The sequence below is a fragment of the Mesoplodon mirus genome, assembly GCF_964341445.2.
Source record: "Mesoplodon mirus genome assembly, chromosome: 2".
NCBI classification, from domain to species: domain Eukaryota; kingdom Metazoa; phylum Chordata; class Mammalia; order Artiodactyla; family Ziphiidae; genus Mesoplodon; species Mesoplodon mirus.
In genome coordinates this window covers 116579011-116815212 of record NC_138977.1, presented here as the reverse complement: position 1 = coordinate 116815212, position 236202 = coordinate 116579011, and the positions used below count along the sequence as shown (strand labels likewise).

General features: G+C 39.8%; 1 protein-coding gene across 6 annotated transcripts; it reads right to left on the bottom strand.

Annotated features, from left to right (window-relative positions):
* Positions 1-11840: 11840 nt before the first annotated feature.
* On the bottom strand, positions 11841-209561 carry LYST (lysosomal trafficking regulator). 6 transcript variants are annotated; one of them, XM_082640698.1, is made up of 54 exons: positions 209226-209561; positions 167894-167983; positions 163627-163825; positions 152527-152617; positions 148734-150813; positions 146323-147346; positions 144400-144561; positions 142756-142912; positions 141663-141889; positions 141091-141157; positions 137210-137319; positions 134885-135317; positions 134086-134230; positions 132911-133084; positions 128979-129139; positions 127934-128124; positions 124811-125056; positions 121141-121314; positions 119686-119839; positions 115096-115229; positions 109403-109601; positions 106990-107121; positions 103909-104533; positions 102795-102972; positions 100850-101019; positions 99350-99580; positions 97544-97710; positions 96535-96687; positions 91226-91387; positions 90369-90560; positions 88499-88677; positions 86112-86318; positions 79233-79409; positions 78363-78439; positions 78039-78227; positions 75808-75953; positions 75621-75720; positions 74620-74681; positions 72592-72647; positions 70388-70540; positions 65826-66070; positions 61071-61137; positions 59561-59717; positions 47229-47369; positions 44366-44583; positions 36846-37076; positions 34872-35061; positions 31376-31512; positions 27543-27641; positions 20982-21121; positions 20385-20482; positions 15299-15455; positions 14816-14887; positions 11841-13873 (listed from the first exon to the last, which is right to left on the bottom strand). In XM_082640698.1, the coding sequence occupies exons 3-54, from the start codon at positions 163816-163818 to the stop codon at positions 13735-13737; spliced, it is 11568 nt and encodes a 3855-aa protein (XP_082496824.1). In that variant the 5' UTR covers positions 163819-163825; positions 167894-167983; positions 209226-209561; the 3' UTR covers positions 11841-13734. The 6 variants fall into 6 exon arrangements, with proteins under 6 accessions (XP_082496824.1, XP_082496822.1, XP_082496825.1 ...); XM_082640696.1 differs by lacking the exon at positions 209226-209561 and adding an exon at positions 192803-192886; XM_082640699.1 differs by lacking the exon at positions 209226-209561 and adding an exon at positions 192803-192886 and having other exon boundaries at positions 75621-75717.
* Between the last annotated feature and the right edge of the window lie 26641 nt (positions 209562-236202).

Sequence of the window (236202 nt, the reverse complement as noted above, 5' to 3'; positions counted from 1 at the left end):
CCATTTAAATTTATTATCAATATTGGCTATATTCCCTGTGCTGTACAATATATCCTTGTAGTTGATTTATTCTGTAAGTAGTAGTTTGTATCTCTTAATCCCATACCCTTATCTTGCCCCTCTCCCATTTTCTCTCCCCACTGGTAACCACTAGTTTGTTCTCTATATCTGTGAGTCTGTTTGCTTTGTTATATTCATTAACTTGTTTCATTTTTTAGATTCCACATATGTGTTAACATATAGTATTCATTTTTCTCTATCTGATTTATTTCACTAAATACCCTCCAGGTCTATACATGTTGTTACAAATGGCAAAATGTTATACTTTTTATGGTTGAGTAGTATTCCATTGTGTATATATACCACATCCTCTTTATCCATTTATCTGTTGATTGACACTTAGGTTGCTTCCATATCTTGGCTATTGTAAACAATGCTGCTGTGAACACTGGGGTGCTTGTATCTTTTCAAATTAGTGTTTTTGTTTTCTTCAGATATATGCCCAGGAGTGGGATTGCTGGATCATATGGTAGTTCTATTTTTATTTTTTTGAGGAGCCTCCATTCTGTTCTCCATAGTAGCTGCACCAATTTACATTCCCACCAATGGTGTAGGAGGGTTCCCTTTTCTCTTCACCCTCTCCAGCATTTGTTATTTGTAGACTTTTTGATGATGACCATTCTGACCGGTGTGAGATGATACCTCATTGTGGTTTTGATTTTCAGTCCTCTAATAATTAGCAGTGTTGAGCATCTTTTCATGTGCTTGTTGGCCATCTGTATGTCTTCTTTAGAGAAATGTCTATTTAGTTATTCTGCCCATTTTTTGACGGGGTTGTTTGTTGTCAATTGTATCCCAATAAAACTGGAAAAAAATAAAAATAAATCACATAAAATCTAAATTCTTAAAATTTCAGATATTGTGTGCTTATCTCTAGAAGTTGCATTTTGTTTTTCGAATCTTCTGTTTTTTCTCATTGGATTTGTTTTTCTTTAAATCCTTGAGCATATTGAGCATATTTATAATAGCTATTTTATTATGCTTCTCTGTGAATTCCATTCTTTCTTTTCTTGGTCTCTTTCTTTGAGATAAGTTTTCTACTGTTTTGGGCCACATTTTCTTATTTCTTCCTATATCTAGTAATTTTTAAATTAGATGCTAGACATTGTAAATATATGTTGTTGTGTGCCTAGATTTTGTTGACTTAAAGAGTAGGGACTTTGTCCTGGCAGGCAGTTAAGTTCCTTATGGATCAGTTTGATCATTTGGATACTTATTTTAAAGGACTTTAGCCTTTATTCTAGGACTAGTTTAGCCTTCCTACTATGGTATGACTCTTCTGAGGTCTCAACTGGGTGCCTGTATGTTCAATGAACTCTTCCTCTCTGATTGGTTGGAACTCAAATGTATCCCAACCCCCCCGGGAGCTCTGGGAATTGTTCAGCTTACAGCTCCTTGGACATTCTTTCCTCAGACCTAGGGCATTTTATCTTCTGTACAAATGACAGCATTCAGCCAGAGCCTCCAGGGCCTCCACAACCAGGAACCTAGTTCTCTTTGTCTGGGCAGCAACCTTCTGATGGAACTCTGTGCCACAAATTCCAGTTTCTCAGCCTCCCCAAACTCTAATCTCTGATCCTCATCTCAAGATGTATTCTTGTGTATTCTTCTTAGAATCCCCTTTTGCACCTTGGTTTGTAAGTGCCCCCAGGCAGAAAGCTGAGGCAATGACAGGATTCACTTAGGTTGCAGCCTCTTTCTCAGGGATTGCGGACCTGTGCTGCCTGTTTTTCACTGTTTGAAAATCCTTGTTTCACATAGTATCTCCAGTTGGCAATTGTTTATCATGGAAGGGTGAGTCTGATCCCAGTTTCCCCAGAGTGGATAGGAGCAGGAGTTCTTGGCCCATCTTTCTGGTTTTATTTTCCCTCATCCCCTCACTTTTACCTTCTGTCCCTGACACACTGACTGCTTCTACTTCCTGCTTTCTTACACCCTTGAGTCTCGGCAACACTGGTTTCCTTCTACCCTGGCCCAAATCTAGTAAATTTCTGTTTTCTTCAAGATTCGGCTAAGTCAATAATATCTTTGGGAAACCTGACCTGTTTGCTTCCCCACTTTCCATTTTAGTCGGTCTGATCTATAAAACCTCTATTATAAAATGTACTAAATCGTATCAAAATAAAAAAAACCATACCTCTTTCCACTATACTATGAGTTCTTTAAGAGCCCATCTTATAAATATTTGTGTCTGGTATGTTGCAGAGGCTTAAGAAATGTTAAATGGGACCCCATGTTTAATGGGACATCAAGAAAAAACATGTGCTTATTAATCTGCTTAATTTTAAATATTTTTAAGGATTTGGCAAAGGCGGTTTGGTGTATGACTGGCCCCTCTTAGGAGGAAAATTACAAAAAGCCTTGCCGTTTGAACATTTTTCCTGGATAAAATGTTTTCAAGGATCAGTGATAGAGTGATAAATAAAGACTGCAAAATATTGTCTGATATGGAGTGATCTGTTGTACAAAGAAGACACAAGGATTACCAGATTGAAAGAGACTGATTGCTTCTGGCACAATTCATCTCTGAGTGATAACCAATTTTTTTGGTCTTAAACAGGGGTCTAAATGAGCCTTTTTTGGTGCATCTGTAAGGAGCTATTGTGATCCCTGAATGGACACGTGTACACAACTCTGTCATTCTTATCCTATTTTTATATTTGTGTAATAATTATCCTGAGATAAACATGGATCTACTGAAACAGAGGACAAGAATGAGGGTAAGAGACTCTTTGGGGCAAGTCAAATAAGTTCACTGCAAGGTAGGGAGTTTCTTAGCAAAGAAGAAACTTAGGAAAGTGTGTAAGTGAAGATAACCCAAATGTGGGCTTCAGGTTCTGTAAAAAGACATTATCCAAAGATAAGGAAAGGTAACCTAGGATTTAGTTGTTTCTTTTGAATTAGAACGTTTTCTTAAAAACAAGCAAAGAAACAAACAAATGAGACATACTGTATCTGTCCACCCACCCATCCACTTACCCATTCACCCACCACACCATTCCTCCATCCCTCCATCCATCCTTCTTTCCCAGTATATACCTAACCTACCCTATTCTAATGATGCTGTAAATTGCTCAAAACATTAAAAAATTCCTCTTTCAGAATTACCTGCAGAATCACACACTTTTTTTTATACCTTGTAATTGTACTTTGTTTTTGACTAAAACAGTTATCAAATATTTTATTTATCAGATTCAGTTCAGAATGACTTTTGGATGTTTTCAAAACTCATATATGTTCATAAGAGAAAGATTTCTCAACACTGAATATATTCAAAACAATCAATTGTAATAACTGAAAGATTTAAAATTCAGGAAAATGCAGTAGGAAAGAGACCACCAGTCTAACATAAAGCAGTGGGGAAGAGGATGGCTCACTAACTGAGCACTGGTATAAAGCACATGTATCTAACGCAGCTGAACTGAAGTTGCAATGATGCAAATGATGCCTGTACTGAGGACCAAAGAACGATGCTTGTGTATAAAGATGCACAGGCTAGAAAGGTGTGGAAGACACCTGTTCTTTCAGTCTCAACTACAGGCTGAGAGGCATCAGACCTCACAACTGTGTTCTCCAGACCACCATCAAATATAAAGCAGATGTGTAATTCTTATCTAACTAGGAGTACACAAGTTGATTTTACTTAGTTGTAATAAAACTGTATGTACAATATTACCTGTAGAAAGCACATAATGAAATTAGCTAAGTAACCATTTGTGTTTAGGTCATATCAACAAGTATGAAAATTACAGTTTAGTTTTTTCCTAAAATCTCAGAAAAGATGGTCTTTTATCTTAATGCTTGAAACAGAATTCTAATGATTTTTAAGGCTCTTTTAATAAATTAAGATCTGAGAATGAACGAATGACTTATTGTGATCAGGCTTCAGAAAATTTGGTAAGACCAGTTTAATTTACTTTGGAAATCAGCCAAACTTTGCCACAAAACACGCTCTTCTAAACTCATCTCTCATTGACTTTGGTCATGAGAGAAAAAAGCTCAGCACTTGAGCAAGAATACTGCAGCCCAGACTCAAATGATATTCTAGTCACTTTGGCCTCAAAGGACACATTGTATTATTTAGTTTCTCTCAAATAGCTGAGTTGCAACCCAGCATCCCCAAAGTGGCAGGATGTATTTTTCTGTTCAGCTCATATAACACAATAAAATTAGTAGTACCTCCTTCCCAACTCAGTGTACAGTCAAGTGTGTATATTTTGTATTGACAAATGTAGCTGCTTTTTATTTTTATTTTTTTGCAGCTGCTTTTTAAATCGTGGAGTTTAAAATTGGACATAACCTGGGGGGAAAAGCTGATAAATACCGTGTGTGTTGCTACTTTTTGTGTGATACTCCAAAATACCAGTTTGTGCTGAACCTAAAACCTCTTTTGTTTCCCTTTGACCTCAATCTGGAATTGTTATTTCAAATGGCAATTCTTTGTTTTGTTTTATCCCCCATCTTCCCTCCCCATCCCAACTGCTCCTGCAAGGTTTTTTGTTTTTTTTTTCCTCGGTACGCGGGCCTCTCACTGTGGTGGCCTCTCCCGTTGCGGAGCACAGGCTCCGGATGTGCAGGCTCAGCGGCCATGGCTCAGGGGGCCCAGCCGCTCTGCGGCATGTGGGATCTTCTCAGACTGGGACACGAACCCGTGTCCCCTGCATTGGCAGGCGAACTCTCAACCACTGCACCACCAGGGAAGCCTGCTCCTGCAAGGTTTTAAGCCTGTTAACATTTTGAAATGCTTTGGCTTCATAGTATATAGAGTGTTACCCTGAGGAATATATTGAAAAATAACAGAGCTGACCAAGGATTGGACAGGTTGGAAATAAATGGGGATATTTTGCCCCCAATTTGGGACAAACTGGAAATAGTTGAAGGATAATCAGCAAAGTAAGGGTAACATGGATAATTCAAAACCTCCAGTAGTTTCAATCTCCAAATGTTAAGCTATTGAATTTCTTTCCTCCCTACTGACTTTTCTAAATATTGCCTTGTAACCCTTCCTTAACTTTTGGCAATTTTATTATAATGTATCTTGGTGTGGGTTCCTTTGGGTTCATTTTATTTGGAACTCTCTGGGCCTTCTGGATCTGGACTTCTGTTTTCTTCCCCAGGTCACAGAAGTTTTCAGCCATTATTTCTCCAAATAAGTCTTTTACCCACCGGTGTCTCTCTTCTCCTTCTGGGATCCCTATGATGTAAATATTGGTCTGCTTAATGCTTTCCCACAAGTCCCTTGAGCTCTCTTTACTCTTTTTCATTCTTTTTTTTCTTTTAGCGGCTCTGATTAGATGAGTTCCACTGCCCTTCCTGTCTTTGATTCACTGATCCTTTCTTGTACTTCATCTAGTCTGTTGTTGAACCCCTTTATTATAGTTTTCAGTTCAGTTATTATATTCTTCAGCTCTGTGATTACTGTTTTGTACTTTCTGATATTTTCTTTCTCTTTTTTTGTTGAAATTCTCACTTGTTCAAGCGTTGCTCGTGTCAACAACAACAAAAAATCAATAGTCAATCTCAGAAAAAAACGGAAAATTTTTTGCAAGCCAAACTGCAGATCGTAATCTGGGAGACAGTCTCTCAGAGAGCTCTGAGAACTGTTCCAAAGTGGTGGAGGGTCGGGGAGCTTCAGTACATATGTGATTTTGGTGAAGGGTGCATGAAACCAAGCACACGCCTCAGTAGAAGCTTGCTGCTAGCCATGAGGAACAGACATCTTAGTTAATGGTTTTAGTACTTTTCTAAGTACGGAAAGATACAAGAATCCAGGTTCATACAAAATTTCTCCCGAAAATATCTATCATAGGGCCAGTTCTGTCAGTTTTCCCAGAGCACAGAGTGCCTCATCCTGATCTTCACCCTGAACTCCTTTCAAGGTGTATTGTAGGTCAATGACTGCAGTGGCTAATGGCTTGATTCTCGTAGAAATTGATGGTAAGCAATATTCTTTATTTTACAGTCCCTTCCCTTTTTTTTTTTTGAGGTACGCAGGCCTCTCACTGTTGTGGCCTCTCCCGTTGTGGAGCACAGGCTCCGGACGCGCAGGCTCAGCGGCCATGGCTCACAGGCCCAGCCGCTCCGGGGCACGAACCCGTGTCCCCTGCATCGGCAGGCGGACTCCCAACCACTGCGCCACCAGGGAAGCCCGTCCCTTCCCTTTTGGTCTTAATTTTGGCCAAGGTTTGGGAGGCATTTCATGACCAGTGTGTTCCACGGTGCTTGGGATGCTCATTCCCAGGTCAGGCAAGGATTTTGTTGATAGGCCACTTCCTGTGCTATTACTGGACTAGGCTCTGTTAACAGTAGCCAGAAGCCTCTGGACCAGCTGTCTCACTATTCTGTTATGGGCCAGGAAATCATTCCCTCTTGTTGCTTCTTCCCATACCTAGAGTACACTGTTACAATCAGTGCTCTTATAGAAGTATACATCTGGTCAATTGTTGCAAGTTGCTTAATCATCATTAACTTTATCTGAGGCTCAGTCACACATTTGGTAATGCAAGAAACAATAAGCGTGTAAACTAGGCAGAACACAAGTAATATAGCTAGTGACATTAATGAGATCATAAGTAAATAATTAAGCTAAGAACTTCCATTAGGTGCAGCCCAGTATCTCTCCACAATCATCTGACCAGTCTGTCTGCACCAATCACTATCTTTAAGGGAAATGATAAATTATACATAAAGTTCACCAAAGATGTCTGCACGTAAAAGGTGAGTGGTGGGTCACTGTGACCGCTTACAGGATTGAGAAACGAACGTTATCTTCTAAGGAGTTACGTGGCTGGTGCCAGAAGGAGGTCATGGGGGAGGCCTGGGTAACACATAATGCAGATGCACAATGCACTCTGGGGGTGGGGGGCGGGGAGGAAGCCCAAACGGGCAGAGAAATCGTTTTATGTTTAAATTTTTCTTGTCTTGCCTTAAAATGTGAATTTTTATTTCATCAGCGCATTGTTCTCCTGCCCTTGGTGTCTTTATGGCTATTTTCAGGTGAGACACTTACCTCTGTTTCATCAAGGTATTTTGCTGAGGTTTTATCTTGTTCTTTTGTTTGGAGCGTCTTCCTGTTTCTTCATTTTCCTGGACTCCCTGTGCTGGTTTCTGTGCATCAGATAAAACAGCCACTTCTCCCAGTCCTGAAGGAGCAGATGTGTAGGAGATAAACCTTGTCCAACCCTGCCCTAGCTCCTGGTGTTGTTTGCATGCCTGTGTGCAAAACCAGTTTTATCTTGTCAAATGAGGCTCGTCGGGGGAATTTTCAGGGCAAGATTTCCTTTTGTCTTCCTTTCCTGACACCCCTTTGATGTCCTGGAGAGGGAGCCCCTTCAGGTTGTCCGCACTGAGAATGTGGCTCTGGTATCTACCAAAAACTCACTTGGCTCTCCCCTGACTTCTAGGGTAACTGGGGCTTCTTGGGGGAGATGGGGGGTGGCATTTTGAGGGGCCAGTTGGGGAGCCCCCAGGCTGCTTCTTCAGTTAGCAGGAGCTGAAAGGAAGGGGGTTTAGCTCAGGCCTTCCCCCTCTGTGGTTGGTCGGGGCCTTCCCACTTTCTTGCAGTAAGTGCACTGACTAGGTCCCAGCTTTGCTGGTGGCCTGTGCGTCCCAAGTCCCATGTTGGGGGCAGGGGCGCTCACCTGTGGAGTCTTCTTATTCTCTCCTCCCGGGTACCTGGGGGTGGTCTGCAGCGCTACTGCAAGCAAGGTGCCTTGTTTCTTCATCTTCTTTTTCTTCTTCTGCCACATCTTAGTTACTGAAAACCAGCTGGTAGGTGGGGGTGATAGGTCCCTACAGCAGTCTTTTAAAGTTTGCAGTGAGTATTTGGAGCACTAGGGGCAAAGGAAAATCTAAGGGGTCTTCAGGGGATCCTTTCAAAACAGGGAGCGAGGTCTTCCCCCCCGAGTTAAATTGCTGAGCAGCCTTAAGTCTGCATTTCTTCTGCAGCCTCTGCTCTGGTAAAGGGCCAGAAAGCACTGTACATAGGGAGTCTTACCTCATTTCTCTTTTCTCACGGAGTAAGTCCAGTTGGAGCATGGTGCTAGGATTTAATGAGCCATTCTCTGGCCATTTTCCCTGGTCACCTACTTGTTATTGCGGCCAGACGGTATTACAAAAGAAAATAAGTGGATATTTTTGTCATTTGCAGTAGAGCCATAGAGTTCCTGATGACTCAGAATGCACCCTAATGGGCTGTCCGAGGGGACTGATGTCTGGTTGCCCACATCCTTGGATCTCGGTTGAGAATTTGCCTTCACCTACCAAGAGGTCTATAATAAATGTTGGTGGAGACACAGATTCGGCTGTTCTCAGCCCACTGAAAATTTCCTTCTCTAGAGAGTTGGTAAATAAGTTCTTCCAAATGATAATTTAAAAGTGCACACTCAGGTTGTTCAGGTACACCAAACTGATGCCCCTCTACAAATAATTTAGGTTACCAGGACCCTCTAACAAAAGTCATAACCAGGGCCCCTTTGGGTTGTCAAAGCCAGGACCCCCTAATGAGGGTCAAAACCAGGAAGAGGGACACAGATTATTTCACTGATGCCTTTAGTGACCAGGGTCCCGATCAGTCTCCAGGACTCAGGCAGACAGGGGTGAAGTTATTATTTCCCATTTTGTTGAAAGTGCAAGTACTGATACACAGAAATACAAACAACAACCAGAGTCTCACAGACAAAAGATCAGACTACGGAATTGTAGCCTAACAATTCCACCCCCCCTCCCAGATGCAGACCTCAAGACCAGATCGGCCCCGCTCCCAAAAGAGAACAGCCCAGATTGGCTCATTTCTCGAAAGGGCATAAGCCTAGATGAAGGAGGGTTATTTCCAGCCTGCACGAGCCAGAGTGACTTACCCCCAAATGAAACAGAAGGCTGATGGTAGGTCAAAATGCATCTGGCTCAGAGTTCCCTGGAGCAGAATGAGCCCCAGTAGCTCCTGGGGACCCAGGGAAGGGGCTGCCCCCAGTCAAGGTCGACCTGCCACGGGCACAGGCTCCTGGCTGGCTTGTCAGAAATTGCTGCTAAACTCAAGGTCGTGTGCCCTGCGCACAAGGAGACCAAACCGAAATGTCAGAGTTTCGAGCAGAGAAAGGTTTATTGCAGGGCCAAGCAAAGAGAAGGGGAACTTGTGCTCAGAAGACCCAAACTCCCCGATGGCTTTCAAGCCAGGGTTTTTAAAGACAGTGTTAGGGGAGAGGGCCATAGGCCGTGTGAGCAGCTCGTGGACCTTCTTTGGATTGGCTGGTGGTGAAGTAATAGGGTGATGTTTCCGGAATCTCAACCTTCCGGTTCCAACTAGTCTGGAGTCTACGGGTTGGGGGCCGTAGTTTCTGTAGAACAGCTCAAAGGTCTGCATCAAATTGTTGTGCATTTCCCTTCAGAAGGAACTAGGCTTCCTGCGAGTCTATTGCTCTGAGCAGTAACTGCTTGAGTTTGCTCTTTGGAAGTCAGCGAAGGCCTAGGAGACTAAAGGCTCTTTTCTGAAGGCTGATTGGAAGCTGGACCCTCAGGCAGTAGCTTTTAAAGTACACAAATAGACCTCTCTTTAGGGAAGACCGGAGGATGGGCGTTTCTGTCTGCTCCCTCTGCACTGAGCCCTGGGGTGTTAAGTTGTTTCCTTGCTACCATCCCATTGAACCCGTGAACACAAGCCCTGCTGGCCACCAGAGCCAGGCTTTCAAGGGATATGGCCTCTGGGTGGCAATGCTAGAGATGCCACAGGCTTCTTTCTTGGAGACACTGGAGACCTGGCGGGGCAGAGGGAGAGCACGAATGTGACACCCACTGGCTCCCATCTCTGGAGAGGGCTGCCGTTGGCCCCAGGATGTGTGTTTAATTAGCAGCACCCCGGCACCCCCCCCCCACTGCAGCTATCAAGATAAGCTCACAGCCTCTTTCATGGAAAGACCGGGGAGTTTGCTGCCTCTGGGCTCTGGCCTGGGTGGTAGCTGGTTAAGAACTGTTTTCCCCTTGTTACAGTTCTGTGGGACGCGGGAATGTAAGTCTGGTTGGCCACCAGAGCCAGGTGGTCAGGGGGCACCCCCCGGCAGGCAGCGCCAAATCCGGAGCCCCAGACATGCACACTCCCCCTTCTGGGAGATCCTCGCAACCCCAGGAAAGGAGAGGGTGCACACAAAGATGGTGCCTGCTGCCTTGGCTGTCCTTGGGGTGTATTTCAGTGGCCTCCAGAAATGTGTTAAATGCCTGCCCCTCAGGCTGAAGCTTTCAAGACAGGCAACAGGCCTCTTACACTGAAAGACTGGGCACAGTTCAGTCCCGGCCTCGGTGCTGGGCCCTGGGGTGTTAGCCTGGTGAGTCCTGGAGAGCCCTTGAAGGTCTGCTCTTCAGATGCTATAGCCTCATGGGTCTCAGGGACGCAGCCGCACTGGCTTTCCAAGCTAGATGGTTTTGGGGGGTTCATCTCTCAGGTGTAGGTCTTAAAAGTTGGGGTGCCCGATGTGGAGGTCAAAGCGTCACTCCTCAGGGAGAAGCTGGAAGCCGTCAGCCCCCCAGCCCACCCCTGACTGTGGGTTGCTGTGCCAGGAGTGGGGTTTAAGGTGAGAGCACCTCTCGGCCTCTCCTACCCGTTTTGATGCGGGTTTTGTTCATCAGATTCTAAGAGTCGCTTTGCTAGTTCTTGGATTTCTTTCAGAGGAAATTGTTCTGTGTGTAGCTGTAGATTCAGGGTGTCCGCAGGATGCGGGTGAGCTCAGGGTCCTCCTGTGTCACCATCTTGAACCGGAACCCCTTGTAGCTCTTCCGTCTTTGATTCAAAACATTAACAGGTCATCCAAAATAGTGAGAAGCAGATCACCAGGAATGAGCTCTGAAGGGCTGGAAAGAATTCCCCACTCCTCCCCTCCCCTCCCCCATCACCTAGCACTGGGCTTGCACGTAATTGGCAATCAGTGAACGTTGCTGAAAGGAAGAGTCAAGCTGAGATGTGCAGGTAAAGTGGGGACATTCAGGTTGGCAGGCTTACACTGATAGATGCTGCTCCTGAGTTCTTCTGGGAACAGACACCTAGAAGCAGATGTGCCCTCGTCTTGAGAATCCTTCAAACACTGCAGATGCAAAGCAGAAAAAAAGAGTAATTCTGAGTTCCTGGAGTGCTGGTGGTTGAATTCACCCACCTTTTGCAAGGCCCACCAGAGGAGCTGAGGTGTTTCCCTCACTGAGCCTCTGTTCACTGACGCTCCTGCCTCAGGTCTTTGCATGTGTACTGCCTGGAATACATGTGCTCCCATCTGCACCTGTCAAATTTCTCTTCATCCATTAGACAGCGGCAACAATTTGACTTTCCTGGATCCTCTTGATTTAGACTGAATTCTTTAGTTGTATTCTCTCAGAGGACCCTCCACTCTTCCTTCACAGCACTTACCACGTTTTGTAACTACGCACGCTGTGTTACGGACAGCATGTTGCCCTGGCAGTGCAGGGAACAAACTGGACCTCAGTGCTTAGTGTGGTACTTAGTACAAGTAGGGGCTCAGTGCAGGATCTGCTGTTGGGGGTGGGGAGGGGGCAGGGACATAGTCTTTTCTTTTTAAAAATGAGTGGTTTGACCTTAGGACTTCTGTCTAAACTCCATTTAAAGGCAGTAAAGATTGAAATATACAAGTTCTCACAAAGACCACAATTAAGAAATGAAAGTTATCCTTTTCTAGTGACATAAATTTATAGGGGAGCTAAAGAGAGAAACTATATGGGTTACCAAAAACAGCCACCAATTTGAGATCTGGTCATAATATTTAAACTGCAATGAGAATAGGTCCTCAAGTCTATTTTTATGAAATTTATCCCCACTGTGAAGTGGCAGTGTGTACAAAGGTAACAGAGCTTGTGATAGTTTACAGAAATATTTGCTACAACATGCATATTATGAAGTGCTTCAAACATATACATATTAAGTTTCATGCTGAATAAATAATCCCCCCAATTTCATTTTTATTTTTACATAAAAATATAATATTGCACTCTTAACAAGACCAGTCATTTTGCATATTTTCTCTTTAGATAAATGATGAAATTCGGCCTTAAAAAAAAAAAAAAGACTGAGTAGCAACCTTATTCTAATAAGGGACTAATGTAAAGTTCTCAGTAGAAAAATGAAAGTTAGACAATAGCTGCGATTTTTTTTTTTTAAACAAAGCAAATCACTTCAACGTGAATAGGAATAGTCTCATCTCTGCACCTATTTGGACCTCAGAATTAATAGGTGGTCTGTGCAAACCATGATCTCAGTGCAGCCATGAAGTGCTCTTACCTATGTATGCAACTGAAGGTTACAAGCATACGTAGCCACTTGCTTCCTCTTGTATTTATCTTGACAGCAGAGACTTTGCAATTGTATTTTATACAGTTTTTAAGCAGAATGTTTTAGAAAGTCTAGAAGTTACAAAAGTAGTTCTGTAAACACCATATGAATTAAATTTCCATAACAAACACGCAAGTAGTTCTTAGGCAGGAATACATCTTTTTATCTCATGGTAACATTACTGAGCTTATTTTACAGTGTTTTCAAAGCCAATAAAGCAGCACCCCAAGTAAAAATAGAGCCATAATATCATGACAGACTATTCCAGGATTTTTAGGAACTCTGTCTTTATCATGTGTAAGTTTGCTGTGGAGTACACAGATTTTTCTGTTGTTCCTAGAATTCTCAAGTGGTATAGGTTAGTAGAAACAGTGGAAACTGCTTCCTAAAAGAATTATTCTGCCTCCTGTTTAAAACGAAGTAAGCTGTGTCCTTTGGGGAAGAAAACTCCTCCTGCATATTAGATTAAACGCCTTAACTGGACTGCATTATTAATATCTGTGCAAACTTTTTCTGAAATGGAGGCTTTCTATTGCAAATTGTTAAGTATTCAATGCTCTGTAAATGGCAGATATTAAAAGAATTATTATTGTGTTTAAATCTTAGTGACTCAACTAAGGATATTCCATATCTAGTGTTATGGATTTTAAGTAGGATTTTTATGAAGAAACAGAATGTGTCTGAAAATCAAAGATACTTGTGTTGTTGTTTGTGACTGTCAAAAAATTCTGGTTCTACTTTGAGCTAAGAAGGCAACAGGCAAAAACTGCCTAGCACTGAGATTCACATATGCAGATAGTCCAAAAAATCTTTGGTGCAGAAGCACCTACTGAATTACATACTTCTCAAAGAAAGCAATGATCAAGTCCTGAATTCTTTATCCTTATCTTTCCTTTTTTGGGGGGAGTGGGGTGGGTGTGTTATCTTGGCAGAAAACTTTTAAAATATAATCTTTAGAACATTTTATACAAACAGCTAACCAATTTAAATTCTACTGGCTTTTTTGGAATAATAGAAAATAGAAAGTAATAGAAAACAGAAATAGATGCTCATCTTTTCTTCATAATCCTCTATGGAAAAAAACCTTTAAGAATATGATTTTAATTTACTGTGCCAGACTTAAACCTTGTTGGTTAGTGCATACTGACATACCCTCCAGGTTATCACTAAACAAAACTTTCCTCTCAGGACCTTGTGAGGCTGCAGAATTTTGTGCAGATGAACAGACTTTATCATTACTTGGATGGTTTGTTTGGTCATCCAGTTCTTCGGGTTTGACCTCCTGTAACTGGCGAGGTCAGCAAATCTAGCTTGGAGTTGAAGTGCCTTGCAGAATGCGAGGTTCTCCTCACTCATCCCGCCGCATAGCTGCTGAGGAAGGAATAGAACATTGGCTGTTTCAGGCGCTGCTGGTCCTTCCGACACCAGGCGATCACGGTCCCATCACTGTTGGCTGTGTACAAATGGTGGCCATCGCAGGAAAATGTAAGGCTGTGGAAAAAAAATCCCATTTGTATATTGTGTCTCTGAAAAGTGTATCAGCATATTGGTGATCACATGAAAATCAGTGTAAGGGGGTTAAGATATCTTTACTGGAGCACAGAGACAAACAAAATGACGGCCTACAACGCATTGGTATTGACTGTAATTCTAATATAGTTTACTTGCTCTGCTGGCATGTTTGTGAAGCTCCTTCTAACCAAGTGATACAGACTAAAACCAGGACCAAAAGGATCGGTACGTTCTGTTCCTTCTTTGCATATTTTCTTTTCCCTTCTTGTTTAGCCTGATTACTTAAACTACAAATACTTGGGTATAGGAAACTTCGAAAAATACAGCAGTACTACACTTTCTCTCTATAGAAGTGAATGGTGATTATTTTATGGAGGTATTTTATTTCCCTGAAAGGGGAAAGGGTAAAAAAATGTAACATTAATACATAATTAATTTAGGTTCATTAAACTTTACATTTAGTGGATTAAAAATAAGTTTATATTAATAAAGTAGAATTTGAATCACTTCCTTCCAATTGAGTTTTTAAAGTCAAATTTGTTAACAGAGCAAAGGGTAACTGGTTGTTTAGCAGTCCTGTCAAGCACACTCCTGTAGCCATCAATCACCATTATGGGATTTTCCATAAGGAAAGGGAAAAAAATCCATTACTTCTGCAGTTCAAGAGGCCTTCCCTGGCGCGAGCCCAGCATGCCTGCCTGTGGGACTGTGAGCTCCTGTCCCAGATTTTGAACTCCAAGAAGACAAGCATTTTGCCTCCTCTTGCCACCGGGCCCCGGACATCCTGGGCTTCGATAAATGGCTGGCTGTTTATAATGACTTTCATTACGCACTTCTTTACCTCTGTGTGCTTTACTGTCTCTCCAACAAAACAGTCACAGAGTATGTTATGAAGAAAAGAAGAGGTGAGGGAGGTTTTACCTTACAATAGGCTTATTTGATTTAGGAAATGTAATTTCCCGCACAGGCTTTAGGTCCCAAGTACTCCATAACCTAGAGGAAGAAAAAAGTCATCATCTAATTATGCAAACTAAAGTTTGCTTCCCTAAAAATGGAACCTATGTGTTTACTTGTTAAAAATCATCTGGAAGGAAACACAATAAATGATTAACAGTAGTTACTTCTGGGCAGTTTGCCCAGGTGGGTGGGGAGAAAGGAAACCTAACTGTATATTTTCAGATTGTTACTCTTTCATAGTTGACAAACAATATAAAATTTCAAAAATGTATTAAAGCTATCTTTACTATTTATAAATAAAACAAAGAACTGAAGAACCGATATCCGAAGGTGATTTTAAATCTCTAAATATTAAATATTATTATGTTTAGATAGTAAAAACCAATTTTTGAAACTGCTGTGCCCTTATAAACAAAAGTACACAAAGAAATAAAAAACTCCTCTTACCTTACAATTCCATTTTCTAATCCCCCAGCAATCACGTTGATAGATATTCCCTCAGGTTGGTTAGAGAAAGCCACGGAACAAATGATCTCTCTGCAGTGGACATGTCCAACGAGGTCCCCGTTCACTGTCCAGAGTCTGAGGTCACTGCCCCCGCCAGCTAAAATGCCACAGTCACCCGCAGGTCACCAGGCTGTGGGTGTCACAGAGCCCCCTACACTGGGCCCAAGAGGGGCATCCCTGAGGGCCTAGCTTGTTTGTTTTAGTGATGAAGTTTATAGGCAACTCACAACTGAAGACTGTATAAATGGAACTACTGCATTGTAAGTCACACAGAGTTGGCATATTTATCTAGAGATGATGACCAGTGAAAAAAAAGAAAATAAAAAATTAAGCTACAAGGTAGAGCAACAATGTAAATTAACCATGAATCTTTCTGTAGTCATGATATTTCAGCATACAAACTGCCAAATCTGAATTCGAAAGTACCTAGAAAGCTAAACAATCTCCAAAAAGAGAAGAAAATATTCTGTGAAACTATCTACAAGAAGTGACTTTCAGGACTTCTGAAGAAAAGAAGAATTACAGTAAAAGCTGAGTTAAAAACTAATTCTTTAAAAAGAAAAAGAAAGCTAATTCTTCAGAATGTCTAAGCTTGACTCTTACAAATCAATGTCTTATTAAACAAATTTTTTTTCCTTTCAAAGACCATGAGTAACCAAACTTTTTGTAGTTTTCCAGGGGGTGGAGGAGGCACTAATTGCTTTAATATCTTCTATAAACTCGGGATGTGGCTTAGGGCCTCATGGTGATGTGTCCAGCCTTCTCTGGAGAAATATTCTCATACTGATAAGACAGAGGTTAAGAGGCATGATAAAGTTTGGACGACATAGTGTGTTACTACACTTAATTTTATCTCTCCATTAGAACTAACAGAAAAGCAGAGAATGTGTTTCTCTCTTTATTAAGGAAATGAAAAGATTTTATAGCAAAGAAATAAATATTGGAAATACTTCTTTACCTAAAGGTATGTGAAAGACCTTCAAATGTCACCAACCAAAATGCCTAGTGTGTTGCAGTATCATTCACAATAGCCAAAAGGTAGGAACAACCTAAATGTTTATCAAGAGGTGAATGGATAAACAAAAATGTGGTATATCTATACGATGGAATATTGTCTAGCTACAAAAAGGAATGAAGTTCTGATACAGACACCAACATGGATAAACCTTGAAAGTGGTACGCTAAGTGAAATAACCCAGACACAAAAGGACAAATACTGTATGATTCCACTTATATAAAATATCTAGAATAGGCAAATTCACAGAGAGAGAAAGTCGAATAGAGGTTACCAGGATCTGTTGGGGAGGGAGAAGTGTGGGAGTTATGGTTACAGAGTTTCTGTTCAGGTGATGAAAAAGTGTTTAAAGTGGACAGTGGTGATGGCTGCACAACACTGGGAACGTAATAATGCCACTGAATTGTATTCTTTAAAATGGTTTAAATGGCAGCTTTTATGTTAAACATATTTTACCACACACATATACACACACACATACACACACAAAGATTAAAAAATGCCCAGTGGTCTACTTCCCATTGTAGAATATCGATTAGGAGAGATTATCCAAATAAAGCATCAAGATATAGGAGACTCTGGGGCTTCCCTGGTGGCTCAGCGGTTAAGAATCTGCCTGCCAATGCAGGGGACACGGGTTCGATCCCTGGTCCAGGGAGATCCCACATGCCACCGAGCAGCTAAGCCTGTGCGCCACAACTACTGAGCCTGCGCTCTAGAGCACGCGAGCCACAACTACTGATCCCGCGTGCCACAACTACTGAAGTCCACGCACCTAGAGCCCGTGTGCTGTGACAAGAAGCCACCGTAATGAGAAGCCCGCGCGCCGCAATGAAGAGTAGCCCCTGCTCGCTGCAAGTAGAGAAAGCCCGCGTGCAGCAACAAAGATCCAATGAGCCAAAAATAAATAAATTTAAAAAAGAAAAGATACAGGAGACTCAATATGCTAAAGAAATACAATTGTAGCTGATAAACTCATCTTTTACGTAAGTAGAGATTTCACTCTTTCTTTTGAATTTAATATCTAATAAAGATTTTTAAAAATATATAAAGTAACCGGATGTGTACTAGTAAGGTCAGAAGGCTTACTGAAGTCACTGGATACATATCCATAAAAGATATTGACGTAGGGGTTGGTAATTGTAAGACACAGCTACTGCATGGCTTAGTTCTTCAAAATAAAACATCTAAATGTGGTCCTCAACTCTGAAGTATGGTATGGAACTTAACAGGCAAAGAATTACCCTAGCAGATTGCCCAGAAACTTGGTCTACCACAAAACCAAGTAACCACTCATCTGCCTAAGATTATAAACATATATTAAAAAAAATCGAGGCCCTTACCCAATACCGGATTGCTTTCATGTATAATTTAACATATCAACTAAAAGTCAGAAAGTTGGGCATTCCTGAAAAAATCTTTACTCTTCCTATACATCTTCATCAAAATTAAAAGAAATTGGAGAACTACCCCCTACTCTGAACCTTAGAATATTATATTAACTTCAGAGTACCACTGGCAACACAGGAAAAGGCTATGTACCCTAGTTGAAATGCATATATTTTGATATAGTGGCAGAATGATTTTAAAACGTACAGAAACCATCTACTATAATATTTACATAGCTTAATAAATTTTACATCTTATCACTATAACAACCACATCCCATAATAAGCCCTGGGAAATTAGGATCAGGAGGAATGAGTTTGCCAGTGTATCGTCAGCCCCAATACAGAAATTTTTGAGATTATATATGTATATACATACACATACATATACACATTATATATTATATATACATATACATACACATGCATATATATTTATTTCTCTTAAATTTTGAATTTAAAGTTACTTGGATGGTTCTCACTAAAGTGTCAAGACTTTTGGTAGGCTAAATCTGATAACTTTCTTCCCTTCCTGGACTGTAAGAATAGGAGAATGAAATATAGTCTGGATCACTTAACATAAATTTGTCCTCTCTTTTAAAAAATCATTATTTTTATTATGCTGTCTATATACCACTTGCTCTTTATGAGTCCTCTTCTATATGCATTGAGAGGCCTCAAACAAGTTCAGAAGGCCTTTTTGTTCAAAGTGGAAAGAAAGTTCTAGCCATTACTCTATCATACTGTGCACACTAGCTAGGGGCACCTGAACACCCTACTAGTGAGCTGGTAATTGTAAGCAAAAGTAATTTGGTTCCTTGTTCCCATGTGACTAGCTAATATAATATCACAGATATAATAAATCACTACTGGCAGCAGGAAAGTAATTAACTTTACAAAATTCGGTTCCCTCGGGATCAGTCCTAACTTCCAAATGTTGCCAAAAGAAGAAAGTAGAGAACTCTATATAAATCATCATTATATGATTCCCCCAAATTCCCTCTTGATGTGACATACTAAAAGCCACTAATGTACAAATCAAGGAGGAACAATTAGCAAAGTCATCAATCATCTGCCCACACTTATATTACCAAAGTCAACTGCTTAAGATCTTTCCCCTTAGTTATGCTGATTAGGAAATAAAAATGTTTTCATGACATTATTTTATGACTAGGGGTGAAGACTGGCAAATACTTCACACTGAAATCTTGAAGCATGACTGAAGATGTTACTTTTCTTGAATACAAGCATGAATGAGTGTTTTGTAAAAACAAGAGTTTTACTGTGTACAAAAATAAATATTCGGACTTTGTCCCAGGTCCCTGGCATAGGGCTTACAGCACCTCCCACTTCCAGGGAAGGGAGAGGGGCGGGAGGTTGAGCTCAGTTCTTAGTGGCCAATGATAGAATCTACTGCCTACAGAATGGAACCTTAGAAAAACTCCTAAACAACAGGGGGAGGAGAGTTTCCAAGCTGATGGGCACACTGACATGCCAGGAGGGTGGTGCAGTCTGACTCCACAGGGACAGACCCTGTGACCTCACCCTACCTACCTTTTCTTCTGGCTGTTCACTTCTATCCTTTGTAATGAACCACAGTAGTAAGTACAGTGTTTTACTGAGTTCTGTGAGTCATTTGAGAGAATTATCAAACCTGGTGGGGGGTCTTGGGACTCCCAAATTTGCTAACTTCAACTAGTTAGTGTCAGAATTGAATTGCAGTGTTGGACACTCAGTTGTTGTCATAGAATTGGAGAATTGTTTAGTGTCTGGAAAGACCACACATTTGGTGTCAGGAAAAAACAAACAATACGAAAAATGCAAGCAAAGGATAAAAGACCACCCACTGTAGATGTGTCGAAGATATCTGTACTGAGTGGACAAAAAGAAACAGTTTTTCAAAGGATCCTTTCAATTAATGGAAATGCAAACAGAAAATGTATGAGCTTTTCAACAGTTCTTTCCCTCTGGATGCATCAAGTTTTTTAATATGTATACATGAAAAAACAAAAACTAAAAGCCAGACCTTTGATTAGGAGACATATCTTTGTCATGTAAATTTTGGGCAAATTATACTTCCATTATTATTTTATACTACTCTCTCACAGGAACTACAAGACACATGCAGGAAGTTGATCATCTGCTGATGCTTTTCATTTAGTCAGGAGGGAGGTAGCAAAGTCAGTAGTTAAAAAGCAGAAGCAAAAAAGGATGGAAAAATAAAACCAAAGAAAATTCAGATAATTATGTAACAGTAATTTGCTTAACTTACATGTGCTCAAATGCAGTCTTACATATATCAGAAAAAAGTTAAATTATGACAATACTAATTTTTGCATAAGTAGATGCCTAAATTGATGAACTCAATCTTCAACCTTACTGGTTTTTTTTTTTGGCCTCGCTGTGTGGCATGCTGGATGTTAGTTCCCTGCCTAGGGATCAAGCCCATGACCCCGGCATTGGGAGTGTGGAGTCTTAACACACATACACGCTATCACCTAAGTACACAGATCTGGCAGGGACCTGAGAGATGTGATGCAACAGTTTAACCTATGATGTAACCAGCTGGCTGAATGCACTGTGAGTGCAACCACCCTGTGCTCTGGTTTTGGGGCCAGCTCACCTGAGTCACACACGGTGGCAATGTCGCCTGTAGTCTCACTGGCAGAGACGGCTGTGACAGGGCTTTTGTGTCCCGCCAGACTTTGTACGTAGCACAACCTGAAAGACCAAAGATATGAATTTGCATGGGATTGTTACATATAATTATATTCTCTTATTTGTAGAATTCTTTTCCTCGGTGTATATGTATCTACTATTTATAAGGCATTCCTGACTATATTACTAACTGATTTTTTTTGGGTTTTTTTTGCAGTATGCGGGCCTCTCACTGTTGTGGCCTCTCCCGTTGCGGAGCACAGGCTCCGGACGCGCAGGCTCAGCAGCCATGGCTCACAGGCCCAGCTGCTCCGCGGCATGTGGGATCTTCCCGGACCGGGGCATTAACCCGTGTCCCCTGCATCGGCAGGCAGACTCTCAACCACTGCGCCACCAGGGAAGCCCCTAACTGATTTTTTAATTCAGTAAGATTACAAAGGTAAAGTCCGTATTTCATGCTTAAAGCTATTATGATATAAAGATATTATTTTAGTGCATCTATTTCTCACAGTAAGAACTAAAACATTAAAAATAGCTATTTTAGAGTTGGAGATTTCTGTACCTGTTTAAATCCCATATGATGCAGGTTCCATCTCTGCTCACACTTATCATTATACTGTATGGTTTGCAGACAAATAAGCTGGTTATCTCTTCTGTGTGCCCATAGAGATGTATCTGAGACTCCATTTCTATCTCTGAAGGCTAAAATTAAAAAAATAAGTAAAGTATAAGACAAAAACCATGACGAAAGGTATCCTAGTGTCGTATCTCAAAAATAAAAACCCAAGTGATTCAAATATTCTTCTCAAACATCTCATTTTTCAATCTAGTTCAACTTTTTCTAAAGAGTAAAACTAATTAAACATTAAAAAATTTTTAATTGACCATAATTTCATCAACAAATAAGCTTTTCATTTTTGTCTATTCTTTTCCAGTCTTTAGCCAATTACATATGTATTTTATAGCTGTGATTATTGCCATACAAATAATTCCCTATTTTGTATTTTATACATTCTCCCATAAGTATTTTCCATTTTTGACAGTGTCTTCAAAATGATTTTTTTTTTTTTGCGTTACGCGGGCCTCTCACTGTTGTGGCCTCTCCCGTTGTGGAGCACAGGCTCCGGATGCGCAGGCTCAGCGGCCATGGCTCACGGGCCAAGCCGCTCCGCAGCACGTGGGATCTTCCCGGACTGGGGCACGAACCCGTGTCCCCTGCATCGGCAGGCAGACTCTCAACCACTGCGCCACCAGGGAAGCCCCAAAATGATTTTTAAGTGTTATAATATTCTATACAGTTAGTATACCATAATTTACTTGAGCATCCCTTTTTAAAATAATTAATTAATTAATTAATTAATTTATTTATTTATGGCTGTGTTGGGTCTTTGTTGCCTCACGCAGGCTTTCTCTAGTTGCGGCGGGCGGGGGCTACTCTTCCTTGCGGTGTGCAGGCTTCTCATCGCGGTGGCTTCTCTTGTTGCAGAGCACGGGCTCTAGGCGCACGGGCTCCAGTAGTTGTGGCACACGGGCTCAGCAGTTGTGGCTCGTGGGCTATAGAGCACAGCCTCAGTAGTTGTGGCACACGGGCTTAGTTGCTCCGTGGCATGTGGGATCCTCCCGCACCAGGGCTCGAACCCGTGTCCCCTTCCTTGGCAGGCAGATTCTTAACTATTGCACCACTTGGGAAGCCCCTTGAGCATCCTTTACGATAGACATTTAAAATTGTTTCAAATTTTTTCAAACTTATAGATGTCATAATTAAATCCTTCATGTATATAAGTTTTGTTCCTCCTCTAAATCATTTCTTTAGAATTTCCAGGATCCTACTAGTGGATCAGTGAATATTAATAAGTTTACAGTTCTTGAGTGTACTTTTCAAAGGCTTGGTACCAATTCATGATGCCACCAATGGCGATGTATTACTCATCAATAGTTGTGGACTGATTTTCTAAATCAAACGTTGAAAACTGATGCTCCAAGTTCCAAATGGCTCACAGATGCCAGATGTCCACACAGGGTCTAAACTTTGTTTTCATTAGGGTAGCAGTTTATTGTCATAAAGTATTTCAATACAAAGAATATAGAAAAGTAGAAAGAAAGTATAATAAAAAACTGTATACTAACTACTCAGTTAAACTAATCCTAATGTTGTATAAGATCAGCTTATTTTTTAAATAAAGAAAACATTAAACATTACATAGTCTGTGTACTGTTTTACATCCTATTTCCTCTCTCTTGTCAGAAGTTACTATTATCCTGAATTTTGTATTTGTTTCCCATGTATGTAGAGTTTATGTTCTACTATATGTTACTATAACAATTGTATTGTTTTTCATGTTGCTAAACTTTATATATATGGTATTAATTATTCTTTAGGTATCTGCTGCATCTTGCCTTTTTGATCACCACTGCTTTTGAAACATATCTGTGTTGAGTTATTAGCTGCAGCTCATCTATTTTAAGTGCTTTATTTTTCACATAAAAATACCTATTTTATTTTTAAAGACTCAAATGACCAGGTGATACCAGGCTTACAGTTCCCCTTGGAAATACTGGCTTGAGCTGTGTGGCAGTGGCTTCTATTTAGCTAGGGCATGTGGCCTTCAACTGCACACAACCACAGCAACCAGATGGATCTGAACAAGGGCACGAGTCCTGGTTCTGGGCCCCTTCTGGTTCTCCTCCTTGACCTCCCCCGCAGGGCCAGGGGTCTGCAGGGCCACAGGGGTGTGCCAGCGCCCTTGCAGACCGTTCTTCAGGGTCCCTGGGACCAAAGAATTCCTTGCCCCCAAAGGCCTGAGCTCCTTCCTTCTCTGCTTGAACTCTGCAGCATTTCAGTTTGTGACTCAATTCCCATTCTAAATCTTTGAAAATTTCCCGAGTTTTAAACGGCAATCAAGGTTGCTTTAACTTGAATTTCTCTAATTGTAACTAAGTTTAACTTTTTCACATATTCATTTTCTTATCTGTAAATTTGTGTGCTTGGTTTTGTGTATTTGTTACTACATTAAAAAGATTATTTGTAGGAATTCCTCTATTTGTGGAATAGAATGCAAGTACCTTCCTTGTTTCTTCTGCTGGATGACCTGGATCCCCATGTCAGGCTAGGGGCGCCTTACCCAAAGTCAAGTCTTGAGGATCCTGGACAACCCAGGGAATTCCAATCCAGGCTGTAATTCCAGGCAAGAGTTGGTCCTATCTGACTCATCCTTACTCTTAGGGACCAGCCTTTTGGACAAGGGCCTCCTTGGGAGTCCCCAGCTTGCTCTGTCCCTTGTTGTTGTTTTCTATTCCTCTCACAAGAGGCTGTCCAAGGACAGTGTCAATATTCTAGGATTGACAAATGCCCTCAGGGCTAAAGCTCCCTCCTTATTAAAAAAAAAAAAAAAAAAATATATATATATATGTGTGTGTGTGTGTGTGTGTGTGTGTGTTTACTTCATGATCATGAATAATATTTATGGGGTAAACACAAGATAGGTACCCTACATAGTGGTTATTGAAATTTTATAGATTTTTCACTTTAAAATGATTGCAAGAGTTAGTGTTACTAGATGATTCCCTGATGGGTCAGAAAATAATTTCCATGGGTAGAATAGGAATCTTGTGCTGGCCTACTTCTTCATAAAATGTTCTTGAATGGTGTAATACTACCTTGATACACTGCATATATATTCTCCTACCACCATCAATTTAGAGAACAGAAATACAGGTGTTCACTTATATGAAGATGATGCGGCCACACTATTTAATTAGTGAAAAAATGACTCACGACCAACTATTTTAAAATCAATTATCATTTTTAGAAGACATTCTTCTCTAATACTGTATATAAATGGCTTATAGATAACAATTCCCTATAACCAAGCAATGTATTCGTCATTACACATGTAGAATGCATTTTAGCAGACTATCTTGGGATAGTCAACAGAAACTCACAATGCTCAAAGTTATATATGCTTCACTAGCTCAGGAAAGTATTTCATAAGATTCCCTTGAAAATATTTTCAGACAACAATTATTTTGGTCATATCCTACATGGTGCTTGGGAGGTGGTCTTTCGTATGTGTCAAGGCCAACACAAACGAGAGCATAGATACTTTTAGAACCATGGCATTCAGTGGGTTGGGAGAACAGAAGTTAGTAAACATGAGGTGTTTCCTGCCAACCTCACAGGCATAGGGTCACATCTGCAGCTTTGGGGACCCCAAAATGATGAGATGGTCCCCAGTAAAAAGCAACAACAACATCTACAAAAACCCAAGTAAGGGCTTCCCTGGTGGCGCGGTGGTTGAGAGTCCGCCTGCCGATGCAGGGGACACGGGTTCGTGCCCCGGTCCGGGAAGATCCCACGTGCCGCGGAGCAGCTGGGCCCGTGAGCCATGGCCGCTGAGCCTGCGCGTCCAGAGCCTGTGCTCCGCAACAGGAGAGGCCACAACAGTGAGAGGCCCGCGTATCACAAAAATAAAAAAAAACAAAAACCCAAGTAACCTTCTCTCAGATCAAACAATGATAAAACCACACAGCTAAGATACAATTTTGGACATGGTTTAAATAGTAACTGTTAATCTCATGACTTGATTACCTAATACTATTAATACTTAGGAGAAAAAGAAAACCCTTACAAATAAATTGAAAAAATCCACTTTCAGGCAAATACAGAACTGAGGAAAGGTAAGCAACCTAAGACGTCACAATAACTTCAAACTAAAAGCAGCATGTGTGGGCCTCCCTGGTGGCGCAGTGGTTGAGAGTCCGCCTGCCGATGCCGGGGACACGGGTTCGTGCCCCGGTCTGGGAGGATCCCACGTGCCGCAGAGCGTCTGGGCCCGTGAGCCATGGCCGCTGAGCTTGCGCGTCCGGAGCTTGTGCTCCGCAACGGGAGAGGCCACGACAGTGAGAGGCCCGCGTACCGCAAAAAAATAAATAAATAAAAAATAAAAGAAGCATGTGTCTTGCTGTATTCAAATGATAATAGCTACATCTTTGATCTATTTCAAAGCTATGTTGTGCAAAATTACTCCTATACCGAGTACAGCTTAATCTTTTTTTTTTAACCAGTACTGTATACTGTGCTAGCGTACAATTAAAATTTTAAATTATAGGAAGAATGGAAGTAAGGAAAACTAAGAGCAAGGCTGTTCATAGTGTCGGGGAAAGCAAGAGGAAATAAAAAACAAAAGATGAAGCTAGTTTTTAAATAGGTGTCTATGATGGTGCAAATGATCTGAGTGTACAAGCAGACAACTGCTCTAGCAGCAGAGATTAGCATATATTTGTAGAAAAAAGGAAACAGGGTGAGCTCAGAAGGTGAAAGGCAATGGCAGTGGTAAATATTAGGGACATTATAAAATTAACATCTGCTTTAGGCCTTGGGGAGTAAAAAGGAGAAAACAGAAGACAATCCAAAAGTGAAGGTGCCTCTCTGCTCAGACCCCCTAGCATTCTTCTTAATGTGGCCTGTGTATAAGACACTCTACTGCTCCTGCCCTGAATTTGGCACTCCTCCCAGCATGTTATACTCTAAACTACACATAAAAGTATCTGCCATCCCCCAAACTACCATGCCTTTGTTTCCATGTGTTGGTTTACTTTGCTACAATACTCTTTCCTCTTTTTTCCACTTAGTAAAATGGTCCTTGAAGATGTAGCTCGTGTGTAACTTTTCAGGCTCCCTGACATCTGGCTGGTCCCACTTCTGGCTCTTCTAAGCTGTGTGTGAATCTTTCTTAGAGCACAACCTCACTGTCCTGCAATAACCTGTACATGCCGACCTCCTGACACGGAGCCCTCACCACGACCAGCCTGTATCACTACAGCGCCTCTGAACTGGTACCCTCCCCTCCAGCCCCACATCCCTTTTAAGCGATTCTCCTTGTAGGCGCTACAGTGATGGCCTTAAAATGCTGACTGGATCATATCACTCCTGCTTCAAACATTTTAATGACTCCTTAGACTAAGAGACAGAAACAATATTATGATCACATTTATACCCCAAGGATCGTGGCAAAGAACCTTAACAAGGGCTTAAAAGGGAATAAACTTGGACAGAAAAGTAAGGAACTGAGCATCACCCTATGCTAGAAATACAGGTTTCACCCAGTAAAACATGTTTTATAAAATAATGCAGAAAATTGTAATTTAAAAAAAGCACAGAGCACATTTCAGACTAGAATGATAATCACTGAGTTATCACCCTAAACTTGCCACTAATCCTCAACAGCACCACAGACAGCTGATTCAAGAAAGGAATGACAGACCTACAGTGGAAATGCCTCTTAGGAATTGGTCCTTTATTTTTATTATTTTTTTTGACAAGATGTAATGCTTTAATATGGCAAGGTAAAAAATATTTTTAATTTAACATTTTGAACCTGAATTTTGTCTCTAATAGAAACATAGTGCTGAAACACTTTGGAGGTTCACAGTTTAAAAAAAAAATTCAATATGGAATTCTAGTCCCAGGCATAATTTAGTAAGGAATTGGTCCTTTAATTAACTACTAAAATACTGTAGGTTTAATCTCTTAATAAAGTAAGTACTGTTACTGCAAAAAAAAAAAGGAATGACAGTAGATTAAAAGAAGTATTACATAATGTCTTCTTCACTAGAGTGTTTTAATAATTTAACTCTCAAATCCAAAGGATTCAGTGAATGAAAAAATTTCTTCCAGTAAGTGGTAGAAATCAAGACTGGCTACTTGGATTTTTCTGTCATTTAATTCACCCAGAGAGCATAGGAATGTTGAACATTAGGAGTTCTGTACTTCCAACTTTTATAGAATATTGTGGTATACTTGTAAGCACTCGGGTTGATACGGAGAATGAAAGCAAGCAAGCATCAAAATGCCATGAAAAAGCCTAAACTCAAAACAGGTCATAACTCAAAATACTGTCTGTCTCTGACCTTTACAGTTATCTTCAAAATTTTTGTGATCTTAATAAACCTAAAATTAAAGAGTTAGACATGTGACCTTTTACATTTTAAGAGCTTATGTGAAGAGATTAAAGTACAAAAGATTAATGTACAAAAAATTTAATCTTATACCAAATTTATACTTCATAAAGGGTTTCTTCCTCTCACTGACATGAAAATCTCACAAAATGCGCCCAAGACCTACCGTGCCACTCATGAATCTGTTTGTGTAGGCTGTGATGACACCACATTTACTCCCAGTAAACAGTTGGCAACTGTCCGGTACCCAAGCACAACTAGTCACCTAGAGAAAGGACAAATCAAAGATTATCATGTTTAAAAAGCATGAGAAATGCTTCTACTTTTCTGACAATTATTTTAAAAATATATGATCACAAAATTTAAGGTAAACATTTTACTTGAAATTATTAGAATGGTGTAAGATATAATAATATTCTGTAACTTTATGCTATCTAAAAGCTGTTTCCAAATTAAAATGTATTACAATGCATTGTCTATGATTTTACATTTTTCTGTACACACACACACACACACACACAAATACACACAGGGCCATTTGTTCCTCAGAAATTTAAACAAAATGATCCAGGATTGACTAGATCCAAGGTTGAGAGGGTGTGTGTTTGTGTGTGTGTGATTTTTACTTTTATTTATTTTTTCTTTTTCTGTCTTTGGTAGGGAAACAGAGAATATATATAAATAGAGGTATTGCTTCTAACAGTTCTAAAGATTTCTAGACAGGAGAAGAAAGAAAGATAAACGTGGAGAAAAAAATCTGGGATTATTCCTTGGGGATTATAAACCCTTGAGTCCCAACCATGGCGACACTATTCAAGGTCGGCTCACCTCTTTGCTCGGCCTGACAGTCTTCCTCTGGCACTAGCTGACCCCCAGCACCACACCCCCAGCAGCGGTCCCCAGCCGCTCTGCCCCCTCTCCAGTCCCACCTCTCCCGGTCGGTCGGCTGGTCAGCAATACCCACACACTTCACTTCACTTCACTAAGAAGACGGCGATCATCAGCCACAGACCTCATCCCTTTCCCTCCTTTGGGCCTCAAAATGTCTCAGCGTCACCTCCTGATTTAGAGAAGCCCCTCTGTTTTTAAGGCCAGCCCCACCCCACCCCAGTGTTTCTCAAACAACTGTCAGAATTTCAAACTGTCATTTGCTGGCTTCTTCCCCTGGCCCTGCAAACGTGTTCAAGTGTCTGCTACCTTGAAAAATGACTTGCTTTGAGCCCGACTCTTCTTAACTCTCAATATATCTTCAGAGTCCATTGGATCTAATTTTATTTTTTGAGTTTCTTTCTTGAATAGTTCTATTTGTAAAGATTGATATTTCATAATTCTTATTCTTCCTTAGAGGTCTTCCAAAGAGCAAAAAGAAAATGTACCTATTTCTTATATGAGGAATAAAACTCATTCTGTTTTGCAATTACCATATGGGTCGACTGAACTCTTTTATAAACCTAAGTTACATTTCTAGGATTTCAATAATCTAATTTTTTTCCTCTATTTTGAAACACTCTGCTATTTCATCATCCTAGGAATTATTTCATCTCTACTCTTCAATTATTCCCAACTATGTAAAACAAAACAAACAAAATAAGAAAATGGGAGAATGATGGATCTCCTGGAAGGATAATGTAAAATGTGAAATATATTGTCACCTTAAAAAAAAAAAATATTTATTTATTTATTTATTCATTTATTTATTTTTGGCTGCGTTGGGTCTTTGTTGCTGCACACGGACTTTCTCTAGCTGTGGCGAGCGGGGGCTAGTCTTCGTTACGGTGTGCGGGCTTCTCATTGCGGTGGCTTCTCTTGTTGCAGAGCACAGGCTCTAGGTGCATGGGCTTCAGTAGTTGTGGCATGTGGGCTCAGTAGTTGTGGCTCATGGGCTCTAGAGCACAGGCTCAGTAGTTGTGGCGCACGGGCTTAGTTGCTCCACAGCATGTAGGATCTTCCCGGACCAGGGCTTGAACCCGTGTCCCCTGCATTGGCAGGTGGATTCTTAACCACTGCCCCACCAGGGAAGTCCCTAAATTGTCATCTTTTGGTTTTCTTATTGCATTGTCAAAAGAATGTTGTCATCTTTTGAGAAAGTATAAAAGAATACCAAAGACACCATTTCTATAGTCTACTTTCAGCTGTCATTGAACATAGTTGGAAATTGAGAATTTTTCATTTTCCAGCAATAATAGAAAAGAGAAGAAAATTGACAGGAACATGTTTCACAATTGTGAGATCAATCAGAAGATAAAGGCTAAGAGACAGCAGAACTCTAATCTGTAACGATGATGATGAAATTGATTAGATAAGTGAAATCTCAGAGTGTGAGTCTTCATATGATAATACCCTGGACAAATTTTCTCAAACTAAACAACCAATGAGTGAACAACATATTTCTAAGAACAAAATGAAACATGGTATTCTTATCTAGTTAGTTAGGCACTTGACCGGAAGTACTTTATCACACCGTGTTTGCTAGAAATCTGGATCATCCCGTTTTGCTAAAAGGACTTAATGAGAGTATTTTTTCATCTTTAATGATGTTTCTGTGCCCAACTGTACATGATAGAAATAATTTTTCAGTGCTTAAATTCTTATTAAAATTTATAATAAGGTTGTTTTTCACTGTCCTTTATTCTTACTTTTGTTAGTGTACTGGTAAGCCAGATGGCAAAAGGCAGTGACCTTTTTTTCCAGGCATATTGAAGGTTAAGCAAGCAAGCCATTGCTCTCCTTTCTTTCACTGCCAAAAATTCCCCAAAAGTAGCTTACTCCATCTTTAAAGTGCTCAGGGAATGGTGACGAATGTTAGGACTATATGAATAGGCACCAGGTGCTATGTAGGTTACGAAGTCAGAAAACAGTAAAAGAACTTCCTATGGAAAGACAGTCAAAGAAAGAAGGTTTAACATACAATTTAGTACCAGAAAAAGTTATGGCAGTACTGTGTCTGTGTGTGTGTGTGTGTGTGTGCGTGTGTGTACATGGTGTTTTATAGTTTACAAAGCACTTTCAGAAACATTGGAGACATTTTTACAACAGCTTTATGAGAGAGTGGTGGGAGTATGACTAGCCCAGTTTTAGAGAAGAGGAAAGAAACTCAAGTTGGGTAAGGTTAAATTACTTGCCAAAGGCTACATAGTAAATAACAGAGCTGGACACTAACACAGATCACAGAGCTACAGTTAGCCCCAAGGCTCTTCCTACCATGCTGTGATGCCTAAATACCCAGTTCATTTAGAAAAAGCCAGGTATAGAACATGGCACTCTGGTTATTGAAAATGACATAGTAAAGGGACTTCCCTGGTGGCGCCGTGATTAAGAATCTGCCTGCCAACGCAGGGGACACAGGTTTGAGCCCTGGTCCAGGAAGATCCCACATGCTGCAGAGCAGCTAAGCCCGTGCGTCACAACCACTGAGGCTGTGCTCTAGAGCCCGTGAGCCGAACTATTGAGCCCATGTGCTACAACTACTGAAACCCGCGTGCCTAGAGCCCGTGCTCTGCAACAAGAAGCCACTGTGATGAGAAGCCCGCACACCACAACAAAGAGTAGTCCCCGCTCGCTGCAACTAGAGAAAGCCCGCACACAGCAATGAAGACCCAACACAGCTGTGGAGAGAGAAAGAGAGAGAAAAAGAAAGAGGAAGGAAGGAAGGAAGAAAGGAAAGAAAGAGAAAGAAAGAAAGACAGAAAGAAAGAAAGAAAAAAAATGACACAGTAACAAAAGGTAAGTGGACACTGAGAAGAAAGCAATGCTGATTTTGTTCCAATACTGAGCCATGAGCTGATGCTGTCTCAATAAGAGACTGGGCAGAGGACAAACTCTGGGGACACAGACAGGGGCAGTTAGGGAGTCTGTCAGCACTGTAAACAAGGCATACATCCAGCATCACCAGCTCCTGGACTGACTGCAGGATATTAGAGACTAGCTGCCATCAGTCTGACTCCTTTTTAAAGCATTATATTTAATTATTATTATAAAGTACTTCATAAAAACGTTTACCTGATACTGCTGTGAACTTTGTATAAAGTTTATTGGAGGCTCACTTTGTTTACTCTTCAACCTTAAAATGTTATCAGCATATCCCCAGCTCAGGATGGCGGACCACTGAATGTCAGTACTGTTCATGCTTCTCACACCTCAAGAAGGAGAAATAAAAGCATCAGTTGCCACTGCTCAGTTATTATTGGACAGCCGGCCACAATGGCAGGTTAAAGGCTCAAGGTTCACACAGCAGAACACGGTCATTCCAGTGCAAAATCATCTTTATATCCATAAGATGGACCGAATTGCGTTAGTTTTATTCCTTTAAGGCTAATGGGATTCTAAGGGTGGAACTGTATTCTTTTTCACCTGTGGTGTTTTGGTTGGGATTTATATGACTTAGTACTAAAATTTCTGTTAAGAAATTTTTATAAAAGACAATGATAATCAAGCTTCCTCTATTCATGTTCTGTGACACCTTACTTTTAACAATAAATATGAACTAGAAAATGTTTTAAAAAATGTAGATACCCTGTTGAAAAATCAATAAGGACAACTATTACTACCAGAAAGGGACCATTGCTAGAGCAGAAGCAATCCTGAGAAGGGATAATTTAATCCTTTCAACTGCAAGGACTGCACGGGAGACCTTCGTTTAACAAGGTTCTTTTCTTTTCTCACTGGACCCGTAACACAGTATTATGTCCTTTTGGGATAAAGATCTGGGCCTCCTGACATCAGTGTTTCTCATGATCTATGCCTTGTTGGCACATTGACTAGGGCAAATGCAGCATAAATGCTGTAGCTGGTGCTGCCCTGGAAACTTAGAAGCTTTGAGTTCCTTAAGGAGAGAGAATGTGAGTACCTAGCATAATACCCAGCATATAAAGCAATAAAACAAATAAATATTTGTTGAATGAATCAACAGCGCCCTGAAAATGTAGTTCACAGATTTCTCTTTGTTTTGTTGAGTATAATCCCAAATGTGACATCACTTTTGCAATAAAGAAACTGGGATATCCTTGTTAAATATAAACTCCTCTCTACATAAGCTGCTATGGAAAGGAACCACACTTCATGAGCCTCGGGACCTTGCAAATTCCACCATAAAGTCTGGCATGTAGTAGGAACTCAGTAACTGTTCCTAGTTTCTCATTCCAGCAACACAAGAGGCACCATATTTTTTTAAAAAGAAAAATAAACTTCTGCTTTATCTATTTGAACAGTGGATCTTAAACAGGAGTTTGCAAGAAAATGGCTTTTGTAGCATGCACAGGCTTAGACTCAAGCCCCAGAGATTCTGAAGCAGTATGTCTCCAATGGGACCCAACCAAGTATCAATATATTTTGAAAAAAAGTACCTCAGGCAATTTTGAGGCATTGTCAGTTCTCAAGTAGTTGGCCTATACTGGGCTAAAGATCATGAAAACCATGGCAGTTTAGTTGCTGTATTGTATTATGCGTATATAACTAAGCAAAATGACACAGTTATTTGATATAGCAGTGCTTAACACACATGACCTTCCATCTGCCAGGTGCACTCCCAGTCAGTCAAGGCCTCTCTGAAATGGCCCCGTGGATGGTTCCGCGCTGGGTACAGCAGTGAACACACACAGCCCCTGGCCCCAGGGTGCTAACTGTCTGATGGGCATTTATTTATTAAGCACTTAGAATGAGTCCTGCGCTGTGTTAGTCATTCCTTATATTATTTCATTTAATCTTTACAGTGAATTACCCTGTGAGATAAGTCCTTTCATTACTCCCATTTTACAGATTAAAAGCCAGGATTCCAAAAGGGTAAGTCATTTTCTCAAGATCACACAGGTATTAGGCAGCAGAACTGGGACGCAAATGCAGGCACTGTGCCGCCGAGGCCATGGCTGTAACTTGTACGATACCACTTCCCTGGACACACCTAGATTCTGATAAAACCCAAATACGTTCTGTGAGGAAATAAAGTGTAATGTGAATGAACACAGCTATTAAGGGCCACTAAGGGCTTGTGACTGAAGTGGCACAAGTAAGGCAGGTTAGCAATTATACTGGACATATTTAAGTCCCATCATTAGCATGATAATACCAGCCCTTTCTCTCTGCTCTAAAGAGATTAACTTCAATCCACCCTAATTAATTTTTTTTTGTTTTTTTTTTGCTTTTGTGGTATGCGGGCCTCTCACTGCTGTGGCCTCTCCCGTTGCGGAGCACAGGCTCCGGACGCACAGGCTCAGCGGCCATGGCTCACGGGCTCAGCCGCTCCGCGGCATGTGGGATCTTCCCGGACCGGGGCACGAACCCGTGTCCCCTGCATCGGCAGGCGGACTCTCAACCACTGTGCCACCAGGGAAGCCCCACCCTAATTAATTTTTTAAAGATAAATTATTCCACATTTTGGTACTTTAAGTATTATTAGTAGTAAATTACTCGTGACATACCTCATAGCTAATTGCAACATACTAGTGAGAATAAAGTACTGATATTCCAGCGATGATCAGACAGGTTTTACCTTCTCCTCCTAGCTCACTAAACTTAGATAAAATGGTGCACAGCCTCCTTTATTACTGACAACTATAAAGGCAATCAATTATTCATTTCATGACAGAATGAAGAGTGAGTCTAAAAGAACTGTGGCCCAGCCAGCACACTGAATTCCTTTAGATGGCCGATGTTTGGCATGGGTCCTGGCATCCCTGCACTGTGGTGCTCCATGGGGTGGGAGGCCATGTGGACCGAGGAGCACAGTGCACAGAACGCAAGGTTAAACACTAACAGCGCGGAACGCTAAGACGTGTCTGGTCCACACACGGGCTTCCGGGCAAATCTGCACACACCTGATACAAACAGATGGGATGGGTGCCCGCAGTCATTCATTTTAGTGTTTAAAGCCCATGCCGAAGATGTAGGAAGAGTTCTTTGGCATTAAGTAAAACAGTTAATTTGGGAGGACGGAGGGATTACTTGAGCGGAAAATGTCACTAGTTTTCCACGGTGTAGGTGACATTTAGATATATGAAGAGGGCCTCTACAGACAGCACTTTTCCATGTGTTGCTTTCAGTGAGTCAGTGCACAGAGAGGTGAGAAAAACATTGCTTTCCAGACATACATATTTTTAAAACTTATTTTCAAGGCTATCACGACTTCCTCGTTTTGTTTTAATCTCATGACTGTCTCTTCTGAGGTACTAGATTTGCTGGTCAAATAAGTCCGTCTATTCTGGAATTCAAGAGTCTCAAAGTGTACATTTATATAAAACTGTTAGTTTTCATCTTGTGAGACATTTATTCTTGTCTCCTTCAACACCTCCTCTCATTTCAAATGACATTGCATTTAGTTCCCATTTTTTTCATGTGCTATGTTTTAATTCCTACATTGCATTAAATGAACACAAATTTGAGTTTAGTTTTTCACCAAGGACTCAGAAAACTTAGAAATAAAACAAAATAGCAGCACAGATGAGGGGAAACATTCAAATCTCATGAAAGATATACCTAGGATGATTTTCATGTTTGATTTTACCTTGTTCTTTGCTGTACGTCATCAGAAGACAGAAATTTCGGGACAAACCGCAGATTGCTCTAGTGGGCAGAGCCTGGAGAGAACCGAATCTTTCTCCGTGGGGCTGGCTGAAGCAGACCACAGGTACCGGGGCACTTGGGGAACCGACATACTCCCCCCATTTCAAGCCTTTTATCCATGACAAAGGACTCTACAACCGAGGAAAGTAAAAAGTACAATTTTTAAAAAGGTAGTAAATATAGAATCACTTCTAATTTAAACTCCAAACAGAGTAAGAGAAAGCAGCCTGATTATAAGCCCTTTGTGGGCAAGAATTATTTTATAATTTTTTACTTCCCCCGTGCTTAGCATATGGAAATATGTGTTCCTGGTTGCTAGACACAGCGATGAACAAGACAGATGGAGTCCCAGTGCCCGTGGAGCTGTCTGACAGCCGGGAAGCAGGGCAGACAACAGCTAAACAAATACGTACACAAGATGTCAGCTGGTGCAAGTGCTATGAAGAAAGTCAAAGACGGGGAAGAGGACCGAGGGTGACAGAGCTGCCCATTTAGATGCGGGGGTCGGGTAAGACTGTCTGCGGAGATAATGTCTGAGCAGACACCTGAGTGAAATGAGAGAGCAAACTGGGGTTCTATCTGGGGACAGGGCACGCCAGGCAGAGGGAACAGCCGATGCGAAGGTCCTGGGGTGGGAAGGAGGCAGGTCGGTACACGTTCCCGCTGCAAACAGACATACTGCTCAGGTCCTTCATACTCACCAACTTCAATGAGTTAATGAGCAATAAGTATAGTGGCAAATTAAATGGCATTTGTTACTTTTCAGGGACGTACTGTTATTTTGACATGTTAAAATAATAGATTCTAGTTAAAAATAATGACCCTGGTAATGACAATGACTAAAATGATTTGTAAGGCTTCGAAAGCATATGAGTTTCGTTAACAAGTGAACACAAAACAAAAAATACAGCTTTCAACTATGAAACACAACACTGGTGGTCTGGGTTCAGCAAAACAACATTGTCTCCCATGTTGATGTTTCAAAATTTCAATTTCAGTTTCACTAGTTGTGTAAGTTTTGTTTGTATTTAACATGCAAATTTGATATATATGAGCTATGAGCATAAAGAACTTACATTTAGTGTTCTGTGTTCTACATTTAGTGTATTTAAGAAGCATTATTATAAGAAACGACGAACAAAGCAAGGTCTGTAAAAACCATGTTCTCTTAGAGTGGCTCCCAGACGACTGCAGTGCGACACCCGTGCTTTACTTTATCTCCAAGTCCTTCACAACCTCCTTCCCTTGCCTTTTCATTTTCTGCGATTTCCTTCTGCAAATCTTTGTAACACTTTACAATTCACAATCTCCCATCTTTGCTGCTTTTATAATGAAAAATTTAGTTGAGGATTAGAATCCATTTTACTCTTAAGGCTTGCTTGCTTTATTTTTCTATTTCAGAGTAAAAATTATACCTACTTCCCATTTTAAGAGGCAATACTTCTTATCATTACAGCCTGGAGGGGCCAAAAAAACACGTACGATTTCCCCCTTAATTGTAAACCCAAACATTTACACTTCTGGTCAGCACCTCTGGTGGAAGATGATGACCAGGACCACGCTAGGCATGTCTGCACTGGCACAGCCACGCTCAGACTCTTCTCAAGTCCTGGGTGGTTCCTTTCCTCTCATTTGCAATGCCTGTTATGTCACTGCCTGGTGAGGCTCTCCCCAGTAATGACCCTCAGGGAGGTTACAATCCGACCTGAGCTCCCAAAGTACTCTCTTCATAGCTCTAACGCAGCATTTCCTACACACAGAACGTAATGCAGGCATCCGTGTTCACTGGCTGGCACTCACCTTCAGGCTGGGACCATGCTACTTATTTCCCTGCCCCTAGAGCCTGGGAGGGGACCTGACGGCTCAGGAGTTGAGCCAGTTTTTGCTGAATTCTATTGAAATCCAAATGACATACCGGATAGGGAATTTCCTTGACCTGTTCTCTGGTTTCCCTGAAAGCAAACTGCACTAACAACCCCACGGCAGCAGGAAGCTCCCCTTCGATGTTGAGCTTGGAGCCAGGTCTGCTCGCATGGGCCGACTGGAACAGCTGACGAGGGGTCTGGCCGTAGGTTTTTATCATGGTTTCCAGTGCTCGTCTCTGAACTGGATCTTCAACTGCAGAGACATCCATTCCAAAATATGTCTGAAGAATAAAAGAAAACGAGAGGTATGTAAAAAGCAAGACTTGGCGATAACACTAAAGGGGAAAACAACAACTTGTTTTATTCTCTAGGCAATGGTTTACTCTTCTGTTTCAAATGAAAAGGATTTTAAAATGTTTTTGAACAGGTTAACAATCATTGATAATCTCAATGAGATCAGAATAGGAATGATCAATGCTTCTGAATGGATGAATGAAAATAATGTACCTTGGTTGGTGCTAATTAGGTATGTTTATAAAATTAATTTTTAATTTAAGAGAATATCATATAAGACTTCATTTATCTGCACAGCAAAGGAATCCATCAACAAAATGAAAAGACAACCTACTGAATGAGAGAAATTGCTTGCAAATCATATATCTGATAAAGGGTTAGTATCCAAAATCTATAAAGAACTTACACAACTCAGTAGCAAACAAACCCATCTAATTAAAAAGGGGCTGCACTGTTGGTGGGAATGTAAATTGATATAGCCACTATGGAGAACAGTATGCAGCCTCCTTAAAAACTAAAATAGAACTACCATACGACCCAGCAACCCCACTACTGGGCATATACCCTGAGAAAACCATAATTCAAAAAGAGTCATGTACCAAAATGTTCATTGCAGCACTATTTACAATAGCCAGGACATGGAAGCAACCTAAGTGTCCATCGACAGACGAATGGATAAAGAAGATGTGGCACATATATACAATAGAATATTACTCAGCCATAAAAAGAAATGAAATTGAGTTATTTGTAGTAAGCTGGATGGACCTACAGACTGTCATACAGAGTGAAGGAAGTCAGAAAGAGAACAAGTACCGTATGCTAACACATACATATGGAATCTAAAAAAAAAAGGTTCTGAAGCACCTAGGGGCAGGACAGGAATAAAGACGCAGATGTAGAGAATGGACTTGAGGACACGGGGAAGGGGAAGGGTAAGCTGGGACGAAGTGAGAGAGTGGCATGGACATATATACACTACTAAATGTAAAATAGATAGCTAGTGGGAAGCAGCCGCATATCACAGGGAGATCAGCTTGGTGCTTTGTGACCACCTAGAGGGGTGGGATAGGGAGGGTGGGAGGGAGATGCAAGAGGGAGGGGATATGGGGATATATGTATACGTATAGCTGATTCACTGTGTTATACAGCAGCAACTAACACAACAATGTTAAGCAATTATACTCCAATAAAAATGTTAAAAAAATAATGGGAAAAATTAAGGAACTTTTCTGCAAAGGAATATTATAAATAAATAAATAAAGGAATAAATTAAAAAGAAAATGGCGGGGGGGGGCAGAGGACCTGAATAGACATTCTTCCAAAAAAGACATACAGATGGCCAACAGGTATATGAAAAGATGCTCAGCATCACTAATCATCAGGAAAAGGCAAATAAAACCACAATAAGATATCATCTTACACCTGTGAGAATGGCTAGTATCAAAAGGACAAGAGATAACAACCGTTGGCGAGGATGTAGAGAAAAGGAAGCCCCTCTGCACTGTTGGTGGGGATGTAAATTGGTGCAGCCACTGTGGAGAACAGTATGCAGGTGTCTCAGAAAACTAAAAATAGAGCTACCATATGATGCAGCATTTCCACTTCTGCGTATTTTGAAAACACTAATTTGAAAAGATACACGCATCCCTATGTTCATTACAGCCTTATTTATAATAGCCAGGACATGGAAGCACCCTAAGCATGCACCAATGGAATGGATGGAGAGGATGTGGTGAATACATGCAATGTAATTATTACTCTGCCATAAGAAAGAATGAAATCTTGTCACAACACGGGTGGACCTTGAAGGTATGATGCTAAGTGAAACAAGTCAGAGAGAGACAAATACCATACAAATAAGTATGATCTCATTTATATGTGGAATCTAAACAAACAAAAGACCAAGCTCATAAGATTGGTGGTTGCCAAAGGTGGGGTGTGGGCAAACGGGTGAAGGGAGCCAAAGGTACAAACTTCCAGTTATAAAGCAAATAAGTCCTGGGATGTAACGTACAGCATGGTGACTGCAGTTAATAACATTGTACTGCAGATCTGAAAGTTCCTAAGAAAATAAATCTTAAAAGTCTTCATCCCAAGAAAAAAAATTTTTGTAACTACGTATGGGGTGGATGTTAACTAGACTTACTGCGGTGATCATTTTGCAAATGACTGAAATCAGTATGCTGTATACTGGAAACTAATATAATGTATGTCAATTATACTTCAAATTAAAAAAAAAAGAGGGCCTCCCTGGTGGCGCAGTGGTTGAGAGTCCGCCTGCCGATGCAGGGGATGCGGGTTCGTGCCCCGGTCTGGGAGGATCCCATGTGCCGCGGAGCGGCTGGGCCCGTGAGCCGTGGCCGCTGGGCCTGCGCGTGCATACCGCAAAAAAAAAAAAAAAAAGAAAAAAAAAAAAAAAGAAAAACTAAATGAGGTTTTTCCTTGGTCTTGTCTTTCAGTGAGAGTTGATGAAAAATAATCAGGTTTTTCAATTCAGTTGACCCAAAATAGCTTCTGCAAGCAGGTTAGTAGGTGGTTCTATTTTTTCTGTGGCTGCCTGTCAGATATTGGTCAGAAAACTAGAGTCAGGTAATTGGTTAAAATCATTTCAAGTGGTCAACAAAATCAAAAGAGACAAGAGAATGCAGCTATATGGCAACACGAAGACTGAAGAAAACTAGGGGAACCTGCCCCACCTCAATTCCTAAAAATGAGAACTAGAAGTTCAAAACCATCTGTGTCTGCCTGAAATTACATGATATCCAAATGCCCTTTTGTTCTTTGATGGGAATATGCTCAAAGAAAGAGTGTGATTCCTCTCAGGACACAATGGCTGGTGTCACAGGATGACTTTGTGTCACTACCCCATCTTGAAGATGTCTAAGAATATCAACTATTGAGATGTATTTTCTTACATACAGAGACATTAGTAAGGAACCTAGATTTTTGTAGGTCTATATCTCTCCTCCTGTCTGGGCTGAAGAATCAGGATTCTAAACACCAGCATCACTGAAACCCAAGCAAAGTCTTTGTGATGTCCACCCTGTAAACTCAAGAGCAACTCATCCATGCTTTATTTATCCTTGGATTACTTGAATTCTGATTCCCTCTGTGTTTGCTTTGCAGGTTTCCACATATATTCCTGAACCTGACTAGAACTTGGCAGTGAGAAGGCTGGAATGTGATGTATATCCTTCCAGCCTCCCTCAGCCAACCAGGCAAAGCTGTCAATGGAGGAAGCGGGACAGCTTCACCTCCCCGGCAAGGGGCAGAAGACTGGATGAGAAACAAAGTCAAGGTATTCCATCTTCGACCAAAACACTGCAGAGAGGTTGGCACACAATGTTCCATGCGACTGGTGTCCTCCATGCTGTCACCTTTCTTAGGACATGAAGCTAGAGAGAAAGGGGGTTAGGGCAATAATCAGTCTAGAAAATGAGTAAAAATTCAGGATCTGTCACTGTCCTTTTCTTTCCCACCTAGTGTTCATACATATATATATATATATATATATATATATATATATATATATATATATATAAAGACTTCATGTGTAATACTAAATTATTGAAAACGTCATTTGTCCAAAGTGATATATAGGAAAAGGTATATAAAAATGAAATTGCAGGGCTTCCCTGGTGGCGCAGTGGTTGAGAGTCTGCCTGCCGATGCAGGGGACACGGGTTCGTGCCCTGGTCCGGGAAGATCCCACATGCCGCGGAGCGGCTGGGCCCGTGAGCCATGGCCGCTGAGCCTGCGTGTCCAGAGCCTGTGATCCGCAACGGGAGAGGCCACAACAGTGAGAGGCCCGCGTATCGAAAAAAAAAAAATGAAATTGCGATAGAATGTTAGTAGGTAGCTTAAGAGACTATTTATTTAGGTTCTAATGAAAACTCTAAGTGGATCTGAAAGAGCAGCAGTGAAAATTTCAAGCTTTTTAACGTGAAGGGTGTTGTTACACTTTTCTTCTTAGTGTTAGAGTCAGATGGAGGGTGATGTGCACTTACTTTATTATTTTTAAAGCTAGCAGTCAGTAGCTGGGTATAGATCTGTTGTGCTTGTGCATCTTGCTTGTGTAATTTAGCTTTTAGCATTGAATCAGTCAGCAAATTTCATTTTTATATCTGCATAGAACATCTCTATAAATACCAAAAAAAAGTTTCAAAGGTTCTTCAGAAGTTAATCTTCAACATCCACTCCCCTCGCCACCACCCTAGCACGACCACAAGGGCTCAAATACCTGTTATAAACGCTTATCTAAGCAGGCTCATTCCTAATGGTTGCTTGATTTAATATACTCGAAAATTCAAATGCAGAATGGAATAATCCGATACCCAGGACTCTTAAAATTTACTTTAAATTAGTACCTTTACATTCTGTGGTATCAGTTTCTAGTGAACCCCAAACATCGGTGAATGACGAATTAAGATCAAAAGGCATTTTTACATTCCTTTTAAAATATTTTTTCTATTTTTTTAAATTAATGAATGAATTTATTTTTGGCTGCGTTGGGTCTTCGTTGCTGTGTGCGGGTTTTCTCTAGTTGTGGCAAGCGGGGGCTACTCTTTGTTGCGGTGCGCGGGCTTCTCATTGCGGTGGCTTCTCTTGTTGCGGAGCATGGGCTCTAGATGCATGGGCTTCAGTAGTTGCGGCATGCGGGCTCAGTAGTTGTGGCTTGCGGGCTCAGTAGTTTTGGTACATGGGCTTAGCTGCTCCACTGCATGTGGGATCTTCCCAGACCAGGGCTCGAACCCGTGTCCCCTACCATGGCAGGCAGATTCTTAACCACTGCGCCACCAGGGAAGCCCCTACATTCCTTTTTACAAAGTTAACATTTATTTGCACTTAACTGGATGGCAGACATTACCCTGTATGCATTTTCTTATTTATGAGGCTGGTATTACTGTTCACATTTTACAAATTTGTACATTAAGGTACAGAGAAGTTAAGGTCACACTGCAGGTCACACAGTAAGTGGCAGAGTCACAGAGTGAGGATTTGAACTCAATTGTGGATTTAGAGACTATGTGCTTAATTGCTACACTTGGCTTTGTCCCATGAATTGAGTTTTATTAAATTTCTAGAACAGGACTTCCTTGGTGGTCCAGTAGTTAAGAATCCGCACTTCTACTGCAGGGCGCACGGGTTAGATCCCTGGTCAGGGAACTAAGATCCCACATGCCACGTGGCGCAGCAAAATAAATAAATAAGTTGTATTTAAAATTTCTAGAACAATGGTATAAACTCTATCCTTTTTAAAGCTCTAAAGTCTCAAAGAATTAATGAAAAAAATCTAGTAAGATGAGAATTAAATGGTATTATTTCAGCATGCAGATACTTTTAATGTGAATTTCATATGAGAACAATTGAAAATTTGTGCCAGTATTATAGGCACAGAGTATACTGAGGTTAATGTCCAAATTCTTAATTGCTTTTAAAGTTACATTTTGCATCAAATATGAACAAAGTTCAAAAATTACACCTCAGTCTTTAAAACTTATAAAAATTTTATATACATTTTTATAGAGGTATATTTTACATACAATAAAACAATAAAGATTTTTATAGTACCATCCCATGCAACCATCACACAAATCAAGGTATAGAGCATTTCCATCACCCCAGAAAGCTCCCTGGTGCACCTGTGGCAGTCACTACTCTACTCCCCAGGGGCAACTAGGTTGGAAATTATCTTAAAGAAATAAAGAACCATCTTTAAAATAAATTCCCCATGATTTCTACCACTAAGAGATTAATGTTCCTTGTTCTTGAATTTCATGTAAACGAAGTGGATTCATACAGAGTGTACTCTTATGTAAGGCTTCTTTCATTCAGTGTAAAATGTTTTGGAGTTTCGTCCATGCTGTCACAGACATCTGAAATCCATTCCTCTTCACTGTAGAGTAGTATTCCACCTACTCAATATCTGGAATTGTTAGTCTTTTTACTTTCAGTCATTCTCAAGGATATAAAGTGGTAACTCATCATGGCTTTAATTTGCATTTCCCTGATGACTAAAGATGCCAGCACCTTTATCAGTTGCTTACTGGCCATTCATATATGTTCCCTCCCTACATGAATCTTATTCACCTTCGTATCCCTAGAGCCTAGCAAAATAAATGTTTACTGAATAGATAGATTTTTTTTTAAAAGGTAGACTATCTAACAACATTAAAAAACATATGTTGAGATATAACAATTCTGCTTCTAGGAATTTATCTTGAAGAAGTAAAGAGGTACATAAAGAAATAATCTGAGGAATATTAATTTTAATAGTAAATGCATACTAACTAAATATCCAACAATAGGGGACTGGTTAAATAAATTATTGGATAGCCATACTTTGGAATAATAAATAGTATTAATATTATATAAATGGAGTGATACATATGTATAGGTAAAAGTCTAGAAGGTGGTTTGATATTTATCTTTGGATGATGATATCAAAGTTGATTTTTAAATTTCTTCCTTTTACAGTCTGTATCTTATACATTTTTCTAATGAGGCACAAGTATTGCTCGTGCAATAAGGAAAAATGAGGCCATTTAAAAATAGAACATGTACTGATATACAGGACAGTATGCAGAAAAGAGTTACACGGCAGGCCTGAACTGCTCTCCTTGGGATGGCATGACTGCAAATGTGGTCCTTGGCTGGTGTCTGGGAACATGGATTTCAAGAGAGTTCCCACCTTCTCTACCTGATAAGAGTGGCTCACTGCACCCAAACTATACAAACACTGTGGTGTATACTGAATAACTGTTTCCTTCTGGACGCCTGGAATTTCAGGACTTGTAAGAGAGAGGGTGCCTACATGACCAGTCCTCAATAAAAACGCTGGCACTGCATCCCTCATGAGCTTCCCTGGTAGACAACATCACACGTGTTGTCACAATTTGTTTCTGGAGGAAGTGAGTGAGTTCCTTGTGATTCACTGGGAGAAGTCTCTTGGAACCTTGTGCCTGGTTTCCTCCAGCTTTGCCCAGTGCATCTTTTCCTTTTGCTGATTTTGCTTTGTACCCTTCACTGTAATAAACCTTAGCTGTAATTACAACTATATGCTGAGTTGTTAAGTCCTCATCCAACCTGGGGATGGTCTTGGGGAACCCCTGACAGATAGTATCTTAGTTATTCTTAAAGAGGTGAAATATAAAACCTGAAAAATCTTGGGCAAGTTTAGTGTCTTTGTCAATTCTCTTTGGTAACTTGGGTATTGTAAAGAAACAGTCTAACCTTCTACCTTACATAAATGCAGAGTTTTAAAAGAGTCACTTACAGCAGGATGAAAAACATTGATGGCTTGGACAGAGGCCTTCCCTTTTTGCTTATACCCGAATACCAAGTCGATCCACTGACAGATGTTCTGGGACACGTAGTCAGACTCTAGAGCCTGTCTATGGATGAGGATAAAAAGACGAGGATCGTTACGTGCCCAAGGCGGGAGGTTGACGTGATTAACCCGTTCACCGTTCTGGCGTACACCAAAATCGAAACCTAAAAGAGAAGAGTAATATCAATGTTTATCTCCCCCAGAGCATGCTTCCTTTGGCCCACTGAGCAGACTTTAAGAGTTCACAGAAACAGCTATTGTGTGCTATAACCTGGAGAAGGAGCAGCGAGAGGATAGTAACACCGCTGCTCACCTGCTGACTTACCCCTCACAGAGCTACATGGATTAACACTATCTATCCTAACTGAATCTGAGATCTTTCAACTTTACCCTTCCATCACCACCACTTTATATCATATTGAAAAACAAGCAGAAAATCATCGTCCACTAATTCCAATATTCCAGTTATCAAATCTTCAAATGCATCAAGTGAGAAAATATCTCAATTGTAAACCTGATTAAAATAAAGTGAAGGCTTTTGTATAAGCATTTCAGAATGATTGGTGTTAACATATAATAAATTCAAGACTACTTATATGTAGTAAGTATTAGCATTCTGTAGTTTAAAAACTCAACGAATACAAAGTATACACATTCCTAGAATGAACTGTCTTAGTCTATTAATTTTATGGTAAATCTATAGGTCTGTTCTGATTTCATTTCCACTAAGCATTCCTGTGGACAACAAAATTATACTAACACAGTGAGTAAGAGGGTTCTTCCGCGATGAAAATAAGGTATTATCTAATTGCCTCATTAGTCTGCTAGTGTAAACAAAAATCTCAGAAGTGTTTCTTTAAAAAATTGTCCTAAAGGAAATGTTACCTTTGAACAGAAATTTTTTTGTGCTACTTTTTTTTTAATGGACAGAAAATCTGAACACCATAGCAGAATCCAAATTTAAAAAGACCTCTTAAAAGCTAATCATGCTCCATGTAAAATTAAGTTGCTGTCTGCCTACTTCTTGATCTTGTGAAAACAGTTAGAAGGATCTTCACTAATTCTGGAAGTACTCTGAAATGATATGATATAAAATATAAACTAAGGGCTTATATAAAATTAATACAGGGTGGGGGTGAGGGTCACCTCAAAAATCCCAGCAGTCATCCGACAGACAGCTGCAGGGTGACAGCATTAGGATGTACTGGCTGAGCACCTCCATACTCTATGTGGCGGCTTCATGGGAAGCAGCAGAGACTTACTGATTGATCAATGGTGATGAGGCATCTAAGAGCTGAGCTAGGAGGGGTTGAGCCACAGGTAGTCTCTACCTATAGGAATGCTTATAGGAAACAGCAGGATGTATGCTATAGCAAGTTACCGTTTCCAAAAATGGCTATAACAACACTTGCTGTTGTGCATGCTTTTCTAGAATCTTGCTGCTCCCCTATCAAATGGCAAAGTCTATGCTCCTTCCTTTTGAATGTGGGCAGGCACTTGTGACTCCCTCACAAACAGAATGCAGTGTAAGTGCCACCGTGTGACTTCCAAGAGTAGGCTGGAAAAGGCCATGCAGCTTCTGCTCACCTCTCTAGGGACACTTGCCTTTGGAACCCTGAGTTGCCAAGTAGAGTGTCCGAGGCCGCCATGCTGTGAGGAAGTCCACACTAGTCCACGTGGAGAAACCACATGGAAAACCATGGACACTACCTGAAGAGAGAGGTGCCCACCAGCCCCGTGCTGCTCTGTTCCCCTGGATGTTCCAGCTCCAGCCAACCTGAACGCACAAGAGACCCTGAGCCCAAACCACAAAAACCACTTGGCTGAGCTGTTCCTGAATTTCTGACTTGCAGAAACTGTGATGGATAATACATTTAATGTTGTTTTGAGTCACTAAGTATTGGGGTTATTTGTTATGCAGCCATAGGTAACAGGAACATACATATAAGAAACCACAGAGGAATGTGGTTTTTTGGACAGAGAAATGAGTCCCTGATTGAAAGCCACAAGGCAGGTACCCCCAACTGCAGGTGCTGATATTTCACTGAGGCGTTTCTCACTTGGGCAACACTATGAAGCCTGCTCCAGGTAATCAGCAGCACGGATTTATTAATGATTCTCGAAATAACTCCAGAGAGGCCAGTTAATATAGGAAAAAATTCTGAAGTAATTTGTCCAACATTACCCTCTCTGAAGATATAATTCTCAATTTCATGTATTTCCTAAAGGTCACATAAAAATATGAAATTAAGTAATGTAGGAAAATGACCCAAAGATACCCTGTAAAGGATTAACTGATCTTACATTAAAGAACAGGTAAGATTAACAAGATTGTCAGTCACTGGCATCACAGAAAATCTGATTTTATCTTCTAGTATTCCTTTTCATTATTAGATAACTCTAGTTATACTGTTTTATTTCTAACTTGGTCATTCCTCATAAAATCATTGAGATTTTGGTTAATTTACATTGTTCTTTATAAATTCATAACTTTTTTTATAATCAGCATATTATAACTTTTGTAATCAGAGAAAATAATAAAGCAAGTTCTGTAACAGAATTAAAATACATGTTTACAAATACTTTTAACAGTTAAAAGTTACAGTTTTCCAGATATACCTAGTCCTATAAAATATTTAACATCCTCAAGCTCACTTGGAAATAACATTATATACTTAATAAGTAAAGGTATTTCTCTTATTTGGGGACTCAAATTTTAGGACTTACAAAAGGTATTTTTATTTTTGGAAAATTATAAAGTAAGTACAAACACTCAGAAACTTAAATTAGAAACGATTTACTGTTATACCTTCACGGTTAACTAAGAATTCTGGAAGATAGAAAAACTCTGGGATAAGTTCTTTCACGTCAGTCATGGACTCAAAAGAGGAGAGACGCCAGGTTGTGTTTGTAGAATGAAAAGTTCTGTCTGGGATGTCAAAACTCTGATCTGAAAAAATACAAATAACACACTTAAGACACAAAGACTTGATTCCATTTGAAACTTGTTACAATTAATTCACTTTTACTACTTCAAAAAGATTAAAATGATGTTCACTTTGTCCATAGTTTAAAAGAGATTATTCGTGTTCTTGAAAATAAATATTTCTCTACATAATTTGCAACTGCATTGTTATTTTTAATCAGTATTATGCTTTCATAGTACATATAACTAGATAAATATATATCACTTATTTGTTTAATTGATTACTGTCTGCCCAAGTAGAATGAAAGTTCCATAAAAGCAGAGACCTGGGATATCAACCATACCGAGCACATTCTAGGAATTGGATAATCATTTATTTACTGAATGAAAGAATAAGGAAGGAAAATTAAAGTTCAAATAGGTAAAATAAGTTTTTTCCCCCATCAAGAAGATTATTTCTTTACCTCTTTTCTTCTCTCTTTTCTTTTTTTTTGGGGGGGGGCATTGTTTTTTAGATGTTCTAACTCTAACCTAAAAAATTAAGTAAAATTTCCTATGAATGAAAACAAAACTAAGAATACTTACTCCTTTGTTAAGTTTTTCTGGTGAACACTATTAATAATCAAGAACTGAGTTTTGACCCTGTCTTTTCTGTCAACAGCTATCAGACTCTCTATCCTACAGTATGAAATGATATCTAAAGACCAGCCCTTGAAAACAGCAGCAGCGTGGATGCTTCTTCAGAACCATGCTGTACCATCCAAAACTCCTCTCAACTTGCTGAAATTTGAAACATCTTTTTATCTGGAGAATGTAAGAGACTAATTTCAGCATCAAGCAAGGCACAATTTTTTTTTTTTTTTTGCGGTACACGGGCCTCTCACGGTCGCGGCCTCTCCCGTTGCGGAGCACAGGCTCCGGACGCGCGGGCCCAGCAGCCATGGGTCACAGGCCGAGCCGCTCCGCGGCATGTGGGATCCTCCCGGACCGGGGCACGAACCCGTATCCCCTGCATCGGCAGGCGGACTCCCAACCACTGCGCCACCAGGGAAGCCCCAGCAAGACACAATTTTAAAAAAATATGCTAAATCTTCCACAAGCCTGACCTGCTTTGCCGAGCAACATTTTCTATTACCACTTTCTCATCTATTCTGTTGAGTCAGCATTGGCTGGGCACTAAATAAAATCTGGGGAGAAATTAGGTTTATAAATATTTCTTTTTTTTCTCAGAAAGTAGGTTGGGCCACTTAAAGAAATATTTACTAACTCACTCAGGAGAAAAAGTTATTAATCTAAATGGAATCCAGAAAAATTAAAGGCAGTTCTGTGAGGCTATGATGGAATCACAATATCTAGAGTAGAGACTACAGAACTGTGGAACAGGAGAAGCACACTGAGGTTTCTGTTTGGATTTTTAAATTCTCTGCAACTTCTTAATAAAAAAAAAGTAATACTACATTTCCTATCATTTAGAACATGTATGAACTCAACTGGTAGTTGTTAACCTAGCACTTTTGTCCCCCGGGGGACACTTGGCAATGCCTAGAGACATTTTTGGTTCTCACGGCTGGGTGGGAGGGGATGCCACTAGCATCTAGTAGGTAGGGGCCAGGGATACTGCTAAATGTCCTACAATGCACAGGACAGTCGCCATAACAAAGTATTATGTAGCTCAAAATGACTACAGTGCCAAGGTGAGAAACCCTGGACTAAATGAGAAGTCTAGAAATAAATTTAAAAGCCATCACATATCATTTTAAATTAACCAGAAGAAACTGAATGGGGACTTAGGTTGTCCCTGTTTTCTTTTTTTTTTTTAATCATTCTTAAATACACAATGAGGAAAACCTAGCATAATAGTTGATGGGGAGTTTTATATTACTATATCCTTGGGCTACATGAAAAGAAACGGAGGGCAGTAACAGTTCTGTTATACACTGCAGTCATCCCAAACCACATCTGAAACATTCGTTTTTATTCTGCCACTTGTTGTTGTTGTTGTTGTTTTGCGGTCCGCGGGCCTCTCACTGCTGTGGCCTCTCCCGTTGCGGAGCACAGGTTCCGGACGCGCAGGCTCAGCGGCCATGGCTCACGGGCCCAGCCGCTCCGCGGCATGTGGGATCTTCCCGGACCGGGGCACGAACCCGTGTCCCCTGCATCGGCAGGCGGACTCCCAACCACTGCGCCACCAGGGAAGCCCCAGCAAGACACAATTTTAAAAAAATATGCTAAATCTTCCACAAGCCTGACCTGCTTTGCCGAGCAACATTTTCTATTACCACTTTCTCATCTATTCTGTTGAGTCAGCATTGGCTGGGCACTAAATAAAATCTGGGGAGAAATTAGGTTTATAAATATTTCTTTTTTTTCTCAGAAAGTAGGTTGGGCCACTTAAAGAAATATTTACTAACTCACTCAGGAGAAAAAGTTATTAATCTAAATGGAATCCAGAAAAATTAAAGGCAGTTCTGTGAGGCTATGATGGAATCACAATATCTAGAGTAGAGACTACAGAACTGTGGAACAGGAGAAGCACACTGAGGTTTCTGTTTGGATTTTTAAATTCTCTGCAACTTCTTAATAAAAAAAAAGTAATACTACATTTCCTATCATTTAGAACATGTATGAACTCAACTGGTAGTTGTTAACCTAGCACTTTTGTCCCCCGGGGGACACTTGGCAATGCCTAGAGACATTTTTGGTTCTCACGGCTGGGTGGGAGGGGATGCCACTAGCATCTAGTACGTAGGGGCCAGGGATACTGCTAAATGTCCTACAATGCACAGGACAGTCGCCATAACAAAGTATTATGTAGCTCAAAATGACTACAGTGCCAAGGTGAGAAACCCTGGACTAAATGAGAAGTCTAGAAATAAATTTAAAAGCCATCACATATCATTTTAAATTAACCAGAAGAAACTGAATGGGGACTTAGGTTGTCCCTGTTTTCTTTTTTTTTTTTAATCATTCTTAAATACACAATGAGGAAAACCTAGCATAATAGTTGATGGGGAGTTTTATATTACTATATCCTTGGGCTACATGAAAAGAAACGGAGGGCAGTAACAGTTCTGTTATACACTGCAGTCATCCCAAACCACATCTGAAACATTCGTTTTTATTCTGCCACTTGTTGTTGTTGTTGTTGTTTTGCGGTCCGCGGGCCTCTCACTGCTGTGGCCTCTCCCGTTGCGGAGCACAGGTTCCGGACGCGCAGGCTCAGCGGCCATGGCTCACGGGCCCAGCCGCTCCGCGGCATGTGGGATCTTCCCGGACCGGGGCACGAACCCGTGTCCCCTGCATCGGCAGGCGGACTCCCAACCACTGCGCCACCAGGAAAGCCCTCTGACTGCCACTTTTTTTTTTTTTTTTTTTTTTTTTTGCGGTACGCGGGCCTCTCACTGTTGTGGCCTCTCTCGCTGCGGAGCACAGGCTCCGGACGCGCAGGCTCAGCGGCCATGGCTCACGGGCCCAGCCGCTCTGCAGCATGTGGGATTTTCCCAGACCGGGGCACGAACCCGTGTCCCCTGCATTAGCAGGCGGACTCTCAACCACTGCGCCACCAGGGAAGCCCTGACTGCCACTTTTTAATCAGAGCATTCACAAATCAGAACATGTCCAGAAAGATGAGCAGAGCAGTGACAGGTTTGGAAACCAGAGCAAACACGGCTTAAATATGAGTTTTTAAACGCTTTACTAAGCGTTTAAAATGCTTTACTAAGTACAGAACTGTCTTATTTATTTTTGCAGCAGCTGGGAAGGCCTTGCATATAGGGGGCTCTCAACTGGATATCAAATTAACTAAGGGTAATTAGCCTGGGAATAAACAAGAGTGAGAGGAGAAGGGGGACAGGGCAGTAATGTTCAAATATTTGAACAGCTGTCATACAGAACATTTGTTTTGTGTACAGACAGAGGGACAAATATAAGAAAGTCCCTTTTATAGACCAAGTAGTCTACAGTCTATAAAATTCATTCCTCCAAGAGGCTGCATATGAGTATAAATATATACAGAAGTTCAAGAAGGGTTGAATAAATGAACGGATAATGACTCCATAAAGGACTCTGGGCGCCAGGAGGCACCACTACAGGACAAGAACCACGGTTCTCGCTGGAAACTGACAGTTGGGTGTGTCCCTGTTTGCACACAATGCAGTAACTTCATCTCTATCTCAGTCATCTTGAGGCCTGAGGGCTGCCACTGAAAATGCCCAGGTAGAAGATTAACTAGACAGTTACTATAGTGAAGGTGGCAGTGTGGCTCTCCTATAACCACTTACAACTCACTCAGTTGTCAGAACAACTGACAATAACATATTCCCCTTTAGGGGTCAAAGATAACTTAGGTGATCTCAAATAATTATTAAGTTGAACATTATAAAAAAGTGAATTGCATACACTTTAAAAGGGTAAAAAGGGTAAAATTTATGCTATGTGAATGACATTAATTTTTTTTTTTGCGGTACGCGGGTCTCTCACTGTTGTGGCCTCTCTCGTTGCGGAGCACAGGCTCCGGACACGCAGGCTCAGTGGCCATGGCTCACGGGCCTAGCCGCTCTGCAGCATGTGGGATCTTCCCAGACTGGGGCACGAACCTGTGTCCCCTGCATCGGCAGGCAGACTCTCAACCACTGCGCCACCAGGGAAGCCCGACATTAATTTTTAAATAGTGAATTGCACTTTTATAAACTTAGACATGTTCAATTTGAAGCTAAAATGTAAGACATTAACAAGATCATGTGGCTTACTGCTGTTTTTTTTAACCATCTTTATTGGAGTATAATTGCTTAACAATATTGTGTTAGTTGCTGCTGTATAACAAAATGAAGCTATATATATATATACATATATCCCCATATCCCCTCCCTCTTGCGTCTCCCTCCCACCCTCCCTATCCCACTCCTCTAGGTGGTCACAAAGCACCGAGCTGATCTCCCTGTGCTATGCAGCTGCTTCCCACTAGCTATCTATTTTACGTTTGGTAGTGTATATATGTCCATGCCACTCTCTCACTTCGTCCCAGCTTACCCTTCCCCAACCCCATGTCCTCAAGTCCATTCTCTACGTCTGTGTCTTTATTCCTGTCCTGCCCCTAGGTGCTTCAGAACCTTGGTTTTTTTTTTCAGATTCCATATATATGTGTTAGCATATGGTATTTGTTTTTCTTTTTCTCACTTACTTCACTCTGTATGACAGACTCTAGGTCCATCCACCTCACTACAAATAACTCTATTTCGTTTCTTTTTATGGCTGAGTAATATTCCATTGTATATATGTACCACATCTTCTTTATCCATTCACCTGTCAATGGACACTTAGGTTGCTTCCATGTCCTGGCTATTGTAAATAGTGCTGCAATGAACATGGTGGTACATGACTCTTTCTGAATTATGGTTTTCTCAGGGTATATGCCCAGTAGTGGGATTGCTGGGTCATATGGTAGCTCTATTTTTAGTTTTTTAAGGAACCTCCATACTGTTCTCCAGGGTGGCTGTATCAATTTACATTCCCACCAACAGAGCAAGAGGGTTCCCTTTTCTCCATACCCTCTCCAGCATTTACTGCTTGCAGATTTTTTGATGATGGCCATTCTGACTGGTGTGAGGTGACACCTCATTGTAATTTTGATTTGCATTTCTCTAATGATTAGTGATGTTGAGCATTCTTTCATGTGTTTGTTGGCAATCTGTATATCTTCTTTGGAGAAATGTCTATTTAGGTCTTCTGCCCATTTTTGGATTGGGTTGTTTTTTTTGATATTGAGCTGCATGAGCTGCTTGTAAATTTTGGAGATTAATCCTTTGTCAGTTGCTACATTTGAAAATATTATCTCCCATTCTGAGGGTTGTCTTTGCTTCTTGTTTATGGTTTCTTTGCTGTGCAAAAGCTTTTAACTTTCATTAGGTCCCATTTGTTTATTTTTGTTTTTTTTTCCATTTCTCTAGGAGGTGGGTCAAAAAGGATCTTGCTGTGATTTATGTCATAGAATGTTCTGCCTATGTTTTCCTCTAAGAGTTTTATAGTGCCTGGCCTTACATTTAGGTCTTTAATCCATTTTGAGTTTATTTTTGTGTACGGTGTTAGGAAGTGTTCTAATTTCATTCTTTTACATGTAGCTGTCCAGTTTTCCCAGCACCACTTACTGAAGAGGCTGTCTTTTCTCCATTGTATACTCTTGCCTCCTTTATCAAAGAAAAGGTGACCATATCTGTGTGGGTTTATCTCTGGGCTTTCTATCCTGTTCCATTGATCTGTATTTCTGTTTTTGTGCCAGTACCATACTGTCTTGATGACTGTAGCTTTGTAGTATAGTCCAAAGTCTGGGAGACTGATTCCTCCAGCTCTGTTTTTCTTTCTCAAGATTGCTTTGGCTATTCGGGGTCTTTTGTGTCTCCTTACAAATTGTGCAATTTTTTTGTTCTAGTTCTGTGAAAAATGCCATTGGTAGTTTGATAGGGATTGCACTGAATCTGTAGATTGCTTTGGGTAGTAGAGTCATTTTCACAATGTTGATTATTCCAATCCAAGAACATGGAATTTCTCTGCATCTGTTTGTATCATCTTTAATTTCTTTCATCAGTGTCTTATAGTTTTCTGCATACAGGTCTATTGTCTTCTTAGGTAGGTTTCTTCCTAGGTATTTTATTCTTTTTGTTGCAATGGTAAATGGGAGTGTTTCCTTAATTTCTCTTTCAAATTTTTCATCATTAATGTATAGGAATGCAAGACATTTCTGTGCATTAATTTTGTATCCTGCTACTTTACTAAATTCATTGATTAGCTCTAGTAGTTTTCTGGTAGCATCTTTAGGATTCTCTATGTATAGTATCATGTCATCTGCAAACAGTGACAGTTTGACCTCTTCTTTTCCGATTTGGATTCCTTTTATTTCTTTTTTTCTCTGATTGATGTGGCTAAAACTTCCAAAACTATGTTGAATAACAGTGGTGAGAGTGGGCAACCTTTTCTTGTTCCTGATTTTAGAGGAAATTATTTCAGTCTTTCACCATTGAGAATGATGTTGGCTGTGGGTTTGTCATATATGGCCTTTACTATATTGAGGTAGGTTCCCTCTATGCCTACTTTCTGGAGAGTTTTTATCATAAATGGGTGTTGAATTTTGTCAAAAGCTTTTTCTGCATCTATTGAGATGATGATACGGTTTTTATCCTTCAGTTTGTTAATATGGTGTATCACATTGATTTGCATATACTGAAGAATCCTTGCATTCCTGGGATAAACCCCACTTGATCATGGTGTATGATCCTTTTAATGCGCTGTTTGCTAGTATTTTGTTGAGGATTTTTGCATCTATGTTCATCAGTGATATTGGCCTGTAGTTTTCTTGCTTTGTGACATCTTTGGTTTTGTTATCAGGGTGATGGTGGCCTCGCAGAATGAGTTTGGGAGTGTTCCTCCCTCTGCTATATTTTGGAAGAGTTTGAGAAGGATAGGTGTTAGCTTTTCTCTAAATGTTTGATAGAATTCGCCTGTGAAGCCATCTGGTCCTAGGCTTTTGTTTGTTGGAAGATTTTTTTTTTTTTTTTTTTTTGCTGTACGCGGGCCTCTCACTGCCGTGGCCTCTCCCGTTGCGGAGCACAGGCTCCGGACACACAGGCTCCGCGGCCATGGCTCGCGGGCCCAGCCGCTCCGCGGCATGTGGGATCCTCCGGGATCGGGGCACGAACCCGTGTCCCCTGCATCGGCAGGCGGACTCCCAACCACTGCGCCACCAGGGAAGCCCTGTTGGAAGATTTTTAATCACAGTTTCAATTTTAGTGCTTGTGATTGTTTTTTTTTATACTTTCTATTTCTTCCTGGTTCAGTCTCGGAAGGTTGTACTTTTCTAAGAATTTGTCCATTTCTTCCAGGTTGTCCATTTTATTGTCATAGAGTTGCTTGTAGTAATCTCTCATGATCCTTTGTACTTCTGCAGTGTCAGTTGTTACTTCTCCTTTTTCATTTCTAATTTGGTTGAGTCTTCCTTTTTTTCTTGATGAGTCTGGCTAATGGTTATCAATTTTGTTTATCTTCTCAAAGAACAAGCTTTTAGTTTTATTGAACTTTGCTATTGTTTCCTTCAGTTCTTTTTCATGTATTTCTGATCTGATCTTTGATTTCTTTCCTTCTGCTAACTTCAGGTGTTTTTTTTTGTTGTTGTTATTCTTTCTCTAATTGCTTTAGATGTAAGGTTAGGTTGTGTATTTGAGATTTTTCTTGTTTCTTGCAGTAGTATTGTATTACTATAACCTTCCCTCTTAGAACTACTTTTACTGAATCCCAGAGGTGTTGGGTCGTCGTGTTTTCATTGTCATTTGCTTCTAGGTATTTTTTGATTTCTTCAGCGATCTCTTGGTTATTTAGTAGCGTATTGTTTAGTTTCCATGTGTTTGTATTTTTTACAGTTTTTTTCCTGTAATTGATATCTAGTCTCATAGCGTTGTGGTAGGGAGATACTTGATATGATTTCAATATTCTGAAATTTACCAAGACTTGATTTGTGATCCAAGATATGGTCTATCCTGGAGGATGTTCCATGAGCACTTGAGAAGAAAGTGTATTCTGTTGTTTTTGGATGGAATGTCCTATAAATATCAATTAAGTCATTCTTGTTTTTTTTTTTTCAGTATGCAGGCCTCTCACTGTTGTGGCCTCTCCCGTTGCGGAGCACAGGCTCCGGACGCGCAGGCTCAGTGGCCATGGCTCACGGGCCTAGCCGCTCCGCGGCGTGTGGGATCTTCCCGGACCAGGGCACGAACCCGTGTCCCCTGCATCGGCAGGCGGACTCTCAACCACTGCACCACCAGGGAAGCCCAAGTCATTCTTGTTTAATATGTCATTTAAAGCTTGTGTTTCCTTATTTTCATTTTGGATGATCTGTCCACTGGTGAAAGTGGGGTGTTAAAGTCCCCTACTATGATTGTGTTACTGTCGATTTCCCCTTTTATGGCTGTTAGCATTTGCCTTATGTATTGACATGCTCCTATGTTGGGTGCATACATATTTACAATTGTTATATCTTCTTCCTGGATTGTTCCCTTGATCATTATGTAGTGTCCTTCTTTGTCTCTTATAATAGTCTTTATTTTAAAGTCTATTTTGTCTGATGTGAGACTTGCTCCTCCAGGTTTCTTTTGATTTCCATTTGCATGGAATATCTTTTTCCATCCCCTCACTTTCAGTCTATATGTGTCCCTAGGTCTGAAGTGCGTCTCTTGTAGACAGCATATATACAGGCCTTGTTTTTGTATCCATTCAGCCAGTCTATGTCTTTAGGTTGGAGCTTTAATCCATTTACATTTAAGGTAGTTATCGATACGTATGCTCCATTTTCTTAATTGTCTTGGGTTTGTTTTTGTAGGTCTTTTCCTTCTCTTGTGTTTCCTGCCTAGATAAGTCCCTTTAGCATTTGTTGTAAAGCTGGTTTGGTGGTGCTGAATTCTCTTAACTTTTGTTGTCTGTAAAGGTTTTAATTTCTCCATCAACTCTGAATGAGATCCCTGCTGGGTAGAGTAATCTTGGTTGTAGGTTTTTTCCCTTTCATAACTTTAAATATGTCCTGCCACTTCCCTTCTGGCTTGCAGTTTCTGCTGAAAGATCAGCCGTTAACCTTATGGGGATTCCCTTGTTTGTATGTTATTTGTTGCTTTTCCCTTGCTCCTCCTAATATTTTTTCTTTGTATTTAATATTTGATAGTTTGATTAATACGTGTCTCGGTGTGTTTCTCCTTGGGTTCATCCTGTATGGTACACTCTGTGCTTCCTGGACTTGACTATTTCCTTTCCCACGTCAGGGAAGTTTTTGACTATAATCTCTTCAAATATTTTCTCAGACCCTTTCTTTTTCTCTTCTTCTTCTGGGACCCCTATAGCTCAAATGTTGGTGCGTTGAATGTTGTCCCAGAGGTCTCTGAGACTGTCCTCAATTCTTTTCATTCTTTTTTCTTTATTCTGCTCCCTGGCAGTTATTTCCACCATTTTATCTTCCAGCTCACTTATCCGTTCTTCTGCCTCAGTTATTCTGCTATTGATTCCTTGTAGAGTTATTTTTAATTTTAGTAATTGTGTTGTTCATCACTGTTTGTTTGCCCTTTAGTTCTTCTAGATCCTTGTTAAATGTTTCTTGTATTTTCTCTATTCTGTTTCTGAGATTTTGGATCATCTTTACTATCATTACTCTGAATTCTTTTTCAGGTAGGTTGCCTATTTTGTCTTCATTTATTTGGTCTTGTAGGTTTTTACCTTGCTCCTTTGTCTGTAACATATTTTTTTGCATTTCTTTTTCTTTTTCTTTTTTTTGATGGATGGTGCTGTATTCCTGTCTTACTGGTTGTTTGGCCTGAGATGTCCGGCACTGCAGTTTGCAGGCCGTTGGATAGAGCTGGGTATTGGTGATGAGATGAGGATCTCTGGGAGGCCTCACTGTGATTAATATTCCCTGGGGTCTGAGATTCTCTGTTAGTCCAGCGGTTTGGACTCGGAGCTCCCACCACAGGAGCTTGGGCCTAACCTCTGGCCTGGGAACCAAGATCCCGCAAGCTTTGTGGCGAGGTAAAAAAAAAAAAAGAAAGAAAGAAAGAAAAAAAGGAGCAGTACAATATTAAAGAATAAAAAACAAAATAAAATTAGAAAGATAAAAATATATTAGGAAAAATAAAACTATAATTAAAACAACTGCAACAAGGCAAAATAAAACCACAACAGAAAAAAGAAAAAAAAAGGGGGGGGAGGGGTAAGTTAAAAGGAGAGAACGATAACAAAGTATAAAGAACAAAATTAGAAAACTAAAAGATTTATTAGGAAAAATAAAAATATAAAAGAATCAAGCAGCCACATAGCAGAGGGAGATCAGCTCAGTGCTTTGTGACCACCTAGAGGGGTGGGATAGGGAGGGTGGAAGGGAGGGAGATGCAAGAGGGAAGAGATATGGGAACATATGTATATGTATAACTGATTCACTTTATAAAGCAGAAACTAACACACCATTTTAAAGCAATTATACTCCAATAAAGATGTAAAAAAAAAAAGAATCAACAACAATGAATCAAAAAAACAGAACTCCAATCTAAAAGAGGAAAAAAGAAAAAAAAAAGCCTTGGCTATAGGGGTGGGGTTTAGGCGGGGGATGGAACTTAGGCAGGGGCGGGGTTTAGGGTGGAGCAGGACCTAGGCGGGTGGGGGGGGTGATGTTTCAGCGTGGGGCGGGGCCTCTGCTTAGGACCTGCATGGAAGGGGAGAGGCAGCACCTCAAAAGGAGGGTCTCTGGAGTGTACAGTTCCCGAGTTTGGAGGCAGGGCCCTGCCTTAGGGTGTGTTTGTGGGGTTTAGGCCCAGCCCATTGGAGGGGGTTTCAGAGGGGGTCTCTGAGTGTAGAGGTGGGGCCTCGGGTGGGGGGATAAGGGTGGGGCTTGGGCTCTGTGCCGCAGGAGGGAGGCTCCAAGGGCAGAGGATTAGGACCAGGAGCCCAACACGTTCCCTGGTGCCTAAGTGGACAGGGAAAGTGCTGGCCCCGTTCCCCTCCGTTCCTTTGTGCCCCTCCCCTCCTTTGTGCCCCTCCCCCACTGTCTCCCCCATCGCCACTGGACCCCTAAGCGTGGGTGGGTCCTGCTGGGTGTAGGAACTCCTTCCCTCCCCCAGCCACCCTTCAGGGGTGCTGGCCCCGGAGGTCTGGTCTTTACTTTTCCTCCCCCTTCCCCACCTCCCACTCCCTCAGGACCCGCGTGCCTGCAGGGGGCCTCGGTGGGCAGAGGATCAGGCCCAGGGATCTCAGCAGGTTCCTGGGGGCCCAAGTGGGCAGGGGAAACCTGGCCACACTCCCTTTTGATCCTCTGCCCTCCCAGTGGTTCCCCAACTTCCCCCTTCGGGCCTGGAATCCCTCCCCCTCAGGGGCGCCAGTCCCATCCCACCTCCACTTCTCCTCCCCCTTCACTCCCCCCATGCCCCGCGTCCTACCCAGTCACTGGGGGGTCCTCCCATCCCCTCAGGTGTCCGCGGTCCCCCACTGGGGCCTCGTAGGTGCCCTGGTTGTGTGGAGACATGAATTCCGCGTCCTCCTAGTACCACTGCTGGTTTCTTGAAGAGAATTTTGTTGCGGGAATATATAGAATTCTTTTTCCTATGATTTGATTAGTTTCAGTACATTCTCAGGACGTCAGTCAAGTGTTTTATCCCTGATGACCAATCTGACCTTTGAGGTAGTTATGAAACAACCCTTACCTTGATAGGCTAAAAACATCTTTGTGAAAGGAGGCATCCTGACCAGGAAGTGAAGCACGGTGCCGCTGTTGGAGTAGTGGGAACCGTAGTGGTAGGGCTGCACCGGGGGCATCGGGTCGTCTTCCCGGGCTCCTTTGCGGTACTCCTCCTCCAGGTACTGAAGGACACAGGGACCAGAACTCGTGACAGTGAGCTCCAGGCAGAGCTGGAGCTGCCTCACTTGTCTTCTTTCCCATCCTTCTCTGCTGCCCATTAGACGCCATTCTCCATGGCTTGCCCTCGGCCCTCCTGAGTGTCCGGGGGTCTGGTGCCCCACTAAGGCCTGACCATGCACGTTTACCCGCTCATTTGCTCATAGAGAACCCACCTGTTCTGTACCCCACCTCCCAGCCCTCTGACTCCCAACTAATACATAAATCTAAACTGATAATAATATCAGTTTAGATAATATATATCTAATATATCTCAACTGGTCAAGGGCTCAATAAATAAGAGCTGCCACTCTCACTAGAGATGTCTGCGTCTTAAGAGGGTTTCAAGCTGTAATGCTACATTCTTTAGAGAAATGCTTCTCTAGCAGAGGAACTGCAATAGAAATGTAAAACCTGTATCATATTATTGGAATTCTTTAATATAACATTTTATAGCTGTTTTGCAGTGGAGTTACACAGAAATAACGAAGACGGTGGTGACTTTTCAACTATGCCTGTCTTCCCATCATAAAGCAAGAAGCTCAACCAAATCTGTCACTATTCTCATCTCCTGTAGCTTCTGTCTCTAATAACAAAGTCAGGGGACAGTGAATTTTCTGGAGTCACTTCTCTTTGATTCCCATAACACTGCTGCATTTTTAGCTGCAGAAGAATCAAGCAGTAACAGTTGTAAGATGCTTGGATGGACCTTTCTGGAACTTTGACATAAGATAACGTGGTGAATATGAGAAAACTACTTAAGCTGCTCCTATCTTGATACTGTTGTGAAGAATGTAACATATGACTAATGGGTTTTTAAAAATCTCCAGCAGGATTCCATTAATATTAATTTCACAGAAATGGGTAATTAATTTCTATTTTTAAACTTTACAATCCAGTATTTTTTGTTAATAAACCTATGAACAATTTGCTGAGATGAATAATAAGGGATTATGGTACATTATAAATATATTGATATTATTATATATAACACTAGGGGATACAAATAGCAGGTCCCTGGAAATCTTTGTGATTTTTATAAGGAATATAATTATTTATATATTTGAACATTACAACGGATTATGAGCTTCCAATTTATGTAACAGTAAGTGCATTTCTTTTTCTGGGCAAAATGTTTTCAGAGAATTAAGACAGAAAATAATATTTAAAATCACATAATGATTTCCAGTTGACTGTTAATCAAAGCACAAGGAAGTGGGAAACAGAAAAATCAATACATTTAAAATTAAGTAAAACAGTCTGTAAAACAAAAATCCAGTTTTTACTTATCAAAATACATGAGGAAATACTAAACCTACCTTGTATGTGTCCACGTAACGATCTTCTTTTTCTTTGTACTGCACAGCTATGGGCTTGGAGAGATTTCTACAGAGGAAGAGATGATGGAAAACATCGAAGTATGCTGATACTGTCAGGATTAAGCTGCCTTAGATGTTTACAAGTAAATAAGTGGTCAACAGAATACTCAGCCCTTGGTTTAGTGCTTACACATGTTGCTTTGCAATTAAGTCACAATTATGATTTCATAACCTATGAAGATAGAATTTTTCTAAACAGATGCATACCATTATTAGGAATTCCTGACTTAACGAGTAACCTACACAAGAAGAGCTGTTCTCCCTCCCTTTTCTGGTTCCTCTACTTCCTCCAAATCATAACTGATGCTGCCCATGGCAGCTGATTCCTACCGAGCCCTGGAAGTTCCCGCCCCCATTTCCAGATTCTACACCCAGCTCGGCAAGGAAGAGTGAAGGGCACTTTGGATAGCAGATATGATCATGAGATGTTATGTAATTACTAGGTTAGTGAAAACTGAAGAAACAACACATGCTTAAAATGACCACCCTGAAATCTGGAGTGTGAGTACTGATGTAAACATTTTGTTATCTAATTTGTGGATAGTGACTGACCCATGTGCACAGTGTAGACAACGTATGCATGCGTATGCATGTCTGCGCTGGTGTTCACACTGTATCAGGGAGGGAAGAGAACTCAAGGATCAATTTCCACTTTCACAAGCTACAGAGTCAAGTAGCATCTGTGTGAGGCCCATAAAAGAGCAAGAGAACAAGATCCAATGAGGAAGGGCAGGCTTCTCTGGCTGAGGTGCCATCTGGTCTGGCACCGGGATGGGACCACCTGGAGTTTCAACATCTGGCACCACAACTAGATCAACATCAAGATTTGCTCAAGTTTCAGTTAAGTCAAACCAGGTCTGCTTAGCCAGAGGTTGATATATCTATTTTGGGGGAAAATTATTTCCTAGGGATATTAAACTTAGTGATAGCAAACACATTAGTTTCATTTTTGAGGCTTTGATAATCCTAAAAACTTTGTTAAAAAGTAAAGACGGTTTTATAGCATAGATACAAATTCACCTCAATATAGGAGAAATCGTGTTCAAGATCCTGCCATGCAATTTTTTTCTAAACAGTGTAAGTAGTTTTTTTGAACACAGGTAATACTGTTGTGGTTGGAAAATCAGAAGTTACTGATGAGTGAATAGAATAAACCAAAAATCAACCACAATACTATCACTCACAATATATCTGGAAGGGTACATACCTTTCCAGATGCTCTCTCCTTATTTGTGTATGTATAATTACTTTTTAAATAAAAATCTCCCCTCCCCCATAATATACATTTCTACAATATCATTCTTTTTTTAAATATAAATTTATTTATTTATTTATTTTTGGCTGTGCTGGGTCTTTGTTGCTGTGTGCGCATGGGCTTTCTCTAGTTGCGTTGAGCTGGGGCTACTCTTCGCTGTGGTGTGCTGGCTTCTCATTATGGTGGCTTCTCTTGTTGCGGAGCATGGGCTCCAGGCGTGTGGGCTTCAGTAGTTGTGGTGCACGAGCTTAGCTGCTCCACAGCATGTGGGATCTTCCTGGACCAGGGCTCAAACCCATGTCCTCTGCATTGGCAGGTGGATTCTTAACCACTGTGCTACCGGGGAAGTCCTCAGTAGTGTAAAAATTTAAGTACATTAGCAGTGTATAAAAATGTCTAAATGATAAATAATGTGCCATTTGCTCTTTTTTAAATTAACAAATACATTAAATTGAATCTGATTTCTTGAAAGCTGTCTGAACTAGGCCTACTATTTAGCAGTTATAATTAAAATATTCTAATACACTAAGTAGTATATTGGCAGTCAATTTTTCTTTAAACTACATAGATAATTTTTTAACTGAAGTGTAATGGATATATAACACTATATTAGTTTCAGGTGTCCAACATAATGATTTGATATTTGTATATTCGATATTACAAAATGATCACCACAGTAAGTCTAGGTAGCAGCCATCACCACATGTAGTTACAGGATTTTTTTTTGTTGTGCTGAGAACTTTTAAGATTTACTCTCTCAGCAACTTTCAAACATGTAATGCAGTGTTATTAGCTAAGGTCATCGTGCTGTGCGTTGCATCCCAGGGCTCATTTCATAACTGGCAGTCTGTACCTTTTGACTCCCTTCACCCATTTTGCCACAATCCCACCCTCCCAATGCTTCTGGCAACCACCAATCTGTTCTCTGTATTAATGAGTTTTTCTGTTTGTTCGTTTTTTTTGTTTTTATTTTTAGATTCCACATACAAGTAAGATCATACTTATTTGTATGGTATTTGTCTTTGACTGACTTGTTTCACTTAGCATAATGCCCGCAAGGTCTATCCATGCCGTCACAAGATTTCATTCTCCTTTATGGATAAATAGTATTCCATTGTGTGTGTGTGACATTTTATTTATCCATTCATCCACAGATGGACACTTAGGTTGTTTCTGTATCTTGGCTACTATAAATAATGCTGCAGTGAACATGGGGGTGCAGATATCTTTTCAAGTTAGTGCTTTCATTTCCTCTGGATAAATACCCAGAAGTAGAATGGCTGGATCATATGACAGATCTATTTTTAGTTTTTTAAGGAGCTTCCATATTGTTCTCCACAGTGGCTGCACCAATTTACATTCCCACCAACAGTGCACAGGGTCTCTTTTCTCTATATCCTCGCCAACAGTTGTTATTTCTTGACTTTTTGATCCTAGCCAGAGAATGTTATTTAAAACTAAAGAAACAGAATATTCCCTCATCAACTAGGGCTATTTGGTTACTCTAAAAGGCAACTCATTCAGGAAAGGCAGGATAAAAGCTTAATTCTTTTCCTTATTTGTCAAATTTCAAAAACAAGGAATTGGTGCCCTACCCAAACAGTGACCAGTGAGTTTAGTTTTGCTTTGTTTTGGGGGCCTTTAAAAAGTGTCATTGTTAACTTAAGTATTTTTTTTTTTTTTGCGTTACGCGGGCCTCTCACTGTTGTGGCCTCTCCCGTTGCGGAGCACAGGCTCTGGATGCACAGGCTCAGTGGCCATGGCTCACGGGCCCAGCCGCTCTGCGGCATGTGGGATCTTCCCGGACCAGGGCACGGACCCGTGTCCCCTGCATCGGCAGGCAGACTCTCAACCACTGCGCCACCAGGGAAGACCAACTTAAGTATTTTTTAAATTCAAATGTGTTCAAGCAACTGTAGTCATTATTCTTTCTGATGCCCAGATTGTCCTGTCTTTGGCAGTGAGAGCCACTTCCAGTTGGCTCCTAAGTCTTTTATTTTTTGTAACTGTGGTAAAAAAAACGCACATCACAAAACGTACCATCCTAACCATCCTCAAGTACCTAGTTCAGTGGTGTTAACAATGTCCACATTGTTGTGCAATAGGTCTCTAAACCTTTTCCATTTTGTAAAAAGCTGAAACTCTGCACCTGCTGAGCAACAACCCCCTATATCCACCCCCCTCTTCTCCTGTCCCCCACATCCATCATTACACTCTCTGTCTCTCTGAGTTGACTGCCCTAGACAGCTCATGAAGAGGAATCACACAGTGTTTGTCTTCTGCGGCTGGCTCATTCCATTTAGCACAACGTCCCCAGGGCTCATCCATGTGACAGGACTTCCCTCCTTCTTAAAGTTGAGTAATATTCCTCTGTATGTATGCACCTCATTTTCCCCATCCATTGATCCAGAGACAGACACCTGAGCTGCCTCCACCTCCTGGCCACTGCGAATAAAGCTGCAAAGAACATAGGTGTGCAAATATGGCTCCCGAGTCCTTCTGACAAGGCTATAGTCATTTCCTTGCTCTCTGACACAACAAAATATCCTGGGCTCATCTTGTATGTTTTCTTCTAATAAATGCAGAAGAAATGAGAGAATAGGAAATCACCATTCTGTAACCCCTAGTGAAATAATAGACTTGAACAATAATCATCAACGAAAGAAACAAGTTCAACGGGAGGCTGAACCCACGGACCAGCCTGAGCATCTTTAGAGTGGGATATCACAGGCCTCCTGATATGGGGCAATAGAAAGTCCACACCACCTCCTCTAGAGGATTCTTGCCAAAAAATGTTGAATCTGAATCTAAGCAAGCCTTTAGAAGTAATTTGAAGTCTCTAGGAAGTACAGAGGCTAGAGGAAAAACCTAAATGCTAATGTGGAATGGGGGACATCCTATAAGACAAATGACTTATTTTTGTTTTAAAAACAAGTCAATGTTAGGAAGAAAGAAAGAGAAAAATACATACACAAAAATAGGGCTGTTCTAGATGTTATGTCTTTAGAAACAAAGCAACCAAAGGTGACAGTGGGCCTGACTCAAACAAATCAACTATAGAAAGACACCTCTGATATAATCAGGGGACATTTGAAAATGGACTGGATATTAGATGATACCACGAAATTACTGTTGATTTTCTTAGATATGATAATGGCACTGAGGTTATGAAAGAAAATGTTCCACTTTTTTCTTAAGAGATGTGTACTAAAGATCATACAAATGACAAAAGATTTGTGTGGTTCATCTTAAGAAGAAAAAAAAGATGACATAAGTTTGGCAAAAATCTTGATAATTGTTGAGCTGGGGTCATGGTCATATGGGGCTCATTATACATTCATTCTATTTTTGTGCATGTTTGAAAATTCTTACAATAAGAACTTCAGTAAAATAAATACATCATATTGACAAAGCCAAAAGGTGATGATGTCTTTAGTTACCTGTACACTGATGGATCGCTGAGGTCAAGGGTCTCACTAACGTAGTCAGCTAGGATAAACGGGAACACTGGATACTGCATGAGATCATTAAAGGATCGGCCGGCATGTTTGTTTAAGTGAGTCAAATATTCAAAATTAGTAATTTGTCCAGTATACCATAAATTTGTCAGAGCAGTGATATTGCCATATTCCAGAAGATTAGGGAGGTTATTTGTTAGTATACTGTGGTACACATCATCACGAACCTAAAAAGGAAGGAGAAAAAAAAAACCCAGATTTTATTTTTAGGCTTGACATTTTCCTCCAAAGAATCCATGATATTATAGGCATGTTACTAATCTCAAGTCCTCCAAGAAAATACTTTTTGCCCAATAACACTGACTGGTGGGGAACTGAGATTCAAATCCACGTCTTCCTCCAAAGGTTGGGCTATTTATTTATTTATTGAAGTGTAGTTGATTAACAATATTATATTAGTTTTAGGTGTACAACATAGTGATTCAATTTTTTTATAAATTATACTCCATTTAAAGTTGTTATAAAATGTTGGCTTAATTCCTTGTGCTGTACCATATACCCTTGTAACTTATTTATTTTGTATATAATAGTTTGTACCTCTTAATCCTCTCCCCTTATCTTGCCCCTCCCCCTTCTCTCTCCCGACTGGTACCACTAGTTTGTTCTCCATATCTATGAGTCTATTTCTTTTTTTTTTTAATATTCATTCACTTGTGGCTCTTAACCACTATGTTTTGCAGCTGGAGAAATCAGTAAGAAACTAAGAAGTCTGTATAGAAAAGTCACTTATATACAGACCCTAAGAAAAAAAATCAATAAAGGAAAATGAAGAGTCTTCATCTAAATAAATGCAACATGATGTAGTAGAAAGAGCATAGTTTTCTGACAGAACTGGTCTTTTTTCTTGCTTAAACTCTTTGTGTTACAGTTATCATACCTGTAATATGAGGGTAATAATATTTATTTCCTGAGAATGAAATAAACTATCCTATGTAAAACAGAATACTTGATTTTCACTACTGATTGAAAACTAGTATGTAAACTCTTTTTTCAGAGAGGCACAAAAGTTCTGTCACAGAAAAAAGGTATTCTGATTTCTTCTAAAGCAATTAAATGATAACTGATAATAAATGGAAAAAAAAACAGATGAGCCAGGACTTTGCTAAAAACAAATTTGAATTGCCCCTCTTAAATGTGTATATGCTTTAGGCATTGGAAGGTGAGCCATGGATGTGGATAATCAAAGATGAGACTAAAAGTGAATGAGAAGAATGATCTTGGTTATGGAATAGGCAAGATTACAAGGTGTTTAAGAACCTGAACCTTAAGGTCTGTTTCACAACAATGTGAATATACTTAACACAACTGAACTGTACGCTTGAAAATGGTTAAGATGGCAACTTTTATGTTATGTATTTTTTATGATAATTAAAAAAAAAGAATCAGTTCAAGGCAAAAACAAAAACTAAACTTATATTCTAAATCTGAAGGTTACAATATGGAGGTTCCTTAAAAAACTAAAAATAGAACTACCATGTGACCCAGCAATCCCACTACTGGACATATACCCAGAGAAAACCATAATTCAAAAAGACACATGCACCCCAATGTTCACTGCAGCACTATTTACAATAGCCAGGACATGAAAGCAACCTACATGTCTATCAGGAGAAGAATGGATAAAGAAGACGCGGTACATATATACAATGGAATATTACTCAGCCATAAAAAGGAACAAAATTGGGTCATTTGTAGAGACGTGGATGGACCTAGAGACTGTCATACAGAGTGAAGTAAGTCAGAAAGAGAAAAACAAATATCATATATATATATATATATTTTTTGTTGTTGTTGTTGTTGTTGTTACGCAGGCCTCTAACTGTTGTGGCCTCTCCCGTTACGGAGCACAGGCTCCAGACGCGCAGGCTCAGCGGCCATGGCTCACGGGCCCAGCCGCTCCGTGGCATGTGGGATCTTCCCAGACCAGGGCACGAACCCACGTCCCCTGCATCGGTAGGTGGACTCTCAACCACTGCGCCACCAGTGAAGCCCCAAATATCATATATTAATGCATATATGTGGAATCTGAACAAACTGGTATAGACGATCTTATTTACAAAGCAGAAATAGAGACAGAGACGTAGAGAAAAAACGTACGGATACCAAGGGGGAAGGGCCGGGGTGGGATGAATTGGGAGATTGGGATTGACATCTAAACACAATTGATACTATGTATAAAATAGATAACTAGGGCTTCCCTGGTCCAGAGCCTGTGCTCTGCAATGGGAGAGGCCACGACAGTGAGAGGCCCGCGTACCGCAAAAAAAAAAAAAAGATAACTAATGAGAACCTACAGTATAGCACAGGGAACTCTACTCAGTGCTCTGTGGTGACCTAAATGGAAGGAAATCCAAAAAAGAGGGGATATAGGTATACATATAGCTGTTTCACTTTGCTGTACAGCAGAAACTTACACAACATTGTAAAGCAACTATACTCCAATAAAAATTTAAAAAAAATAAATCTGAAGGTTGCCTGCTGCTGAAGCTAAGGTTGGTGGAAAAGAATTTATGACAGTTTGCATACTAACCTCTGCAAGAAAAAGGAAACATTTATTCATTCAACAAATATTTATTGAGCACCTATATACTAGGTGCTAAAGCTGAAGCGCTTAACAAAACAAAGTCCTTACAGTCTATTGGGGAGACACTGTTGGATGCTTTTAAGTGCTGTGAGAAAAATAGAGCAAAGCAAAGGAGATAAGGGATGCTTGGGGGTAGCAGTGAGGCAGGGGTTGCTGTTTTATTTAGAGTAATCAAGGAAGTCTCTCTGATAAGAAGACATTTGACCAGGGAACCTGAAAAAAGTAAGGGAGTCAGTAATGTAGTCCTAAGAGGAAAAGCATTCCAGGCAGCATTCTAGGGAGCAGTAAGTGCCAAGGCCCTGAGGCATCAGTGTGCCTGCTATAGTCAAGGTAAACAAGGTCTCCACAGATAGATCAGAGAGAGTGAAGGATAGACTGGTAGAAGATAAGGTCAGAGAGATAAGGAAGTGCCAGATTATTCAACATTGTAAGGTCTTTGCCTTTAATGGAGTGACACAGAAAGTGGTCGGAGGGTTTTGAGCAGAGGAATGGCACGATCTGACACACTTTAGCTGCTGTGTTGAGAACAGTCTGAAAGAAGAGGGAGTATGGAAGCAGGGAGGCCAGTTAGGAGGCTAGTATAATGATTTATGCAAGAGATGACAGTGGCTTGGACCAGGATGGTAGCAGTGGAAGCAGTCAGATTCTGGATGTATTCTGAGGGGTGAGCCAACAGAACTTACTGATAGAGTAGATGTAGTAGATGAAAGAATAAGAGGAGTCGAGGATAATCCCTAGGTTTTTGACCTGGCCAATCAGAAACACTGGAGTCGCCATTTACTGAGATGGGGAAAACTGCAAAGAGATTTTGCGGGGGAGATTAGAAGTTCAGTTTTGCCGTGTAAAATTTGAGATGCCAATTAGACTTCCAAGTGGAGATGCCAAGTAGAAACTTAAATATTTGAGTGGGCATCCAGGGAAGAGGTTTGGGTGGTGATATAAATCTGTAAGTTGTTATAACACAGATAGTATTTAAAGTCACAAGATGGCATGAGAAGAGAAGAGGTCTGGAGGGTGAGCCCTGGGAATTCCCTAGCGTTCCACTGGTTAGGACTCGGCGCTTTCACTGCCATGGCCTGGGTTCAATTCCTGGATGTTCAATCCCTGTTCCGGGAACTAAGATCCTGAGAACCGTGCACTGCGGCCAAAAAATTTAAAAAATAAAAAATAAAATGAAGAGTGAGCGCCGAGATGCCCAGAGGAAGCATCTGCAAACAAGACTGATGAGGAATGGCTGGTGAGCTAAAAGGAGAACTAAGAAAGTGATAACTCAGAAGCCCAGTGAGGAAGGTTTTTTTTTTCCCTTTCTTTAAAGAAAGAGAGAATAATCAGCTGTGTCAAATGCTGCTGAGGAGTCAAGTAAGATGAAGACTAAGAAATATGACCATAGGGTTTAGCAACACGGAGGTCACTGGTGATGCCAACCAAAGAAGTTACAGGAGGAGTGGTGAGAAGAAGATCTGACTGGAGCATTTCCAAGGAGAACCGGAGGAGAGGAATTGGAAGCAGCAAGCATTCACAGTTTCTTCCAAGAGGTTTTCTATAAAGGCTAGCAGACACATAGTAGCTGAAAGGATGTGGCAGTCAAAAAAGGGTTTGTCAAAAATGGAATCTACTATCAAGGTTAAACTACTTTCAGGTTGGTTATACATTCGTTCATTTGCTTTTTACAGATACTGTCACTCTGGGGAATGAGAATTTAATACAGTTTTGGAGGACAAAAATAATCCTAATATAACTAAGTATTTACTTTAATCAGTACTAAGAAATAAGGCAATTTTTATTTGATTTCAGAAACAAAGTTTAAATAAGTTAAAACTTCATTTAATCAGTATGAGTGTAGTTACACTGATCCCTGATCGCTTTGAAAAAGTATATGTATTAATAAAGGCAAATTTACCTTGGTGTTATCAAATGCCAACAGGAGTGTTCTGCCATTTGTTAAAAAGATTTCTACTGCATTATCTCTCAATTGCCACCAACGCTTGTGAACTTCTTTAATTTCTTCATATGTCCAGGAAAACGATGCTGGTTCCAATTCTCCCTGAAGGCTCTAAAGACAAAGGAAATAACATGAAAGTATTTGTTCTACATGAAATAGAAATAATTGTTTTAATTTTAGATTGTTAAAAACTATCAAAATGCAATAGAAAGTCTTTCTTTTGTGGCAAAATGGCAGATAAGATTCTCTGAAAATCCTCCCACTACTAAACCCTTCAAAATGCTGGATTAAAAAATCTAAGAAAAACAATTTAAATAGACTTCGTTTAAACTTTTTTAGGAGGCTGTATCTTTTAGAGCAGTTTTAGGTTTACAGAACTGAGCAGATAACACGGCGTTCCAATGCATGGCTTCCCCGCACTCAGTTTCCCTACTGTGAACACCTTGTTCTCACGTGGTGCATGTGCTACAACTGGTGAGCCACTATTGAATAGGTTATTCTTAACTAAAGTCCATAGTTTAATCTTGGTGTTGTATAGTTCAATGGGTTTTGACAAATGTTTAATGACATGTATCCACCATTACACTATCACACAGACTAGTGTCACTGCCCTAAAATTCCCTTCTGTTCCATCTGGCAGCCACTGATCTTTTTATTGTCTCCACTGTGTTCCTTTTTCCAGAATGTCATATGGTTGGAATCATACAGTATGTAGACTTTTCAGACCGATTTCTTTTACTAAGCAAATATTCTTTTAAATGTATAGTTGAGCTTGCAAGAAAGTAAGGGAAATGAAATCTCCAGGAGTCAAAAACAAAGAGAAATTTGAAAAACAGCTGTAACGAGGAAGTGACACTTTGGCCTGCTCTATGTGTGCTTTACTATTGTACTGGGTCCCAACTCATTTCTAGAAGTAGAGACAGGAAATATATTACAAAGAAAATAAAATATTTTAATGAAAACGTAATATTCTCATTCTTAAAACCAAAATCCTCCCTGTTTAGCTTCAACATTCAACATGAATTCAAGTTAATAAACATTAATTAAGCATCTACAGGCAAGGTGCTCTGCTAAGTGCCCTGCATAAATCTATGTATGATAAAAAGGGGGAACGAGATATTTGCACCCACTTTTAAAAGGCAAGATAGCAAATGTCATACAGGAAGTAAGAAAAAATGCTACAAAAGGACAGAGAAAAGAAGAAGCCTTCAATCTATTAAAAAGCAAGGGTCTTTTTAGAGTTTTAAAGGTGAATATGTAACCTTTTGGCTCCAGAAAAAAAGCTGTTTCATGTAGCAACTATTAAATTCTTTGGTTGCTGAAAAGATACATCTTGAAAAATAACATAACTATATTTTTACTAGCTGGGATAAATACTGTAGTAATTGTTATATGAATCATGAAATAATGCCTACTCAATTTTCGGGGGCTATATTAAATTAATTATTTTTTAACATGATTTGCTTTACAAGCAAATTTTGTGTTCTCACTCATTAATTTCTTTGAATCAAATATGTATTCACCATTAAACCATACATAATCTTATTTACTTACATCTTTAGCAGTTTGTAGCTTTAGAAGTCCTGAAACAAAGAGCCTTACTTCTCCTGTTACAGGGCTCTCAAAACAATATTTTAATGGCATGTAAATGAATTCAAGTGGATAAAATGCTTTTCTGTACAAAAATGTGAATTGAGTCTTTTTTGTTATTTTCTGATTGATATCGGTATTTCCAGAAGAATAAAAATCATGACTACTAAGCTATGTGAATATCAGGATTACTTAAGTTATTCAATTAGACAAAATTTTTCTTTCTTTTTGAAGGCAAATGTACATGATAGTAAACGGGGAGTGGCAGGGAGTTTGTTGCTACTGAGGACAGTAGTGAAAAATCGAGTGGACATACACAGAAATAACAGGAGCACTTTAGAATATGACTCATAATACTCACGGCTCTGCGAATCAGACCATAAGCCAGAGGGGATGGCATGGTCTTCTTTTTAAAATTATCTTTAAAAAAAAATTGGAATTCAGACAAATTTACACAGAGTGCAACAATTAATGAACTCTAACAGTTCTACAAGCTCTCTGGTTGTATTAAATTTACACATTTTGGGAATTTGTCTAGATTCATACAAATGCAAACTTAAGCTTCTACTCACGGAACTTTCAACTGTGTCAGAAGCGTTATCTTCCACAAAATACATTCCACATTTACCTGCAGAAAATAATTGGTATGAGTTTAAAAATGTTTATGCACTATTACCTTATATGGTTAAAGGCATGCCTCTGGAGTCAGTTGGACTGAATTTGAATCCCAGAACCCAGAACGAGCTAATACTCACTCTCTCTCTCTCTCTCTCTCTCTCTCTCTCTCTCTCTCTATATATATATATATATATATATACATATATATATATATATATATATATATTTTTTTTTTTTTTGCGGTACGCAGGCCTCTCACTGTTGTGGCCTCTCCCGTTGTGGAGCACAGGCTCCGGACGCACAGGCTCAGCAGCCATGGCTCACGGGCCCAGCCGCTCCGCGGCATGTGGAATCTTCCCGGACCAGGGCACAAACCCGTGTCCCCTGCATCGGCAGGCAGACTCTAAACCACTGTGCCACCAGGGAAGCCCTCAATAAATAGTTTTGAAGAGCATCCATGAGATCTTAGGCAAGTTGCTTAACCTCTTTGTACTTTAGCCTCATTATAAAAAGAAGAGGGAAGACTCTATTTCACAGGGTTACTGTGAGAATTAAATTAGAATATATGTAAAATGTTTATTAACGGTATCTGCCACTTCATGCTAAAAGGTTTAGGCTATTAATTATTACCAGTATTCTTCTTAGGTTACTAGCATATTACTTTGCTTTATTTTGTCATACATTAACTGAAGTCAAGTTATCAACTAAATTTTCTAGCCAAAGAGGAACGCTTAATTATTTTGCTGACTTAAACACTCAGTAGGGCAGAAAGGCCTTACACGATACTTCCCCAATTTTCCCTGCTTGATAGGCTGTTTTTAATGCATGCCCCTACGTCATGTATCCAAACAGTAGAAACTTCCCTGGGGCTCTGCAGTGGGTGCTGGTCACCTTGAGCACTGGCACGGCTGGCTCAGAGAAAGGCACCATCTCCATCCTTGTGACCATGGGGCTCAGCCCTGGCAAGCTCGAAACTCTGCCTGTCAGGGCTTCGGGGCTATAGCTTTAGCCAACTGCAGTGACTCTCAAATTTGAGGGTGCATCAGAATCTCTGCAGGGTTCATAAAAATGCAGATCGCTGGGCCCCACCCACAGAGTTTCAGATTCAGCAGGTCTGGGCTGGGGCCTGAGAATGCGTATTTCTTAGAAGTTCCTATGTGATGCTGATGCTCCTGATTTGGGGACCGCGCTTTGAGAGCAACTGGCCCACAGCGTAGAAATTGGTCCTTTAAGGGAATAGAGACTAGAGTGATAAAACCTTATTCCTTCATGTCTTGAGGAAAAAATCTCTCACCAAATGTAACTATCCATGGATCGACAGTCTTGGCCTTTCTCTCAGAAGTACAATAGAGAATATAAATTATAAACAATCTCAAGGTGGATATATTTCATACGCATAGGGGTATCTGTGAAAACAGTAGGCTTATAAGTATACCAATAATTCTTTACTTTAAAAATAAAAATTGATATATAATAAAAGGAATGATTAAATATAAAAATGTATACTCATGAAGAAAGTCAATTTTATAAAAATTAAAATGCTGTTCAGGGCTTCCCTGGTGGCGCAGTGGTTGAGAGTCCACCTGCCAATGCAGGGGATACAGGTTCGTGCCCCGGTCCGGGAAGATCCCAGGTGCCGTGGAGTGGCTGGGCCTGTGAGCCATGGCCGCTGAGCCTGCGCGTCCGGAGCCTGTGCTCCGCAACGGGAGAGGCCGCAACAGTGAGAGGCCCGCGTATAGCAAAAAAAAAAAAAAAAAAATACTGTTCATGTGCTTTTCAGAGAATAAGATTGTCATTTTTCACATTCATGAGTCATATACATTATATACAAATGTTAAGGCAAAATAACCTATAAGAAAGAGGTTATTTGTTATAGAAAGTTCATCTCATTTAATGGTAGTGTGTCAAAACAATGCTTCAAATTATCTAAGAATAAAATAGGCAGGGTGAATATGTGTAAAAATCTGCAAAGTGTGACTTACCTAACAACAATTCACCAGCTGTCTCTCTAGATGGTGCGACGCTGATACATCTTCGATTCACTCTGTCAAAACATATTTAAAATTACTATGATTAAATGTTTTGACCGATTTCAGAGAGTAAAAGCTTTATTTTATCATAGAAGATTTCAGCAAAGCAGACTAGAGTTTCAAAAGCATAAAACATCTTGTTAAAATCCACATGAAAATAACTCATTTATTGACATTATAATAGAGGAGAAAATAGCGGAAACTTTTAGAAAAGGTGAATAATTCCAACACTCTTATGCAGAATACAGGGATTCCATTATTTAAAAGAGACTTCAATATTTTATATTTTCCAGTAAATAAGCAAACATTGGTTCATGGCTCTGATACTTCAAACACAGAAAAGAAGCTTAGCATTCTAGGAAAAAGGGGGGATTCAGAGTCAGAAAAGTTCCTCTATTCTTTAGTCAAGTCACTTATCTTTTTTGAGTCTCGCAGTTTTTTACCTATACAATGGGCATCATAACAACCTCGACTACACCAATAATGAAAATACTATTAATAGCTACCATACTGACCCACTGAATAGTGCTATGACTTATCTTCCTCATGTAACAGATGAGGAAACTGAGACAGAGAGAGGCTAAGATCAGATGGCTGGTAGGAAGAGGAACTAGGATTTGAACGTTTAATCAATACACTAGATTGCCTCTTGAGATGCCACCAGCAGCGCTATCTATTTCACAGAGCTGTTGGAAAAATCAACTACAAAAATATAGGTATGCAACCAAGGGCCAGAGCATGATGACTGAAGTCCAATGAATCCTCCCTAACAAAAATGTCTGTTCTTTTTGGATTCTGGCCATTCAGATTTGTCTTCTCTTTGAGCCATGTTTGGGATCTTTCCCAAAACCATGGCATTATCTAAAATAAATATTACATAAGCGCAACAATAGACTATTAAAGTCTTTAACACCTTCAACAAAAGAGAAAATGTCTTATGGATTCAAATTTACCTTATAGACTCACTTGCAGCTTTGTCCTTCACAGTAGAAGAGAAAGAAGAATGAGTTTTGTCTTCAAATAGGTAAGAGAGTGGTGGTTTGACCACATCTGCTGAGGAAAAAAGGACATTATTATCTTTGTGTAATGCCCATAGTTAATCTGCTATATTTACATGTTGAGTCAAGAAGCCACTATCACCTTCTGATTTTTGTCTATCCCTAAGGAGATACTTATTTGGAATAGTTAAGTAACATCTCTGTAAGCGCCTTCTCTCTCGATTTGGCCCTTCTGTTGGATCCAACTGCCATGAAGTTGGATAGTAGATGGGGTCATACCAGACTGCTCTGCAAGTGAAAAGAAAAGATTTTAAGTGGTAACCTGAAGTATTTGTAGTTTAAAAAAAATCATTATAGAAATTGAATAAATAAATCAAAATTTATCTATTCAATTGAAAAATCCCAACCAGTTATATAATTAGACTAGGATATGCATACACATTCTACAAAAGAATAACATTAAAAAAAAAAAGTATCCTCTGCTCTGGAGTCCCAGTGACCCTGCCTCGAGGCAAGCTCTGCTACCAATTTCTTGTATCTATTAATTTTTTTTTTTTTTTTTTTTTGCAGTACGCGGGCCTCTCACTGTTGTGGCCTCTCCCGTTGCGGAGCACAGGCTCCGGACGCACAGGCTTAGCGGCCATGGCTCACGGGCCCAGCCGCTCCGCGGCATATGGGATCCTCCCAGACCGGGGCACGAACCCGTATCCCCTGCATCGGCAGGCGGACTCTCAACCACTGCGCCACCAGGGAGGCCCTCTATTAAATTTTAAAAAGGATATAGCATGACTACTATGTATGCTTTAGCAATATATTAGACTTAGTATGGTTAACTAAAGAAAAAAATCAATTTTCCAAATTAATTTTCTTCAGTTCCCATTTTGCCTATTATCTAATAAAACAAATAAAATGAGTTCACTTTTGTAGTAATCACATTTCTTAAAATGTTTTAAAGTAAATTAATATTTTAAATGAAAGGAAATAGTAGAACCATATTAAATACATTTTTAGAAATAGGTAAGAGAAAAAAAAAATTACCCTTAATCCCATTACCCCAAACATACCAAAATACTGGTAGTGATTACTTTCTTTCAGTTTTTAAAATTGCAGTTAAAATTATTATGTATACACATTTCTATATCCTGCCTTCTTTCACTGAACACAGTATAGTCTTTATTATTACCATTTTAAATGGCTAACGTTATATTGAGTGGATGCATAATAATGTATTTAACTCTATTACTATTATTATATATTTAAGTTGTTTCCAATTCATTCACTAACATAAATAATGCAGAGATGAAAACCTTTATGCTTATTGCTTTTCCATATTTTGAATATTTTCCTTAGGACAGAATCACTAAAACAGGATAACTGGAACTAGAAATAAAATGTTTGTAGGGTTCCTGACACGTGTCAAAGTGTACAATGCCACCAAACCTCTGACAAAGGGCTAAGATACATTTCTTCCTGCTGTGGAGATTAGCACCTAAAAAAAATTTTTTTTGTAACATAAAAGGTAAAATACGGTTTCTAAAGGTTTTAAATCAGCTTCTAGCAATAGTCAATATTTTCCCATCTGTTTATTAATTCTATTTGTCTTATGTGAAGAGTATATTCATGTCTTTTGCTATTCAAACTTTTGGAATCTTGATAATTTTCAAATCTTTATGCATTTTTAAAACCATAAAAATATTAACTGTGAAATACTTGCTGAAAATAAACTTTGATGTTTTGTTGTGGTTATGCTTGTTAAATACATTGGAAAATATGAAAGGTCAAAGCCATTAATTTCTTCTTTGTAGTTTCTTCAATTGTGTTTGATCTTAAGAAAGTTATCTGTCCATCACCATTGATAAATATCCTATTTTCTTCTACTTTGTAAACTTTTTGAGTTTAGTTCATTCCTTCACCTGGAATTTGCTTTAGTGTATAATGATTAGTGTATAATGCTTAGTGCCTCGAAGTCATAATACTAATCAGTTATCTTAATCAAATTCAGAGAATAATACTTTAATTTCCCTCTTTTCCTTATTTGTGATGCATCTGTTTAACTGTGTTATTAAAATCTTAACTAGAAAAAGGTCTATTTCCCAACTATCCTGTTTCAGTGATTTCTCTATTCTTTTGCAAAGATCATATTTTAAAATGAAAGCCAATATATAGATTTTTCTCTCTGGAAGAGCTAATGCCTCTGCCTCTCATTATTTTTTCTCTCCCTAAAAATTAAAAAATAATATTCTCATAGGATTATTCTTCAAGATGAAATAAATCACAAATGAGTAAACAAAAAATATTTAAACTAATGTGATAATGTTATGAATCTTTACTGTGGAGTAAAAATAACATCAATATATAAAAATTCATGCTTACCTATCATGCGTCAGTTGTTGAATAAGCTCCTGCCAGTGTCTGCTGGCACTCAGATCCACTTTATACATTCCTCTGATGTGCTGGATCACCTTTTTTCTCTCAATTCCTTGGGAAAGAGACACTGCCTGGGTGATATCCGCAGCTATTTTAGATATATCCTTTGATTTTGAATCAAGACGCTGAAAGAGACTAAACAAACAAGATGCCCATAAGTTAAGCATATGTGGAACATTAAATGTATATCAAAACATGATACTTTAAAAGTATATGTGAAATCTAATGGGTTCCTAAAAGACATAGCTTTTAGAACACATAAAATCCTACCTTTGCTGATTATTATTAACTGTTTTCTGCCAGTTGGCTTTATTCACATGTTCTTCAGTTTCATATTTCTTTTGTTCCTAAAAGATTTGGATAATAATATATTATATAAAACTTATTATTTACCATTTAACACTGGCACAGAGCTCAACAAACTAAATTTAAAACAAAGTTAACAAAGGAAAAAAATATTGTCCCCACGAGACCAAAATATTAAAATACATTAACCACTTAAATAATGCTATAACTCCCCTTTGTTTCCACACAATTTGGGTCACAGAAATCAGGGTGGAATAGTTAATTAGGGTTGCCAAACCCGATGGGTGTGCATAGTTGCTTGCTTCCTTATTTTGCCTTTTCATTAAAGAACCCAGAACTTAAGGTTGATGATTCAACTTGCTTGTCACTATTAAAATCTTTCCTTCCCTGAAAGCTAGTGATAATGGATAAACAAGACCACAGAGAATAAAATGCTCCTTAAAACAGGCCTATTTGTTCTCTCATAGTAAAAAAGCAATATAGGGGCTTCCCTGGTGGCGCAGTGGTTGAGAGTCCGCTTGCCGATGCAGGGGACACGGGTTCGTGCCCCGGTCCGGGAAGATCCCACATGCCGTGGAGCGGCTGGGCCTGTGAGCCATGGCCGCTAAGCCTGTGCGTCTGGAGCCTGTGCTCCGCAATAGGAGAGGCCACAACAGTGAGAGGCCCGCGTACCGCAAAAAAAAAAAAAAAAAAAAAAAAGCAATATAAGGTTAAAAAAAAAAAATCAAATTCATTATCAATGGTACTCTATAACACACAAAAAAACTTTCATTCTTTAGTTATATTCAGTGGGATATCCTAAGAAAATTGTTTCTTTTGCTTTCACTGACTCACCTCTTTAATCACTTTAATAAGGTCTGATTTTGTCGATGCACTGGGGGGGATGCACTTATGACCACATAACTTTAAAGCATTCATAAGCAGCTCTGCTGTGTCTAGTTCTTCTTCAGTCAATTCATCTTCGTGATTATGTATCAACTCTGACAAATACAAAACTAACTTGGCTCCATGCTTTAAAAAAAAAGTAACAATTTTTTTAATTAAAAAAATTTTTTAAGTCATAAAGAATTTTTATTTCTTACATTTAAATTATTTAACAGTAAATTAAATTACATTTCTAGATTTATTTGGTTGGATCTGGTTTAAATAAATCAGCTAAAAAAGACATTTTGGAAACAACTGAAGAAATTGTCAAACGATTATGTGTTGGGTATATGATGACATTAGGGTACATGCTAATTTTGTTAGGTATAATAATGTTGTTATGGTTACATAAAAAATGTCTTCTGAAAAATGTCATGATTACTATAATTTACTTTAAAATACTTCAGAAAAAAGAAATGATGTTAATATGATAAAAATTAACAATTGTTAGATTTATGTGATGGTCATATGGTATTCATACAGTATTCACTAGTCTCCATTTTTCTTAGTATGTTTGAAAATTTTCATTGTAAAAGGTAAAAAAGAAAGAGAGGAAAAGAAAGGAAGAAAAGAAGGAAAGAAGGAAGGAAGGAGAGGGAGGGAGGGAGGAAGGAGGAAGGAAAGCAAAGAAGGAAGGAAAAGAAGGAAAGAAGGAAAAAAGCAAGCACACAACCTTTTGGGGAAAGAATTTTGGAGAGGATTTGCTAAAGGAATACAGGAAATAAGCCTGGGATAAAGAAAAATAATTCTTAGTTCTTCTCATAGAACTGAACTGGAAGGAAAACTTTCCTTTAAGCCTTAAGGTAAGAGGATTATGCATGATTATTCTTTCTCCTTTAATTTCTGCCTGGGAGAATAAACATTGGAGAAAATTCCAGAACAAAAATGTATCTTTGGATCTGTTTGTAAGCATTCACTATTCCCTAGGGAGAACAAAAGGTGAAAAACTCTAAACCAATAAGATGTCATCACTCAGTTCTGTGCATGTCCACAGAAGGGTTGGTTTAGGCCTATCTTCTATGAACAGACCCTATAAAGAAAATTAGAGTGTTACTTGAGGTAATGACGATGGTCCTTCCAAGTGTAAACCTAAACCAAACTTTGATTCATGATTTTTTAAGTGGCCCTTCCATGCCATAGATATTACACCTGATGGTTATGTGTACACTATGTGTATTTAGACATTAATTTTGCCAACAAGTGAAACATGCATAATTTTACTTTTTAAAAAATTTACATTGATACAAATATCACTGCATTTGGCTTTATGATATTTTAAACTGTGAATAGTCAACAAATGGATTTGGAAACTATTACATTTTGGGTGATATTTAAATTAACACACTGAATCACATCATGTCATTTTGCAAAAGCATAAGATGAACATATGCAATGATGAAAATAGCAAAGCTCATTTTAATGCAACATTTTAAATTAGTCAGGAGACAGCTGCTACCTGACCAAAAGAGAAAAATGAACAGATGCTCTGCAAGTAAAAGGTCTGAAGAGTTGGCAAATAAAGAGTTGGTAAATGACTAGAACACTTTCATATGTGTGTCTTAAAGGCAATGTTCTTGATAGAACTCTAAAAATATTTCAGTTTAGTATTCAGTGACATTTTAAAATCATCTTGAAAAACTAGCAGAAATGTTTTTATTCATTCTGAATATCCAATGAAACACATGATTTTTCTAGACACTGAAGTTGTTTCTAATATCTCATTTTAACATCCTCTGAACAATCATTTATCAGCTGCAGTTCCTGGGACTAGAAAAGGTGTTACTGGAGACATACACACACAAAGTCTTGTTTTCAGCTCTCAGAAAACTGATTTAAGGAATCAAATCTATTAAACACAAATCCTAAGAAAATAATAAAATGTTAAAATGTGTAAAAATAAAATTTTCAATGAAGTTTCAAGAAGAGTTCTGAGTGGACTAAAAAAAGGAAGGAAAGCTTTGAAGGTGGTACCACCTGATGTGAGTACATGCCTAAATGGACAGAACGGGCATATAGACAGACAGAGGGGAGGAGAGACAGAGTGGTGTGCTGAGTGAACACCATGAATAAAGCAGCTTGTCAGTAGGACTACAGGGATGTGAAGAGGTTATAAGAGAAAAGATGGGACTATCTTGAAAAAAAGGGGGAGCCACAGAGTAGAGAATTAACCAGACTCAAGTTGTAACAGAAGAGAAGCTTGGGGCTTTAAAAACCACACAGAATGTTTTAAAAAATCAGGCAGATTACAAACGGAACACAGCTTGTAGGAAGCTGTAAAAAGGCATGAGAAGAGCTCTCTATACTGCGGCGGAACGATCGCTAGGATACACTGTTAGTTGAAGAAAGTAGAGTGAGAAGGATGTGTATGGTTCACTATCTTTCTCTGTATCAAGAAGTGAGGGAGAGGGCTTCCCTGGTGGCGCAGTGGTTGAGAGTCCGCCTGCCGATGCAGGGGACACGGGTTCGTGCCCCGGTCTGGGAAGATCCCACATGCCGCGGAGCGGCTGGGCCCGTGAGCCATGGCCGCTGAGCCTGCATGTCCGGAGCCTGTGCTCCGCAACGGGAGAGGCCACACAGTGAGAGGCCCGCATAGCACAAAAAAAAAAAAAAAAAAAAAAAAAAGAAGTGAGGGAGATAATATATACGTGTGTGTGTGTGTGTCACAGATTTGCTTATATGTCCAAAAGAAATAAAAAAAACAGGTAAGGATGGTTACCTACAGGGAAAGGGAAAGAACAAGGGATGGGTATAGAGATAAAAGCTAGAACCTCTTCGAATGTGCTGTTTCACAATTTTGATTTTGGAACCAGGCAGACATTTTATGTAATTAAAAACAAAATTAAACAAATAAATACCCAGTGGAATCTCTAAAAACAGAAAGCAAACTGAAGGAAACAAAAAAGAACCTAACTAGTTACTTGATACCAAGTTGGTGGCATAACCAAATAGAGAAAATTATTTTAAATGCTTTTACGATACACTGTTTTCGTGGTACACCCATAATGGTATCCTAAGGACAGAAGAACCACCAAGAAATCTTAAACTGCATTCAGTAGGTTTGTTATAAGTGATAATGTTGTCATCTTATTTTGAAAATGTTTTATAGATAGATAAAGCAAATAAGTAATTATGGTAATGTCATCAGGAATTAAGCTTATCTAATAAAAAGAAATATAAACATAAAATCCAAGAAAATCATGAATTCATGATTTATTTTTCTTCCTAAAAAAATACACAATTCTTAGCTTTGTTCACTAAAAAGGCTGAGAAGAAATGACAACCCAATAGAAATAAACGTACCTAGTCCCTAGCTTTATAGTCTCTAAATACTATTATCTCATTAAAAGGAAATAGGGGCTTCTTGGGGGAAGAGTTTGGTTCCAGGACCAGGAAAGGAAATGTACAAGATGAGCCTGGGACATTCTTCTGCTCCAAAATGGAAGGAAGTTAATCATATTAACTTGTTAAAAATTAAAAAGGCCATGTTAAAAGGATAAAACAACTTGAAACTACAGAGGTGTTAATCTGAACATCAAACAGAAAAATAACTGCAAAGGTGTGAAACTACTTACTAAATTTATAAAAAAGTACCTGAGTTCATGACAAGACCTCAAAAATAAAAACAAATTCAAAAATTAAAGGTTGGGGCTTCCCTGGTGGCGCAGTGGTTGAGAGTCTGCCTGCCGATGCAGGGGACACGGGTTCGTGCCCTGGTCCGGGAGGCTCCCACATGCCGCAGAGCGGCTGGGCCCGTGAGCCATGGCTGCTGAGCCTGCGCGTCCGGAGCCCGTGCTCCGCAACGGGAAAGGCTACAACAGTGAAAGGCCCGCATACCGCAAAAAAATAAAAAAAAATTAAAAAAAAAAATTGAAGGTTGCCAGGGCACCAACTTATTATTCTAAAAACAAACAGAGAAAGAAGCAAGCTTTACCTTGCCTTTCCTACACAGACTATATTTCAGGGTAGCCAAATAGCTGATAAGGGAATATTCTTCCCAATAGAAGAATCAGAGCTAACAGATGCTGGTAGAATGAGAAACGTAGAGAAATCACTATTTTGCAGCTCCTAATCAAAAAATGGATCCTGGCAGCTGTATGGCTGCTAAAACTATTAGGTTAAAGACTGAGGATGGGGCTACCTTGGTGGCGCAGTGGTTGAGAATCTGCCTGCCAATGCAGGGGACACGGGTTCAAGTCCTGGTCTGGGAAGATCCCACATGCTGCAGAGCAACTAGGCCCGTGAGCCACAAATACTGAGCCTGTGCGCCTGGAGCCTGTGCCCCGCAACAACACAGGCCACGACAGTGAAAGGCCCGCGCACCGTGATGAAGAGTGGCCCCTGCTTGCCGCAACCAGTGAAAGCCCTCGCACAGAAACGAAGACCCAACACAGCAAATAAATAAATAGATAGATAGGTAAATAAATAAATAAATAAATAAGACTGAGGATGAACTTCATAACGGATGAATCAGGCTGCTACCATCTCAAAGAGCAGAGCAACCAGACATTCTCTGTCTCCTGCCATGATGTAATGGAAAACGCAAAGCACTCCTACTAAAGTATTCTTTTAAAAAACCAAGCACAAAGGCAAATATGAAATCAAGAACTGGAATCTAGTCAAGCCTCTAGATCTAGAGCCACAAGGATGCAATCGGCCAAATCCAGAATGTGGGAAATTCTACAGAACAAATGACCCAGTGTCACCAACAAATACACGACAAAAAAAAAAAAAAAAAAAAAAAAAAGTTTGGGGAGGATAATTGCCAGGATTAAAAAGATGTAGCACACATCAAACAAATGCAGTGTAAGGGCCTTGTTTGGGTCCAGAATAAAGAGAACTATTTTAAAAAATATAAGAAAATTGGGAAAATTTAAACACTGGGTATTAGATGATAATAAGGTATTATTGTCACAATCACAGAGAGTGATAAGCTAAAACAAAGTCCTATCAGTCTGAGATACATACTGAAGTATTTACAGGTAAAATGAATTGATATCTGACATTTGTTTCAAAGTACTACAAAGAAAAATTAAAGCTGCATAATGTCATGTGGGGTTCTTTTTCTGATTTCTCCCAACTTTTAGGTATGCTTTAATGTTGCCATAATAAACCTTAAAAAATTATCAGATAGAGTTTTTTTGGTCTTGAGGTGGAGGGGAGGTTATTCTAGTGATTCAAGCATAAGGGGTGAAAGTGTAAACTAGGATGGGTGGGCAGACTATAGAGAAAGGCAGGACTAGACAAATAACTGGCCTTGGTAATAAAATGGATTCAAGAAAGAAGAAAGTCAACTGTAGTTCCAATGTTTCAAGCCAAATGTAGTAAGGGTACCACCAACAGAAATGGAGCGGTAGAGATGGGAGGCTGGTAGGAGAGGACTGGGAACATCAGGGCTGGATTCAGAGGGACGGCAGCTTTGCTAAGTATAAAGCAGTGAAAGAACATCTCTTTGAATTCTCCATAGACGGAAACTATGGGCTAGGTATGCTTCTGCCTTGGGAAGGGAAGACAATGCCCTTAGTGCACCTGAGAGAGACTCAATACTAGAAAGAGCACCTACAAGTATCACTTCAAATCTCTAGCCTTTTGGTTCTTAGTATGATAAATCTGAGTTTCCCAGGGATATAAAAGGGATACCTGTCCTTTCTTAAATATCATCTAATACTTTATTTATAGGGGTATAATTTACATTCAATAAAGCATATAGACATTAAGTGTTCATTTCTACGAGTTCTGACAACTGCATACGCCCATGTAACCACCACGCAAACTAAGATACAGCACACTTTTATCACCCCAGGCAGTTTCCTTATGCCCCTTTCCAATCAACTCCCCTTCTCACTGCCCCTCTCCTTACAGAGACAACTACTGCTTGAATTCTATGACCATATCTTAATTTTGCCTGTTCTTGGGCTTCATATGAATAGAATCACAGAATGTCTACTCTTTTGTGCTTGGCTGTCCCTTTCACTGACACAATGATTTTGAGCTTCAACCATATTGGTGGGTGTATCAGTAGTCTGTTCCTTTTTATTGCTTGTATAGTAGTCTATTGTATAAATATATTACAACTTAGTTACACATTCTCCCACTGACAGACACTTGGGTTATTTCCGGTTTTTGGCTATTAGTAAAAAGGCTGCCATGGATATTCTTCTACTAGTCTTTTTATGGACATATGTTTTAATTTCTCTTAGGTAAATACCTAAAAATGGAATTTCAGGGTCACAGGTTAAGGGTATGTTTAATTTTATAAGAAACTGCTGAACAGCTGTCTAGAATGGTTGTACCATTTAAATTCTCCATCAATCGCTAGTTAAGTGATAGAATTTATAGACTTTAAAAATCTTTAAGTATTTTGATTTTATCATTCCAGATGATCAACAAATATTTTTTGTTTTAACTTACTGTAAATATTTTTGAAATATGTTATTGTACTGTTGTTTGAGCTATTCACTATAGATGTTTCATGGATAATATAATGCTTAAAAAAGTCTCCAAACAGTTCTTAAAGAAAACACTTCAAGATTTAGTAACAAACTACAAAGGGTCTTATAAGAACTCAGATACAGAACTTCTTAAACCCTGGAAAAGGAAGTGGGGAATAAACAGAGAGGTCAAATTGACTCTGGTAAAGAGCATCTGAAGAAAGACCTCAGAAAATATTTATTTGGTAAGAAAAGTAATTTATGGTGTTTGGCATGAAAATACAGTTTAATTTCAGTTCTTGTTTTGTACAGTTTTATATTTGACCAATAGTTTTTACTTACGAAGTACTACGGTACTTACTTGCAGGGATGGGCTAAGACAGTCTCGTAGTATTTCCTGATGATTTGGTTCACGAACTATTTCAAAAATTTGCTTTCTCTCTTGTGAAGGGTGGGCTGGTGACAAAATATGCACGAGCAGTCTCCCAAGCTGCATTCGGAAGGTTTCCTTACAAGACCATAAGATTTTAGCCCACTGCTGTCTGGAACCACTGGCTTTACTTGAACTCTTAAATTAAAACAGGAATGAATTAGGATCAAACTTCTTAAGCAATAATATCCTAACCTCAACACAGTCCTAAAAATCACAGAACATGTTTTACTCTAGAATTTTTAAACAGTTTAATTAGAAAGACATATACATCCATACAAATGGGGTTTAAAAGAGATGGATGTACACCAATGTTTACAGCAGCATTGTTCAAAATAGCCAAAAGGTAGAAACAATCCAAATACCCACTGATGGATGAATGGATAAACAAAATGTGGTATATACACAGAATGGAATACTGTTCAGCCTTAAAAAGGAAGTTCTGATACATGCTTCAGTATGAATGAACTTAAAAACATTTTACTAAAATGAATCATGAAATAAGCCACATATAAAAAGGACAAATATTATATTAAATATTGTATGATAACTTATATGAGGTATCTAGAAAGTCAAAGTCGAGGTATCTAGAAAGTCAAAGTCATAGAGACAAAGTAGAATAGCGGTTTATCGGGGCTGGGGGAGGGGCTAATGGGGAGTTACTATTTCATGGGTACAGAGTTTCAGTTTGGGATAATGGAGAAAGTTCTGGGGATGGATAGTGGTAATGGTTGCACAACAGTGTGAATGGACTTAAGGTCACTGATATGTACACTTAAATAGAAAAATTTATGTTATGTATATTTTACCACAATTTTTTTTTTTTTTTTTCTTTTTGCGGTATGCGGGCCTCTCACTGTTGTGGCCTCTCCCGTTGCGGAGCACAGGCTCCGGATGCGCAGGCCCAGCGGCCATGGCTCACGGGCCCAGCCGGTCCGCGGCATATGGGATCCTCCCAGACCGGGGCACGAACCCGTATCCCCTGCATCGGCAGGCGGACTCTCAACCACTGCGCCACCAGGGAGGCCCCTTTACCACAATTTTAAAAAGGAGAGACAAAGAAGTTAAAGTCCTAAGCTGCTTTTAAAAATTACCTAGGGCTTGGAAATTTTAAAAGGAAAAAAAAAAAGAATCATCAAAGAACAGTGGTAGATAAGCCTACATTGATTTTGCAATATAAAAGAGAAAGGATTCATAATAAAGCCCTGAATTAGTACTAAAACATTGAGTATAATTGTCACAAATTAAGAATTTCATGTAAATTGACCATCAATATCCCCTAACAAATAACCAAATAAGTTGTTTCGATTGTGGTCCCACTAAGGTTAACCCAATCCTGATCAAATATCCTGCATCTGGTTTAAAAACTGGAATCAGTACATTTTAGAGTTTATTCTGAGTTTGGGAAATGGCTCTCCAATTACTCCTAGTCCTAAGGGCTCTGTGTGAATGATTCAGTTCTAAGTGGAACCTGCAGACAAAAAAATCTAGTTTAGATTTAGAGATTGGCAGAATCATGATTTATGAGTTCTGCTAGAATTAGATTAGCCTTTGGTATCTATGGAGTGTACTGACCAATCTGTTCCCTATGGTCAACTGTAAGTGGCCCACAGAACCCTAAGTGAGCTGATGATAAATGGAGCCTGATGCTTGTCAGTATTCTCTGTATCACTTTGAAGGTGTTGGATATGCTTAAGGTAACATCTACACTTCATAATTATTAATAATAATAATAATTCTAGAGTAGGTAGCTATAAACAAAGTCCATTAAAAACAGGTTATTAGTTTAAACCTCATAGTAATCATCAAATTCCTACTCTTTTCTGATGCTGATCTTATTTACAAAATTACAACATTAGAAAATGGTTGTTGGGTTACAGACTTAAAAACAATGCTGCATGGGGCTTCCCTGGTGGCGCAGTGGTTGAGAGTCCGCCTGCCGATGCAGGGGACACGGGTTCGTGCCCCGGTCCGGGAGGATCCCACATGCCACGGAGCGGCTGAGCCCGTGAGCCATGGCTGCTGAGCGTCCGGAGCCTGTGCTCCGCAACGGGAGAGGCCACAACAGTGAGAGGCCCGCGTACCGCAAAAAAACCCCAAAAAAACAAACAAAAAAAACAATGCTGCATGAAGTGAGTCCTTTTCGAAAGAGTAAATTAGCACTACATTTTACTCTGTTATTAACATTCAAGTTGTCTGAGTTTCAGAAAATGCTGTGAAAGTGTAGGAATATGATTTTGAAAACATATAATACAGACACATAAAACCCCTGATCCTTTTCTGTGAATGAACATTTCCCATGTAATTAATTTACTTACAGTAGATACTTTGAAGCCTTCTACCAGATATGTGAACATTTCTTTCTGAAATGGATTGAAAGCAGAAGGCTGTTCATGATAAATATTTTCTTCAGAAATTTCAGTCTGGGAAACTGAGGTCTTGCTTTGAGGTGCATTTTCTGGAGTACTCAAAATGTCAATAATGTCTGGATTAAACTCTTTGAATTAAAAGAAGAATAAAAAATTAGTCAAATCAAGTCCAAAAATTAGTCAAATTTGAATTAGTCTAATCACTAGCCATTACAAATGATAATGATGCTGGCAAAAATATTCTATGTAATTTCTGATTCCGTTGTCACAATATAAATGTGTAGTAGGGGCATTAGATGTAGAAAATACAAAATACTAGAGAAAACGAATTCACCTAAAACAATGTAGAAATTTAAACATACATAAGTCACGCAGTTCTAAATTAAAGGTTTATTTTACTAATGAAGATTAAACTGAAAAATTATTAAAGTCATAAAGGTTCTTGTACAAATTAAACATAAAGACCATGTGATATCTACATTAGACAGATGTGCACACCTGTTTCACTGGACATGCTATCCCATCAAATGCCATGCATGTGATAAAAATGGTTCAATTTCAGTTTACCCTGGAGGCTGGTTGCCCCAAACATAAATTAGAAAAGTTAAAAAAAAAAAAACCTTGCGTATCACTTGAATGTTTTTTAGAATTCTGACTTATCTATAGTGTTTTTGAGTATATTTCTTTGCATAGCTTTTTAGTGGTTGCTGTAGGTTTAAAGTTTATACATAAATATATAAATAATTTAGCCCCTATAGAAACGCACATTGAAATCACAAGGCTATACCCCTATATTACCTATCAGAATGGCTGAAATTAAAAACAGTGAAACTCCTAATGCTGGTAAAGACGTGAAGAAAACTGGATCACTCACACATTGCTGGTAGGAATATAAAATTATACTGCCACTCTAGAAAAGTTTGGCAGTTTCTTAACAAGAACAAAACACACATCTACCATACAACCTAGAAACTGCACTCTTGGACATTTATCCCAGAAAAGGAAAACCCCACGTTCACACAAAAACTTTTACATAAATGTTTATAGCAGCTAGCTTTATTTGTAATAACCCCAAACTGAAAAACACCCAGATCAACTTTCAACAGGTAAATGACTAAACTGTGACATCTATGCTATGGACTATTACTCACCAAAACCAAAAAAGGAACAAACTATTGATACATGCAACAACCAGGATGACTCTACAGAGAATTATGCTGAGTGAAAAAAGCCAATCCTACACAAGGCTGCATACTGTATGATTCCATTTATTTAGCATTCTTGAAATGATGAAAATATAGAAATGGAGAACAGATTGATAGTTGCCAGGGATTGAGGAAGGGATGCGGGTGGCAGGAAGATGGGTGTGGTGCTAAAAGGCAACATATAGATTCTTGTGGTGACGGAAATGTTCTTTTTCTTGACTGTATCGATGTCAATATCCTGGTACTGATACTGGACTATAGTTTTGCAAGATTCATTGGGGGAAACTGGGCAAAGGGTACACAGGATTTCTGTAATATTTCCTAATAACTGCAAGTGAACCTACGATTATCTCAAAGAAAAGTTTAAAAAATATATTGGAGGTGCTGTACTATTTTAAACTTCAATGGTCAGTCTAGGCCAGCATTTAACATATTAAAAAGTGGAATTTTATTCAAGGCTATTAGTTCCAAATGAGAGATTCTTTTACTAGTGTGGATGCTAACAATGAAAGTATAATGCTGTTAAAAAATGTGAAACCTAGTCAGTTCTCTCTTAAATTATTTTCCTTTTAGTTCAATATCTGAGTAAGAACATATTTATTCTCTAGTCCTACCTTGATAAATAATCCTGTTAACTGCTAAAATGGTGAGCCGCTGCAGTCTCTGTGCGAGTTCTGTTTCGGTTGCCTGGACAGGATTCTCCTGGCTCATTCTCTGTTGCATCATCATATGAAGTTCATCACTTGCTACTGAACGCATTTTCATCAGAAGAGAGTCAGTTTGAGCAAGGGGAAATTTTCGAGGACCTTCAAGTATATAAATGAAAACGTCAAATGCCAGAGTTAACAAGGACCAAAGAAACTATTTCTGCTATAATTTTTGATTATCAGACCATGAAAAGAACCTTATTTAATTCAAAGGTAATTTATACGAAGGAAAGAGAGTGATTAAGAGAATGTATGTTTTCCCTCTTTGAAGAAGTGCAACAGTACCTCTGATGTCAAAGTCCTAAACAAGAATGTTGAAGCTTGTGACATAGCTTAGTAGGGTGGATATCATTTGGCAAAATTTTAGTCCTCTGAAAAACTCGAACTGTTAGAAGAGTGTGTGTGTGTGTCTGTGTGTGTACATATATATACACACATACAGTTCAGAATGCGTTGACAAAATATTTTCAAATACTGTTTCACTTCCTTGTATTCCAAAATAATCAATAGATTTTTAAAGCACATCACATTTTAGCATGAACATTACTATTTCTGGGTAATTAACATTGTTGAATTTTATAAATTAGTTTTGAAAAGTATATATAATGACATAGTAGAAATCAGCCAAATAAAGTGAAGAGCCCAGATATTAAAGTGATTTGGAACATATGTATCATGTGGGATTCAATCCTCAAAAGCATTTCCCAAGAAATGTTTCCTCGGGTTAAAGAGGCAGGAATGGGGTTCCTGCATCGTTACTGCACCTGCTCTGAAAGGCACCACACAAGGAGCGGATCCAGGAGAAAAGGAGGGACCTGAGTCTTGATTTAATGGACTGAAGGAGAAGGGCATCGGAAGTTGACCACAGGAACAAAAATGACGTCTTGGTAGGTGAGGAATAATGAAATCCTTCATTGGAATTGAACCTTTTTTAAAATTATGAAAGCATATATATCAAAGTCCACAAATAGCCTCTATACACATTACTTACAACAGGTTTTAATGACTCATCCTGCAAGATATGTAAATATTTTAATAGCATTTTAGATTGTCCAGTATTTTAGGTAATCAGTATTTTTTATCAGTTAATACATTTTGGTAGGTGGAGACAAAAATGAAGCAAATAAAAAGAAGAAAAATTCATATCTGGGATATATTCAAGAATAATATTATCAGATGATGTCCTTAGTTTTAAGCAGATTCTTCCAAATGTCTACATCTCTGACAGCTTTCATGCTGTATAAGCAGCTGATAATCACAATTCAGAGATACAGCAATACACCAAATAAGGAAATGTTAAGTCTTCTTCTGTTCTATGTACTTGAAAAAGTGGGAGGGTATCCCAGCAGTCAGGCTGTGAAGCTGCACTGAGCTGGTGTGGCCTCACATACTCTGCTTTCTAAGCCTCAGGTTCCTCATATGTAAGATGTGGATTAGAAAGTAAAATAGAGCCTACCTCACAGGTAGATATTTGTCACTATCTGACACTATACTAAATATATTTATTTACAGCCTTATTGACCATTTTCTCCAGTAAAATATAAGTTCCATGAGACCAGATGAAATCATAACTAATACATGGCTGATGCTCAATAAATATTTGATGGCTGAATGAATGGATAAAGGGGTTTGTTCTGTGGATTAAATAAAATAATGTACGTGAAACACAATGCCTGTCTCATACAAAGAATTAAAATAGTTGGTATTGTTATTAATGGTTGAAATATAAAGGAAATTCATTGGTAGGTGAATTATATCAATAACACGATATATATATATATACACACACACACACACACACACACACACACATATATGTTTATTTATGACAGTTTAAATGTATGTGTAGCTCTTTAAATAATACCCTAACACTTACTTCTTCCTTTGTGTATTAAGATGATGTGTAAAGTTTTTATATTGATAAGCAGACAAGGGAAAAAATACTTATGTAAGCATGTACATTGCTATCCTGTTATAATAGGAAAAACAAACAAGTAAAAAAAAAAAAAACCTTTGTTTATTGATAACGGTTAGGGAAGAAGGTTAGGAAGAAGATCATGCCAAATCTAACAGATTATTAGGCATTCATTAAATATAAGAATATTTATATTTTATGTAAAAGTATACTATATTGAGTAGAAATATAAATCAGTTTACAAACAGAAGATTGAGTGATACTAAATAGTGATGGTACTATTCAAGCAGAATTCTCTCTCTCTCTCTTATACATATCTATGTATATAAAAAAAAAGACACAGACACTAAGGAATCGGCGCGTTGTTCACTGGGTGGTAGGGAACCATCGGAGCTGTTGAGCAGAATGGTACTGTAAGAAGGCTGTAAGAAGATGAAGCTGGCAATAAAATATTACCTAATGCCTCCAAGAGTATGAGAACTCACAATCTAGATGTGGCAAAAGTGCTGCTGAAGAAACGCTGGTCCCAGGCCATGGATATCCTGGGATTCACAGCCTGAGTGAAGCTGTCTGCCATCAAAAATTGTGGTGTGTGGCCACAAGAGGAGGTGTCCCTACAAGGCCTGCGGGAGGTGCAGGGGGTGGCGGCTATGGGGTGGGAGACGCCAGCCGTCTCAGCAGTTTTCAGTAAACGCTAAACAAGTCTATCCAGGAAAAAAACATCCCTCCAAACATCTGTCACTAATGAGAACAGCCTGTATGAAATCTTTGAAGGAACAGTTCATGATCTAAATGATGGAAATATAAATCCCTCTTAGTCACTTTAGTATCATGAACAAATGGACTTAGGTGAGTTTTGTTTTGTTTTGTTTTGTTTTTGCCGTACGCGGGCCTCTCACTGTCGTGGCCTCTTCCGTTGCCGAGCACAGGCTCCGGACGCGCAGGCTCAGCGGCCATGGCTCACGGGCCCAGCCGCTCCGCGGCATGTGGGATCTTCCCGGACTGGGGCACGAACCCGTGTCCCCTGCATCGACAGGCAGACTCTCAACCACTGCGCCACCAGGGAAGCCCTTAGGTGAGTTTTTAATAACCACATTGCTGAGAAGCAGAGGCGCTTCAGCACTGTGTATGTTTTGCACTGACAGTGTACAAGGCCAACACACTTTTGACAATAATTTTTGACTAATACTCAACAAATAAAACACAGGCTTTGCCAAATACATGTGTAAAACAACGTGGAAGGAAATACAAAGCAACAGCTTAACACATATAAAGTGGAGTTTTATAAACTGGATTCACAATGACAGAATTTAAATAAGGTAGTATTTAAAACAGGAAGAATTCTTGGGAGAGACCTGAGAGAGACATCAAGATACAACAGACCTGGAAGGAGTGGGTGTTGGGTAGGACACAAAGAGACGGGTGCAGGGGCCTTGCTCCAGCAGTCTCTAAGTCTAGGCCTCGGTGGATCTGCAACATGAGGAAGCTGGACTGGATGACTTTCAAGGTCTTTTATCAAGTTTTATCAAATTTTTAGGATTCTATAAGCCTCATGTGGCCTTACGGTAATTGCATTTACTTAGATAGTGTGGAAAATATAAGCCCCTGTAGAAGAGGCTAGAGGAGTCAGGAACAAAAAGGAGAATGGTTTAGAGAAAGGACTAAAAGTCTATTATCCACTTTAAAATGACTCACACAAAGAAAAAATAAATAATACAAACGTGGAGCTCTGCGGGGCTCTTAGGCTTAGGGTGATAAAAGCTCTAGTACATAAAGGAGAGAGATGACAGACTATTAGAGAAATCACAGACCAAACAGAAAATAACAAAAGGGCTGCTGTGTTAGCCCAGGCACAAGCTGATCATAAACTAAACCAGGGAACCAGGTAGAAAAGGGAAGAAACAGATATGAGAAAGAGAAACGTCAAGAAGGAAGAAATAGCAGGCATTTGTGCAGGTAGTAAAGGTATACTTTCCTCTGTCAAAGAGGGTGAATTCCATCTAAGCAGTCTCTGACTATCTAAGAAATCCTACAAAGGGAAAATGGTCCAAAAGTCACCTTTTGGCATGCAGGCAGTTGAGCACTACTGCCAGACTTGGTAAAAGATGGAATTCTACCTGGGACAAAAGGGGCACAACTGGGAGGGAAGCTCATGAGGAGAGATTATATTCAGATATTACATCAAGGAAGGATAAAGAGGATGTGGCACATATTTACAATGGAATATTACTCAGCCATAAAAAGAAAAGAGATTGAGTTATTTGTAGTGAGGTGGATAGACCTAGAGTCTGTCATACAGAGTGAAGTCAGAAAGAGAAAAACAGATACCGTATGCTAACACATATATATGGAATCTAAAAAAAAAAAAAAAGTGGTTCTGAAGCACCTAGGGGCAGGACAGGAATAAAGATGCAGATGTAGAGAATGGACTTGAGGACATGGGGAGGGGGAAGGGTAAGCTGGGACGAAGAAAGAGAGAGGCATGGACATATATACACTACCAAACGTAAAACAGATAGCTAGTGGGAAGCAGCAGCATAGCACAGGGAGATCAGCTCAGTGCTTTGTGTCCACCTAGAGGGGTGGGATAGGGATAGTGGGAGGGAGGGAGACGCAAGAGGGAGGAGATATGGGGATATGTGTATATGTATAGCTGATTCACTTTGTTATAAAGCAGAAATTAACACACCATTGTAAAGCAATTATACTCCAATAAACATGTTAAAAAATAATAAATAAATAAATTAATTAATTAAGGAAGGATGTATAGGGAGATAAGTTTAGTTATGTGGATGTTTTACAAGTTTTATTTACATAAGCTTTCATTTAACATAATGTAAACATACTCCTGCGAAACAATGTATATTTGATAGCTTTTCTCTACAGATGAGTGTTTCACATGGCTTTAAACTTCGGCATAGCACCGACCACAATGAAGCAGTTTAACTCAGGGAGAAGAAAGATTTGGATTTAAAAGCCCTCAAGACTGTACGGGTGATTAAACTACAAACAATTTACCAAGTCCTCTGTTTGGAGAAATGTGTGTGTGCGCGCGCATGTACATATGTCCAGTATATACAGACGTATATATGTGCGTGTGTGTGTGTGTGTGTGCGCATGTACCTATGTCCAGTATATACAGAAGTATATATATATGTGTGTGTGTGCATATATAGAGCCAATGTGTATGTGTGGGGGGTGTTTACGTTATCTTTCTGAATTAATGTGTATATAGGTCAGAGCAGATTTTGTGGAAACAATAAGTCTAACAATATTAAAAATAAGAATTTGATGACATGTCCTAATTTACAGCAAGCCCTAAAGTCACGTGCATAACATCACCATATCCGAGCCACCATCATCTCCTGCCCTGACTATTGCAATAGCCTCCTCCTTGCACTTCCCACTACCTTTCCTACTTTCCTCTAATCCACTCTGCACAGAAACCAGAATGGTCTTTACAAAATGAAAATCTGGTTATGTCATGCCAGCTACTTAAAAACCTCTGACAACTTCCCATTAGGATAAAATCTAATAAACTCCTTAACATGGCCCATATGATGACACATGATCTGGTTCATGCCGTCCTGTATAGCCTCATCTGGCAGCACTATCTCATCAAGGGCTATACTTCAGCTACATGGCTTTCTTTCAGTTCTCTGAACAACCTTAGCTTTTTCCTGCCCCAGGACCTGCACGTCAGCTGTTCATTCTGCCTGTAATACTCTTCCTCTGGCTCCTGCTAACTCCTTTCTCATCCCTTATATTGAAATCCCACTTCCTCAGAGACCTCCCTAACTCTGGATGTAAATCAGGCTGCCCTGTTACGGACTCTATTCTTACCTTCTACATTTCTCTACTACTTTACGGTAGAAGGGAAGAATCTGTGTCTTTTTACTTTTTTCATCACTGTATCGTCAACATTTAACACAGTGCTTGGCACATGGCAGGTGCTCAAGAGATAACTGAATGAGAACAGCACTGAAAAGAAAGCAGTAGGAAAGTAGCAGTTTTCCTCCTCTGGGAGGAAAACCTTCTCAAACTTTATAGTTTAGCTTTTGAAACAAAGAAATGTTTTCAAATGTGAATGCCATCAGAATACAGGAGAGTCAAGCTACCTTCCATTTATAATTATTAAAATATTATTTCAGCACTCACCAGCAATGCTCTTTCGCTTTTGAAATATTACATGATGGGGAGCAGCAGGCGACTGAGATGAATCTGTAAGGTTTTCAGAGTCATGATTTGCGGTGGTCCTTATAAATTCCATAGCAGCCTGGAGAACTCTATACTGTAGTGCAACAGCCATATCTAAAAACAGATGATACTAGAATGTTTTCAAGCTATGTGGTTAATTTTTTTTTAATTGAATTGATTCTTACATTCATGCAATATCAAAACTGCCAATAATGTTTTATGAGAGATAAGTTTAAAATTTTTGATCAACGTGGGTTCTCAATGGTTGTAAACATTTCTTAACTGTCTTTAAAAGCAATTTTAAAGCAAATTTCCAAATGATTACTATAAAAAATTCAACAGAAAAATACTAGCTCACAAATTTATTTCATTTTATATAATTCCTTTAAAGAACAGCCTTTTTAATATATAAAGCAAAAGTTTAACCAGAAATTCTCACATTTTTCTGCCCCATATTCACTATAATATTTGCCACTAAAGAAAACTAATGTTTTATGTTACTATTCAGCATAAGCCTTTTCATTCTACTTGGTAAGAAAAATCAGCAGTTTTGTTTCGTTTTGAAATATTTATTTATTTATTTGGTTGCACCAGGTCTTAGTTGCGGCATGCGAACTCTTAGTTGCGGCATGCATGTGGGATCTATTCCCCGACGAGGGATTGAACCCAGGCCCCCTGCATTGGGAGCGTGGAGTCTTAACCACTGCACCACCAGGGAAGTCCTAGCAGCTTCTTTTAGTGATGTGTTGGCAGCTACTAATTACATCAGGGCATCACTTTCAAATTTTTGCCACTTAAAAAGGCTTCTTTTTAAAGCCAGTAAACAAAGTTAAGGATGAACTTTTAGTAAAACAGTTTCTCTCCTCTATCCCACTCTCTCTAGAGAAGCCAGAGAAAGAGATTAGGTTCTACTAACATTTTTGGCTATTATACAACTGCCCCCCCAAAATCCATGAAAATTAAATCTTACTTTGGGTCCTCTTGCTTTTGCTATTTTGAAGATATCCAAGCAGTACAATAAGATCTTCAATAACTCTAAAATATTGTGAGCCTGAGGAACTGCAAGCGTGAATTGTAACTGCTAGGAAAAGTTGCTGCAGATCACAAGCAAGCAATCTGTATTCATTCAAAGGAACGCTAAAGAAAAAGAACAAATAATTTAAGGCAAAAAGAACTGGTTTAAATTCCTGTTCTGCCAGTATTCATTCATTCTTTCATGCATTCATTCGATATTTATCCATGCTTACTCTATGGCAGGTTATATAAACTACATGCTAGGAACAGAAATAAGAAGACACTCTTTGACTCCTGTGAAAATTCAGCTTGCAAAGGACCAGACAAGTGAACAGATAACTATAACCAGTAAGTGGTGGTAAATGTAACAACAGAGACTAACACAAGATACTGTGGGAATGCATTGGCAGGTTCCCAACACACTAAAGGTGAAGATTCTGTGGGTATGAAGAGGGATATTCTGAGAAGGCTTCACAGAAGTGGTGAATTTGAATAAATTAACTGACCTCTCTGAATCTCACTTACACAAAGTTATGTTTATTTTAAGGATTAAAAGAGATACAGATTTGAACGTATATATTAATCACTTACAACTACCTAATAAATATGAATTAGTATCTTCTGTCCCTCAATTTTTAACCTTGATAGTACACCTCAGTGTGTGATATTAAGCCTCTCAACTTACTTTTTCAAAATCAAGCAAGAGTTAGAAATGGTAAATTTGGGGGCGGGGCAATCAATAGAGTAGCATATAAGGACATTCTGTAAGTACAGTTGCTTTAAAACAACAACAGCAACAAACTGCTCTTAGCAGGAGCCTGCTGGTACTCTTCCCAAGTTCCACCAATTTCATGCACTGTATTATAATCAAGACTAAATGTTTTGAGGAATACAATACTTTGTATTTCTCATATGCCCAGCACACGGATCCTAAATAAAACAGGTGCCCAATAAAACCTGAACTGAGCTGACCACAAGTTGTCCTCTCTAGCACCCAGAGAGCCTCCCTGGCCTAGAGAATCACTGAGGATATGCTCTGCCTTCTCTGCAAAGGGGTATTTAATAGTTAATGTTTTAACGTGCAGTAAGATGATGCTTCTGGAGATTTGTGTCTTAACATTATGCTAATAAAAATGTTATACTGTACATCATAAATGCAGACACTGAAGGCACAAAATCCAAATAAAAATATAATTGCCTAACATATTTTTTAAAGCTGTCAATCAATTTGGTGGGCAGCCATCTACCAATGTACTTTTCGCTACTAGAAATTCATTTATGGTAGTAGACAGCGGTACAGCATGCTAAAAGTGGGAGAGCATGGTGACTGTAAAGCACAGGCTTCTGAAGTGAGAAGATTCAGCCTCAAGTTCTCTGTTTACTAGCTGTGTGATCTGCAACAAGTTACTACATCTCTCTAATCCTCAATTTCCTATTCCTGATGGGGATAATAATTTTTATAAGACGATAGTGGAAGCTTGGTAAATATATTTGAGGACAGTTAAATTTATTCACCTTGTCTTCAGGTTCTGAATACCTAAAAGTGTGTCATATAAATACCTTATTTTTTTTAAACCAAACTTTATTGAAAATGTTGGAAAATATGCCCTCCAAATTTAATTTAATTTAATTTAATTTAATTTAATCAATTTTGGAGGAAAGAAATTCTTTGAGAGTATTATGAAATATCAGATGCTAGTAAAGTTTTTCCCTTTCCAAAGTTTTTATCAGATGTAGTTTTAAATAATGACTTAAAACTTACTTCTTTTCTAATCCATTCAGAGCTGCTACTGTATTACATAACACGTAGAGGAGACCATTATCCAACAACATATCTGCTACCTTAGAACAAGAATTTAATATCTGGAGAAGAAGTAAGAGCGCGTTATGCAAGAGCACGTTGTCATACAAGGAGGTCTCTATTAGTCCCAGAATAGGAATGACAGACCACTTCTGAAAAAGTCCCATGTTTTTCACATCTTCCAGATCAAATCTATAATAAATAATACAGTTAAGAGCACATCAGAAGCAATTAACCATGAAATAAGGAAAAATGATTGCAATATGGGCCATTTTGTTGACTTGATTTTGAAGCTATAAAGCATAAATTAGGGAAGCAAGGATTCTTAACCTTGTTTTAGATCATAAATCCCTCCAATAAAAAGATAAAAGGTGTTGCTAGAAGTCTGTTCCAAGGCAAATACACAAATATTCAAGGGAAACATTTATACAATTTCAGGGTTTTAATTGACTCACTTTAATTTGTCCATGAACCATTAAGTTGTCCAAAGACCCCCTGCTCTAGGGATCTATATAACAAGTGTGCAGAAAAAAAAAAGACTATTATTTTACACAGTATTTCAGGGAACTAGTAAAAAGAGGTCTAGTGAAAGGAATGGATCTCGAGTTCTTGTTCCAATACTCTTTGTCTCTGGGATGGAGAGAAATTATTTACATGTTTTATACCTCATTTTCTTTATCTGTCAGATATGTATGGTGATATCTGCTCTACTTTCTTCTCAAGACTGTTGTGAGAATCAAATGAGATGATGCAGAATTGCTTTGAAAGAGCCAAAAGCTGTGTGCAAATGCAAAGTACTATTGTCACTGCTGCAACTAATAAGTAAATTCTTCAAGGTCTGAAGTGGTCTACTTACAAATAAGTAGGAGACACTTAATAATAATACAAAGACACACATTTCTCTCTACTTTATCATACACAGAAACAACAGCTTAACTTTGCTGCCAAACTTTTGACTTGGGAGAAAATTATTCTTTAATTTTTATACTTATTTGCTAATCCTTCAGCATTATACCAGGGACAAAGCTCAGTAATCAGTGTGCTGGAATTCCAGGTGGGGGATTTATTCTTCACCCAGATAAGCCGGGTCTCTGAGGGAGTGAGGAGCTTGTCTATGGAGCCCTCCTATAATCCGCTGCTGGGACCACAGAAGCCACCTTCTTCTCAGTTAACCTCAGGTTAACACTGGATACCAAATCTTAACTATCACTTTCTTTCATCTGATGCAGCATTTTTCTTTCTTTCTTACTTACTAGTTCCTAGCTAATGAATGAAATACAAAGGAAGAGATTATATTAGAAAGAATATAATATGGAAAATAATAAATTGATTCACCTGGAAAATGACTTTTAGCAGATTTTTTCTAAGAGCGACCAAGTGATTTTGTTAAGAGTCAGTTTAACAAATTTTACATGCAAGACAAAAGATCCCCAATTCTGGTGGAGGGAAGAACCCACTTACTCTTCATCAAGGCCAGCATGTCGGCCAAAGAACATTTCAATGAAGCATTCTAATAATTCCTGAGTTCCCCGATGAAGATACAACTGGTTGGCTAGCAAGGAAAAGCCACGATTCTTCAGAAATTTATCCTTTTGTTCCTTAGATGCTCTATTAAAATATGCATCTAATAGCTAAGGGAAAAAGTTAAGTTAGACAATATATTAAAATTTTATATAATGTATACAAGTCAGACAGTGTATTATATTTGTAGTTGTAAGTTATTGCTTAATTTCATCTGTATAGAACAGAGAAAGCTCAAAAAAATGCCACCTCCATAGCAAAACAAAAATGAACTTTGTCTCTGATTATTATGGAATGCTAATGATGACCCTGTCTTGGAGATCTTAATACTTTCGTCATGGGAAACTAGCTTTTTAGCTGAGCATGGACACCTAGCAGATTGGCAGCCTTAGCTGAGTATAAGTAGAATATTTGTGCCTAATTCTAATTCTGAAAAAAGAAAAATGAGTCAACACTGTATGATGCTTTCTCTGGAAAAAAAATATATATATATATATCCCAGAACTCTATTTTTCTAGACTTCTTAACATTTTATTTATCTTGAGCAGAGGCCTAAACTTCCATCCTTTCCCAGCATCTTAAATACAACATGTGTACAATCTAAGTAATTATTTTTCCTTCCAAACTCACTTCTTCCATGGTTCTGATCTTAGAGCACAGTAGCACCATCCTATGAGACTTTAAGGCTAATCTCACTTTTGGCTTTTCTTGTCCTGATTTCCCACATGTAATTATGAAGGTCTCTCACCTCCACTCCAGTGAATGTCTCTCAAATCTGTCTGTCCTTTGACTTTCCACTTCCCCAGATCAGGGACTGATCATCTCTCCCCTGGACCACTGTCTTATCCTGCGAACACAACGCTTCCACCTCTCTCTCCCTTGCGATCACTCCCTCACAGTGGTGACAGACTATTCTTCCCAAAACACACACCTCTTTACCGCCCTACTTAAAAAGCTTTCTAAGTTTACAGCATAATACAAAATACACCTTTTGCATGAATCCTTCCCTGGTTTCCGCATCAGAATTATTTGCTTTTCCTGTGCTCCCATTCTTCTTTATTAATACTACCACTGAAGCACTCATCACACAAGTCCTTACATTTTACTTAGTTGGGTATATGTCTCTCTTCCCCACTGGCCTATAAACTCCTAAATGCAGAGGCTTATTCCCCTTTATATACCACATAGCGGCTAGCCCAGTGTTTTACACATGAAATGGAAGCTAAGTAAATAGTGGGTTGCAACTGATTTAACAATATCCCACATCAAACTAAGAAAATGAGAATCTTTAAAGACCATTTCAATATTGGGTTGTCTCCTAATGGGAACCATTCATACCAAATATTTATTCTTTCAACGATGTACTTAGGACCTTTTATATATTAGACACAAGATGCCTACCCTCACAGGACTTATATTTCAGTATGGGAGATTAAAAGAAAACCAAATACACAAACAAATTAAAAACGTAATTACAAGACACACCTCGGATGCTATTATAGAACAAGTGAGGAGCAGGGCTAGACAGAAGCTGGTTTGAAAGGTGAACAGGAAAGGCCTCTCTGAGAAGGTGACATCTGAGCTGAAACCTGAAGTGTCTAAGATTTAACGATACTACACTGCAGGAGAGACTTCCAACGACCTGTGTGTTCCTTGTAAGTAGTAGACGTAAAAAAACATACTGATATGAATCAATATATGGAGGAGGGCTTAAAGTTGGATGATAAGACAGAAAAGTAGGGGTAAGAAGTACAAACTACATCAGTTCATATGCCTAAGAAGAAAAGAAAGCTTCAGGTCTATTTCAATATGTACATTCAAATTTTAAATTACGCATATGTTTATCATTACAAATGAAAACAACGTATTTAGCATTCGCCCTTACTTTAATAACTCCTTGTTGTACAGCAGGTGATGGGTGGTTAACGAGGACCAACAGCGTATCTGCTTGAATGAGCCTGTCCATCACATCTTCCAGCATAACATCAGGCAGGATGAGAAGGATTCCGCTTAAGAGTTCATACAGCCCACAGCATACAGGGACCAAACAGTCTTCAGTTACGCTAGAACAGAGACCCAGAAAGTCTTACCAAAACAAGATCAGGGAGGAAAGTAGTGCCTCATGATTACCTTAAGAACTGTGATGAGCAATAATACTTTTTACATGTGAAACAAAAGTGCGTAAGGTTTAAAAAATGTTTCCTGATTTAACTGTGATTAACAAATTTGCCAGCACTGTTTTTTTGCAGTACGCGGGCCTCTCACTGCTGTGGCCTCTCCTGTTGTGGAGCACAGGCTCCGGACGCGCAGGCTCAGCGGCCATGGCTCACGGGCCCAGCCGCTCCGCGGCATGTGGGATCTTCCCGGACCAGGGCATGAACCTGCGTCCCCTGCATCAGCAGGCGGACTCCCAACCACTGCGCCACCAGGGAAGCCCTTGCCGTCACTTTTTATCACCGGTATTTTTTAGGTATATCATCTATTAAACACTAGTCTATTCTACATCTGTGATTTCCAATAGCCACTTGTGCTATTTAAACTATTTAAAATTAAACTAAAAATCCAGTTGCTCAGCCGCAGTGGCCACATTTCAAGCGCGTTATGTGTCTCCTGCAGTGGACAGCACAGGTGAACATTTCCATCATCGTGTGGAAAGTTTCACTGACGGTGCTAATTGAGATGCTTTTGGGAACGATAATAAATCGTATAATTTCCCTAAACTGAAGAGTTTTTCTCTAATAACCATATGGAATTAAATAAACCATAAGATAATTTTTTCTTCAGGAATAATTTATGGTTTATCCTTTGGTTAAATATAGAATTCAATATCACCTAGTATTAAAATAAAGAGAAAGGTACCTTTGTTTGTTATTAATATATATGTTATATTATAAGAGATCCCATAATAAAGACATTTCTACAAGTACAGAAATTCTTCAAAGAACAGTACAAAAAAAAAAAAGCGGGGAGGGGTTTGGCATACAAAACCATGTGAGTACCTGTGAGCTCTTGTAGTTCGCTTGTGGTTTGGCTCATAACGGAGAGAAAAAAAGTTATCCCAGTCTTCGGTGTTCCTGTCAACAAGACTTGGCCACCGGCCGACAGCTGCAGAGCCATTCTGTGAGGGAAAAGCTAGCCCAAGGCTTGCGATAGTGCTGTGGCTTTGCTGGAACGAGGCCAGTCCCTTCAGGTAATCAGGTCGGCGTGGGCAGAACTCATCCCCAAGGCTGTCATCGTCTGATCTGGGTTCTGTTCCCACCTCTTTCTGATCTACTTTGACCACTGGAAGTCCCGATGTTCCTTTTGGGACACCACTGACAGAGGCATGGGCTGAAAGGACAGCTTCCATTTCACAAACCGTTTTTGCAGACTCACAGCTACTGACAAAAGCATCTTCTTTGCCTTTCTTCAGTGTCTCGTAACTCCCCAGAGGGCTCCATTTCTCTGGTTGGGAAGCAACATCATTATCTACAACGTTTTGTAACTTGTCAATGCTACAACCCAAACTTCCAGTCAATTTTCGTGGTTGTATTTGAGGTGAAGAAGTAGGAAATGCTGGTAGGCTTCTAGAACGCAACATGCTGGCAGTTACCTGCTGTGGAACAGTACTGGAGGAATTGTTTCCTGGTGAGAGTAGACACAAAAACAGTACTGAAAAATCTTATGAGCAGGCCCACTTCTTTTCTGCACTATCGGTCCCAACCAGAGCAATAACCCATTTATCTAGCGATATTAAAGAACCCATACAGGCTAACAATCATAGTAACTAATGCTTAAAAACTCTTAAGGTTGAAACTATTTTTCTTTTAACTACTTTTTATTAAAATTTTCCCAAAATACGTATCTTTACCTGTCTCCTTAACAAAATACAATATTGCCTGAGTGATTCAAAGTTATTAGGATTAATGGTGCTACTGAAGTGAAATTAAGTGAATTAAGTGAAACTCAATGTACCTCAGGCTAGCAGTCACTAGGATGCAGTTTGATACAGTGGAAAGAGTGTGGGCTTTGCAACGAGATATAACAGGATTCAAGTGGTAGTTCAGCTAGTTAGGTGGCTTAGGTAAATCATTTAATTAGATGAGTGTTCATTTCTGCAAATGTAAAATGAGGATTCAGAACATCTACTTTGCAAGGTTGCTTTAAGGATTAAGTGAGATCATATCCATGATGCACCTAGCATAGTGCCTGCCATATAATAGGTGCTCAATAAATGTTAGTGATAGCTGTACTTGGTGTTGTTATTACTACACTGAATGTCCCTAGACTGTTCTCTCACTCCTCCCTTTCTGTAGTCACTTTTTGCTGCTATTACTGAGAAGAAACAGTTTTTTCTCTTCTTGCTATAGCTCTCGAATTTTCTGCTTCTTATATTCTATGTAGGAGGAGACCAGAAAAATCACTCTCAGCCTTAGTGCACGGGATGTAAGTGAATGCTACTCAAGGTATGGTCTGTGGGCCAGGAGCATGGGGATCAGCACCGCTGTGTGACTGTTCGAAATGCACATTCTCAGGCTCCACCCCAGATCTACTGAATCAGAACGTGTGAGGCAGGGGCCCAGGGATCTATGTTTCAACCAGCTCTCCAGGTGATTTTTCAGCAAGCTAAAACTTGAGAAGCACTGATATAAAGTAAACAAGCACTGAATGAACTGCTCAGAGCTCAGGCTTTGTGGCAATAAAACAGCTCCCGTAGCTCAGAAGTTTTTCCAAGTTATTTCTGGGTTTTGGCTGGAGGAATAAGGTTGCCAAAAGAGACTGTTGAAACGACCTGGAAAAAATGGGGGCATGATTGTACTAGAAAATGTTTCAGAGTGATGCACAATGATTTAAAAAATGACACTTCCTATGACATTCCAAATAAAACTAATTAAAACATAGCCTTAAAATATTATAATAAAAGGCCATAAAATGTGCTAGAGAATAACTGAAACACTTTGGGAGAGAAGGAAAACTGGAGGTTAATACCCAATACTGTGTCCTATCTATCCATGTCTCTCTCTTACCAGCCTATTTAATGATTTGTATTGGAGCTGGAGACAAGAGTAGGTGGGACTAACAGTCTGGGAGAAGGAATGTCTCAGTCTGGGAGAGGATGGCAGTCAGGAAAGGAAAAGACATACAGTCAGTTCACAACCAGGAGACATGTACCTATTTTTTCTCTATAAAAATAGAGATGAGGTTGTCTGTTAAGAACAAGCTAGGAAGAGAGAAAAGTACTGTTAGCTTAAAGACTTGAATATACTTGCTATGGAGATAGAAGAGGCAACTGATTCTGAATATACAGAAAAATTATAGGGCAGCATTAAAAGGCCAACTATGCCACAGACCCTTTTAATGGCAGGAATTCTAAGCAGCATGAGGATGGTTAGATTGAGGAAAGGTTCAACTTTTTCAGGTCAAGCGTGCTAAAAGGCCAAGAGGGCAAGGAAAATGAAGAAATAAAATTATTGGCTGATGGGATCTAGGCTGGAAGGGGAAAACAGGCAGAGGGAACTTGGGAGGATGATAAAGAAACCAGAAGGATAGGAAGTTGTCATAGAGAGTGGGAGATGGGAGGTTTAGGGGTGGGAAGCGTTCTTTGATGGTGTCTAAGACAGATGCAAGCAGACTGGTAGATAAAGTAGAGGGGACGGTCCCCAGGGTCAAGGCTGGAGTACGGATGGCCACTCACATGGCAAGTGAAGTCGTCTAGAATGAGTTCAGGTGGAAAGGAGACAGTAAGCCAAACAAAGCTTTTGAAGAAAATGGGAAAATAAATCAGAAGCTTAGTGAAAGACAAATGACTATGACAGAAGGGGAGAGAGAATTCCAGAGCAAGAGAGCATGAGCCTCATCCACTCCCTAAGTTCTCCTGAGAGGCACTTGTTATACTGAGTGTGAGTTACTGATATTAGAAAGTAGTGAAATGGACTCCTTAAACATATTCTATTATTTTTAAGTTTAGCCTTCCATTTATTTTTTCTGAATATCAGGTTGTATTATGCTGCTAAAACATGTACAATTTATTTATCTATTAATATTCAGAACTAAATACAGAAGGGTTATACTTTCATCATTGTTTTTGTTTGTCTGTTTACCTTCAGGTGGTGAAGCAGTAAAACCACATGGGCTTATTACCATAAATCCAGGGCTAGTAACAGACTTTCCTCCACTGCTAGAATGCCTCAGGTACATGATTGACTGTACTTTCTCCTGAAAGATCTTGCCATCTAGGATCAAAAAAAGTTTTCAGACAATTTTAAAGAAGGATAAAACAAAAATATAACTTTAAAAGCAAATCGTTAAATACAAATGTTTACAAGAAGATGTTCAAAGCAAAAAGAAAAAACGGCATCCTTTATAATAATGCACATTTGATACGTGAGGACACTCTACAACTTCTTACTCTAGATTCTTTTGTTGACTATTACTAGCCACATTAACTTCTATTTTCTTCAAATTCTAACTGTACTTAGAGTTATTCCTATAGTTTAGCAGCTAACTGTTCACTTTTTATATGCTAATATGATCTCTCCAAGGAGGCTGTTCATCAATTCATTCCTTGAGGGAAAGGCTGTGTCTTCTCTATTTTTACACAGCCCCAATATGACTCCAAAGTTGATACCTCCAGTTTAATCTTCCTTTTTGAACTTCATACTTCTAAATTCAACTGCTTGATTTTTTAAATGTACCACAAATGCAACAAATCTAAATCTGAGTCATCCTTCTGCCCTAAATTCCCTCCTGTGTTGTTCTCTGGTTCCTTTGGGAGAAGTACCTATTTCCCATGCAGGATCCAGGAGCCACCCTTGACCACAACCTTTCCTTTACCCGTGTCAAGTCAGTCTCCAGGCTCCATTGACTTTATTTCTGTTTCTGGAACTCTTCTCATCCCTAGCATAGCACTATAAGGCAGGCTCTAATGCCCCTCACCTGGATTATTACCTCAGACTTCTAAATGGTATCCGTGATGGACCTCTGGTCACCCTCAAATCCTCATAGCTACCAGCCTTCTCTCTATCAAATGTCAATCTCTGCTTAAAACCTTCCAGTGGCTTTCTGCTGCCTCCTTACCGCTACAAGAATCTCCATGATCTGTCTCCACACCCTTCTACCAGCCTTTTTGCTTACATTGTACTTCAGCAAAACCAAGCTGTTCGCTTTGCCTGGAAGGCCTCTCTCTTCAACTCCTACTCAGCCTTTAAGACTCACAGCAGGCGTCACCACCTCCAGGAAATATCCCCTCACCACGCTCTATGCTACCCAAAATGAAATACTGACATCACTGTGCTTTCCACATGGTATACTTACCTGTTTCTGTCTCTCTCCCCTCTACTAGACTGTAAACTCCTTAAGGGAGGCGACCACATTTTACTCATCGTTGCAACAACCCAGTAATACCAGAATCTTGGCATTGCTTTATTCACTAAATGTTAGCTGAACCTAACACAGAGTCATGCTGTATAATTTCACTTGGATTTTTACTGCGACGGAATCATTTTATTCACTTATTATATTGCTTAAAATGGCTGTTGGACAACCAGTTTCCCTCTCTAAATTTACTATCTAGCTTTCTCACAGATACACTCTTGCTTGCTTTCTTACCACATCACCTTTTCCTAGTTCTTTTAAAGCTCTGATTCTTCTGTCTTTCTTTTATGCTGAGATTTACTCTTTCTTATTCTACCCTCTGAAGAGTACTATCACCAACAGTTCCATCCTTAGCTTCCTTTTTCCTTCTCTCTCTCTCCACACTTTTCTTCAGTGGTCTCATCTGTTCCCAGAGCTTCAACTCACTATTATGCAGGTGGTTTCTCTATACTGAATTTTACTGTAATAATTTACTTACATCATATTCCTTGGCTCAAAACAAACACAAAAAAACAAAATCCTTCAATTACCCCCAACTAGAATACAAGTTCAAATTCTCTGATCTTACATTCAAGGACTCGTTTAATATGAGCTTGGGTGGGTTGGAATAAATGATGGTCCCAAACTATATTTATGGTATTATTTCTCACTACTCCTTTATAAATTCCCTATATTAGGTAAAATTCATTATTCTTTCTCTTTCTATTTTTCCTCCCTTTAAGTCATTCTCTTCACCTGGAATACTAATTCTCCAATCTACCTATTAAATTTTACTTAAATTCTGCAATGCCCATGGCAGATATTAATCTAGTAAATCTCTCTCCATACCTGCCCAATGAAACCCTAACTCTTCTGAAATCTAATTAGTTCTTTTGCATCTTTTACGTACTTACCAGATATTGTTTCTTATTATAATTATTTCAGCATACATATCTCCCCTTGCCTCTTGGCATTTAAGCCCTCTGAAGGCAGAGACTATGTCTCGTTCATTTTATGGCCCTCTGCCCTGTCCCAATCCCAGTGTGTAATCAGTTTCTAGCACAGAGGCTGTTCAATATATATCAAACAAACACAAATCAAGCGGGAAGAAAGAAACAAAAGTGGAAACAGCCAAGACCTAACAAAAATGACCATACCTACCTATGTGCAAAGAAAAGTAGAACCCTGCAGGGTTATGGCAAACGTAAGTATTGGTAGGGGGGTGAGCTGCTAAAAGGAAACTGAAGACGGTTGCCAATAATTCCAGATCTGGAGGAGACCCAAGGACTTCCGCTATAATTTTCACAAATGATCTACAAACCTCTCGGGGCATGGATGTAAGCTGACCCTCTTTGTGTTCCTGAAAAAAATAAACACTCTCTTTAGGTTTAAAGAGAACTGTCAACTTAACTAACATTTCTCATTGAAGCAAGATAATTCTGTTTAAGATAGAACTGTGTTGGTTTACTACTCCAGACTGACCATATTTACCATACAATTGAGTTGCTATTTCTCAGTTCAAGCAACCCTGCTATTAAACTTCATTAAAACCAACGTCCCCACATAAATGTTAGCTACTATTAGTACTCTTATCACTACTGCTACTACTATGGGTTCAGAAGGGAAAAGTTTTGATAGACGAACCTGATTACATGAATACACTGTGTTCCAGTCTACAAAGTTATTTCTCACGACAGCTCTGAGAGGTTTTATCCATCATTTCTAGAATACGGAGGCCCAAAGTGGTTATATGACTAACTTAAACCACATAGAAAACATGTCAGAGTAGTGCAGCCATTAACTCAGACTCAGACCTCTGATCTCTTTCTACTGCATCATCTACTGCCTGGAATAATGAGACCTGGCAGAATGCCAAGCAATTACCAAAAACAAAGATGGATATAAATAAACTCTTTATATTCTCCAACCCTAACCTCCCCAATAGGTAGCAGCTGGCCTCTAGATCAAGGCTACCAGAGGTAAACCTCCTCATGTTTCCTGTCTGTCCAAATATACAATGTATCTCTAAATCCACTCTTCTTCATTTGCTCTTGTGTACTGCTCAATCAGAAAACGTAAAATCTAGATGTTAACTTTGACACAGTTTAGTCTTACTAGCTCAGATTTAAGAAAACACCGAGTCTACAAAAGTAAGCACAAAACCCCTTTGTCAAGATCTCACAATGGCCAAGTGGCCAAGCCAAGACAAGAATACAGGTGTCCTAACTTGCAATTCAGCATTATTTCTGCCACAGCCATTTGTCTTTTTTCTAAATCGCAACCCCTGTGACTTCCTAACCTCGATTATTCATTCCTAAGTTCATCCCAGCTTACGTTTCTTCGATCTTGCCCTCTCCACTGACTCCTTACAAATAGTCACTGGTATCCTACCTCATTAAAAAAAAAAAATCCCTTAACTTGACCTGTTGGGAAGCTTTTCTTAACATTCTGTTTCTCTTTTCTTCTGCTGCTGGACTTTTCAATAAAAACACTTTTAAATTCTCACTGCTTCCAAGGATCCACCACACATGCTGCCTGAAGTCCCCAGAAATCTGGTTCTTGCCGTCTTCACTCCACTGAAATCTTATAAGCCATTAAGAATTTCAAAGTTGATGGCCTTTTGTCAGACCACATTTTCTTGGAACTTTCTACCTTATTTGGTTCTAGAGACCACCTCTGTCTGGGCAGGTTCTCCTCCCTCTGCCCACGCTTGGCTTTCACTTTGCTGGGCTTCCTGGTACTTCTTTACCTTTTCAACTGCTCTTTTCTTTTGGACTGTTCTTTCTATATCTCTCCCAACAGCTCCTTTTTCCTGTTTCATGCCCTGAAAATGGGTATTTTCCGAGATGCAAACCTCAACTCCCTATGATCCTTTCACTATATTTGTGTATCCTGTAGTGCTTCTCTATTCCCATGGCTTCACGAACACATCAATGCAAACAAGTTCTACTCTCTCCCCAGCTCCAATCTTGCACATCCAAGGGCCTGGCGGTCAGTGTCGCTGAGCATCCCACCGTAATCTCACATGCAGAATGCTCAAGTCTTGCTCAATTCATGTTCAATGCTGCTTTCTTTGATGATACAACCATTCTTCTGGTCTCCCAGCTTGAAATTTTACATTATATATTTGACTTCTTTTGCAGCTTCTATTTAAGCAGAACCAAGCCCTATTAATTGCCTTTACATCTCCTCCATTATTTGCTCCTTACTTTTGTTCTCTGAATTGTATTTTTAATACAGCAGGTTCTTATTAGTTCTCTATTTTATACACATCAGTGCATCCATGTCAATCCCAGTCTCCCAATTCATCCCACCACCACCACCACCACCACCCCCGCCACTTCCCCCCTGGTGTCCATACGTTTGTTCTCTACATCTGTGTCTCTATTTCTGCCTTGCAAACCAGTTCATCTGTACCATTTTTCTAGGTTCCACATTTATGCGTTAATATACGATATTTGTTTTTCTCTTTCTGACTTACTTCACTCTGTATGACAGTCTCTAGGTCCATCCACATCTCTACAAATGACTCAATTTCGTTCCTTTTTATGGCTGAGTAATATTCCATTGTATATATGTGCCACATCTTCTTTATCCACTCACCTGTCAATAGGCATTTAGGTTGCTTCCATGACCTGGCTATTGTAAATAGTGTTGCAGTGAACATTGGCGTGCATGTGTCTTTTTAAATTATGGTTTTCTCTGGGTATGTGCCCTGTAGTGGGATTGCTGGGTCATATGGTAGTCTTGTTTTTGTTTTTTAAGGAACCTCCATACTGTTCTCCATAGTGGCTGTATCAATTTACATTCCCACCAACAGTGCAAGAGCATTCCCTTTTCTCCACACCCTCTTCAGCATTTGTTGTTTGCAGATTTTCTGATGATGCCCATTCTGACCGGTTTGAGGTGATACCTCATTGTAGTTTTGATTTGCATTTCTCTAATAATTAGTGATGTTGACCAGCTTTTCATGTGCTTCTTGGACATCTGTATGTCCTCTTTGGAGAAATGTCTATTTAGGTCTTCTGCCCATTTTTGGATTGGGTTGTTTGTTTTTTTTAATATTGAGCTGCATGAGCTATTTTATATATTTTGGAGATTAATCCTTTGTCCGTGGATTAGTTTGCAAGTGTTTTCTCCCATTCTGAGGGTTGTCTTTTCATTTTGCTTATAGTTTCCTTTGCTGTGCAAAAGCTTTTAAGTTTATGTCCCATTTGTTTATTTTTGCTTTTATTTCCATTACTCTAGGAGGTGGATCAAAAAAGATCTTGCTGTGATTTATGTCAAAGAGTGTTCTTCCTATGTTTTCCTCTAAGAGTTTTATAGTGTCTGGCCTTACATTTAGGTCTTTAATCTATTTTGAGTTTATTTTTGTGTACAGTGTTAGGAAGTGTCCTAATTTCATTCTTTTACATGTAGCTGTCCAGTTTTCCCAGCACCACTTATTGAAGAGGCTGTCTTTTCTCCATTGTATATCCTTGCCTCCTTTGTCATAGATTAGTTGACCATAGGTGCATGGGTTTATCTCTGGGCTTTCTCTCCTGTTCCACTGATCTATATTTCTGTTTTTGTGCCAGTACCATATTGTCTTGATTACTATAGCTTCGTAGTATAGTTTGAAGTCAGGGAGTCTAATTCCTCCAGCTCCTTTTTTTTTTCCCTCAAGACTGCTTTGGCCGCTCCTTACTTTTACACTCCCATTTTTAATCTCCTACAGGTTCTTTACACTGTACTCATGGACTAATGAGACTACCTCACAACCAATATACTGCCAATTTATTAATCTTCCTTAACTACACTCAAATACCTTAAAGGCAAAGACTAAGTTCCATTCTCTATATACTTCTCACAATACCTAACATAAAGCTATCGTTAATAAATAACTGTTAATTTGACAAACAGGCTCTCTGAATAAAGAAGGGTGAAGAAATATACTTTCATTAAAAGAAATTGGTACCTGAATTTTTCTAGCATTTTTATAAATAAAATGGAAGTGAGAATACTTATTGAAATCTCCAAGTTGATAAGTGTCACTTTTCTGACATGGAAAGACTGAATAAGAACTTCACACTGTCATATGAACTCACTTAAAACTGGCCAACAAGTTTCAAAATGGATAGACAAAGAAAGTGAGTTAGAGGAAAACTGACCCATAGATGAAACATAAAACATTCAGTAAGCAAGGGGTCTGAGAGATCACTGTATTGTATTCCTGAAGACAATAGTCTCATTTACCACAGGGGCCAAGAAAGGCATTAAATGCTTTTGTTTTGTTTTTTTCACAATTCATTCATTCAAAAATTATTTATTGTGTGCTTATGTGTTTCAGGTACTGGGATTACAGTGTGATCAACAAACTATAACAGCCTTATCCCTGCCCTCAGGAAGTCTGCAGAGAGAAATAAACCATAATGTCCTAAATGACATAAAACTAGCAAATCGTATATGGGCAGAGTGAGAGTAAGTGCAGGAAGGAGAAAGGGTTAATTTAGACAGAAAGGGCAGGGAAGGCTTCTCTCAGGAAGGCGATTTTAAGTTGAGGCACAAAGGATAAGCAGGAGTTGGCTAGATGAAAAGAATGGGATGGATAAGTTTTCAGTCGGAAAGAACATCACGTGCCCTGCGGTGGGAAAGAGGCTCACTTGTTTAAGGAAGGGAAACAAGGCTGGGGGTGGGGTGGGCCTGCTGTGGTATAAGATGCAGCTGGAGCAGTGGCTAGATCCTACAAGCCTTCTTACAGAAGTTGTCACAGATTTTGGATTTTATCCCAAGTACAATAAGAAGCCAGTGGTGCAACTGGAACAAAGGCATTTAAAACAAAGAAACGATTACTGATCCCATGGAACATCTGTCCTTATCTGACTTGATGGAGTTCTAATATATGCCTCAGACCCTGAAAAATCAAACTAACTTGAAAAATAGTTCAATACATCAACCAAGCTAAAACCAGACACCTGTGAAGGCAGAGAAAATAACTGAACTAGAAGCCAGGCCACAGCACAGGCCCTACAACGTGACTGGTGAAGTTAGTGCCACTTTTTGATATAATTTTTTTTAACAATAGTTTTAACAAAAACAAAAATTTTTTAACAAAATTTATTTATTTCTGGCTGCATTGGGTCTTCGTTGTTGCTCGCAGGCCTTCTCCAGTTACAATGAAAGGGGGCCACTCTTCGTTGCAGTGCACGGGCCTCTCACTGCAGTGGCCTCTCTTGTTGCAGAGCATGGGCTCTAGGCACGCGGGCTTCAGTAACTGTGGCATGCGGGCTTGGCAGTTGCAGCTCATGAGCTCCAGAGCACAGGCTCAGCGGCCATGGCTCACGGGCCCAGCTGCTCCGCAGCGTGTGGGATCTTCCCGGACCAGGGCTCGAACCCACATCCCCTGCATTGGTAGGCGGGCTCTCAACTACTGCGCCACCAGGGAAGCCCTGATATAATATTTTTGATATATTTTCAGTATACTAATTCTAGTACATATAACAGATCTTCAACAAATACGCACTTATTAAAACAACACATACTGGTACTTGTTATTTAAGGAATATGGAACAAGTTAAAATATCACTACTGTTGATGTCCAAGAGACTACAAAATTATTATTTTACCCCAACATAAAGAAATATCTCTGGAATTTAGTAGTTGCTCTTTTGTAACTGAGTTAGGAAAGGTCAAGCTACAAGAGGCAGGGGTTAAAAAACTCCGATACTATCAGCTGAAAGAAGGGATCCTGGAAAGTAGGGCAGACAGAAAATAACCTCACTGAAAGTCCCTCAAAAATCCGAGTCCATAGCATTGTTATTAAACAGAAATCATCGCAGAAAATATCTCCGGAAGTAAAGTTACATGAAAAGTACCTGCAAAACCTGGCAAGTCAGTAGAAAGTGATGCACCACTCGAGCTTTCAGCAACTGCTTAATATTAAACATCTGCTGCTGGTGATCCGCTCTGAGGAGGACTTCTAGGGCTGCCAGCAGAGTTTCCCAAACACCTTGCTGAGAAAAGAAACACATACCGATTAGCACAGAGTTACTGAAAAACATGCTGCATGCTTTTTAGAAGATATGCAATACATCAGTTTAACACTGTGTATATATTCAGGGTCAAAGATTAAATTTGTCTGAAAAAGTAAATCTTAGGGCTTCCCTGGTGGTGCAGTGGTTGAGAGTCCGCCTGCCGATGCAGGGGACACGGGTTCGTGCCCTGGTCCGGGAAGATCCCACATGCCGCGGAGCGGCTGGGCCCGTGAGCCACAGCTGCTGAGCCTGCGCATCCAGAGCCTGTGCTCCGCAACGGGAGAGGTCACAACAGTGAGAGGCCCGCGTACCGCAAAAAAAAAAAAAAAAAAAAAAAAAAAGTAAATCTTAAAATTTATTCCCAGACTATTATTTTTTTAACAATAGGTCATTTCTAAATACTTATACTGAATGCAATATTGCATTAGGTGCTTTACTACATTAACCTTTCTGTGGCATTAAATGATATACAGTATTTTCAAAAGATGAATTATCTTGGGGGATTTATTTACTATAAAGAAACACATAAGGGCTTCCCTGGTGGCGCAGTGGTTGAGAGTCCGCCTGCCGATGCAGGGGACACGGGTTCGTGCCCCGGTCCGGGAAGATCCCACATGCCGCAGAGTGTCTGGGCCCGTGAGCCATGGCCGCTGAGCCTGCGCGTCCAGAGCCTGTGCTCCACAACGGGAGAGGCCACAACAGTGAGAGGCCCGCGTACCACAGAAAAAAAAAAAAAAAAAGAAACACATAAGGGGGCTTCCTTGGTGGCACAGTGGTTGAGAATTCGCCTGCCAATGCAGGGGACATGGGTTCGATCCCTGGTCCGGGAAGATCCCACATGCCACGGAGCAACTAAGCCTGTGCGCCACAACGACTGAGCCTGTGCTCTAGAGCCCATGAGCCACAACTACTGAGCCTGCGTGCCACAACTACTGAAGCCCGCGGGCCTAGAGCCCGTGCTCCGCAACTAGAGAAGCCACCGCAATGAGAAGGATGTGCACCGCAAGGAAGAGTAGCCCCCGCTCACCACAACTAGAGAAAGCCCACGCACAGCAGCAAAGACCCAACACAGCCAAAAATAAATGTCTATAAAAAGAAAAAGAAACACATGAAACACATTATCAATATTAACTATTTACAAATAATTTAGTTTCAAAGAGCATTATTAAAAATGTACAGATTTCAATGCTAATTTCTGTATGCAGCATTTAATCAAATAATTTTAGAACAAGATGTACTAAATTGAAAAAAGTTAGACAATGTAGAAATTCTGCATTTTGGATTAATTTACTTTTAAGTCCAAATAATAGAATTCTCTGTACAATTACTAAGTGTGCAGTTTCAAACAGTAGTTAGCATCCTTTTGAGGTGCTTTAAAATGCTTCTCCCATACTGAATCAATCTTAAATTATCCACAGTAATAGAGAAAAAGGAATCTTACATAGATAACTACTACTGAAAGATAATCTTCACCTCATTTTATTAGCCCAAATAACCTTTCAACAAAGTCATTAACAAAAAGCAAAATTAACTGCCTTGTGTTGCAGGTCTTGCTGTTTTTCCTGCCATTATTGATGGAAATGAATAATGAAAAGGCCAAGGAATTGATAGACTTAATCATGTTATTCTAACGAAGGCCTCTCTCTTTATAAGACAGGGCCAAGGTGCCCTGAGAGAAAAAGACATATGAAAACTGGAAGACAAAACAAACAAACAAACAAACAAAAAACTGGAAGATGAGGTAGGCCAAGTATGAAAACTTGATTCAGGCCTGAAAAATAGTACTAAAATAGAGCAGTGCCAAAGCAAACAGACAACTAGCAACAAAAACAAAACAACACAGCTAAAAAAATAATTAGGAAAGAAAATCTTATTTCAAACTCATAGTATTTGTGTATATCACTTTTGAATTCAACAAAAAATGTTTTGTTTTTTAATGCTCAAATTAGCATCCTCTTTTGAAATACTAAAATAGCTGTCCAATTTTTAGTTAAGATTTGATCTTCCAATCTACAATAGAGCTATTTCTTTATTACATGTTTATATTTATACTGCCTTTGATCCAACTTGTTTGCATTTACTATCACAATGTTCATTTGCTTCCTCTCCCTGAAACATTAAGTGTATTTTTATACATATATATATGTGTGTGTGTGTGTGTATATACATATAAATATATATGGATTTTTTAAATTCTGAAAGTGAGTATTTATTCAGAATGAGAAATCACAACAAAATAGAAAGTTTGTTTGTTTTGTTTTGTGGTACGCGGGCCTCTCACTGTTGTGGCCTCTCCCATTGTGGAGCACAGGCTCCGGACGCGCAGGCTCAGCGGCCATGGCTCACGGGCCTAGCCGCTCCGCGGCACGTGGGATCTTCCTGGACCAGGGCATGAACCCGTGTCCCCTGCATCGGCAGGCGGACTCTCAACCACTGAGCCACCAGGGAAGCCCCAAAATAGAAAGTTTTAAAAACTGACAATACCATAAAATCCAGAAAAAGCAATAGTTAGCTGCCTGACACAGCTCTGTAATACTTTCCCCCTGTGTTTTGCAGGAGCATATTCTTTGACTGCTTCTTCATATAACAATAATTTTGTAATATAATTTTATATAGGAAGAACAGAAAAATAATTTTGTCTTTCCTCTACCATGTTTGGTCAAAATTTGTGTTTGTTAATGACAGATTAGAAGTGTTTCCTTCAGCTTCCTAACTCATTATTGATAGTGAGCAAATCTGGGGGGGCTGTTGCCAAATTTGGAAGTAACCAAATTTTTAAAAATTCTAAAGGTACACACTTTGAACTGGTCTTTAATTACGCCTGATGATACTGTTGTTATACGCTAAATAACTCTGGACAATCTACAGTCTACACTAGAACTAAGGAGGCTCTATGAGCCACACCACGAAGGCTATGCTTATAACTAGGGCAGAAAGGAAACAGCCCTATATTCATTCCCTGGCTGGGTCCTTGTGAAGACTACCTGATCCATCCAGCTGTTGAGATGCTTTGCCTAGACCTAAGATAAAAGCATGTTCCTTAGCTTATGCCTATCATGAAGCCAAGACTTCATAGACTTGCCCTGTATACTGATACAGCTCTATGACTTCTGGGTAACGTGGCTCCCTTACTCAGAAGTGTGTCTATTTCCCTCTCCTTGACTCTCTCTCCACACTCTTAGCAGGACCCCTTTCAGAGTTTATGGTAAATGCAAGTCCCCCATTGATTCAAATGTTCTCCAGCCGAGTACTGCTCTAGCTACTACCAGCAGCCCAAGCTCTGATCCTGACCCTCCAGATCAGCATTATCCATGGCTGTCTAAAGCCTTGCACAGAAATTAATCTCCAGATTTCCATCTACAATTAACATTACGTTGAAGTGGTAAATTTGTTCTGTTCTCCAAAAGAATGATTGGATGAATATTTAAAAGTAAATGCCTTTTTGTGCACCAAAGGAAACAATCAACAGAGTGAAAAGGCAACCTACAGAAAGGGAGAAAATACTTGCAAACCATATATGAGATAAGGATTAATATGCAGAATATATAAAGAACTCCTATAACTCATTAACAAAAAATCAAATAACCCAGTTTAAAAATGGTCAAAGGACTTGAATGGACATCTCTTCAAAGAAGATATACAAAGGGCCAATAAGTATATGAAAAGATGCTCATCATCACTAATCATCAGGAAAATAAATGCAAATCAAAACCACAACAAACTATTACCTCATACCCTATAGAATAGGCACTATCAAAAAATAACAACTGTTTAGTGAGAATGTAAAAAAATTGGATCACTTGCACATTGTTGGTAGGATTGTAAAATGGTGCTTCTCTTACAGAAAATAGATGGAGGTTCCTCAAAAAGTTAAAAATAGAACTACTATATGATTCAGCAATCTTACTTCTGCATACATATCTAAAATAATTGAAAACAGGATCTCAGACAGACCTCTGCACATCCATGTTCACTGTAACATAATTCACAACGGCCAACATGTGGAAGCAAGCTAAGTGTGCATGACAGATGAACAGATAAAGAAAATGTGGGATACACATACAATGGGATATTATTCTGACTTAAAAAAGAAAAAAATCTTGTCATATGCTACAACACAGATGAACCTTGAGGACATAATGCAAAGTCAAATAAGCCAATCACAAAAAGACCAACACTGAATGATTCCACTTGTATTAAGTATCTAATGTAATCAGACTCATAGAAATAGAATGTAAAATGGTGGTTGCCAGGAACTGGGGGCAGGGGAAATGGGGAGTTGTTGTCCAATGGGTAGAGTTTCAGTCAAACAAGATGAAAAAGTTCTAGAGAAGCGCCATACGACAAAGTGTATACAGTTAATACTGTACTGTACACGTAAAAATTGTTGAGTGTAAGTTCACAAGTGTTTTTTTACCACAAAAATAGTACATGCCTCTGCTTTATTCCATATCCTCCAGTCTAGCAATAGCTCCTCTAGCAGCTTAACATCCTGGATTATAGCATTAGACTCGGCATCCAACTTAAATTCTCCATTCTCATTGATATGAATAATATCTTCATCACAGCAACCTTCAAGAAGGGTCTATGGAAAAACAACATTAATACAAGATGCATCAACAGTTAATCCAGAAATTCAAAAGAAATATTAAGCTTTCAATCTTAGCAGTCATAACATAAAATTCAAAGGAAAACTAGTGAATAACTCAACATTTCACCAAGTATCTTTAAATTGTTTTGTAAAACAATTCAAGTAATGCGAAAACCCCCAAATTTCAAATATTTATAAATGACTATTCAGTTTCAAATATGGGGTAAAAGAAACCACATCCTATTTTTTAAATTCAATGAATCTGTTGGGTTTTAAATTTTTTCCAAGAAGCATTCATGCCACAAATGTATGGATCTTGACAGTTTCAAGAGTTGGGGTTTGGGGGCATGGGAAGAGGCATGGTCTTTTGCCTTAGTACTAGTACCCTCAGAGAGAAATATTTTCACAATGTTACCAAATGCTTTTAGTTAGAAAGGTACTTAAATATATGATGACAGCTGGATCACAATAAAAGCTAATAAGGCTTTAAGATGCTAACTCTATAGCAGCATTGCCTAACGGGAACGGCACAGCACTAGGTGTCTGGAGAACTAGGTTGTCTTCCATAACTGCGGGAGCTGAAGCAAACAGCGATCTCTCTGTGGGTTTCACTTTCACTAATCTACAGAATGAGGGGCCGGCCAAGGAGACATTGCTGGCTAATCAAGATCTAAAAATCTTAATTTTTTTCTTTTACTCTTCTAAAATGTTTTAAAGGCAATTAAAATGTAATTATTTAAATGATGAAAAACCTAGAAGAGCCTTACTTTGATTAAATATATACTATTGAGTTTCCTTCATTTTCTTCAGGAATAACTGAAACACAAAACTCTATTATTGGAAGACTTTAATGAAGAGGTATCACTGCATATGAAACTCTGAGAATAAGTTGTTTTTGTTTTTGTTTTTTTATAGTGTCAAGAGCCACTTTCATTTCTCTTTTTTTTTTTTTTTTTTAGAAAATGTTGGGGGTAGGAGTTTATTAATTAATTTATTTATTTTTGCTGTGTTGGGTCTTTGTTTCTGTGCAAGGGCTTTGCCTAGTTGTGGCAAGCAGGGGCCACTCTTCACCGTGGTGCGCGGGCCTCTCACTATCGCGGCCTCTCTTGTTGCGGAGCACAGGCTCCAGACGTGGAGGCTCAGTAGCTGTGGCTCACGGGCCTAGTTGCTCCGTGGCATGTGGGATCCTCCCAGACCAGGGCTCAAACCCGTGTCCCCTGCATTAGCAGGCAGATTCTCAACCACTGCGCCACCAGGGAAGCCCCAAAGAATAAGTTTTATGAGAACCTACCTACCTTCAAAATGTGAAAGCCCACAATGCATTTTTGTTTGATCAACACCTGATGAATCATGGAAAGTCCATTACAATTTTCTAATTCATGTATTCTCTGTTGGTTGTATTTAATTAATGAGAGTATAATTCTCAGTGCTAATGCTTGAGTTTCTTCACAGATACTGAGTTCCACAACCTAAAAAAAAAGCAGATATATTTTTTCTCATTTGTTGAGATTAAAAATTTAACGTGTGGTTATCTTCCATTATGTAACGTCAACCCATTAGTTTCATTTGAAAGCTTATTTTTTTTATTGCTGACACTGTTTGTAATTACTTAAGAACTGTAAAGAAACAAAACTAAAAACCATAAATTCTCACCTCACACCAGTCAGACTGGCTATCATCAAAAAATCTACAAACAATAAATGCTGGAGAGGATGTGGAGAAAAGGGAACGCTCTTGCTCTGTTGGTGGGAATGTAAATTGATACAGCCACTATGGAGAACAGTATGGAGGTTCCTTAAAAAACTAAAAATAGAACTACCATACGACCCAGCAATCCCACTACCGGGCAAATACCCTGAGAAAACCATAATTCAAAAAGAGTCATGTACCACCATGTTCACTGCAGCTCTATTTACAATAGCCAGGAGATGGAAGCAACCTAAGTGTCCATCGACAGATGAATGGATAAAGAAGATGTGGCACATATATACCGTGGAATATTACTCAGCCATAAAAAGAAATGAAATTTGAGTTATTTGTAGTGAGGTGGATGGACCCAGAGTCTGTCATACAGAGTGAAGGAAGTCAGAAAGAGAAAAACAAATACCGTATGCTAACACATATATATGGAATCTAAAAAAAAAAAATGGTTCAGAAGAACCTAGAGGCAGGACAGGAATAAAGACACAGACGTAGAGAATGGATTTGAGGACACGGGGAGGGGGAAGGGTAAGCTGGGACGAAGTGAGCGAGTGGCATGGACATATATACACTACCAAACGTAAAATAGATAGCTAGTGGGAAACAGCCGCATAGCACAGGGAGATCAGCTCGGTGCTTTGTGACCACCTAGAGGGGTGGGATAGGGAGGGTGGGAGGGAGATGCAAGAGGGAGGAGATATGTAGATATATGTATATGTATAGCTGATTCACTTTGTTATAAAGCAGAAACTAACACAACATTGTAAAGCAATTATACTCCAATAAAGATGTTAAAAAAAATAATGAATACACAGTACAAAACCCCCTCCATAAATTCCATGTGCATTTGTCTCTTAAATATTCTATAAATTGACTAAAATAACACTGATAACCTTAGAATTCAGTAGCATTTTATTAGTGATCTGAAATGTCAGCAAAATGCCTCAAATTTGTGATGATTAGTCACTCAGCAAACAGGATCTGTGTTCTGTGCTGTGGGAGAGGAAGAAGTAATAGGCGTGCTAACTGCCTCCAATGGGGGTCAAAGGATAAGATGTACATATAGAAACTACGGATTGTGACTTGTACTTCAATTCCCCCAGTGCTTTCTGGAAACTACTATATGGAAGAAACACACACCTTATTATGATGATAAAAAGGCAAAGAAGAGTGAGACACTGTGAATGCACGAGAGCACAGAAACTACTTCTGACTCCACTCTGCTCAGGACAGGGAAGCCTACATGGAGAAGATGGCCTGGAGAGAGAGCAAAACCCTGGGAAGCAGGGATAAATGGGTGGCCGGGGTGGGCCACAGTCAGGAGAGAGGCGAAGACTGGAAGTTCACGGGACATCTAGGAGAATGCAGATTGCCTATTTGGTTGGATGGTGGACATTAGGCTCAAAAGGCAGGCTATAACACACCACTGTAAAGCAATTATACTCCAATAAAGATGTTAAAAAAAAAACATGCAGGCTATACGTGTAAGGATTTTTTAAAATTTATTTTTGGCTGCGCTGGGTCTTCGTTGCTGCACGCAGGCTTTCTCTAGTTGCAGCGAGCAGGAGCTACTCTTTGTTGCGGTGCACGGGCTTCTCATTGCAGTGGCTTGTCTTGTTGCGGAGCATGGGCTCTAGGCACTTGGGCTTCAGTAGTTGTGGCGCACGGGCTTAGTTGCTCTGCGGCATGTGAGATCTTCCCGGACCAGGGATCGAACCCCTGTCCCCTGAACTGGCAGGCGGATTCTTAACCACTGCGCCACCAGGGAAGTCCCACGTGTAAGGATTTTAAGGAGACTGAATTTTATTTTTGTAGGAAAGGGTGGATACTGAACAAAGTTTCTAAGTTTTAAGTGTAAAAACATACTTTAGAAGTCTTATTGGCAAGATCCTATATGTATGCAAGATAAAAAATTAACCATTTTCTCTAGGATCTAGTCACTGTGTAATAGTAAACATAACAAAATTATATTCAATAACTTGATGAAAGAGGAAAAACCATTTTGAAATTATACAAAGCTATAAAAGTAGATCACAAAATGCTGATAAGTTAAATGAAAAGCTTTTAATTTTAAAACACTAGGTACTAGATGCAAAAAAAAGTTTGAAAAAGTAAAAGGAGGAAAGACAGACAGCTTAGAGTATGGCGGATCAAATGCTAATCAAATATTTATAGGCTTCCCTGGTGGCGCAGTGGTTGAGAGTCCGCCTGCCGATGCAGGGGACACGCGTTCGTGGCCGGGTCCAGGAAGATCCCACATGCCGTGGAGCGGCAAGGCCGGTGAGCCATGGCCGCTAAGCCTGCGCGTCCAGAGCCTGTGGTCCGCAACAGGAGAGGCCACATCAGTGAGAGGCCCGCGTACCACAAAAAAAAAAAAAAATATATATATATATATATATATGTATATATATATTTTTAAGAACAGTAACAATAACCACAAACACTGGTATGTCTCTTATTGAAAAATTAATCAAAAGGTTAAAAGAAAGAAGGCCGGTTAGGGAGACAGTATGATAATGTTGCAGAAGTTATACTTAAGGAGAAAATTTTGAGGATGAAAAAAGATCAGGGCAGCTTTAATTAAACAAGGATATGGACCACAAGGAAGTAGAAATGATTTGTACTGAAGACACACCATTTGTACCCCCATTTGGATTTTACCAATCCCTGAAACAGTCACATATACTACTGACTGCCTACTCTGCATCAGGAAAGATATCGTGATGGCCCTCAGATGACTAAATAGAATAGATAATTAAACATGTTTCTCTAAAACAGTACCTATGGCATGATTCAAAATTTTTGTATTTCTCCTTTGCTTTAAATAAAATTCAAACCCAAACAAATTATTTTTGTACTTATTTGACCTTTTTTTCCCCCATGCATCTGGAAGCTTCAAGGGAAAAACACGTTTCACAAACATTATTTTAAGGAATACATTTCTTCTATATTTTTACTATGGTATGCTTTTCTTTTTTCTCATTGGCAATTTTAAATCTTGTACATTTAACACTTAATTGTTCTAATTGCATTTCTGGATAATAGGAAACTTCTAAAATCTTCATAAATTAAAAAGAAATTTTAATCAAAAATTACCTGTGGCAGAAAGTTTGATGACATTCTAAACAATAGGTGCTTTTTTAATCTTAAAAGTTTAATATAGTTGATATATAGCTTTATTTGTATTCGAAAAGAAATCCTAAAATGTATCAATAATAAAGAGGTAGTTTCTCTTTAAATAAAATTATAAGCAGTGATTCTTACCCTAGCAAAGAGAAAGACAAATATACCAGTTCCACCAATTTCGTGCAGAATGCCTTGAAGTGTTTTACATTCAGTGGGCTGGAGATTCTTTAGATGATAAGGTTCTAATAAGATGCTGTGAACTTCTTTTGAGCTGAAGGGTCTTTGAGAGAGTTGTGTTTTCATTTGACCTTTAAGTCTAATAACTGGCTCATAGATGGTGTACTGAGCAGGACAGTAAGTGGTATACACAACTGAAAGATTTTCCTGAAACACAAATATTTTCCTTCAGTAACTAAACAAAGTTTAAAAAGTAAGTTATTAACTAGCAAATGAATATTTCAAAGTGAAAAGACAACCAACAAATCTTTTTCTTTGTTTTAAAAAAGAAAGACACTACACTAAACAAAGATGGACATGAGAAGCAAGTCAGCTCCCCACAAAGGAAAAGATAAGTTTCATTTAGCAGTGATCAATATGTGTAAACCACATCAAGGCTGAAAAAATTCCAGCTTTGATCTTTTGAGAATAAACATGAAATTATACCTATTATCACCGATAACAACAAGCCCATACCACACTCATTGCATGCCAGGCACTGTTCTATGCATTTATAAATATTAACCAATCTTTACAACCCTATGAGTTGGAGACTCTGGGTCAACGTATTCAAATGTATCTTGGTCTTGAATTTGCTCATGGGCTGCCTACTCATTTAAACATGACTCTAAACTAGATCATTCTTTCTACTAGAATAAAATTCCAGACTATCAGCATACCTAACTGAAATTGAATGGAACTTTCAATATTTCTCCCATGCAGAGGGTAGTTTTGATCAGATTCTGGCTGTCTGTCAAATATTCTATTGACTACTTTTAAAATGATGGTAAATTTTAAATGCAAAATATACTCTGAGGCGCTCTCCGTGGAGGCAGCTGCAGGAGCTCAAGCTTAGGGAAATCAGGTAGATTCAAGATCTTCTCACAGAAGCCGGGGCGGGGGGTGGGGGGCGGTCTTGGGCTTCGATCATTTTCAACTCGTGGTGATTTAAGTATAGTTTCATCAGGCATCACCTAGCATATAAGCATACCAACTAAACTGACGACACAGTCTACTGTATATGATTATGCTGGGCGAAACAAAATTGTATATCTGTAGTAGTTTTCATTAGAAACCTGATAAAATGCCCAGTTACCTGGAACATGTCCCACCTGACACCAATGCCTTGCCAGGAGGGCACCATCTCTGCCTGACTGCTCACTCATACCTCATAACCCCAAAATAATAAAGTCAGGCTTAAAAAATCTGCTTTCTAAAAAAGACTTTTCACATAAAACTTGTATAATTTTTTTTTTTTTTTTTTTTTAGGTGTTGGGGGTAGGAGTTTATTAATTAATTTATTTTATTTTTGGCTGTGCCGGGTCTTCGTTTCTGTGCGAGGACTTTCTCTAGTTGTGGCAAGCGGGGGCCACTCTTCATCGCTGTGCACGGGCCTCTCACTGTCGCGGCCTCTCCTGTTGCGGAGCACAGGTCCAGGCGCGCAGGCTCAGTAGTTGTGGCTCACGGGCCCAGCTGCTCCACGGCATGTGGGATCCTCCCAGAACAGGGCTCGAACCCGTGTCCCCTGCATTAGCAGGCAGACTCTCAACCACTGCGCCACCAGGGAAGCCCTTGTATAATTTTTATCTGTGATAATTTCTGTTGAATTTTATGACTTACAACCTATATTCTTTTTGGGCAAAATAAAAGGATTAAGAATATGTTATTTTTGTAAAAACAAATGCATTAACCAAGAACTAGAGAGTTAAAATTATGTTTTGAACAGACATTTGTTGTATGAGCTCCTTTGTCTTCCTAAAGCAGAGATGCTCAATGTGTGGTCCCCAACCAGGAGCATCAGCATCACCTGGGAATTTGTTAAAAATGTAAACTCTTGGACCACACTTCAGATCTCCTGAACCCAAAGCTCTGGCCCAGCAATCTACATTTTAACAAGTCCTCTGGGTGATTCTGGTTGGAGAATCATTTCACTAAAGCACGTTTGGTCAACGGTGGCACATTTGGGGTTGGATTAATTCTGAGTTGTATGACACCGCCCATGCGCTGTAGAATACTTAAAATCCCTGGCCCCCACTCAATAATAGTGGACAGCCCAAATACCCCCAACCCCCATTTTAAAATACTCCTTAGGGAGAAAAAGATTGTGTGCCTAATACCAGATCTCCAGTTAAATTCCACAGGTATCTACTCTGTATTTATTTTACCACAGATATATATTTAACACCACTTAAGACTTAACATATGTTTTACAAAGTATCTGAACTAGAACTTCTCCTTCACTTTAGTCAAATGTTACAGCTTTAAAATATAATATATTTTGATTGTAAAATATACACCTCATTAACAACAATAACAACAAAATATATCCCAAAGTAGTAGTCTCCAAGTAAGAAATATCTCTGACCTATAATTGTACCTCTCATAACAAAGCAAGAGAAGGAGGAACACAGTTTCATGGCTAGGCCTACCAGCTTTTAGTAGATCTTCTAAGACCATGAAGGGTCAGTTTCCTAGCTGCTATAATGAAAAATATCTATCACAAGCTCCTAATCTATATATTAGTATAACAAAATATTAGAATAATGTATAAAATGCAATCAAGAGTCTCATATAAGCAGAGTTAGCAATAATTTGAAAGCAAAATTCCTAGTTGTTATTGATATTAAAGAAAGAAATATTCTAAAATCTGAATATGTGTAATTAAAATTAATATAAATAAAAGTTAGTATTTATTTGTAAGTATGGGAAAGAAAGGTAATAAGCAATTTTTTAAGGCTAACACGTGTTATATTTTCATTATATCATAAACATTTTTCTCAAATGATTAATAGGTATAACCTAAACTAAACTGATACTTAGTATAGAAATATAGTTCCAAGGAAAAGCAGATGAAGATTTGAAACCTGAAAATGAATTCTGAGGTGGTCAAAGTATTTCAATTAAAAAGAAAAACATTTCTAAGTAAAGAAAATATTGAGAAACAGAAAAGAAAAACTCTAAAAATCTAATTCCCAGCTAATGACACATTCAATAAACATACATAACAGTTACTATAAAGTTAAAACTTATAAAATGAAAACTTACAATTAGAAGACCAATGTCCACATCTTTGTTGGTCATAAAAAGTTCTCTGATTTGTTCACATCGCAAAATTTCTTTATTAATGTATTTGGAGTAGTCATTCACAGGCTTGCCATATTTACATGGCATTATAGATGTATGATTGGGTCCACAAGCATATAAATAAAATGCCTCTTGTGAGCCAATCTTAGCTCCTGAATAGCAAAAAAATAAAGTTATTTACTTAAAATACTCCAACCAAATTTTTTGTAAAAAACAAGAAACCAAGAGGGTTTTTTTGCTAGATTCTTATAGTTGTTCACTGTATCTTACAAAATTGATAAAGCCTCAGTTTCCAAATTGGTGTAATGAGCAAATAATTTACAGCAAGATTATCTGCTGGATGTAAGATGAATTAATATAGATACATATATAAAGTTAACTGAAAGCTCTTGGTATAATGAAGTCATGAAATTTCTAGTTGCTCTTTAGGCTAAAAGCAGGTTTGGTTTTGTTTTGCCTCTTTTTTTTTCTTTTTTGTAAATGGAAACTATACCTCAGTAAATTCCTTTTAAAAATAACATGTGGATCTTTATTCCTTCATCCATCCATCCATCTATTCAATAAACACTGTCTGAATGCTATTACGTGCCAGGTTTAGTGATATATTTTTTAAAATCACGTATTTCTTTTTCCCCTAAAATGTGGTATTTTTTAATATAATATACTAAAATTATAAATAAAAGAGACAACCAGTCTAAGTGTACCTGTCATAACAGTGCATTTTCCAGGATTATAAAGTTGATTTAATATAAGCTTCTCTTTTGGGGAGAGTATGGAGGTAGGATGTACACCTCTACATTAAATGTATGTATCAATTATAAGAAGCACCTAGATTATAAAAATGTTAAAATATTTTAAAAGTACATCTTGGAATCCAGGAAATACAGTACTTACTAAGTACAAGTGAAGGAACAGGGATTAATACTTTATCCAGGATAAATAACTTAGTTTAATATTTGTTAACTGAAAGAAAAATTTGGAAATGCTTTGAAGGGGAAAAATATACCATTGAAAAGAAGTAAATTTCCCAGGTCCCATTTGCCAGCCAATTGCAGAAATTCTTCTTGGGATGATAAACAATGGCCAATCATGCAAAATGTTTTATTGCTGTCAGATGACAAACTTGTTTTTCTTGGAAGCATAAAATCCAAAGTAACATCAGGCTTCCTACGTTAAAAACAAAGTTAAATCAATTACTTCAGTGAGTACTAGGGATTTTTAAAGTATGAATGTTTAAAAATGGGAAATTCTTGAACAAGTTTCTTGGTTCAGTATCAGATAGTTGGTGATGGGACAGAGAGGAGGGCTGATTCTCTTGTGTCTTGGTCCAAGGTGCTGCTGGTCCACAAGCCCCCAAAGGAGGGGAGCAGAACAGAGATGACTGATGGTCCTACACCAGGCCGTGGGAAGTATGACCGGACATTTGCTGCAAGCTTTCTTTGCCACTTGACTTCTGCATATTCACCCTCCTGGTTTAAGATATAAATCTAGCACCTCCCCCTGATTTTACCAGAAAGTCTCCCATCTCAGTAAACAATTCCTAAAAATCTCATGTCCTCTATGAGGGCTTCAAAAACGAATCAGAAAAAGAATATCACTTCTTCAGGTATTGCTCTGACAAGGCACTAAAACGCCAATGCTTTTTGGCATTTTCTCTTTTTTCAGTGCTAAATCATTACCGAGCTTTTGATTAGTCTCTTGCTTTTCTTCTTATAAAGGTTACAGGAATCCTTACAAAAGGCAGAGTAGGACGAGGTAAACTAACGGTTTCTCCTAGAGAGACACACATGGTGGGAGAACTTCATCCTCTAGTTGAAATGGCGGAGTGCCAAGCTCTACCCCCATTTTAGAAATGTTTTAGCCTCCATATTAAGATAATGAAGGTAGCTTATAAAGACAAAGTTTGTGAATAAGACAAAGGACTTAGAATAAGCTAATAATGAGATATTCTATTTTGGTATGTATTTATTTAAAAACTTTCCCCTAAGGCTTTCTGTTTCATACTTAACATATAAATTTAACTATTTTAATAGGAATATTTTTACAAAGGAAAGATGTGAGCTAACTTTTTTTACTGAGGTATAACTGACATACAACATTAGAGTGAGATAACTTCTATTACTGTACAGGCATCTTTCTTGAACCAACTAAATGGCTGTGACTGAAATAGTGCTGCCACCTAGTGGCACTATGACAATACAGTTTTTACGGGTAAAGAAAACCTACTGTAAGATCAATGCGAGATGAGTTCAACAAACACTAAAATAATTCATACTATCTACTATGTGCCATATATTCCTACCATATTTGTGTGCTGTTAATCAAATAAAAATTAATAGAAAATATTAATGGGTTTTTTCAGTGTCATTACATCTTGAAATATTATTTGTAGAAATTATTCTATTAGTTCAGAGAGTGATAAAGATAGTGCCGAATTTAAATCAACAGAATAATATATTCATCCTTGGTCACTTGCTCATTGCTCTATTAATAGATAAAATCATTAACTTGTACCAAAGGGGAAAAAAATCCCTCAAAGTAATGAAGAAATAAGTGGGTGGGTAAAAATTAGTGCTATGTGAATCAAGTGACTATACTCGTAACTTCAGAACTAGCCACAGAGAACATCTAGACTCTCACTCTGAACATGTCTAATGATTAGTTTATGATTCCTATATCTGTCAGCTGGCCTGATTCATCAAAACGCTGTCAGGTTAGTAAAGCACAGGGTTTTAAAGCAGGCTCTATCCAGACTCAGAGTCCAGTTTGTGTTTCAGCTGCCCTCCTCACTACTGGTAGGGCTTTGGGTCAGTTACCTTGCCCTACCCTGGGTCTCAGCTGCCTCACATGTAAAATACACCTCTTTCATCATGCTGTTGGGAGGACTAATTGAGGTCATCCATGTCAAGTGCTTACTACACTGCCTGGTGTGTACTAAGAGCTCAAGAAAGGAGGAGGAGAGAGTCCAGGAGACTCTCTCCCAGCCCCATCCCCAATCCCAACTGATCTAACTCAAGGCTCTGGAAACAAACAGTGATTGGCTACTGCTGCCATTCAGGCTTAGGCAGTTGTGAAGGCAGAACTTCTCAGAAAATATTTTATTTGGACTATGGAAATTGAGCTTCAATGACATATTTTCATGTGTATATATATATATTTTTTAATTAATTAATTAATTTATTTATTTATGGCTGTGTTGGGTCTTCGTTTCTGTGCGAGGGCTTTCTCTAGTTGTGGCAAGCGGGGGCCACTCTTCATCGCGGTGCGCGGGTCTCTCACTATCGCGGCCTCTCTTGTTGCGGAGCACAGGCTCCAGACGCGCAGGCTCAGCAATTGTGGCTCACGGGCCTAGTCGCTCCGCAGCATGTGGGATCTTCCCAGACCAGGGCTTGAACCCGTGTCCCCTGCATTGGCAGGCAGATTCTCAACTACTGCGCCACCAGGGAAGCCCCATGTATATATTTTTTAATGAATAAACTGTTTCCTGTAGCAGACACTGTGGACTGGCTACCCTAGAGCCGTTCACAAGCCCCTTGCCCTGCCTTCCCGAGGCTGGACGGCGGTAAGCAATCAACTCCTGCAGCCACTGCAGCGCTGACCAGTACACAGCCTTCCCGTGGTTCCCACAGGCCCTTTCCTCTGCCTGGCCCACTCACTCTTCCTCCATCCTGCTCATGGAAAGCTCCATCTCCTTCAGGTCTCAGCTTAAATAAACTGTTCCTAGATAGGTCTTCCCTGATGTACCTCCCTTAAGTAGCAAACCTGGTATTTTCTGTCTCAGGACACATTTGTTATCCCCACAGTACTTGTCATGATTTGTACATACTCATTTAATTGTGTATGCTTGCTGTCTGCTTCTTCACGGGACTGCGAGCCCCAAAAGGAAGGGAACGTGTCTGTCTTGTTCACCAAGCCCCCAAGCCTGATATAGCATGTGCTCAGCACATAATAATTCCTTAGTAAGTATTGGATGAACAAATGAATGAAAAAATAGGTTAATTTGTGCTAAGGGTATATGTTATCTCTATGATCTAATCTACTTCGAGGGACTTTTGAGAGAATTGGAAGATCATGTATATAATGCACCTGGCAAAAGGTCTGTGACATAATAGGTATGCAATATTTTAGACCATTCGATTAAATCTAGACTCCTCATCCTGGATTCAAAGCTGCTGTCACATAGTATCACCATGCCCATTCATTTTTCTTGCTCATTATTCAACTTAGACTGTTCCTTCCAGCCAGCTTGGTCCTTTCCCATGTTACACTAGTTTCCAATTCTGTATCCCCTTTCATGCTATTTCATTCAATAAAATACTTCCCAATGCTTACAATTTCCAAGATACCTTATAGTTCTCCTAGTGTTACGTTTTACATTAAGATATTCTACAAAACATTTCTTATTAATTTGACTCACAATTCTCCTGGTTTGTAAAAGTCATATAGTACTATAACCGAATCTATCACCTGGCATATATCTAGGACCCTATCTTAATCTATCACCTGATACACTGGCTTATATTTTTCTCTAGTCATTCTAATTTCTTTTGAAACTCTGATTTAATTTAGGTATTAGTTTTATGAGCCACTTAATTTAAATAATTCCTTATGGATTCACTTTATAACATATGGGCTTGATGGACTAAATCATAGGTTCAGCTGCTTGATGTAATTAATATACGTTCTACATGAATGCCTAAATGTTCAGATTTCTGCATGCTCCCCAAATCCAAATATTAATCTTCAACAATTATTTCTAAGGGGAATTAATTCTGTATGAAAGTGATAAATAGGAAAAAATATCTAACTTGACAGACTCTTATGTTAATATATAGTAAAATTTTACCTATAGTTTTCTGTAATCTGTTTCAGAAGCTGTAACAGAATAATTAAAATTGTAACTGACATTAATAAGTATTTACTAAAAATGTTTCATACCTCTGTCCAGAGACCCATATGGAGATCTTCCCATGGATATTCTTTTTCCCTTGGGGCTGCTGCAAGTAGGTGAGTACTAAATGTTGCCATTTGCTTGGAAGGAAAATATTCTCCTCTGATTCAACCTGTGCTAGTAAAACAGCTTTCGTATCGTCATTTGAATCCATGCACACACTGTACAAAAAGAGAAAAGGTAAAGGCTAAAAACATGACATTTCTGATCTCAGTTTTTAACATGTATATCAACTACAACTCTAGATATTTAAGTGAAAATAAAAATCAGTTCTATTATTAAACTAACTTGAAAAGTCAGTAGGTCTTTGTTTTACACCGTAATCTGCTTAGTTATTTTATTATACTATTACCTCAATTCATGAACTAAAATAGATTTGGCTCATTTGCTAATTAGGGTTAACAATTTGGGCAATAATCTTCAGAATTCAATTTGCAAAAAAAAATTTTATTACTACTATCTATACAGTCATTGCCTTTTTAGAAATTACAGTGTAATATTTGGTTCATACAAAAATTAATACATATTATACATAAATCTCTAAATGCCTAAAACAAGGATATATTGTTGGTCTAACCTACTTCGAAGGATTACTAAGAGAATTAAGATATAATTTATATAATGTACCAAGTAACCTTTATTACATTTACAGAGCATAGATCCCTAAGCAACATGTTTCATTTAAAGTTTTATAAAGATAGTATCATACTAGTCATATTCACTCAATACAAATAAAAGACTTGTATCTATACTAGTTAACAAAGGAGGTAGGAAAAAAAGGACAAGACAGCAAGGAGAACCTAAGCTTATTAGATAGTGGCTCTTAAATATATAATTTGCATGAAAAACTGCTGTCTGATAACAACATAAGATCACTGCAATCTGATGGAATGCTTTCATAGATAAGACTTCAGTAAGTATTTGGTCTAAGATACAACTGAGAATTAACATAATGTACTTCAGAGTTTAATTATAGATTTTTAGATAGAATAATATATTGTTACAAAGGCTGTATTAGTAACTGTTAGAATGTATCTTCTTTTTTTAAATAATTTTTCTATTTTGCTGTAATGATCTTTATTAGCAGATTTCACATTAATGTCTCTTACATAAATTATTTAAATACATGAGCTATTCATGATGGGTTGAGGATAATCATTACCGAAAGATAAAAGTGCCACTGTGGGGATCAGCCCACACTTGGATCATCAGCGCTTTTGATCCCAGTGAGATCATGTGAATACAGCCTTCCTCTAGGAGCTTCTCACCAGGACTCACGCACTCTGCACCTTCCGGTCTGTTGTGCTCTATGAGAAAAAGATGTTAGAATGACCAGTTAAGCAACTGATAAAAAATGAGTGGGAAAGTGAATCTAAAAGATTACAAAGCATGGTTGTTCATTTGTAGTAAATTATTTACCTGGAATGTCTGAACATTCCAGGTAAATAAACAACATTTATTTCCAAACAACATTTCCAAAGTTTAGATGTTAACTCCAAAAAAATCATGAAGAGTGAAAACAGTAATTGAGCGCAACAGAAGTTGTTAAATGTTTTAAAATACATGATAACCGAGGGCTAACTGCAGGAATCAAGAGACCACTGTGATGTCACTGTGCCATGATTCTTTTATCAACTGGACTGGGCCATGGTGACATCAGGGCCCCAGCCCAGGGAGCACACACCATTGTCACATGCCTTGCACCACCCAAAATCTCTATAATAATAATAATAGCATGCTTTAAAAAAATTTATATTAAAATTCCTTTTAGAAAAATTGTGCTGTTTGAATATAGTCCTTGTTTAGACTCCCTGATGCGTGATCTCTGAATGCCTGCTGAGGCATTCCATGTGAAGAACATGTTGAGAGTAAGTCAGAGCATCGCTATATTCTCAGTGCTCAACTACTATAAAACTGCCGTCGGAAAAATCTTACTGCAACCGATAACGCTGTGGTCATACCTGTTCCATCAAAATTACTATCCAGTAAAATCAACGATTTGTTTCTTTTCTTTGTCTTCTTTCCTTTTTCTGTGGTACTCTCAGCTTCGTGAATGCGCTCCACATTAAACCACAGTGAAACGCTGAAACCTTCCGACAGGTGTGGCCAGCAGTTTTGTCCTAGCAATGGCAAGTGGACGGGGGCTACGTGCCAAGAGGAAAGCAGCTGCTGGGGAAAACTGTCACTGTCACCCTCCTTCTTGCTCCGCGAAACTCGTGCTCTTCTTAATAACCCCATGGCCTTACTGTTTAGAATCGTGGGACACTTTTGTGAAAAAGATGAAACACCATTGCTTAAATTTGGAGTATGCAGCAAAGGGAAGGTTAGATACTGTGAAGGACTCATGGTAATGTCACTTTCAACAATTTTCAGAATACCCAGAAGAAGAATTTCCTAGAGGAGAAGAAAACCACACAAAACTTTACAATCATGTTACAAGGTACCTAATAATCTTGAAAGTCAGGTTATAAATGAAAATACAAACATATACATATGCATATCAGCATTCCTATTTAAATACCTTCCTATCTACTATATCATTAAAATATTCATTTTTTGTGTGTAGCTAAGATAAAATATGAAACAGAGGTTTCAGTCTTAAAATATATAACCTCTTGTGGTTAAAACCTAAAAAGTTATGAGTTGGTTTTAAGTACTAGCAATTAAATACAATGATTATATCAGGAATCATTTCTAGCAAAAAAAGACATTTATTTCCAAGTACACTATAGTTGCTTCTATCAATTATTTTTAAATGAGGGATAGAATCAGAGACCTTACAAATGCTTCAGATTTCTGAATGGCATTTACAGCATGACTGACTTCACAAAATTGAGTGCTCCGTTACTTTCCACCTTATTTTACTTGTCTTTTCCCTAATCAAATAAAATTTCTTTCATCTCTGTTTGGTAAACTAAAATAAGGTTTTTAGGTTTATTTATAATTACAAGTTTTTGGTTAAACTCAAACAGAGAACGTACAGAAGAGATGACAGGAAACAAGTATTTAATTAAAGGGAAAAGCAACGACTAAGGAGACAAGTAAAAAAATAGAAAAGATTAACCCAGTACAATGCCCTACCCATGCATAAAATAACATCTAATGTTGATTATTACAATGATAAATGAACTCAGAAAAATAGAATAGAAACATTCCGTAAATATATAGTCAGTTCTCAATTGTCTACATGAGTGTTTTTTTTTAACATGTTTATTGGAGTATAATTGCTTTACAATGGTGTGTTAGTTTCTGCTTTATAACAAAGTGAATCAGTTATACATATACATGTATCCCCATATCTCTTCCTTCTTGCATCTCCCTCCCTCCCACCCTCCCTATCCCACCCCTCTAGGTAGTCACAAAGCACCGAGCTCCCTGTGCTATGCGGCTGTTTCCCACTAGCTATTGGTTTTACATTTGGTAGTGTATATATGTCCATGCCACTCTCTCACTTCATCCAAGCTTACCTTTCCCCCTCCCCGTGTCCTCAAGTCCATTCTCTACATCTGCGTCTTTATTCCTGTCCTGCCCCTAGGTGCTTCAGAACCATTTTTTTTTTCAGATTCCATATATATGTGTTAGCATACGGTATTTGTTCTCTTTCTGACTTACTTCAATCTGTATGACAGACTCTAGGTCCATCCACCTCACTACAAATAACTCAATTTCATTTCTTTTTATGGCTGAGCAATATTCCATTTTATATATGTGCCACATCTTCTTTATCCATTCACCTGTCGATGGACACTTAGGTTGCTTCCATGTCCTGGCTATTGTAAATAGAGCTGCAGTGAACATTTTGGTACATGACTCTTTTTGAATTATGGTTTCCTCAGGGTATATGCCCAGTAGTGGGATTGCTGGGTTGTATGGTAGTTCTATTTTTAGTTTTTTAAGGAACCTCCATACTGTTCTCTGTTACACTAGTGGTTTTTGACCTTGTGTTCCACAGAGCTCCCTTGGGGTCTACAAGGCTCAAGTGGGGTGGTGAAATGGGCAGGGCTCAGGAACATCCTTCAACCTTGCTTCAAAGAAAGTAGCTCCAAAGTTTTCTGTTGTATTTGCTTATGCAAATAAAACCTGGTAGCCCTGATAGCTAGCCAAAATTGAAGCAAAATGGTTAAAATCGTGTAAATAACAAAATAATCGAGAATTTCACACACAATAACATGGAGCTGACTATATAATAATTACCACATCAAAAGAGGAAGCTTAGTGATTTCTAAATAATAAAAAAATATTCTATTAGGTATCAGTGAAAAAATGGCAAATTATAGCATATTTACTGTACAAGGAGATTTCTCCAGAAATACTCTCAAAAGAAGGGTTAGCTCTTCCGAACATGTTCTTGAACTCATCAAAGACACCAAAAGATCCAGCAGTACTCTCTGGCATGCTAAATTAAAGAAAGAGGGAAGGGGGAAAATTAAAGCCAATATACGATAATTAAGAGAACAGAATAAGCAATTTCACTGAAAGAGATCAAACACTATTGTCACATCTTGAATGGATTATAAGTACTGTAATAATCCAAAAATCTGCTGAAGAAATAACAATACAATTAAATGCAAACCAACTAACGAACTGACAAACAACAACAAAACCACTTTTCTTAAAGATTGGTTAGCTCAAAGTAAAATAAAGGTATTATTTAAAGAGGCATAAATTAATACAGTATTTCTTAAATAAGCTGTTAGGCCCCATAAAATAGTCTGCTACCTTCTCATGTTGAAAATGTTTAATTTATGACTATAACTTTCTAAATAGAAAATTAGATGACATTAAGTAAAAGTGGAAGTATTAAAAATTACGAAAACACTAAAATATGACAAATGATTAGTTTGAACACTTTATTCTATCATGGGGTTTACTATGAAATATAATCGGTAATACACAAATTCATATAACTGTCTAGAGTAAAATAAATATTTGTAACGTATATTACAGCGATCGAAGTATACTTGCATGCATTATCTCAGCCGATCCTAACCAAAAAAAAGTCCTACAAAATAAATATTATCTCCCTTTTGGACATGACAAAATAATTCTGATATAAAACCTGAGAACAGAAGTTATGTTTCAGCAACATGTTTTGTAGAAGCAGTGAACTGTACAGTAGCGTAATGGTAGACATATCTAGAAATAAACTTGCAACAAGACTATAAAATAGCATGGACTTTATCCTGTAAGTAACATCAATCAGTTAAAGGTTTTAGAGTAGGAAAATAACATGATCGATGTAAAGTGTATGTGCTTAGATTTTTTCTTCCAGTTCAAAACTAACAGGCTCCAGTTCAAAATGGGGGAATAGAGATATACACATACATATACATATGCCTTTGTCTATCACCGAAAAGTCACTGAACTAAAAGTTCAGAATAACAAAAAGGAAGAAACACATACAGGAAAAAAGTGGGGAGGCAGTGGGCATTGGGAGCAGGTCAAGTGAGAGATTTAAAAATATTTCTTGAAGATGGAAGGAGAGATAGACAAAAGAGAAAGCTGCAGCCCAGAATCTCTTTGAATTACAAAGGGGCTCAGAGGAATGAAAAGCCAATCTGTCCCAAATCTGAGGAGGAAGTAAGAACGGGGCTGCAAGCACAGCGATTAATAAAAGGTCTGTCTGTGACATCCACCTCTCTCCTTGATTCCGAGTATACCGCACAGATAAGTCACCTTTTACCTTTATGCCCCAAACATGTAAACTCTTCTCAAAAGAAACTGAATGGCTTCTGCCAAGAAAAAGCTGAGATGTATGGTGGGATATTAGCATCAGGGCTGCCAGGTATAACTGTAAAAGTCTGCAGACTGGCCGAGTTGCCTAACCAAGGGGAAAAACAGGAACTGAAGAGTACGCAGAGTACACAGAGAACTCTTAATACTCAACAACAAAAAAAGAAACACCCTGATTTTGAAAAAGGGTGAAGGATTTGAATAGACACGTCTCCAAAGAAGATATACAGATGGCTAACAAGTACATGAAAAGATGGTCAATGTCACTAATCATTACGGAAATGCAAATCAAAACCACAGTGAGGAGAACATCAGACGAATTCAGCAGGGAGACGTTCTACAGCATGATCAGTCCTCCTCAAAACTCTCAAGGTCATTAAACAGGGAAAGTCTAAGAAATTGTCACAGCCAAGAGGGAACCTACGGAGGTATGACAACTAAATGCAATGTGAATCCTGGCTAAGATCTTTAAACAGAAGAACATTAGGTACACACTAAGGCAATTTGAATAAACTATGGACATTAGTTAATAATAATATAACAATATAGGTTCATTAATTATAGCAAATATACTAAGGTTAATCTGGGTACTCTCTGTACTATCGGCTCGATCTCTCTGTAAAGGTAAAGCTGCTGTAAAAAAATAAAGCTTATTAATAAAAAAATTAAAAAGCAATCTACATTAAATCAAAATAAAATTAAAAAATGATTTTTAAAAACCTGAAGTACTGATGTATGCTACAACATGGGTGAAAATATTATGCTAAGCGAAAGAAACCAGTCACAAAAAAACCACATATTCCATTTACATGAAATATCTAGAATAGGTAAATCTATAAGACAGGAAATAGATTAGTGACTGCCAGGGGCTGGGGCACGTGCGTGGGGGAGGGTGAAGGGGAAAGAGGGAGTGACTGCTACAGGGTATGGGGTTTCTCTTGGGGCGATGGAAATGTTTTAACATGGACAACTCTGAACCTACTAAAAAACACTAAACTGTATACTTCAAATGGGTGAATGGTATAGTATATTAATATATCTCAATTATATCACAAATATATCTCATGTATACAAGTTATATCTCAGTAAAGCTGTTATGCAAAGATAATGGAATAGGATTTCTCAGAGCTAAGCTGGAAATAAGTCTTCAGATCAAAAAAGTCCACTAAGTGCCCAGCACAATAAATAAAAATATACCCATACACTAAGTAGATGGGGAAGAAGGGAAGGCTTTTCCTTATAGTGTAATCCCAATTAATAAATGAAGATGGAATGATGGAAACAGAAAATTACTATTTGGCAAACCACCATATTAACTGTTTCAGTCAAGAATCATCAATGGATGCTAAAATGAGTGGGTTAAAGTATGATGAAAAAAAGATATTTACATAGCCTTAAGTTATATCCCCATAAGAAACTTACTAATTATAAAGAGAAAATACTAAAAATGGAAACACCTGGCAAAACACCACCTTAACCAAGTGATCAGTCAACATCACCAGTAATAAGATACAGATATCATGAACCCCTAGATATGATGCACTGTGAAAAGGCATAGCATCACTTGTGAGGTATGCATGCCCCAAATGCATAACTTGAATTTGATCATGAGAAAATATGCAACAAACCCAAATTAACATTTTGTGTATGTCGGCCTTAATTCTCCAATTACAATTTAGGTTTCTCCAACTAAAATCTAGGTTTCTATCTAGTGTATATAATCATATTACGTATTCATTATGAATTTGTCAAATGTCTGTGAAAGTACAGAGTAGAGAGTGGGCACTCAAGCAATACCTGATAAAGCAGCAATACAGGGCTTCCCTGGTGGCACAGTGGTTGAGAATCTGCCTGCCAATGCAGGGGACATGGGTTCGAGCCCTGGTCTGGGAAGATCCCACATGCTGTGGAGCAACTAGGCCCGTGAGCCACAACTGCTGAGCCTACGCGTCTGGAGCCTGTGCTCCGCAACAAGAGAGGCCACGATAGTGAGAGGCCCACGCACCGCGATGAAGAGTGGCCCCCGCTTGCCACAACTAGAGTAAGTCCTCGCACAGAAATGAAGACCCAATACAGCAAAAATAAATAATTAATAAAAACTCCTACCCCCAACATCTTCTTTAAAAAAAAAAAAAAAAAAGCAGCAATACAGTGTTTAGACTGGGTTACAGTCCTCGCAATGCCACTTCTATGTATATGACCCTGAACAACTAATTAGGTCCCTTGGAATTTAGATTTTCCTCTCTGTAAACTCAAGATACTTATACTATGTCTACCGCATTGGATGGTTCTGAGAAACAAAAGAGATGATGCAAATAAAGCTACTTTTGAAAGCACACAGCACTATGCCAATGGAAGCCATTATTATCAACTCTTCATTTCACGAAGCAACAAAATTATTTCAAAGCTGTTGTTTAAAACAGTTTCAACGCACCTTGAAAATCAGAATCAGTCTGTGTTAAAATACTCAAGAACCCTCCTAAAAGATTTTTCACAGTTCCCTGAAGATTAAAAAACAAAACATAAGAAATTAAATTTCTTACCTCATGAAAGCATGAAGCAACTGTAATATCATAATAAATTACTTGATAGTCTACTGTATACACATTTCTAGGTATTTTAAAATAAGTGGAGAGAATGCTATGTGTAGGATTAAACATAATTTTCATTTTGCTTTTCATGCTGTTTTGTTTTCTGAGTTTTCAAAACAATGACCATATATTAAAATTAAATGCAATTTTTCAAATATTATCCATTCTCAGAAACATACTAGGATTCTTATTAGTTAGCCAATGACAACATTAATTTTTATGCTACTTTGGAGAACTATGGAAATAGAAGATTTTTAGAATATCACTTGTACTAAAAACATACACTAAGGTATTATAAAAGGTAAGTAATCATCTCAATTTTCAGACAAGTTGGGTTATATATAAACAAAGAGATGAGTAATTGGGGCATGCGTGTGGTAAATATTGATCACATTTAACTAAATACATCTTTTACCTGTTGCATGAGTAGAAAAATATTCTTTTCTTTCTGCCTGATGATTTTCAAAAAACTCTCAAATACATGGGAAAGCACATCAAGTTTGGCTTTGCCAGTAGAAAGCAAATTTAATTCCAGCATACAAATCTCAGGATAAATTATTTCCCCTTGAGTGAGGTTTTCAAGTAAGTCATTTGGACTGCTTGATGCACTGAAACTTTCTACTTCAGGCTTTAAGTCTACCCCTAAAAGGGGGAAAAGAAAAGATTATTTTTATTCCCTAAACATTGAAAAAATATTTCAAATCTTGTTCATCATTTAGGAGATCTAGTGGCAAAAGTGCTATTTATAAGATGCTCACAAAACCTTTTCCTACTGCTTGACTTTTGATTACAATAAGTATCCTGAAAAATCAAATCATATGGATATTTTGAAGATAAATGAGTAGCCTTAAAAGTAATTCTGATCTTCACTAGAACCACGAATATTATCAACTGTAATTTTTACAGACCTGTGACACAGATTTAACACACTCCTTTGACACAACTGGAAAAAAATGCTATCCCAAACTTTCTGATGCCAAAATACCTAAATCACAGGGTAGTTCATTTGTTTGCCCATATCTCTGTGAAAACAGTAGGTCTGGCTATTGGTTGGATGAATTTTATACTTTGTCTTCTTCATAAGTGAGAAACAGACAGACTTTCAATGAATTTCAATTTCCAGTAATTTCAATGAATATTACATTTTGGAAATTTTAACTGTTACACTCTTTCAAGAAACTGCTGTACTCTTTTAAATTATTTCTGATACTTATTGTTTGTCTTTTCCACCAGAATATATATGAAAGCAGGGACTTCCTCTACCCTGTATTCTTAGGCACTCGGTCAATGTTTGTGATAACAAAATATATCTCATTGTTTTAAACTGCTTACAAGAATGCCAGAATTTGTTGTCAAGATCAAATGAAATGATGATGCAATGCACTTTTTAAATGTAAGGCAATATAATGTAAGGCAATATAAAATTCTAAAGTGATATTATTATGAACCATTTGTTAATTAATAATCTGACTTCAAATCCAATCACAAGTACTTCAGTGATATTTTACCATCATCCCAGGTTTCACTATCCTCAGGATTGCTTTCAGTATCTGCTTCATAACCTTCTTCTTCAACCAAAAGTTTAATACTGCAACACTGAGAATCCTCAGCTTCTTCTGAAAAATCACCAGGTTGGGATGACAATTCTTCTTCAGACTGATGACTCTATGAGATCAGTGTAATTAAAAGGCAAAAGCTGTAATGTTTGTTCATTTTTCATAAATAAAGTATTTACTACTCAAAAGTCATTTTAAAGACAGCTTCGGTATTTTAAGAAAAAAAATCTCAGGAATCAATATTAACCATTACACATTATGAAATTTGCACAGAATAATTTTCTTGATTAACACCTCAAAAAATAGCTGTCCTAAAAGATTAAGCTATAGGTCATTTCAGTTTTACTGAAAAATAAGTCTAAGAAATTTCATTCTAGTTATATGATAAGAAATGACTAAAAACCACAATGAGGTAGAATTAAGTTGTACTTCTTACAACTTCATGTGAATAAATATGTATTATTTTTACATATTTGTTCATGGAAAATATTTTTTCATGGGATTTTTATAAATAAAGTATTTCATAAATTAGATAACCAGAGAAGAGATGAAAAAATTTCAAGGAAATTCATTTTAAGATTTCAGAATGCAGTTGTCTATATAAAAGCATCTCAGAAATCAAGAGTTCCAGCATTAACTCCCTGTGAAATATCTTGTGGCATGAAATATTCCTTCTCTTATAAAAATGCTACTAATATCTTCATTTTAGAAAACACATATGAAGAAGCTCAGAGTATTTTATCTTTGCAACAGTAATAAAAGGTAGAGTAAACTTTTTTTTAATAAGTGGGTAGGTATTTTAACCCACCTAGGTATTTTGACATTTTAGGTAGGTATTTTAACATTTTCCAGTTAACCAGCTGATTCAGTAATATGATGAAGGCATTAGTAGTTATTTCAGTAAGTTTTTAAGTTATGACAAACAGTAACATAAAATATTATGGCAGAAGATTATAAAATGCCAATGTATGTCCAGACCAAGGAATTTAAAAAGAAGCTACATAAGGATAAAGGAGAGGTGACAATTAACTAAAGGTAAGGAAACATGAAAGGAGAGGGAAATTAACTAAATATGTATCCGAGTTTCAGGAAAAAAAATTAAAATAGTTATTTTAGAAAACAATGTTAACAGAACAACTAAAAACTATGACTGCTATTTTCTATGCAAGTACTAGTCATTTTTAATGCTGAGTGATTTAAAATTAAAGTGAGAAGAGTGTTCTGGAAATATTAGCTGTACCAATATAGGATCAAATAAGACAGCTGAGTCACTGCCATCCCTGAATTGTTATTTAATAAACTATCAGTTTATACGTAAGACTTATCAAATACCTTTCCACCTAACTAGAAGTAATTCTCAGAAAATCTCCAGATTAGATGAAGAAAAGCATGTCATACTGCTCTCCTGTTTTTTATGAGATATAGCACTGACTAAATACAATCCACCCCACATGACGGTGACATGGCCCATCGAACTCACATGACCAAATCCTGGCCCATATGTCCTAACCACATTCGTTGGTGTCTTACTCCCATCCCACACGCTTCTGCCTCTGCCAGTCACACCCAAACAACACAACTGTCAGTTATTCATACCTTCTCAGTCATAGCATCATCGTGTTCAAAATCTGCTGAATGATTCCCCAGTGCAACTCGAAGCAGGGCATCAAATAAAGGCTTTGCTAATTCTGTTTCAATCACCTTTGACTTGGAAAGATGGCTCCTCATTTCAAGCAGTATATTTTCCACAGACAAGTTCTAAGGTAAAAAAAAAAGAGAGAGAGACTAAGAAAATTAACATGCTTTAAGAAAAAATTAAACAGTGACAAAACAAATGATAAATTAAGTTACTTAAGTAAACACTAGTCCATTTATTTGCAGTTGATATGAAATTAAAATGACTATAAATACCTAGAGCTTATACATTCTACTGTTACAATTAATAACAACATTTTAATTTATCGAATGCTTTACTCATCTTATTTGGTTTTGAATTTCAATGTACCATAAATTAATTGTATCACGCAAAAAACGTTTAGTTAAAACTTCAGGGGTTTGATTAACCATCTCTAGATTTTACAAATTCCTTCTTCTTGGAGATTCCTTAAGACTCTAAGAAGCACTTATGTTCTAATCCTTTTCTCTTCCTCCCTTCTTTACTCCTTCCCATCTGTCCTTGAGGGGAACTCTCACTGCTTGCCTATGTTCCTCTACTAGGGGATGAGGCCATAAGGATGGATAGGAAATTGACTTCTTCCCTAAGGAATTATCTCCATCCAACGTGAGACACAGATACGTACAGACAAGATATGATGGTGACCATACAAGAGCTATAAATAAAGTTCTCTGAGTACAGAAAAGAGAGGATGTGCCTGAGAGACCTGTCAAAGTGTCCAGAGGAAGGACTGTATGAGATGAACAATGAAGAACAAGTTGGAGACAGCAGGCATAGAAGCAGAGAGAGAGAGAATACGCCAGACAGAAGAACAGGTACAAAAGTACAGAAGTGATGACAAAGAATGGCATCTCGAGAAGGTGTCAGTTCAGTATGGCTGATTGCAGCATGGTGAAGGACAGCAGGAAATTAGGCTAAACAAGGAAGTGAAAGCAAGACTGTGATGGGCTCTGCGTGCTATACTAAGGAGTGTCTATTTTAATTGTGAGTAACGTGGAGGCAACAAGATGTTTTAGACAGGAAGCATTATGGAGGCTGGGACTGCAGTTAGGAGAGCCTGCTGGCTGACAGAATGGTTAGGAGTGAGTTAGTAAGGAAAGAAGGGATCTGCCATATTCAAAGTGTCCTTAGAAGCAAGGCCCGAAACTGAGGACTCCTTTTTCTCTGAGACATGCTCTCAGGAGAAATTTGCAAAGGTGTGAGGGAGGCAGAATATGTCAGGGAAAGAAGCCAGGCAAAGATGCGGTTCCAGAATAACTGTGTAGCCCCAGCCTAATTCCATGGGAAGCTCTGGAGCCTCAGCTGCACCACAGAAACTGGCACCCCCCCGCCAAGCCATTCCCATCAATCACCGGCTCTGAGCACCCTCCCCAGGTCGGCCAAGGGCACTCCTTGGGAGATGCGTGCAGATGTGAGTCCTCAGCAGCCAACATCTGCAGTAGACGGTGGACGGGGGTATCAGCTTGGTAGGGGATCTGGGCAGGGCACCAAACAGAATCACACCAAGGCTGAAGAGTCTGAACTTTGAAATACAATACTCATTATTACTCATCTGACATTCAATGAGTAACTAATGCCTTTCAGAGTTGGTAAATTTGTCACATGTGGGTTCTGAATTCCAAACTAAAACGTAAGCTTCTTGAGGGCAAGAACAGGGTCATGTACTCCTCTGTGTCCGCCACAGTACCTGGTACTGTGCTAAGCACGCAGGAGCACCTCAAAACTTAGAATCTTTGGAAAAACAAAATGACAATAGTATTACATTAGAACTTTAAACAAACAAACAAATAAATAAATATATGTATATGTAAAACACAATAGCTAGATGAAGGACAAGTTACTACCTGATTAGGTAACTCCAATTCCATCTTTTGCTGACTAGCTCTGGTGCCATGAAGACAAATAGCCAAAAGGGCTTCCAAAAGTCGTATGCCCTGAAGTGAGGTCTCGCTTTCTCGACTCGTAAATACTTTTGCTTCCTCAGGAGCAGCTTCTGCGGCTGGAATATGTTCCACGTTCATGGAAGAAATAGGCTGTGACTCCAATTTACCTAAACTGTCAGCACTCTTTTTCAGACTACCCAGTTCTGAAGGTGTGGGGTCACTTTTCACAGTCAAAGATAATAAATCTTCCTTCACAGTGTCCTCAGATTGAGAAGGTCTGTGTAAATCTTGGTTTTCATCTACATTTATATCTCCCTCCTTTCTCCCTTGCTCCTCTTCAGGACTTCTGAATAGTTCCTGTATTATCATAAATATTAATTTATGGCATACTCGGAAACCACCAAGTCTATAAAACTGTTTCTGGAAAACTGGACTCAACATGTAGATCCAATGACACATTGACCAAATGTCTGCTGCTTGGTGCATGTGTTTGGGAGAGGGCAGGACGAGGCTCTCGAGAGAGAAACATGGCAGCATGTGTTGCAAAGGCTCGCTCGCTGTACTGTCGTAGCCAGAAGTATCTTCTGAATCATTGGCTGACTCTCTATCAGATTCTGCTTCTTTACTTACGCACAAGAACGCCACACAGAGGAAGAGGTTTATCGTGTTGATATAAACATCCTGGGTGACAGACTTCCGTTTCTTTGGATAAGCATCTTTGAGGCGGGCATAAAATTTGCTAAGACTCTGAGAATCTGAATAAGCTTGCTGGTTGTACAAAGTACTGACATTTAAAGATGACAGCTCCTTCTGTTCAAGGTCTGTCCCATCAATACCTGGAATTGAAGAATCTTTCTGTTGTTGCCCTAGGCTGATTATCAGAGTTTCAAATGCTTTTAGCGAGTGATTTCGAATACCATCTAAGTAATTTAATTCAATTATTTGGTTCACTCCATTACAACTTAAAAACAAATCTCTTATTACCCTGTGAGAGAAAAAAAAATATGAGAGCTTTTACATATAGCAACATCATTTATAAGTAGGTACATATACTATTTAAATATGTCATTGCTAAACACTACCTATTTCAACTCATCAATTATCTGGCTGAAGTCCTCAGATATGACCAGGATCTTAAGTGGCTTTCTAGTTACTTTTATATCCTTCTTCAAACACTCCAGCAGCATTTGAAAAGAACAGATTACAATGCATCTCAAGTTAAACGAAGCAACACATCTCAAGTTAAGTTAAACGAAGTGTATTTTTCTCCAAATGGCAAATTTCTCTATAAATTCTCAGTGCCACAGCCACCATCACATTTGAGATGGACACTCCGGAAGCCCGGAGGCATTTGTGTGTCCATTTGTTTGTCTGCCTGATGGTTCACCCAGGACATTTGTTTGTTTTAAATCTGTATGTCACTCAGGGAAAGAACCAAACTGCAGATCTGAAGTTTATCAGCTCTGTCTCAGGTAAGACTCACGGATCTGGATCACTGTCCAAAAATATGCCAAGGAGTTAAAAACTTTCAAAGCAAAGTCAGTTCTATTTAAACAATGTCAGAATGTCAGGAATTTTAAAAAAAATGATTGTAAAGATAATGAGTGATCACAGATGGGTTGTATTTTATTACGTTTTTTAAATGGTATATGCATTAATTTGAAAGGCCAAACTACCCATCAGAAGCAAGCTTTATTTATAAAACTATTTTTTAAGTATCAGAGTTGATAATCACAAAATCTGCAAAACTCATTGATGGGATTCTAAGTAATTTTAATTTTCTTCTTTTTGCTTAACTGTATTTTCCACATATATTGCTTAGGCAATAAATGTAGATATGGTATTTAAAAAATAATAATTCCCTTAATTTCACTACCTCCATAAATAATTATCATTTTATGTATATGTATATTTTACCTAGTTGTAAATAAGTGGATGATATTTTAATTTTTTTTATTTTATTGATAAAATATTATAAGCATTTTTTCATGTCCCAACATGATCCTTTTAAACATTATTTTTTAATGGCTAATAATAGTACATCAACAAAATATAAAATAATTAATTTAACCTTGCCGCTGCTGTTGGATATTTGTGTTGTGTCCATCTTTTTCTCAGAAATATATTTAAAACTTTACTTTTTCTTTTTCAGAGAAACTAAAATCAATGGCTCTATCCTCTTCTCCATGACCACCCCAATAAAAACAAACAAATGAACAAATACTAAATGTTAAAAAAAAATCTGACATGGGATGGGAATTTTTTGGTAGTTGTTAAACTAAAAAATTAAATCCTAGGAAAAAATAAATAATAAAGATATTCAAAAGCATACAATGAGAAAAAAATATCTACACACACACACACACACGAACCTTGATTTAAGCAGGATAGGCAGAGTTTTTAAATAAATCTGAACCACTTCCTGGGGCAAACACTGGTCATGATGGCTACATACATGAGTCTGAGCTGAAGTAATGTCGAGCTGTTGACAATGATGTGCTAATTCAACTCCTCTTTGGAGCACAGGATTAAATATGTAGTTATACAATTTCCACCGAACAACTATATTGCCTTTCTGGATTAAACTGGAAATGTGACTTGCAATCTGCACACTACATAATCTGTCTTCTTCAAAAACAAAATTCTGATAAGCCTCTAAGGCATCCCATTTCCACAACAAGTCTTCAGATCCACTGCTGGGCAGGATCCCTTGAAATCTGTAAGAAGGACTGGATAAACCTGAGGAAGGTTCAGCATCGCATGCGTTTCCCTGCAGGGTCTCTTCTAATTTGGCTAGTTGATCTGAGTCAACGGTACAAATATTGCAAGCTGCTTTCTTAGTTTTTTGTGGTATCTCGGCTCCTCCTAACTGATCCAAAATAAGTTTGTTAAGAATATTTAATATATGCTGCCGACAGTTTTTCAGTGCTGGCGATTTAAAAGCATAGAGCAAAGGGATGATCACAGATTTGGGATCCATACAGCAGCATATGCCGATGTTCTGAACACCCGAGAGAATCTGGACGCACGTGCTGCTCAAGGAAGCCTGCTGCAGTAAGCGTAAACACTGGTGAGCACACACTGCAATGCAACAGCACCGCTCGGGGTAATACACGTCTCCATCTGCCGTCTCTTCAAACGGGGTTTTGGAAACTTGGTTTTTAAAAGCCGAAACCAGCAGACCTGAGAGATCTCTGTGGTGATGCATGAGGTGGGAATATTCACACCGTCTGTGCCTCTTTCTTGTACACATTGAATGATGAAGTTGCTCTGACTTCACTTTTTTGACAGTGCTCATTATTTTCATCACACTATTGATGAGGGCTTTCAAATGTTCTGAGGCCTCAGGAGGAACCCCATCTCTTACAACCAGCCACTCCATTTGAAGAACTGCTGTTTCAAGTAAATGAAATCCATGATGCTGAATGAATTCTTGAACCAGATCCATGGCTTGACTGAAGAAGAAAGGATTTGAAGCTGCACTTTGAAGACAACAGATCAGGATCTGTAAAACTCCCTCTAGGAGCTCTGGTAAAAGAAGCGCTCTATGGCGATACTTGGAAAACACAAAATCTTCCTGAACCTCTTGTAGTGTTTTCTTTTGTCTTGGTGCAAAAGGGTCAGGCTGCTTTTCTAGGCAAGTTCTAATTTTTAAAGCTGCTCTAAGCAATTCCGTTAAATTTTTTCTAAGACTTTCTGGCATCATCTCTGCCATACTAATATCTACTGACATAAGATGCAACACTGTTCGAAAAAGCATCCGTTGAATCAAAGCCACCGGTTCTTCAGTCCAACCTGCAGAAACCATCCGACTCTCCAAATTGTCGCTGAGATTACAGTAGTCCCCAAAACCCGCCAGGAACTCAGTCAGCGTGGGCACTACACTGGCAGCTAGAGCAGAATTATGATTCAAGGTAATGTCAAACTTACAAACTTTCTCTAATAAAGATAACAGAACATGACATAAGTCAAATGGAGAATTGTGCATGTGACTGATGACAGACAAGGCCGCTGGCTCACTTAAAATGTCAGTGTTTGACTCCTGTTTTGGAATCTTCTCTCTGGAATTTTCCAAAGCCATGGTATTAGGAGGGGTCTGTTCTTTGGTTGATAAGTGGTCAAGCTTTGCTGTAAGGTGGTCTTCTTTAGGAGACTGTGTTACAAAACGCTGCAGCAGATGGGACCTTCTATGCTTAGTCATTACTATACTTTTGTCATCTGAATTGACTTCTGAATCTGAGGTGGAGAGCTGTGTCTTTCTTGCATCTCTTACAGAATAGCGATGGGTAGTTTTACGCTGTCGTCTGCTTTGTCGAAAAACATTTACTTTTGCAGAAACCTGACCGGCTGGGGCACTTCCTTCTAAATATAATTTTTCCTGAGTAGATCTTTGAGAACTTGAGTTCTTTTCTTTGGTCAGGATTATATCAGCTGAGAACGGTAGATTAAAATCTAACAATATGAAGAAAGAAAATTTAGAATACCTTAATGTGTTTTAAAACTCAGTTTGCATAGGTGATTACCCTCTTACTTATCATTCACTTTAGGAGTTTATCCTCAGTATATTTTTATTATGGGGCTGACTTCCTTTAGCCTTCTGTTATGTCTCTACTCCCCCTCTTCCCCTTATCACTTCACTTCCTTATCCCACTCATGTTAAGTACCAGGTGGCACTGGTTCAAAGGATACAAATTGATTCTGAAAACAACAAGGAGAACAGTGTTAGGAAAGTAGTGCTGGTATTTAGCGCTACTATTCCTACCATTTTACAAATCTCCTCCGATAATGCCATTAATTAAGTCACAGGGGTATATTATATTCTCAAAACAGTATTTAGTTTAGAGCCCTGATATAACTTAGAAACTTTAAGATTTTCTAAAATTATTTTAAAATCATACAGTAGATACCAAATGTTCTCCAAGACTGAAGTTAAATGAGTTATTCATTCACAATATCTACGGCATGTGCTACGCACTGAACTAGGCACAGGTACAGGCATTCCTGTTTCATCCTCAGTGCCTAGAACCTAGGGCTGCCGTGTGGTCACCACTCAAGACCTATCTCTTAGGGAAATGAATAACTTTTCCATACGAATTAAAAAGATAATGAAATTGGTCTTTCCCTTTGCAATAACACGTAATAAGATCTATACGAAAGATATAGTTACAATTCAGAATGAATAAATTTAAAAATCTGTAAATAAAAGACTTGTGCTTTAACTAAGGGAGATTAAAAGGAGTCTGACAAATTCCATGTATGCAAAAGATGCAGGCAATGAAGACAACTTCCCCAAAAGGACACAAATTAGATTTCTTAAGTGATTAACAATTTGTGAATTCTATAAGTTAAGAAGAAAACAAAAGCAGAATCAGTGAATCAACAAATATGTAGGATAACAATATTACAAGAGCTTAGGTAACTCCCTAAAAGAGAGCTCCATATCAGAAATACATTAAAAATGCATATATGGCATTAAAATACAATTCAGGAGATTTTTCTTTTTTTTTTTCCAACCTGAAATATCCTTAAGCATCTCACAATTCGCATATTCCAGAAGTGGTCAAGGGGGAAAACTGTTAATCCCTTCACTGAAACATTTAAACTAAGTTTCATATACTTAATATGATATGTAAACACATATTTTTATTTTTTCTGAATCAGAAATTAAAAGTATGTAGTGACCTTAAGTGTAATAATTCTACCAAGTCCTGAAACAAAATATTATTTCAAATTTATCCTTTAAAAGCAACACTAGAAAAACTAAACTGCAAAAGTCATTGACGGAGTACTGGTAATGGAAAGCAGCCTTTAAAATAAGCAAAGAATCTTTAATTTCTTTCTTCAGACTTTTCATTCTCCATTTCTCAGATGTTAGGCTACATATCCAGATTTACTCCTTTTGCTAAGTGTTCTGCTTCTTCATCTATTTTCTAATCATCATTACATTCAAGGAATCCCCTGAGAAGGACCATGATTTCTGTATTATTAGAAGAAATAAAAATATATTTGCCTAAAGAATTTTTCATATTAAGTATCATACTAATACATACCGTTCTGATTTTGAGCCGTATCAACCGTTACAGCAGAAGTAACTTTTCAATGGAACCTTTTTCCCCTAGTGGAATTGTGATAACACTGGTGATATGATAAAGAAAAGAAACATACCTGCTGCCTTTTCTAGTTGAACAGGTATCTTCCATACCAGTGGAAGGAGTGACAGAAGAAGGGTAAGGAGTTCTTCTCTACATGTCAATGCCTGTATTAGAAATAAAAGAATCCTTCATGTTCCAAGGTCATGAAACACATTAATTCCTAATATTCTGTCTTAAATTGAACCAAAAAATCCTTTTTCTTGAGAAGGAAGAATCAAGTTAACCTATTTTAAATCCAATTAAAGCTGCGATACTTTGCAACTTATAAACCCTGCCAATGACAGAAGAATGTAAGAGTATTTGACGGTATTTAGCACATTCTTGCTGATTTTTCCAAAAATAGCTGTTATTACCACCATGCACATTGTAAGAATTCCTTACCTACGAAAAAAAAAATTCCCTAGGTGCAAATGAAAAGTTAAGCCCTATTAATTAGCAAACCAATAACATAAGTTACTAGAAAACAAAGTCTTCATGCAGTTAAATTTAAAACTCAGAGAACGCAATTTTAAAAAGAGAAACTGACATTATTAATAAAATAATATATTTAAAGAGAGAAAGACGTATTAGTGAAGGTCATCCAATAAATATTTATTGATTGCACACTAGGTCTACAGCATTTACTGTCTTACCCTTTCTGGAGGATATGGTCCAAGCCCTGCAGAAGGTCCCCTCATTTGGTCCATAGAATACATATACACAAAACAGTTAAAGAACAGAAGGCATGTCGTATGTGTACATACCCAGGTGTGGTACAGGCATTCAGTTTAGGAGTTAAGAAAAAGGAGAAATCATTATCAGTTAGAGGTGTGGAGGTGCTAGACCTGGAAATGTTGGGACATGGGTGGTCAAGGAATTAATGACAAATCAAGTTTAAATTCCTCACATCAATCAGTGGGGAGGGGGTCAGGGTGATACAATCAGATTAGCCACTATATAGAGGATGGAATTGGCAGGGAGGGGAAAGGATTGATCAGTGTCAGAGACAGGGAAACAATACAGATGAGAGATAATAATGATCTGAAGCCCTCGGATAGTAAAATTGAAAAGGAGGAGGCATATTTGAGAAACTGTAAGGGAGAATTGAAATGACTTGCAGTTGACTACCTGTGGGGGTATAATACTGGGAGAAAAAAAAAAAAAGATCAAAAAGAACTTGAAGGTTTCTGCTTTAGGCCACTAGGCAACTGATAATAGTCACCAAGGCAGGAAATTTAGCAGTGGTGTCAGGTTGGGGTAAAGATAATGGATTCACTTTTTAGACATACTGAGTTTGAGATGTCTGTAAGATATCCAAATAGAGAGAGCTTTTTAGTAAACAGCTGGATATACAGATTTGGAGCTTAAGAAAAAAATGTTAAGTAAATAAAAAGACTGGGGAGTCATCAGGGCAGAGGTTAAGGACATGGGTGAGATTTCCTAGGGAGAGTATGCAGGAGGACAAGAGAATTCTACCCAGAATGGAGTTCTGGAGAACAACATTGAAAGAACTATGGATGGTGGACCTGAAGAGCAGCCTGCAAAGGAGACTGAGATGTAGCTTCCCCCAAAGAGAAGCAGAACAAGAAATATCAAGGGAAGAGAGCAGCTCAGGAAAGAAAGGTCAACCAGGTCAAGAGTTGCTGTTCTTTAATTGTGTAAGGTGATGGCAGGAAAGTATTTAGCAAGTAGAGGGTCACTGGTGACCTTAACAAACACAGTTTTAATGGAGTGATGAGGGTGCAGGTCAGATTACGATAGGCTGAAGAGTCGAAGGGAATGAGAAAGCAGAGACATAGATTCTGACTATCACTTTCTAGTGTCCTGGTTATGGAAAGCCTCAAAATTCTGCAAAAGTAAAATTTAAACTCCTTCTCAGGCTTGGAAGACCTTTCATGACACGATTCCTACTGACTTGTCCAGTTGTAGCTCCCATCACCACATCTGACCCTTCCCCACGTGTCCAGCTATTAAGGGTTTCCTGAACACCACTGGTCTTTGCAAACGTCTTCCTCACATACACTGCTCTTGCAATTCTCTCACCATCCTCCCATCTGCCAAATGCCAACTCATTCCTCAGGTCTTAATTCCTCTATGGGGAGACTTCTCTAATCCCCCCTAGGTCAAGTTGGGTTTCATGCCTCTAATTTAGTACAGCAACCAACTTGCTGAACGGTTAATGTCTGAATGCCCGTTTTCCTCTTTCATTCATTCAACAAATACTTATTGAGCCCCTACAATGTGCCAGACGCTTTGGATGTAGTGGTGAACAAGGAAGACGATACTCAACTCACATCCTTACAAAGCTGACACTCTAGCAAGGGAGACAGAAAATAATGGGCACAGATAAGAAAATTTCAGACAGAATGCTGTGCGACAGAGAAAATTAAACAGGAGAGGGATGACAGAGTGATGGAAAGGGGAACATTTAAACTGGCTAGTCAGGATGGGCCACTTGAGCAGCTACTTAACTGATAAGAAGGAAGAATCCATGCAAAGACAGGGAAGCAAAGGGCTCATAGGAAGTATATAAAGGGTTGGGAATGGATTTGACTTTTCCATAGAATAGCAGGCAGTCCAGTGTGGCTGAAGCATAGCATGGGGGAGGGCACTAGGAGATAAGCCTGGAAGGTCAGAGAGGTGGATGGTGCCAGATCCAATGTGGCCTTGGGGGTCATGTGAAGGAGTTTGGATTTATCTCTAAATACGATGGGAAACTTTTCCAAACATACTTCCCAGGCCTCTCTCAGAGCATGAACTCCAGGGCTCAGGCTCTAGTCCTTAGCAATCACCTCCCTTTTCTGCCATTCGATGCCTAGTATGTAGTCAGATATCCATAAACATTACCTGCATGAATGACTTTGAATTCTGGATGTGAAGTAAAAATTATATCAAAGGGCCCCATTTTTATGTGCTTTACTTCAGAATTAATAAGACTAAAGATGTCTATATAACATTCACACGTATAGCTTGTACTCTGTATGTATCTCAACATTTTTTAAGATGCCAGCAAAAGATACATAGTCTTTAAAAAAAAAAAGTAAACCAATTTTGGGTAGGTCATTCCTGCAGAGTCCTCCTAAGCTGAGTCTTTATCTTTAGCAGATGAACTAATAACTTTCTAACAGAGCTTGGTGAAACCTCAAGGGTGTGTGAAGAAGTGCTATAGACACACTGTCCTTATAATTCAGCCCTTGTTTCCCCACAGTACACTGGCAAATCACCACTGCTGTGTGAGCTGGCATTCCTGCCCCTGGCCTCTGCAACACGTGGCCTGGAACTTCTCTCGCTCCTTCCCACTTAGCTCAGGGCTCAATATGCCAAATTAGGCAATACATGACACAAACAGATCCATTCCTTGGGTATCCCTAGACTGTCCAATCTACAGAAATCATACTACTCCTCATTTAATACTTACACTTTTATGTTCCCCCCTGTGCAGGGAAAATGACTGTGTCAGACATTTTTAAATTCCCCATACCAATAATAAACAGTGAAATCACTCTCATCCAGGTAGTAAGAAGCATATTGTAAGTACCTACCAGGTGCCAGGCACCATCCCTTTCACAATTCTATTGTTTTGACTGGATTTTATATTAAGTACCTATCCTAACCATCCAGAAGTAGTGGTGGCAGGATGGGAGAGAAAGGGCAAGTTTATTGGGGGGAAAGGTTGAGATCCCAAACCAGAGGTGATGTTTAGGAAGCTACAAAGGCAGGTGGGCACCAGATCAAGGACCTCAGGATGACATGCTAAGGAACATGGAATGAAGCTATTTTAATTGGTATTAATGGTATTACTTTAAATTTTGACATGCTAATTAAATTTAATGTTCCAGACATAGCAGAAATATGTGTTATTTATTTATTCATTTATTCATTCATTCATTCATTTTGGCCGTGCTGCACAGCATGCAGGATCTTAGTGACCCAACCAGGGATTGAACCTGCACCCCCTGCAGAGGAAGCACAGAGTCTTAACCACTGGACCACCAGGGAAGTCCCAAGTGCTATTTATTTAAGTCCTTTATTTCTTCTATCAGAATTTTATAATTATTTCTAAAATACATGTATCTATACACACATATGTGAACATTCTTCAATACTACTGTAAACAGAATCTTTTTAAAATTTCCTAGCTATATAGCTTTAGTTAAAGGAAACAATATATTTGACTTATATTCCATTTGACTTATATTCCATAAGTTTGCTGAACAGTTTTCAGATGATCTTTTTGATTTTTCTGTACACATCACTTTAAAAATTTTTATTTCTCCATCTTTCTCATATTAAGCTGTCATTACTTTCATACTCCACTTTACTATTGAATGTTTTTAAAACATGATGTCAAACAGAATAGTAATAAAGTTATTCTTATACTGGTTCTATTACAAAGCTTCTTATTAAAAATAATTTTGGTTTTTCTATACAAACAGCTCATACAACTCAACAACAAAAAAACAACCCAATCGAAAAATGAGCAGAAGACCTAAACAGACATTTCTCCAAAGAAGACATACAGATGGCCCACATGAAAGATGCTCATCATCACTAATCATTAGAGAAATGCAAATCAAAACTACAATGAGGTACCACCTCACACCAGTCAGAATGGCCATCATCAGAAAATCCACAAATAACAAATGCTGGAGAGGGTGTGGAGAAAAGGGAACCCTCTTGCACTGTTGGTGGGAATGTAAATTGATGCAGCCACTATGGTAAACAGTATGGAGGCTTGTCAAGAAACTAAAAATAGATTTGCCATATGATCCAGCAATCCTATTCCTGGGCATATATCCAGATAAAACTATAATTCAAAAAGATACATGCACCCCTATGTTCATAGCAGCACTATTCACAACAGCCAAGACATGGAAACAACCTAAATGCCTATGGACAGATGAATGGATAAAGAAGATGTTGTACATATATACACAATGGAATACTACTCAGCCAAAAAGAATGAAATAATGTCATTTGCAGCAAGATGGATGGACCTAGAGATGATCATACTAAGTGAAGTAAGTCAGAAAGGGAAAGACAAATACCACAGGATATCACTTACATGTGGAACCTAAAATAGGACATAAATGAACTTATCTATGAAACAGAAACAGAGTCACAGACATAGAGAACAGACTTGTGGTTGCCAAGGGGGAGGGGGGTGGGGAAGGGATAGACTGGGAGTTTGGGGTTAGCAGATGCAAACTATTATACATAGAATGGATGAACAACAAGGTCCTACTGTATAGCCCAGGGAACTGTATTCAATATCATATAATAAATCATAATGGAAAAGAATATGAAAAGGAATGTATATATGTATAACTGAATCACTTTGCTGTACAGCAGAAGTTAACACAACATTGTAACTGAACTATACTTCAATAAAATAAATTTTTTTTGGTTTTTCTACTCTTTGTATATGAAACCCTCTATTAATTTATTTTTAGAGTTTTTGTTGAGAATAGATGGATTCTGTCAAATGTTATTCTGACGTCTCAGAATAACTGTATGTACTGTTTCTCCCACTGATGTCAAAGAGCATGCTAGGGCCTCCCTGGTGGCGCAGTGGTTGAGAGTCCGCCTGCCGATGCAGGGGATACGGGTTCGTGCCCCGGTCTGGGAGGATCCCATATGCCGCGGAGCGGCTGGGCCCGTGAGCCGTGGCCGCTGGGCCTGCGCATCCGGAGCCTGTGCTCCGCAACGGGAGAGGCCACAACAGTGAGAGGCCCGCATACCGCAAAAAGAAAAAAAAAATTAAAAAAAAAAAAAAAAAGAGCATGCTAATAGTTTTTCTTGAATTAGACCAGGAGTTGCAAACTCACTTTGTAAAGGGCCAGAATGTAAATATTTTAGGCTTTGTGAGTCATATATGGTCTGTGTTGCATATTCTTGTTTCTTTTAACAATGCTTTAAAAATGCCAAAACTCTTCTTAGCTTGTGTGCTGCTCACAAACAGATCACTGACAGCAGGATTTGGCCTGCAGGTCATAGTCCGCCCAACCAGCCCCTGTTCCCTCTCCTCCTCCTCTCCCATCAAAAATGGTTATTAGGGCTTCCCTGGTGGCGCAGTGGTTGAGAGTCTGCCTGCCGATGCAGGGGACACGGGTTTGTGCCCCAGTCCGGGAGGATCCCACATGCCGCGGAGCGGCTGGGCCCATGAGCCACGGCCACTGAGCCTGCGCGTCCGGAGCCTGTGCTCCGCAACGGGAGAGGCCACAACAGTGAGAGGCCTGCGTAACGCAAAAAAAAAAAAAAAAAAGGTTATTAAATGGCTGTAATACTCTTAGTTAAGACTCCAGGAAGACTTAAGGTGGTACCTAGTAGACCCTGTTAGCTAGACAAAAGTACTACTAAGAATCTTGAGGGTGTTGTTCCACACAAGCCTTACATGCCCAAGGTAGAGAGAGGTCTGTATCAAAAACAATTATAGATGTGGCTTTGGGGGCATGGAGTGAACTCCACTAAGGTTCAGAAGAAACTCACAATATTTTTAAAGAAGTTGTATTACTAAAAAATACTAACAGCTTGGACTAAAAGGGACAGAGACAGATTAAAATGATTATAGACTTCTGGGTGCCCACTAGGCAGGAAGCAGAATGAGAAAGCTGAAATTATGGGCTATATATTCTGGAAAAGAGAGGAAACCTCAGAGGGTGGAGCCAAGAGTCCTGGAGAATCGGAGACTAGGGGACCCCTCCTAAGGAACAGAAACATATTTCCTGCTTCCAGAGCAAGGTGTGTGACAACGCATGCCTGGCTGCATTTCAGTGGATTAATGGCTGCTATGTGCCTCCTGTCACCTGCTTGTTGAATACAAGTATGTAGTGTGGTTAACTTGTTCCTATCTCATCATTGTGTGCAGGGTGTGCAGGGAGCAGATAACTTGTCTTTTTATTCACAAGCCTCTCAACCAAGAAGAGCTGCAACCAAAGTACTGCACTTGGAAGCCCCGAGGGCACCCGGAGTGACGCACATCGTGAGCTCATGGACTTCGGGCCTATGCCACTGTGGAGCATTACTTTGAGAGTTCTGGTAGGGAGGGGGTGTGGGAGGGACGCTAATAATCGTGGCCAGAAGGGAGACTACATAGGTAAAACGTGGCCACAAGTCATTTCCTCCCATCAAGTGCTGGACTCTTATGTTCCCATCTCTTAAACCTGTGCCGGCCTTGTGACTTGCTTTGACCAACAGAATGTGGCAGAAGTGAGATTATGTGACTTCCTGCAGCTTCCCCCTCACCCTCTTAGAATGCTTCCATCTATGGAAAGAAGCTGAGACTAGCCTCCTGAAAGACGAGAGGCCGCGTGGGTGAGAACTGAGGCAGCCTGGCCAACGGCCCCATCTGACAGCCCTCAGTCTTCTGCTAACCAACTGCACATTCGGATGTAAGCCCCACCGACACCATAGGAGCAGAGCCTGTGATCCCAGATGAGCCTGTCTGAACTGCCCCAGAATCATGAGCAAATAAGTCACTGTTTTATGCCACTAAGTTTTTGGAATGTGGTTTGTTACACAGCAATCAACTGATGTATTCATTGCTCCTATCTAGTAGCCTGGGTGCAAAGGGAGATAATGCAGTGGATTATCTACTGCTGTCCAGTGGTTAACATTTCCACTGCAATCATACTCCCACTCCTCCAAGAAGTAGGAATGCCAGCGTCCCCTACACTCCCCCTCATCCCTGCCAGACCAGCCACACATAGATAAATCCTGGCATGTGTGTAAACAGAATCTGTAGAACTAGATGTCGTAAGTTAAAGTTTATTTATTATTATTACCTTTACTAAATTTAAAGTTTGTATTATTCTCCAACAGAAGCAATTCTTGCTAATAATATTATCAATGACTGACTCGTCCAATCTGAAGAATACTTTTCATTGCCTATTCTCTTACTTAAAAACCTCCCCAATATTTTCAGAATAAAATTAAGACTCCTTACTACGGTAGACAAGGCTTGCCATCACATGGTCTATGCCTTCCAGTCTCCTGACTAGCCAACCCCCCACATGCAGCCTTTGCTCTAACCCTACTAGCTGATCTTTCTCCAACCCTCGGTGTGTTTGCGTTTGCAGTCCCCTTGGTCTAATGCCTCCTCCCCCTTTACACTGCCAATCCCTATTTAAACATGTCAATTTCTCTAAGAAGCATTTCCTGAGGACTCTCTCCTTTACACTCCCCAAATACTTTCACACTGTTTTGTCACCATTAAAAATACATATATCTGTCCATCCCTTCAAAAGCTATGAGCTCCCAGTAAAGACAGTCTCTGCTCTGGTATTTCTGCAGCTAGCAGAGATGCTAGCACATAGTAGGTACATAATGGTCTGCTGGATAAACCAGTGAATGAACTGTGTAGCCACAGTTTTAAAAGTCTGATTATTTTCCAATTATACTTATTTTATGTATTATTATGATAGGCCGTTTATGTAGTGTTATATATTAGAGTGACAATGCTACAGAAATGTAAGAAGAATAAAGTACTCTTACACATAAAATAGCTATTTTTTAAATTACATTTTGTCCATAAATGTACAGCCTCTTTCAGTAAAACTTCATACTTTACTCAGCAAAATAAGTAACAACTTTATAGAACATCCATAGAATGTGAATAGGTATGGAAATTATACATACTGGAAATTTTAAAAGTATATTTATAACAGATGGTTGTGTATATTAGCTCTTTTTTGGTATATTGTATTAGTAATAAATCATGTAATTTTCTACCAATTACATTAGAATTAAGCTATATATATGTTCATAATTAGGGTACAGAAGAAATTAGAAACCATTATTATCAAATATTACACGGAAACAAATCATTTTTATGTTGGAAGAGATCTTTTAAGTCATCCAACTAGATGTATTTATGTTACTGATGAGGATACTGAGATCTGGAGCAATTAAGTCACTAAAGCCACCCATCTAGTTGATATTGGTACCAAGATTAAAAAATCAAGGATAAGACCTACTAGAGATGGACTTGAGGATATGGGGAGGGGGAAGGGTAAGCTGTGACAAAGTGAGAGCGTGGCATGGACATATATACACTACCAAATGTAAAATAGATAGCTAGTGGGAAGCAGCCGCATAGCACAGGGAGATCAGCTCGGTGCTTTGTGACCACCTAGAGGGGTGGGATAGGGAGGGTGGGAGAGAGGGAGACGTGAGAGGGAAGAGATATGGGAACACATGTATATGCATAACTGGTTCACTTTGTTATAAAGCAGAAACTAACAAACCATTGTAAAGCAATTACACTCCAATAAAGATGTTAACAAAAAAAAATCAAGGATAGGGCTTCCCTGGTGGCGCAGTGGTTGAGAGTCCGCCTGCCAATGCAGGGTACACGGGTTCGTGCCCTGGTCCAGGAAGATCCCACATGCCACTGAGTGGCTGGGCCCGTGAGTCACGGCCGCTGAGCCTGTGCGTCCGCAGCCTGTGCTCCGCAACGGGAGAGGCCGCAGCAGTGAGAGGCCCGCGTACCGCAAAAAAAAAAAAAAAAAAAAAAAAAAAAAAAGCCATTGAGATTCTGATTGGGATTGCACTGGAATCTATAGATCAATTTGGAGAAAACAGATATATTTACAATATTAATTTTTCCCAATACATGAAAATTATGTCATTCTACCCTTATATGGGTCTTTAGTTTCTCTCAACAATGTTTTATAGAATTTTATAGAGAAATTTGTATATAATTTATCAGATTTATTGCTGGGTAACTGATATTGCTGATGCTACTTATATAGTATCTTAAGAAAAAAAGAGAGAAAGCACTGAATTGTCCTAATGTGGGGTAAGAAGATGAATAGAGCATGATATGCATACTAAGTCATCAAAATTTTGAAATAAAAAATCACTACATGTGGTCTAACAAATAATTTTTTCTGCTTTTAAAATTTACTTACAGAAAAGTCATACAAATATATAAAAATTAAATTACATTTAGTCGCATTTGATAAACCACATTCAGAAAAAAGAATAAAATTATATAAACCTATATAGTGTTATAAATCAATGCTACCTCAATAAAAATAAACAAAATTAAAAAATACATAAACCTGCAAATATTCTGGAAAATTCCATGACAGGTAAACACCACAGTGAACAAATACATCCTGATTTATATTTGTTAGGTTCCTTAGCTTACAGTGAAAACAGATAGTTTAATTTTAGTATCTATATTTACCCAATATATGTATTTAGTATCTATATTTACCCATATATATATGCAAAATGCTTTCATGGCAAAGAAATTTTATTTTACAATGGTTAAGTTTACATCTAAAGCCAGTAACATTTAAAGTGTTTAAAGCTGTCCATCATATTGGTGCTACAGAGCCCTTATTATCCTTTAAATTCAAGTTAACTGAAATATTATTATCTAACTGTATTAATTAGTAGATGGTGAAAGCAGATGGTGGACTTTTCCTTCATAAAATAAGTATTTGTTTTCTACTAAAATGAAATAGATATAAATCACATCTGGGCTTCAAGTTAACCTTGTTTGAGCTACTTAATTTTTCCAGATCTCAGTCTTTCACCTACCAAAGGAGGTTAGATGAAAACATCTCCATAGTCCCAACTAGCTTTAAAATTCTGTTAATTCTATAATAAGGAAACAGCAAAATACCATATGGTCTTACCATAGTTTAAGCAGACACAGTAGTGTATGAAAAACTAGATGTGTACAAGATGAAAGACTTAGCAATTATTAGTTTACACAAAGTATTCTCTACTTTTTTCACCCCAGAATTGGCAAGTTCCCTAGATATCATTTACACTAAACTTTTCAAAAACATACCTGATACTTACTGAAAGTGCAAATGCATGATGTTTCTGAATCGTGATCTTATCTCTACTAATAATCATAGTTATCTCACACTGGAATTAGGATAAAAAGCATAGTGTATATGAAACTATTTTAGAAGAAAGGCTATATATAACTGTAAGGTATTTTAGACATTTTGAAAAGTATCCAAATAAATAATATGTTCACAAATGGGGCTACTTTTCCTTATCTGAGTGATGTGAGAGACAGAACTTTATCTCAAAGAGACTCTCAGAAATTATGTATCTATAATTAACTAAAATTTACTGATAAAAAAATGATTTGATATGAAAATGTTACCTGATCAATAATAGAATTTAGCTTGGTAAGTAACAGAAATCCTCGGCCGTGGACGAGGTATTGTCCAAGGGTTGCCATGTGTGTCTCCTCCTCTTCTTCCTCCCTGGCCCCCACTCTCTGGACCACCGCATTGCAAAGCCGGTTGACATCGGTCAGAAATTCACGTGCCAATGAGTTACTGTCAGTGCTCATGACCGAGCTGTAAAATAAGTAATAGAAAAGAGATTAGAAAAACTAAAAATTATGTTTAAAACTATGTGTTTTTGTTGCTGTTTGTTTTTAACTGAAGACTAACTTTAAATTACTAGGCATTGGTATCTAACCTTATAATCTTTTCAGACATAGTTCTGACCTAGTCAGGGGCTCCTTAAATATCCCTACATGGCAGAAATTAGTCCTGGGTGTGAAATGGCTGAGTGGAACCACGCACGGGTACGTGAAAGCGCCGGGAGAGAAGACACTAGGGAGTGGTGGCAGTTAAGGTAGATGCTGACTTCCTCTCTTAAACGCCTCACTGCAGAATAAAAGTAAATGCATAACTTATAAAATATTCTTGCTGTACATGTTTTGAAAGACAAATGGATCTTTTAAAAATATAAACTGTTTTTCACTTGATAGAAGCCACAATCACTGACCCACGTCCTCAAACACATGAGGGGTGGGTGGGGAAAAGATTTACCACCAGGTGAATAAAAATACAAGAATTCTAGTAGCTGAAGTTATGGCACTTCATTTCTTGCTACACATCTGAATCAAATAAAGGGCAGTGTGACATTTTAGGATTAAGGAAAACAGTATAGTAAAACAGACAAAAAAGAGGCAAAACACAAATGTAAAGAAGAACCTGTATAAATCTTCAGAAGAGGAAAAAGCATGAAGAACAAAATCCCCAAAGAATTTCAAAATAGTTTAATCTTAGGATTAAAAGTAATTTTGAGACATCCAGTTACCCTACCCTGAGAACCTTGTAACCTGACAACTTAAATTAAATGAAATGTGTATTGCAGTCTTCCTTCACCCTTTGGGGGAAGACTTTCCATTGTCCCTGCTGAGAAGGCAGTGGGCCATGTGACTATGTCTACTGCCAAGAGGCACTGCCAGTCTCTGGGCCCGAATCAGCTGACACACACCTGATTCAGGATCAGCCAACAAATACGATGGCTGCAAGATGTGACTCATATGGTGCAGCCTGCAAAGAGGCCTTAGCCAATCTTCTCTCTCATAGGAATTTGAATTAGGGGCATAGTTGTGCTGGAAAGTCACAGAGAGATGACCCTGTGGTGGTCACTATGAGGTAGCTGAGGCCAACTGAGTGAAAATTAACCAAGAGGATGCAGAGAGAAAGAGATAAACATGAAAGGGAGAGACCGAAGAAATTCCTAATACTACTTTGGTTCCTATTCATTCAAGAGCCTGATGGTTTAATTCCTGGATTCCCATCAGAATTCTAGATATTGTTACAATAACAATCCCCTCTATAATATAACAAGTACCATTATTTTAAATATTGAATATTAGGAAAAGAAAAGTATAAAAAAAGGTACATCGCTCACTATCCCAAAATGCAGCAATAGCCACTATTATATATAATATTACTTCTTTTTTTTTTTAATTAATTAATTTATTTTTGCTGTGTTGGGTCTTCGTTTCTGTGAGAGGGCTTTCTCTAGTTGTGGCAAGCGGGGTCCACTCTTCATCGCGGTGCGCGGGCCTCTCACTATCGCGGCCTCTATTGTTGCGGAGCACAGGCTCCAGACGCGCAGGCTCAGTAGTTGTGGCTCACGGGCCTAGTTACTCCACGGCATGTGGGATCCTCCCAGACCAGGGCTCGAACCCGTGTCCCCTGCATTGGCAGGTGGATTCTCAACCGCTGCGCCACCAGGGAAGCCCTAATATTACTTCTTTATAAGCTTTTGTAAAGTAAAATTGTTCAATAAATCAAGTAACTTGATTTATATTCAGTCTGTATTTATCCAATTTTATTAATTTATTTCACTTAATGTATCATTGATTTTAAGATACATAATTATTTAGTGTACCACTACAAAAGAAAAAACACTGCCAATTAAACTATAATACAATGCTTCCTTATCACTTAGAATTTTCCATACAATATCACCTTCTGGACCATCAGGACCATCCACCATGCAACATTTCTTAAGAGTGCTACCCTATTGTTCTGGGGATTTTCTTCCAAAGAGGCTGACATCATTCTGTAAGTTTTGATGCTGGTGGCTTTCTTAACCTTACCAGATGAGGTCGGTAGAATATTTCAGAAAATAACCAGGAAACGTTGAAAACTCATCAGATATAGTACGACAATTCATGTTACTCAACTGAAGCGCTGACAATGTGAACAGCTGTGACCGAGGTCACCTCATGGGCACGCAAGAACAACTATTCCACAACTGCAGCCCACTGACAGTGTTTCTAAGACACCATCATTTGCAAGGCACACTGCAACTTTACGAACAATAAAAATGTGAAAAACTAAAAAACTGTGGTAATAATTAGGGCCTATCTTCAAGAAATTAAGATAATGAAAATTAATGTGAATTTTTAGACAATTAATGAGGAAATAATTTCAATCCCACTTCCCAAAAGCACAAGATGCCATGTCAGTAAAAAGTATTATAATATATGCAGAAACATTTTTCCTGATTTAAAAATGTGTATAAAATATATACACAGTTACATATATAGGGTATTACATATAGATGATCTATTACCTGCTTGTTTCATTTAGATATTTAGGAAATCTTCTTCCATGAGCTCTCTTTTACTCTGTTTAATAGCTGCATGCTTACTCTTTTTAATACATTCCACTGCATGTATATATTACATATAGTTCATATATTTCATTATTAGATGTACTATCACTATGTAACCAATCTGTCACTGTTGGATATTTAGGTTATTTCTAGTTTCTTATTATCATAAACAAAGCTGCAATAAACATCCTTACAATATTTACACACTTATTCTATTATTTCCTTGAAGTAGAAATTGCTGTTACTTCATATAATAGGCTTCACACATTTCTGTTAGGTTTATTCCAAGGTGTTTTATAGTTTTTGCCATTATTCTGAATGGGATTTTATTTTCCATTATATTGATACATTCTTACTCGGATAGAAAACTGGTATATAGGAGGCCTATAGGAAGTAGATTTATTTTGAGATATCCAAACTTTACTCCTATGTCCAAACTTCTTACTGAACTCTCATTGATTTTCTCAGAATTTCCAGATATAAAACCCTATCATCTACAAATAACAAAAATTCTGAATTTTTCTATCCAATATTCACACACTTTCCACTCTTTCAACTGCATGAGTACTAGCAGAACAACACTGGTAGGGGTGATGGGGACACCTTTGCTTTGCACATTAAGAAATACTTATTTCTTCCTATGCATCTAATAGGAATGCTGAATTTACCTATTGCCTTTCAGCCATTCTGAATGTCAACTGAAAAGATGATTGCATGGTAATTTTCAAAGATTTTTTGGAATATTTCAAATACCCAGAAAAGTGCAAAGAACATATAACATGAGGTTATAGCCAATGCTCAGACCTCAGATCTAGCAAGTATTAACATTATGCTATGTTCAGTTCAGTTCCCGTGTGTGTGTGTGTGTGTGTGTGTGTGTGTGTAAAGAAATCAAACCTTATAGTACAGGAAAGCCACACTCCACCCACACCTCAATTCAGTATTGTTTTAGTTATTTTTAACACTTTATATAAACAGTATATTATGGGGGGTGGGATGAATTGGGAGATTGAGATTGATACATATACTCTACTATATATAAAATAGATAACTAAGGTGAACCTACTGTAAAGCACAGGGAACTCTACTCAGTGCTCTGTGGTGACCTAGATGGGAAGGGAATCTCAAAAACAGTGGATAAAAAAAAAAAAAAAAAAAAAAGTGGATATATGTGTATGTATAACTGATTCACTTTGCTGTACAGCAGAAACTAACACAACATTGTGAAGCAACTATACTCCATAAAAATTAATAAAAAATAGTATATTATATGCATCCTTTCATAACTTTGCTTTTCCCTATCGACATTAAGTTCATTCCTTTAAACCACTGTGCAATATGCCATGGTATGAATAAACCACAATTTACATATCTAGAAAGTCTAACTGTTTTCACTTTGGGGTTTAAAAATTTAATGTCACATAACTATATAGTTTCAAAGTCTTGGAGTGAACCAAGGATTTTGACTGCTAATATATGTTACATTAAATACTTACCAATCTTTCAACACTTCTGTAACATTTAGGGTCTTTATGATTTGAGCTCATGAACTAGACGAAACAAATAATCTTAGAACAAAGCTTCACCTACCAAAAAAAAAAAAGAGAAAGATATTAACATCAATAGTAAAACAAATATTTTTAAAAACTGAAGTTCTGACATAAAAACAAGAGGCCAGTCTTCATGTCTGATATATGAAACAGACAACGATTTTTTTGAATCTAAGGAACACATTAAAAAAATTCCGTAGCTTCAAGAATGGTGCCTTGAGAGATGGAGTCTTGGAACATATTTGATCTGAAAAAGGCAACCTGACTGTAGCTCCCCACAGCTCTTCTCCCAACCCACAACTTATAACCTCCAGGTAAATCACTACAAAGGAAGGAGAATCAGGCAACATCAGTCTTCTTAACAATGAAATCTAGGTTGAGGATATATGAGAAATCAGAAAATACTACAGCCAAACAATGAATAAACCACCACCAAATTTCCTATCCTTGTTGAATCTTTAAAAATGAATTAATCTTTTGTGTATTACACAATGAAGGCTATTTCTAGAATACCAAAGGATAAATTCCTACTTCTGGGGTAGCAAGAAGGTGCTTCTCTGTAGTTTTCTCCTTCTCTACAGTTTTTACCAGGCAGAGGCATGAGAAAAAATTTCCTTATTACAGTTATAAAGCAAACATAAAGGTTTATTTTGAACCACAAGTATATAAAATCAAAATGACCTTTAATTGCTTTAAAATGCTCAAATCTAGAGAACTGTCTTGAATTCCTTCCAGCTTGACAAACAGTTCTCGTACCACACTATTCTAGGCCCTTGAGAATAAAGTAGGCAGGAAATAGGACAGAGCTGCTGTTACACTACATAGGACTTTGTGTGAATTAGGGAAAAAGCACCTCCTCCGAGGCTGATGCAGCCCACGGCACACAGCTATCAAAGCACAGGCTAGATTTCAGTCCTACTCGCCCACTCCACTGGCCAAGCACCAGTGCATCAACTGCTCAACCAAAGGAAACAGCCCCGGAATGGAGTCTCAAAACACCTTCCAGACCTGCTCCTACTGCATCATCCCTGTAGTTTTAACTCTAGAATTTGGGCGGGGAAATGATCAATCAAATCATGAGCATGAGGAGGTCTTGTATGAATTGAGCTGACCACCGGCACCCTCCAGCTTGGACTACGGTGGAGCCATTTATCTCACGATACTAAACGATTCCAGCTCACTCAGCCTGGCCATTAGAAGTGAAAGCTGACAGTCAACTGGATCCATCTGTTTCTCTCTCTTACCGAGGGACATTTCTAGGCCGAGCTGAGGGATTTTTCTAATGCTCTTAAACGGACATGGCTTCTTTATCTCCATATTTTACACAGCCCAGCTTGGATATATCCATGGAGTCTCGCTCCATCCAAGATCCTAATCCTATCTGCCAGCACAGTCAGCTGTGCCCTCCTTCACTCTGCCATCACTCTTTATTCACAGCTGTATTCTAACCTTTATCACCCTATATTATGCTGGGTGTCCACAAAGTCTGAAAATACAGCGTTTTTTAAAAAATAAATTGAAGATGTGCTTAGGACATTATATACTTTTGCCCCTGTTTCCAAACTACATGGACACCCTGTAGCTACTTATCTATATGACTGTCTTACCTCCTAGGTCATGAGTTCCTTAAGGCCAGGAACAGTGTCTTATTACTTTTTGCACTTTATAACTATCATGCCAAATTTTAAATTCATCATCATTACAATTTTCACCTTCTAATACAACTATTGTTACAGTGACATAATAAGTAAGACTTGCTCCCAACAATATTACTAGAATTTTTATGGTCTTAAAATTTACCATAAATGAAAAGCATAATAACAAAATGCCTCTAATCATATAAATGACCTTCCCAGAAAAATAGGTTTCACTTCTCTAATTCAGTGACAGGTACAGTGTAAAATATAAATGCCCACAACAAAACAAAACAAAACAAAACCTGACAATGTATTAGCTATACCCCCTAGTTTTATGTCATCAGAAATTTCATCAATATGCCATTTAATTAAACAAATGTTTATTGAGCATTCATTATACACCAGCTACTATTTTTGACACTGATTACAGAGCAAAAATAAAATCCCTACCCTCATGGATTCTAGTGGGATAGAGAGAGAAAAAATAAACCTATTGTAATGTCAGGTAGTAGTACTAAGTGCCATGAAAACAAAGGAAAACAGAATAAGGGTACAGAGTGACAGGAATGCCTTCAGATAGGGCTGGCGAGGAATGTCTGAAGATGTGATATCCGAGCAAAACCCTGAGTGAAGTAAGAAAACAGCCCGTGTGAGTGTCCAGGTAAAGAGTATTCCAGAGCTCTGAGATTAGTGTATGTTTGATGCACTGGATACTGAGTGAAGAGAAGAAAGAGAGAAGTGAAACATTACCACAAAAGTGAGAAAAGTCTCTCGCTCCTACTTCTCAGGGACTGAAGTAAGATATAGAAAGAAGAAACGGGAGTGTTCCTCTGGAACTGTCTCTCGTGAGGAATGGAAGCCTCCTTCCTGCCCACCCTCCTTTCCTTGCTCACTCCCCCCCCAAAAAAAAAGAGACGGAATAGCGCAGTTCACGGATAGGTAAGACTAGTTGGGAGGGAAAATAAAGTTCGCCTTTAGCTATGTCAAGTTTGACAGGTCTCTCAGGAAGCAAGTAAAAGATATCAAGCAGGCAGCTGGATATACCAAACTGGTGGGAGGCTGGGACTGGTGAGTCAGTTTGGGAGTTATCGGCATATAGATGCAGTTTAATGAGACCAGATGGATGAAACAACCCAGAGCAGTGCTGTCTGGCAGAACTTCCTGCAATGATGGAGACTGTGCCTAGTGGCTACAGTATTGAACAGTGGGGACCCAGAGAATGAGTGTAAGTGGGGCAGAGAAGAGGTTCTAGGACTGAGCCCTGGGGTTAACACCACTGACTCAGGGAGGTTCCAGCATAGGAGACCAGGAAGAAATAACATGTGAGGTGGGAAAAAAAAATCAGGAGTGGTCCTTCCCAGAAACCAGGGGAGGAAAACTTGAAACAGGAAAGATTGATCAACTGTGTCAAATATCGCTGAGAGGTTGAGTAAGATGGAAACTGGGAACTGACCGCTGGATTTAACAACACTCAAGTTACAGACAACCGTGTCAAAGAGTGGTGAAGAAATGGAGACAAGGGGTTTAGAAAACTCCTTAGAGAAGCTCTGCCCAAAAGGGTAGCAAGGAAATGGGTGGTAGCTTGAAAGGGATATTGGATAGGGGAATTGTTGTTGGCTTTTTCTTTTTTTTTTAAGAAAAAAGATATAACAGCATGTTTGTAAGCTGAGATATCATAGCATGTTTGTACAGCATGTTTCTCCAACAGAGAAAGGAAAATAGATGAAAAACTAGAATGAGGAGATAATACCAGGGCCAATGAGGGGGCAAAATGAAGAGGATCCAATGTGCAAGTGTTAGGAACAGTGACAGTTCATCCGATGGAGTAAGAAGCATGACAGAGTGCATGAGTACAGATGCAAGAAGACTCGGGTATCTGGCGGTGGGAGGACCAAGATTTGGAGGCTTCTATCCTCTCAGTGACATAAACCACAAGTTTACCAGCTGAGAGTCAGAAGTGGGAGGTGTTTTAATCTGATGAGTGGAACAGGGTCAAAACTGCAGCCCCTAAGAGATTTCCCACACGGCTGCCAGTTAGTAACTAAGATCAAGTTCCTCTGTTCAGTAACTGTACCCATACTATAGTCCCACTCTCCATCGTGTCCCCAAGAACAGAATAATAGAACAGATGATGTCAAACACCTCGCGGAAATCTATGTATGTTACAGCTGCAGCACTCTCCTGATGTGTATCTGTACATCCCCATCAAAAGTAGAAACTGGGTGATCTGCATGAATTAGTTTTAGAGAATCCCCTTAACCTTTACTGCCCTTCTGTAAACGTCTGCAAATCTTTTAAAATGATCGCTAGAATCTTTTGTGAAGGTAACTTCAAATTCACTAAAATCTATGGAATCTACATTCTTTTTTATAATTTTGGAACTTTATTCCTCCACAGTCTTCTGAAATTTTTCAAATCTACCATAATAACTCAAAGATTACCAGTTCAGCAATGACATTAACAAATTTTCTCAGAACCTGAACCTGAGATGTGAATTCATTTAGAGCAACCAGAGATTCTGATACAATCTCCTCCTCACTCTTGGGCTTAAATTTTCTATTATTCTTCTTACTTCTACGCTTATTAGTCTGTGTGTAGATTGTTCTTCATATCAGAGAAGACAGAAAGAAAACAGAAGTTGAGAAGTTTCATTTACTCTCTGTATCTGATTATAGGGTCAGTTTGTTTCAAGGAAGAATCTATTATTTGCCTGTTGTTTTCATCTTCTATATATAAAATGTAAAAGGGTCAGCCTTAACCTTTTTCAAAACCTCAGCTCATTATTTTCAGAGGTTTGTGTTCCTCTTTTGTATATAAATAATTTTGTTTTTGTTATTTGTTTCATATCCTTCTTTCCTTCTTCTGCACATTATTTTTAAATCTGAGTTCATTTGGCCACTTTACCTCTACCTTTCTTCACATATTATTTCCAATTGTTCCATAAAGACCAGTCTATGGTCATCTTACAACCACTTTCCCTTCTAGAAACTGTATCCATGGCACCTTACCTATCTTTTCTTTGAAATTTAGGAACTCTGTATTTCCAATTCTCTATATTCCAGCTTGGCTTCATATTCTTCTTCCTGTTTATTATTTATTCATTTAGCTATCATTTACTAAACACTCCCTTTGTGCCGGGCACTAAGAATACGAACTGTGAAAGCAGTCCCAGCCTCTGACCCTCAGGAAGATCACGTTATGGTGGCAAAGGCAAACCAACACTCAGGGTACCGCATACTGGTAAGGAGCACTGAACCCAACCTGAGGAGTCGGGGAAGCTTCATGAAGGAGATAATCTTCAAGAAAAAGGAGAACAGGTAAAGGGAGAAAAGGAGAGAAGAAAGGCATTACAGACAGGAAGAGAGGCTCAAGTCAAGTCCTTGGAAGAATTCCAATAAGTTTGGTATCAAAAAGCAAAATGAGCAGCAGGAAAACAAGGATGGAGAGAATAGTGACCAAGGATAAATAAAAGGATTTATTGATGGGCTTGTAAATGTGAATTTCTGATGGTGTCAATTTCCTCAGCTATTTGAGATTCTCCAGCAGCATTCAGCTGCTTGGATCTAAGGAGAGAATACAGATTGTATCACTGGTCTTGAAATGAGGGTTTTGGTGGGTGGAGGCAGCAGAAGCATAAGTGGAAGGGAATCAGGGGTACAGGAGAAAGAACAATCCATATGGTCAAAATGTGTACAGGCTGGGTAGGGAAGAGAAAGACGCCAGGCAAATGTTGACACACAGATAATCAATCCCTATGAGAGAGAAGAACAGAGAATGTGCTACGGAAGGTACTGGAATTCGCAGATTTTTTTTTTCTTTTGCGGTACGCAGGCCTCTCACTGTTGTGGCCTCTCCTGTTGCGGAGAGGCTCAGGAGGCCATGGCTCACGGGCCTAGCTGCTCCTCGGCATGTGGGATCTTCCCGGACCGGGGCACGAACCCGTGTCCCCTGCATCGGCAGGCAGACTCTCAACGACTGCGTCACCAGGGAAGGCCATGGAATTCGCAGATTTTTGAAGCAAGCATTTCCAGATGATGACAACATCCAGAGTGTGACCCTGCAAGTCAGTGTCTGAGGTGAAGTGAAAGGTCACTGTAGCTAAGTAACCATGAAGCTAGTTTTCTGGACAACAGATCACTATAAGCTCTTGAAAGCTCCTTGATGACAGGGAATTTTTCTGTTGCATTTACTGCTAAATCTACAGCATCTAGAATAGCACGTGGCACAGAGAAGGCAATCATTTGTGGAATTTGTTGAATGAATGACATGACTTTTCTCTCAGGATTCCCATTATGTTCACTGTCTAACTAAGCACTCACAGTGGGTCAATATTAAGCTCAGGGTATCAGCTCCCCGATTATTTCCTTTACCTTCTGGAAATGAAACAGTTGACAACGTAAGTTTTGCTATATTGAGTGAGACTTCCCACAGACATTTGGATAGCTGACTTTGATATTTTAGCTCTGATCTGCTTCTGTGATTAATTTCTACAACCTATTATCCAAAAGATCACAGAATTAAGCTTTCACCCTCAGTCTTGTGGATTTTCAAACACTTATTTTCTTGATATATAGAATGACTACACCTGCCCCTACACCAAGCCATTACTACATACATTCTTCACCTTTCGGCATTTGAAAAGACCTTGTCACTTCTGTGTTTTAATCAGTGCAACCAATGATATTACATTTACCATTGAAGATAAAATCTCAAGCTCAACAGGACTTCCCTGGTGGCACAGTGGTTAAGAATCCGCCAGCCAGTGCAGGGGACACGGGTTCAATCCCTAGTCTGGGAAGATCCCACATGCCACGGAGCAACTAAGCCCATGCGCCACAACTACTCAGCCTGTGCTCTAGGGCCCGCAAGCCACAACTACTGAAGCCCGCGCGCCTAGAGCCTGTGCTCGGCAACAAGAGAAGCCACCGCAATGAGAAGCCCGTGCACCGCAACGACGAGTAGCCCCCGCTCGCCGCAACTAGAGAAAAGCCCGCGCACAACGAAGATCCAACAAAGCCGTAAATAAATAAACTAAAAAAAAAAAAAACTCAAGCTCAACAATACGGCAAGAAGTACTCCAAAGGTCACCAAGTTTCCTTCTCAAGAACTGTCAAATAACAAGTGGCCATGGTGATAAGAAGGGTGGAGTCCATTGTGCTACAGTTCATTTTTTCACTAATTCATCCATTCATTAATTCAACCAATATTTATTACTTATTCAATAAATATTTACGAGTCTGATTACTCATTCTATTTTTGTTAGTTTCTGAATCTGTTCTGAATAGTCAGATTGTCAGCACTGTGACAGTGGTGAAAACAAAGGCAGCAGATTTGGAATCAAGCAATTACTAGCCAGTCACACAGAGGTGTGTGGAGTTTGGCTTCCTTTTCCATAAAATGTCTATCCCATAGAGTTGCTATGTGGATCTTTGGATATTATATGATATCAGTAAACATTCTTGGAATATGTTGTATGTAGTTCTATTTTAAATGCTTGGCACTAGCTGAACATGTTCCAACAGAGAGTGCCATCTGGAGGAAGAAAAGATCACTACAACCTTTCCTCACAGACCAGTTAGCATGGAAATGTTAATGTTCTGCTTTATGATGATGTAGTTTCCAAGGAAACACTGAAAATAAAAGCAGAGGGTACCTGCATTTTTTATCTTTTCCCTACCTTGTGACTTCTACAGAAAACAAGAAGTAAAAGGAAGAAGACAAGAAAAAAAGATTATAACAATGAAGTTTATTCTTATAGCCTGATTAAAAAGCGTATTTTTTTCTCATCAAACAGTGCCACCTGATGGGCTTCCCTGGTGGCGCAGTGGTTGGGAGTCCGCCTGCCGATGCGGGGGACGTGGGTTCGTGCCTCGGTCGGGAGGATCCCACATGCCGTGGAGCGGCTGGGCCCGTGGGCCATGGCCGCTGAGCCTGTGCGTCCGGAGCCTGTGCTCCGCAACGGGAGAGGCCGCAGCAGTGAGAGGCCCGCGTACCGCAAAACAAAACAAAACAAAGCAGTGCCACCTGAAGGACTCAATTCCTAATCTTATATCAAATGCCAAAAATCCTGGTAAATTGTCTTTTAAAATAATACTATGTACTTGCCTAAATCGGTTAATTACAACAGTATTACAGAAATTACCATTAGAAAGAATATTTTTCAGAAATGTACTATGTACCAAAAAGGAGGAGAGTACTACAAATCACAGGATTATTGTGAGGCTTAAACAAAATAATGCACAGAATAATTAGTACTCAATGAATTCTGTTGAATCAGAATCTGTTACGATTTGAAGCAGCCTTCATGAAAATAAGGGTTGGTTCATATGGACTCTTAGCTATGCTAAATCCCATCTCTCCACAGTTCAATATATATTGATTAGAGACTAATTAATGACTTTCCCAAAGATCTCACACATTCTTTGCAACACATTACTAAAAATCAAAAAAACTTAGGAGGAGAAAAATGATAACACTATTTATACAATTTCATAAATGACACGAATAAAGGAATAAACATGAATAAGTTAGAAGCGTACATTTGCACAATGGCAGAAACTTTAGACATCATATTCTCCAACCCCACATTCTATAGGTGACAAAAACTGAAGCCAACAGGTTCAAGATCCCATGACAGTTGTCTTGGGAGTTATACGATATTTTTGGAGCTAATTAACGAGAACTAAAATAACCCAAGTTTAGAAGACACAGCCTTTCTTCTGTCAGGTCAATTACAAATTAGACAGTGGGCAAAGAAGTTTCCTTAACACCAAATGCTATCTCTAAATGTTACCCAGAACCTTTACTCAAGTCCACTAGTTTGCAATCTGTACACCAGGAAACAAGATTGAAAAATCTCTCTCGGGCTTCCCTGGTGGCGCAGTGGTTGAGAGTCCGCCTGCCGATGCAGGGGACATGGATTCGTGCCCCAGTCCGGGAGGATCCCACATGCCGCGGAGCGGCTAGGCCCGTGAGTCATGGCCGCTGGGCCTGCGCGTCCGGAGCCTGTGCTCCGCAATGGGAGAGGCCACAGCAGTGAGAGGCCCGCGTAATGAAAAAAAAAAAAAAAAAAAAAATCTCTCCCTACACACTTCTGTAACCACAACACAGAGTCATATGTTTGAAATACAGGAAACTTGTGTGGGAGAGGGGAGAAGATACTATGAACTGAGCTTGTTCAGATTAACAGAATTCTCTTTAACGAATAAGCTAGTTAAGGCATATTGGTTGAATTAAATTATACAACATTTAAGCAAGCAAATGTCTGTTAATCTAGGCTTTACTCTGTAACTTTTTGGTCATACTACATATGTTAAGTAATAACCATCAGAATGATTCCCAACTACAGACTTAAGACAGAAAGTTTATTAGGATACTATTTACATACCAAAAATTTTTTTCTTCTTGCAAGTAGCTTGTTTTCTTTTTTTTCAATTGAAGTATAGTTGATTTACAACATTATATTAGTTTCAGGTGTACAGCAGTGATTTAATATTTTTATAGATTATTCTCCATTTAAAGTTATTACAAAATTATATTTTCCTGTGCTGTACAATATACCCTTGTTGCTTATCCATTTTATTATGTATATTTTATTAATATAAGCATCTTTACAACCTATATTATAGTAGATAACAAATATTCTCTTGAGAAAATTGAAGTAAAATTTGATAGTCATTGAATATGAAAAATTACAATATATTTTGTGGGCTTATTTTTATAAAATTCTTGAAATTTAAAATGAGAGTTAGGGGGGACTTCCCTGGCAGTCCAGTGGTTAAGACTTCGCCTTCCAATGCAGGGGGTGCGGGTTTGATCCCTGGTTGGGGAGCTAAGATCTCACATGCCTCGGGGCCAAAAAAAATGAAACAAAACATAAAACAGAAGCAATATTGTAACCAATTCAATAAGGACTTTCAAAATGGTCCACATCACAAAAATAAATAAAATGAGAGTTAGGAAAGGATGTGACACTTTAACAAAGCTCTAAATTAAATAGCTGAATCAGAGATCTGTTAAAAACCACTTTAGCAATAAGATAAATCTTTTTCGCACAATCCCATAATTACTGATAATTCACCATACTTGAGGAGGATGTTCAACTTCCATTTAATCAATAACTTCAACAGAAATTATAACAGTTGTTTTAGACTATAGCAGTTGTTTAGAGCTCAGGCCCTTCTTGACAAACACTGAACTTGATTTTCTGAATTCTGCTTTAAAGAATATCTGATTGGAAGTCAGGATGTCACACACACATCCTTATGAAGTTTGGACTGTGGACTCCAGCTCCTTAGATACTAATGTGGTATCATGAAAAAAATGTCATTAAGGCTTTGAACTCCGCCAGACTCTACAGAGTCTTGAGTAACTCCCCCAGACCCCCTGGGGAACTGAATTGACAGTTCCAATTTGGACTGCTAGCAACACAGCTGGCCGCACCGCCCCACTCCCACCCCGCCCAGTACCCTGTCAGGCAAGGGGAGAAGGTGTTCCCGCACAGCCAAGCCATCTGAGGTGGCTCTCTGACGGTCTGGGGAAAGGGCTCCGAAAGTAGGGTAGCAACATGTGAGGCAAACCGTAGGCCAGTTAAGCTTGATGAGGTAATCGCAGCACCTCCCCAAACCTTCTTCCCGGGGTTCTCTCACAACGCCACTTTCAGGTATACTGTAGATTAAACAGCCTTATGGATATAAATACCTCATATCATGATGTCTATAAGGGCAAATCGTTTACAGTCTGAATAACTATCTTAGACATGAACCTTTGGAACACAACCATTTATAAGAAGTAACTGCCATCCTTAAAGTTTTTTCAACTAACACTGAAGTAAGTAACAAGTTGACTGCCAGTAAAGGAAAACTGCCATGGAGCTTACATTTTATGAATTATTTGAGAATGAAAATCTATTAGAGAATCAACACACAGAGAGTTAAATGATCTTAGTACCTCCTCAGAATTTTATAGATAAGAACCCTAAGGCAGATGGAGGTTAAGAGATTTCCCAAAAGTCATAGGGCTTCACACCTGGGTCTTCAGATCCTGTTCTTCCTAATACTGCATGAAATTTTTGAGAGACTTCTCACAGCCCAGCTATGTCTTTTAGAATGCTACCTGTCCGAGCATTTTAGTGATTAGGTCTGGCACTAAGTGCAACTGTAATTAGGCAGTAACCCTGCCTGTCTATCTGTCCTCCAGGCAATATATCCTGCCACGCTAGTCTTCTACAGGTTCATGATATCTTTTTCCATATGTTTCCCCATTTCTCATTTACATCAAGAAGTGACCTGAGAAAAAGAAAATTCTGCTCCTCCTCGAAAGAAGTACTTACATTTTAACAAGAAGTAACACCTTCAGCTCTAACCAGGATTGCAACACAAGAGGGGTAAAAGTTGGCTCTGACCTAGGTGTTCCATATTAAAAATATAGGACTATAGGCGGCCATCAAGCAAGCCACCGAGGATAAGAAAATAACTACAGTGTGATGGGGTGCACCATGGGAGGGGGCAGGAGACTGGTCATTTTGGTTTGCTGGGTCATACTCCTTTCTTTGGAATGTTATTTGGTATATTCTAAGCTGACTGAGTTTTCTTCACACTGATGATTCAGTGGAGAGAAGGTGTAAGGATTCTTTTCTCTTTAGGTTTGGCTTTTCATATAAACTCTAAAGGGACTTCGCAGTACAGAATGTTTGATGCAGTCAATTCCAAAGGGTCTAGGGCGGGATGGGGAGAAAGGTTGTGTCCAACTGGACTCTGCCAGAAATAAATGCACGAATGACGAATGCCCAGGAGTCTCTGCAAAGTAGATTGCTACCTAAGTTCTAGTCCCTTCCTAAAACCACTTAATAGGGTTCTATTACATAAACAGTAGGATTTTTATTCTCTTTACCTTGTCAGTTTACAATTGAATGAAATAAGTATACATGCACTGCTTTCTGTCTCTGTTGCCAATGGCTTCTCAGCTGGCTGTAGCTTTCAACAAATTTCCCTAACCAAAACAGGACTTCTTCAGGGCTTGGGGGAAAAAGTTATTTTATCTCAGTCCTTGGGAGAGTTTTGTATGCAGTAGCCTGGACCCAGGTGATAGGTTGGTTTGAAGCCTTTTTGTTTTTATTTCTGCTGTATCAAAGCCAAGAACCATCAAATGAATGACGAAAATGGAAGAATGAAAGGTGATTCAACCCTCTTCTTGATTTTGCTCCTCCATTCTCCAATAGAAAATGATAATTAGAGAACTTTTAATCTCACTTGAAATCACTGCTTGGTTGTGAATGGTTCTTAACTGCTCATTTTCCTTGGGAGCCCCTAGGTCTTTCTCACCTTAGAAAGTAGCCCAGGCCTGCCAGCCGAGTGCAAGGAAGCTGGAACAGCCATGACCTTCCTTCTCTGTGCACCCACCTGCTGAGGCTGTTTCTGAAGTGCTCTCAGCTGGTGTGGGAGCTCGCTGCTCCTGGCACACGTGCCTTCCCCACTGTCCCCACATCTCCAAGCGCTCTTGCTGCCTATGGCTGATATGTCATGGAAGAAAGCATTGCACCGGCTGGGACACAACTTCAAAACACGTGGAAAGGAGAGCGGAAAGGACTTGGACCACATGAGGTCACGCTTCATGCCCTGATGGTTCAGAATTTTACACCTGTTTGTACAACTTAGGTCTTACTGGGAAAAGCAGAAAATGTAAAAATGTTTTGAGGGCTTCCCTGGTGGCGCAGTCGTTGAGAGTCCGCCTGCCGATGCAGGGGACACGGGTTCGTGCCCCGGTCCGGGAAGATCCCACATACCGTGGAGTGGCTGGGCCCGTGAGCCATGGCCGCTGGGCCTGCGCATCCGGAGCCTGTGCTCCACAATGGGAGAGGCCACAGCAGTGAGAGGCCCGCGTACCGCAAAAAAAAAAAAAAAAAAAAAAAAAATGTTTTGAGAAGCTTAAAAATATATATATAGGACCATAATAATCCTTAACTAGTAAATGTGGAAGAAAATGTTTATACTGTTCCTACTTTTATTCTGTATTATGCATTTAGGCTAAGTCAAAGTACAAAAATGTGTTGAATGAAATATTTCCAAATTATGTAGAATTGTGTAGGTTGTTCAAATAAAACTCAATAAAATGATCTGGCGGGGGAAGGGTCAAAATCTAAGAAAGCAATGGCTCCAGAAAAGTGTACATACTATTTTTTTCACATTTCAGGGAGCTAACAAATACCACTGTCTGTTTCCCTCCCCTTCCCCAAACCGGTGAAGTCTTGGTTCTTGCTTTCCTTCACAGCTGCTTTGAAACCTGTGCTTGGCCCAGAGAGGAGAGGTCATCCTGCCTCCTTGTACGACAAAACTGGCCAGGAAATAAAGGAAACCCAGGCACAGTGTAGCAAGGCAGAATTTTAAAAGAAATTCTGAGGAAGTCACACCAAAATGTATCAAACTTAAGCCCTTCAACAAGCAGTTCATTTTCTCTAAACCAAACAAATTGGGCAACCAGATAACTCAGAAGAACCTGTGTTTGATCCTGAGCACCATAAAAGAATGGAAATTCTGAGACATTGTGGTTATAGCAAGGCTGCACTAAAAGGAACTCTGAAGGCCCATCCAGGTAAAGCATCTCCCCTGGCTTTACATCCCTACTAGAAGGAATTGTGCTAGAAGTTTTATACTGAATAGTTCATCCATCTTCATAATAGATCTCTAGATTTTCACAGAATGATAATGATGATGATACACCTAACACCTACCAAGATTAACTACTACACAGCAGGCACTTCTGTAAGCGCTCTCCTAGAGTGGCTGGTTTAATCCTCATAACAATCTCGTAAGTACAAATATTGATATATCCCTACTTGTCACGTGTTGGAAACTGAAGCACATGAGGTTAGGTAACTGCTCAAGGTCACAGAGCTTCAAGTGTCAGAGGCAGGATTCAGACCCAGGCCATCTCTCTGTACTCTGTATACAAACGTCTATTCTCCAAAACAGTGACTCCTACCCTCCATCAAACCAGCTCTTCCTTCCTCATTCCTATTTCAGTTAATGGCCTCTACCCAGTCACTCTGGGAAAAAGAAAAAAACAAAAACAAAAACAGAATAGCACTTCATCCAGGGCCTAGTCAATTCTTCCTCTTGACAGCTTGCTGGTTCACCTCTGCATCTGTTACTTGCTGTCTCTATGACCCTGGGTACTTGACTTCCTCTAAGTCTCAGTTTCTTATCTATAAAACTGAGTTCCTAAGGGCACCTTAAGTTGTTGTGAATATTAAAACTAAATGAGACAGCGCTGGGCCTGGCAGATTGTCGCAAGATCAATAATTAGTAGCTATTATGATCATCATCTTGAGTCTGGTCCTTCCCCTCTAAACTTAGGCTTAAGCATTCTCCGGCCCTCATCTCTCTCTTGCCATACCAGCAATCTCTTATTTGGTCACCCTGTCTGGTCTATTTTCCATTCACTTCAAATTCTACAACTGCTAAAAATGTCAGCCACATTCCTTAAAAATCATAAATGACACTCCAATTCCTAGGGAAGAAGATTCGGACTCCTTATTATCATGCTATGGGATTCCCTCCCCCATCTAACCTTTTTAATCTCTCAACACATCCCAAAACACACTGTACTACCCCATAACTCCTCCTAAGGGTACACACTTTCTCAACACTATTTCACTGTTGTTGCTGTTGTTTTCTTTTAAATCATGTTGCTGCTGCTACAGAAATTCCCATTAATTCCCAATTACTTTTCTACATGCCTTAATCCTAGGACTCACCACATTGTATTACAGAATTATATTGTTTCTTTCAAAGCTAGATTTTACTTTCCTTAAGAAGGGAAATCAGGTCTTATTTGTTTAAAAAAAATCATTTGTGCCTGACACACTGTCACAAATGGGAAGAGCTCAATAAATAAAAACCAATTAATTTAATACTAACTTTTATAGGAAGCATTTTGTTATTCAAATTCCTTTAGGAAATATTCCCACAGCTAAAGCATGGAGAAATAAACAGGCACGTTTACAAAAGTCTTTCTCCATTCCACAGCAAGAATTTGATGTATTAAGGAAAGTGCTACAGAAACACCTAAAAACTTTACCAAAATCTTTTGATATTAAAAACAAAAAACTTCAGCAATAAAATCTTGGATGTTCATTCTTCCTATGTTAAAGAGTATAATTCAGAGTTTACAGTTTCAAAGTTCTTTCAAATCAGTAGTAGACATGATGGTTTTCCATACCTCCCAAAGAAACACTAAAAAACATCTTGGAGCCTTATCCTAAATGTGAAATGAAAAAATAAAAAATAATTTATAGAGCAACATCATAATGATCAACAGCTTTTAATATATACTTTGCATACGGTAAAAGAGTCTGCAAAGTAAGTTTTAGAAATACTGAACATAGATATTTACAAGCTTTAAAGACCCCTTGCAAATGTACATAGTACTAGTTTCCTCATTCCTCTGTAATTCTTACAGACACAATGAAAATTCGCTTCCCTTCTAAAGAAAAAGATTTAGTTGAGGCAATTATAGTCAAATGTGTTTACTGTTACAAAACATTTCACATCAAGAAAAATAACAGTGAGACCAAACTGAGATCCAGTTGTTTCATCTATTGTTCTCTAACCATTCATGAAGATGGATAGACAGCAGGAAAGAAAGGCACAGGGGTTGGGAGTGAAGGAGAACAGAAATAAAACAGGAATATGTACTAAACACTTCCTGAGCGAATGCATTTCAAATTCAACCTACACTTAATATTTTTTTCGACCACACTGGTATCATTACAATCTAGTTTCTATCACTGTGATCTATATGTAGACACGTGCAAAGAAAATGGTTAAAGTTATAAATAAACTACACACTAGAAACCAAATGCCTCTGTTTTCCTTGCTGTATAAGGCATCTTTTGGCTATGGGATTACTTTCTCAAAATGCATTAAAATGTTCAAGAAGTTGGTGGTATAGGAGAAAGAATACTAGACTAAAAGTCAAGAGACTTTTGGTTTTCTGTTTTGCCTCAAACTCTTCAGCATCTCAGGCAAAGTGCTTAACCTTTCTGATCCCCATTGTTCTTATACATATTTAAACAGAAACAAAAGTAGATGATCTCTAAACATTTTTTAGGCTATGGACTTTTGTGACAGTACAACAGTCAGAAAATAGCAATATAGTAATAGTCATACAGTAATAGTAAACATCAAGATTAATTTAGGATTAAAATTACAAATTCTAAATGTTTCCTTAAATTGTATGTAATCAGGTTTTGTCAAAACCAATGAGATTTTTTTTGAGATTTCATTTTTAAAAAATGTGTAGAAAAAAATAAATGTATTTCAGTAGTGCAGAACGTATGACTTTAGAAATATTCTCCAAAATATTTAAATAAAGCTAACAGAAAAGCAAGAACAGTTATCAGCATTACTGTCTTTGGAAGCATCATTAAGAGGAAATCCAGAAAATGGCAAAGGATTTTAATCTTTAATAGACTAAAATAAAAATAAAGTCATAGTGCATTAAAGGTTCAGATAAGCAAATATCAAAAAGCAGTATAAGAGTGAGCTGATGAATATAAACAGCTGTCCTACAATTCACAGCAGTAAAACCTCCTTTTACCATTGGTGAGGATACACTGAATTTTGTACTTCAATGAAAGAATACCCAGAAGCAATAACAATGAATGCACTTTATGAACTGATAAACATGTTTTGTTGGCCTTTCGAATAAAGCACATAGTTATAATAAAGGAGGAAATCATTCTCACCATTGTTTTAATTTTATACTCATCTAAACTTTGTATAATAATTATACTGTTGAGATAATATCTCTGCAATTGCGACTATTACTCTTCCATCTAAGGAACCAAGACAAGTGAACTACAAAACTTAATAAGAATTCCACTGCAGCAAATCACATTTTGATCAGAGCAATTTTAAAGAGGGAAGAGAAAGGAAAAAATTAATATACTATTATTGCTCTTTAAAAGTTCATAATATAAAACAAGCATATAGATTGGAATTCACTTTTGCTAAACAGAAATTACCAAGAGCAGTGAATTCAGCCAAGAGTCAAATGCTACCACAACAGAAAATTTAAATATATTTAACCAGAAAATATTTCCAATGTACAAAGACACAATTAACTTTTAAAAAGAAGGAGTATAAGGACAAATCCCTAGAAAACAGCAAACCCATCCCAACAACAATCTTGGGGGTGGAACATGGTTAAACCATTCCAAAAAAACAGGCTTAAAAGTAGAGGAAAAGGGACTTCCCTGGTGGTCCAGTGGTCAAGACTCCACGCTGCCAATGCAGGGGGCCCGGGTTCGATCCCTGGTCAGGGAACTGGATCCCACATGCTGCAACTAAAGATCCTGCATGCCACAACTAAAGATCCTGCATGCTACAACTAAAGATCCTGTGTGCCGCAACTAAAGATCCCTCATGCCACAACTAAGACCCGGCACAGCCAAATAAATAAATAAATATTAAATAAAAATAAAAGTCTTAAAAAAAAAGTAGTGGAAAAAACAGACTCCTACAGTTAGTCCACACCTAGATGTCACTTTCCAATATTTCACCCAAATTAGGACTTTGATCCCTTCAATAAACACTCCCCAACCATTCCAGCTTCTGACAAATTATAGTCATTATGAATTTTGTCTTTCTTGATCTAAAATGTTTCTTCCTCTTACTTTCACTCTTTTGATTACTACAAAATTACTGACTAGACAATATCAGGAGGCACAGCTTGGACTTCCATCTCCTCAGTTTTTAGCCCCTCATCTCCTTTGGCTTCTTCACTGCCTACATTTAAAAAAAAAAAATCATGTTGACACCTTCCTCTTTCAAGATTACTCAGGGTAATCTGCACTGGAAGTAGTCTTCTCACTTCCCCTCCACCCCTCTGTGCACTGCAGTCTGGCTTTTGCCCACACTGCTCTACCAGAACTACTCAGGTCAAGAGCAATCCAACAGTCCTTATCTCATTTGACCTCTCTGAGGAACATGAAGCATATGAGACTATTAATCATTCACTTCTTTTTTCTTTCATATTTGTTTATTTATCTAGGCTGCGCTGGGTCTTAGTTGTGGCACACGGTCTTCTTAGTTGCGGCGTGCGTGAGGGATCTAGTTCCCTGACCAGGGATCGAACCCAGGCCCCCTGCATTGGGAGCACGGAGTCTTAACCACTGGACCACCAGGGAAGTCCCAATCACTCACTTCTTAAATCTCTCTTCCCTCTTGACTTGGAAGATGACAAATCTCTTTTGGTTTTCTTCCTGCCCCTCCGACAACTCCTTCTGTCTCCTTGGCTGGATGCTTCTTTGCCAGCTCCTTCATGTAGGTGAGCCTCTGCATTTTCCCCTCTGCCTCACTTCCCTTTGTGTTCTGTGACAATATCATCCACTTCTAAAGTTTCAGGTACCATCTATATATTAATGGCCTCCAAATTTTCATCTAGAGATGAATTCATAGCTTCCTTCAGACCCTTATAGAAGAAGGCATGCCCAGAGCATTTTGGAGCAGTATTATGGGGCTAGAGAATAATCTTAGGCTAGTAAGCTCCATTCACATCCCTCAAATTTAAGGCTCAATTCATTCCTTCTCAACATCCACAACCCCTTTCCAGGGCGACAGGTTCTCTGGTTACCCATGACTGATATGATTAAACATCTCTATTTGCCCAGGACAGTCCTAGTTTATGCTTCTTGTCCCAGAGTAATTATTAATGACATTTTTTTCATTTTTGAAATAACACCTGTTTGGTCAATACATTAGATAATCACCCTACCTGCCACCATCCTTTCTGATGTTTCATGCACAGCTAGATGAGTCCTCCCCCTACCCCTGAATTCTTTACTCCCTTACTGTTAGGATCCCTAGTTCTGTTGCTAAGAAACTTCCCTATATCCTCTCCCTTCACACAGGAAGATCACTTCATCTCCTCCTCTTAATAAACCCCTATACACACCCAGATCCCAGGCCAGAGGACAAGTCAATACTATCCTGGTTTCCCAAGGTGATTTGCACATTATTATTATCCCGTTTCATCCACTTTTAATGTTATATTATAACCATATTTAAAGTTAACACGACTGACCTTTGAGTCATTCATCTCCGTTTACTGAGAATTTTGTCATACAACTCCTATCTTCCTCTGCACACAAGATCTGCTGTTCCAGGGGCTTCACTATCCATAAGAAAAATTAATGCCAACACACTAGGATTTAGAGCATTCTGACTTCCTTTCCTTCAGTGACCCGTACTTTGCAGAAGGCCGGCATGGTTCCAATAGCTGGGCATAAGGGCTATGGGGCTAGAAAGAGTCAGGTACTTCCTGTGTGCCTTGGGGAAACTTACTTAACCTCACTGAGCCCCCCGTTTCCTCATCTGTAAAATGGAGCTCCTAATAGGTACCTCACAGGATGGCTGTGAAAAACAAATATGATAACCTACGGGAAGCATTCGGTATCGTGACCAGTGTAGAGTACTCAATAGACAGTAGCTTTTATCAATATCACTGTTGCTGTAATTAGCACTATTGATCTTAGCTACTCACCACCATCGGTCGTACTTCGGCCCTTATCATCACCTGCAATTGCTCCAACTCCAGAATCTTAAATTTAGGACTCTCACATCGCATTTTTCTGTCTCTAGTTCTCCTTCACTTCCATTAATCCTACAGCTTACTCACTGGGATTCTTCATCCTCTTCATTCTCCACATTCATCAGCCCTGTCTTGGCTTCGCTTTCTTCCTTAATCAAGCAGGATACCTAAGGTTCAGCCCTCCAATCGACCACCTCACTACCACCCGCAGTCCCCTGACTTCACAGCACCCCGGCCCAAGCCCTCCATCCTACCTTCCCTTCCAATCCCCTTCCAGGTTCAGCCTATTTGCCTTCTGCTCTGTTATGGGGAGCTGCTGGAGAAAACTGCTTCAGCACTGACGGCCTCTTCCTACATTTGTGATTGCAGGGGTGTTAAACAGTATCAGCAGTTAGGTCACTGGTCCCTGGTCAAGGCCGTTTTCCAATCACAATGGTAAGTTTTCTTTCCCCCTCAAAATTACACCGATCCACGCTCTTCCTTCTCAATCTCAGCAGATAACCTTGCTTCACAGAGACAACTGATGCCATCCTGGATATTTATCTATAAATCTGTATCTGTATCTACTCCCTATTTCCTTTTCTTTTTTTTAAAGGAATATGCATCACTGCTTTTCTTCAGGATAACCCTTTCACCTGTGCTCCTGTTCCCAATCCTTCCACTTCCTCTGAGATTATGTCTAATTACCTTCCTTCTCTTGTGACTTCAATTTTCTCACCTCTTCAATGGCCCCCTTCCTTCAGTCCACTAAAGTATCCTTATCTCTTCCATTTTTAAAGAAAAACAAACCTTCCCTGATCACACCTCCCCACTCAAGCTTCTACCCACTGTCCTCCCTTCTTTACCAAAGTATTTGAAAGAATATATTTACTGAATGAAGACTCTTTTTATTTGGTTCAGACTTCTCTCCTGAGCTCCAGACCTACATATGTTAAAATTTTTAATTATATGTGACTCATTCCAGATTCAGTTCCAAGAAAGAAAACAGCTACTTCCACCAAACTGATGTGAACTGATGAATTTCACATCTCCCCATCTACTCCTCCACTTCTTTCTTTCTTTCTTTCTTTCTTTTTATGAATTTATTTATTTATTTTTGGCTGCATTGGGTCTTTGTTGCTGCGCATGGACTTTCTCTAGTTGCAGTGAGCGGGGGCTACTCTTCATTGTGGTGCACAGGCTTCTCACTGCGGTGGCTTCTCTTGTTGCGGAGCATGGGCTCTAGGCGCGTGGGCTTCAGCAGTTGTGGCACACAGGCTCAGTAGTTGTGGCTCGCGGGCTCTAGGGTGCAGGCTCAGTGGTTGTGGTGCACGGGCTTAGTTGCTCCGCAGCACGTGGGACCTTTTTGGACCAGGGCTCAAACTCATGTCCCCTGCATTGGCAGGTGGATTCTTAACCACTGCGCCACCAGGGAAGCCCCATTTGTATTTTTAGAATTAAGATCAATTACCAGCATCACCATTCCCTCGGACAATCTAGAATCCTTAAAGCCCACTTTGACTCCTCCCTCAACTTTCCCCCATATCTAAGCAAGTCCTTTCTAAAATCTCCCATATCTGTCCGTTTTGTGTCTCCCCAGGACTCTTACTGTTGAGGCCCTCCTCACCTAACAGTACTTCACAGGGGGGACGACGTGAGGGTTAAATGAGATGATAAATGGGAATGCACTCTGTAAGATGTGAGGTGCTTACAAAGATTATTTAAAATTATTATATCTTTGGCAAAGTGAGCATGAGGTTAGCGTAATATGACGTGTTCTTTAAAAACCAACTCTGCATCTTAGTAATCAGTGCTTTTTTTCCTAATCACAAATCACAAAGCATCTGTTTGGCAATCTGGTCTACAATTTTTCTAGGAATCAGTCAGTGTCAAGATGTTTAATGCATAGCTTCTGGGCTTCACCTCCCCACACATTTTTTAATTTAAAATATGCAATTCTTCAGGTTTCTGGCAAAAATCTTCTATTCTCTTTACTTTTTAAAGACAAGTGGCAGTAGTTGTACAAGTATGTGTACGACTCTACCTTATCATTCATCTACTTCTTCCACTCTTCTCAAGTGGCTAGAAGTTCTCTTATTTCCTGGTCTATCTTGAGTTTCAAGTTCAAAGAATCACATTTGAATGGAATAATGACTAGTCCTTTGGAAAATTGTTTGATTCCTTTCTTGGCTAATTAAAATGGTTATACTTTAAGCATTACTCTTTCATATTATTGGATAAGATTTTTCTTTGTTTTTGTTTTCCTCTTCCCAGAAGTTAGATTTGGAGAGCATTCAAAATTTCCAAATATCTCAATTACTGTAAAACAAAGTCAGGAGAATTAAGAGGCACAGGACAAACACTGCTGAGAAGCAATAGCAAAAGAAAGTAGTATCAAAGAGAATATAGCATCCCTATCAACTCTAAGATCGGTTTATAGCTATTTATCTAACAGATTTTTATATACTTTCATGACATATTTAGGTTAAAACTCCACTTAAAAATATTACCATATTACCTGGTTTCTTAAAATGTAAGGGGCAGCCTTAAATTCTAAGGGCTTGATATATTTTTCATACAAGTTTTACAGGTCAAATTCTATTGCTCCAAATACTGCATAATTTGATGAAAAAGATCTCCATTTAATATGTGATGGCCCATTTATCTCAAGCCATCTTTAATGAAACAGAAGAATTAGGATAATCCCTGTATATTACTATTAGTAAAGTATTAAAAATATAGGTCATTACCATTGTAATTTTGCAAATGGCCAAGTGAAGCCACATTTGATAACAAGATTTCTGAGGCTTAAAAAAAAGTTCTTGAACTTAAGCCAGGCATCTAAATACAATTGAGAAAAAGATTAATCAGATGAAGGTGCTCAAGTTAGATACAACACTCTGAAATTCTGGATTATATGGCTTTCTCTGCAAATGAAACTAACAAACAGATGCTCTAAGTGCAAGCAAATAAAAGCAAAGCTACATTTGGTGAAAAAAAAAATGATTAGGCTGGTCCAAATGGCTAAAAAGAAAATGAGCGTGAAAAAAAGTTGGGAGTTCATGGTTGAAAATATTAAACCCCTGTTATAGTCAGGATAACATAAAAAGTGTCTTCAATACAAAGTCACTAGTGTCTACTACGACTAATCTCCACTTGGAGTCTAATTTCATTATTTTCTAACCAACTCCTAACCTTCTCCCCACCAAACTGCTCCTCTCATAAACCTTATCTCGGTATATGTCTACTCCACCTTTCTACTTGCTCAGGACAAAAATTTTGGTGTCCTTTAAGTCTCCTGTTGACCCTACCCTCAATTTGTCCAGAAATCAACCACTCCACCAATTCCTCTCTGGTCCAGGGTACATCCTCTCTGGCCTGGATTACGGCAAGTGTCCTGGAATTGATATCCCTGCTTCTGCCCAACCCCTCACCCTACCCCAGACAAAATCTATTCTCCATCCAGCCACCAGACTGACCCTTTAAAAAGGCAAGTCTGATTATATCCCTTCTCTATTCAAAAGTGTGAGCCCCCTTCTCATTCAGAGTGGAAGCCCAAGTCCTTACACAATCTGATTCCCCATTCCCACTTACTGCTCTCCTTCATTTCTGCGACTCTTACTTTGCCTACTCCACCACAGCCAAATCAGCCTCTCTGCTGTCCTCAAACGTACCCAGTCCACTCCTGCCTCTAAGCTTTTTGCAAGTGCCTTTCTTTCTGCGTGAACACTCTTCCCTCAGAGAGGTGCATGGATCACCCTCTCATTTCCCTTTGGTCTTGGGCTCAAATGTCATCTTCCCTTGGAAGTCTTCCCTGGCTACCTCTAGTTAAAACTGCAAGTCTCACAGAGGACAGATTTGTGGTTGCCAAGGCGGAGGGCATGGAGTGGGAGTTTGGGATTAGCGGATGTAAGCTATTATATGGAATGGACAAACAACAAGGTCCTACTGTAGAGCACAGAGAAATATATTCAGTATCCTATGATAAACCACAATGGAAAAGAATATTTTAAAAAAAGAATGTGTGTGTGTGTATATATATATATATAAATAACTGAATCACTTTGCTGTATAGCAGAAATTAATACAACATTGTAAATCAACTATCAAAATATACTTCAATAAAATAAAATAAAATAAAATAAAACTGCAAGTCTCTCCGTCTTCCCTGCTTTTTCTCCATAGTCCTTAACACCATGTGACATAGCACATATTTTGTTTATCATCTGCGATTCCCCACTAATGTAAGCTCCGTGTAGGAGGGGATATTTATCTGTTTAGGAAACTGTATTGCACACTGTAGGTGCTCAAAAAATATTTACTATATTCATATACAATTTTATAGTTTACAAATTGTTTTCATGTAAATTAAATAATATAGTAACTCATTTTCTCCTTATGCTCCCCCCCTTCTTCAAATTCTCCAATCTTTGCAGTACCAATATGGATGACAACAAAGAGCTATCAGAAAAGAAAAGTTGCTGGCTACTTGCAAAGCTCTTTAAAACAGATCCCCCGTATTAATTAACTACATTTACAAAATGAAAGCTCAGAGTCAACATCTTTATTAGCATAAGGTTCCTGGGTATGGAAGTTTAAAGTAACAGAGCAGAATAGCCAAGGATCACCAGGAAGACAAGCCCAATTCAGTTTGTCCTATCAGTCTTCTCAACAAACCCTAAGAAAAGTGCAAACTGAATTCAATATTCGAGGAAACACTGGTCTGAATTCAACACCGATGTATTCAACACAAGATTCAACTCCCTTAAAATGTTCTATCTGCTTAAAGCAACCTCAACTATGAAGTGCTGTCACTGGGTGTGTATGGTCTGCTGAGCATATAGGGAATGTTTTGTTTTGTTTAACCTGGTAAGACTCAGAGCTAGGAAGCGTTTTTTAAAGCCTCTGAGCTTACCCACTCCGCCACTAAGCAACCCGCTGGCCTCCACACTGTGGTGCCAGGGTCTCCCTGGGTTATTTCCCATACAGTTTAATCCCACCAGAAGCCAACGGGCATCTCAGCCAAGGCTCCAATGATGCCCGGGACAGACGGCAGATGTCTCAGAGGATCCTCTGGAGAGTCTCTCGCCCGGGCAAGGGGTGTTACAGGCAGGAGAAAAGCAGCGGACCAAGGCGCACGGGGGAGATGACAGGTGGGCGAGCAACCGCCGGGCAAGATCGTAAAGAGCGACCCGCAGGGTGGTGGCGAGGAAACTGTCAACTCCAGCCGTCAACCTGCCAGTGTGGGCCCGGCCGGGGTGCACGTTGTGCCGCGGCACATGATAATAAATACAATCAAGATCGCAGCAAATCGCCGCCAGCCTGCTTGACCTCCGCCCTCCAAGCGCCAGGAAATAAAGTTAGTGGCTGGTGGGCGCGCGCCCACCGCAAAGGTTCGGAGAGGCCGGGCAGTGCTCCTGCCCGCGGCTCACCTGCTGTCAGAGGCGGCCCGGGCACGAGCCGGACAGAAAGCCCGGGCCGGCGCGTCGGGCCGAGTCCCCCGCGCCCTCAGCCCGGCCGCCGCGACCCCCATCCCGGGCTGACTGCTACCCGCCCCCCGCGCCAACCGCCTTCCCTCCAGGCCACCTATTGGGTCCGGGACCCCTGGCCCTCTGTCGGCATCGCCGGGCCCGGGGGCCGCCTTTACCTGCTCTCTGGCCGCCGTCGCCGCCGCACGCTCCGCCTCACCGGGAAAATCCCGAGTCGCAGCCGCTGCCCCTGCCACCACCGCCGCAAACTCCCCACCCCCGCCCCCTCAGGTAACCCAGGAAACCGGGAACACCACCCCCTCCCTCCCCCCGTCCGGCCCCAGACCCGCTCTCCTGCGCCTGCGCACTTGCCCGCCGGATGCGTCCCGAGCCCCGCCCCTCGCCGGTAGGGCAGCGCCAGCGTCGCAGGCGTGACACGTAGAGCACGGGAGCCAATGAGGAAGGGAGGAGGGCGGGAAGAGCCACTGGGCTGGGGCCGCGGGGTTCCTCCCCGCGCGGGGGAGGCTCTCCCGGTTCTCACTCTTCAAGGGGCTTGCGAGGAGGCTGCATCGTCCCCTAGGGTGAGCCTGCACAGTTTGAAAAGCACCAAACACGTGCGCAGCGTCCTCTCTCTCTGTTCAACACCGACTGTCATCCCGTCCCCCTTGTGTGGCTCCGGAGGATGGGGATAGAAGAAATATGGGGAAGGGGTCGCGAGAGGGAGAAAGGGTTACCCGCGAGGAACCCTGCCCTTCCTTTGGGGCTGGAAAAAAAAGAAACAGTTTACAAAGGTTACTGTAGGCTTCTTACAAAACCGGAAAGAGGTTTACGAAGCTGCCCTAGAATTAATTCAGAGCAAAGGTGTATGTTTCAACTTAGCCCTTTTAAAACACAGTTGTAGGCAGCGTGCACTGTCAACGTTGTATGTCTTATAACAGCAGTGCCTCCAGAGGGCGGGAACCCTAGGTTACATATAAGGATATTTTAGCTGCATCATTGACTGTCAGGTCCAGCACACAGCTGACAGACTACTGATGCCGGCAGTTCGGCATTTTAGAGGACACCCCTCGTCACCACCCAGTCACTGAGGCTAGCCTTGCGGTGGAATGTCAAAGGTATTGGGAAAGCTCTTGGGCTTTGAGGTCTGAGGGTCGGGGGTTCAAGTCTTACCTAATACAAAGTACAGCTGACCACTGAACAAGAGGGAAGTTGTTAGGGGCACTGACCCCCTGCTAGTTAAAAATCCTGCATATGGCTTTATAATCAGCCTTCCACCTATGGATTCAACCAACCTCAGATGGTGTAGTACTGTAAAACAGATTTAGTGAAAAAATTTTGTTTGTGAGTGGACCCGTGCTGTTCATACCTGTTGTTCAAGGGTCAGCTGTATAAGCAATGGTTTACTAATTGACAGGAGCTGCTTTAGAATCAACAACTCCAGTAATTTTTGCATAGGAATGAAGAAATAGAAATAATTCAGGATATTATATCCTAAGACTGTATACCAAATGCAACTTCCATCTCCCCCAACGACAAACCAAGTAAATAGGTGCCCAGTGATGTGGTTTGAAGGGGCTCTCGGGGAAGATCCTGTACTTTAAAATATCTCCCCACTGACATCTGAAGTGCAACTATTAGCAATTCATACGTTTGTGCAGAGGTCGCACACTTCCTACAGCAATCTTGTAAAACTGGAATACTCCAGGGATGGGCAACACATGAAGTCCCCAGCAAGTTAGTGAAAGAGATGTTATTCACTTAAATATGTAATGGGCACCTACTATGGGCTGGGTACTATGTGCTAAGTGCCCAAGATGCTTTGGTGAATTTCCCTGAACTCAGAGGAAGCCAAACTTGACATATTTCACAGTTTTACCTATAACCAAACCTACTCTTGTTTATACATCAACTTTCACACACTAATCTCAAAAACACCTCTTTTTTTTCTTTAATGGAAAAAATAAGCCATAGAAGTGTTAAGTAACAAGCCGGTTTCTGTTTCTCTTGAACGGAAAATAATAGATGGTCATGATTTCGTTAAAGTCAAAGAGAACGAAACAAACTTTATACGACAATGGTACACAACCGGCCCTCAAAGTACTATTTTTTTGTAAAAGGCACAAAGTAATGTCTTTTGTGACTATTATTTTCTCTTCATATCTGAGTTACAAAGTATTTTAACCAAGCTACCATAGTATTGACTCTGTGCACGAGTATCTTAGAATGTAGATATTAAGTATACATATTAGATAAAACTTAGTTTAAAATATTTCAAATGAACACACAAAATAATGTGTAATCAAGCGCATGCAACAGAAGAAAGAATAAAGAAAAGTAATAAGAGATCTAGAAGGAAGCCCTACTTATGTATTTATCGCATACTGGAAAACTTTGTAAGTGGGCAATTCTCCAGATAATTTGACTCTAAAATTAGAATCTAAAAGGAGATTCTAAAATCAAGGTTTTAAAAGATGTGGTTAATGTATATGTGCATCATTTCACACTGAATTCACCAAAATATGTTAAAATACTTATTTCATGACTACATGCATATGTAAATCAGACCATGTCACACCTCTGCTCAAAACCCTGCAATGGCTCCCCGTTTCACTCAGGTAAAACCAAAGTCCTTACAATGGCTTGCAGAAGTCTGCACCATCCAGCTCCTCACAACTTCATCTCTTCCTCCTCTGCCATCCACAGGCACACTGGCGTCTTTACTGTTTACCAAACATTCCAGATACATTCCTGTCCTAAGGCCTTTGCACTGGCTGTTCCCTTTGTTTGCAATGCTTTTTCTCCAGATAGCCACATAGAGAACCCCTTTACCTCCTTCCTGTCTGTTCAAATTTCATCTTCTCAATGAAGTTTACCTCAACACTGCCCTTAAACCTGAACAAGATGGGACTCTGCCCTAGGCCCCATACTTAAGTCTCCCTCATGTCACAAATGCCATCTGTTACGAGTGCAATTGATTCCCACTCCCTTGACCACATTCATATGTTGAAGCGCTAACCCACACATGACTCTGGAGACAGAGCCTTAAAGGAGGTAATCAGCCTTTTAATTAAGGTTAAAAGAGGACATAAGGGGGTGGGGGGCTCATCCAATAGGACTAGTGTCTTTATGAGAAGGGGAAGAATCACCAGAGCTTTCCAGACATGCACAGAGGAAAGGCCATGTGAGGACACAGTGAGACTGCGGCTGTCTGCAAACCAGGAAGAAAGGTCTCACCAGAAACCAGCCCCACTGGTACCTTGATCTGGGGCTCCCAGCCACAAGAACAATGAGAAAATAAATTTCTGTTGTTTAAGCCACCTAGGCTGTAGTATTTTGTTATGGCAACCCTAGCAGACTAATATACCCCCCAAAATAGTTTTATTAAAGAACATACGGGTTTTCTGTCAGCTTGGGTTCTGGTGCCGAAGTCAACACTGTGTGATCCTAAACATCATCTTTCTCATTGAACCTATCAGCTTCAAACATTCATATTTTAGCCATTTATTATGTTTATTTTTATTGTCTCCTGCATTTAGACTATAAGCTCCATGAAGGCAGCAACACTTGCTCTGTTTATGATGTATCCCATGTGCCAGAACAGTACCTGGCACATAGTAAGCACTCAGTAAATATTTTTTGAATGAATAGTTTAATTAAGAAGATTTTGTTCAAATTCAAGTAAATATCCAAAGAATAAGTTATTCATACGTTGAGATGAAGTTTGACAACTCTAATGACTACTGCACTGCACTGGCATAGAAATGGATTTGTAAAGAAGTGGCAGAGGGGATGCAGGGCTGTCATTTCAGGAACAGTAACATGGTCAAAATTATACAGATGGTCCATCTTTGCCTACAGACCAAGTAATTGCTACATTAAAAAATTATAATTGTATAAATTTAGTTTTGGAGTGCTTTACTTTATTAGGATGTATATGGATCTTTAAAAAACATGCTTTTATTTGAAACTTTATTGAAGAAGTCGATTCATAATTATTGTCTCCATTAGGTTACTAGTAACATCCACTCTTTTTTGCAAAGCTTATCAGAGTAGGTTGTTTTTTTTTTTTCGGTACACAGGCCTCTCACTGCTGTGGCCTCTCCCGTTGCGGAGCACAGGCTCCGGACACGCAGGCTCAGCGGCCATGGCTCACGGGCCCAGCCGCTCCGCGGCACGTGGGATTCTCCCAGACCGGGGCACGAACCTGCGTCCCCTGCACCGGCAGGCGGACTCTCAACCACTGCGCCACCGGGGAAGCCCCAGAGTAGGTTTTAATAAGATTCTTTTATGTACTTTTCTGTACTAAATCACTGATAACATTTTGAATCCCCCCAAATACGTATACTTTACTTTAAAACTCATGACATTGCATTAAAAGACTGGTAAACAGCAAAAAAAAAAAAAATTTGTGGAAAGATCTTTTCAACCAGCTAAAAGCGTTAAAACAACCCAAATATTCCCTCCTTTGCTTGGAAAGTTCATACTGAGTGTGTCTTAGTGTCCTACTTTCTCGCTTGCCATTTCTTATTTTTATAGTTGATATCTGTCTGTCTTAATTCCCAATATATTCCTGTGGTAAACAAGTTTCTGCTTAACTTTGAGCTATGAGCTGCATGCGCTGTTTATTTTGGAAGAGAACACTAAGTCTATCCTATACAACAGACAGGCTAAGAAGTGGAAGGAAATTAAGAAATGTTATCATAAGAAATGCATGTTTGCTATCCATTCCTGTTTAAAAGCCAAGAGCGCAGGGGATCAGAGCAGATTAAAAATTCATAAGAACCCTCTAAATCTCATGTTAGCTCATTTGGAAGACCAGAAAAACAAAGAAACAGTTCACGGTATCAGCAAGTTCACAGAACAGAATATTACTTGACCAGTTCAAAGCAAGAGTTGGAAAGGGTCAGTCAGGTTCAAAGTAAGGAACAGGTAGATTTTATACATATGTGTGTGTGCGTGTGTGTGTGTGTGTGTGTGTGTGTGTTTCACTGCCTACTCAAAGAACCTGTGCTACATAAGAATATTCTTAATATACATTTTCTCTATAATTTCATACATGCCACTAGTTTGGACCACTTCAGAAAATGTCTCTGATTCTACCTAACACCACAAATGGAATCCACTAGTGAGATTGTAACACTGATGCCTTATTTCAGGCCTTCATTCAATTATTGACTCTTTTCTGTGTACTTACAATGTTTGAGGCTTTGGGATATAGAGGTAGGTAAAAGACATTCTATTATGGAGAACAGTATGGAGGTTCCTTAAAAAACTAAAAATAGAGTTACCATATGATTCAGCAATCCCACTCCTGGATGGATATATATCCAGTGAAAACTATAATTTGAAAAGATACATGCACCCCAATGTTCATAGCAGCACTATTTACAATAGCCAAGACATGGAAGCACCCTAAATGTCCATCGACAGATAAATGGATAAAGAAGACATGGTATATATACATACAATGGAATAATAGCCATAAAAAAGAATGAAATAATGCCATCTGCAGCAACATAGACGGACCTAGCGATTATCATATTCAGTGAAGTAAGTCAGAGAAAGACAAATATATAATATCAATTATATGTGGAATCTAAAAAAATGATACTAATTTACAAAACAGAAATGGACTCACAGACATAGAAAACAAATTTGTGGTTACCAAAGGGGTAGCAGGAGGGTGGGGGGAGAGATAAATTAGGAGTTTGGGATTAACAGATACACTCTACTGTATATAAAATAGGTAAACAACAAGGACCTACTGTATAGCATGGGGAACTATACTCAACATCTTGTAATAACCTATAATGGAAAAGAATCTGAAAAAGAATATACAAATATATGTATATGAATCACTTTGCTGTACACTTGAAACTAACACAATATTGTAAATTAACTTTAATTTTTTAAAAAAGACATTCTAGGACTATTGGGAGCTCCAGACAAGTAAACAAGCAATTACAGTGGATGGTGATGAAGGTTATGACAGTGTCACGCACAGGGCTCCCTGAGGCACTGTGGAGGGATGTTCAACCCCACCTCTGGGATCAGAAAAGACAACTTGGAAAAGCTGACTCTAGACTTCAGACTTAAAAGCCTCAGTAGGCTTCAGGCAGGCCAATTTTTCCTAACTGCTTTTAGTGCCCCCAATCTAGGACAAAATTTTAAAAATGAGATCAATGTAGTGAGTTTTTTCGCAAAGCTGAGTTTATTCAATTCAAAAGATTGTCCTCTAGTATTCCGAAACTATGCCCTTCCTACTTTTCGGGAATTTAAATAACCTTTCTTTATGATACGGCAATCAGAGCCATGCATATGTTTAATGGCCTTTCTTGACCAATTAAATGGCAATAAAAAGTTGTCGAGCTGATTGGTCCCTGAAAGAGTTTATTGTTTTGCTCTTTATTTTTACTTTTTGGTAGCAGTCTATAAAATCCATGTGTCCAGAAACCAGGATGGGCCGGCAGGGAGTTCTCAGCCCATGCTCCTCCTCAGACCAGCAGCACCAGCATGTGAGAAATGCAGAATCTCAGGCCCCGCCCCAGACTCACTGAGTCACACCTGGCATTTCGACTAGATACTCAGGTGATTTCTATGCACATTAAAGTTTAAGAAGCACTCTTTTAGGAGGGGGAAGAGCATGTGTAAAAACTGGTGAGAGGGCTTCCCTGGTGGTGCAGTAGTTGAGAGTCCGCCTGCCGATGCAGGGGACGCGGGTTCGTGCCCTGGTCTGGGAGGATCCCACATGCCTCGGAGTGGCTGGGCCCGTGAGCCATGGCCGCTGAGCCTGCGCGTCCGGAGCCTGTGCTCCGCGGCGGGAGAGGCCACAGCAGTGAGAGGCCCGCGTACCACAAAAAAAACAAACTGGTGAGAGAGCAGACATAGAGAACAGACTTGTGGCTGCCGAGCGGGGCAGGAGATGGACTGGGAGTTTGGGGTCAGCAGATGCAAACTATTATAAACAACAAGGTGCTACTGTACAGCACAGGGAACCATATTCAATACCCTGAGATAAACCATAATGGAAAAGAATATGAAAAAGAATATGTATATATATATATATATATATATATATATAACTGAATCACTTTGCTGTACAGCAGAAATGAACACATTGTAAATCAACTATACTTCCATTAAAAAAAAACTGGTGAGAGAGACTGTGGTGGCTTGAAGATCCTTTTTAAAATAGAAAGAGTAAAGGCCACATTTCAGGGAGATTGAGAGTGATGTTAGGAAGGCAGGTGGGCAGGTGGGTGAAGATAACTAATATTTCCCTCTGCTCCAACTGTAGCCAGATAGATAATTGCTCCCTATTTCATCCTGGTTGTTCTTAACTAAGCCATGTTCCATGCTGCTTAAGATGTCTAATCACTAGGGACTTCCCTGGTGGCACAGTGGTTAAGAATCTGCGCTCCCAATGCAGGGGGCCCGAGTCTGATCCCAGGTCAGGGAACTAGATCCCACATGCATGCCGTTAACAACTAAGAGTTTGCATGCCACAACTAAGGAGCCCACGTGCCGCCAACTAAGGAGCTGGTGAGCTGCAACTAAGGAGCCCTGGAGACGCAACTAAGACCCCATGCAACCAAATAGGTAAATAAATATATTTTTTTAAATGTCTAATCACTTGTTGAAGAACCACAAAACACAGGTTAAACTCTTGTGGGGCAAATATCTTATCTGGGGCCTATTGTGTGGCAATTAGTGGGATTCTGATAAAGCATATCATAACTATAATCATAGGCTGGGCTGACTCTCCAGAGGGACTGGTGGAGAGTCTGTTTTAATAAGGACCAGACACCAAAGGATAAAGGTTTACCCTAAGCCAGGGTACTGCTACATAACAGAGATGGAAGAAGCCTGTCCCACCCAACTGCTGTGATGTCTCAATTAGTCTTTGTCCTGTGCCAGCATAAGGCACAGGACAAAGACTAATTGAATGCACAAAAGGCACATCTTGCCCTCCTGGTATTTATAAGTTAAGATACAAAGTATGCATGGGGCTTCCCTGGTGGCGCAGTGGTTGAGGGTCCGCCTGCCAATGCAGGGGACATGGGTTCGTGCCCCGGTCTGGGAAGATCCCACATGCCGCGGAGTGGCTGGGCCTGTGAGCCATGGCCACTGAGCTTGCGCGTCTGGAGCCTGTGCTCCGCGACAGGAGAGGCCACAGCAGTGAGAGGCTCGAGTACTGCAGAAAAAAAAAAGTATGCATTATCTCTTTTATCTGCTAATAGGGTAAGAATATCCCAAGTGAGTGTGACAGACAAGCCAGAACACAATCAAATACAGTAGTCTTCCCTATGTTCCTTAACTCCCAGTACCTATCATTATTTTTGTAATTTGTTTGTCTTCTCAAATATACTTTGAGTTCAATAAGTTGTGAGGACTGTATTTTAGCACTCTGTATTCCCAAGTGCCTGAGACGGTAGCTGCTCAATAATTTTTTTTTAATAAATGAGAAGGAGGATGATACAGAAGTATACAGGAGCTGAAAGAATTCTACATGACCTGTGGTCTCATGGTCAACAGTTGTTAGAGGTTATATATCTTTTACACTTTGGGAGATTTTATTTAAATCCTGACTTTTGTGCTGGAATATCAGAATATTTCATATCTATGTGCATTCTGATGTGGCATCCTGAGAGTAAAGTGCTATTTTATGAATGGATAAAGATGTGGTATGGAATATTACTCAGCCATAAAAAATAATGAAATAATGTCATTTGCAGCAGCATGGATGGACCTAGAGATTATCGTACTAAGTGAAGTAAGCCAGGCAGAGAAAGATGAATACCATATGATATGTAGAATCTAAAATATGACACAAATGAACTTATCTATAAAACAGAATCACAGACAGAGAATAGACTTGTGGTTGTCAAGGGGGAAGGAGGAGAGGGGAGGGATGGATTGTGAGTTTGGGGTTAGCAGATGCAAACTATTATATATAGAATGGATAGGTCTTACTGTATAGACCAGGGAACTATATTCAGTATTCTGTAGGAAACTGTAATGGAAAGGAATATGAAAAAGAATATATATATATATATATAACTGAATCACTTTGCTGTGCAGCAGAAATTAACACATTGTAAATCACCTATACTTCACTAAAATAAATTTAAAACAATAAAGTGCTGTTTTATGCAACGAGAAATCAAACTTGTAAAAATTACATAATCATTTCCCCAGTTCACAATGTAAACTAATTTGAGAGGCATAGGCCTGTCATATATTTGGAATCAGAACTGAATATTAATGTAGTGTGACCCCATCTTCAGCCTAAGCTATATTTACCTGTCGAATTCAGATGGTGGGAGTTGTAGGGGTCCCGGTGGGGCTGTCCAGGAATAGCCTACATGAGCGAGTGAAAAGCATTCTGGGGAAGCTCTCGTTCTAAGTTTCTCTGGTACACAAGCTCATCTAATAAAACAACTTGGGCCGCAGAAGGGAAGGGATGAATGTATGTACAGCATGGTGTCTGCTTTCCAAATTTGCTCCTCACCAGCATCTGAGATATTTCTAAGTCCTGAGCTTTCAAAGATATTTCAAAGGGATCTGAGATGAAAAACTGAAAGGCCTGTTTTCACTGAAATGTCTGTAGAATCCCTGGTCCCAGGAAGCTCTGCCTTTAAGATCCATGCAAGCAAGCAGTCACACCAGAGAAAAGAGAAGAGCTCTACTGTGCCATGGGGAGGGGCCTTCAGTGCGCCAGCCTCAGCGAGGGAGGGCACTCATTTCCTTAGCTGTTTGCCCGGAGCCTTGGCTTGAAGCAAAAACCCTTCTCCCTGCCCAGCTTGTGCTGATATTAGAGCAATGCAGGAAGTGAAGGATTCCACAGGAACACAGAATTCACTTTGTAAACAGCTGGCTTGTGGCCAGCTTTTGCCTTTTTCAAGCAGCTACTCCGTGAGTAAAGTTCTGAGACAGTTGTATCACCTAGTAGTAGAGATGCAGCCCAGGCATGCTATCTTATTGCAAATAAAATATAGACTCTGTTTGGAAGTGTAACAATATCCAACCTGTAAAAAGTAATCTGAAACACACAGTAATATTGGGAAAAACACAGACATTATGTTGGAAAATCAATCACTGAAATATAAAATGAAGAAGACAGGGTGGGGACTTCCCTGGCGGTCCAGGGCTCAGGACTCGGCACTTTCACTGCTGAGGGTCAAGGTTTGATCAGTGGTCGGGGAACTAACATCCTGCAAGCCACGTGGCACAGCGGAAAAAAATTCTAAAAATCTGAGGAATACAAGTAAGACATTTTAAAGCACCTTTGTGAACTGTAAAGGACCTTAAATAAGCAAGGTATTTAAAAACATCTGGGTCTATTTAATAACATAGTCTTCTGGATTTTCATCCATATTTTTTAAAAGATCATGTCACTTCACATGGGTCACTGTGGTAGAGTAGTTTAGTCAGCAAAGCCCCAAGGCAGTCACACCAAGCAGTCACACCCAGGAGCAAGTGAGCTCAGCCTTCAGCTGGATAAAGACTCCCAGCCACGAGAGAGTCTTGCCAAAATGCAGTGCCTCCCTGGGCAAGGGGAGAGCTGCTTTGTGGCAAGTGGCTCTGGCCCCCTGGGTGGTCTTTGTGGCCGGGGTACAAGCTGCCATTTGACTCAGATTCTCCTGAATTCGATGTGATTTCTGGAATATACTCCCCTATTCTATCCCACTCTCCCTCCCCCACCCAACATCCCTAAGAATCAGATACCAGCCACCTGAAAGAAAAAGAATGATTTTAGACTGCACGAGTTTCTTCTCCAGACCTTAAAAGCATCAACCAAGAACATGAGGTCACCAAATCAAAGGAATAAATGGCCAGGAAATGTACTATAAAGCACTGTCACAGGACCACTCGTCCCTCAGGATAACCTCTCCGGACTTTTGTCCTGCCCAACTTATAGCACCATTTCTGGAAGTTAGCTGCTGACTGATAATTAGGTCTAATGGAGAGCGAGAGTTTCCTGTCGGGATACAGACAACACTGTCTTTGCTGGCAGCTATGCCTCTGCTAATTGTTGGAAACCTGGCTTTTGACACTATGATCGCTCTCCACCACCACGCCCAACTCAGGCAATTTAGCGAAGCCAGCTCTTCACACGTTGAAGGCAGCTCTCAAGTAAGTATCCTACCCACCACCGTGGCTGATGCTTTTTTTTTTTTCTCTCGGCTGTGCCAGATCTTAGTGGCAGCACGCGGGCTCTTCGTTGCTGCCTGCGGGATCTTCTTAGTCACATGTGGAATCTTTTTTAGTTGCCAGCATCTTTAGTTGCAGAGTGCAGGCTCTTTCAGTTGCGGCATGCAGGATCTAGTTCCCTGACCAGGGATCAATCCCGGGCCCCCTGCACTGGGAGCGTGGAGTCTTAACCACTGGACCACCAGGGACCACTGGACCCTGTGGCTGATTCTTAATAAAGAGACCTGGTTTTAGAACATTCATCCCCAGGGCAAATGCACTTGCAGGTATGTGGGAGTTTCCTGAAATAGGATAAATTCAAGTCAGACCTATAATAGATGTCTTCGAAAATAAGATAAATCCTTGGCCGCTGGAAGACCGGTTTACAAGCAGGAGCATTTGATGGAAAATGCCATCATCCCAAGTGCCACCTCTGTTTCTGGGCTCCCTAACCAGATGCCTAAGAATTAGTGTGAAAGACACCATTTAAAGGGAAAGAGAACAGGGAGAAAGATTTTCCTCCATATAGTCTCTTGTTTGAACACCATGCATTACACTCATCTTTTCCCCTCTAATTAGAAATGGCATCTTTATTCCACACTAACGTTCTTTCTCTTTTCCATAAAATAGAGAAATATACACCTGTAAACTGATAGCCCTGAAAATGATCTCAATCTTCAGAGGAATAACTGCTGTCTCATTTTTTCTTTGAGTTCTTTGATTTTTTCTTTGATTTCACTGCTATTATGTATGTAGCACTGTGCCTTCTGTCTTATATACACAAGTGATTGATTACATCACTTGAATTCTGTAATTGTTCCAAACCTGTATTCTGTTTACTGGCCACTTCTTCAATTTCAGGGAGTGAAGAGGGAGAAATGCAGGAGGAAGAATATATCCCATTCAGTGGTAATTTACCAGTCTATGTGAAAAAAAGATCAGTAGTCTTGCCTTATCCTGCCTTCCCTTCTAAAGAATCAATAACACAGACATTCTGAAAACACAGAAGAGAAGAATGTAGGCTGTAAGATCTAAAAGGAAGTTCACTGCTCATTTCTTCTAGGGCAGGAAAGCTATGCCGATTTATGACTCAGGAAAAGTTTCATGGTTTGGCACCAACATCTTAACAGTGACTCTCAACAGTCTTTACCACATGTAATATGTACTATAGGCCAGAAATAACCATGGGAAGCAGGTTCGAGTTTTTTCTTCTATCTGCAAGTTTTCATAAAAACGTAAAGGCTGCCTGGATGAAATACATGCATAGTGTATAGGACTATTACCATCTATTTTTACCGAGAGTATTTTTTTTAGTAATCTTGGCTCAGGGCTTTCTTTCTCTGTGCCTATTTCTTATTTATGGAAAGCTGTCTCCTTAACTGCCCAGTGTTAAAATCCCTCCAGCAGGGGGCTTCCCTGGTGGCGCAGTGGTTGAGAGTCCGCCTGCTGATGCAGGGGATGCGGGTTCGTGCCCCGGTCCGGGAAGGTCCCACATGCCACAGAGCAGCTGGGTCCGTGAGCCATGGCCGCTGAGTCTGCACATCCGGAGCCTGTGCTCTGCAACGGGAGAGGCCATAACAGTGAGAGGCCCGCGTACCGCAAAAAAAAAAAAAAAAATTCCCTCCAGCAGTTTTCCTATCACTCTTCAAATGTCCCTGGAATTCCACTGCTTACTCAAAGATTTTTCTTATCTAAATGGGAATGATGAAGTATGGCTGCACTTTCCATCCCAGTCCTGGGCATATACCCGGAGAAAACCATAATTCGAAAAGATAATGCACCCCAGTGTTCATTGTAGCACAACTTACAATAGCCAAGACATGGAAACAACCTAAATGTCCATCAATGGATGAATGGATAAAGAAGATGTGGTTCATATATACAATGGAATATTACTCAGCCATAAAAAAGAATGAAATAATGCCATTTGCAGCAACATGGATGGACCGAGAGATTATCATACTAAGTGAAGTAAGTCAGACAGAGAGAGACAAATATCATATGATATCATTATATGTGGAATCTAAAAAAAGGATACAAATGAACTTATTCACAAAACAGAAACAGACTCACAAACTTAGAAAACAAACTTATAGTTACTGAAGGGGAAATGTGGGAGGGGGGAGGGATAAATTAGGAATTTGGGATTAGCAGATATACACTACTATATATAAAATAGATAATCAACAAGGACCTACTGTATAGCACAGGGAACTTTACTCAATATTCTGTAATAACCTATATGGGAAAAGAATCTGAAAAAGAATGGATACATGTACATGGATAACTGAAACACTTTGCTGTACGCCTGAAATTAATGCAAATTGTAAATCAACTATACCCCAATATAAAATAAAAATTAAATTAAAATAAAAGTTCTATTCAAACCTCAAAAAAAAAAGTATCCTTTAAAGAACCTCATTTAGCTTCTTTTGAGGAAGGACATGAGTTCAATGTACTGTCATTCAGGTTGGCTAAATAGGCCCCAGTGTTGCACGGGATGCCAGTCACTGTGATAATTCAGATGATCCTTTTTTTTTTTTTTTTTTTTTTGAGGTTACCAGAATGCTTTCATTTGGATTGCTCTTCTCTCATGAATGTACAGGGGCATTTGTTATTTTACTGATGGTAAAATTAGAGCCTAGAGAAATTAGGTAAATTAACTGTTAGTAACTGGCAGGGCAGGGCTGGAACCCAGGTTTCCTGATTCCAAATTCCTAAGCAGGTCATGACAGAGTAATAACTACAAAACTTAGTAACTAGATGTCTTGAAAGGATTTTCTTAAAAGCATTCTGCCAGAGTCTAATTTTAGAGTTCAAGTGATAACAGCATTGTCACGTTTCAACTGGTTTGTAATTTCTCTTTGTGAAAAACATACTTTTACCGCAGGGAAGAGTTAAAATATTCTTTCCAGGGTCTTTGCTGTGCTTTAATTATTGAGCATTACTCCAAGAGTATTTATATTTTGATACTGAAGATGCACACTTACCATGCACAATTACTTTCAAGGGAGGGAAAAGAAGGAGAGTTAGAATTACCATATGATCCAGCAATTCCACTTCTGGGAAGTGGAATTCTTCCCTAAAGAACTGAAAGCAGAGACTTGAACAGATACTTGTAACTCTGATGTTCATAGCAGCGTCATTCACAACAATCAAAAGGTAGAAACAAGGGCTTCTCTGGTGGCGCAGTGGTTGGGAGTCCGCCTGCCAATGCAGGGGACATGGGTTCATGCCCCGGTCTGGGAGGATCCCACATGCCATGGAGCGGCTGGGCCCGTGAGCCATGGCCACTGAGCCTGCACGTCCGGAGCCTGTGCTCCGCAACAGGAGAGGTCACAGCAGTGAGAGGCCCGCGTACCGCAAAAAAAAAAAAAAAGGTAGAAGCAACCCAAGTATCCATACATGGATGAATGGATAAACAAAACGTGGTCTATGCATACAATGGAATATAATTCAGCTTTAAAAAGGAAGGAAGTTCTGATATTTGCTACAATATGGATGAACCTTGAGAATATTATGCTAAGTGAAACAAGCCAGTCATAAAGAATATAGGTTTCCACATATATGAGGCACTTAGAATAATTAAATTCATAGAGACAGAAGGTAGAATGATGGTTGTCAGAGCCTAGGGGGAGGAAATAATGGGGAGTGAGTGTTTAATGGGGACAGAGTATTACTTGGGGAAGATGAAAAAGTTCTGGCGATGGATGGTGATGAAGTTTGCACAACAGTGTGAATGTACTTAACGCCACAGAACTGTACACTTAAAATGGTTAAAATGATAAATGTTCTGTTTTACATAGTTTAATACCCCCCCCCCACACACACGAGACAGAACAATTAACCCTAATCTGGAGGGAGGAATATAAGGAAGGCTTCTCAGAGGAGGTGGTTTCATCCTGAAAGATGAGAAGAGGGTTGGTAGGCAGGAGAGAAGGAAAAGTTCCTCTAGGCTGAGGGAATAACTTCGGGAAGTTGGAAGGCAAATTACACGGTCAGATTCAAGGAATAGCAACTTATCCAGGTGACTGGACACTTGAAGGTGACTGAGCACTTGTGGGTAAGTTACAAGAGATGAAGCTGCAGTGGCAAGGTGAGGAAAATCTTGAGGCCCCCTGCATGCCACGCAAGAATTTTGGGCTTTATTCTGTAGGCAATGGGAAGACTGGAGTCCTTTAAGCTTGGGGACATGATCAAGCTTGCATTTTGGAAAGATAATGCTTGGCAGTTGTGTGAAGAATGGGTTGTAGGGGAAAGACTAGAGGCAGGGACAGTGGTGGACAGAGTCTGGCAAAAGCCTGAGAGAGAGACAATGAGGGCCGAGCTGAGAGGACGTGGAATGGAGGGGGCTGTTTAGCAGGATGTGAAAACCAGCAGGAGGTGGGCAGTGAGAAAGCTTGTGGAGTGGAGGACAGCCCAGGCCACTTGGCTTCTGAGTGCACGGAGTTGTCTTTTCATCCACTTCCGTCTTTTCATCTTCATCCACATCCCCAGCCCAGCTGACCCACCCACAAGTTCTCCAGGTCTCCTGTCTCAGAACAAGCACTCAATACCCCTCCCAACCTTGACCCTAATTGGGCTTACTCTTCCCTCCCAATCCCTAAACCCCTGACTTCCATACTGTCCTCGGCCGCCTTCCATCTGGCAGGCATTCTGGCTCTTGCTAGCTTTCCCTCCAATCTCACCCGTAGTCTTTCCCTTCCCCTCCAACTCCAGCCACAGAATTTGTTACTTATCCCTTCATAATTCCCCACTCCAGTCCTTAGTTCTGTGCTGTCTCCCTCCTCCGCCTAGACCAGTCTCTAGCCTCTGAGATACAGGGACTTGAGCTATCCTTAGCACAGATCAGGAATATAGTAGAGGCTGAAGGGTTAGAGATCTAGCAGTGGGGGTGAGAGTGAGAGTGACAGTGAGAGTGACAGTGAGAGTGAGAGTGAAGGAGAGGGAGAGGGAGAGGGAGAGGGAGAGAGGGAGAGGGAGAGAGAGAGAGAGAGAGAGAGAGAGAGAGAGAGAGAGAGAGAAAATGCACTTTGGATATGTTGGGTTTGATGTACTTCGTCCAATAACATCTCACAGAAGTCCACCTGCACCCACTTACTGCGTGAGTCCTTGTACCTATGCCATGCCCAAGACAGTCAACCTCAGTTTACTGGCATCCAAGAATCAGAGCTGGACTCTCTCGAATAAGGGTCACTGGCTCATCGCATTCTCCTTCCTTTCTGTGCAGTATCTCCGGGCAAGCGGTCTGTAGGAACCAGCTCCAGAAAGCACCAAGGCTGCCAGGAATTCAGCTGTTAATCATCTTCCTCAGTGGTTCTAAAGCTCTCAGCCTGTACCCAGCCTGCCCACCAAATCTGCGCACCTGCTTGGCTGGCACTGGGAGGTCTCAGAAACACTTTAACCTACCTGTACAGTGATTGTCTTTTTCAGGTGAGCAAGGAACTTCCCTTTGGTCGTCACTCTGTAGGCATCTTCACTGCAGGCTCATTAGCAACCACCTACTCTGTGTTGCTGCAGTGAAACTGGTCTCCACGCTGTTATGCAAGCCGGTTCTCTTGTTTGCAGTTCACTTCTGGCTTCTGCTCAGCTGACTTAGGACAGAATCATTCTCCTGGCATTATAAGAACATGCCCAGTTGAGTCAAACAAACTGAAACCCCATTAAATGGCAAAGGCAAATCCTGCTGCACTCTCTGATGTCACTGGGTGCAGATGGCAGAGGAATAGCTTTGTGCACCAAAAGAACCTCCCAACACCACTTCCCCATGGAAGAATGGACACTCGGCCAAAAGAAGCAATGCACCAAACACTCTGGTACTACAGCTGCTCTTTTCAAAGCCAGATCGTCATTGGAAAGGACTTCTTGTGAGCTCTCTGCTGCTCTTTCATTTGGAGATGGGGCTAGGCAATCTCTGTGTTGCCGGCAAGGCGAGTGGCCCTCTCTCCCTCTGGCTCTTTGGCAGATGGCCATGCTGATCACATGGGGAAGTTGGCAAATGGAGTCCGATTCCTTTGCAGTGTAGCTGCAGCAAGGATTTCCAGTTAGTGATTTTGTGATGGCTGCGGTGAGTCATAGCGCCCTGATTCTCCTGCAGAGGGTGAGGGCCTGTGTTTGTCCCCGTGAGGATCATCATTACTCTTGTTCTGAGAATTCTGCAGTCCTTGGAGGACCTAGAACCAAACTAAACTCCAGAATGTGAGTCCTGAGCCTGGCAGCTGCCACTCACCATCTGGTTGCAAACTTTCACCAAGCTTGCAGTGTAGAGTTTTTTGGCTCTTCTTTTGTGCTGACATCTGCCCCTTTCCTTTTCTTTCTGCTATTATTCTTTTTTAAAATTTTGATTTAAAAATACTCTCATCTTTTTAATCTCATGCCTGTTATGGATTTCTGGACTAATATTTTTATTAACAAATTCATGGGCATACATATATATAAAACAATAAATTGTTACCTTTTATTCAGCATTTAAGCCAGGCCCTAGGTTAGCACCTTACAAACATTATTGTATTTAATTCTCACGACAATTCTGCCAAATAAGTATTTTTGTTCCCATTTTACGGATAAGAAATCTGAGACTTGCCCAATGTCACATTGCTTTATTTATTTATTTATTTATTGTTCTCAAGTAGTTGCTTTATTCCTGTCAATTATTTGCTTTAATATTTACTTTATTTTAAAAAATTTATTGAAGTATAGTTGATTTACAATGTTGTGTTCATTTCAGGTATACAGCAAAGTGATTCAGTAGTATATATATATATATACATACACACACACACACACACACACATACATATATTCTTTTTCAGATACTTCTCCATTATGGTTTATTACAAGATAATGCATATAGTTCCCTGGGCTATACAGTAGGACCTTGTTGTTTATCTATTTTATATACAGTAGTTTGTATAGTCTAATCCCAAACTCCTAATTTATCCCTCCCCCTACCCTTTCCCCTCTGGTAACCATAAGTTTGTCACACTGCTTTTAAACGATAGCACTAGTTAGTTTAACTTCCAGTTCCACTCTCTTAACTACTTACTAGGCTACTCTGTGTGTAAGTGTGTGTGTGTGTGTGTGTGTGTGTGGTGTGTGTGAGATACATAATACATATAAGTATATACAGACTATAAAGAAGGTGTACAATAAATGTTTGTTGTTACTATTATGTATTATATGTATTTGCTCCAAACTTTCAGTGTTATTACTGTACCTAGAAATTGATGCTGATTATGTTATATTCTGGACACAGATTACAGCTAAACAAATTCATATTATAACATCATGGTGGCACCTAGAACAGTGGCTATTAAAGTGGATGCTTATACTAGGTTTTATCACATTACTTATGGTTCTCCATTTCCATGCCCAGCTGAACACCAAAGCACCTGGCATAGTTCCTAAACAAATAACTGTAAATGTATTCAAATATATTATGTGCCATGCATGTATTAGGCCTTTGATAAATATCTTTTCAATGAATAGTATTGCAATCTCTGCTTGTAATGACTGTCACTGCTTGGGCTGTGTCTGGGACTCCCCCAGCCACGCTCAGTGAAATGAGTGTAGGCGGACCGTATTTACCATCCTTGTGTCAGCTCTCATGTCTAGCTGACAACTCAGTGAGTGACACACACCCAACAGAGATGTCAGGGTCAAAGGGACTGAGAGAAAGTTCCTTATCTTTCTAACATGAAAATTGTCTGAATGCTATAGAAATGAAGTCACCATCAATGTATACTTCTAGGGGAAAAAATTCCTTCTTCACTTTGAAAGGTTTGTTACCTGTGTTTCATGTTGTAACACACAAAAAAGCCCTGAAGTATTCCAAATACCTCTGAAGACTTACCTCTCCAGAGTTCCTTGCGTTTATCATGATGCTTCCTGACTCATTTAATATGACTGCTGTATGATCACTTACTACTGCTCGATGTAATGAATTAATGTTTTCTTCCTGGAAGCTTGCTGGAGGAAAAACTGTCTTGGCCCAGTTAGGAACTTAGAGACCCTTGTTAATGAACAGTATGCAAATGATTCATTTGGAAGACAGAGTACCTTTACAGGTTTCAACCATTTAGTTAAACACTCTTCTGAGGCACAGAATGATACCGAATGGCTTGAAAGTTGATGCAGATTCCAAAATGCCTGATTTATTGATATATTTTCAGTAGCAGTGATCCTTCCTTGGAGGTCTTAGAGATGCTGATTTTGCCAGATAAACAGTCAAGGCAACACAAACAGAAAACTAGATTTTCTCTAAAATATTTCTAACTTGCAGAATCTGTGCAGCTCAATTACTATAATGCACTAAATGGGACTCAGGTAGTTTGAAAGAGTTACCTTCGTAAAGGTGTGTTATTCTTTCATTTATTTAGAATTTATAACCCTGCCTAGTTCTGAAAGGGCACAAGATAGTTTTCCAAACATAAACATAATAAAAAACAGGGTAATTTAAGATTGAAAATACAATAGGGACTCTGTAAATGGGTGAATATAACCAGTTACCTGAGATGAGCCGATTATTATAGTTGGGCTCTGAATTTGGCCTAGATTCCTGGTAACCAATGCACAAAAGGAAATAAGATGGATGCCATAGGTTACCATAGGTCAGACCAAAAAAAAGGGAAAAAGTTTAAATCTTGTATCTGATAAAGATAAATGGCACTAAATCAGCATTAAATTAATTGGCATTAAATTCAAGGGGGGGATAAACCATTTATTCCTGAAGAGTTATTGTACTCTTTAAAACATATCAACAGGAAACGATAAAAGTCATTAAATATTTCCCGTTTATAGGTTGTCTACTATTATTATTAGAGATGAGAGAATGACATATTAAAAATATGTCAGGGTCTTCCCTGGTGGTGCAGTTGTTTAGAGTCTGCCTGCCGATGCAGGGGACGTGGGTTCGTGCCCCGGTCCGGGAAGATCCCACATGCCGCGGAGCGGCTGGGCCCGTGAGCTGTGGCCGCTGAGCCTGCGCGTCCGGAGCCTGTGCTCCGCAACGGGAGAGGCCACAACAGTGAGAGGCCCGCTTACCACACACACACACACACACACACAAAATGTCAGGACTTCCCTGGCGGTCCAGTGGTTAAGACTCCACGCTTCCACTGCAGGGGGCACAGGGTCAATCCCTGGTCAGGGAACTAAAATCCCACGTGGCACAGCCAAAAAAAAAAAAAATCAGAGTTACGGGGAGGAGTGGAGTGGAGAGAAAAGCTCAAGTTACTATCTTTCTTTTTTCTTTTTTTTTTTTTTGGCAGTACGCGGGCCTCTCACTGTTGTGGCCTCTCCCTTGCGGAGCACAGGCTCCGGACGCGCAGGCTCAGCGGCCATGGCTCACGGGCCCAGCCGCTCCGCGGCATGTGGGATCTTCCCGGACCGGGGCACGAACCCCCCTGCATCGGCAGGCGGACTCTCAACCACTGCGCCACCAGGGAAGCCCTCAAGTTAGTATCTTTCATAAGCCTTCAATACCTGTTCCTGTGGTATGGAAGGGGTGAGAGAGCAGTTGGGTAGGAAAGACATACGGTTACTCTCCTGCTGGGTGGCGTGTAGTGCGCGGCCCTACAGAGAGGACTGAAAACTCAGTTAACTCAGATGCTTGGAACTACCATCCCTCTTCCCCACCCTCCCATCCCCTAGAATCCTTTCAAAGAGCGGTCATGAAGTTTATTGTAGGCAACTTACATACAGGCAGGCCCAGGAGGAAGATGATCCAGAGGCATCCGCAGTTGCACCCCGGGACACCCAAAGGGGTTCAAGGGAATATAAAGGGGCCAAACACAAAGACAGAATCTGATTACTAAGGGAAAAGCAGGTCCGCATCAATGAGAACTGGGGTTTTTTCTTCCCTTCCTCGAGGACCATTAACCACCTGCTTCAGCAAAAGGCATTCTTCCAGTTTTCATATCAGATGAGGGCAAGGGTAAAAGTTGACAGGGAACTTATCTGGCTTGGGCGTATGGCTCGTGAGTTAGGCTAAAACTCAGACACCCAGAAAAGGGAGGGGGTAGGACTGCGGGCCTAAGATGGAGCTGACAAAATAGAGTCAGTGTTGCTCAGTCACACAGAACTATACACTTAAAAGGATAAATTAAAGAAGAAAGCGATCTGGCGGGGAGTTGTTACTCAGTGTCCCAGGATGAAAGCTAACTGCGGACATGGTCCCAGCAGAGCTCCAGTTAGAATGCACTTTTCTAGGAGTTTTCAGTTCAGCCCTGGGGATGAAAAGTGCTTCCAGGTCTCTGCACTGCTCATGCTCTTGGAAAGAATTGTGCAGAGAGCTCTTTCTCTGCATGTTCATCCACATATCCAGGCACCCCTGCTCTATGCTGGGAGCCCTCCACGCTGTTACACCATCTTCCCGTCACTGCTAAAGCCTTGCTCTGAAAAATGTGGCTCTCTCAATCCCAACCCATGCTGTGCTCCTGCTCTGGCCTAAGCCCCCCATTAAAGCTGCTGGGAGAGCTGAGTACTCACTCAGCTTTCTTTCCCATTCCTCATTTTATTCTTCCTCCAGACTGAAAACACTTTAATCCTGTGCATGCCATGATGGGCTAGGTGGGGTCCACTGTTGGAGACACAACAGAAGCAAATTATAATACAATGTGGTATGTTTTATAACACAGGTAGTGAATGTACAAAGAAGATTGGGATTTCCTATTAAAATGGGATCCAGAAAAGCTCAAAGGAGTTAATTTTTTAAAATGTATTATGATAGCCAAGACATGGAAACAACCTAAATGTCCATCAACAGATGAATGGATAAAGAAGATGTGGTACATACATAAGATGGAGTACTACTCAGCCATAAAAAAGAATGAAATAATGCCATTTGCAGCAACATGGATGGACCTAGAGATTATCATGCTAAGTGAAGTAAGTCAGGCAGAGAGAGACAAATACCATATGATATCACCTATATGTGGAATCTAAAATAGGACACAAATGAACTCATCTACGAAACAGACTCACAGACATAGAGAACAGACCTGTGGTTGCCAAGGGAGAGGGGGCACAGGGGAGGGATGCATTGGGAGTTTGGGGTTAGCTGATGCAAGCTCTTATATATAGAATGGATAGACAACCAGGTCCTACTGTATAGCACAGGGAACTATATCAGTATCATGTGGTAAACCATAATGGAAAAGAATCTGAAAAAGAATGTATATACATGTATAACTGAATCACTTTGCTGTACAGCAGAAATTAATGCAACACTGTAAATCACCTATACTTGAATAAATTTTTTTAAAAATTTAAAATGTATTGTGAAATATTATATATGTAATTAATAATAATGGCTAACCTTTATTGAGTGCTATTCTAGTTACTTTACAGGAATTAGTACATTTAAGCCTCAGAGTAATCCTAAGGGCGCTGTGGTTACCCCTATTTTTGAGATAGGAAATTTAGGCACAGAGAGATTAAGTAACCACCAAGTAACACAGATGGACAGCGCTTGAGCCAGAATTTGAACCTGGGCAGTTTCTTTCCAGAGCCTCCCTGACAGCCACTTCATTATACTTTCTCTCCTATATTAACCAGAAAGTAATATAATGAACTTTCTGTTCTTGCCAGAAAGTTTAATCAAACCTTAATATTTGCTGTAATTTCTTCAGACTCTTTAAAAATATAAAACAGTACGGCTGTGCTAAATGCAATGTAGTATCCTGGACTGAATCCTGGAACAGAATAAAAAATAGTGGAGGGGCTTCCCTGGTGGCGCAGTGGTTGAGAATCTGCCTGCCGATGCAGGGGACACGGGTTCATGCCCCGGTCCGGGAAGATCCCACATGCCGCCGAGCAGCTAGGCCCGTGAGCCATGGCCACTGAGCCTGCGTGTCCGGAGCCTGTGCTCCTCAATGGGAGAGGCCGCAACGGTGAGAGGTCCGCGTACCGCAGGAAAAAAAAAAAAAGTGGAAACTGGTAAAATCTGAAAAAAGTCTAATACTTAGTTGTACCAATGTTAATTTCTTAGTTTTGATCCATGTTATGATGGTTATGAAGATGTAAACATTAGGGGAAGCCTGGTGTAGGGTATATGGGAACTCTCTGTACTCTCTTTGCAATTTTTCTATAGATCCAAAATTATTCCAAAATAAAACATTTATTAAAAATAATAACAATAGTATGGATATGAAACATCATCGATACCTTTCTCTTATGGCTCCTCCCCAGAGGTCATCATTACCCAGAATGCAGTGCTTATCATTCAAAAAGCCTAAAAACTATCCCTTCCCACCATCCTTACCCCCTGGTAACCATAAGTTCGTTCTCTAAGTTTGTGAATCTGTTTCTGCTTTGTCAATAAGTTCATTTGTATCATTTTTTTTTAGATTCCACATATAAGCAATATCATACACTATTTCTCTTTCTCTGTCTTACTTCACTCAGTATGACAATCTCTAGGTCCATCCATGTTGCTGCCACTGGCATTATTTCATTCTTTTTAATGGCTGAGTAATACTCCATTGCATATATGTACCACATCAGGGGGTTTGGGATTGACATGTACACACCGCTATCTTTTTTTTTTCCTTTTTTTTTTTTTAGCTAATTGGGCCTCTCACTGTTGTGGCCTCTCCCGTTGCGGAGCACAGGCTCCGGACGCGCAGGCTCAGCGGCCATGGCTCACGGGCCCAGCCACTCCACGGCATGTGGGATCCTCCCTTACTGGGGTACGAACCCGTGTCCCCTGCATCGTCAGGAGGACTCTCAACCACTGCGCCACCAGGGAAGCCCCACACTGCTATCTTTTAAATGGATAATCAACAAGAACCTACTGTATAGCACAGGGAACTCTGCTCAGTATTATGTAACAACATAAATGGGAAAAGAATTTGTAAAAGAATAGATTCATGTATATGTATAACTGAATCAGTTTGCTGTACACCTGAAACTATCACAACAGTGTTAATCAACTATACTCCAATATAAAATAAAAAGTTAAAAAAAAAAGCCTAACTGCAAGTATACTGAACTGTTGGCCAAGAGCAGCAATTTTTAAAGATTTCTTTCTTTTCAATTTTTTTTCAGATGAATGTATTTACTTATTTATTTATTTTTTGAAGTGTAGTTGATTTACAATGTTGTGTCAATTTCTGCTGTACAGCAAAGTGATATATATATATATATATATATATATGTATGTCTGAATCACTTTGCTGTACAGCAGAAATTGACACAACATTGTAAATATATATATATATATATATATATACACACATACACATGATTTTTGAAAATATTCTTTTCCATTATGGTTTATCATAAGATATTGAATATAGCTCCCTGTGCTGTATAGTAGGATCTTATTGTTTATCACTTCTATATATAATAGCTTACATCTGCTAATCCCCAAATCCTAGTTCATCCCTCCTCCAACCCACTCCCCTTTGGCAACCACAAGTCTCTTTTCTATGTCTGTGAGTCTGTTTCTGTTCACAGATAGGTCCATTTATGTTCTATTTTAGATTCCACATGTAAGAGATATCATATGGTATTTGTCTTTGTCTAACTTACTTCACTTAGTATGATCATCTCTAGGTCCATCCACGTTGCTGCAAATGGCATTATTTTGTTCTCTTTCATGGCTGAGTAGTATCCCATCGTATGTATGTGCCACTTTTTTTTTTTTTTTTTGTGGTACGTGGGCCTCTCACTGTTGTGGCCTCTCCCGTTGCGGAGCACAGGCTCCGGACACACAGGCTCAGCGGCCATGGCTCACGGGCCCAGCCGCTCCGTGGCATGTGGGATCCTCCTGGACCGGGGCACGAACCCATGTCCCCTGCATCGGCAGGCGGATTCTCAACCACTGCGCCACCGGGGAAGCCCTGTGCCACTTCTTAAACAAGATTTCTTAATGCCTTTGGACTTCAGTGAGAGGTCAGGAAGGAGGTTCCTCTAGAGACCCTGCCCCTCCTTCAAGCAGCAACACTGCTCTGAGCCCCTCCCCTTCATCAACTCAATTTCATCCTGACCAGCTGCCCAGCCCACAGCCTTGGTCCCACCACAGACCTCATCGAGGAGGCCACCTGTAGGCCACTGCCACTGCCCCTCTGCAGTCCCTTCCCCTCAACATTTCCCTGACCAAATTTCTCTGAGCTTTAGGACACATGAGGACACATGAGGACCTCTGAGAGTTGCCAGTCTCTATTACAACCCAGGCCAGTAGACAAGAGCCCCGAGGCGCAGCCCTTTTCTATAGGAGAGACAAGAGTCACACCATGTGGCGTGTTCTAAATGGGAGAACTCCCACTGAAAGCCCGGAAGGCTATTTCCTCAGCACTCAAACTGTGCGTCTGGACAACTTCCCCCCTCCAGCCGCCCACACACACAGGGTCCTGCACTGGGACGGGGGAGGGACAGGGCTCTGAGGGTCCCTTTCCTTGCTTCTGAGGTCAAGGTATTTCCCTTATGTCTAAAGGTCATTAGAAGGGTGATAGCTCTGAGACCTCATTCGTCTGTTTATTTAAAGATTCCATTAATTAAAAAAAAAAAAAAAAAGGGCTTCCCTGGTGGCACAGTGGTTAAGAATCCACCTGCCAATGCAGGGGACACGGGTTCGAGCCGTGGTCCAGGAAGGTCCAACATGCTGCAGAGCAACTAAGCCTGCGCACCACAACTACTGAGCCTGCGCTCTAGAGCCCACGAGCCACAACTACTGAGCCCACATGCCACAACTACTGAAGTCCACATGCCTAGAGCCCGTGCTCCGCAACAAGAGAAGCCACTGCAATGAGAAGCCCGCGCACCGCAACGAAGAGTAGCCTCCACTCACCGCAACTAGAGAAAGCCCGCGTGCAGCAACAAAGACCCAACGCAGCCAAAAATAAATAAATAAAATAAATAAATTATAATAAATAAATAAAGATTCCCCCAGAATATTACTAAGCAATAAAAAAGAACAAAATAATGCCATCTGCAGCAACATGGATGGACCTATAGATTGTCATACTGAGTGAAGTAAGTCAGACACAGAAAGGCAAATATCATATGATATCGCTTATACGTGGAACCTAAAAAAAAAGGAGGGGTACAAACGAACGTATTTATAAAACAGAAGTAGAGTCACAGATGTAGTAAACAAACTTATGGTTACCAGGGGGTAAGGGGGGTGCAGATAAATGATAACCTGCTATATAGCACAGGGAACTCTACTCAGTACTCTGTAATGGCCTATATGGGAAAAGAATCTTAAAAGAAAAAAAAAAAGAAAGAAAAGTGGATATATGTATACGCATAGGGCTTCCCTGGTGGCGCAGTGGTTGAGAGTCCGCCTGCCGATGCAGCGGACGCGGGTTCGTGCCCCGGTCCGGGAGGATCCCACATGCCGCGGAGAGGCTGGGCCCGTGAGCCGTGGCCGCTGGGCCTGCGCGTCCGGAGCCTGTGCTCCGCGACGGGAGAGGCCATGACGGTGAGAGGCCCACGTACCGCAAAAAAAAAAAAAAAAAAAATGTATATGCATAACTGATTCACTTTGCTGTACACCTGAAACTAATGCAACATTGTAAATCAACTAGACTCCAATTTAAAAAATTTAATTATCAAAAATAAAAGCAAAAAAAAAAAAGATTCCCCCTTCATGTTGTTTATAAAAAAGTAACTGTGAAGCTAGAGATTCACAGAGGCCCTCACAGAGGAGCCATAGACAGCCTGCCAAGCAGGACTGGTCAAGGCTGTGCGAGGCTGACCAGGAGAGTTAAGAAAGGGGAAGTGTCTGGCCAAAGCCTCTGGGAAAATAAATAGGCTTATCAGTTATCCTTTGACCTGCAGATACTGTTCTTTTGTCAGGAAAAACAGACCATGCAGTTTTGGGATTCCTGAAAGGTAACCCGGGAAAGTGGGAGGAGTGGTGTCTCCTGGTTCTCCCACATGCGGGGCATCTAGTGCTAGATTCAGAGGCAGAAGGACAGCAGACACGAATTACTTGTCTGTGCTTTTTCTAAAATTAACACAAAAAAGAGAATATCCACAGGAGAGGGAGTAGGAATGGGGAAGAAGGAGAAGGGGAGTTCAGACTAAGCCGCTTGTTTACCTCACTTCAGCTTTTAAGGGCCGACAACCCTAACCAGTAAGACACGGCTACTTGGGTCAGCACTGAAGTAAATATCTGAGGTGATAGGTCTTTGTTTTCTCTACTCATTCACCTAATTTCTTTTGAAAAGTCTACAAAGCGTACTGGATTGTGAAATTTGTTTCACACTACAGACATCTAGAATCACAAGATTTTAAAGAAGGATCATTGTGGATTTTAGAGTGAAATGTGATGGTAAGATACATAAAGCTAAGTCATGAAGTTCTATGTTATAGAAAAAAAAAAAAACACGTTCACAGGTTTCTTAACAATCAGGGCCATCATTGTTTATGTTTCCAAGTAGAAATGGATTTCCTCACTTCAGGCACTGACGTGTGGTCCTAAAACCCGTGCGTGAGCCGGAACGCCTGACTTCTACCTCAGTCCTGCTGACACCAGATATTTGACCGTACATGAGAAGTGAACCGCCTGTATATGATCGCTAAGAGGCTGTAATCAATGTTGTTCATAAAGCTGGAGAGCAAAGTGGACATAGGCAAACACGAAATCCACACGGCAAGTATACAGAGATTACACACACAACGTAATGATGAAGGCACTGTGATTAATAATGTGAAATGAGAAGTGTTGCTCTCACAGATTATTAGCAAATGAAATTCTCTCCAGAGATGATGCATGTTGAAACTGGTTGAATATTGATGGGACCTTCAGCTTCTGAACTGGAAGGGTCTGTGTGTATTCTACTGTGAATGACTTTCAGAGAAGGAGTTTAAACAACTTTCCCACGTAATTGTCTCAATGTCTAAATGAGCCTTACGGTGAGAAAGCTATTCCTTTCATTTACTCCACTGCTACCTTTGCTCTTAATCCCATGAGGTGGGGCCAAAAAGGCATGTATTTAGATATGAGCCTGTCCTGGCTGTGCTACTTCTTGCTTTGTGCGTGAACCGGAGGGAGGGAAATGACCCTCTGCTCCCAGTTCCCTTGTCTATTAAGGCATCAGTGAGGATAACAATAATGCTTAGAGCTAGTGTCCATGAAAAGCACTCTATACAGAGGCAAAAATGCTGATGATTATCATTCTAAGGTGTCATATTTAGAAAAGACAAGTATTAACATGATAAGATTTTAAGCAATTAATGTACTGCAATTCAGTTGCAACCACATGGAAGAACTGCACAAAACATAATGTGAAGTGGAGGAAGCCAGACTCAATACAGTAGGTTCTATGTGATTCTACAGAGGGGCTTCTGAGGGCTGGGAACATTCTCTCTTGATCTGTGTGTCGTTGACACGGGTGTGGTCAGTTTGCGATCACTCATCCCTTCTGAGCATAGGATGTGTGCCCTTTTCTGTACGTATGTCCTACTTCAACAAAAGCTGAAAATTTTTTATTTAGAAAAATTAGATACCGTGGATAAAAAACAACAGCAACAACGATAAAAATCTCCAGATTTCGCCATCTTCCAGAGACAGTGAAGGCGTTCCGAACAAGCCTGCCCAAAATGTGTCACTTTGGCACATGGATTATTTTGAGCAGAAGGCAATCAAGACACAGCAGACTCGAGGAAAATTTTTACCCCCCTCTTGACTACATAAAATAATTTAGATCAGGGCCTGGTCCAGAAAGAGAGCTTGTACCAGAGGTAACTTTATATCTGAAAGACCTACTGTATGGCAGGGTGAACATCTAATGACCAGACCTCTGCTCTTCCTATTGTCCTGTGAATGGCCCTCCTCCCCTTTGAAGCCCCTATCCCATTGTAGTTCCTTAGCTCTGGATGGCATAAGAGCCTCAACCACCCAACTTGCCCAGAGTCTCATTGTCTTTGTAGGGCTCCTGTATGGTATGTACATAATTAAATTTGGTTTTCTCCCATTCATCTGCCTTATGTCATTTTTATTGTTAGACCAGCCACAGAACCTAAGGGTTAGAAGGGAATTTTTTCCTACCTGACAAAAGTTACTCTAAATATTTGGATGTAGATCCTTCCAGAATGTTTTCTATGTAAATATATATTTTGTGAAAATGAAATCACATTCTACATCTTTTGGTAACCCAGTTTTATCACCAGGCAATATACTGTAGAGTCCATGCAGTAATACTGCATGTTATTAACTGCACAGTACTGGAGTCTATCTTATCAATGCCCTATTATGTTATTACAAACACTGATAAATAAGACTTGCTCAGACATCTCTGCTCAGTATTTGGTTTATCTTTTTAAAATTCTGAAAATGGAATTGGTGACTCTAGGGCACACATCTTTAAGGCATTGGGTTTTCTTCTAGAAAGACTGCACTGATTTACATTCCCACCTACAGGGATTGAAAATTCACTTCCCCCTGTTGCCTTGCAAAAATGGATATTATCATTCTTTTTTTTCTTAATTAATTAATTAATTTATTTATTTTTAGCCGTGTTGGGTCTTTGTTTCTGTGCAAGGGCTTTCTCTAGTTGCGGTGAGCGGGGGCCACTCTTCATCGCGGTGTGCGGGCCTCTCACTATCGTGGCCTCTCTTGTTGTGGAGCACAGGCTCCAGACTTGCAGGCTCAGTAGTTGTGGCTCACGGGCCCAGTTGCTCCACGGCATGTGGGATCCTCCTAGATCAGGGCTCGAACCCGTGTCCCCTGAATTGGCAAGCAGATTCTCAACCACTGCGCCACCAGGGAAGCCCTATCATTCTTTTTAATCTTTGCCATTCTGGAAATTTCATGTAACTGAGCCCAAGGGTCACAGAAGAGGCAACAGGGGCTGAAGTTCCAACTCCGGGATAGAACAGACTTGGGTCCTCCTTCCAAATCAGAACCTCAGTTTCCTAGGCTATAAAATGAGATAATTGAGGGACTTCCCTGGCAGTCCAGGGGTTCAGACTCCACGCTTCCACTGCAGGGGGCGTGGGTTCTATTCCTGGTTGGGGAACTAAGACCCCCACATGCTGTGAGGCGTGGCCAAAGATTTTTTTTAAATGAGATAAATGACATTTCCTGAAAAGAAGAGCTCGATAGCTCAACACTAGTCATGACCACCTCCGACTCTGAAACTCCCTTCCTCTCGTTTCCTCCCAGCATCCTGATGTTCTCCTGTGCATGTAAATGGCGTCCTACCACGCCATCACACCCTTTCTTAAAACACTTCCTCGGCCACTGTGCATAGAACAAAATCTAAACTCCTTAACCCGTCTGACCTGACCCCACCTGCTCTGCCTTTGCCCACCTCCCCGGCAGATGCTGGATGCTGACAGGCCTCGCTTTCCCTTGCCCAGCTCTCTGAGGCTGCACCGGTCTCCTTTGGTTCCTTGCTCAGTCCCTAGGCCCGTTTCCTGGACTGCTCCTCCTGTCCTTGTCTACTTCAGCTTAAAAACCACGTCCTGGGCTTCCCTGGTGGCGCAGTGGTTGAGAGTCCACCTGCTGATGCAGGGGACACGGGTTCGTGCCCCGGTCCGGGAAGATCCCACATGCCGCGGAGCGGCTGGGCCTGTGAGCCATGGCCGCTGAGCCTGCGCGTCTGGAGCCTGTGCTCTGCTACGGGAGAGGCCGCGACAGTGAGAGGCCCGCGTACCGGAAAAAAAACAAAACAAAACGAAAAATAACCACGTCCTTAGAGAGACCTTCCCTGCCCTCCCTGCCGTTTTCTCACAGAGCATCCTGTTCCATCCCTTCACAGTTCTTATCACTATATGTAATTATATATTTCTTTGCTTGGGGATTTTCTGTCTCCCCACCGCCTGGTAAGCTCAATGACAACAGAGACAAGGCCTGTTTGGTTCACTGCTGTATCCCCACTGCCTGCCTCCTTAATAGATGTTCAATAAACACTAGTTCAATGAGCGAATAGCCGTTTCACTTTTCCTCTGGTTTGGTGGCTTATAAACCCATAGCACTGTGATGCAAGGTAGCTGTCAAATCTCTGTGACCTGTCCCTCTGGGCAGCTCTCTTTCTGATCTGAGCCTCCCCCGGGCCATTTCTGATCCCTCCCATCCCTCCATCCCTGAGTTCCTGTTTTCTATTTCACCTTCTTTAGCTCTGAAATGAAGTATCTGCTCTTTTGTATTGTTTGTTCAGTGTTTGAAGTCCCTCCTCTCACCTCAGGGAACCATTCATTACACTAATCTAGTTTCTTCAAATGGCACTCCATCCCAGGGGGTACTGGGACGGGGGTTCAATAAATATTAATTCACTCAGCATTTACTTATGAAGTGCCAGGTAGAATATTAAGCACTCAGGATACAAAGATGAATAAGATACAGCATTTACTAATTTCAAGGAACTCCCTGTCTAGCAACGGAAGCACATAATTATAATATTCTGTAGCAGGTGCAATGATTTGCTATATAAAAGACAAAGACAGTCTCACAGGGGAAGGAGATCTAATCCAGTTTGAGAGAGAGAAAGATCCTTCTTCCTGGAGGACATGTCATCGGATCTGAGCCAGATAAAGGGGAGGAAGGCATTACAAGCACAGGGAACCGCATAAGCCCTGATATGGAACAGAAAAGCAACATTCTGTGGACAGGAAAACAGTCAGCCCTTTAGCATTGCTAGAAAATCAAGTGCAGTCAGAGAAATAAGTCAGAACAATGAGCTGGGGCCTGATCAGGAGGCACTGGAGTCATGGTTAGAAGCTTGGACGTTTAAGTAGGAAGAGGTCCCTGAAAGTTTTAATGAGAGGTGGGTGGTGGGGCAGGAGGTGGTGGATTTGAGAGGATGCGTTTTGAGGCAGGAGACCCGGTGAATTTGATGAGGCTCTGACCTGGGGCAGAGGTCACAGAGAGAGAGTCAGAAACAGTTTCCAGAACCTTTAAGAAGTCAAGCTAGTAGGACTTGGTTACTGATGAAGTGTGGGGCAGGTTAGCTGAAGGTTGCTGAGAAAGAGTCAAGAGCTTGGGGGATGCAGAGATGATGATGGGATTGCATCAACCAAGGGCACACTGGGGAAGCAGGTTTGGTGAGCCGGAGAGAGTGAGGTGATGCATCAGGTTTGGGATGTGTTGAATCTGAGGTGCTTGTAGGAACCTGGGAGAAACAGGCCCAGAAAGGAGGGCTGGAGCTCAAGGTTTGGGAGTCATCACTCTCCGGAGAGCATGTGAAATGCAACAAGCAGTGGCCCAAGGATGGTACCCAAGGAAACCCCAACATTTGTCCTCAGCTGGAATGAGAGAAAGATAGATGTAGTTAGCATCCTCTCTAGTTATCTGTTCTTCCATGCTTGTTAATCTTGTTCCCACTGCCTTCCAATTTCCCCTAGACTTGGGTAACCAATTGCTAATTGCTAATAATAGCTATCATTTATTGAGCACTTACTATGCGCTATGTATATTCTAAGTGCTTTGCTTGCATCGATTTCTTTACTCGGTACAAAAGCCGCAAGAGGTGTTCTCCCCATTTTGGGGGGATGATGGGACTGATGCACAGGTGAGCAATCTGCTTCAGCTCAGACTGTTGATAAGCAGGTGTAGCCACTGTTATGTGGAGACAATTCTCTCTCTCGGAGGAGAGCTGCTCATCCTTCATAAATCAGATGCAAAGCTCTTTCTTTCATTTTCTGTCTTTCTCTTAGAGACAAAAAAGGCAGCTGTAGTGTTACTTGTTAACATTTCTGGGCCCTAAAGAATGACTGAAGGGAGAAAGAACTTTTTAATGAGGTCTAGAGTCCAATTAGCCTTATCGTGAAATAATTTTCATTTTTCTCTTAAGTACTAGGGTTCAAAACTGAAAAAACATTGCTGAGCATGGCAGGGTGCCATCATTCTGAAGCACACACAATTCCTATAAATACCCTTTGTTTGGGAATGCGCGTATTAGGAGAGACACAAATCATGTGGATAACACATGTTATAGCTACTCCACGGTTGAATGGGCCTTCCCCATACTCCCTTCGTGCTTTCTAAGGTTGAATAGTATATTGTGAAACACGTTGTGTATAAAAGAACTTTATTATGTAGTGTCATTGTGTAGTTTTGGGAAATAATCCAAGACTGACTTTATCAGCTAGTCATTTTATAGAGAGCTTTTTCTGTAAATTTTTGGTAATGTTATATTTTCTGACGTTATATCCAAAGCTGGATACTGATGATCTGTTATAAAGCATTCAAAGAAAAAACATACAAAGCTAGGAACATGAACCTTTATCAGTGTGTCAGTGAAGGTCTGGAAATATTCTAGAACTCTTTTATATGCTTGCTGGTATGAGAGTGTTAATAAGAGTTCTGCTTTAAATTAGAAGTAAAACTTTATTTACAAAAACAGGTGGCTGCCCACAGGCCATAGTTTGTCAATCTGATTTTTTTTAAATACTGCAATAAAGTATTATCTATCTGAAAGCTTTTCCTGTAAGACCAGAAACAAGACAAGGATGCCCACTCTTGCCCCTTTTATTCAACATAGTATTGGAAATCCTAGCCAGAAAAATTAAGCAAGAAAAAGAAATAAAAGGCATCCAAATCAGAAAGGAAGAAGTAAAAATGTCTCTTTTTGCAGATGACATATTATATATTAAAAATTCCTAAAGGCCCCACTAAAAAACTGTTGGAACTAACAAGCAAACTCAGTGAACTTGCAGGATACAAAATCAATATACAAAAATCAGCTGTATTTCTATACACTACCAACAAGTATCAGAAAGAAAAATTAAGAAAACAATCTCATTTACAATTGCATTGAAAAGAATATCTAGGACTAAATGTAATCAAGAAGGTGAAATACCTGTACACTGAAAACTATAAGACACTGATGAAAGAAATTGATGATGACACGAATAAATGGAAAGATATTCCATGCTCATGGATTGGAAGAATTAATATTATTAAAATGTCCATACTACTCAAGTAACCTACAGCTTCAATGCAATCCTTATCAAAATTCCAATGACATTTTTCACAGAAATAGAACAAACAATCCTAAAATTTGTATAGAACCACAAAAGACCATGAATAGCCAAAGAAATCTTGAGAAAGAAGAACAAAGCTGGAGGCATCACATTTCCTGATTTCAAACTATATTACAAAGCTATAGCAATCAAAACAGTATGATGTTGGCATAAAATTGGACACATAGGTCAGTGAAACAGAATAGAGAGCTCAGAAAGAAACCCACAAAATATGGCCAATAATATACAATGGGGAAAGGACAGTCTCTTCAATAAATGGTGATGGGAAAACTGGACAACCACATGAAAAAGAATAAAATTATCCATACCCCAAAATCAACTCAAAATGAATTAAAGACTGACTGAACATAAGCCCTAAAACCATAAAACTCCTGGAAGAAAACAGAAGTGGTAAGCTCCTTGACTGTGGTTTTGACAAAGATGTTTTTGGTTTTGACACAAAAAGCAAAAGCAACAAAAGCAAAAATAAACAAGGGGGACTACATCAAACTTCTGCACAGCAAAGGAAACCATCAACAAAATGAAAAGGCAACCTACTGAATGCGAGAAAATACGTGCAAGTCAGATATCTGATAAAGGATTAATATCCAAAATATACAAAGAACTCACACAGCTTAAGAGCAAAAAACCAAACAGTCCAATTAAAAATGGGTAGAATAGAAATTTTTCCAAAGAAGAAACAGAAACAGACTCACAGACACAGAAAACAAAGTTGTGGTTACCAAAGGGGAAAAGGGATGGGGGAGGGATAAATTAGGAGTTTGGGATTAGCAGATATAAACTACTATATATAAAATAGATAAACAACAAGGTCCTACTGTATAGCACAGGGGACTACAGTCAATACCCTGTAATAAACCATAATGGAAAAGAATATGAAAAAGAATATGTGTATATATGTATAACAGAATCACTTTGCTGTACAGCAGAAACTAACACAACATTGTAAATCAACTATACTTCAATTAAAAAAAACACAACGAGATATCACGTACCTGTTAAAATCACTATTACCAAAAAGGCAAGAAATAACAGGTTTTGGCAAGGATGTGGATAAAAGGGAATGCTTATGCACTGTGGGTGAGAATGTAAATTGATGCAGCCACTATGGAGAACAATTTGGAGGTTCCTCAAAAAATTAAAAATAGAACTACCATATGATCCAGCAATTTCACTTCTGGGAATTCATTTGAAGGAAACAAAAGTACTAAATTGAAAAGAACTATGCATCCCTATGTTCATTACAGCATTATTTTCAATAGCCAAGACATGGAAGCAACCTAAGTGTTCATTGATGGATGAACGGATAAAGAAGATGTAGTAAACATATACAATGGAATGTTAGCTATAAAAAAAGAAGGAAATTCTGCCATTTGCAGCAACATGGCTGGACCTTAAGGGTATTATGTTGAGTGAAAAAAGTCAGACAGAGAAAGACAAATACCATACGATCTCACTTATATGAGGAATCTCAAAAAAAAACAAAAAAAATGTAAAAACAAAAGAACCTAAAACCAAAACCCAAAAAACTCATAGATACAGAGGTGGGGCATGGGGGTGGGTGAAATGAGTGAAGGGAGTCAAAAAGTGAAAACCTCCAGTTATAAAATAAATAAGTCCTGGGGATGTAATGTATGGCATGGCGACTATAGTTAATAATACTAGGGACTTCCCTGGTGGCACAGTGGTTAAGAATCCGCCTGCCAATGTAGGGGACACAGGTTCGAGCCCTGATCCGGGAAGATCCTCCATGCCACGGAGCAACTAAGACTGTGCGCCACAACTACTGAGCCTGCGTGCCACAACTACTGAAGCCCTTGTGCCTAGAGCCCCTGCTCCACAACAAGAGAAGCCACCGCAATGAGAAGCCCGCGCACCACAACGAAGAGTAGCCCCAGCTCACCGCAACCAGAGAAAGCCCGTGCCCAGCAATGAAAACCCAATGCAGCCAAAATAAATAAAAAAAATTTTTTAAGTTTAAAAAAATAATAATACTGTATTGTAAACTTGAAAGTTGCTAATAGATCTTCTTATCACAAGAAAAAATTGTAACTATGTATGGTGATGGATGTTGACTCGACTTAATGAGGTGATCATTTTACAATACATACAAATATTAAATCATTGTATGGTACACCTGAAACTAATATAATGCTATATGGTAAGTATATCTCAAAAACAAAACTGCATAGAATTTCTAACTACTCTTTGGGAAGAAATGGAGAGCCATAGAACTCAGATACTATTTCCAAATAAGTTTCAAAGTAAGGCAAAAAAAGGAGAAATCATCCATTTCACCTACCAGTAAAAAACTAAAATACCAAAATCCATCTTAGAATGTTGTAGGACAAACACATGCTTTTATAGAACTAGAGCATTCAGAGGTGTTAAATATATGTATGTGTATATACACATACACGTAAAATGTATCTTGATGACTGAATTGTTTGTGTCGCTTTAAAAGCTGCGTAGCACAGGGAGATCAGATCCGTGCTCTGTGACCGCCTGGAGGGGTGGGATGGGGAGGGTGGGAGGGAGGGAGACGCGGGAGGGAGAGGATGTGGGAACGGATGTATATGTATAGCTGATTCACTTTGTTATAAAGCAGAAACTAATTTAAAAAATAAAGAAAGAAAGAAAAGAAAAGTTACACCAGAGTCTAGTGCCTCATTCACCTCACCCTAGCCCCAGCCCCGAAAACTAAAAACATCTTGAGGAACTTGTATATCATAGGGTTTAAGGCACTAAGGGAAAGCAGCCCACACAAACTCTCTTCTATCAACACTCAAAATTCTCCAGCTCGAATTTATGACTTTCTGATGATTATTGTTCTCCTTGTCTCTCTGACACACACACACAAGCACTCATACAAACCCACATTCTTTCTCTATAGTCCTTTATTAAAATGTAAAAATGTAAACAGTGTTGTAATAATAGCCCAAATCTACTAATAACTAAATTTTTTGACTGTTTACTTTATGCATGATGTCATGTAATCCATGGAACACTCCTGTGTGGGAGGTGTTTTTAGCCCCGTTTTATGATGAAGAAACTGAGGCTTGGAGAGGTTAAGAAGTAAATGCAGCCTCTGGCGACAGACTAGCTTCCACCTTTACCTCTGTCACAGTTCCTACAACTTAATCACCCTGAGACTCAGATTCCTTTCAAGAGTAAAATGTGAATGCTAATTGTCTATACTTCATAGATCTACATAAGGATTAAATAAGATAATATATTTGAAGCACTCAGCTCAGTGCCTGGCACATAGCAAGCATTCAATAGATGATGATGATGATGTAACTGGCCAAAGGTCAATAGCTACTAGGAGGTGACATCATGCTGCTACAGAACTCCCAGAATCCCTTCCTCCAGAGGCAGGGCCTCAACCCTGGGTAGGTGGGAAGATAAGAGGTAAAGGGTATCTATTTATCTCCTTCAAATTAATGACAGATTTTGAACTACCACAGATACTATGTTCCAAATGTATCATAGCCTTGAACTTTCCCATCCGCTGAGCCAGTCAAAGACCCCACAGCGGGACAGCTCCCTGAGTCATCAAGAAGCCCAGCCCGGGGAGTCCTGGCTTCTGTGCCCCGTCTCAAAATTCCAGTTCTAACGTCCAGGCTAGTTTGGCAAATGTTGCTATTTACATCTCTTCCTTTGAATGGCTATTTCACAACTGCAACCTACACAATTCGCATATTTCCCCTGCTATGCTTCCACCTCCCCTCTCCCCCACCAACACACACATTTTTTCCAGTGTGGACTCCACATTTAATCATTTAGTCATAAGGGTTTTTGTTTGTTTGTTTTGAACGTCTCCTTTGCTGAAATTCTGTGCAATTACTGACAGCACAAGAAACGAAACTGAATTTCACATCAACCTCTCTCCCCGTCCCTCTCAGCCTTTCTCCTTGTTACCCTGAATGAAGACCCTACCCCTTCTGAGAAGCCTCTAGTTTTCTCAAGAACTTTCCTCCCTCAATCATCCCTTCTCTCCAGCATCATAAGTTTCTCCTTATGTCTATCAGTCTATTATTTCCAGGGTCCTATCTTTATACCAAAAAACCTACACCTTCCTCCAGCTATGGCCCCATGGCTTTGCTGCCCCGCCCAGGAAACCTGAACACATCCTTTTCTCTCCTCCTCTCTTCAAGCTACTGCAGTTGGCTCTGGCCCTTCCCCTTCCACTAAGACTGTTCTCTCAAGGTCGTCAGAGACAACACACTGCCTTATAACATTGCAGCCTTATCAGGGTCATTTCCCTGTCCTCTTTTGACTTGACTTCTCAGCAGCATTTGTCACAAAGACCACTCTCCTGCTCAAACATGGTCTTTCCTTGGCTTCTGGGTTTTTACGTTCTCCTGGGATTTCCACCGGTCACTTCTTTGCTGGCTTCTCCTCACCCACTGGATCTCTGCATAATTTTGGTGGATCCCAGTTGTATTAGTGTGCTAGAGATGCTGTACCAAATTACCATCGACTGGGTGGCTTAAACAACAGAAAGGTATTGTGTCTCACAGTGCTGGAGGCAACAAATCCAAGATCAAGGGGTGGGCAGGCAAGGGGGAGGAGGGTGGGAGAGGGAAGGATTAGGAGTCTGGGGTTAATAGATGCAAACTCATATATAGGATGGATAAACAACAAGGTCCTGCTGTATAGCACAGCGAACTATATTCAGTATCCTGTGATAAACCATAATGGAAAGAATATGAAAAAAAAGTATACGTATAACTGAGCCACTTTGCTGTACAGCAGAAATTAACATAACACTGTAAGTCAACTAGACTTCCCCTGACAAAAAAGGTGTTGGCAGTGCTTCCTTCCGAGGGCTGTGAGTGAGGATCTGTTCCAGGTCCTTCTCCTGGCTTCTGGAGCTTTACTGGCAATCTTTGGTGTTCCATGCCTTGTAGATCTCTGTCTTCGCCTTCACATGTTATTCGCCCTGTGTGCGTGTCTCTGTGTCCAAATTTCTCCTTTTGATAGGGCACCAATCATACTGGATTAAGGGCCCACCCTACTCGAATGTGACCTCATCTTAACTAATTAAATCTGCAACTGTCCTATTTCCAAATAAGATCACATTCTGAGGTACTAGGGGTTAGGACTTCAGCATATGAAATTTTTTTTGCAGGGGGGGATACAATTCAATCCATAACATCAGTCTTGTGACTTTGCTCCATCTCAAATGATCTTGCATCATCCCATGGCTTAAATGTTGTCTATATGCCAAAGCTTCCCAATTCTAGGTCCAACCCCAGCCTAGAACTCTAGACCAGTTCTTCTCAAAGTGTGCTCCCCAACCAGGGGCATAAATGTCACCTGGGAACTTGTGAAAAATGCAGATCTGGGGACTTCCCTGGTGGTCCAGTGATTAAGAATCCACCTTCCAATGCAGGGGACGTGGGTTTGATCCCTGGTCGGGGAACTAAAATCCCACATGCCGTGGAGCAACTAAGGCTGTGTGCCGCAACTACTGAGCCCATGCACTATATGGGCTCACAACTAGAGGGAAGTCCATGCATAACTGAAGATCCCTGTGCCGCACCTAAGACCCGACACAGCCAAACAAATAAAAATAAATTAATTAATTAAAAGTGCGGATTTTCAGGTCTTACCCCAGACCTATTGAATCAGAAACTCTGGGGGTGGGGCCCAGCAGTCTGCTTTAACAAGCCCTGCAGGGTAATCTGATACAGGCTGGTTTTTTTTGTTTTTTTTTTTGTTTTTTGGGGGGTTTTTTGTACGCGGGCCTCTCACTGTTGTGGCCTCTCCTGTTGCGGAGCACAGGCTCCGGATGCACTGGCTCGCTCAGTGGCCATGGCTCATGGGCCCAGCCGCTCCGCGGCATGTGGGATCTTCCCGGACCGGGGCACGAACCCATGTTCCCTGCATCGGCAGGTGGACTCTCAACCACTGCGCCACCAGGGAAGCCCCAGGCCTGTTTTAAGAACCACGACTCCAGAATCACATATCCAAGTGTCTATCTTTACAACTCTACTTAGAAACCTAATAGGTTCCTCAGAAAGAACTCTTGATTTCCACATCCTCCCTTGCACTGCCCTCCCCCTTCAGACCATTTCGCTCCATCCTCACCTTAGAAAATGGCACCATCATATCAAAGTGCAGGAATATTCCAGATGGAAAAAGAAAAGCAAATGAATAGAGAATGAGCTCGCTGTGTGCTCAAGGAACAGAAAGACGTGCAGTCTGGCTGAAGTGCAGGATACAAAGGGTGGCGCAGAATAAGCCAGGTGTGAAGGGCAGGGAGGGAGGCAGAGGCTTTGGGCGATGTGCAGACATAACAGCAACAAACACGTTTTGTGGCATCCACATCTCCCTCGGTTGAGCTCCCTTGCATTCTGGGAAATGGCCTTTCCTGACACAGCAGTGAGGACTCAACTCATCGGTGAGCAGTGCTCATCCCTGTAGATTTAAGGACCGCCCCCCCGTCCCCCACCCCGATCCCTTTTACCGACAGGGGCCTCTGTGCCCCAGCTTCTATGAGTGTTGGCTGATGACAACTCCCAGCCCCTTTCTCCTGGGAATGGGCCTCTAGCAAACAGGGATCATGGCTCCCGTGAGGCCATGCCCCACCCTCACCAGGCTGTGTATACTGAGGCACAAAAGCTTGGGGCCCTTGAATTAAGGGGGATTGACTACATGGTGTAATTGGGGTTTCCGGGGCTGCCTGGAGGGATGAGCTTGAAGCTAGCCTCCAGCTGAGAGCCCCACCTTGCTTGGGTTTTCCCATCCTATCTTACTTCCCTCATTCCCCTAAAACCTAAGAATATTTCCCCAATGAATCACTTGCTCAAGAAGCCTCATGCTTCTTTTTTTTTTTTTTTTTTTTTTTTTTTTGCGGTACACGGGCCTCTCACTGTTGTGGCCTCTCCCGTTGCAGAGCACAGGCTCTGGACGCGCAGGCTCAGCGGCCATTGCTCACGGGCCCAGCCGCTCCGCAGCATGTGGGATCTGCCCCGACCGGGGCACGAACCCGCGTCCCCTGCATCGGCAGGCGGACTCTCAACCACTGCGGCACCAGGGAAGCCCAGCCTCCTGCTTCCTGAGAACCCCACTTGCTTTGGAGGGGAAGGTTCAGGAGAACTTGAGTAATTGGGGGTTGGTTGGCCACAGTTGCAGAAATCCACAGAAGTAAAGAGGGTCCTGAAGAGGAATATGATTCTTCTGGACAGAGGCTGGGGGTGGTGCTGATGATAGTAGAGTTGCCTTTATCCAGAGTGAAAGGTCACTTATGTTAAGATTATTGGTTTTGTTAAACACAATTCTAAATCTCTGAATCCAAGGCATTCATCAAATGCCAGTAGTCCCAGCCTGCTGACTATTACGGTTCCTGAAGTATGGGATAAGTTCTTTTTCTAGAATATTCTGCTGTACCTTCCCTTCTCTGCGCCTCACATTTGAAAATAATGTGACTGAAGGAGGTGCTCTTTGGTGGTTGAGACTGACCCCCTGGTACCCCCAGACTGGGCTGGCATCCTCCTTAGCTCTCTGGTATCCTTTGCTTCCCTAAAGCAGCACTTACCACACCGCATTGTCCATATAATTGCCCGTTTATTGCATAATAAGGCCAAGAAGACGCAAGAACGCTGAGCATAACTCAGGCTAACGTGGCCTGCTCCCTTGTTGTCTCATGGAAAATACCTAGAAAATATTTGTGGAATGATAAAAATGAGAGAGTAAGTGAATGAATGGTCAATATACCAAACTGCATAAGTTCCATGTAAAGGCAAATTTGTTTTCCCTTATGCAATGTCCCTCTGCTATATGTCTGTTTAATCTGTTTGCTCTCTTGCCTCCCATGGGTGGCAAAAGCTATCTCCGATCCCCTCTGATCCTTGCAACAGACAACAGAACTAGTGTTTGATTTAGTGCTTAATTTTGAATACTTAATTAACCAGTTAACATTTATTTTAGCGCAAATTATTTTAAAGATATTTTAAAGGTAGAGATTTAAAAAGAAATAAAATTCAGTGGTCTTCAAGAAGCTCATGGTGGCTGATTATACAATTCATTCTTCTCAAAAACAGTGTCTTGCTGAATGCAAAACTAAGCTTGGTTTAATATTTGTTCCTTTGTTATACTTTCCGTGGAAATACATTTACATATCACTAAAAATTTCTTCTGCAGACCACGTGACCTAGTTTTGTCCGCAAACATGACAGGCATACCCATCAGGCTCTGGCTGTGGGTGAGATCAGTACATGTTACTGCTTGGCTAGAAAGGCAAGGTTGCTGGTTCAAGTCCTACTCTGTGTACCTGCAGGGGAATCAGCGTCCCGATAGCAGGACATGTCTGAATCTGAATCCAAGTTGTAGGGTGGGCAGGCCCACTTTAAACAGCAGGCACCTTTAAAGTTCCAGCACTAGATCTCCTGCTCCAGGCTTTGAAATAAAATCAAAGCTTGCTTTGGCCTTGACTTGAGCTTTCATCTAATAATAGTCTGATAGGTATGTCTACAGCAGCTTTTTAAAACTTAAATATTACCCTTTAATGACAGGAACACAGAGTCTTTGAGTTTCTTGGCGTCTGAGAGGTGAGTCATGCATTTTATAGATACAGAATTGAAAGAGGAATGACTTGCATGAGGCCAGACGGCAACTCCAAGGATATAGTGGCTCCAGCGCCATGAGGCTGCCCAGAGCTACTGGGCCAGCTGCCCATCTTTTCACCCCTCCACTGTACCAAGTATGAACATTAGTAGAGAAAAGCAATTCTGGCCACTGAGATGAGAAGAAACAGATGCCAAAGTTCACAGCTCTTGAAAAGGTAAAGACAGACCAGGTTGCATTTCTGCTCTGCCCCGTTGGGGTAAAGATATACAGGTGGTGGGTTTCTTTCTTCTCACCTGTTCCTGTCCCACTTGGCCTCTGAAAGTCAGCCAGCACTCTTTCTTCAGTAAATGTGTGCTGGGTTCTGGGCAAAACAACATTATGATAAAAATAGAAAAGGTGAACCATGACATTGACTCTAACTGCCCCAAAGGGTCTTTGTCCCTAACCTAGAAGTTATGCAATCTTGCATTTTCCCATTAGGGATGGAGACATTTTACTTGGCACCCATAGAAATTTTCCCACTTTCTTGGGCATAATGGGTGTTAGCAAAAGCATCCTTCACCTACTGAACACCTATTTGAGGCAGGTACCCCTGGGCATTTTGTATGGTCTCCACTTAATCCTTATGACAAATATATATTTATTGAGCAACTGCATGTGCTGGACACTGTTCAGGACCAAAGATACAAAAATAAACTGGGGGGCTTCCCTGGTGGCACAGTGGTTGAGAGTCTGCCTGCCGATGCAGGGGACACGGGTTCGTGCCCCCGTCCGGGAAGATCCCACATGCCATGGAGCGGCTGGGCCCGTGAGCCATGGCTGCTGAGCCTGCGCATCCGGAGCCTGTGCTCCACAACGGGAGAGGCCACAA

What these genes read in the sequence shown, in the direction of transcription:
- LYST (XM_082640698.1), bottom strand. Translation starts at nt 163,818, where the DNA reads ATGAGCACTGACAGTAACTCATTGGCACGTGAATTTCTGACCGATGTC. An exon ending in AGTGGCACTTTTATCTTTCG is followed by an intron (nt 133,085 to 134,085) that starts GTAATGATTATC and finishes CTTTTTGTACAG; the next exon opens with TGTGTGCATGGATTCAAATG. An exon ending in CATGCTGGCCTTGATGAAGA is followed by an intron (nt 99,581 to 100,849) that starts GTAAGTGGGTTC and finishes TATTTATTATAG; the next exon opens with ATTTGATCTGGAAGATGTGA.